This window comes from Peromyscus californicus, unplaced genomic scaffold (assembly GCF_007827085.1).
Source record: "Peromyscus californicus insignis strain IS unplaced genomic scaffold, ASM782708v3 Scaffold_11__1_contigs__length_118956290, whole genome shotgun sequence".
Classification (NCBI taxonomy): domain Eukaryota; kingdom Metazoa; phylum Chordata; class Mammalia; order Rodentia; family Cricetidae; genus Peromyscus; species Peromyscus californicus.
Genome location: NW_026294402.1, coordinates 48,732,249 through 49,007,132, shown reverse-complemented (window position 1 = coordinate 49,007,132; position 274,884 = coordinate 48,732,249). Strand labels below are relative to the sequence as shown.

General features: G+C 43.5%; 4 protein-coding genes across 8 annotated transcripts; 2 read left to right on the top strand and 2 right to left on the bottom strand.

Annotated features, from left to right (window-relative positions):
- Positions 1-24,790: 24,790 nt before the first annotated feature.
- On the top strand, positions 24,791-43,591 carry Cib2 (calcium and integrin binding family member 2). Of its 2 annotated transcripts, none has more exons than XM_052760633.1 (6): positions 24,791-25,031; positions 30,288-30,322; positions 38,218-38,329; positions 39,670-39,814; positions 42,346-42,541; positions 42,903-43,591. In XM_052760633.1, exons 1-6 carry the CDS (start codon positions 24,981-24,983, stop codon positions 42,922-42,924), a joined length of 561 nt encoding a protein of 186 aa, XP_052616593.1. In that variant the 5' UTR covers positions 24,791-24,980; the 3' UTR covers positions 42,925-43,591. The 2 variants fall into 2 exon arrangements, with proteins under 2 accessions (XP_052616593.1, XP_052616583.1); XM_052760623.1 differs by having other exon boundaries at positions 24,795-25,031; positions 39,667-39,814.
- A 943-nt stretch (positions 43,592-44,534) lies between these two features.
- On the bottom strand, positions 44,535-55,418 carry Sh2d7 (SH2 domain containing 7). The gene is made up of 5 exons (XM_052760608.1): positions 55,165-55,418; positions 54,532-54,621; positions 51,242-51,407; positions 50,791-51,003; positions 44,535-47,404 (listed from the first exon to the last, which is right to left on the bottom strand). Exons 1-5 carry the CDS (start codon positions 55,338-55,340, stop codon positions 46,664-46,666), a joined length of 1,386 nt encoding a protein of 461 aa, XP_052616568.1. The 5' UTR covers positions 55,341-55,418; the 3' UTR covers positions 44,535-46,663.
- Positions 55,419-88,290: 32,872 nt separating this feature from the next.
- Positions 88,291-217,747, top strand: Dmxl2 (Dmx like 2). 4 transcript variants are annotated; one of them, XM_052760596.1, is made up of 44 exons: positions 88,291-88,554; positions 104,208-104,333; positions 107,673-107,744; positions 111,320-111,398; positions 112,174-112,309; positions 112,910-112,976; positions 125,438-125,616; positions 127,982-128,165; positions 128,602-128,776; positions 141,449-141,688; positions 142,332-142,603; positions 143,339-144,035; positions 144,682-144,803; positions 154,521-154,610; positions 161,292-161,415; positions 164,433-164,552; positions 166,102-166,329; positions 168,346-170,019; positions 172,514-172,624; positions 175,457-175,626; positions 177,195-177,292; positions 178,165-178,330; positions 179,797-180,061; positions 182,399-183,456; positions 184,480-184,671; positions 186,440-186,516; positions 188,233-188,360; positions 190,239-190,487; positions 194,356-194,534; positions 198,572-198,702; positions 199,641-199,726; positions 200,709-200,910; positions 201,913-202,030; positions 205,652-205,714; positions 206,519-206,605; positions 206,685-206,806; positions 208,058-208,196; positions 208,916-208,976; positions 209,080-209,207; positions 209,945-210,022; positions 213,158-213,249; positions 213,885-213,937; positions 215,047-215,264; positions 216,275-217,747. In XM_052760596.1, the coding sequence occupies exons 1-44, from the start codon at positions 88,468-88,470 to the stop codon at positions 216,482-216,484; spliced, it is 9,153 nt and encodes a 3,050-aa protein (XP_052616556.1). In that variant the 5' UTR covers positions 88,291-88,467; the 3' UTR covers positions 216,485-217,747. The 4 variants fall into 4 exon arrangements, with proteins under 4 accessions (XP_052616556.1, XP_052616547.1, XP_052616536.1 ...); XM_052760587.1 differs by having other exon boundaries at positions 188,230-188,360; XM_052760576.1 differs by lacking the exon at positions 205,652-205,714.
- A 9,448-nt stretch (positions 217,748-227,195) lies between these two features.
- On the bottom strand, positions 227,196-273,580 carry Gldn (gliomedin). Its single transcript, XM_052760555.1, has 10 exons — positions 272,445-273,580; positions 253,107-253,158; positions 245,663-245,680; positions 245,249-245,356; positions 235,328-235,474; positions 234,073-234,201; positions 232,896-232,979; positions 232,491-232,616; positions 230,639-230,789; positions 227,196-229,462 (listed from the first exon to the last, which is right to left on the bottom strand). Exons 1-10 carry the CDS (start codon positions 272,808-272,810, stop codon positions 228,982-228,984), a joined length of 1,662 nt encoding a protein of 553 aa, XP_052616515.1. The 5' UTR covers positions 272,811-273,580; the 3' UTR covers positions 227,196-228,981.
- Between the last annotated feature and the right edge of the window lie 1,304 nt (positions 273,581-274,884).

The window sequence follows — 274,884 nt, the reverse complement described above, 5'->3', positions numbered from 1 at the left end:
TCATTCATTAAGTAGCTGTGTGGATGAGGTGTTTTGTTTCCTATCTACTAGGGGCCAATGAGCCTTCTATGTTTGGGGGATAATGGGCCCATTAGGACTTTGCAATCCCACTGCGACAGATATTTTAATCACTCCCCAAATGTTAGTTCGTTTGTTTCTTAGAGACAGTCTCATGGAGCCTCAAACTCACTATGTAGCTGAGGCTGTGTTTGAACTCCTGATCCTCTTTTCTTGCCTCTACCTCCCAAGTGCGGGGACTATAGGCATGCCCCACCATGCTAACTTGATTTTTATTTTTATTTATTTATTTATTTATTTATTTATTTATTTATTTATTTATTTATTTATTTATTTATTTATTTATTTATTTATTTATTTATTTATTTATTTATTTATTTATTTGGTTTTTCGAGACAGGGTTTCTCTGTGTAGCTTTGCGCCTTTCCTGGAGCTCACTCTGTAGACCAGGCTGGCCTCGAACTCACAGAGATCCGCCTGGCTCTGCCTCCCGAGTGCTGGGATTAAAGGCGTGCGCCACCACCGCCCGGCGATTTTTATTTTTTTTTTAAATAGCTATACTGAAATATAGTTTAAATATAAAAGGTACTCAGTGTTGCTCAGGGGTTAAGAGCATTTGTTGTTCTTACTGAGGACCCAGGTTCGGTTCCCAGCACCCACATGGTGGCTCACAACCATCTGTGACTCCAGGTTTAGGGGATCCAGCACCCTCTTCTGGCCTCCCGGGGCACCAGGTACCAATGTGGTGCACACACCTACATGCAGACAAAACACTAGTATACATAAAATAACACTAGTATATATAAAATGTAAAACAAAGTTTTAGTACATGTGAACTGTTGGATAAAGTCAACTCAGAAAACACAGCTCTTGGGCTGGGGAGATGGCTCAGTGGGCTAGGTGCTTGTTCCAAAAGCATGAGGACCTGAATTCAATCCCTGGCACCCATGTAAAGAGCCGGGGTATGAGGGAGAGCATCTACAATCTGAGCAATGGAAAATCAGAGCTAGGTGGATCCCTACCCCCATTTGCCAACCAGTCTAGCTGAAATGATGAGTCCCAGGTTGAGTGAGAGACCCTGTCTCAAAAACTAAGGTAGGAATACCTGCCATGAAACACACACACACACACACACACACACACACACACACACACACACATTCTCTACAGCTATTACCTCAAAGAGAATAAGAGAGGGTTTATTCTGGCCAAATATAAGTAACTAAGGCCAGGAAATACAGGTTTAGGTTAGCCCAAATTCCTTGTTTCAACATGATAAAAAACAGTGTGTGAGTTAAAATGAATGTTAAAATGTTAAAGTTAGAATGTTGAAGACAGGAACGCCAAGGAGGGAAAACAATAGCTTGCAATGGGGCGTGGCAGTACCCGCCTTTAATCTCACCATTCAGGAGGCAGAGGCAGTTGGATCTGAGTTGGAGGCCAGCCTGGTCTACAAAATAAGTTTCAGGACAGGCAGGGCTACACAGAGAAACCCTGGCTGGAAAAACAAAAGACAGCTGGGCTGAGACAGTCAAGCTCCACCAGACAAGAGAAGAGTGGGTCTCAGTCTTGGCAGGGTCTGACTGGCACCCACATGATGTCAACAAAAGGGGAGAGGTATCAACCCACAATGTAGAGGCTCGTCTAATGTCGTCACATTTTCTGAGGATGCAAACCCTTTGATCGTGGGCATGTGTAGGTAAATGTCCCGGTGCCTTAGGTTTCTGATATAGTAGAAACGACTGAACTGCTAATCCAAGGATGTTTACTCACAGAAGAGCGGTCTGACTGTCAGCAGGCATGTTTACCAAGAGGTACCAGCAATTTTCCTTCACCACCTCCTATTTAGGTATCCCTGGTGGGGGAGGTGTCTCCTTCCTGGAGTTAGGTGATGCTCTCTTACAAGCTTTTCTTTAAAAAAAAAAAAAAAAAAGTTTTATTTTTATTTATGTGCTTGTGTCTCTGTGAGCATATGCTACATGTATGTTGGTGCCTAGGGAAGCCAGAAGAGCATGTAACTCCCTGGAGCTGGAGTTCTGGGGGATTACGAGCTTTCTTTGTTGAGTGCTGAGAACCGAACTTCAGTCTTCTGGAAGAGCAGGAAGTGTTCTTAAGCTCTCACCTGCTGAGGCAGCTCTCCTTTCTGCAGAAGGTGTTCTTACTCAGTTTAGTCTTTTGGCATCATGGAAAGAAATGTACAAAAAGGAAGAGGATCCTGCTCCTGATTTGAGAAGGAAAAGATTGTCATCTTACCTCACGAATATGTTACTTACCTCATAAATATTCATAATAACGTTTTTAAAATTCACAATGCATAACCTATTATGGTGCTCCTTGGGCAAACGGGGTGCATTCTAATCTCTCTTTGGGGTGCTTGCTTTACCTACTGAGCTGTGGCCCCCAGCTTGGGGCAGTTTAGTTGACTAAACTGCTGTTTTGTTAAGTAAACTTCCAGTCAAACTGTCTAGTCTCCTGATTGAATTCATTCCTTCAAGAAGACAAGAACTGAGACACCCACACACAGACAACATCCACCACAGCCCCAGTTTTGTGAAATCCTTAGAGTAGTAGAAGAAGAAAAATCATAGACACTTTTCAAATGCTTTGGGAACATCAGGCAGGAAAAGCCGAGAGACCCCTGCCTGTAGACCTCAGATGTATTCTGAGGACATTCCTAGCCTTTGAGGTAGGGAAAGCTGGAGTAAGTGCATTCGAAGAGGATTTACTTGACAGTCCCGAGGATACTGGGTCACTCACATGCTGTGGGATGTTCTGTATGGCAAATGTGTTGCTAATTAGTCAATAAATAAAACACTGATTGGTCATTGGCTAGGCAGGAAGTGTAGGCGGGACAAGGAGGAGAATAAAGCTGGGAAGTGGAAGGCTGAGTCAGAGAGACACTGCCAGCCGCCACCATGACAAACAGCATGTGAAGATGCCGGTAAGCCACGAGCCATGTGGCAAGGTATAGATGAATGGAAATGGATTAATTTAAGCTGTAAGAACAGTTAGCAAGAAGCCTGCCATGGGCCATACAGTTTGTAACCAATATAAGTCTCTGTGTTTACTTGGTTGGGTCTGAGTGGCTATGGGACTGGCAGGTGATAGAGATTTGTCCTGACTTGGGCCAGGCAGGAAAACTCTAGCTACACTCACAGGGATGGACAACAAATGCCTGTGTAGGAGATAAGATCGCTAAGGTAATTTGGGTCTGGACCTGCAACATTCCAGTGCTCCACATTCAGCCTCGAAGAATATTTAACATCCATGTGGCTTTTTTTCCGGAAACTTAAATTCACAACAAGCATCACCACAATCCAGTTTTTCACATACAGATTTGTTCCTCAGGTCCATTTACACTCAGTGCCTGCTCCTGACCTCTCTCCCTGGCAACGGTTGATCATCTTTTTTTTCTCTACATTGATTGATTTTTGTGGCAGATGTCGGGACAGAGCACACATGTACCATAGCCCACATGTGGAGGTCAGAGGACATCCTGTTGGAGTTGATTCTGTCTTTCCACTATGTGGTTTCTGGGGATCAAACTCAGGTTATGAAGCTTGGTAACAAGTGCCTTCAACCACGGAGCCATCCACCCTGCCCTTGATCTTTTTTTTTTAAAAGATTTATTTATTTATTATGTATACAGTGTTCTGTTTGCATGTATCCCCTGAAGGCCAGAAGAGGGAACCAGATCTCATGAAAGATAAGTTTGTGAGCCACCATGTGGGTGCTGGGAATTGAACTCAGGACCTCTGGAAGAACAGCCAGTGTTCTTAACCTCTGAGCCATCTCTCCAGCCCTTGATCTATCTTTTTATCTTTACATATCCACAAACTTTTGTTTTTTAGTACTGGGATAACTATGCCCTAGCTCATACTAGGCAAGAGTGCTACCAATGAGCGCCGGGTGGTGGTGGCACACTCCTTTACTCCCAGCACTGGGAAGGCAAAGGCAGGTGGATCTCTGTGAGTTTGAGGCCAGCCTGGTCTACAGAATGAGTTCCAGGACAGCCAGGGCTACACAGAGAAACTCTGTCTCTAAAGCCAAAACCAAAAAAAAAAAAAAAAAAGTTAAAAAAAGCAACAAAAAAGAGTGCTACTAATGAACTACATCACCAGCCCTCTTCATTTGTACATTTTTGGAAACAAAGTCTCACTCAGTTACCCGTACTGCCCTAAACCTCACTCTATATTCAGGCAGGCCTTGAACTTTCCATCCTCCTGCCTCAGCCTCCAGAGAAGCTAGGATTATAGGCCTGGGCCACTAGACCTAGCTTCTACACACACTGTTTAGTGTCACTTACATGTCAGGCACCTACCTTCCAGGTGGGTGCATCCTGTAGGTACATCTTGGTAAGTGTGCCTCTTGGTGATCAGAGGCACCTAGTACTGGAGCTTGTACATAGTGGGAAAGGCAGGCATCAAACCAAGTCTGGATCAAGTATGAAATTAAACTGTAAGTGACAAGAAGCCAGGGTGTTGGAGGTGATGAAGACTGGGGCACTCTCAGAGATGGACATAGAGACATCTATCCAGGGTTCCCAGGACCTTGTCACCCTTGGAACAAAAACTGAGAGGAGATAAAGTAAGGAATTAGGAGAAAGTTTCATGACAGACGAAAGTCTACACTCAAGAGGGAGAGCGGGTTTCTCAAGTCACCTCCCTTTCCAGAATTTTCTTGGTGGTCATAAAACTTATCCTAAACCCAGAGGATACACAACAAGCTTACATAGGCTGTTTTTTTTTTTTTCTCTTGGCTTGATTTGTTTTTTTTGTTGTTGTTGTTGTTGTTTGTTTGTTTATTTTTAACATTTTTTTAAAGATTTATTTATTATGTATACAGTGTTCTGTCTGCATGTATCCCTGCAGGCCAGAAGAGGGCACCAGATCTCATTACAGATGGTTGTGAGTCACCATGTGGGTGCTGGGAATTGAACTCAGGACCTCTGGAAGAACAGCCAGTGCTCTTAACCTCTGAGCCATCTCTCCAGCACCTGTTTGTTTTTTAACATAGTTGGTTTGAACAAACTGTATTGGTTATGGTCTCTTTGCTATAATAAATATCTGGACAAAAGTAAATTAAGGAAGGACAGTTTATTTTGGCTCAGGGTTCCAGGGACAGAGAAGGCATGATGGCAGGAGCTTGAGGCAGCTGGTCACAGGTGTCCACAGTCAGGAAGTAGGTGGAGTGGATGCTGGTGCTCAGCTCTTTCTCCTTTTTATTCAGTTCAGCAGTTAGGAGGGGCCTTTTCACCCAAATTAACCTAATCTAGATTGTAGCTGAAGTTTTCCTGGTCCTGCCTGGCCCACGGTCAGGACAAATCTCTCTCACCTGCCAGTCCTGCAGCCGCTTAGACCCAACCAAGTAAACACACAGAGACTTATATTGCTTACAAACTGTATGGCTGTGACAGGCTTCTTGCTAACTGATCTTATATCTTAAATCAACCCATTTCTATTAATCTATAAGTTGCCATGTGGCTCGTGGCTTACTGGTATCTTAACATCTTCTCATGGCAGTGTCTGGCAGTGTCTCTCTGCCTCAGCCTTCTACTTCCCAGAATTCTCTCCTTGTCCCGCCTCTACTTCCTGCCTGGCTACTGGCCAATCAGTGTTTTATTTATTAACCAATCAGAGCAACACATTTAACATACAGAGCATCCCACAACACTAGATAATCCCTCACAAGCATACCCAGAGGCTAGATCATTCTAGGTCCTGTCAACCATTATAGTGACTTGACAAAGGAAGGAAAGATTGATTGATTCCAGTTAGAAGGTGACATATGATGTCTGCAGATGATTTGTTTTTCTCTCAACCGAAGCCCAGTTTGATGGTTATTGACTCTTGCCTGGAGAGTACACAGTTTAAAGAGTTTCAGCCCCTGGGAATTGCTTGTTTAATTCATTTGTAACATTCTTTCTTGACTGTATTTCTAAGTCTTCACTTTGGCCCCTTTCTGCTTCCTGGCCAGTCCTGATTTCAAAAGGATCTTGGCAAACTCAAACCTAGCACTCAGCCCAGAGAGGTTTCTTTGAGGAAATAAGATCCATACTCATCTTTCCACCACAGGGCTCCTAGCTGGGAGCTAGGAAGGTAGGGTAATTCAGACCATGTCTCCCCAAAGTCCATTCTGGAAAGGGCTCTATCTATACAGGAGGGTGATGAATCCAAGTGGAGAGGGGATACCATGAGATGAAGTGAACGCCAGCTAAATCTGTGGCCTTTTCAGGAAGGGGGGGGCCTCATCAACTCCATCCCCTGTGCCCTTCCCTGCAGTCAACCCCCAGCCCACTCCCTGAAGGCCCATCCTGAAATGTTCTCCCACAGCTGCCCCATGCCTGACCAGCTTGTGCCCATACAATACCCTTCTAGTCCTTTCTCCCAGCATTATTTGTGCTCACGAGTACACACACTCCCGTGTGTGTGTGTGTGTGTGTGTGTGTGTGTGTGTGTGTGTGTGTGTGTGTGTGTGTGTGTGCACATGTGGAGGTCAGAAAATAACCTCAGGTTATGCACGAAATCCATAAGAAGGCTTAAGGGGTATCAGGGAATTTATTAAGATATGAGTTGGGGGAAATACACTCGTGAAATACAGAACTGAGTATACAGCTGAAATCTTCCTCTGTTCTGTCCGGCTGTCTGGTTTCTGATCACGCTGAGAAGAGACCATGATCCCCTCTAATTTTCCTTTTTCTGTAACACTGGGGCATCTATCCTCAGCCTACAGGCCTAGAGTCTCTGGCAGACTGTTTGGTGAAGCAGGAAATTTGAAGGATTGTCTCGCCTACTGGCAAAGTTCGTCAGTCGCTTTCCTCTGTGTCCTGCAGGATGTCTGGCAGTATCTTCTGTGAAGCAGGAACCTGAAGGACTATCTCGCCTTGTTTGAACAAAGTTCAGTGGTCACTTTCCTATGGGTCCTGGATGTCCAGTTTATCAAGCAGTCCAGGCAAGAGCAGTTTCTTGCCCAAACGGCTAGCCTTTTCCACATTGTAAGCAAACTACATAATGAGTTTCTTTGATGCCCATCATCCTCTCTTAAGTACTTGGTGCTGCCAGGAGCAGATGTGTCTCATTGTCCAGAAAATCTAAGTTTTTAAAACATTTTAAATGCCATATTCTGTAGATCTTTGAAGTGTTTGAAGGTTATCTGTCTATATGAAATATAACTCTGTATACCTGAAACCCTAACTAACATGACTATAAGTTTGACTATTATAGATGACTATTAATTTGTATTTTTAAATTATACATTTTTAAATGAGCTGCATAATCATAATACCTTAAACAAGAGTAGAAATGTGCCAGGCGGCAGTGGTGCACACCTTTAATCCCAGCACTTGGGAGGCAGAGGCAGGTGGATCTCTGCGAGTTTGAGGCCAGCCTGGTCTACAGGCACACAAAAAAAAACCCACCAAGAGTAGAAATATACATATAGTATAACAAAATTGACCTTAAATTTGTATCAATAAACCAAAATCCATACCAATGTAAAATATGTAATATTAATAGTTGTTTTGATTAAAGTAGATTTAATAATCTATCTTTTTTAATCATTTCTGTATCACTCAGGTGTCATTCCTCAAGCACTATTGTCTTAGTTACACCATGACCAAAGCAACTTAGAAAAGAAAGCATTTAATCGGGAGCTTACTTACAGTGTAGTCCATGATCATTACGGCAGTGAGCAGGCAAGGCAGGCATGGCCCTGGAGCAGCAGCTGAGAGCTTACGTCCTGAACCAAAGACAGGAGGCAGAGAGAAACTCCAAAGCTTTGGAAACCTCAAAGCCCACCCCAAGGGATACACTTCCCCCAATAAGGCCATATCTCCTAATCCTTCATAAATTGACCACCACCTGGGAACCAAACATTCAAATACAGAGTCTATAGTAACCATTTAAACCACCACAGCTGTCCACATTTTTTTTTCTTTTTTTAAGGTAGGTTTCCCAACAGACCTGGAACTCACCAAATAGCTCCAATGGCTGGTCAGCAAGCCCCAAAGATATTTGTCTATTTCGTCTCTTTAGTGGGGATTACAAACATTTACTATGCACCACTACAGCCAGCCTTTTTTTCCTTTTCCTTTTTCTTTTTTTTATTATTATTTATCCATTTATCCATGATGATAATGGACTAACCCTCTGAAACTGTACGAAAGCCCGAGTTTTATTTTTAATTTTAACAGAGTCTCAATATGTAGCCCTGGCTGGCCTGGAACTAGTTATGTTGACCAAGCTGGCCTTGAATTCATAGAGTTCTACCTGCCTCTGCTTCCCAAGTGCTGAGATTAAAGGCATGTGCCATCATTCCTAGCTTTAAAAAATTAATTTATTATTATTATGAGGAGGTGGGGGTATACATGTGGAGGTCAGAGAACAACTTTGTGAAGTCCTTCCTTAGAAGGATCAATCTCAGGTGATCAAATTTATACAATAAGATCTTTATCTTGGTTGCTGGCCTATTTTTTCCCATTTTTTCCAGTTCTTGCCTTTTTCTATGTATTAATTTACTCATCTGCCTTTTTAAAAATTATTTATGTGTGTGGATGTTTTCCCTACCCATATATATGTCTGTGTACTATGTACATGCCTGGTGCACATGAAGGCCAGAGAAGGGCACTGGATTCTTTAGGATTGGAGTCACACATAGTTGTCAGCCACCATGTGAGTGCTGAACCCAGGACCTCTGGAAGATCAACCAGTGCTCTTAACCACTGAGCCATCTCTCCAAACCTCTTTCCTTGCTTGCTTCCTTCCTTCCTTGTATAGGTCTGGGCTTGAACTCAGATCCTTGTGGTTACAAGACAAGCACTTTACCCACTGAACTATCTCTTCAGCACTCCCCGTCTCCCAGCCATCCTCTTTAAGCAAAGCTCTGACTGGAGTTCCCAATGCCTTTAAAGGGTGACCCTCCCTTACTTTCTCCTACCATCCATGTATTTTGTCAGCTTATTTCCCATCACTCACTCCAGCGTCAAAGACCAGAGGTTCCAGACAAGTAGGCATGCTGGCTGGCTCCCAAACGTCTCCCATGTGCCACCCTCCACACTTAGGCTCTTGCCATTCTGTCTCCTCTGCCCTTGTGCCCTTTTGTCCCATTCTCGACAGATGAAATTGAGCCACTTGTCCAAACTCAGCTCAGTTGTTGGTTTCTTTGGGAAGCCTCCAAGATCTGTACAGTGTCCCTCCTACTCAAAACACCAAACACGTGACTCCCCAGCCTGAGCGACTTTCCACTACATACCATCAAGCCCCGAGAACATCTCTTAGCACTTTGTTTCTGGAGCAGAAAGACTAGTGTGCCAAGGTACTTGTTGCCCAGTGATGGCCCATAAGCTCTTATATTTGAGTGCTTAGTCACCCAGGGAGTGGAACTCTTTGATAGGGTTAGAAGGATTAGGGGTGTGACCTTGTGGGAGGAAGTATGTTTCTAGGGGTGGGATTTGAGGTTACTGCTCCAGCGCCATGCCTGTGGTCATGCTCCCCACCATGATTAAACAGACTAACCCTCTGAAACTGTACGAAAGCCCCAGTTAAATGCTTTCTTCTGTAGGAGTTACCTTGCTCATGTGTCTCTTCACAGAAATAGAACAGTCACCAAGACAGGGAGTGATTCTGTCTCAAAAAATAAAGTGGAGAATAACTGAGGAGAGTACTTGACATTGACCTCTGACCTTCCCGTGGGTCCCAGGGATTGAGTCATTAAGTTTGCATGGCAAGTGCTTCACCAATTCATACAAACTCACTCGAACAAATTTTCCTAGTTTATTTTGAATGTCTTTACTAAAGTATCATGTGGTGACTCAGGCTTGTGATCCCAGTATTCAGGAGGCTGAGGCAGAAGGCTCTCCATGAGCTTGAAACCAGCTTTGCCTACAGAACAAGACTCTTGTCTCAAAACACAGAAATAAAATGGACCTGGGAAGATGGCTCAGCAGTTAAAAGCACCCGCTGCTCTTCCAGAGGACCTGGGTTCAGTTCCCAGCACCCACACAGTGGCCCATAACCACTCATACACAAGTTCTAGGGCATCTGACATCCTCTTCTGACCTCTGCGGACAGCAGGGACATATATGTTGCACACATTTGAGCAAAATGTTCATGCATAAAATGAAAATAACAAATCTAAAACGATTTTTTTCGAGAGGAAGCTGCAGAGATGGCTTGGTGGTTAAGAGCACAGGCTGTTCTTCCAGAGGACCAGAATTTGATTGCAGTACCCACATGGCCACACTCTCTGTAACTCCAGTTCCAGGGAAACGAAGGAGTTCTTTCTGGCCTCTGAAAACACCAGGCACACAGACATACATGCATGCAAACACACATACACATAAAATAAAAATAAAAATATCATCAGTAAAGCATGCATCTGTGTCTATTTAAGGTTTTTATTGCTGTGATAAAACTCCATGACCAAAAAAAAAAAAAAAAGCCCGGCAGTGGTGGTGCACACTTTTAATCCCAGCAAATCGGGAGGCAGAGCCAGGTGGATCTCTGTGAGTTCGAGGCCAGCCTGGTCTACAGAGCGAGCTCCAGGACAGGCAACAAAACTATACAGAGAAACCCTGTCTCAGACAAACAAAAACAAAAACAAAAAAACAACAACAAAAAACTCCATGACCAAAAGCAACTTGGGGAGGAAAGAGTTTATTTGGCTTCCACATCACCGTCCGTCATTCAAAGAATTCAGGACAAGAATTCAAACAGGGCAGGAACCTGGAGTCAGGAGTTGATGCAGAGGCCATGGAGGAGTGCTGCTTATTTGCTTGCTCGGCCTGCTTTCTTATAGAACTAAAGACCACCAGCCCAGGGGTGGCCCCACCCACAATGGGCTGGGCCCTCCCCTATCAGTCACTAATTAAGAAAATGCCCTACAGGCTTGCCTACAGCCCAATCTTGTGGAGGCAATTTCTTAGCTGAGGTTCCCTCCTCTCAGATAACTCTAACTTGTGTCAAGTTGACATAAAACTAGCCAGCGCAATTCCCATCTCAGTTTTAGGGGAAAATCCAACAAATCTGAAGAAAGACATTAAATAGAGCAGTAAATAAGTAGACGAAGGATCTGGACAATCAGTTCACAGCCAAAAACACATAGAGAAGCTTTAACCATATCCAGCCTTCATTGTATTCAAGTGCATGCATATCAAGGAAATACTGGAAACTTTTCTAAACCCCTTTATGCCTAGGGCTGAACTAAGACTCTAGGGTCATACACTATTCCAGTTGATGGTGAAACTGTGACACTGTGACACTCAAGGTTGTGGCTGACCTTGAAGAAGAATTGCCACGGCTTTTTGGAGGACAGTTTAGCAATATGTCTCAGGAGTCAATAAGCGTCTCACTCTTTCACCCAGTTCGCTCTATTCCTGAGCGTTCATCTCTTACAAAACTCCAGAAAGGGAAACCATCAAAGTTATTCATTATAGGACTTTTCTTCAATTTTTTTTTTTTTTAATTTTGGACACAGACTGTGTTAGTTACTTGTGTTAAAACACCCGATAAAAGCAACTTAAGAAAAGAAAGGTTTATTTTGACTTGGCAATTGGAGGGTATAGTCTGTTATTAGAGGGAAGTCATGGCAACAGGACCAGGAGGGAGCTGGTTGCCTTGTGTCTGTGGGGGGTGGGGGTGGGGTGGCACGTGGCTGGAGAGATGGCTCAAGAGCACTGGCAGCTCTTACAGAGGACTCAGGTTCCATTCTCAGCACCCACATGGTGGCTGACAGTCATCTATAACTCCAGTCCCAGGAGATCTGATGCCCTCTTCTGGCCTCTTGGGGCACATGTGAAACACATACCCACATGCACACATGCAATAAAAAATAAATTCGCCGGGCGGTGGTGGCGCACGCCTTTAATCCCAGCACTCGGGAGGCAGAGCCAGGCGGATCTCTGTGAGTTCGAGGCCAGCCTGGGCTACCAAGTGAGTTCCAGGAGAGGCGCAAAGCTACACAGAGAAACCCTGTCTCGAAAAACCAAAAAAAATAAAATAAAATAAAATAAAAAAATAAAAAATAAATTCGTAAAATAAATAATTTTTTAAAAGAAGAAGCGGAGAGCCATGAGTACTCCGGTTCAACTAGCAGTCTCCATTTTATGCAGTCCAAGATCCTAGTCTGGTTTACATAGCAAGTTTCAGGCCAGCCAAAGCCACATAGTGAAACCCTGTCTAAAAAAAAGTCCAAAGCCTAAAGGATATGGAGGGACACAGTGTGCTATGGGTGGGAAGGCATGGTTGGGTGGTACTGTGTTGTCAGGATCAGGCAGCAGCTGGCTACACCCATCAGTAGTCAAGGAACAGAAAGAAGTGGATGCTAATGATTGGCTTACTCTTTCCTTCTCTCTTTATCTCTTCTAAGCCCCTTCCACGGGACAGTGTCACTCATATTCATGGGTGGGTCTCTCTTGGGTAGCAAGAGCAAAGATCCAGAAGTGCGACAGTCAGAGGGTATCTGGGGAAATAAAGGGCAGAACCCAGATCCTCACAGGTATGTCATAGGAAGTGGCATGGACTCTGTTCTGGACGAGCAAGGGGACGTCATCTGACAGATCACGTGCTTTACTTACAAGTGCATTGTTTTGCTTAATGAACTCTGGCCAAACTATTTGCCCTGTGAGGTTATTGGGGGATAGTATCTCTAGGGTTGCCCAGTGATAAGACCTGAAAACGCAATTCATAGGAATTGTTCAAATCACATTGATCTCAACTGTCTCTCATATTTGCTTACCCTGTGGAACCTGGCTTTTCTCTGTCTGCCAAGTCCACAGGTCAAGGGCTCAGGATGCTATGCAAACAGCAATAAAACTTACTTCAAAGCAGATAATGAGTCCCAGGTCTTGATTCTCCCTAGAGTAGCTGAGCCCAAGGCATCAAAGGTAATGAAGTGAGCCTAGCTTGGTGACATAAGCCTATGATCCCAGTTACTTGGAAGACTAAGGCAAGAGGATTAAAAGTTTAGATCCTTCCTGGAATATACAGTTAGTTCAAGGCAAGCCTGGGAAACGTAGTGAGACTGTTTCAAAACCAAAAGTATGGGGCTAGAGAGATGATTCCACAGTTCATAACACTGGCTGCTCTTGCAGAGGACCTGAGTTTGACTCCCCGTAGCCACATGGCAGCTCATAATCATCTGTAACCCCAGTTCCGAGGAGTCTGGACACACCCTCTTCTAGCCTCCAGGACACAAGGTACACATGCAGGCAAAACTGTAGTGGGTAGCCATTCCAGCTTTGACCTGGAAGTTCCAACCCCCATGGAGGCTTCGGTAACTGTCACGCCTACAAGGTGGGGCCGAGAGAGGACACTGAAGACCCGAGATCCGGATGCACCGGTTTGCTTGGTTCCTGGACCCTAGACAATGGAGGTAGACCGAGCAGAGTTCTCCAGAGAACATCGCTGGACTGCGACACACCTTTCCCAGACCCTGCAACCTACCTATCCCTTCACTTGTAAGTTACACCACTAAGTAAACCTCCCTTTTAACTACGTGGAGTGGCCTTAATAATTTCACCAATACAAAACACCCATCCTCATAAAAAATAAAAATAAATTTAAACCAACCCCCCCCCCCCCCAAAAAAAGCAAAAGCTGGGAGTAGGGTAGGGCCTGGAATATAGTCCAGTGGTAGAGTACTTGTCTAGCATGTGTGAAGCTCTAGGTTCTGTACTCAGTACATCTGAACACATAAAGTAATGGAATGAACACTGGAAAGTCTATCGCCTGTGTCCACAGTACCTGGGACAGACAGAACTTGCTGCCATTTGAAAAGATATGGCATCTATTTTCAGTGAAGGTGTCATGGCAATAGCGGGTAATCCCCAGGCAAACACAGGCCCTCATCTGCACTCAGGCATTCTCTCCATGTGTGAACTTGAATTCCCACTTCCCTACCTAGAAAACTGAGTTATCAAATCCCCCAAAGTTTCGGCAGAGCTCTGTGGTGAATGCAAATGATACCTTATAACATCTCAAAGTGCTTGGCGCCAGATGTGGTGGCACGCACCTATAATCCAAGCATATGGAAGGTAGAGGCTAGAGGACAGGAGTTCAAGGACATCCTTAGTCACTCAGGGAGTTCAAGACAAGCCTGGGCTATGGGACCCTGTCCTTAAAACACAAAACAAGTGCCAGCAAGATGTCTCAGTGGCCACTTGTTCACAAGTCTGAAGACACTGGGTATCCCCCTATAGCTGCAACAATTTCCTCATTCTCAAGCTTCTCACCCTATCCCTATAAAGGGTTGCAGCCAGATTCCCCCCCACACCCCCCCTCCGGCAGATCCCCCACTTTCACTTGGGAGAGGCTGCCGATGTATATAGTAATAAACGGTCTGCTGAAGGTCAGATTCTGGTCTCTTTTTGCCTGTTGTCTCTTTATTCTGCCTCAGAAATCCAACAACTGGGATCCCATTATAAATATCCAAATCTTAGAAGAAAGCTGGAACTTCTGTGTAACCCCATCATCCCCTTGGGAGGCCAAGGCGGGACGGTCATAAGTTCAAGGTGTCATTGGGCTACAGTGAGTTCAAGGACGGCTAACTTAATGAGCACTGTCTCAAAATAAAAAGTGAAAAAAAAAAGAGGGAGTGGTGGTGGTGGCTGGGAATACAGTTCAATGATAAAATACTTGCTCACCCATTTGAGAGGCCCTGGGTTCAATTCCCAGTACCACAGAAAGAAAAAACAAGGGACCAAGCAAAGCCACTGATCGACACGGAAGGGCTGTGGGAAGACAGAAGGAACGTAGTGATTTACTGCATTGACGCAAACCCTTTTACCTGTCAAATGCACTGCTTGGCTACTTGCTGATGTTGGTTTTCCTTTCAAATTTTAAATTCATCATGAGACTCAGAAGTGAAACAAACAAGAGGCTAATGTTTCAAAAGTATTTACAAATTGTCAGATACCCCTATAGTATCCCCACCCCAACCCCGGAGTCCCCTCTCCTACTCTGCCCCTTCACTGTCTTCCTGTCTTATAGCATCAACAAGTCTGCAATTGACCAGGAACATGGATCCCTTAAACAGTGGTAGCTGTATGTTCCATTTCCTGCCCCGGACAGTGTACTCAAGGGAAGAGTCAGGGCTCAGAAATGCTTTTTTTCTTTTGAGACTGGGGTCTCATTATGTAGCCCAGGCTAGCATGGAACTTCCTATCCTCCTACTGAAGTTTCCTAAATGCCAGGATCCTAGGGCTCAGATTTAAATCCATACATTAGCCTAGCATGGTGGCGTGTTCCTGTAATCTCAACACTCAGGAGACAGATGCAGGTCAGTTGCCACAGGTTCCAGGCCAGCCTGGACTACATAGTGAGACCCTGTCTCAAAAGCAATCAGTCAATCCACCCATCTATAGTTGTGGCACTGGGTGCTTTCTCTGAGACCATTTCTTCATCTATTAATAGGAAAGTATCACCAGACGCTACAGACTGATGAGGTGCTTGTGGGTGATTATGTTCAGTTGATATGAAGTATCTGATGTGGTTTTGGACACCAGGTATGCACTCAATGTTCCTTCTCCTTCTAAGCAACAGCCTGTCTTCCTCAGGGCCTGCTCTGAACATCTGGAACGGCTTAGGGCATAAGGCATAGAGAATGAAGTCAGAGTCATAGAGAATGAAGTCAGAGTCTTGCTTCCCGACTTCCTAGCTGGGTGGCATTGGGCCAGTCACCTTGCAGTTTGTCTGTCACTCAGGATCCCTTGGCCTTCCTCCCAGTACCATAGTTCAAAAAAGAGGGCGTCAATTAGGCAATGAAAATAGCAATTAACGGGGAATTAAAAAGGGAACGTTCAACTCAAGTTGGCTTCCTGCATTTCCTGTGAGGGTTTGTTGAGGTTCTGGCTTTTCTACCTAGACTGTGTGGTATGCAAATGAGCAGCATGTCAGCAATTACACAAGAATGTCCCAGAACAGGATCTGAACACACAGAATTCTGGTTTGTTCCTGGACACTCTAAGCTGGGAAAAACATTTGTAATAATGATTGTAGTTTGCAAGGGCTTCTATTTTCCCCAACTCTTGAGAAAGGGAAGTCAGGCAGAGAGTCTTTTAAAGGCCCCTGTCTACTCCACAGCGTCCGGCTTTCTGAGCCTTAGAGGACAGACCTTACTTCTTTCCCACAGGCCCTTGCTGCATGTGTCTACACTGAGTGGAAGAGGATGTCAGCTCCTGAAGACTGCTCAATAGTTCTGTGGAGTGCTTAATTGCTTCCTGCCCATCCCAAAGCTACTACTGTTGGCAATGCTTCCAGGAATTTGCAATTCCTGTGATGGGTGACTGTTCAGGTGACCTCCGCTGTGCACACTGGGGGCTGACAGAGTAAAGCCACCTGAGGAGCCTGAGCACAGGTTCAGGTGTGGTCGGTCCAGCAGCAACTAGGAACTTGTCAGATGCCCACAACCTCAGCCACCCCGTCGGACTAAATCAGAAACTCTGGAGTACAACTTCCCTTGTGATTTAGAATCGAGAACCTAAGAAACAAGGCACATCTTGAAGGTCCTTCCTGTCTTGAGTTCCATCTTGATGCTCAAGGAATGTGAAGTATTTTCGTGAGCTATGTGGAGTTGTGCAACAAGGGAAGAAGTCCCCAAGCAGAGAAGGAAGGGTCTTTCTCTAAAATTACATTATTGTGTCTACAGGAGCACTCATGAGCATAGGTGTAGGATTGGGGCATGTGTGCCAAGATGAGTGTGCAGCAATCAGAGTAACTTGGAAGAGTTGGTTCTCTCTTCTATCATGTGGATCCCAGGGAACCATCTCAGTTCCTCAGGCTTGGCAGCACGCTTTATCTGCTGAACTGTCTCACTGGCCCTGGTTTTGTTTTTTCATGCAGGGTTTTGCTATGTAAATCAGGCTCACTTTGGTCTTGCAGCATTCCCCCTGCCTCTGTTTTCTGAGTACTAGAATTGTAAGTGTGTGCTACCATGCCTCACTTACTTGGTTTTGGGTTTTGTTTTGTTTATTTTATTTTATTTTTTTTTGAGATAAGATCTCATTACGTCACCCAGGCTGACCTGGAACTTGTGGGGGGTTTTTTGTTTGTTTTTTGTTTTTGTTTTGTTTTTTCGGGACAGGGTTTCTCTGTGTAGCTTTGGAGCCTTTCCTGGAACTCACTCTGTAGCCCAGGCTGGCCTTGAACTCACAGAGATCTGCCTGCCTCTGCCTCCCCGAGTGCTGGGATTAAAGGCGTGTGTCACCACTGCCCCTCTGACCTGGAACTTGTTAGGTAGCCTGGGTTGACCTTGAACTGAACTGAATCCTCCTGCCTCAGATTCTGAAAGCTGAATACAGACATGAAAACCATGTACTTGACTAGATTTTATTTTTCTTATTTATTTGTAAACTTTATGAATTCATACATTCTTTGTTTTTAATTTTCATTATTAGTGTTTGGTATTTATTAAACTCTACCCCCTCACATTCAAGGTTAAACTTTATTGGCAATCTTGGGAGTATCAGAATGAGATCAAAATATACCACATTTCCCCTGTTAGGGTCCTGGAGAAGTCCTACAAAAGACCACCATCCACATATACAATCTGCAAGAGCATTTATTACCAGCATGCTGAGGCAGTCCATCCTACACAAAGGCAATATGGTGACATGTGGGCTCCTTTTAAGCACAACTAAGGGGAGTTCCTAGGGCAGTTAGATCATCTCAGATATGATTGGTTCAAGCAAGTGGCAATCATATTAGTACATTCTAATTGGCTAGGACTACTCAGAGACTGGTTAAGGCTACAGCTTTTCCATTTTTGAGCAAATCTGGATGAGTCCCAGGTTCTGTCCTTATTTGGTTATTACCTTGAGCTGTTGTGGAGGCTGGCTGGCCTAGTATGTGCTGACTATGGGGGCTGGCTCAGTGGCCCAGGCCTGGTACATCCTATCTCCCTTGTCTCTGTTGTCAGGGGCATTGAAGATTGGTTGTCCTTTGTTCATGGCTTCCTCAGAAACTGTCTGTCCAGTTTCAAGAGGCAGGAACTGAGGCCTAGGTCTTAACTGAGTTATTAGGAGCCTGTTATGATAGTTGTCTGACCTTCTCATCCCCTGTTTTGTCTAAATAAAAAGGGAAAGTTTTAGCTCTAACACAGTAAAACTATGTACAATAAGAACAATTATCAGGAAAGAATTATATTCAAAATGTCCAGTCCATTTGCATTGGCAAATTCAAAGAAAATACTCCATTATCTATCCTATCTTGGTAAGGTCAGCTTTTTGTACCTAATTCACTTTCTATCCTAACTTGTATTACCAAACCATGCTGGACCCCAAAGTTTAGGGTCTCAAGTGGGCACCCCAAGAACCCAGACTCCAGTCCAGTTGATGCAACAGCACGAGGAATTTATTGAAGCTTCTGTACAGAAGGGCAAACTCTGCTCCTAAGAGCAAGAGCCGCATCTTACTGTAGTCACATAGGTGCTTTTAAAGGAAAAACCCACAAAAGCCACAAGATTACAATTCCCATACAATTTCATGGCCTGATCACAGGGTGATCACAGAGTGGGTACAGTCACGTCTGCATGCACATTCTTCCTGAAACCTCAAGGGGGAGTCGAGTTTACACAAAGGTCACAGTGGTCCTTCCTGGAACACTTGCAACTATCCCAGTCACAGTTAAGCACATCTCTTAACAGAAATCTTTTTACATTGTTATATTGTTACAGGGGTGATTGAGTGATGACCGAGTCAGGTGGCCCTTGGAACTAGTTTTCTTTTTAGTTCCTTATTTCCTGGTGCTTGAAGTTTCTCTTTTCCTGAGGCTTGGGGGTGTAAGCCTGAAGGGCTAGGGTCTTTCACCCAAAATTCTTTTTAGACCTCAAAACATTTTCTTTGATAAACAATTTAAACTTTTATGTCTCTCAGTCTTGTATACTTTATACTTCTTTTGTGAGTTTCTTTTCTGAATTTGGTAACAAGAAAAACTGTAACTATAACTATCTAGCCTTCAACCTCATCAGAGACCCAAGAAGGAAATAATATTACCTGAGTAAACAGGAAGTGCAGAGCAAACAACTTCCAAAACTATAAGAACAACAGAGACATCTAGCTACCTGGACAGTCACCCAAGGTTCCTCTGTAATGTTGGGGCATCCATTTTTGACCCACACGCCTAGAATATCTGACAGATTTTTCTGTGAAGCAGGAATTTTGAAGGACTGTCTTACCTTTTTTTGGCAAAGTTTGGCAGTCCTTTCTTTTGTGTCCTGCTTGTCCATTTTGGACAGCATACTGTCAGCAGGTAAGCCAAGGACAGTTTCTTGCCCAGTGGCTAACTTTTGCCACAAAGAAAGTAAACTCCATATGGAGGTTCTTTGATGCCCATTATCTTCACTGAAGTAGATTGGTACTACCAGGAGCAGACATGTCTCACTGCCATGAAAAGCCTTATGTTATTAGAACATCTTAAATGCCATATTCTGTAGATCTCTGAAGTATTTGAAGACCATCTATCTATCTATCTATATCTCTTTGACCTTAAAAGCATACCTAACATGGCCACAAATTTGATTGTTAGATGACTAACTAATAACCTTTATTTCTTAATTATCCTAAATAGTTGGTGATAATAACTTTCAAGGACTATAAATTTACATTACATTGTTAAATAAGCTGCATAGGTACAATACCTTAAACAAGAGTAGAAACACATAGACAATATGACAAAAATAACCTCAAATTTGTATCAATATGCAAAAATACCTTAAACAAGAGTAGAAACATATATATGTATAACAAAAAATAACCTTAAATTTGTATCAATAAAATTTCTGGAGTCTATCAGGATAAAAACCTGATTGATCAGAGAGTAGTGACCAGTGACCTCTCTTTCACCTTCCTTGATCCAAAAAGGTCCTCAAATCTTTCTAAGCCACTCCCTACTACTTCCTGTGTCTCTCTAGATGTATCCTGGGTCCTCCAAAACCTCTATGGCTAATTTTGGTCAGCCAATAGCTAACTTCATCTCCTGATTCAAAATTAAACTTTATTGGCAGTCTCAGAAGTGTCAGGGTGCAATTAAAATATCCCACAACATATATATTGCTGTGGAATAATCCTTTTCTACACAATGAATATGTATTATTCTCATTGGTAATAAAATGCTGACAGGCTGGTAGCTGGGCAGGAAGTTAGGTGGGAAAGCCAAACTGAGAATGCTGGGAAGGAGAAGGGTGGAGTCAGGAATCGCCAATCAGATGCAGAGAAAGCAAGATGAGAATGTAGTACTGAGAAAAGGTACCAAGTCATGTTGCTAAACATAGGTAAGAATTATGGGTTAATTTAAGTATAAGTTCCAATTAGTAATAAGCCTGAGCTACCGGCTGAGCATTTATTATTAATATAAGCCTCTGTGTGATAATTTGGGAAGTGGCTTCTGGGTATTTGGGAATTGCTGGCAGGACAGAAACTTCTGCCTACATATACAGTCTATTTATTTATTTATTATTGATTGATTGTGGTTTTTCTTTTTTTAAAGATTTATTTATTTATTTATTATGTATACAATATTCTGCCTGCAAGTATGCCTGCAGGCCAGAAGAGGGCACCAGATCTCATTACAGATGGTTGTGAGCCACCATGTGGATGCTGGGAATTGAACTCAGAACCTCTGGAAGAGCAGCCAGTGCTCTTAACCTCTAAGCCATCTCCTTGGCCCTGATTGTGGTTTTTCAAGACAGAGTTTCTCTGTGTAGCTCTGGCTGTCCTGGAATTCAATCTGTAGATCATGGCTGGTCTTGCATTTAGAGATCTGCCTACCTCTGCCTCCCAAGAGCTGGGATTAAAGGTGTGGACCACCACCACCTAGAACAAGGTCCTGCTATGTAGCCCTGGATGGCTCAAATCATAGCAATCTTCCTGCCTTATCTTCCAAAGTACTAGAATTAGAGACACATACACCACAGGGCGGTGGTGGCGGACGCCTTTAATCCCAGCACTTGGGAGCCAGGGGCAGGTGGATCTCAGTGAGTTCGAGGCCAGCTTGGTCTACAAAGCAAGTTCCAGGACAGCCAGGACTGTTATACAGAGAAACCCTGTTTCGAAAATACAAAACAAAACAAAACAAAAAAGACATGTGCTACCATGCTTTGCTAAGGATGGTTATTTTCAAATATTTATTTATTTATTTATTTACTTAATTTTATGTGTATAAGTGTTTGCTCTGCATGTATATCTGTATACCACATGCATGTAAATTCCTGTAGAAGTCAGAAGAGGGTATTGGCTTCCCAGGAACTGGAGTTATAGATGGTTGTGAGCCTCCATGTAGATACCAGGAGTTAAACCTGGGTCCTCTGCAAGAGTAGCAATCACTTTTAACCACGAAGCAGTCTCTCTGTATTATTATTATTATTATTATTATTATTATTATTATTATTATTATCTCTCCTCATGGATGGTGAGGATTTTCCCATGTTAGAAACAGGTCATTGGGCAGCTAGTCTCTGGAGACATCCTGGCATTATCTTGTTCCTGGTGGCTTTTTCATCTAATGACAAGGTAGGGGCTAAGAGGAAGGCACATTTCATACACTGTTAAAAATGAAATAATTTACCAATAATAATAATACCCAATAGATGGGTAGGGCTTGAGACACTGTCATCTCTTGTCCTCATGAGTACCCCTGTCTTTATTTAGCTATGGCCCTCTTCTTTGCAGAATGCACTGGCCAGAGCCCAATTTCTGGAGTCTCTGTTGCCTCTCTAAGAGTAGAAATGACTTACCAGAAATACAAGGTCCTTTTAGAGGAGTCCTGTAAGCCCTTGGGTCTTAGTTTACCTTAGACAGCAAGGGCGGAAATAGTGGCTGTCTTCTGTCTTCCTTTTTGCTTTGGTCTGTAAGAACAACTAATACTCTTTAACTGCTGAGCTCTCTTTCCAGGCCCCAAAACCCCCTATTTTAATGTATACTGATTTACTCTCTTAAGTGACTAATTCTAAGTGGCAATTCTTTTAATTATCAGAGTGGCATCGCTTCGAGTGTCCAGTGTTTAGGCACACCAAATTATCTTTGTTTAAGGAGCACCCCAGTATAAGCTTGAAAGGACTGTCTTTACTGAATTTCTGTTTGGAGGATAACAGCTTGATTGTTTTCCTAAAAAGGCAAGCTTTAGATCTCTTAGACATTAGGAGACAGTGTTAATGGCCATAAGTGAATTGGATACCTGATGCACGAAAGTATCTCATGTACGCAATAATGCTTATTCGTTCAAAACAAATGTAAGCAGCCTAGATTTTAAATGACAAGGATGCTCTGAATGAGAAGTTGTGTTTATTCCACTTGTAGCAATAGGATTGAATAGCTTTGTATGTGCTAGGTAAGTACTCTACCCGAGCTATAGCCTTCCTCTTTTCTTCTCTTTCTTTCTTTCTTTTTGTTGTTGTTCGGTTGATATTCTTTTATTTATTTTTTTCAGACATCATTGCAGTATGTACTCCTGTAACTCACTATGTAGACCAGGCTATCTTTGAACTTATGGCAATCCTCCTGCCTCTGTCTCTTTAGTACTGGGATTACTCACATGATCCCCAAATGACACCTCAGTTCTCTTTTTAAAATTTGAGACAGGGTCTTCCTAAATTGTTCAAGTTGGCCTTGAACTCAGTGTATTCCAAGTTGGCTTTGAATTTGTAATCCTCCTGCCTCAGCTTCTGAGTAGCTGGGATTACAGGCCTGCTGCACCTTGGGCCTTTGCTTCTTTTTCTTTTTTTCTTATTTATTTGCTTATTTGGTGTTTTTTTTTTTTTTTTTTTTTTAGCTCCTGGAACTAACTCTGTAGATCAGACTGGCCTTGAACTCAGAGATCCACCTGCCTCTGCCTCCTGAGTGCTGGGATTAGAGGTGTGTACCACCTGGCTCTGAGCTTTGTTTCTTTGTTTCTTTTTGAGGGGTCCCATGTCCAGTTGGCTGTACAGTCAATAGTATGTCTGTCCTAAATCTCTTTTATGTCAAATTAGTGTTCAGGCTCAGGCTGGGACACTAAAAGGATTCTATTTTTCTTACAATGCATTTAATTAAAATGCCAAGGAAACGTCATGGTCTTTGTCACACTTCTCTGGATATAGTAAGTTCTCTGAATTTTCTCAAGTAGCAAAGAAAGCCAAGCAAACTCTGTCCTCCTCCCTGAGGAACCCAGAGGGCCTGAGAAGCCTTACACAGCTGGGTCAAAGGCCAGATGCTCTCCAGGCTTGCAGTCTCTACACTACCCTCCCCAACCCCTGGTCACCCGTGCCACACTTCCCTCTTTTTCCTGCTAGGGATGGAACCCAAGGTCTCCTGAATGTTTTGCAAGCACTCTACAACTCAGCTACATTTCCCACCTTCCAAGAGAATTTCAGAGCTCAGACCTGCTCCTCTGCAACGAACTGGGTTGGCAAAGAAGGGCTTGTCCAAGGCCAGCCCACGTGGCAGAAGCAAGGCCTGATTCAGATACTCCTGTAACCAGTCTGCAGAAAGGAAGACATTCTAAAGAGACACTTGTATCTATCAGACTGTTGAAACAAAGGACCCCAAAGAAATGGGAATTTCCACAGAAATCTCATCCTGGGAGAAGGAAAATGTACCAGCAAGAGGGGGAACTTGTCTCCTGGAAAGGGATACTTTTTTTCTTTTTCCATTTTTGGTTTTTTGAATTAATGTCTTATTGTATAGACCTAGCTAGCTTAGAACTCACTATGTAGACCACGCTGGACTTGAACTCACAGAAATCCACCTGCCTCTGACTTCCGGAAAGAGATTTAATACAATGTTGGGTCAGGGGTGGGCAGGACCATACCTTGACCAGGACTGCTTAGATGTGCATATCCTTGGCCCTCTATTTAATTTTTTAATCTCAGTTTAGGATTCCAAAGGCAGACTTGGGTTCTCTGGACCTCTTAGTCCCTCTTCCCAATGCGGCCACATTGAAAATTTCCTTTTTCTGCTTTCAACTTTTAATTTGGTTCTTTTAATTTTTTTTGTTTTTGTTTTTTTTTTTTTCTTTTTCTTTTTTTTTGGTTTTTCGAGACAGGGTTTCTCTGTGTAGCTTTGCGCCTGTCCTGGAACTCACTTGGTAGTCCAGGCTGGCCTCGAACTCACAGAGATCCGCCTGGCTCTGCCTCCCGAGTGCTGGGATTAAAGGCGTGCGCCACCACCGCCCGGCTGTTTTTGTTTTTGTTTTTGTTTTTCGAGACAGGGTTTCTCTGTGTAGCTTTGCGCCTTTCCTGGGACTCACTTGGTAGTCCAGGCTGGCCTCGAACTCACAGAGATCCGCCTGGCTCTGCCTCCCGAGTGCTGGGATTAAAGGCATGCGCCACCGTCCGTCTTTTAATTTTTAATATTGAAGACGGACCTGACTTGGGAGGTAGGTTGTGACCTCGCCAAGCTCAATAATATTCTCATTCTCAACCTAGGACCACACACCCCATCAGAGGCTCCAGGATTGTGTCACTTCTATCTCACTCAGTCCTCAGGCACGACCCTGCGGGTCAGAAGTGCTGGGTGTGACAGGAGGCACAGATAGTGGCCGGCCAGGAGTCAGGCAGCCTTCCGAGGCCACCGCTTGGCCATCCCAGTGCGCTGCAGAAACATAGACTGAGAAGGCTTCTGTCCCCTGGGAGAAGTCACCTGCCTGCTCAGTCTAAACTGGTCTAAGGCTCCGCCTCCTTCTCCCCCAGGCGCGCCTCCGCCCCAGACTCGCCTCTGGCCCCGCCCCATCCCAGGCCCGCCTCTGGCCCCGCCCTAGCCTTCGCCCCGCCCCCTGCCCCAGGCCCGCCCAGGCCCCGCCTTCGCCCCGTCCTCTGCGTCCCTCCCACTGAATTGCGGGACCGAGCCGAGCGGGCCAGGCTAGGCTGGCGACGCTGCCGGCCGCCAGGCTGGCAAGGGCCGCGGGCGCCGGGCTCGGGGCTCCAGAAGCCGCCGATGGGAAGCGACGCTCCAAAGGGCGAGAGACGACGCCGCGGCCACCGATAACGCCGCGGCCACCATGGGGAACAAGCAGACCATCTTCACTGAAGAGCAGCTGGACAACTACCAGGTGAACCCGGCGCGCCGCGGCCCCCGTAGTCCTCCCCTCTGTCCTCTTCCGAGGCCTCGCTTGGAAAGCGGAGTCACTGAGGTTCAAACCGTGCCGCCGCCTTCAGCGCGCAGCGTCACCCTGGGTGGATGACTTCCCCTCGATGAGCCTCAGTTTCCCAGGCCGGGGAATAAGAGCATTCCAATTAGAGGAGTCTGTCAGATGCGCCTCACCCACCCCCTTCTCTCCCTCGTTAACCTTTTTTCCTGCCCTCTCAGGCTGGACCCCAGCGATTCCTCCCAGCCCACTGGGCATGACCCCCATCCAGAAAGGTCTTGGAGTAGGGAGAGGACAAGAGGCCCCAAATGCAGTTGCAGGTTGGGGTTTTGTTTATCTGTTGGGGTTTCTCTGTGGCTCTAGCATTAAAATAACTGGAGGAAGGAATCTACATAGCTGCATCTCTCAACTTACTTTGTGGTTCCAGTAGCCACTCTCGCCCCAGATTCTTCCAGTTTCAGAGCTAGCTAGCTATTCATGTCAGTGATCCCCAAACTCCCAGCCATGGGAACATTTTTTCTTTTGGTACAGGAGGAAAGTTTATTCCCTGGCTGGCCCAGAGTCCTGCCCAGCTGCCTAGCTCACCTCGACAGGACAGGCGGCTGTAGTCTCCCCAGGAGTCTACATCCTGAACCCTGCACTCCATCTGCCTCAGTCGGTTTCCACACTGGCCAGGTTCAGGGAGTTTCCTGGGCATGGGATTCTTTTCTCACGTCTCTAAGTAGTGCCTCCCATCTTTCAAGGCCCTGCTGTGAAGTTTCTTCTCTGTCTCCTCTAAACAGATTGGGCAGGACTGTTTCCTCACCGGTATTCCTACCTTAGATGTCTGTAACCTTCATGAATATTCAATTAGCAAGAAGACCTTACCTCCAGTGTGACCCAAGTGATGGAATATGTGCTTAAGAAGAGTCCTAGTGGACAGGACAGGGCAGGGCAATAGGAAGACAGCTCTTGCTTTGACTGGAAGGTTCAGAAACAGTGCAGAGCTTGCACAGGGCCTTGGGAAATGAAGATTTTTGCCCAGCAAGTTCTAAGAGGCATCCTGGGTGGAGGTAGATGGCAGGCAAGCACCCCAAACCCAGAGGAGAAGAGTGGCCTGGTGACGGTGGGGAGCCTGCATCCCCACTCAGACCAGCATGGCATTGAGTTACTAGTCAGACCCAGTCCAGTGTTGAGTTCTGATCCTTTGCCAGGACTCAGCTAGACCCTGCCAGAGAAATGAGAGCCATGAAACCCGAGAGCCTCACATCTCCTTCCCTCTGGCTCCCTAGCATGGCCCAGCAGGGCTGAGTGGGGGACTGGAGTTACATTCCCTCTTCCAAGTAACCCTGGGTTTCCTGGACCTTCACAGCTGACAGTCTCCTCTTTCCCAGGCACGATGCCCCACTTTCTGCTCTTCAGACGCCACTGATTCCCAAAGTTTAAGCTGCTGCCCAGGCCACTTACGTGCACGGCACACCCGTCCTCCTCACCCCCCTCCACAGGGCCCACTGCCCTCCCCAGAACCTACGGCAAGGCACACCTCTAGCCACTCCAGCTCTGCTGCCCTTCAGCCTGCGTTTTCAATTCAAAACAAGCCCTATGACTCAGCCTACTTTGCATCTTACCTTGAGATCTCCTCCTCCATCTCAAGAACTGGACCCCGGCCTGCTCTCGGAAGTCTCCTGGGCTCAGAGGTCTAACTGGAGCTTCCTTCCCCTCCTTGGGTCCTTGACTCCAGCCAGTCCGTGTAGTCTTGCTTTTGTCCCTCTTCTCTTCTTTCTGTCCTTCTGTCGTCCCCCACTTCCTTCATCTTTCTTTCCAAAGGCAGCATATGCCTCACTGAAAATCATGGACAGAGAGTTGGACTGACTATGTGCTAGCCAGGCCCCTGGAGGGAACCCTAAGAAGCCATCCATTGGACCTGGATGGATGTGCGAACATAAACACTATGCCCAGCGTTAGGGAACTTTCCAAACGCACATGTACAGCTGCCTTCTCCCCAGGTAATTCTGGTGACTTGGGATGACTGAACGGAGTCGGACCAGGGTTCAGCCTAGCCTGGTCTGGGTTCAGCTGGTCTCCAACCTCTTTTCTTCCTTGAAGCCCCAGGCACTCTGCAGGGCTTCTAGTCAAGCTGGTGGTGTTGTCTTAGCTCCTCACCAACAGTCTGTCTAGGCCTCACATCTTCAGGAAGGATTCCTTCACCTCATCCTGGTCCAGTCACCTGGGAGTACTCAACGGGCCTATGACATATATACCTCTCCAGTCCTTCCTCTGGCCACTGAATGGTTCCTACTGGGTAATGTTGCTGTCTATACTCCTCAATTCCTGTGAAGCCTTGTCTAGGCTCAGAAGAGGCTTGAGGAAGGAAGGAAGAAAGGAAGGAAGGAACACAAACATACGGTTCTAGGAGGGACAAAGAACTCCACACAGGGATTCTGAAGTCCTGGATTCGAGTTGGAGTTGGGCAGTTACCACTATGGGAGTTAACAAGTTGGTGTTCTCTTCTGGGCCCAGGTTCCCACTTTTATGGTGGGAATCCTTACCAATCCAGATATGCTTATGTCACAGGACTGTCATGGGGATCATCTAAGGTCGTTCTGGAGCCAGCCCTCCAGCCGAATGGCGATTGGTGGGGCCATTCTCAGGCTGGGCTGGCAGAGTCAGACAGGAGCCACCTCTCCTTCAGATGGGACAGATAGTGGCTTGGTTCCTGACCACTGCCGTAGGCAGTCCGGGTACATAGGGAGCAGATGCCAGGCAGAGCTCTTGAGTAGAGACGGAGAGGGAAGGGGTTGGAAGTGCTGGAGAGGAGGGGAATAGGTGGCACATGCATTTGGAGGCAGAGTTACGTCTTAATGGAAATGACCTCCAGGCTTCTACTAGTAACTAGAAGATCCAAGCCTGGCCTGTTTGGTGCTTCCAGAATCCTAAGACTCCAGTTTTCACATCTGTAAAATGGGAGATAATGACTGTTCCAGGGTAGTGCTGAAGATGAGATGAAATTGGCAATTTAGAGTCCCTCGTGCAAGGTACCTGGTAATTGTGTGCTGGCTGTGAGGTGGTTCTCAGCCTGGGCTGCTTTAGAATCACTGAGTGACTGGGGGTGAAGTGGGAGCCCTGGGGGGATTGAACCTAAGGCTTTCCATGTGCTAGGCACTCTACCATTGATGTATACTCCCACCCCTAGTGTTTTCACTTTTAACACGTTTAAACAGTATCTCAAAGTTGCCCCAGGCTGGTCTTGAACTTGTGATCTTCCTTCCTTAGCCTTCGAAGTAGTTGAAATTATTATAGGCCAGTTTGGAATGACTGAGTGCCTTTGAAGGTCACTGATGCCTGGGAGGACCCAGGGACTTCCCATTTCATTGGTCTGAGGGGTGGCAAGGTCCAGGTATTTTAAACTGCTCCCAGGTGGCACTATTCTGGTGAAAATTTTCTCTTGCTAGTAGGATCAGCACCCCTGGGAGGGCTTTTAAAGTACACGTTACCACCCAGAGTTTTTGACTCAGGAGTCTAGCCCAAGTGTTTACATTTCTACCATATTCCCAGGAGGCTGCTGCTTGGGCACCATACCTTAAAGATCAGTGCCAGTAGGTGAATCTAGTTGTGCTAAGAGGGCCAGGATACATGTGGAAACTTTCACACCCTTTTCCAGCAGTACTCTTGAGGGGTCTGTATATTTTCTTTCTGACTCGGGGTATGTGTAGGAGGAGCAGAGACGGAGGCCAGGACTCCCCCTCCCCTATTCCAGTTTTCTGACAGCCCTTCCAGGTTAGTTAGCAGAGCCCTGGTCCCTTCAGATGGCAGACCTAGCCCTCTAGATAGGGAGTTCCTGAAGGCTCAGCTAGGCTGTCTGTGCTGCCTGCTCTTGGCCTCTGAGAATAGCTGAGGGACCAGCCCATAAGCCCTCAGCCTGCCCGAGTCTTAGTCCTGCTAGACAGAGTGATTCTGTATGCACTGAGTGGGGACAGGGCTGCTGCTTCCCAGCCTGAGCTGACTCCTATGGAGGAGCCATTGCTAAAAGCAAAGTTGAGCCCTTCAGGGGAAACCCCTGAGTTTCCAAGGTGGGCATGGCAGCATGGAGTCCTTCGTCTGTCTGTCTGTCTGTCTCCTCATAGACAGCAGGTGGCATAGAAAGACAGATTCACTGGGCTTCATGGGAACCTGGAAATTCCACCCACCTTCCTCTTGGCCTGTACAGAGGCAGCAAGGAAAGCCCTGGCTGTCGTACACATACTGTGGGCATCCTCTTTGGCCCACCTCAATGTGCAATCCAACCGGCCTGGTGTCTAGCAGCTCCAGGTCTTCCAGAGCCAGCCTGGCTGTCGGCATGCCTGGGCTGTGTCCATTCACCCCCTCATCAGCGCGGCTCTGCTTAGCATAAGGCCCCAGGAGGCCCCGTGGGCTCTGCTGAGTCTGAGGCCTTCTTCCTTCGTGCTACAACAGTGGGCAGATGAGCCAGACAGCAGGAGATCATGAAAAAGCCCTGCACTGGTGGGCATTTTAGGTCCCATTGGGTCACTTTCGCTTCCTCTCACCTAGGCCTGGTGTAGTAACCATCATGTAAGACTCTAGGCCATGGATGGATGGATCTCATCCAGACAGACAGGTCCTTAAAGAGTCCAGATACTCCCTTCCCATCCCCCTCTTCTGGGGTCTACCCCTCACACCTCGGCCTCCATCTCTCTAATGCCTCCTCAGTGTGATATCCCTTGTTCCTTCAGCCTAAGGCCACAGATCATATACCCAGAATGGTAAGTCTCCAGACTCAGGACTACTGCCCATGGCAACCCAGGACATCTACTTTATACTGCCTACCCACATGAGGCCCTGTTCTCAGTGCCTATGGTGGCATGCCAAGGCATCCTGTTGATCCACTCTTGAGGGTCTCTAGAATTGTCTCTTATCTACCTCCCTGCTCTCCCACAATGTAACCCCCGACCTTCAAATTACTGTGGCCACCCGTGACTCCATGTTCTCCTTTGCCAAGTACCCGATATGTGTCACCGAACCCTACCCCACCTATGGATTGCTATCCTAGGCCCAGTTGGTGGTGGCAGAGGGGTGGACCACAAGCTTCGGGAGGCATCTTCTGGACCTGCTAGAGCTGGTTGTTACCTCCAGGGAGGCCTGAGGAGGGGTAGCAGGCACTCTTCTGCCTTGGGTCCAGGGTTGTTGGGTGGGGCCCTGGAGCTGCAAGGATTCTAAGGTCCACTGTGTGTTTTCCTCCTGCAGGACTGCACTTTCTTCAATAAGAAGGACATCCTCAAGTAAGTGTGGCTTCTTGTCTACGTCTCTGGGGCTAGGGCTGTGGTAGAGGTGGGGCTGGAGACCCCACGGGGCCTGGCTGAGCTGGAGCTGAGGAAGGATGTGAGACCTGAGTTCAGGTGGGCTTCAGGCACACATCAGGGCTACAGTATGGACTGAAGGTCTCACTGCTCCCTCCCACTTATCCTTCTTCTGGGGATGGGGTGCCTGCTACCTTCTGCACTCCGAGATTAAGGGTTTAGGGCACAGTCTCAGTCAGTCCTCTCTGGGACCTTGTAACACGAGAATCCTGCTAACCTTCTTTACACATGAGACTTTGAAACTTGGCCCAAGCCACTAAGCCAGGGTCTGGAGAGATGGCCTTCTAACTCCAGGCCCCTGGCTTTTTTTTTTCTTTTCTTTTGGGGCCTGCTACCATAGGGACACCCCCCTCCCCCTCCATCTTTTAAGTTAGGGGCTCTAATACTCCACTGGCCTCAATGTCTGTCACTCTGGGATGTCTAAAAGCCAAAGACATGCCCACCACCCCTGAGCTGTTTCCCAGGGGTCTCCAGGAGAGCCCCTTTCCTTGTGGGTTAAGGAGGGGGTCCCGAACAGGAGAGATGGCAGCGTTGGCAGTCTCAGACCAGTGAGCAGGCATTGTAGGATGCTAGGAAACCTGCAGCCCTTGCTGGCCCCCTCTACCTAGGCTATCCGGTGTCACTAAAAGCCAGCAAAGTCTCAGGATCAGTTTCCCTGGAGATCGATGCTCAGGCTGGGGCTACAGCCTGGTGCAGCCTCCCCAGAGAGCCTGTTGTCCTTCGTCACCATCCTGACCACTCTGTGTGGACAGTGTCCCTCTGCCAGCCTACCATTCTGTCCTGTCACTTGAGTGGGTGGAGGATACCCTATTTTCACTTCTGGGGGGGGTCAGAGCCCCCCAAATTGGTCTCAGGCCTGGGCTGTCCTCCCATATCCACAGCACTGGAGTTCTCTGGCCTCAGAGAGGTTTGGCCCCGTGGAACCCCACTTTCTAGGGTGCTGGTACCACTATCAAGGGGCAGTAATCAAAGGTGTGACATCTGACCACTGGGACTAGCCTATCCAGAGTGATGTGTCCTCAGTGAGGGTTTCTGGGGCTTTTCAGTCTTACTGTATTAATCTTCTATTTAGATGTGCTCCCAACTTCCTTAACCCCTGCTGTGTAGATGCAGAGTCTGAGCTGCTTGTATTCTGAGGCTCACAGTATTTCTAGTCTGGTCCAGTTCCTTGCCACCCGGCACTTACAATGCTCTTAAAGCCAGCCAGAGCTCTGGAGATTCCTAAGCTCAGTAACTAGCTTTCCTGGAGAATCCAGGTGTCCCTACCCATTCCTGGCACCTGGGCATGGTGCCTGTTAGCCGCCAGTGAGTGTGTGGTAAGGGAAGGGAGGGCTGGCCACAGAAGGATGGTCGAGGCAGGCAGAATGCAGAGACAAAGACACAGGCCTGCATCCCCTCCTCACCCCTACCATGTACTAATCCTACTGAGAGCAGCAAGGTCTTTGGGAAGAATGCCTTAAGACCAGGCCAAGAGTTGGAGCTGGTCTGACAGGCCTTTGGGGGTGTCTCTGGCTCATTAGCAAATGAAGGGCTGCTGGGCAAAGGTTCCTGGCTCCTCACAACCCCGGCTTTTTTTTTTTTTTTTTTTTTTTTGGATTTTTCGAGACAGGGTTTCTCTGTGTAGCTTTGCGCCTTTCCTGGAACTCACTTGGTAGTCCAGGCTGGCCTCGAACTCATAGAGATCCTCCTGGCTCTGCCTCCCGAGTGCTGGGATTAAAGGCGTGCGCCACCACCGCCCGGCATGGTTTTTTTTATCTCCACACTAGAGAAAAAAGCAAACGCCAGGTCCCCTCATGGGCGAAGGAACTTCTCAGGCAGCTGGACACCCTGTCTCAGCTGTTGCCTGGCTGGTTTCGGGGTGTCACCTCCAGCAGAGGCCCGTGTCACTGACCCCCACAGCCCAACCAGGCCAGCCTCTCTCCACTGCTCACATCTCAGTGAGGCCCAGAGAGGAGCAAAGACCACCCAGCTGTGTACAGCAGGTCAGTGGCAGAGCCAGGCCGGCCAGACCCTGCCTCCACTGGCCTGCCCTCCCCGTATTTTGATGCAGCCCCCCCACTTCTCCTCCTCCCAGCTGCCTGTTTCCTTGGTAAGCTGCACCCTGAATACTGACCAGATGGCAGGGAGGAAACTTGAGCAGGAGGTTCCTCTGTCAGTGATTTGGATCACAGATAACCATGATCCCGGGCTCAACTGCTCCCTCTACCAACAACCCCAGTAGATCCCATTTCTCTCTAGGCTCAGCTCTTCCATCCCAGCACCGGGTGAGTGGGCAGCCCACCCCACCCATCCGCCCACTCCTTTCAGCCTCCCTGCTTCCTGTGGGTCAGAGCTTAGCCCTTCCCTGTCCTCAGTTACGCTTTGTTCCTGAACGAGTGGACAGGAGTCCCTGTCTCCTCCATCCAAGACAAGTCTGTCCAGGTGACACCCCGAGGAGTCTGCCAAGAGATTGCTTCATTATTTATTTTTTCAACCTTTTAGACATTGATGTAATCAATTTTAATGACTATTTTTTTCTATCACACATGAGGAGTCTGAAACTTAACTGCCTGCAGGGGCCAACCTGCACCGGGAGTAAAGGAAGTGGGCCAGGCCCTGGATCCTTTCTGAAGAGCTAGCCGCTCCCGGTCCCAGCAGGATCGGCAAACAGATGTACAGTGTACAAATCTTTCAATTTGTAAATGGTGGCAAATAAATTTGAAAATTTAATTTAATCCTTTCTTTTCTAAAAATTTAATGTATTTAAAACCCCATGTGAGAGCCAGGCATTCGTGTGGGCTATCAGTTTCTGACTTTTCAGAAGGGTCTGTCTTTCCCCTAATGATTTCAAATGCTGTTTATCATAGGTTACGTCTCATTAATACTTGGGTTTGACTCTAGTCTGAGTCTGGCACCAATGTCTATTTCTTTTTGTTCTGTTTTGGGGGGCTGGACAGGAGGCAGGAAGTTAAGCCAGATCTTGCTACGTGGGGCTGGCTGGTTGCAAACATTCATAGGTACTACTGTTTCATTCCTTCGGGTTCTGGGATGAGGGCTTGGCTTTGCCTCTCCCTCTCCCTCTCCTTATCCCTCACGCGCTTCCCTTTCTCTCTCTCTCTCTCTCTCTCTCTCTCTCTCTCTCTGTCTTTTATTATTATTATTATTTTGGTTTTGGGTTTTTGTTGTTGTTTTTGGTTGGTTAGTTGGATTTTTGTTCTTGAGACAGGGTCACCTTGTACAGCTCAGGCTGGCCTCGAACTCGGGATCCTCCTCCAGCTTCAGCCTCCTTAGTGGTAGGAAGGGCTCCATTAACTTCCTCGATCACCCAGGTGGCTTTCAGGTTGGTTTCACGCAGCTAGAGTAGCACGGTTGTCATTTCTGGTCCTGGCTGTTGTGATGGGACACATGTATAAATCTTTTTTTTTAACTTGGTGTCCTTTATTGGGGAAAAGGGTGACAGAGATATAGGTCTGTCTGTCTGTCTTTTCCTTTTTTTAGATGATTTTCCTCCCACAGTGATTTGGTGTTTCAAATTCTCTGTGGAGTTCCTTAAAAATTTCCACCATCGCCGGGCGGTGGTGGCGGCGCACGCCTTTAATCCCAGCACTCGGGAGGCAGAGCCAGGCGGATCTCTGTAAGTTCGAGGCCAGCCTGGTCTCCAAAGCGAGTTCCAGGAAAGGCGCAAAGCTACACAGAGAAACCCTGTCTCGAAAAACCAAAAAAAAAAAAAAAAAAAATTTCCACCATCTAGTTGTTTGACTTTTTTATTTTATTTTTATTTTTAATTTTTTAAAAGATTTATTTCATGTGCATTGAGTGTTTTGCCTGCACGTATATATGTGTACCACATGCCTGCCTGGTGCCTACAGACATCAGAAGAGGGTGTTGGATCCCTGGAGCTGGAATCATGGGTAGTTATTATGAGCCACAATGTGGGTGCTGAGAACTGAACCCAGGCAGGTCCTCTACAAGAGCAACAAGTGCTCTTAACTGCCAAGCCACCTATCCAGCCCCAATTTTTACTTATTTATTTATTTATTTGTTTGTTTATTTATTTATTTATTTTGGTTTTTTGAGACAGGGTTTCTCTGTGTAGCTTTGGAGCCTTTCCTGGATCTTGCTCTGTAGACCAGGCTGGCCTCGAACTCACAGAGATCTGCCTGCCTCTGCCTCCCGAGTGCTGGGATTAAAGGCATGTGCCACCACCACCCGGCTTTTATTTTATTTTATTTTTTAATTTAATTTAATTTTATTTATTTATTTATTTTTTTCGAGACAGGGTTTCTCTGGGTAGCTTTGCACCTTTCCTGGAACTCGATCTGTAGACCAGGCTGGCCTTGAACTCACAGAGATCTGCCTGCCCCTGCCTCCTGAGTGCTGGGATTAAAGGCGTGCGCCATCACCGCCCGGCTGCATGGGTGCACATGTATGTGTGGTGCATCTGTGTGTGCATGTATGTGGAGGCCAGAAAACAACCTCAGGTGTTGTTTTTCAAGCACATCCACCTTTGTTTTGAGGCAGTTTCTCATTGGCCTGGAGCTCACCAAGTGGACTGGGCTGGCTGCCTGGTCCTCAGCGGTCTGCCTGTCTCCTACTCTTCAGCACTGGGATTAAATGTGTGCATTTCCAGCGATGGAGAAATGCCTCAGAGGTTAAGAGCACTTGCTGTTCTGATAGAAGACCCCACTTCAGTTCCCAGTACCCCCACGGTGGCTCACAACTGTCCCTAAGTATATGAGGTGCACATACATGAATACAGGCAAAACACTCATACACATGAGATAGAATAAATGAATCTTTAAAAAATTAAATAAATGTTAAGATTTTTTAAAACAAAACCCAATTTTTTTTTTTTTTTTTTTTTTTTGTCATCATGCCTGACGTTTTTTTTCTTTCCTTTGTTTAAAACATAAAACATAAGGATTGAGCCGGGCGGTGGTGGCGCACGCCTTTAATCCCAGCACTCGGGAGGCAGAGCCAGGCGGATCTCTGTGAGTTCGAGGCCAGCCTGGTCTCCAAAGCGAGTTCCAGGAAAGGCGCAAAGCTACACAGAGAAACCCTGTCTCGAAAAACCAAAAAAAAAAAAAAAAAAAAAAAAAAAAAAAAAAAAAAACATAAGGATTGAACTCGGGTCCTTTACTGATTTTACTGACTTGGTCCTTGGTATGCTGTGGTCTATGTATCAAGGATCGTCTCCTTGGCCTACCAGACAGTTTTATGAACACTGTCCTATTTAATTTTCACAAGTGGGAAAAATGATAGACTGTTCCTACTTCTGACTGCAAATCATTCTCTGTGGTTACTCCAGTTACCCAAGGTCACCCCACTAGCTAGTGAATGGTTTAGGTGCAGTTCCAACCTCAGCCTGGCTTGAAGCTCCTGCTGCACAATCCCCACAACTTTGGGGGCGTAAGCAAATTCCCAGAGGCACCCAGCATCAGCTGTAGCACAGGTGGAGGGAGTGGATGTTAAAGTCTACTCTGAAATGTAATCATCAAAACCACGATGGATCTGTTAAAGGCGAACAGATTAGCCAAGAATGGTGGCACAGGCCTACCATCTCATGGGGAGGCTGCAGGCTGCTGAAGCAGGAGGTTTGCAAGGCCTGGCTCTGCAGTGAAACCCTGTCACCCCCTGCCTCCTCCAAAAAGCACAGGAATTGCAAAATATACATTTTGACGCAAGGACTGTTATAAAAAGAAGGGCAATATTCCTCAATGCAGGAAATAGCAGAGAAAATCTGAATGTCCGCTTGTGGAGAGTCCCAGCTTTGGTTTGGCCACCCTGGTGTCTGCTGACCCCCTCTCACCCAAAGGATAGGATTTTAGGGTTTTCCCCCTTCTGCTCTGTCCTTGTGACCTCAGGTCCTTTGATGGAGATGTGTTCCTGGAGAGTAAGCTTGTGGCACTGTGCTTATTTTGTTTGCTTATTCAGGACGTGCTCTGCTCTAGGAGAGCCATGTTTACCAGGGTGGCTTGACGTGCAGCACGTGTGTGTGTGTGTGTGTGTGTGTGTGTGTGTGTGTGTGTGTGTGTGTGTGTGCATGCGTGTGGGTGGGGTGGGGGTGGGGGGTCAGCCCTGGGTTCAAATCTTGTCTTCACTGCTCATTCACTGTATAAGTGCTGATAGGCACTTACTCATTTGGTGTTCAGTTTTCCCATCTGAAAAGCGGGAGGCTAATACCTCCTTCTCAGGGTGTCTGGGAATGAAAGTGAACAAGGCCACCCACCCACACAGCACTAGTCTGGAGACAGGGGACTTGATGGATGGCAGCCTCAGTCATTATCTGCGTTCACCGAGGAAGCAGCCAAATGCTCTATTAGACACCAGGGGTCAGGTGGGACTCAGATGAGCGTTGGAATGGCTGCACTGAGGGACTTACTAAGGGAGGACCTGGAAGTTTTAGGTCACTAAGAGAACCTGGTCTGATCTGATTTTGAGGTAGAAGGACAGGCCCAGCCCAGGAGATGTGAGATCATACATGATCCAGTCTGCTCCAGTCTGGGGCCTCACCTTGGGTAAATTGCCTATCTTTGCCCCTGGCCAGTGCCCCTACATCTGCCCCATGCACCAACATATCACAGATGCGATCTCATATGAGTGTAGTTTGAACCTGTCTTGGATGGAGAGATGACCTCTGGGATATAAGGGACCTGGACAAGGGACACAGGACAAAAGAGGACAGGATGATGGGGGACTTCCAAGTGACATGGGATCAGGATCGCCTCACATTCCAGAGATGATGAGCAGCTTACTGAGGTGGCACAGCCTCCTGAGTACAAGACAGGGGTGTGGGGTGGCAGCTCAGGACCTGAGACATCAGTAAGGATGGCTTGGCTCACTTGGAAGGCTTGGTCCTGCCAGCCCCAGCGGGAGGAAGGTTGTAAAGATCCATTCATAGGGGCTCCTGGAGGGCCTGAAGGATGCTGAGCACTCTTAGCCACCGACCTTCAGGACAAGAACTAGGCTGGAGCTCCGGAAGACCCCTAGTTGTGGCAGGCAGAGGAGTGGTTGTGTTTATTATGTTCTGGACTTCCCAGTCCTAGGTTCCAGCCCTGGATCTTGAAGATCTAGTTCTGTGGCCTCAGACAAATCCCTCAGTCCTCAGTTTGCTTAGCTGAAAACTGAGGTCATAGTGGGTCTCCTGCCCAGTGATGAGCAGGAGATTAAGGTAACTTATGTCAAGCACAGTACCTGGAACATTAAAAATTCTTAGAAAATAGTTGTGTGTGTGTGTGTGTGTGTGTGTGTGTGTGTGTGTGTGTGTGTGTGTGTGTGTGTGTGTGAGAGAGAGAGAGAGAGAGAGAGAGAGAGAGAGAGAGAGAGAGAGAGTCATGTAGAGGTCATAGGACAGCTCGTGGGGGCTGGCTCTCTCCTCCCACCACGTGGTTTTCAGGAATCAAGCTCAGGTTGTATGTTGACAGGAAGTACCTTCACCTGTTGATCCACCCTGCCAGCACCACATAGAAAACTTGAGAGACCAAATCAGGTCAGGTGGGGGAGCGGGAGAGCAGGGGAGAGACGGTGTGGGAGATAGTTGCCCAGCTGAGGAGCGGGGAGGAAGTACCCCTATAGGAGAGGATAGTGGCGGTGGTTCCTGCATGTGTGTGTGAAACAAGGAGGGCCTGGGCACAGTTGGGTCAGCAGTACGGGGATTCTGGCAGGACCTGCTTCCTCTCGAAGCTATGCCCACTGTGGGCAGAGCCGACAGCTTCCTATTGGCCGGTCACTTGGTCCTGGATGCTGTGGACAGTTTTTCCAAGCCTGGATGGGGTGGCTCTGGGTCGCTGGGGCTCAGGGATGGCAGTCTCCAGTGTTTTCCTCTGTTTCTCTCTAAGGCTCCATGCGCGGTTCTATGAGCTGGCCCCCAACCTCGTCCCAATGGACTACAGGAAGAGTCCCATCGTCCATGTGCCCATGAGCCTCATCATACAGATGCCGGAGCTCCGGGTATGCGAGAGGCTGCTGCTGGTGGGTTGGAGCATGGGAACTCACACCCAGGCAGGGAGTAGAGGCTCGGATCCAGACTGAAGCCTGACTCTACCCATTGTGACACTCTCGACCTCTACCGCTGAAGCTCTCTGTGCCTCGGTTTCCCAATATACACTTTGCATAAAAGAGTTATGGAAGTGGGTAGGGCTTGGTAGATGCACCGTGGGTTTGTGATTGCCCACTGCCCAGCTCTTGGCCCGTGCCCATCTGCATGTCCCTATGTGGAGTAGCCTGGGCTGTACTTGGCAGTCCTTGGTCTGCTCTTTTAGATAATTTTTCTCTCTCCTCCTTGTCTGATCATGGATTCTTGGTCATCTCTAGTGGCACAACTCAGACTCAAACTTCCTGGGAGTCTTTTTAGAATGTTCATTTGGATTTGGGCCATGTAGGGTAGGCTCAGCCAGTTCTATTGTGTGGGTACTCAAGCATGTACCTACCTACACATTGCAGGTTTCTTGATTTCTTCACATGGGATATAAAAAGGACACTCCCGCAGCATTGGGCATAATTCCACAGGGCTGTGGGACTTGGCAGGCCTGGGATGTATGGCTTAAGGCAGGGTAAGAGAGCTACATGGCGTCCTCTTAGGCCTGCATCCCAATGCTGTCCTGAGAGATGATGAGCACAGGCTGGACCCTGGAGAGTACTGCCTGTCCTCGAGGGAGTGGGGGACCAGGCTGAGTGTCATGGAGAGTGTGAGGCACTGTAGGAACTTTGTTTCTAGGCTTCTGGGGCTGATCTGGGCTGAGCAGCTGTGGTGGAAGGAATGTGGCCCTGGATGACTTGGTGTCACCGGAAGGAACAGAGACAGTGTTGGAAATGAGAACAAATGGGCTATGTGACTGGAGGCATCCGAACCACCTCTTGCTGCTTTCGTTGGTCCAATTATCTGACATGTTGGGGCCTTACTTCCATCCCTCACCTGTCTGGCCTGAATTAGCCTGAGCCGAGGACTTCCTGGAGCGGTTGTCTTCTTTGCTGGGGACACAGCCCAGTGTGTGGAGGAAGGAGCCTGTGTAGGTGCCTCTGAAAAATGGGATGGTTGGCATGGAGGCTCTGCTCAGCTTGCTGTGCCCATGTGTGGACCCTGTGTAGCATGAGAGCGCGCCTGCTGAGTCAGGTCCTGGATCAATGCCTTGATCTCTGCCTGGGCAGCTCCTCCAGGAACCCATTAAGTAGCTGTGAGTATTGCCTCACTCTAGAGGCTGACACACACAGGTTGCCACAGGCTACCTTCAGACTAGCCCAAGGCCCCTGCCTTCATCTACTTCAGTGATGGCTGTGCTTATCTTCAGGAGAATCCCTTCAAGGAGAGGATTGTGGAGGCTTTCTCTGAGGATGGCGAGGGGAACCTCACCTTCAATGACTTTGTGGACATGTTCTCTGTGCTCTGTGAGTCGGCACCCCGAGAGCTCAAGGCAAATTATGCCTTCAAGATCTATGGTAAGGAGGGCCTGGCAGCAGGGCGGAGCTGTAGTGCTGAGGGGCACATCCTATGGGCCATTGGACCATCCACTTATTGCTGGGTACACTAAGGCTGCTCTTTGAGGACACCTGTCTCAAGGGCACAAATCACGCCTGAGACTCATCTTCAGAGAGAAGGAAAGACTCTCCCACCCTGGGTGGGCGTTAGAGTGAGGAATAGGGACTAGAGGACCAGGAAAGATTGGTCCCCTGGAGACAAGAGGACAGACACCCCAACAGAGTGGGCAGTAAGGCTTGACAAGATGAGGAAGGTTTGGGATGTGATGGGAGGGGTCAGTGAGAGGCTAGAGAGGTAAACTAGGCTGTGAGGAGTCGGGGCCTTGTGCTCAGGACTAGGACACTGCAGGGTTCAGGCAGGGAAGGGCAGTTGTGTTCTAGAAAGATCACTGGGAAGATTTGAATTGTGAACTAAAAAAGCCAAGCTAAATCTGAGGACCAGACAGGAGGCCTTCTGGGATACGATGATGAGCCAGGCGGGGAGGGAAATCCACAAAAGTCCCCCTCCCATGCCAGAGGTAGGGTCTTCCCCTTTCCCCAGCCTGCTGACCCACTGGCCACTAGAGGGCGCTGGTCACACAGAAGTCTCCCATCGCTACATGGAGGCAACCGCACAGCTCACCCACTGTGCCTGGGTCAAATCCTTACCAGGTCAGATCACTGAAGCCCAAGGAGGGTTTGAACTTTTACTGGACCAGATAAGAAGACCACAAACCTCCCCGCACCTTTGAGAAGCTGGGGGGTCTCAAAGCAGTGGGCCCATCAAGGGCTGCCTATTCATTTTGTGATTACGTCAAAGGACTTCGGTTTAGACACATGGAGCAACACATTGTGTTTGCATGTAAGAGAGCAGACCCTGTCTGTCCACCCTCCATATATGTAGCTTCTAAAATTTCACCCATTATCCCTCAGTCTTGGACCCCACAGTGCTGCCCCTGGTAAAGACTCTTGTCTTCCTATAAGAAGAAAGTGCCGAACCCATGGAGGTCTCCGGTTTTTACTGTTAAATTAGTCTAGGATTCTATTCAGCCCACTAGCCACATATCAGGCTTTTTCATGAAACCCCCTGCAGGCCCTTCAGGAGCAGAGATAAACCCCACTTCATGCCCACTGTGCAGAGGTGGACAGCTCAGGCTACATTGGAGGGCTTCTGCTCTACATCCGGCTCTGGTCGGGGTTGTGACGTCAGAGAGGCCCTTGTCCTCCCCGACTCTCTTCACCTGCAGAGTGCAGGCACTAAGTACACGAGGAGGCAGAGTAGCTCTTGTCTTCATCACTGCCATTCATGACAGCCGCGTGGGCAGCAGGCGTTCAGTGGGAGGGACCCTCTGCCTAGACAGTGATGCTTGGAAACTTGTAGGCCAAGTGGGTGTTTGCTGGGAAGGCATCAGAGACGCGGGAAACCATGTGCACAGAGCTGGCAGCTGTGCTCTGGGGATAGAGCTAATCGTGATGAGTCTGCACACAGCTCAGGCCCACAGAACCACTGTGCTGAGAGGCTAAGAAGGGGGAATAGAGCTAATCATGATGAGCCTGCACACGACTCAGGCCCACAGAACCGCTGTGTGCTCTCTGGGGACAGTGGTAGTACCTTTTGCCCAGAAGACCCAAATCTGCCCTTTATTCTGTGCACAAAGGCCTTCCCTGCTCTGGCCTCTCTCTAGGGCAGTGGTTCTCAACCTTCCTAAAGCTGTGACCCTTTTATACAGTTCTTTATGTTGTGGTGACCCCCAACCACAATATTATTTCATTGCTACCTCATAATTGCAATTTCGCTACTGTGATGAATCGTAATGTAAATATCTGATATGCAGGATATCTGATATGTGACCCTCAAAGGGGTCATGGCCTGCAAGTTGAGAACCACTGCTCCGCGGGATCCTGCATCTCCTGACTTGACTTCTGTTGTTGTTTTCAAAATTGACAGATTAAGTTGTACATACTCACTGCATATATCATGACATGTGTGTTAATTAGTCACGTATGTCTGGAGGCCTACCAGCGGTGATGAGGTACCATTTAGAAAGTGTGGGTCTCAGAGTCAAATGGACCCAGTCAGAATCCTTGCTGCATCTCTGACTGGATCTCTGACTTGGACTCAGGCACTTGGCCTCTCTGGGTCCTGGCTTCCTCGGCTTTAGGAGTCCACTGTGTGGACTGTTTGGCTTCAGTGGGAAGTTCTTAGAGTGCTTCAGATTTGGAACTGTTTGGGCTGTGGCTGTGTGCACCCTCCTTGTGGGGGTTTGTGGGTTCCCCCAAATGTTAGTTTGTTGGCTGTGGATGTTTAACATATGCCTTGGGTGTGAGCCTGTTGGTTTCAGGGACCCCCCTCTTGTCTGAGATACTCTGGGGACTCCGGAGGCTGGTGGAGAAATCAGTGTGGTCAGCTGGGAGGAAGGGGCAGTACTGGACAGGACACCTCCCTCCTCGAAGCCCCTGGAGGGACTCAGCCCTGTCTTGACCATCTCTGTTTACCCCACCTAACCACACAGACTTCAACACTGACAATTTCATCTGTAAAGAAGACTTAGAGCTGACGCTGGCCCGACTCACTAAGTCAGAGCTGGATGAGGATGAGGTAGTGCTTGTATGTGACAAGGTCATTGAGGAAGCTGACCTGGATGGTGATGGCAAGCTGGGCTTCGCTGACTTTGAGGACATGATCGCCAAGGCCCCTGATTTTCTCAGGTGCTGTGACCCCAGGGCCTGGGCTTGGGTTGGATAGGCCAGAACATTAGGGTCACAGCTGGCTGCCTGGTCTCATGGGAGTGATATATGCAGGCCCAAAGCAGCAGATCGAAGCCCCTCTCCCCAGATGCATGACTGGCCCTTACATGACTATTCATGTCACGAGAGGGATCAAGGCCTTCCGTGGTGCGTGGGAAGGATCCAGACTCTGGAGGGTGGAAACTGGACACCTGCCCCTTCTGAGCCTCCTGTAATTACTTCTGTGAGCTTCTCTAAGGAAATGACCAGGGTGAGGTTAGCTTTTCCCTGTGGGGCCTTCTGCCCAGCCCAGCCTCACACCCTCTCTCCTTTCTCTTCCCAGCACTTTCCACATCCGAATCTGAGGATGCTGCCAAGGCTGCAGGGGCCTGGAAGTCCACCTTCTGGCCTGCTGTCTGTGCAGGTACGGTTTCCAAGCACTTCAGGAAAGGAGCTGTAGCCTCTGGGGTTCTCACCCATGGACATTTCCTGTGGCCCTTTCAGCAAAAAAAAAAACAAAACAAAACAAAAAAAACAAATAAAAAACTTAAGAGCAATGAGGTTGTGAAGAGCAGGACCCTTCCCGGGGTCCCCAGTGGTTCAGCCACAAGACCAATGGTCCCCCTGTGGGCCCTCTCAACCACCCCCTTGCCCAGTCCTTTTCTCACCCAGCAGTGTCTCCTAGGAGGGGAGGTGGGAAAGCCAGCAGGAGGGGTGGGGCTGGGTTATCCATATGCCAGGCAGACACCCCGTACCCAGGGCTAAGGGCAAAAACCAAGCAAAACGAAACAACAAACAAAAGAAGCAGAGACTGGGGTTTTAACAAGCTATGCAATCTTTTACTAAAGCCAAGACTGGGCTGCACCCTCCCCCAATGCCTCCCCTGCCCTCTACTTTCCCAATGTGAAGCTGTGTGAGCAGTGGGTCCAAAGGGCTCTGCCCCCGTGTCCCTCCCCAATGACATGGTGTCACTGGTGTGTGCTGACCTCAGATTTGTGAATTCCTAGGAATAAAACACTTTTGTGTCCTGCACGTTCTGTGTCTGTCAGCATTAGGAATGCTCGGTGGTACCTTTCGGGCAGTCGGTGAAGTCGTCTTCTGTGTCAAGTACTAACTTTGGTTTCAGGCTGTTGGGTGAGGATTGTTTCCATTTTCCTAGTAGTAGTTACATCTGCCTAACAGAGTGCTCACCACTGTTTGCTCCAGGCTATCCCACTACTCTTAAACCTTTCACGCCCCACCTCTGCCCCCCAACAGATAGGGACTTCTAGAAATTCTCCCTTCTAGAGAGGGAAAAGAGCATTAGCCAAGTGTCTACTAAGAAATGACTTTCCTCACAAATGTGCACTGATCCAGTTCTGCCCAGGGCCTGCATGGAGGCAGGTGGAGAGGGGACTGTGGTCTTGGTTCCTGCCTCCTGCGAGTGGAGGCGGGGGTAGAGAGAAGAAAGCAGGCCAGTTGCTCACCCTATGGAAGTGGGGACACATGGTCAAGGAAGAGTGGTACAATCAGGAAAAGATCCCAGGAAGAGCCAGCTTGGTCAAGGGAACAGCTTGGGCAAGAGGCCTGAGTGTCCTATTCCAAAGCTGGTGACTGGGAAAAGCCCCAGGAGCTCTCTGGAGGCAAAACCACCAGGCTGATGGTGGGTTCCATGGAGGAATCTAGGTTGATTCAAAGTTCAGGACTGGCTGGAGGCAGAGGGCAGGCAGAGGTGACCTGCTCACATAGGCATGGCATCAAGTGTCCCCTAACTGGCTCCAGATGTTGCCCAGCAGTGCATCCCCAGTTCAGGCCTGCCTTAATGAGGGGTCTCTGTTCAGATCCTCACCAGCTATGTCCTCAAATAAGTTTCTGGGTCTCAGTTTCTTCATCTGCAGCACAAGCTAGGAGCTTGTGTAGTGAAGCTAGGGTAAAGATGGAGGAGTTGGCCGGGAAGACGGGGGGGGGGGGGGGGGGGGGGGGGAGTTCCCAGGGGCCCAGCCTGCTGCTGGGTAAAGCATGGCTTTTAAGCTGGACCTTGGCTGGACCCAGCTTCTTACTCTAATCCTCCTGGGGTGGGGCAGGTACAGAGGATGTGGCTCCTGGCCTTCTCCCTATCGCCTGGCAAGACCATGAGGAAGGGAGCTGGTTTTGTTCTCAGGACTAATAGCATGGTGTCATTTAGGCCGTTGGAAGAAGGCAGTGTGTCTTGGCAAGGGGCCTGCCACATGCTAGCTAAGTATCTGAGGTATGAGGCGGGCTCTATGTGTTCCTCAGCCCTGGCCTCTACGTGTTCACCCAACCCTTCCTTTGGTTCGTCCCCGCTCTCGCTGGCCTTAGTTCCTTCACTCTGTGGATGGACAGCATTGAGGACACATCCAGGAGTCGCAGGCGGTGGCAAGGTCTCTCCCGTGCCTTCCAGGCAGGTGCCTAGGCTGCACCCCAGAGCCTGGTTCCACAGTGGCTGGTTGCATCACACCTTCAGCTGAGCTGAGGGTATCTAGTGATCCCTGGTGTGGCCTGGATGCCAGGTCTCCCTCAGCATTTGTGCTTCTTGTCTGTGAAGAAGAGCCTCCGGAACTTGTCAGGCTGGAAGAAAGAGAAAGAGGTTGGGGCCTGGGCTCCCCAGCAGAGAGGGGAAGGCCCAGGCTTAGAAGCTCTTAGCTCAGGTCTGGGGTGAGGCCCAAGCTGGAAAAACGATGCCAGGATACAATGCTGATATGGCTCCCACCAGCTTCTCTGGGGCCCCAAACCCCACATTCAGCCTTCACATTTAAGATGAGGCTTTGCCTGTGTCTGACTGAGGAAGGGTGGTGGGAAGGAGGACTGTAAAAAGAGGTGGAAATTACTGCAGGGCATCGTCTTCCCTCCAGGGTATGTCCTGGTCTTCCTGCTCCATCCTGCCAGCTGGGGCCTTGCTATGCCCTGGTGGGACAGGATGGAGGAGAGGAGGGGTTATATACCGGACTGCCAGGGTTAGAAGAGGACATGGGAACATCTAGGGGGAAGGGCAGACATGGCTTCTGAGGTCCTTAAAGGACAGTCCACTGACTAAGTCTGAGGGGATCAACACCTCAGAAAATGTTGGGGATAAGAGCTAGAGCAGGAGGTCACAGCCCTGCCCTGAGGGAGGAGCTGGTTCCCTAGAGGCCTTTCGCTTTGAAGCTCAGGATGTCCCAGTTCAGGCCAGGAGAGGGAAGTTTCAGCTTTCCCTGGACTTGAGGCTGTGTCCACAGGAAAGAAGGACCTTTCCATTCCTATTGTTCACCAGTATAGGCAGCTGAGGAATTGGGGAGGGGGTGGGTGGGCTCATCTGCCTCCCTGGCACCCAGGAGCAGCCACCTCCCTCTGGTGTTCTAACCACCCATCCCCCATGCTCTCCTCCTCTCTATCATGAATCCTCAGACAGAGTCTCCCTACTCACTAAGAGCCACCTCTGACGGTGTCTTGCCAGGAAAGGATGTGGGACATTGTTCCTTGGGCAGCTGCCCTGGGCATAACCAGATGGTCAGCCCATTTTACAGACAAGGAAAAGAGAGCTTGGGTAGCGTTGCCAAGTAAAAATACATGCTGCCCAGTTAAATCTGAGTTCTAGGTAAATAAACGGTTATGATTTTTTGAGACATAGCAAAACTACTGGTTTCTGTGCAATTCAAATTTAACTAGATGCCTTGTATTTTTATCTTGGTGAATTTGGCAGCCCTACCTAATCATCAGGGAAATTGTCATGGCCAAAGCCACAGGCTAGAGAGCTGCTTATTCATGACTACCGCCAAGGGCCTCCTTTCTGCCTCCCAGTGGTTCTGACAGCCCTGCTGTGGGTTGTGAGAAACCCCGGCAGTGCTCTACCATAGAGGAAGCTCTTAGGTGGGCTAGAAGCCCCCATTTTACCCCATGATCTAGCAGCTGCTTCTCCCACCCTTACATGACCAGGTGGAAAAGTTCTGGGCCCTGCTGAGCACCAGCAGTGACCTGCTCATGCTTGACCCCACACAGGTTCTCTCTACATAGTCCTGGCTGTCCTAGAGTTCACTGTGTAAGCCAGGCTGGACTCAAACTCACAAAACCCCTCCTGCGTCTGCTACTCTAGTGCTGGAATTAAAGACGTGTGCCTCCATGTCTGGCTCACCAGGTGTTTTGTAAGGACCTGACCACCCACCCCCTCAGGGAACTCACCTTGTGCACCCGTCCAGTGTCCTTGTTCTTGGAGGCTGGGATTTGCTCATAGGTGTTCCCTGGCTCTGGGAGCTGAGAGGTCCCTGAGATCTTCTCATAGCCATAGTTCATGGGCCCTGATAGTTGGCTGTAGGTGGGACTGGTTCCAGGGTATGGGAACTTAGTAGTGCTTTGCCAGCAGGTTGGAATCTGCTCATAAGGGCTGCCTCCTTGGTCTGGTCTATCCCTACTCTCCTGTCGTAGGCCTGCTGTTCCAACAAGCTGGTAGGTATCCGTAGAGCTGGCCTCAGAGGAGGATTGAGCCTCATCGTGGCTCAGCTTTCGAAACCCCTGCTTCCAAATAGTAGCCCGTGGTCCCAGGGCCTCAGAATTGGGGGGCAGGGGCAATCCTAAGGAACTGTAAGGTATTGTAGCACACTGGTCTGTCTTCACCCAAGACGGGGCAGGCTCTGGGCTATTGAAATTGTTCTGGTCTTCATCTGAGAGATTCCTTGAGGGCTTCCTGCCTGGGGAACAAGCCAGGCTGCCAGCTGGAGCTGGCCTGTGTCTGCCGGACACCTCTGTGCCCAGGCCTTGCTGTGCGCGGTTTGTCTTCTTCAGGTCTGCGTAAATGATATCACTGGGGCCTGCAGAAGGCTCATCCAGAAGAGAGGGACTCCTCTGGGGAATGGGGGGCGCTCTAGTGGGTGCCTGGGAGAGAGGGACAGAGAATGTTTTAAAAGGCACCCTGTTGTTGCTGTGACCTCACACCCCCTGAGCTGTCTTTACAAACCTCCTTCCCTCTTTTGCTTCAGTTTGCCTATCATATGCAGGAGCTGGTTCATGACGTTCGTGTTTCCTGGCTCTAGGATTCTAAGTACAATCTTTACCTTGGCATCCAAGGTAACCAGCTCAACAGCCAACGCAAACTCATCCTGTCTGGTCCTCCTGCCTCCAGTATGGTCCATTTGTTCCCCCAGGGCCCCACAAGCCCACCCACGCACTGCTATATACCCTTTCAGAGTAGCTTTATTCCAAGCCCATCACTCACGGACCCTTTCAACAAATATTTGCTGAGTACCAACTGTATGACAGGCAGTCCTTTTTTTTTTTTTTTTTTTTTTAGTTTTTCAAGACAGAGCTTCTCTGTATAACAGCCCTGACTGTCCTGGAACTCACTCTGTAGACCAGGCTGGCCTCGAACTCACAGAGATATACTACCTGCCTCTGCCTCCTGAGTGCTGGGATCAAAGGCATGTGCCACCACGGCCCAGCTATGATAGGTAGTCTTAAGTCCTGAGGCCAGTTTGAGTTTACATTCTAATCTGGAAACAAGCACCATGGGGCTGAGCTACAGAGTGTACAAGGACTTGATATAGTATATGATACATGATATAGGACTGTGTCATAGGTAATGTCATGTCACCTCATGATCAGTGCTGTGGAGAGCAAAGCAGTAATAGAGTAGAGAAAATAACAGGTGGGAAAGGTGACATGTCCTGTAGGTAGGTCAGGTGGGAAAGGTGGCATGTCCTGTAGGTAGGTCAGGTGGGAAAGGTGGCATGTCCTGTAGGTAGGTCAGGTGGGAAAGGTGACATGTCCTGTAGGTAGGTCAGGTGGGAAAGGTGACATGTCCTGTAGGTAGGTCAGGTGGGAAAGGTGGCATGTCCTGTAGGTAGGTCAGGTGTGAAAGGTGGCATGTCCTGTAGGTAGGTCAGGTGGGAAAGGTGGCATGTCCTGTAGGTAGGTCAGGTGGGAAAGGTGGCATGTCCTGTAGGTAGGTCAGGTGGGAAAGGTGGCATGTCCTGTAGGTAGGTCAGGTGGGAAAGGTGGCATGTCCTGTAGGTAGGTCAGGTGGGAAAGGTGGCATGTCCTGTAGGTAGGTCAGGTGGGAAAGGTGGCATGTCCTGTAGGTAGGTCAGGTGGGAAAGGTGGCATGTCCTGTAGGTAGGTCAGGTGGGAAAGGTGGCATGTCCTGTAGGTAGGTCAGGTGGGAAAGGTGGCATGTCCTGTAGGTAGGTCAGGTGGGAAAGGTGGCATGTCCTGTAGGTAGGTCAGGTGGGAAAGGTGGCATGTCCTGTAGGTAGGTCAGGTGGGAAAGGTGACATGTCCTGTAGGTAGGTCAGGTGGGAAAGGTGGCATGTCCTGTAGGTAGGTCAGGTGGGAAAGGTGGCATGTCCTGTAGGTAGGTCAGGTGGGAAAGGTGGCATGTCCTGTAGGTAGGTCAGGTGGGAAAGGTGGCATGTCCTGTAGGTAGGTCAGGTGGGAAAGGTGGCATGTCCTGTAGGTAGGTCAGGTGGGAAAGGTGGCATGTCCTGTAGGTAGGTCAGGTGGGAAAGGTGGCATGTCCTGTAGGTAGGTCAGGTGGGAAAGGTGGCATGTCCTGTAGGTAGGTCAGGTGGGAAAGGTGGCATGTCCTGTAGGTAGGTCAGGTGGGAAAGGTGGCATGTCCTGTAGGTAGGTCAGGTGGGAAAGGTGACATGTCCTGTAGGTAGGTCAGGTGGGAAAGGTGGCATGTCCTGTAGGTAGGTCAGGTGGGAAAGGTGGCATGTCCTGTAGGTAGGTCAGGTGGGAAAGGTGGCATGTCCTGTAGGTAGGTCAGGTGGGAAAGGTGGCATGTCCTGTAGGTAGGTCAGGTGGGAAAGGTGACATGTCCTGTAGGTAGGTCAGGTGGGAAAGGTGGCATGTCCTGTAGGTAGGTCAGGTGGGAAAGGTGGCATGTCCTGTAGGTAGGTCAGGTGGGAAAGGTGGCATGTCCTGTAGGTAGGTCAGGTGGGAAAGGTGACATGTCCTGTAGGTAGGTCAGGTGGGAAAGGTGACATGTCCTGTAGGTAGGTCAGGTGGGAAAGGTGGCATGTCCTGTAGGTAGGTCAGGTGGGAAAGGTGGCATGTCCTGTAGGTAGGTCAGGTGGGAAAGGTGGCATGTCCTGTAGGTAGGTCAGGTGGGAAAGGTGGCATGTCCTGTAGGTAGGTCAGGTGGGAAAGGTGGCATGTCCTGTAGGTAGGTCAGGTGGGAAAGGTGACATGTCCTGTAGGTAGGTCAGGTGGGAAAGGTGGCATGTTCTGTAGGTCATGTGGGAAAGGTGGCATGTTCTGTAGCTCAGGTGGGAAAAGTGACAGTCCTGTAGGTAGGTAGGTGGGAAAGGTGACATATTCTGTAGCTCAGGTGGGAAAGGTGACATGTTCTGTAGGTAGGTCAGGTGGGAAAGGTGGCATGTTCTGTAGCTCAGGTGGGAAAGGTGACATGTCCTGTAGCTCAGGTGGCCTTTTTTTGAGGAGAGACAGAATGCAGTATGAGTATGAGTGCGGTCACTCTCTGGTAAGAAGAGACACAGGCAAGATATATAGTGAGTTCAAAGGTTTGTGGGTTTAAGAAAGATCTAGAAGGCCAGTGGGGCCATGGTGAGGAAGGGAGGGAGATTCTGGATACTGGAGATGCTCTTGTAGATTCTGAGGATTTTAGATTTTATTCTGAGCATAAGAAGTCCTTGGCATGTGGTGTCATATGTCTTTAATCCCAGCACTCGGGAGACAGAGGGAGGTGGATCTGTGAGTTCAAGGCCAGTCTGGTCTACAGAGTGAGTTCCAGGACAGCCAAAGCTACACAGAGAAATTCTGTCTTGAAAAACAAACAAAACAAAACAAAACAAAAAGGCAACAACAAAAACAAGTCCTTGGCATGCTGTGCTCTATGTATCAAGGACATTCTCTGAGCCTATCCCATCATACAGACATCCCACTTTATAGTTTGCTAAGTGATTTTCAGATATCTCATAACTGTTCTCATTGAGACCTCCCAAGAATGTCAAGAATGGTAAGTAGATTCAGAGAGTTCATGCCTCATACAAAGCCTTACAGTGAGAAAATGGAAGAGTCTTATCTAGGTTTGAAATCCATCCAGCTGACCAGGGCAGGCCATAGTGTTGGCAGATCACCAGGGACTGACACCTGGTTGTGCTTCTTAATACGGTGGGCCTGATGCTCACCCTCTATGCCTGAAGATACTGCTCTGGTGGTTTCTAAGAACCTGACTGTGGTAGGACCCCCACATCCCGGGCTTGTAGCCATCAGCCTGTATAGCACAGAATCCACCTCACCTCTGCACTTTCTTCTTTTGAGACAGTCCAGGGACTCACATCCAGGCCTTTCTTGGTGTGCAGGAAGGAGACCTGGGGCTTTGCAGGAAGGCGAGGGCTGGTGGCCTTGTCAGGAACCACGGTGGGAAATTCCATGGCAGCTGGATTTTCCAGGCCTAGATTAGTTTGCTGGAGGCCCGTGTTGACAGCGTCATACAGGTCATTTTCCTCTAGCTGGAGGCAGTGAGGATATAACAGGCTTATGGTCATACACTGGCAGCCTCCAACTGTCCTCAGGACAGTAGGAAAGGGATGGAAACATCCCACTAGGTTCTTGACCTTGACTAAGGTACTCTTTTGAATGAAGGCCATGACTCCTCTGAGTTCCCTTGATAGGATGTTCCTGGGTAATTGCCACCCCAAGCCCAGACACCCCATCCTACCTCCCTCACCCTGGGAAGAAGGTGCCTACCCGTGGGCAAGCAGCAGCAAGGGTCTCCCCAAAAGGCTCAAGCTGCACTTCCTGGTAATGGCGTAGGAGCTCTTCCAGGGTGCTGTGACTGAGGGTGTCTCCTGAGACAAGGTAACGTCGATTTCGGAGCTGGTTGATGACAAAATGGCGGCAGCGGTCACTACCCCTGTAACACAATTACACATGGGCTAGTTGGGTTGCTGGCTGCAAGTGGGCCAGCTCTGCCCTGAGGATTTCCATCCAGTACAGACTCATCTGACCAAGGGCTGCCCTCTCCATGTGCATCTATGGTGTTCCTCAGGGAACTGGGGCAGGGGGTGGGGGTGGGGTGGATGGGGTGGGTGGAGGGGTGAGGGGGTAGGGGTGGGGTGTGTATGGAGGGGTGGTGGAGGGGGAGCTGTTTCAAATGTCTGGGGCCTTGGGAAGAACCTGAGCTTGTTCTTGGGGAGGGCAGGGCTGGGACTAGAGTGATTGAGACACTCATTGAGCCCAAAACAAGGGCACCCCAAATCTTGCTCATCAGATTTACTAATGCAATAATTTATCTCTCTCTCTCTCTTTTTTTTTTTTTGTGGTACTGGGGGTCAAACCTAGGGCCTCACACAGGCTGTGCAAGTACTGTAAGAGTAAACAGTGCTCCCAGACCTATTTACTTATCTATCTTAACTTTAAATCCTTTAATTATTCACTCATTTATTTTTGAGAGAAGATCTCACTTTATAGCCCAAGCTGGCCTACAGCTGTGTAGTCCAGGCTGGCCTCAAACTCAGGCGGATCCTCCTGCCCCAGCCTCCCCAGTGCTGGGACAATAGGTATGAGCTACTATGCTTGGCTAGTACAGTATTTTAGAAGCTCAAAATGAATGAAAAACAAAACAAAACAAAACAAAACAACCCATAAACATAAAAACAATGAGGAAGAAAATATCGAAGCTGCCAGTAAAGACAAGAGCCAACCCTGCACCTTACCATTCAGCTTCACCTGGCCCCATCCTCTGGAACAACTGGACCTCCCCTCCTATAAAGCCTCACCCTCTTCATTTTCCTTGTTTTAATGGAAGAATGATTTAAACCCTGAGCACACACGGGTGTGCAGCAAGGTGAATTTCTACATAAAAATGCCCCTGTAACCACATGCAGATCAGGATATAAAACCTCGCCTAGCCCCTCCCTGCCAATGCCCCACAGGTGGCCTCTTTCTGACCCTATTGCCATAGGTACATTTCTTCCTTTATGGAATTTCCAATAAATGGAAATTATGCAAAAGTCCTCATTTGTATCTCACTTCCTTCTCTCAACGTGTTTTTCAGATTCACTGAGGTCCAAGTAGATTTAGCTTCTTCCTTTCAAAAGTTATGTGGAGTGTCTCATCTGATAGAAAACTCATAGTCTATTGGGTATTTAGGCTATTTCATTATTGAGATTGTTGTAAATATAGATGTTGTGCATATCTTTTGGTGAACGCATGTGCTCATTTCTACTGAGAATGTGCCAAAGATTAGCAGGAGCAAGACTGATCAAAAGACACACGTATATACGTATTTCACACACACACACACACACACACACACACACACACACACACAAAGGAAATCAAAGTTATCAGTCTTCTGCTCTGGGAAGGTCGTTCTCCTCAACCAAGCATGCTTCAGGAAGGATGAACATGTTATGCTGAAGGAGGAAGGAGACACTCCGTCTAACCACCCAGATCAGCTGAATCCATCCTGTGGGGTGACAGATGTCACAGCCAGATTGCCTTCACATCCAAATTTATTGGTCTTTTATAGTGAGAGCTTTTTGTGTCTAAGAAATTTTTGTTTATCCCATTTTCATGGGCAGTTGGTTAGTTTATTGAAGTGTTTGCTTGTTTCCTTTAAGAAAGGTTATTGTTTTCTATCTTGGATCTATGATCCATGTATAGTTATTAGTTTTTGTACCTTGTGTGAGATAGTGACCACTTTTTCCCCCATTTGGATATCAACATGCCTTGTGCCAACGGTAGGAAAACCAGGGATGGCCGTGACACTCCTGGTGTGAATCAGGGAGTCACCATGCTGGCTCATCTCTGGACTCTGCTGCTCCTTTTGACTGTTTATATTTCTCTGAGCACCTCTTCTTGCTGTCTTTTGTGAGGTGGCCCTCTGCCTAAGGTCTCATGAGGGAGAGAGAAACTCAAAGAAATACATAATAAAAGTAGATCCAAACTGAAAAGAGATCTGAAAAAGCTTACTTATTATATTTCCAAGTACCCAAAATAGTGCATGGGGGGAAATGAGTATTGATCAGTGGTTAACATTTGTTTAGCTCTTCCAAGGTTTGTGCAGCCTGTGCCAGGCACTTTCAAATGCATCATCTTACTGAGCATTTCCAACAGTCCTGTGACAGTAACTATAATCTTCCTGCTTTACCTATGAGATGGCAGAGAAGCTTTCTCCGGGTTAGGATCTGAACAAGGAGAGTCTGTGCACATAATTTGACTCAGAATCTGAGGACTTGGAAGTTTGCCCTGCAGCCCTGGCCTCCTTCCAGGTCTCCAGAGGGAGCCTTTGACCTCCCCAACTCGGCCTCCGTTCAGGCCAGGGTTCATAGTCATCACCTCTGACTTTGGACTAGGCCCATGTCTCCTCCTCTTTGGTCTCATAGCCTTACATTAGTAAGACCCAAGATCTTCATATTCATTTGGTGGCGTGGGTCCCCATAGCCTTCTCACCTTTAGACTAAGACCCAAGATCTTCATGTTCAGCTGGTGGCGTGGGTCCCCACAGTCTTCCCATCTCTAGACTATCTCCAGTTCTCCCTCCTTATGCTGTAAGGAGGGCCCTGGTGAAGTGGCAGTCTGCCTGGACCGCTTCTTTGTGTCAGAATTCTCATCCAAGGCTATCCTGTTCCCACATACCCTGTATCCTGCTGCACCCAGGGATCTGGGGCTCCCAAAATCCTACACTTCCGCTCATGCCAGTCCATCTGCTAGAAGACTTCCTTATACCCAGCTGTGCCCTCTTCCCACTAGCAGATAGCCGTTCCTCCTTTGCTGGGCTCAGCGTTCATCGGTGCTCACCAGGAAGGTGTTTTATCTGGCTCTCCTTGTCCCTTTGAAGGCTGCAGCACCATCCTTGGCGATGGTCAGTGCTGCTGCTCTGAAAGGGTTGGCCAAGCACGGGTTGGATGAATCATGGAGTCAGGGCCCAGGGAGAACCAGACAGTGGGCTTCTGGGACTCCATTTTGTCAGCAGGCTCTGGGGTATGGAGTCTGGAGTCTGCTTGCCCCTTCATAGCGGGCCTCCCACTTACCTATAAGACAGGATGTAGCCGACAGCCCGGTCACTGAGGCGGATGAGGAAGGAACCAAGAGCTTTGTCCCTGAGTAGCTGCTCTGTCTGCCTGGACAGAGGACATGCCATTAACTGGAGCCTGTACTCTCACAATAGCCAAGCAGCCTGAATTAGACCTGCCTCAGGATCTAGAGAACCTTCTTAGACCTCTGAGGCTCTGAGGCCTCTCAGGTGTGATCTGTGCACACAAATATTCCCAAGCACAGATTACCAAATCCCACATTCTGGTCCCTATGCCAGGATAACCATGTGTCTAGGTTTCCTGGTCAGTTCTCTAGCTTAGTTACAATAGCATTTCAGTGCTGATATATGGCACAGTCTTTTAACTTTCGCCAAGATACTCAGAACTCATCTAAACATGCCCAGCCCCCACATGGTCTACTTTCTGTCCTTCCCATAGCTACAAAGACTTCACTAGAGAAATGCCCTTCAGACCTGCCTTCAGAAGCTTCCTCAATCTGTCCCCCTTGACCCCCAGTGTCCTGCCTAGTGAGGAAATTTCAGGAGCCCAGAGTTCCAGAATCCTTGGGCGATATTCTCAGCCCTGAGGAACTGTGGGCCATGCTGGCCATGTTGTCAGGGGCAGCCTTACTTGCGAGTGATGAATCCATGAAACCAGGGGGGCAGAGCTCCATTTTGCAGGATAGAGGGGGCCTGTGTCTCCATGAACCACTTCAGGGCCAGCTCCTGGATTTCAGTCAAGTCCCTCCCATCCCCAGCCTCCCCTAGTGCCTTGGCCAGATGCAGCTGCTCTGGGCCGCCCTCCATCCTGGTGAATACTGATGGGCAATAAGTCCTGATGATGGCTGCAGTCCTTTATATCTGTGTGGGATGCGGCTCATTTGCCTGAACCCACACCCTCACCGACGCCTGAAGCACACAGGAGTCCTATTACCTCTGGACTGGCAGATGGTTCTCTTCTGGGAAGCTTCAGGACCAGACATTTGGGCTGGCTAGAGTCACTAGCAGGAGGCTACCATAGCAGCCTGGTGAGAGATCAGGCTTTCCGTGATCTCTGGGCCAGCAAACGAACTGCTAACTTTGGCCTCATTTCTTCCAACCTCCAGTCTGCCTCAGCTGAGGAGTAGACATTAGCTTCAGTCACAACACTGCCCCTGTTAGCAAAGTCCTGGATTTAAATTAGATGTATCTTGCCCTGGCAGAGGCTTTTAGTGTTTTGGTGGGGAAATTCCACGCTGATTAATTTTTCCTTCCAATGGAGGTTGTATCAAGTACCTACTGTGCACCATATAGATCTGGGAATAAGGCCACATCAGCTGGGAAAACATTTTGTGAATCCCCCCCCCCCACACACACACATGTGCATGCAGTCATGTACCCATGCATGTGTTTGTGGAAGTTAGAGGTTGGTATTGAATGCTTTCCTCTATCATTCTCCACGCTGTGCTTTGAGACAGGGGCTCTCACTGAACCTGGAGTTCCTGTTTGGAGTAGTCCCTGGGATCCACCTTTCTCTGCCTCTCAGTATGCTCAGCTTTTATGTGGGTGCCAGGGATCCACATTCAGGTCTCGGTGCTTATGAAGCCAGTACTCCTACCTGCTGAGTGAACCACCTCCCCAATCCTGGAGAAGCACTTTTTACTGACAGAGGTGGACGGACAGTAAATGTTTGCACATGTATGTGCCGGGTGTTCTCAGCCTGCAGGAGGCAGGGAGAGGAAGACAGAGCACGTGGGCTGCATGTCATGGATTGGAGTCAGTCTTACCTAAGAGCAACAGTGGGTGTTGGAAGGAGGAAGCCAAGCACCTGGGGGAAGAGAGCCTGTTGCCAACCATGGGGGAAGTAAGGGCAGAGACAGGATGTTTGGGATTAGCTTAGGGCAGTAGAACACTTTGCTCACACAAACATTCCCCATCTCCAGTGTCAGCATTCTGCAGCAGAAACTGAGGCTGGAGGACACTGAATCAGCGGAAGCAATCAGCCCCCCAAAACACGGGATAGAATCTTCCTCCTCCCACATAGTGGCATGGAGGATCAGAGGGTTGCTGAGCCATTGGCAATATCACAGTTTGCTCATGCAGTGGACATAAAAGGTTGCTATGATGAGGTCATTATGATGAGTAGGAACAAAATGGTAAAGAATGAAAGATCATTTACATAAATTCAAAACACAACAGAACTAATCAATGATGCTAGAAATTAAGAGCAGAGGCTATGGTGTCGTGGGAGGCGAGTTTAATGACTTCCAGGAAGGCCAGGAGCCGGCAAGTGCTGGTATGTTTCCACTTTCTGATCTGGGTGGTATGCGCACTATGAAAATTCATGGGGCATTTGATAAGCCCATGTTCTACTTCAATAGAAACCATTTACTGAAAAAGGAGAAGACAGCACAGCCACATTTCCATGGTTCAGATTGGCCTGATAGCCGTGTGGCCCTCAATGAAATGTTACAACTTTTCTAATGTCAGTGTCTTCCTCTTGGAAACGAGGATAATAAGGTGACAAGTGTATTAGCTCATTTTCTGTTGCTACAGTGAAACACTTGAGGCTGTGTACTTTGTATTGAAAAGAGATTTATTTAACACATGGTTTTGGAGGCTAGAAGGCCAAGATTGGGTAGTTCTACCTATTTGGGCTCAGGCACTGACAACCTTAGCTATATAACAGGGTGGTGGATGCCATCATGGGGACATAATTGAGAAGGAGCAATCACATAGCTAGACAGAATCAGATTAGCTCTTTTATAATAACCCACTCTGTTTAGACTTCTCTAGAGTTCCATGAAAACTGAATTAATTAATCCTTTCCCAGGACAATGCTTCCCAATGACCTATCTTCTAAGCCTCCTTCAGGGTTCCACCACCTCCCAACATGGACACTCTGAAGTTCAAGCTTCCAACACATAACCACTTAGGGGACAAGCCACATCCAAACCATAGCAGCCTGTCATTTGGAAGGTCAACTGAGTTAACTCCTTTGAACAGACTTTGGAGTAAAATAAGCAATTAGGATTACCCATTGCTTTGATGATAATACTGCCAATGGTGGTGATGATGTAAAGATTCTTAAATATGGAATAGTCTGCCCCTGTTGGGTATAGTATTTTTTTTAATAATTTATTTTTTATTGGGGTTGGGGATTTAGCTCAATGGTAGAGTGCTTGCCTAGCAAGCACAAGGCCCTGGGTTCAGTCCTCAGCTCCGGGAAAAAAAATTATTTTTTATTTTTTTATTTTATTTTATGTGTATTGGTGTTTTGCCTGCATGCTTATCTGTGTGAGGGTGTCAGATCTTGGAGTTACAGACAGATCTTGGAGTTACCTGAGCTGCTAGGTGGGTGCTGGGAATTGAACCCAGGTCCTCTGGAAGAGCAGTCAGTGCTGTTAACCGCTGAGCCATTTCTCCAGCCCTAGACTGTTATTATTACTACGACTTCATTATAAGTCATTTCAAGTCTAAAATAAAATGTGTTAAGGGAGGGGCGTAGCAGTGCACACCTGTAATCCCAGCACTAGGCAGGCAGAAGCAGGAGAATTACAAAATTGAGGCCAGCATAGGCTCCAGAGCAAGACACCAGTATGAGACCAGCCTGAGTCATATAGCAAGATCTTGCCTCAAAAAACAAACAAGGGACTGGAAAGATGGTTCAGTGGTTAGAGTCAGACCAGCCCTTGCTGAGGGACCTAAGTTTCTCACCCAGCACCCACAACAAACAGCTCACAACGGCCTGTAACTCCCACTTCAAGGGATTCAGAGCATCCTCCTCTGGCTTGTTTAGGTCCCTGTACTCATGTGCACATACCCGCCCCCCACATAATTAAATATGGAATAAAAACTTTTTTTTTAATACAGGGTGTCTCTATGTAGTTCTGGTTAGCCTAGAACTCACTATATAGAGCAGGTTGGCCTCACACTCACAGAAATCTACCTGCCTCTGCTTTCCCAGTGCTGGGATTAATGGAGTACACCACTGTGCCTGGCTTTGAAATAAAATCTTTTGAAATATGTGTTTTGGACATGTGTGGGTTGCATTTGGTTTAGTGGGAAGGCAGGGGCATGAAGCGACCTGCGACCTGAACCTGGGGGCCCTTTCTTCGCCTCCCAGCCTCGTCTTCCTCCTTTGTACAAAGGGTGACAGTGCTTATAAGCCTCTCAGGAGCAGCTCTCAGCACCGGGACAGGCACATGGCTGCATAGCAAGTGTTCTGGAGAGCTAGCTACCCAGAACACTGATTCTGTAAATTATTACTTTCCAGCCGTGACAAGAGTGTCAAAGGAGCCACTAGGAACAAGTCATCATGTCTGAGCGGGCTCTTTGGTCTCCCCATCACAGACCAGCCAGGGAGATCGAGGGGATCTGTAGTCCCAGGCCCAAGTTGGCAAGGACTAGAATTCTCTAAAACATAAAGTAGGGGAGGAAGGAGATTCTGTCTTTATTTGCCCTAACTTTTCATTGAAATTCACTATCTCCTTCCTGGTGAACACAGGCAACAAACCCCATTAACATTAGCAGCACCTGCCCTGTCGTCAGCAACAGAAGCCACAGATATTTTCCTATCTCATGATGGCAGCTGCAGACGTGGGGACAGACATTTTTCTCATCGTATCAGGATTATAAAAAACCAACCCTTTTTAGCACAATGTAAAAATACAGTGCTGCCGGGTGGTGGTGGCGCACGCCTTTAATCCCAGCACTCGGGAGGCAGAGCCAGGTGGATCTCTGTGAGTTCGAGGCCAGCCTGGTCTCCAAAGCGAGTACCAGGAAAGGCGCAAAGCTACACAGAGAAACCCTGTCTCGAAAAACCAAAAAAAAAAAAAAAAAAAAAAACACAGTGCTAGCCGGGCGGTAGTGGCACATGCCTTTAATCCCAGCACTCGGGAGGCAGAGCCAGGCAGATCTCTGTGAGTTTGAGGCCAGCCTGGGCTACCAAGTGAGTTCCAGGAAAGGCGCAAAGCTACACAGAGAAACCCTGTCTCGAAAAAGCAAAAAAAAACAAAAACAAAAAAAAAAAAAAACAGTGCTAGTACTACACCAATATTCTACTGTGACCCTATTTCCACATAATCTAGTCCCCCCTACCCCCCCCCCCCCCCCGTTACTCTAGGTCCAATTTTGTGCATTAAAAAAATATCTAAGAGGCACATAAGGCCCTGCAGATCTCCCAGAGGCCCATGGCACCATAAGAGTAAGAATTCTGGGGTCCAACCCAGAGCTGGTTTGCTGCCAAAGTAACGTCCTGGAAGTATTCAAATGCAAAGAAATATACTGCTCTCTTTTTCCATGAGGCGTTCTCACTCCACCAACTTTTAGGCTGGATAAATTTATGGGCAGAACCTGATCATTTTCATATGAAGACAAAGGCTTTTTTGTACAGAAAGGAATATATCCCAGATGGCTGTGGACCAGGGGTGACAATTCTGAAAGTTAGGCAAATAAGGAGAGCTCTATATTTACACTCAAAGGAAATATGGGGCTGAGGAAGGGCAAATACTGGGTTTGGAGAGAATTGGATATGCTATGCAAAGAATTGTGGGTAGGAAAAGATTGTTCCAGAAGAACTCTGCATCCCATTGTTCAGTTCACTACATATGGTCACCTGGAGGATGCTGGGCCCTGGGTAGAGAGAAAGTCGTGGAGTGGTCCCCTCCTTTTCTACCCTAGGTTCCAGAGGTGTAGAGAGGGGCTGAAGGGGCAACAGGCCCTGGAATCAGACTAACTGGCTCAGACTGTCAGCTCCCACTGGCCAGCTCAGTCTCCTCATCTATAAAAATGGAGTGGGTAGTCAAGCGCTTGCTGCACAACCATGAGGCTCTGAGTCCCTCCATCAGATAAGAAGCTGGGTGAGGTGGCTTGTTCTTGTCACCCCAGCTTTGGGGAGGTGGAGTCAGGAGGATCTCCAGCACTCACTAACCAGCTAGTTGTATTGAACTAATGAGCTCCCAGTTCAGTGAAAGACCCGGTCTCAAAAAATAAGGTAGAGGGGCTGGAGGGGTGACTCAGGGGTTAAGAGCACTTTCTGCCCTTGTAGAGGACTCAGGTTCAGTTCTCAACCTCCACATGATGCTTCATAACCACTTGTAACTCCAGCTCCAGGGGACCTGACTTCCTCTTTTGGCCTCTGTGTGTACTAGGCAAGGCATGCGCATACGACACACACAAGCATGTAGGCAAGCACTCATACACATACAATAAAAATAAATCTTTTATCAATATAAGGTAGAGAATAATGGAAGGGAGACATGGAAGGAAGAGACCTATGTATCTGCACATACATGTACAACACACACACACACACACACACACACACACACACACACACAGAGGGGGGAACTATCTACATGGTCGTGTTGTGTTACATTCATTTATACTGTGGAACATTTGTTTAATGATGTAAAGATGTGTTGCATTCTTTCATGTTGCATTTGTTTAACTCTATGAAGCTGTGTTACTGTGCCTGCCTAAAACACCCGATTGATCTAATAAAGAGCTGAATGGTCAGTAGGCAGGAGAAAAGATAGGTGGGATTGATGGGCAGAGAGAACAAATAGGAGAAGAAATCTGGGCTCAAGAGAGGAGCAAAAAGTGAAAAAAGGAGAAGGAGAGGAGGAAGCCAGGGGCCAGCCACCCAGCCACACGACCAGCCACGGAGTAAGAAGGGAAGGAAAGACACATAAAATAAAGAAAGGTAAAAAGCCCAGAGGCAAAACGTAGAAGAAGAGAAACGGGTTAATTGAAGTTAGAAAAACTGGCTAGAAATATGCCAAGCTAAGGCGGGGCATTCAAGAGTAAGAATAAGTCTCTGTGTATTTATTTGGAAGTTGGGTGGGGGGCCCCCCCCGAAGAGAAACAAAACAAAACACCAACTACATGGCAATGTTTGGGTGTGAATGAACTAAATGCATGCAGTGCAGCGGCCAGGAGGTATGGCTACCCGTGCTGGCAGCATGGTTCACACCTTGCCTTCAAGCTCTTACAGGTTGGGAGGTCCCCAGAACTTGATGGCCTGTCCCTGTCAATAATCCCTGTGCTAAGTCCTCATCTCTCAGGGCCCTGCTCTTCCGAATAGAGAGTTACAGATTACCCAGTAAAGGACTCTTCTGAAGGTGTTTAGCCTGACTGGCTCTGGGAAGCAAGGCTGAGGTATCTCTTTTCAGAGGGAGTTTCTTGCCAGCCACCTGACTGAACCCAGAGTGGACCCAAAGCAAACACTGTCTCCTGATTCTTTCCTGAGGCCCTGCAATAATGAAGTTGTCCACTGCAGGGTGCTGCTGGCCACCAGACTCCTGGGTAGAATGCCGAAGGGGACATGCCATGTGTGGGTCTGAAGTACAGGCACTGTATTTTCAAATCCCTGGTTCTTCTGTGAGTGGGGCATGATTTTGTTCCACGGACTTGAGGACCAGAGAAAGAATGACCTGATTTCTCTTTTTTTGAAGGGTCTTCCATTCTGCACTGCATTGTGCCCAGAACAGTCCTTGGCACAGGAGCAGAAGATACATACAGTTAATAATAATATAAAATCATTATTCAAATAATTGATCTTTTATATGTTTTTTTTCAAAAGGTTCTATGCATTTTATTAATGAACAAACCAATTAGCTCATGAGAGACAGACAGCTCTCTGGGTATGTCCATGAGGAAGTTTCTAGAGTGAGTTACTCAAGGTGGAAAGATCCACCTTAGCCGTGAGTAACACCAGTACATGGACTGGGGTCCTGGACAGAATAAAGAAGAGAAAATGAGCTGAGGCCCAGCATTCCTGACTACAGATATGATGTGGCCAGCTGTGTCACGGATATAATGTGACCAGCTGTATCATGGATACGATGTGACCAGCTGTGTCATGTGACCAGCTGTGTCATGGATATGATGTGACCAGCTGTGTCACAGATGTGATGTGACCAGCTGTGTCATGGATACAATGTGGCCAGCTGTGTCACGGATATGATGTGACCAGCTGTATCATGGATACGATGTGACCAGCTGTGTCATGTGACCAGCTGTGTCATGGATACAATGTGGCCAGCTGTGTCACGAATGTGATGTGACCAGCTGTGTCCCGGATGTGATGTGACATGTGACCAGCTGTGTCATGGATACAATGTGGCCAGCTGTGTCACACATACGATGTGACCAGCTGCGTCACGCTCCTGTTGCCGCTCCTTCCCTGCCACGATGGACTGTAGCCTCGAGGGGTGAGCCCAAACCAGCCTTTCCTTCCTTAAGGAGCTTTTGTCAAGCGTCTCATCACAGCAACAAGAAAATGACTAAGCAGAAAGGAAGAGGAGAGGAGGGGGAGGAGCGAGCGGGAGACAGAAGGAAGAGTTGTCTGTATGGAGGCATCAGAGTGCTCACCTTCATTCCTGGCATCTGGGAAGCTTGAATCCAGCCTGGGCTCCATAGTAAGACATTGTTTTAAAAAAGTAACAGCATTAAACCTCATTCACCCAGGGCCTGACCCTACCTCGCTCTCACAGGTGGCGACTGTTACTCATTTCTTGAATGCACTTCTGGGTTACTGACAGTATGCATACAACAACACACACACACACACACACACACACACACACACACACACACCATTCCAAACCCCCTCCCCTCTTTTTGAGACAGATCTGTCTATATAGACATGGCTATCCTGGAACTTATTATGTAGACCAGGCTAGCCTCGAACTCATAGAGCTCTGCCTGCCTCTGCTTCCTGAGTTCTGGGATTAAAGGAGTGCGCCACCACTTCTGGCTCACCCTCCCTTTTTGAGACAAGGTCTTACTATGTTGCCCAGGCTTTCCCAGACTTCTGGATCAAGTGATCCTTCCTCTTTAGTATACAGAACATCTTGGACTACTGGTATGTATTACTACCCCTGTTTTAATTTTCCCCCTTGCTTACATAGGAGGTAGACAACTGTATAGTGTTCTGCTTCTTGCCTTATAAACTTGCAATGATGTAATGGTGCTCTTTCCACAAGAGTACACAGACAGGTGTATTCTTGTTTTTGGACCTCCATGCTATTCCATTATCATCATGCCCATACCCCCATGTGATTGGACTTATCCCATTACTGAGATGATCAAATGGAGAGGTATATAGGCTTTTGGGCCAAATGCCATTTCCAAGCCCAGTCACATGGGGTATGTGTGTATGTGCTGGCCCATATGCCACACTGAATTAAATTGCATGGGTGTGTGAGTGTGGTTATGTTGGATGACAAACCTTTTCTGAGCCCTGACACATTGGGGTGGTGTCTAGGAATATTGGCCCACATGACCCTTCCAAATTCCATATCTGAGTCTGCTTACATGTGGAAAGATGTATGAGATTGTTAACACACATGACATTTCTAAGCCCTATTTTATGGGGACGTGTATGGACAGGTTGCCATTTTTGATGATTGTCACATGGAGGAATATATATAGGCATGTTGGCCCAAACATTATTTTTAGTCCTGTGACATGGGCACTATGGGCATGCTAGCAGGCAGAGCTCTTATGAGTTCAAGGCCAACCTGGTCTACATAGTGATTTCTAAGCCACTCTGGGAGATTGAGTGAGATCTTGTCTCAAAACAAACAAATGGCCCAGAGCACATAAAAGGATCAGAACCGGGCATGGTGTCAACATACTTATAATTCTAGCACTTGAGAGGTTGAGGCAGGAAGATTATGATGAGTTCAAGGCTAGACGTAATTAAATCTTGTCTCAAAAAGCAAAGATGAAAGACCAGAAGGGCATACAGGCTGATCATATTTTAATGAGAAGAATAGTGTAACCCTCAAAGAAAACGCCTAGAATTACCCAGTGCTTGTACTGACCTAGTATTCCCCTGAGCAAGCCTACTTTTTTTTTCCATTCAGTGACACTGGGCATCACTTTAGAAGAGGGTTGGATTTACATGGAAAGTACTCTTGAAATCACCCTGGATCTTCAGGAAACACTGGGAAATACTGCCACCAGGTGGATGGTGGCGTTTCATTCCGGTTCTAGACTGTAAGTGCTCTGGGTCACTAGCGTACTGATGAGGGGGTAGGAGCAAATAACCTTCATCAATACGAAAGCTCAAAGTAAATATTCTCATTTCTGTGGGATGGAGAAACGAGTGAGGTCGTGGCTACAGTAACTTATTTAGTGTAATATGTCTTAAATGGTGGTGGCCAAGAATTGAAAATTAATACCTAGGGACTTAAATTAGTACAGAATTAAACAAATGGCTAAAGTAGTTCTTCTCTTTTAGATATAAATAACTATTTTAGTCAACCTGATTATTCCAAAACCATAATTTTTTTTTTTTAAAAGGCAGGGTCTCGGGAGCCCAAACTGGTCTAGAATTTGCTACGTGGTTGAGGCTGGCCTTGAACTTCTGATCCTCCTTCCTTTACCTCTTGAGTGCTGGGATTACAGGCGGAGCCACCATTCCCAACTTCTTAGGCAGTGTGCATAGAACTCAGAGCTTCATGTATGCTAGACAAATACTCTAGTCACTGAGCCACATCCTCAGTCCCCAAACTGATTACTTTTGAAGTCGTTTAAACATTTCCATTAATCTTTGAATTGTTTTACTTATTTTTAGTGTTGGCTTGCTTTTGTGCTTCTGTCTGCCCTCATTACTTTGGATTGGTTATCTGCCACATCCGCTATCTTGACCATCTATAGAGTTTAGAATTACAACTCTGGATCTTTAACCCAGACCTTTAGGACTGAGGCATGAATGGGGAATGACTCCTGGGGTTCTCTTTCGAGTAGCTAGTCCAGACTTGTGCTTTAGAGCTCATATGTAATTCTTCAAGCAAGGCCTGGGGGTTCCTGGGCATGAAAGTACACTACTGCAATGCCAGCAGTTGAGAGGCGGAGGCAGGAGGGTCAGAGTTCAAGGTCATCCTAAGCTACAGAGTGAGTGGGAGGCTAGCCTGGGCTACAGGTGACCCTGTCTCAAACAGACCAACAAAAAGACCTGGGAATAGAAGGAAGGGAGGGTCTCAAATAATTTAACAAGACCTAAAGTTGCACTATGCAGAGCATCTTGGAAGAGAGAAATGCCCAATGTTAAGATTAACATGTGCTCAAGGATTTCTCAGCAACAGGCTAGTGAGTGTAATTGTACTCAAACAGAGTTAAAACAATCTCCAAGGCAAATGTTGGCCTCACCTGTCTAATGTCAAGTTTCTTGACAGAACACCCTGGTTAAGAGTTGGATATTTACGCCGGGCGGTGGTGGCACACGCCTTTAATCCCAGCACTCGGGAGGCAGAGCCAGGCGATCTCTGTGAGTTCGAGGCCAGCCTGGGCTACCAAGTGAGTTCCAGGAGAGGCGCAAGGCTACACAGAGAAACCCTGTCTCGAAAAAACCAAAAAAAAAAAAAAAAAAAAAAAAGAGTTGGATATTTACATCATCTAACAGATTCCTTTGGTTCAGATTCCAGGCTCTTTCTGAAGAGGCAGGCTTTCTGTGTAATGAATGTCGAGGAGAGAGGAGATAGACCAAACTAAACCCACTGTCTGGACCACCAGCCTGTTATATTTCTCACAGAAAATTAATAACATGGTGTTTTGTTCCCATGCCCATCAAATGTATAGGGTACTATAGTCACACAATGGAGTATTGCTTAGCAGTTTTAAAAAGTCCTTCTAACCAGATGCAATGATATGGATGGATTATGTGGAGCTGGTCATAAAGTAGTCTCCAATGCCATGTCAGTGAAATTCAAGATTAGGTAAAGCTGATCCAGGGTGGTAGAAATCAGAATAGAGGTTGAGCTAGAAAAGGGGGTGGGGGAGATCTCTGAACTTAGGGGAATGATCCATATTGATATTACATCAGTAGACACACATGTCAAACATTTTCAGGATGAGCACTGAAGACGTGCTATTTTCTATGAGGAAAATACATTTCAAGATTGAATTACTGACATACAAAACTACCCGCTTTAATCACTAGTTTCTTGTGAGCCTTGTGAGCATGAGATGAGCTCCTGGTCAGCCAGGCTACAGTGAGCTGTTCACCAATGCTAAGTCTATTAAGGGGCCTGTGGTTTGTGTAGCGGACTGCAGGGGTCATGGAGGTGTGTATGTGTTGGGGTATTCATCTTGTAACGGTTTTTGTCAAATTTCTCACTAAAGAGACATAAATGTTAATGGCATTATTTTATGCTATTGAAAAATAGATTTAAAAATAAGTTTGACATTGTTTTTGGTGAATTCTTGTTAGCTCCTCATTAATATATGCCTTTTTTTTTTTTGGTTTTTTTCAAGACAGGATTTCTCTATGTAGTTTTGGTGTCTGTCCTGGATCTTTCTCTGTATCCCAGGCTGGCCTCGAACTCACAGAGATCTGCCTGGCTCTGCTTCCCAAGTGCTGGGATTAAAGGCATGTGTCACCATCACCTGGCAAATACATACCTTTTAATTGACACAGTTGTGTTCTATTTTCTACTAAACATTATTTCCCTAATTTTATTAGTTTGCAGGCTGTGGAATTCTCACTAGTTTCTTTAGAAAATTAAGATATTTTCCAGAATCAAACTGTCACTTTTACTAAGAGGCAAGTTCAAATCATATATTGTATTCACTCTTTTACTGAATTAGAGGGACATTCTTTAATTAGAAAAGTTCTTGACCAGGTGGTGGTGGTGCACACCTTTAATCCCAGCACTCGAGAGGCAGAGGCAGGTGAATCTCTGTGAATTTGAGGCCAGCCTGGTCTACAAAGTGAGTTCCAGGACAGGCTCCAAAAGCGGGAGTCTCAGATAGCCACATGCACTAGTTTCCCAAGGCAACACCCTGTGAACTACTATAGAATACTTCATAGTCTAAAAGATTGATTGCTCTATGCCAACAACCTAATTGAGTTCAGAAGAAAAAATTCATGCCCAAACCATAAGAAACTGTCTACTTATTTATTTGAGACAGGGTCTCACTATATTGCTCTAGCTGGCCTGGAACTTGCTAAATAGATCAGACTAGCCTTGAATTCACAAATACCCACTTGCCTCTGACCCTAAGTGCTGAGTTTAAAGGTGTTACCACCGTAACTGGTTTTATTCATTCATTCATAATGGCAAAAATAAGATGTATTAGATTTTCCTTCCACATATAACTCAGAAGACAAATTACTTGTGAAGATGACTTGACAAGTCCAGGATCATTGCGCCTTCCTGTGGAACTGCCCTTTCCTATTTCTAAGTGGGTGACAGCTTTTGACATGCCAACAGAGCCTTGCTTGCCAGAGACTATAAAAGAAGCCAGGATCAGAAGAGATGTTCGCAGGGTTTCTCTAAATGTGAAAATAACAGCAAGAGATGAGCTGAGAGCAGAAGATGAACTTTTAGGGAAAGGGAAAGGGGACTCAGGAAACAGGGGAGAGAGAGGAGGGCAAAATGGCACAGAAAGAAGGGGACCCAAAATATGAATGTATGGAGACGTCACAGTGAAACCCATTAGTTTCTATAATTAATAGGTGTTAATAGTTGTAACACCAAGTTCCAAGTTCTTACTAAAAGGAATGTTGGTAAGTCGGTAGAAATGGCTACTTTGTTTAGTAATTATTGTGTTGTAGATCTTTTTTTTTTTAATTTATTTATTTTTATTTTCTGTACATTGGTGTTTTGCCTGCAGGTATGTCTGTATGAGGGCATCAGACCCCCTGGAACAGAAGTTACAGGTGAGCTGCCATGTAGCTACTGAGACTTGAACCCAGATCCTCTGGAAGAGCAGCCAGTGTTCTTAACCGCTGAGCCATCTCTTCAGTTCCCCCTGTGCTGTAGATCTTAAATGGACATATATAATTGCTGTTAATCTTTACAAGCACATTTTAAAAACTGTAGTTTTATTCTTCTGATTTGGGTAAAAACACTGACGAGCAGAGATGAAACCTGCTTCAGGCGCTGTGGGAGTGGCTGGCAGACACCACTAACCCATGCTTCTGTCTCTACTGTCCACCTTCTCTCCTCTGGACAACCACACTAAAGCAGTCCATCCAGTTTTCACGGTCCTTGCTTCTTCAGTATCTAAGTCTTGATCTCAGGAAAGGAAAGGATCATCAGAAAGCACTTTGACAAGAGAAATCAGTTGTTGGACAGACCATCAGCTCTTATGTTTGTAAATAGTCAGCACAGTAGCCTGGCAGCGGTCAAGCTGGAGAGATCTTTTAGTAAATGAATAGACAAGGTCAGTAAAGACTCAAACTCCCTTGAATGTCACTGGGTAGTAGCCTTCAGAATTCTGGATTTCAGAAATATAATTGAAGACATAAGTGGATAAATTAATAGAAAGAATAGAGAAAAGAAAAAAAAAAGGTAGAATTGCTAACTTTTAATCTGTCCAGAAAGAATGTTACAAAAATCACTATTATTCCTGATTATAACTGTTGTTCCCGTGGTTACATTTCCCTTCCTGCAAGCCAGAAGAACACAATTCAAAAACAAAGGATTGCTCTTCCAAAGAAAGGACAGTTGGTAACCTTCTCTGTGTGTTTATTCTACATTATGGTCAGATCTCTCATATTTGTCTCAGATAGAGAACTCTGTCTGTAGCTGCTCTCCCTCCAGCTGTGTGCTTCCTAGAAGTGACCTTTCACAACTACACAAACGGCACATTTCAAGACAATCTATTAAATGAATAGCTTGTGATCAACACACAGGCCTTTAGCTTTGAGCGTGCGTGCGTGCGTGCGTGCGTGCATGCGTGTCCATGTGCATCAGTGCACATGTGTACATGTGGAAGCTAGAGGACAATCCAGGGTGTCAGTCCTCAGGAGTTGAACTCACTAAGGAGACTAGAGTGGTTGGCCAGTGAGTCCCAGGCACCCTCTGTCTCTGCCTCCCCTGGGCTGAAATTGTAAGTGGAGTCTGCCATGCCTGGCTTTTTTTTTTTTTTTTTTTTTTTTTAACGTAGGTTCAGGGGATCAAACCCAGGTCCTCATGCTGTGCCTGCTCTTTCCAACTGAGCTGTCTCCTCAGCCCCTTAAACTTGATTTCTTTCTTTTTTTCCTTCTTTCTTTCCTTCCTTCCTTCCTTCCTTCCTTCCTTCCTCCCTCCCTCCCTCCCTCCCTCCCTCCCTCCCTCCCTCCTTCCCTCCTTCCCTCTTTCCTTCCTTCCTTCTTTCTTTCTTTCTTTCTTTCTTTCTTTCTTTCTTTCTTTCTTTCTTTCTCTTCTTTCTTTCTTTCTTTCTTTCTTTCGTTTTTTTCCGAGACAGGGTTTCTCTGTGTAGCTTTGGAGCCTGTCCTGGAACTCACTCTGTAGACCAGGCTGGCCTCAAACTCAGGATCCACCTGCCTCTGCCTCCCAAGTGCTGGAATTAAAGGTGTGTACCAACTTGATTTTAAAAAGTTGCTAATTAGCGTTTCTGTTTCTGGCATTTGTTAAAAAGTCATAGTATGAAGCAGAGAGCTACAGAATCTGTCAATCATTTGTTTAAGGTGGTGACTGACCTTTGAGGTTTCTCTGCCCCATTTGTTAGTATTTGGACATTGGCCTGAGCCAGGGATAGTCCAGGAACTAACAGTCTAGAAACCTGAAGAAGAAAACAAGGAAGTCTTATTGTTTCAACCAAAAATGTTCATTGAGTGTTTATTTAGGTCTTAGACATAGGCACACATAAAATTCCTCACGTCACTAGATTCTGACTAAGTAAGGGCAGAGACTCTGTGTGGTCCTGGCTGCTCACAGAGTCCTCGCCCAAGCAAGGAGTCTGAATGAATGAAAAGGTAGACAAGAGGCCCTTGTAAAAATCACCACAAAATCAGATGAACCCATTTATCAAGCAGGAATAAACTATAATTAGTGGATAGTGCTTGACATTTATTGGATAATTCTAGGACAAAAAATAGAAAATACAAGATAAAATGAAAATAAAACAAGAACAAAAGTGAACAAAACCAAAACAACACCAAACCCAAACCTAAACCAAATTACTTGGCTTCTACTAACTACTGTGGTCCAGTATAGGAAATCAACCTTGTTAAAGACAATCAAAATTAGAGCCATATTTTCAGCCTTTGCTTCGAGGTAAGGAGGGGAATAATTGGCCTTTTGATTATTTCCCCTGGTTTTCTTATTATGCATCCTTAGTAATACTGACTTCATGTTAGTATTAAGCTGGACCTAAAACACACTTGGAGCCTCTATTCTGTGCCAAGCAGTGTGTTTACTTAATTATTACAAACCGTACGTGGTGAGGGCTCTTATCACTCTCATTTTATAGATTATGGTTCTAGGATGTGGCATGGTTAATTTGCCAGTATCACACCATCAGCAAGTGGTGGATCAGGTTTGAACTCAACACATTTCCCTAGTTTTTCTGATAAATTAATTGCCTTCCACTAGATTTGGGTCATTAGAAATACCTACACTGTCTAGAGTTACAGTCTCTAGGAATGGGACTTAGAATCTCGGGTTTGAAATGGACTCTTCAGGTGATCCTTCATCCTCAACTTGAATCATAGAAAAAGTCACTCATGTAACCCGAAATAGAGGTGTGTGGGAGGGCAGAGGCTGGCTCATACTGGAGAACATAGAGAGGCAGGGAGAAATTGCTAGTGAGTTTAAGCAAACAAGTACTGATTGAGCCAAGCAGCGGTCCGTATGCCTGCAGAGGTCACAGCCTCCTCAGAGTCTCTAAGGGGATTGGCATTTTGAGCATGCCTCGTCCTTCGTTGCCTTCATTTTTTCACGTGTTCCTCACGGTTCTTTGCCTGGAGAATACTTTCAAACCAATTAGGATTGTTCGAGTCAAATGGAAGCGCCAAGAGAGGGTTTATATAAAGAACACACAGGATACAGCTCAGAGCTAAAGCCTTTGACAGCATACAAAGAACATAGCAGGCACTGTTAGCCATCCAGGGAAGAAAAAGCAGCTGTGTCGCTGAGTCTGGTCCAGGCCCTCGTCTCTGGTTCCTGTGTGCTCACCTTCGTTTTTGGCTCTCTCTGTAGCCCCGCTTTCCCCTGCCCACTTCGGTGCCTCTGCTGTGTGATTTGGCTGGTCCTTGTGCTCATTTCTGTCTCATCGTTACAAGTCTGTGAGAGTCTTTTATACACCATTGTCCCATCCAAGATCTCTGCATCCCAAATTTCACATTCCCAGCTCGGGGAGTCTGATTGGCTGAGCCCGGTCTTTGTGTTGGTTCCCAGCTGAGCAGGCTCTAGTTAGCTCATTCTAGACTTCTCAGGAGCCAGAGGAAATAGGATCAGTTAGGGTCAGTACGACAAGCGGAGGCAATCTCAAGGGTCACAGTTTGTATTGACATCTCCAAGTATGCCCAATATACTTGATCTAATTCATACTTACACTGTAGTTCCCACTACTATTACTGTCTTGGATGTTACTTGTAACTTTTGTATTTTTTCCTAGTTCAATAGACTTTCAGCATGATTTAGCATTGCATGAACTCAGTATACCCTTGCCTATAAAAAAGAATTCATACAAGTATCCATATCTTAGTAGAAAGTAATACATACTACCATCATCATCATAGTTTCTTTCTTGTAGTTTCTGTCTCTCAAAAATTTTTATGTGTGTGGTCGGACTGAATTCTCAATAGCAAAGTCATGAGATTTCACATTGGGATGTGTGGAGTTGCTATTTTACTAAGGGTTAATACCCAGGCCATAGACTTTGTGGTGTGTGTGTGTGTGTGTGTGTGTGTGTGTGTGTGTGTGTGTGTGTGTATACATGTGTGTGTGTGTGAGTATGTCTCTGTGGTTATTTGGCATCTGTGTATGTGTGTGTGTGTATGTATGTGCATGTGTATGTGTGTACATGTTTGTCTGCACATGTGTGTATGCATGTATGTGAATTTGTGTGCCTGTCTGTGCATGTATGTGTATGTATGCTTTCATGTGTGTGTACATGTGTATGTGTGTATGCAAAAACAGAGCTCACCTCAACGGGGGATAAGAGATAGTTTATTCTGGAGCCAAATGTGAGTGACCATGGCCCAGTGTGGTAGTTTGAAAGAAAATGGCCCCCAAAGGGAGTAGCACTATTAGCAAGTGTGGCCTTGTTGGAGGAAGTGTGTCACTGTGGGGGTGGGCTTTGAGATCTCTTTTGCTCAATCTTCCCTCAGTGTGACAGTCAGTTGACTTCCTGTTTCTTGCAATACGTAGGTCTCTCAGCTATTTCTCCAGCAACAGGCCTGCATGTCAGGCTCCCTGTCATGATGATAATAGACTGAACCTCTGAAACTGTTAAGTGAGCCACCCCAATGAAATGTTTTCATTTATAAGAGTTGCTGTGGTCCAGCCAAGCACTGGGCCAAGCTCTGGGAGTCCAGTTGACAAGAAAGAGGAGGGATTCTATCAACAAGGGGGCAAGAGGGTCAAGATCATGACGGGGAAACCCACAGAGACAGCTGACCTGAGCTAATGGGAGTTTAAAGACTCTGGACTGATAGCTGGGGAGCCTGCATGGACTGATGTAGGCCCTCTGTATGTGGATGACAGTTGTGTAGCTTGATCTGTTTGTGGGGCCCCTAGCAGTGGGATCAGGACATGATCCCACATGACTCCTGGCACATGAGCTGACTTTTTGGAATCTATTCCCCATGCAGGGATGCCTTACCCAGCCTTGATGCGGGGGAAGGCATTTGGGCCTGCCTCAATGTGATATGACATGCTTTGTTGACTCCCATGGGAGGCCTGCCCCTTCTGAGTGGAAGAGGAGAGGATGGGGGGGAACAGATGGGAACAGGTATGGGGAGGGAATGGGAAGAGAGGAGGGAGGGGAAACTGTGGTTGGTATGTAAAATAAATGTAAAATTTGATTAAAAAAAAAGAAAAAATAATTAAGAAGAAAAAAAGAAAGAGTTGCTGTGGTCATGGTGTCTCTTCGCAGAGGTTTCCACTTGATTGATTTGCTGTTGATCAGGATGTTTTGAAACACTGCAAGAATGAAATAACCCCCACAAATGTTTGAAAACTGATAGGTATACAAATAATTCATTTAAAAAATTAATGTTTAATTAGCTCACAAAGTAGCAGGTTTCCTGTGGCATTTCCACAGCTGCTTAGTTTTGATTAACCCTACCTTACCCTCATAATTCTTTTTCACAAGCAATGCAATGTTAGGTGGAGAATACAAATCACTGTAAGCCAAATTCTCACTTAAACTAGTTTAGTATCCTTCTGGCTACTCACTAATGAGTAAATTGAATAAAACATTTGGTATGATTTCATCTTACATATGCATGGGAGCTGTACTTCAAAGAAATAATGTAGTCTCTGCTGCAGAGGTGCAAAGATTTGTGGGAGCACAAAGTGATATCAATGTATTTGACGTCACAAGGAGGGAAGATTGAGGGGGATTATTTATTTATTTATTTATTTATTTACTTATTTTGGTTTTTCGAGACAGGGTTTCTCTGTGTAGCTTTGCGCCTTTCCTGGGACTCACTTGGTAGCCCAGGCTGGCCTCGAACTCACAGAGATCCGCCTGGCTCTGCCTCCCGAGTGCTGGGATTAAAGGCGTGCACCACCACTGCCTGGCTTGGAGGTGATTATTTTTTCAAAGAAGAAATTGGATTTGAAGAAGTTGAATTGGGTGGAACTGTGGTTGGGGAAAAGAAAAAGAAGAGAGAGATTTAGGCAAGAACAATGGCAGACACTGGCTTTTGGGAATTCCCTTGCTTGTGAAATACACACATTAGAGGGATCATTGTCTCCTTACTTACACTTTTCAGAGGTGATGGAGCTCAGGGTCGCAGGCTATAGGAGTAACCTCACCAACACCAAGATCAAAGACTCAGCAGGGACATGTGACCCCTTTAGGTATCTGCGGTGATTTGAAAGAAAATGGCCCCCAAAGAGCATGGCACTATTAGGAGGTGTGGCCTTGTTGGAGGAAGTATGTCACTATGCAGGTGGGCTTTGAGGTCTCATATATGCTCAAGCCATGCCCAGTGAGACAGTTCACTTCCTGTTGCCTGCAAGTCAAGATGTAGGACACTCAGCTACTTCTGCAGCATCACGTCTGCTTGCGTGCGACCATATCCCACCACGATGATAATGGGCTGAACCTCTGAAAATGTAAGCCACTCCAGTGAAATGTTTTTCCTTTGTAAGAGTTGCCGTGGTCATGGTATTTCCTCACAGCAATAGAAACCCTAACTAAGACAGTATCTGAGCGTGTGTTCCTTGTAGACTTAGAAGCTCTGGGCTGCTTGCTTAGCTGCTTATAAATGTAGATGTGCATTTTACATTTGTTTTTGAAATTTGACATATACATACATTATTATACTTTTCAGTAATAGTGAAGTAATTTCACAAACCACTTATTTAAAATTTAATTCTGGAAAACTGGCACAGAATATATAACGTTAATCTGACTATGATTTCCTAGACATGGTTTTTTTCTTTTGAGACATGGTGCTAGAAAATGTATCTCCGGCTGGCCCTTACTTATGATTCTCCTGCCTTAGCATCCTAAGTGCTAAGGTCCTAGTTTCTTTTAAAAAATATTTTATTACATTTACTCTGTGTGTGTGTACTCATATGTGTATATATGTGCGTGTGTGTGCGCAGGCGCGCGTGCTCGTGTGTGTGTGTGTGTGTGTGTGTGTGTGTGTGTGTGTGTGTGTGCATGTACTATTGCATGCTTGTGAAGGCCAACTTGCAGAAACCAGTTCTTTCCTTCTGCCAAGAGTGTCCTGGGGAAATGAACTCAGGTCATCCATTGAGTAGCAAGTGTCTTTATCTGCTCACCCATATGGCCAGTCCCCAACTTTCTTAATTAAATTTCTTCATAGAAAGGTTCTTTGCTTAAAAATTAAATTTGGGGTTTACACAGTATGGCTGGCAACATTAGCTAGTGCTCGCTCAACTCTCTCTAACGGGAAAGCAGCGGACTACAAGAGACTGAACTGTATCTGCCTCTATTTCCAACAGACTCACATTCAACTTTTGCTCACAAAAAATAGCCAGGAAAATTTTATTAGTCCTTTTTTTAAAAAAAAAACTTAATATAAAATTATAGCAAAAAAATCAAATTTGGGGGTTTTGTTTATTTGTTTATTTTGTTTTGTTTTTCAGAAGAATGTTTCTCTGTATAGCCCTGTCTGTCATGGAACTCACTCTGTAGACCAGGCTGGCCTCTCACTCAGAGATCTGCCTCCCTCCGTCTCCCAAATCCTGTAATTAAAAGTTTTGTGCCACCACACCTGGCCATTCATGTGTTTCTTAATATGTACATTTATTGCAAAAAATGGAAACAAATGTGCAAAAGGATTGAAATGATATTTGCTCACAATCATACAATTAGAAATAGGAAATGCTAATATAACTTCTAGATCTTTACACACACACACACACACACACACACACACACACACACACACACACACACTGTTTTTAAAATTCACAAGTACCCTTCCTCCTTTCCCTTCTTCCCTCCCTTCATTGAAATTCACATAAAACTGATTCATCGGAAACGAACAGGTCAGGAGCATTGAGCACACTCAAGCTGTCGTCCGCCCATTACCCCTGTCTAGCTCCAAAGCACTTTCAGCTCTGCGTAAGGAGCCCTGCCCCACTGAGTGGCCACTTCCCAGTGCTTCCTCCCCCAAGTGCCTGGGCACTGCTAATTGGCTTTCCATCTCTGTGGATTTTCCTATCTTGGAAGTTTCCTACGAATGAATTTTGAGATGGAATCTCATGTAGCCCAGGCTAGCCTTAAATTTACTATGTAGTTGTGCATGACATTGAATACCGTGTCTTCATGCCTCAGTTTCCCAAGTGCTGAGATTACAGACGTGAGTCACTGAAGCCAAGCACATTTTTCAGGTTCACCCATGTTATAGCGCGTGTGAGTAACCCTGTACCCTATTTTTGCTGAGTAATATCCCTGTGTGTTTGCAGCACATTTTATTTAATTTGATTATCCCTGTATAGACAGCAAATTTTTAAAACAAATTGCTTTTTAAAAGTTCAGTAAGAACAAGGCCTTTCAGGGGCTGGAGAGACGGCTCAGTGGTTAAGAGTACTGACTGCTTTCCCAGAGGACCCGGGTTCAATTCCCAGCACCCACATGACAGCTCACAACTGTCTGTAACTCTAATTCCAAGGGATCTGACACCCTCACATAGACATATATGCAGGCAAAAACACCAACATACATTAAAAAAAAAAGGTCCTCTAAATCGAGCGAGCAAAGCTCATATAAATTCAAAGAGACTGAAGAAACAAACACTGGGCCTACAGGGGTCTGTACCAAGTCCTCTGTGTGTGTATTACAGCTTTCAGTTTACTATATTTATGGGACTCCTGAGTGTGTGAATGAGTGGGACTCTGATTCTAGTGCCTTCTCTTCAGGCTCCTGCCCTTCTGTTGACTTATTTTGTCTGACTTTGATTTTGTTTTATCTTATTATATTTTATTTTGTTGTTATCTGTTAGAACTCTTTCTAAAGAGAGACAGAAAGGGAGTGAATTTGGATGGGAGGGGAGGTGGGGAGGAGCTGGAGGAAGTACAGGGAGGGAAAAGTGTAATCAGGATATATTGTATGAGAAAAAAATCTATTTTTAATAAAAGGGGGAAAAAGAACTGTCCCCCAAAAAAGCTCAATAAAAAACCTTTCACATGTCCCATTTGAAGGACCTTGGGTCAAAGGTGAAATCATTAATGGTCACAGGAGTATGTCTGTATAAACAAGCTTGCCGTACTCACAGCGAGGATTACATGTATCAGTCGACAGCATCAGATTTTGTTTATTTTTGGTTAGCTGCTAACGCATACAGGTACACTCACATGTGGGGGTGTACACATTCTATCTACCAGAAACCAAGCCCTAGATCCAGACCTTTCCATACTTTTTGTTTCTGCTATGAATTCTTTAATAGAATTTGGAGGACAGCATTTCTTCACTTCTCACTTCCCATTTTCGATCTGGTGTTAGGAAGTCCAGTCTCTGCCAGTATTGCTCCATCCCCAAGACTGTGGTTACTCAGTGATCTCAATATTTCAATAATACTACAATGCTTGTTCATTGCCTGAGTGACTTTTTTTTCTCAAAAACTAGAAGAATTTAGTAAGGTCTTTTTGCTCTCTATATCCATGATCAAGCTAATTTGTTCTTCTCTCTTTGAAATTATATTCTGCTTACCCTCCACCCCAGCAAGATCAGTTTGTTTCTCTAGAGGCCTAACATGGCCTGCTGTCTATTCAGCACAAAGACTAATTCAGTGACTGATTCCAACTTTTGTTCAATCCTTATCTTTATCAGTGCTAGAGGCCCTCTAATTGTGTAACCACTATCTGCCCCTCCCCAGAGTATATATTTCCTTCCTGATGCTTTGGGAAGGTATGTAAATTCCTAACTATATGTGACACGTTCACTAACATGATTTATGTAATATATCCCTGATACAATTAATAAGTACTTGATTAGTAAACATTTATTTTTCTTTTGAGACAGGGGTCTCCTGGGGTAGCTCTGGCTGGCTTGGAACTTGCTTTGTAAACCTGGCTGGCTTCAAATTCACAGAGATCCACCTGCTTCTGTCTCCCCAGTGTGTGATGAAAGGTGTGTGCTACCATGCCTAGCAGTAAACAGTTTTTGAATTTCTGCTGTGTAACTGGAATTATGTCAGACTTTAGGAAGTAAAACAACAAACAACAACAGCAGCAGCAGCACCAATAGGGCGGGGCATCCACTTTAACAGACTGCAAAAACAGTGACTTGAACAGAGCAAGTTAAACCGGGTGTGTTGATGCACATCTGCAGTTCCAACGTGGGATTCGGAGGCAGGAGGTCAGAAGTTCACTGTAAGTCTTGGCTACCCTGAGGGTGAGACTGACCTAGGCTTCTTGAGACCTTGTGTCAAAACAATCAAAAACATAATAATAATCATGGTGGTGGTGGTGGTGGTGATGATGGCCTAGGAGATGGCTCAGCGGATGAAGGCTCTTGATGCTGAACCTGAGGACCTGAGTTTGATCCTTGGGACCACATGGTGGAAGGAGAGAGCCGGCTCCCCAAAGTTGTCCTCTCCACACCTGCTCAATGACACATGCGTGCACACACACACAAAAGAAAGGAATGTAATAATAATAGTAATAATAATAATAATAATAATAATAATAATAATAATAATAATAAAACCCAGTTGTAGAAGCCCAGAGCTGGTTAGTGTTCTCCACAGTCACCAGGGACTCAGTTGAAACTTTCGCTTCTCTACTCTGTCACCCTAGGGTTGGCTCCTCGTCCTCATGGTCCAGGGTGGAGCTCCAATCATCACATCTGTGTTTTAAGGAAACAGGATTGAACAAGGAAGAACACAGTGATGAAATGGACCATAACTGCTGTCTTGGTTTAGGTTTCTACTACTGTTATCATCTACTACTGTTATCAAATACCATGACCAAAAGCAACTTGAGGAGGAAAGGGTTTATTTTAGCTTGGAGCTTGTAGTCCAGCAGGTCAGGCAGGAACTTAAGGTAGGAACTCAAACAGATGCCATAGAGGAGTGCTGCTTACTGGCTTATTCTCCATGGCTTGTTCAGCCTGCTTTCTTATATATATACCTGGAATACAGGCCCAGGGGGTGGTACTGTCCCACAGTGGGCTGGACCCTCCAGCATCAATCATTGATTTTAAAAAATTGCCGCACAAGTTTGTCTACAGGCCAATCTGATAGGGGCATTTTTTTTAATTTAAGGTTCCCTCTTCCCAAATGACTCTAGCCTGTGTTAAGTTGACATAAAAACTAGCCAGCACAACTGCTTTATAAGAAAAGTTTCCAGAAAGTGCTATGTTTTTTGGCCCATTTATCATAATTTAGGCCAAGGTCTAGACAGCAACAAGGTAGGCTGGAGAATATAATTTCTCTCTCTCTCTGTCAAATCTGTTTTTCACATAAAAACTGGGGGTCCTGTCCAGGCAGTGGTGGTGCATGCCTTTAATCTCAGCGCTTGGGATTCAGAGACAGGCAGATCTCTGAGTTCGAAGTCAGCCTGGTCTACAGAGAGAGAGAGAGAGTTCCAGGACAGCCAGGGCTACACAGATGAGAAAGCCCGTCTCAAGAAACCAAACCAAAAACCAAAAGCTAAAACCCAACCCAACCCAAACCAAGCAAACAAACTGGCTCCCGCTGAGGAGAAAGGAAACAATAGAGGAGACAACTGGCAGTTGTCCCGACCAAGGCAGTGCGTGATGAAAGAGTCTTAAGTCACCAGGGTGAAGTTTTACAGAGATGGTGGCCTGAGTTCAGAACATTGTGTAAGGAAGAGCAGAAATTAGACAACTGGTGTGGTGATGAGGGAGTTTCTAGAGAGAGGAAGTGACCATGTCTGGGAGCTTGAGAGTTTAAGGGAATTACAACCCCAATGTGGTGGGACTGCCCAGTTAGAGAACAAAGGTATTGAAAGGTAACTATTAAATGACAAAATATTTAAAAAATTAGTTCCCACTTAAGTGTTAATTTAGAATGAATTCATGTGTTGGGAATAGTGGCCCCATGCCTTTAAAAAATCCCAGCACTCAAGAGGCAGGGCCAGGCAGGTCTCTGAGTCTGAGGCCAGCTTGGTCTACATATAGAGTACTAGGACAGCCAGGACTAGGCAGAGAGACTGTGTCTCCAAAAGAAAAAGGAGAAAGAAAAAGAAAAGAAAGGAAGAATTTATGAAGGCACTAATGAGCAGCCTTAGAGGAAATGAGTCCTTTTGTTTTTGCTTTCTGAGACAGGGTCTTGCTTTACAGCTTGATAAACTTATAACTGGCCTATAACTTATGACTGACCTGCTTCTGCCTCCTGAGTCCTGGAACTATAGGCGTGCACTACTAACCCCGGCTTACTTTACATGGCATAATTGCAAGTAGCTTGCAAAAACAAACAAACAAACAAACAAACAAACAAACAAACAAACACGGCACCATTCTTTTCTACAATCTTCTAGAGATGATTAATCTTCTTATAGCCTAGTAATAATCTATGAAAACTCACCCTGTTTACTTGCCTGTGAAATTCATAAAGAACCATCTCCACTTCAAAGAGGAGTGTTTAAAAATTGCCTTGTGTGAGGAAAAAGTCAGAGACCTAAAGTTCGAATTAATGGCTAAGTCTGAGGTGCAGTCACCAAGTCAATAACTCTACGACAGCATAACAAAGGCAAGCACTTCCACCGTGTGATGGTTTTTTCTCATTTCCTCTTTTTTTCCCTGGTGTGTGTGTGTGTGTGTGTGTGTGTGTGTGTGTGTGTGTGTGTGTATGTGTGTGTGTGTGTGTGTGTGTGTGTATGTGTGTGTGTGTGTGTGTATGTGTGTGTGTGTGTGTTCATGTGTGTGTGTGTGTGTGTGTGTGTGTGTGTGTTCATGTGTGTGTGTGTGTGTGTGTTGGGAGTTAGTTCTCCCCCTCCACCATGTGGGTCCTGGGGATCGAACTCAGGTCATCAGGCTTGGCAGCAAGTCCTTTACTTGCTGAGCCATCTCACTGGCCCGTTTCCTCTTTTTAAAAACATTTATTTTGCCGGGCGGTGGTGGCGCACACCTTTAATCCCAGCACTCGGGAGGCAGAGCCAGGCGGATCTCTGTGAGTTCGAGGCCAGCCTGGGCTACCAAGTGAGTCCCAGAAAAGGCGCAAAGCTACACAGAGAAACCCTGTCTCGAAAAACCAAAAAAAAAAAAAAAAAAAAAAAAAAAAAAACATTTATTTTGAAATGTGCCTGGGTGTCTTGACTTCACTGCTTGTCTACGCACCGAGTGTGTGCCCAGTGCTTTTGGAGACTAGAAAAGGATGCCACATGCCCTGGAACTAGTTACAGACAGTAACGAGCCATAATGTAGATGCTGGGAACTGAACCTGAGTCTTCTGGAAGAGCAGCAAGTACTCTTAACATTGGAGCCATCTCTTTAGCCCGCCTCCCCTCTCCCTCAGATATTTGTTTTTTCTTCTCTCCTCTTATACTTCTACCCCCTTCCCCCTTTCTAGAACTCCCAATTCTCCTGCCTCTCCCTCTTAAGTACTTCGATCACACGAGTATGCCACCACCATGGGTTTTGCGATACTCAGGAATCAAAGGTTCATGCATGCTAAGCTAATATTCTAACAACTGAGTCATGTTCTCGGTCCCGATGGTATGATTCCTTAGGTTACGGTATAAAAGACATTACAGGGTCTACCTTGATCTTTTGACCTTGATATCAATTTATTTTCTGGAAAAATTTTATAGAAATGTAATCAAGTCATTTGCAGGCTTTGTGTATCAAGCTTCTTTTATTTCCTATTAGGCTGACGTTTGGACTGCATTTGAACCTGAACCTCCCACCTAAGCTAGAACAGAATTCTTTACCCACAGACACTGAGATACTGTTCACTGTTATTCTTGGCAACTACATTTTGGGCGTTGGTTTTGTGATTACTGCTGGAAAGCTAAGTCCCACTGATACTTAATGTGCTATCAAATCCAACACTAAGGTATTTACTATTAAAACCTGTAGGGCTGGTAGTGGTAGTGGTGGTGGTGCCTGCCAGTAATCCCAGCACTAGAGAGGGGCAAGCAGCAGAATCAGGAGTCAAGTTCAGTTCAAATTACAGACTGAGCTGGAGGCCAGCATGGGCTACCTGAGACTCTGCCTCAAACCAAGTGAAACCTGTGGGCATGAGGCACTTACCTTACAATTGTGTTTGCTTGTTTTGTTCATTTATTTTTAAATATTTATTTTACTTGTATGAGTGTTTTGCTTGCATGTATGCCTGTGCACCACAGGCATGCCTGGTGCCTACAGAAGCCAGAAGAGGGTGTCATTGCATCCCCTGGATTGGAAGTTACAGACAGTGATGAGCTGCCATAGGGGTGCTGGGAATCAAACCCAAGTCATCTGGAAGAGCAGCCAGTGCTCTTTGCCACTGAGCCATCTCTTGAGTCACATGTTACATTAATTTAAAGGAGCTTTAATCTCCGCATTCTCAGGTAGCTCTTTGTTAGTTTGAGGCCTGCCTAGTCTACCTAGCAAGACAGATATTTCCAAATCAGGAGAAAAAAACTTTGTTTATTTTTAGGTCCATGTAAAAGAGTAGATGGAGAAAGAAGAAATGAAATAGTGGACTATCGAAGAAACTGTTAGTTGAGGGTGAGTTTAGGAGTGGCCAGATTGGACAATAAGAGGCTTGGCTACAATTTTAGGAGACTTAACTTGCCGTCTGCAATCTGAGACATAGTTATTGAGAGGTCATTTAAGGACTCTCAAGGGGAGAAGGGAAAGGTGGAGGTTGGCTTTAGATTTTTGAGTTGATACAGTGAGAATGAGGAAGAGCTCTGCTTCACAGTTGTGTGAATGGATCAAAATGGAATGCGACAAAACAGGAACCAGCTGTGAAATACTTAAGTGATGCAGAATCAGTAATACTTCAGTCAGTCTTAGGATGATTCATTCGATGGTGGTTTTTGCTGCAGGCCGCAGGAATATATCATAAGAACTCAGCTGGTTATGGCAAAGTCACTACCTGGAGGGATCAAGGATTTCCTCCAGAGGAAGCCAAATTCCAAGGAGCTTTTGGTGTTACTTGGCTTGTTATATGTCAGCTGTCTTCTGTTATGAAAATCATGTGTGCCTTCATAGCTTTCCCAATTGACTTTTCCCTAAGAAGGGCTAACTAACAGTGTGGACTGATCACTCTCTGGACATACACATTCAAGGTACTTGGAGAACAGCCTCAGGAAAGGCTTTCTCTGGAATTAGATATCTCCCTTAGCCACTTTCAAGGACTAGCAGTAATAACAGTCCACATGAAAGTCTCCTGATTTAAGGTAAATTCCACAAGGAGACACCACCTAGATCAGGTGGACGTTAAGTAATAGTTTTATACAATTCAGCTCGGACCCTCCTTTCTTACAGCCTTACTAACTTTATAGACCGCTAACTCCTTACCTAACCACTTCTAGGAATATTTAGATAACTATCTGCACTGATAGCTATGCTCAGTCAGAACCCCAGTTCAAGCCTCCTTGTAATTATCATCATTGGCAGCATCCAGCCAGGTCCATCCCCAGTTGGAGGAACGTACCTTAGCAGAAATACCTCTGTACTCTCTAGAACAGACAGACTTAAGCATCCAGGCTACCTGTTTGAGACGGCCTGGCAGATGTGCCAATTAAGCCTTACTTCCTCCTTTCCCAAACCTTACCTCTAGTTCCAGATCTCCCTTTAACTATCACCAGAGGTATCTAGCTGTACAAAGGTTGCCTAGCGACTGAGCACACTTTCTCCCACCCTGCAGAAAAATGGCAGATAGCTTGGACAGATAGGAGCCACAGGAAAAAAGAAGACAGTTTTATTTTCTCCCATTGACCTAGCAACTTATAGATTCTTAACATTTTCTACTAATCACGTTTAAGAGTTTAATAGTTGAGCACATAAGATCCCTCTTCTTAGATATTACCCGAATTTAGCCTTTAGTTAATTCATTTTCCCATGGTCACTTCCCTTTGGGGTTGCAAATGATAATTAACGGTTATTGCCTCTCAATGTGATTCTTATCACCCTCCATTTGACCCTGGAAGCCTGGCTTTATATACCAGGACTTCCAGGGCATGGGGAGAAGGAGAAGAGAAAAGAGAATGGAAGAACTCGATGGGTAAGAACTTGAGAGGAACAAACTGAGATGGGGAAGAACTAGATTGAAGGGCTAGAAGAGAGTACTAGAGGAACGAGATGGAAGATGAGGAAGAGCCAGATGGGGAAGAATAAGATGAGGAAGAGCCAGATGAGAGAGAAGGAGACGGGAGAGGAGCTGATAGGGGAAAGAACTAGATAGATGAGAACCTAGAAGGGACAGAACTAGATGAAGGAATTAAGATAGAACCTAGAGGGGACAGTAGATAAATATAGAGAGAAATCAGGCAAGAAAGGAGCTAGACATGAGAGCAGAATAGAAGCTGTGCAGAGAGAGAACTATCACAGAATAATAAAGTGTATGAACTAAGAAGTTTCGTGTACAAAGATTCATTTCTTTTCATCAAAGATTAATTATCAGCTGGTTGTAGATTCTTTCCGGACCCTGGGAGGGGACTATCGAGGGGCTGGACCCGCACAGTCCCCGATGGGTTTTGTCTCAGCTGCCTAATGCAGTGAAGGTTCATCCAGAATCTAGTATTAACAATGGGTTCCAGTGTGTGTGTGTGTGTGTGTGTGTGTGTGTGTGTGTGTGTGTGTGTGTGTGTGTCCACCTTGGCTCTTTAGGAGCCTGATATCTTGTTTTTTTTTTGGACAAGGTCTCTCACTGGCTGGACAGGGAATTCCAGGGGTCTGCCCAGCTCCACCTCCCCCACCCCCTTGCAGGAATTACAAGCAGATACCACCACATCTGCCTTTTTTTTTTTTTTTTTTTTTTTTGGGTTTTTTGAGACAGGGTTTCTCTGTGTAGCTTTGCACCTTTCCTGGAACTCACTTGGCAGCCCAGGCTGGCCTCGAACTCACAGAGATCCGCCTGCCTCTGCCTCCCGATTGCTGGGATTAAAGGCGCGCACCACCACCACCGCCCTGCTTTTTTTTTTTTTTTTTTAAACCTGCATTCTGGGGATTGAACTCAAATCCGCACATTTTCAAGTCAAGATCTTTAATGGCTTGGCTGAGTTACCCCTGAAGCATTGTTTTCAGGCTTTAAAATGCTGTTTCTTTCGTTGTGAGTGTTTGCTGTTTGGAGATAATGTCCCACAGTGATCCGTTTGCCCCAGCTTCCTGAGTGCTGGGATTGCCAGAGTGAGCTGACACACCTATCTAAAACGCCTTCTGACACTTAGAGATACTGTTGCTAAGTAGCTGTTCTTCCTAAAACACTGACTGCTGTAACACACCCTCCATTTTTCTTCTATTATTTGACATTTGATAAAACATTCGCCTTTGTTTATGAATATAGTGTTAGAATTGCTTCAGATTACTTTGCTGTTTTTTTTCCTTCCTAGTAGTTACTGGGTTTTTTTTTTTTTTAAAACAGGGTTTTTCTGTGTAGCCCTGGCTGTCCTGGCATTCTCTGTAGATCAAGCTGGCTTGGAACTCAGAGATCTGACTGCCTCTGCCCCTACCTCCCCCAGTGCTGGGATTAAAGGCGTGTGCCTGTACTGCCTAGAAGGAAATCTTTAATAACTGTAGGAATTGAACTTCCTTAGACAGGAATTTATGGTATTTAACTGTTTTATACGGTTTTTACAGATACATGTTATGCCTGTATGGGTAATGGAGGAAGTCGCTATGACTTAGGTCCAACACTAGTATATATTTCTGTGGTTATTCATGTGTAACGTGGGACTTATTGATTATGATCATTTGTTGTTTTACTATCTGTTATGTATTTAATGTGTTTCTTTTTAGTCATGTATCTTTCTATCTTTATTCATGGTCAGCTGTCTATCACTAAAGACACAGAATCAACGATTTTCCAGAATTCAGCAAATTGTACAAAGTGTAAAAAGATAGAAATAAAAAGACAGAAATGACTAGTTTAGTATAAGGATTTTTTTTTGAGGCAGGATCTGGGTATGTAGTCTAGACTGGCCTTAAATTTACAATGTAGCTCAGGCTAGCCTTGAACTTAAAGCAGTACTACTGCCTTGGGCTCTGTAGTGCTGGGAATTCTAACTATGTGCTAACACACCTGGATGGCTGCGGGTTATTTATCTTTAACTCTTATATATCAGTAAATAAAGTATTATAATTCTAGTTCTAGGGGAAATTAAATACTGATACTGACTTGAAATGTCTATGGAATCTAGTAAACAAGCATACAGCATAAACAAACACATGATTGTGGTGTGTGTGTGTTGTGTGTGTCAGAGGAGGAAGTCTCGAGGTATTTGGGAGGTAGTCAAGGTGACATTTGAGTTATAATATGGTTTGTCAGGTTCACAAGGGGAGGGAGGCATTCCAGAGAGTACAAAGGGCAGGAGCAAAGTCCCTTGAAGGCAACAACATGAAAACAGCAACAATGAAAACCCCACAAAACCTAGAGTGCTCTGGAGAGAGCATTAATTCAGAGGGGCTGGAGATTACAGGGTAGAACAATCTGAGGAAGATTAGGCAACGCCAGATTGAATGGGATTGTCAGACAAGCTAAGCAATGTGGACTTTAAGTCATCGAGAATGGGAGCTACTAGATTGTAAGCAGAGGAAATTTCTCTGGGCTGGTGGCGTATGTAGCTCAGGGACAGAGTGCTTACCTAGTTGGTGCCAGGCCCTGGGTTTGATTCCCAGCACTCGCAAACAAAGCTAACCGAAAAAGGTTTCTCTGGATGGACTGGAGAGCGAATGTACTGAAGACAGCACACGGGAGGCAACTCTGGTAGTTGGGTGAGAAGTGTTGAGGGTGGAACAATGGCAAGAGGGCTGGGCAGCTGAGGAGGAGCATGGATCCGTGAACCTCAAAAAGAAACGGATGGGTGGAGGTGGGGGGTGACTTCGAGATGTTTGTCTGGTTGTTTATGCCGCTAAATGAAAAGGGATATGCCTTAGGTCGTTGGGAATTAGCTGATTACTTCTGCTGCTTTTCACGGAACAGTAACCAACCATGCCAAATCTGCTTCCATTCTCCCCCGCCCTCGGCTTAACGGTTGGATGTGCTGCACAGTCACATTCCCAAAGCAGTTCTGATTATAAATTTCAGCTCAGAAGTAGCTGATAGCCTTCAGAAAATGCGGAACGAAATCTGGGCAAAGACCCCCCTGGGTGCCGTTATTTCTTATTAACTATCATATCCTTTCCCTAACTGGTATACAGTACCACCTGCCTCAAGCATTAAACAAGTTTAATGCCTCTAACTCCCCCCAGCCATTTTGCTTTCTAGTCCCCGTTAATTTCTCTATTGTAACGCGGTAATTTCTAGCTGCCCCGTACCCTGTCAAAATCGTATCCAGTGTCTAGTTAGGCTATGTCCTCAAAGGGCTCCTTCCAGCCCCTTAGTCAACACACTGTTCTTCCTCTTTTGTGGCCTCATCGATTTTTGTATCTGTCGTAACACTTCTGGTGCTTGTCTGGGTTTAAAATTTTTCCTCATTAACCCTCGTTCCTTCTCTGTAGCCTGAACTAAAAAATTCGCAATGAATTGACCTGGAGCAGGGATCTGATTTCAATTCAGCCGACAGTCTGGAAAAGCAGGCGATTCTGAGACTTCATGACGTCACTCACAGGGGGAAACTATCTAGAGGAATCACCGGTCTCTAGGGGGACGCGTGAGAAAGAGTGTGAGCAAAACAATTTGTCTGTCTGGGGAGTTCAGCTTCCCCCAAAGGTTGAAAGATGCCGGGTACTTTAAAACAGACAGAAGGACCCTAAGATCATGGGATTTCCCAGTGATGGCAGTGTCCTTCCCCTGAGGTCAGAGGCGCTGACCATCACGCACTGTCCTCGAGAGAAGCTTAAACACGCTGCAAAACAGACCTGCCCCCAGGCCCCGCCCCCGGAGGTCTGGGCCCCGGGCTCCCCGGGAACTCCCGCACGTCTGCGCGCGCAACCGGCACAGAGGGTCCGCGCGACGCGGCGCGCGCAGTTGCCCTGGAGACGCCGGTGCGCGCACGCGCGGCGCCGAGAGCGCGGCTGCCAGTGAGCGTCCTTCTCCCCTCCGCGCCGCGTCCCCGCGCCGGGCGGGCGCCGGCCTCTCCCTCGCGCGCGGCGTGACGGCCCGCACGCGCCCCGCTTGCGCGCTCCCCGCCGGCGCCCCCGCCTCGCACGCGCCGCGGCCCTGCGCCCGCACTGTGCGCCGGTGCGGCAGGCCGTGGGAGCATCCGGGCATTTCCGCAGCGGAGCGGCGGTCGGGCGGCGGCGGCGGCGGCGGCGGCGGCGGCGGCGGCGGCGGCGGCGGCGGCGGCAGCGGCAGCGGCAGCGGCCGGAGCCTCCCATGGCCGGGCGGCGTCCGTCAGGCGACAGGCGAACGGGGCTCTGAGTCCCGAGGGCGCATAGGAAGCGGCTGCGGCGGGGCGCGGGGCTCGTCCTCCTCTGTCCCAGAGCTCGGTCCAGCCGGGATCCGGAGATGCATCTGCATCAGGTCCTCACCGGGGCTGTCAACCCTGGAGACAACTGCTATTCCGTGGGCAGCGTCGGGGACGTCCCCTTCACGGTGAGCAGGGCCGGGCCCTCCCGTAGGGCTGCGAGCGGCGGGCCCACCCACGCCCCCTCGGCTCTGGGCTTGATGGGGAAGGGTGAGGAATCACCGCCCTCGTCCGCCCCGTGAGCGCGCCGGTGGCAGAGCTGGAAGGTTCGGGGCAGTCCCCGGGTCTGCGGTGCAGGGAGGTAGTTGCAGCGGCCGAAGCCCGGGGCGGGTTCCACCTGCTCCCGGCTGGCAGCGAACGGTCTCGGTGTGGGACGTGGTGGGGTGTGGAGGCGACGCTGCGCCCTGGCTTCCCGACCAGCCTGCGGCTTTAAACGCGCCCTCTGTATCTCCCAAGGCAGAATATTCTCTTAGCACAAGGGAATAGAAAAATTCGCTCTATTCTCAAAGAGTTAGGATGGAAATCACCTTTCCAGGGGTGGCCTATCTTATCTAGCGTTCCGTTTTGGTAATCCTTTTAGGTAATACCTTAATCTTTGCAAGGAAGTTCTTCTTTTTTTTTTTCAAAACATGAAGTAATGTATACATTTTATGACTTTTTCTTGGGAGTGTGATAAAGATGTATGTAAACATAACGCTTTGGAAACTAGTACCTACCTACATGACATAGACATGTTTCTCAACTAGATAGGATCATCAGTCCTTTTTTTGAGAATAGGTTATTAAAATCAAGCTCTCATAGAGATTGTTTTATAAGACTCATATGGATTAATATGAGTTTTTAAAAATTAAATTTATACACGGTCCTTCTTTGAAGGGATTGTATTAGTGAGACCTCTATTAAGTACATATTGATAATCATTATGCATAATAAAATTGGATATTGCTTAGTAATACGCCTTTTGGACAACGGAAACCATTTGATCTGATGTCTACCTTACAGCAGCATGTTTTTAAAACTGCAGAAAAAAATTACAGCAAAACTGCAGAATCATTATGTAGCAGTGCATTCTGGAACACTTTATCTGTTTTTAATGTTTTCTGATTCATTAAAAATAACCCGACAAGGTCGCTTTTTGGCCTTATTAATTTTTATAGGTAGTCAGCTCAGCCTTGTTCCATCTTTGAAAGAATCCTTTAAAAAACAGGGTCTTTTGACATACTGGTCTGTCACTTTCAGTGGTAGTGTGTTTGGTGCACATGTGACTTAAAATACCAGTATAGGGCTCTGTGAGATGATTCTCTGGGTAAAGGTGCCTGCTACCAAACCTAAAGACCTGAATTCAATTCCCCTGTGGCTCGTATGGTGGAAGGAGAGAACATACTCTTTGCAGGTTGCCCTCTGACCTCTGTATTCTCGCCATGGCACTCATGTGTACCCCTCCCCCACAATGAAAATTGTTTAAAAAAAAAAGCAAACCCAATAGAATGGAGATTGGTCTTTAAGTGTGTGGAGACTGGAGAATAGAGGAAAAAAAAAAAAACCTTTGTGTCTTTCATTGTGTAGAGAAGGAGGAAGACCTTTAGAATCAGAAGAGTGGGTTTCCTTCATTAAGAAGTAAATCTGGACTTTTGATTATGGGTATTTCCCCTCCATGGGGTGATGGTAGTTTACTGTGTCCATCTAAAATGAAGCATTAGCTGGGTGTGGTGGTACATACACCTGTAATCTAGAACTTAGGTGGTAGAGGTAGGAGTCCATGTCTTTTTGGTTTTTTGAGACAGAGTTTCTCAGTGTAGCTTTGGAGCCTGTCCTGGAACTCGCTCTGTAGCCCAGGCTCGCCTTGAACTCACAGAGATCTGCCTGGCTCTGCCTCCCCGAGTGCTGGGATTAAAGGCATGTGCCACCACCGCCCGGAGTCCATGTCTTAAAACATTCAAAACAAAACACAAATGGTGTTGCTGTTATCCCTCTGCGGAGCTGGTTTGCAGAGTTAAACTAGATTCTGCCTGGAAAGGCCAGTGTAAGAACTGTCAGTGCTTTGCAGATGTGGTTATGCCACAGGCCATCTGTGGCCATAGTTCCCACTTTAATTTATCCCGTCACCAAAGCTAATGGTGTAATGTCTTTCAGATTTACCCCTTGGCATGTCTGTAGTCAACACCTTGTTGGAGAACCTTGTGTTCGTAAGAAAGCTTCCAAGTGCGATTCCTTATACTCAGCTCAGTCTTTCAGTTCTTTTTCTCATGGCTGCTAGGGTAATTTTTTTTTTTTTGAGAATATATAGTTGTTCCTAATAGTCACGTTAAGGAATCCTCATCAGCTGTCCTGCCGTGTTTCACTTTGTTGGACTCTGCATGCTTCTCACATTGTCCTTCTGTGTCAGTGATCTTACTGTAGCCTATGTTTAAAAAAATATTTATGGGGTTGGGGATTTAGCTCAGTGGTAGAGCACTTGCCTAGCAAGCGCAAGGCCCTGGGTTCAATCCTCAGCTCAAAAAAAAAGCTGACCTTTGCTGGGCAGTGGTGGCGCACGCCTTTAATCCCAGTACTCGGGAGGCAGAGGCAGGCGGATCTCTGTGAGTTCAAGGCCAACCTGGTCTTCAGCCTGAGATCCAGGATAGGCACCAAAGCTACACAGCGAAACCCTGTCTTGAAAAACCAAAAAAAAAAAAAAAATACTTTGTTTTAAATTATGTATCTGTGTGTGTGTGTGTGTGTGTGTGTGTGTGTGTGTGTGTGTGTGTGTGTGTGTGCAGGTGCCCTTGAAGGCTAGAGGTGTCAGATCCCCTGGAGCCGCAGTTACAGGTAGTTGTGAGCCACCTGGCATGGCCGCTGGTAAGGAACTCAAGTCCTCTCCAACCCTGTAGACTACATATAAATGTTCATCAGGACAACCTTGCTTATTAGCTTCCAACTAAAAGTGAAAATTTATTTGGTTTAGGATGGCTGCCTATGACAGTGTTATTTTGACCCTTTGGCAAGTGCAAATACAGATCTGTTTTGCACACCTTTCATTTTAGTATTTTAATTATACATGCCATGCTCCAGTTGTCTTGCTATGAACTAGAAATGATCTTCTGGGCATTATGAAAACATATTTGCTTAAAGATGCAATAATAAAATGTTTTCAAGCACTCTAGAATCAACTAACAAATACCTTAAATAACTATATATATTAAAAATAAAATTACAGAAAATGACGCTCTTTACATAGAGCGTATTAGTTGAGTTTATAAGAGTCTGATAAAAAAGCCTTCAGTTCTGGGTCAGGTGACTAAAGGGGTGTTAGGCATGGCTGGAGTGAGTCTTGTGACTCTTCGTTTGATGGGCTTTTATCAGAAGTTTCCTTCTGAACAGAGAGCCTGCTTTGAACCTTGGGGACCTTTTCAAAATAGAGTAGATAATATACTTGGAATCTATAAAATGAAAAAATTAGAAGACTAGAATTGTTCTAAGAAGATTTTCAACACTTACGACATTGTGACAATGGGAAAATACTGTTCTGTGTATTTCAGTACACGTAGAGGGGGCCTGGTTGGCTGGGCTTTCAGTGGTTGCTTGGTGATGTTGTCACGCCCCAGCGTGGACATGGTGGTGCAGTTGGTAGTGGGTGTTCCGAGTGGTGCGTGCCATGCCATTGGCGACGGATGGTTTCCATTTGTGTTCTGTCAGTCCACAGCAGCTTTCTTTTTTCTTTCATCATTCGATTGTGACTTTGTAAATACCATTTTAAAATGACGTTTCTGTATTTTTGTATGTCATTTTTAAAGCATCACCTTTATATCAGTTTGTTCTTTTTAGTGTAACATCTAAGTTTTAGAAACAGTTATTCTGAAATAAGTTAGATCCTGGGTAGTCCAAAGGTCTTCTAATGTCTGTGCTTTATTGTATTTATTTATGTTGTCTTTAATTACCTTGAGATAAGTGAATGATTTGAGGTTTTTAAAAATTATATATCTCATTTATTGTTTATTACTTTGTTGAAAAATAGCTCTTCTCTAAATATTAAATTATTAAAATAATGGTAATAAATGATGCTTATTAATATAATTTTAAAATTTTGCCATCTGTCCTTAGAGAGTCCTATGTGTATTTTTTAGATGTATAGAGCTATTGATGTTATTTCAGCCTCACATGAATTTAACACCTTGATACAAGTTTGCAAAATTAGTCATTTCAGTTCTTAAGGAGTTTATAATATATTGGTAGATTAAACATGAACATGAGTACAGATGGGCAGATAGACAAGAGCATGTGTAGTTTGGGAAGGTTAGTATTTGGGCTCTCTAAAGGCAAGAACAACAAAAGCCAAGGATGGAGTAATACCAAGGCTGAATATCAAGCAAGTTTTCTTTATGTAGACAGTTTTTCTTGTCAGCACAGGGCTTCATTAAGTAGCAAATACCCTTAGAATGTTGAAAAATATAATCTACAAATGTTATTCATAGCCCTTTGATGTTGTTTTCTTGAGACAGGGTCTTGCTGTCTAGCTTAGACTGAATTTGAACTTGTGATCCTTTTACTTCTGCCTCTGGAATACTGGAATTACACCATGTTTGGCCTGCAATTAAAAATTTTAATTAAGGGCCAGGCAGTGGCCTTTAATCCCAGCACTGGGGAGGCAGAGCCAGGCAGATCTTTGTGAGTTCGGGGCCAGCCTGGTCTACAGAGTGAGATCCAGGGTAGGCACCAAAACCACACAGAGAAACCCTGTCTCGAAAAACCAAACCAACCAACCAACCAACCAACCAACCAACCAAACCAACCAACCAACCAACCAAACAAACAAACAAAAGCTCTTATGGGCTGGAGAGATGGCTCAGTGGTTAAGAGCACTGGCTGTTCTTCCAGAGGTCATGAGTTCAATTCCCAGCAACCACATGGTGGCTTACAACCCCCTCTAGTAGAATCTGATACCCTCTTCTGGCATAAAGTTGTATATGCAGATAGAGCAGTCATCTACATTACATTAAATAAATAAATAGATAAATAAATCTGTAAAATAAAAATATTTAAAAAATATTTAATTAATATACTACTACAAGGTTGGTCTGGATGAAAAACTGTTCCTTTAAGAATTAGAAGATAGGGACTGTAGAGCTTGCTTATCAGTTAAGCCCATAGACTGTTCTTCTGAAGACTCAGGTTCAATTCTGGCACTTCTCTGGCAGCTCACAACTGTCTCCCAAAACCCCATAGTCATAAAAAATAAATTAAAAAACAAAAAATTATATAGTGTTACATGCCCTCTTTTCTAGCAGTTAGATTTTTTTTTTTTTTTTTTGGTTTTTCGAGACAGGGTTTCTCTGTGTAGCTTGCGCCTTTCCTGGAACTCACTTGGTAGCCCAGGCTGGCCTTGAACTCACAGAGATCCGCCTGGCTCTGCCTCCCAAGTGCTGGGATTAAAGGCGTGCGCCACCACCGCCCGGCAAAATATGTTTTAACTCTAGAGTAACATTGTAGTTTTAGAACTATGGCAACACCATAATGATCAACCTGCTTATACATTTAGCATGTTTGTTGAATGTATTGATGTGCTAGACTCTGTGGAGATTAAAAAACCCCAAAGGGCAGCACTCTGACTCGAGGGAGACAACCAGAGAAGTGTAGAACTTAGATATCTAATAGAGAATTAAGTACATAACTACAGCTGACCAGCTGTATGGCATTATTAGGCTCCTCCTCCTCTTCCTCCTCTTCTTCTTCCTCTTCCTCTTCTTCCTCTTCCTCTTCCTCCTCCTCTTCCTCCTCCTCCTCTTCTTCCTCCTCCTCCTCTTCTTCCTCCTCCTCCTCCTCTTCTTCCTCCTCCTCCTCCTCCTCCTCCTCTTTTTCTTCTGCACTTCTTGTGGGGACTCAGGAGGAATGAGAGGTTGCTTTCGCCTGAGATACCAGAGAGTTAGACAAAAAATGCTCCTGCACTGGCTGGTTATTAATAGGTGTGGCACCTCCTGTATCTGACTGCCTATGCATAGAGTGAAGGGGAAGACAGCAGTCAAAGGTTTAGAAGGGATTTCTTTTCCAAGAGAAGCTGGCCCCTTTGGACAGTACCTTTTTGTTTGAGTTGATAGGCAGTATTTCAAAAACTGTAGGCTTATATTTAGTGTCAGTTGGTATGTGAGTGTGTGAATGCTAAGTCCCTTTGTAGATTGTGGAGCCCCCCTCCCCCAGATAAGGGTCTTACTATGTAGCCTTCGATATGTAGAGATCCCCTGCCTCTGCCTCTTGGGTGCTGGAATTTAACCACCACACTGGGCCCTGTGTAGATTGTTAACTCACTTTTCTGCTTAGGTGGGAAGATTAGCAGCTTCCCAGAAACTCTGGTGTGGTTCTGAATGCCTTCCTTCATAGTAAGAGTTCAGTGTCCAGGTACTTCTATGATCTTGATAAAATCACCTCAACATTTTTACAGTTTTCATCTGTAAACAGAAATTCTTGAATTAGGTGTTCTCTATGCATTTAGTGAATTAATTTTTCTTTCTTTCTTTTTTTTTTTGGTTTTTCAAGACAGGGTTTCTCTGTGTAGTTTTGGTGCCTGTCCTGGATCTTGCTCTGTAGACCAGGCTGGCCTCGAACTCACAGAGATCTGCCTAGCTCTGCCTCCCAAGTGCTGGGATTAAAGGCGTGCGCCACGACCGCCCCGTGTGAATTTCTGAATTTCTTTAGAAATTCCTGGGGGCCAGAGTAAAAATGGACCGGCACTATAACATGGTGGTGAAGTTCTAGATCTTAGTTGATTCTTGCCTTATCTTCTAAGACCCTGTAGTCTGGTGCTCTAAAATTTTGGGCTTCATAAAAAGCTCATTCAGAGAATTTTTGAAGTAGTAGGCTCACAACTGACAAGGAACTCCCTCCCCTTCCTTAAAAAAATCTACATGAATTAATTTATTAAGTGTGTGTATGCCCACGTGTATGTATGTGGCCATGCATGTGGAGGTCAGAGGACAGTTTGTAGAAGTTGGTTATCCCGTTCTACCCTGTGGGTTCCAGGGACTGACCCAGGTCATCAGATGTGGTGGTAGGTGCCTTTACCTGCGGAACCATTTCACCACCCGCCACCCCTTTTCTTCTTCTTCTTCTTGCTGTGTTGCTCAGGCTGCTCTTCAACTGGCAGTTTTACTCTTTCAGCCTCCCAAAGGCTGGGGTTACAGCTGTGTGCCACAAACCATTCTTGGGAAAATTTAAGACAGTGGTTCTCAACCTGTGGGTTGCGACCCCTTGAGGGTTGAACAATCCTTTCACAGGGGTCACATATCAGATAGCTTGCATATCAGATATCCACATTACAATTCATAACAGTAGTAAAATTAGTTACAAAGTAGCAACCAAAATAATTTTATGGTTGGGGGTCACCACAACATGAGGAATTGTGTTAAAGGGTTGCAGCATTAGGAAGGTTGAGAACCACTGGTGTACAACTAATCAGATGCTTGGTATTTAATCATCAAAAGGAGTACAGAATGTTGGTTAACAACCACAGGACCCAGTGGAAAAACAAGTCGTGCGTGGGCAGTTGAATTGATGATAGAAAGCAAAGCATTATCATCCATTTTTAATTAAAAGATTATTTGATGTGTATGAGTATTCTCCTGCATGTAAGTATATGAACTACATGCATGCTTAGTACCCGAGGAGGTTAGACAAGGGTGTTGGATCCCTTGGATCAGATTTGTTAGAAATGGTTGTGAGCTGACATGTGGGTGCTGGGAATTGAATCTAGGTCCTCTGAAGAGCAGCCAGTACATTTAATGGCTGAGCCATCTCTACAGCCCCATGGTAGTTATTTTTTAAAGCAAGTTTCTAAGTTAGAGATTTTAGTATACATTTTATTTTTTTAATTTTAGAGTTTGTAGAATCCATTTGCATTAGAGTTTTGATCTTTAATTCATACTGTCAACTTAGACTGTTACTAGGGAGCAGGTGCAACTTGTACAGGTGTGTTACTAAAGAACAGACACAAATTGTGCAGGCTGTGTGGCTGTTTCTTTCTTTTAGAGGTAGCTCATTGGAATCTAGGAGTTGAGTTGATGTATGTATACATGTAAGACCAGTTGCCTATACTTCAGATCCTCTTCTTATATGAGTGCTTAGGTTTCTTTTAATGTCCCTAATCTTACACACCTCACAGTTAACCTTCTCCTGACAGAGAGGTCAGTGGTATAAAGGGGCTTTCTGAATAGAATCTGACCCTCATTGAATATGGTAATTTGATGGGGTGACCTAAAGGACAAATGATGATGTTTTAGATGGGAGTGGGGTTGGGCGGGTGGCGGTGGGACGAGGAGGAGCAGGAGGAGGAGAGACAGCAACATCAGCTCCTCCTCCTTTCTTTTTCTCCTACAAATAGATGCATTTTCTTCACATCCTCTAAATATCGATTCTTCTCAGACACAATAATTAATTATACTAAATCATAGTGACTTCTTTCTACTGTGACTTAAGGAAAAGCCCAGGAAATTGCAAGTATTTGGCAAGCAGGTAGCGACAGTCTCTCTGCCCAACAAGATGAAAACAATAAAACCAAAAGAAGCCAACACATGAAAAGTTTGGTTTATACTCAGTCCACAGATTTACGTAACTTATTTAATAGCTGTAGTTCAAGAACAGAATTCTGGATGTACAGAGCTGTAATCTCTGCTGCTTGGGAGACTGAGGCAGGAGGACCATAAGTTTAAGGGCAACCTGGGGTGCAGAGTGAGTTCAAGACTAGCCTAGGGAACTTAGTGAGCCTCTGTCTGAGAATAAAAAGTAAGGAGGGCCGACAGGTGGGCTTACTGTTAAGGCTCATCAAGGGCATCACATGGTCAACTTTTTCAAAGCATGTCTTTTTTTTTTTTTTTTTTTTTTTTTTTTGGTTTTTTTGAGACAGGGTTTCTCTGTGTAGCTTTGGAACCTGTCCTGGTACTCAAAGCACATCTTTTAAAAATGTGTAGCAAAAGGGTATGCACATGTGTATGTGTACCTAAGGACAGTAGTCTAGATGAATGGATGGATGTTTTAATTAGGAGCTCAGCTAAAACTTTGTTTTATAGAACACCATTTTATTTGAAACACCATCTGATAAACCAAAGCTATTCAGAATTAGGTATTGGCAGTCATTTTCTCGAAAATGAATGAAGCAAAGATGCTCTTTCAAAAATCTGACATTATTTGCTGGCAGTGATAAAAATCAAGTTAGAATTAGAAATTTGGAAAACTAGACTTGTGCAATGAACTTCATTTCATAGCTTCCCAATGTAAAGAATTTTCTTTTCTTTTTTTCCTTTTTTTTGTTTTGTTTTGTTTTTTCAAGACAGGGTTTCTCTGTAACAGTCCTGGCTGTTGTGGAACTCACTCTGTAGACCAGGCTGGTTTCGAACTCACAGAGATCCACCTGCCTCTGCCTCCTGAGTGCTAGGATTAAAGGCGAGTACCTTGGCCGGGCGGTGGTGGCGCACGCCTTCAATCCCAGCACTCGGGAGGCAGAGGCAGGTGGATCTCTGTGAGTTCGAGGCCAGCCTGGTCTACAGAGCGAGATCCAGGAAAGGCGCAAAGCTACACAGAGAAACCCTGTCTCGAAAAACCAAAAAAAAAAAAAAAAAAAAAAAAAAAAAAAAAAAAAAAAAAAGGCGAGTACCGCCACTGCCCGGCAAGAATTTTCTTTTGATCAGTGATGTTGTAGAAGTATATGGCATTTTTGGCTGGCCTGAAACTCACTATGTAGACCAAGCTGGGGAACTTGGAATGATCATCCCACCTCTGCTTCCCTAGTGATGGAATTACAGGTGTGTGCCTCTGTGCCTGGGCTATACAGTGTAATATTTTGATATTGTATAATAAAATAGGTTAATATTTAGAAACTCTTTACAAGCTGGCATATCAGCATAAAAATCACAGATGGTAACAGCTATTCAAGGGTCAAAAATGATATATGGATTCCAGTGTCACAATACACAGGAAACGGTACAGGTAGACTCAGGCTTGACTGACTCCTGGGGATTTGTGTACAGGAATATTCTTACTATTGACAGCTTTAGTCTGAATGCCTAGGGTCCTGAATCTTACCCACCACTCTGTCTAGATTGTTTGTTAGAACAATGTGATTTATAATGAACTTCTGTTTCCCTTCTGGGGTGCTGGGATTATTCTGACCGTTTGTACATGGACAAAATGCTGGTATAACTACTCTTCAATGACAGCCCTAGTCTTTATTCATAAGTGCACTTTCCTTGGCAAAAACACCTCACATATGTTATGGAGGAATAAGTGTGCTGTGTGTGACTCCCAGGAAGGAGAACCCTGGAAGCCCACATTCTCCAGATTCCACCTATATGTTTTCCTACCTTTGACATGCTATTTTTAAAAATTATTTATTTATTTATTTTTTTGATTTTTGAGACGAGGTTTCTCTTCGTAACACTGGCTGTCTTGGAACTCACTCTGTAGATCAGGCTGCCCTCAAAATCAGAGATCTGTCTCTGCCTCCCAAGTGCTGGAATTAAAGGCATCATGGCCTGGTGGTAATTCTTTACTTTACTAAACCATAACCATAAGTGTAACTGTTTCTGTGTTGTGTAATTCCGAGTTCATCTTCATCTATGTAGGTGGTCATCTCCAAAATGATACGAAAAGTTTGCTGATGACTTCAAGATCTGGTGATGTATGCCTCTAATTGGACAAACACTTGGACAAACAGAAGTTGACTGATGTTTTCATATTTACACCTCAGTTTTAAGATACTACCATTTATCAACTGGTCATGGTAGCACACACATTTATCTGAGCACTCGGTAGGCAGAGGTCATTCTGGTCTACTTAGTGAGTAGTCAGCCAGAGTAATATTCAGGGCTAATGAGAGGGCTAAGTGCTTGCTAACAAGCCCAACCAGTTACCTGAGTTTCATTCCCAGGACACCCATGGTGAAAGGAGAGAATTGACTCCCACTAGTTGCTCTCTAATCTATATACAGGCAGTGGTGTATACACACTAAATAAAAATAAGTACATAAAATAAGATAAAAAAAACCCAACAAACATTAGAGGCCAGGCGGTGGTGGCCCATGCCTTTAATCCTAGCACTATCGAGGCAGAGGCAGAAGATCTCTGAGTTCAATGCCAGCCTGGTCTACAGAGCATGTTCCAGAACAGCCAGGACTATACAAAGAAATCTTGTCTCCAAAAAAAAAAAACAAAAACCATTAGAAAAGGTGGTAAAAGGACTTACCCATTTCCAGCCAGAATTTGTGATGCCAGTGAAATTGTCGCAAATACAATGTAAAGCAGACATGGGAACTCCACCATTTCTTCATCTCTGTTGTTGTTTTCTGTTAGACACATGGGGGCTTGTCTGGGGATTGCCTCAGATCACTATTGAGTGAGGAAAGGGTTGCCAGGTGTATGGATGTGATACAAATGGAGATGAAGTGTGTATAACCATATTTTCAAAGACCTTTCTATTCCAGCTGAGGTCTTTGAGATTCAGAAGCTGTGGAGACCAGTGCCCAGCCTTCTGCTTGCTCATTGCAGGCCTCTGTAATGCCAGTGCATTCTGGGCTCTTCAAGATTTGAGAACTACTCACAAGGGGCAGCTCTAAGTTGAACCCCTGACCGAAGAGGTGGGTATGCTGGTGACTGGTCTAGAAACCCTGACCATCCACTCCTCCAGGGATGCCCACCTTGTTTTGTTCGTGCCCTGGAGACAGAGACCCACTATGTAGCGCAGGCTGGCCTTGACTTGACTTGCTCTTTTCAGGCCTGTGTGGTACTCAGTGGTTATCCTCCTGCCTTAGTGTCTCTAGGGCTGGGATTACAGGTGTGCATACCATGCCATCTTTTTTTTCTTTCTCCACGTCATCCTGGCTGGCTTGGAACTCATTCTGTCACCAGGTTGTCCTTGAACCTGAGGTAGTTCTCCCATTTCTGTCTCCTGAATGCTGGGATTATAGTCATACACCAAAAGCCCCGATCTCCTTAGCTACAGACGTTAGTCTGGGGGGTCACAGAAGACCGTGTTAGGACTGTGTCATCATCTACAGTGTAGGGTCACGGAAGACTGTGTTAGGACTGTGTCATCTACAGTGTAGGGTCACGGAAGACTGTGTTAGGACTGTGTCATCACTCTACAGTGCAGGGGTCACAGATGGCTGAGTTAGGGACTATGTCCTGATGCTCCAGGCAGTGTCAGGGCGGGTTTCCTCTTATGGCCTGGGTCTTAGGCTGGAGAAGTCATTGGTTGGCCACTCCCACAGTTTCTGTGCCACCTTTCCCACAGCATATCCTGTAGGCAGGACAAATTGTAGGTTGAAGGTTACATGGCTCGATTGGTGTCCCAATTCCTCCACTGGAAGTCTTGCCTGGTACTGTGGGATGGTCTTTATGTCAAATGTGTTGCTGATTGGTCAATAAATAAATCACTGATTGGCCCGTGGCCAGGCAGGAAGTATAGGCGGGACAAGGAGGAGAATAGAGCTGGGAAGTGGAAGGCTCAGAGGGAGACACTGCCAGCCGCCATCAGGATAAGGAAGATGTAAAGTACCGGTAAGCCACAAGCCACGTGGCAAGGTATAGATTAATAGAAATGGATTAATTTAAGCTGTAAGAACAGTTAACAAGAAGCCTGCCACGGCCATACAGTTTGTAACCAATATAAGTCTCTGTGTTTACTTGATCGGGTTTGAGCGGCTTGGGACTGGCGGGTGAGAGATTTGTCCAGACTGTGGGCCAGGCAGGAAAACTCTAGCAACAGCCTGGTTACAGGAGATGGCCAGTTCCGGCTTCATATCTTTCCTTTTGTATTCCCCTCTTACTAGAAGTCTTAGCTAGGGTCAGTCTTGTAGGTTCCTGGGAGTTTCCATTGCAAGAGGTTTCTACCTTGTCACTGAAATGCCCCCAGTTCCAGTTATCTCTCCCAGTACTCTCTCCCTCCATCTTCCCCTACTGGATCCTCCCCTATTTCCACCTGCCCCCAGTCCACCTGCGATACCTATTCTGTATCCCATTCCCAGGGAGATTTCATGTGTCCCTCATCGAGCTGCCTTGTTACTTAGCCTCTCTGGGTCTGGATTGTAGCATGATTATCCTTTACTTTACAGCTAATACTTACTTAGAAGTGAGTACATACCATGTTGGTTTGTGTGTGTGTGTGCGTGTGTGCACACACACACACACACACACACACACACACACACACACACACACACACAAACACTTTTCCTTATCAGATGGTGTGGTAAATGTATTAGGATTGCATAACTCAATGTGGTCCTTCCAGGACTAATAGCACATCTCAGTGTAGTAAGACATGAAAATGGAAAGAGCAGGAATTTTTTTTTCCCTTCTGTTTTGGCTTTTGAGGTAGGGTCTCAATTGTAGCTCAAACCTTGAACTTTGTATGTGGCTGTGGATGACTTTGAACTCCTGATCCTCCTGACTGAGCATAGGGATTACATGTGTGTGCCACAATGCCCAGCTTAGAACAAGAACTTTTTTTAAATTTTAATTTTATGTGGATTGGTATTTGATCTGCATGCATGTCTGTGCAACATGTTTATGCAGAGCCTGTGAAGGCCAGAAGAGGGATCACATCCCCCTGAAACTGGAGTTACAGATGGTTTTAAGCTGCCATGTAGGTGCTGGGAACTGGGCCCAGGTCCTCTGTAAGAGAAGCCAGTGCTCTTAGCTAAGCCGTCTCCCTGGCCCTGGAACAGGAACTTTTTATGAAGCAGATACCCTTCACTCTATATACTTGGGCCAGTGACTGATGTTCTCCGGACCTCGATTTCTTCACAGAAGCAGCCTGTGAAGGTAGTGAAGGTACTGTTCTCAGGTCGCAGTAAGTGGTAGGTTATTAAAGAAAGGCTTTGGGAGAGTGCCTTCTGGTAGGTTTTCTACATCCATTGTGTTGCTAGCTGAAAATTATCAGCAGCAACTCCACATTCTTTGATCCATTTCTCCTGGTACTTAGATTTTTGGAACCAAAAATTGTTAGGTTGCCTGTCTCTACTAAGGTTGAGATCATAAGTTCCTTCCACCGTGCCTTCCACTACACATGGTTGTTGTTACTTCGTTTTTGGACTTAGAAATGGTTTCATATGATTCATAGTTCTAGAGAGTAGAAAATCTTAGAGCATGATGCAGTTCCATGGCAATGAATGACTGCTGGGAGAGAGCAAGTCTGTTCTCTTCAGGGCTGTGCCCTGGAGAGGCTGCTCACACTCCCACAGATGGTTCTACACCCATGCAGACAGGCAGCAGTAAGCAGACACACTGTTGTGTTGTATGAAGTGTGAGTCTGGGGATCAGACTCTTCTGCTCACAGGCAATGACTGCATCTATTGAGCTGTCTTTTCGGCACCTGTGCCCCGCGCGTCCGATACAGGATCTCACTGTGTTCCTGCAGGCCTTAACTCACAGTGATCTCCTGTATCAGCCCATGTTCTTTCATTTAATAAGCTTGGCATGTATTTTTAAACAAATTTATCAAGTAATTTCAATGTAGCCAGGTTTGAGAACCATTGCAGAATTAGAAAACTAAGTAAGCTTCCTTCCAGCTTAGGAGTGTGGTGATGTCCTTGGAAACAAGGAGGAATAAAATGCCTCTTAGTGACTGAGCAGTGAGATCTGCATAGCTTTTGTCAGTAACGACACACATTATAGAAGCAACTGTACTCCTACTGATCCAGAACATCTCTCTTTTTCCTCCTCCTCTCTCCCTTTCTTTCTCATTGCAGAAAGATCACACCTTCTGTGCTTCTCCTTATCGTCAGCCCAGGTTCCTGTTCGATCTGTTATGGACAGGAGCCATGTTTGAAGTTCCCTCTTGAACACATTCCTGTCTGGAGTAGTTTGTACTTACTTGACATGTAACTCAGGGAAAGAGTGCAAGAATCATAAGGACCTGAGTTTGACACTTTCCATTTTAATCTTGGACAAATTAATGAACTTGACTCTTTATATAATAATAATAGTAATAACACAGCAAATATCATTCTAGGTTTTTGCTGAGATTAAAGAGGGTATATGATGTCTTTATTGAGTCTATCCTTTGTCTTTTGCCGCTGTCATGTAGCTCTCTGTCTCTGTCATGGCGTCTGCCCCCCCACCCCCTTGGTGGGTGATTTACCTAGTCCCGTCCTAGTGTGTGGCATCCTGCCTTGGGTCTTCACACGGCTTTACTAGATCTTTAAGTGTGTAGCTTATGCTGCAAGGTGCATGTCTGATGGTGGTCTTGATTCTTCTCAAGCCTGGTTTGAACCCTGAGAATACGTTGCTGTTTTCAGTGACTTACTATTTTCTTTTTCTTTTTTTTTTTCGAGACAGGGTTTCTCTGTGTAGCTTTGCGCCTTTCCTGGGACTCACTTGGTAGTCCAGGCTGTCCTCGAACTCACAGAGATCCGCCTGGCTCTGCCTCCCGAGTGCTGGGATTAAAGGCGTGTGCCACCACCGCCCGGCTTGACTTACTATTTTCAAGTAGGGGTTTTATTACTTCCTTTAGGGCTTTCAGAGGTGAGCTCCAGAGAAAAACTCTGAACAGTGATTCTTCAGCTCTTGAGAGTGAAGCTGTAGTGTACAAAAACTGGAAGAACTTTGGCCTGCGGAAAGCAGTTTTTGAATGATAATGCCTGGAATGCCATTGATATTTATGTATTTTTGATATGATTTTTAGTTCTTTTATTTGTATAGTAATTGTTTTATAAGATATGTCAAAGTATATTTTTATATTAGTAACAGAATTCAAGATAAAAACAATATGTAATAATAATTCAAATGTGTCTCTTACATGTTGTAAAACTTTTCCTTTTTAGGCATATGGATCAGGCTGTGATATTGTTATTCTGGCAAGTGACTTTGAATGTGTGCAGATCATCCCTGGTGCTAAACATGGCAACATCCAAGTCAGCTGTGTGGAGTGCTCCAACCAACATGGACGAGTAAGAGGTTTAATGACTTTATTAAGTGTCATTTAAACGTACTTAATTCTCCCAGAATATGTGGCTATGAATTGTGAAGTGCTAGGAAGCTGATGATGCAGTCATTTTTCTACCAGCATTCACACTATGTGGAAAGACTGTAGGCCTCACAGTCTTAGGTATATTGGTGTTCTGTCACTGAAGATTTGTAACTTTTAAGCCAGTAAGAGAGAGGAATCAATTTCTTCCAAATTCCAACAACAGCATTGTTGTTTGGTTTTGAGGTGAAACTTACTGTGGTGTGCAGGCCAGTCTTCACTCCTGGACACAGTGAGCCTGTTTCAGCATCTGCCAAGAGCTGGAGCAGCAGGCTGTGCCTTGCATCTGTAGTAACAGTAAATGTTTATCAAGAAGTTTAGTGAGTTGTGTTTAATATAATATGACACACAGGTGGTTTGAGTTTGTTAATTTAGTGAAATTTTGAACATTTAAGAATTTATTTAAACTTTGGAACAGAGGTTTTATTTTGAAATAGTTAAACTGTAGCTTGTGGACTTCTTTCTCAGATTTTCTTTTTCCTCTCTCATTTTTCAAACTTAATACTAATGTAAATGTAGTATATTGATATATATATATTCTATGAATTCAGTAAGAACAACATTATATGACAGTTGTATGTCACTAAAGATTATAAAAAAGAAGTTTTGAAACTATGATAGGCAATCATAGCAATTTAAACATTGTTGGTTTTCTGGAAGTTCTTTTTTTTTTTTTAAAGATGTATTTATTTATTATGTATATGGTGTTCTGTCTGCATTTATGCCTGCAGGCCAGAAGAGGGCACTAGATCTCATTGTAGATGGTTGGGAGCCACCATGTGGTTGCTGGGAATTGAACTCAGGACCTCTGGAAGAGCAGCCAGTGCTCTTAACCTCTGAGCCATCTCTCCAGCCCATTTTTTTTAAATACATTTATTTATTTATTTATTATGTATATAATATGCCTGCAGGCCAGAGGAGGGTACCAGATCTCATTACAGATGGTTGTGAGCCTCCATGTGGTTGCTGGGAATTGAACTCAGAACCTTCGGAAGAGCAGCCAGTGCTCTTAACCTCTGAGTCATCTCTCCAGCCCATGGAAGTTCTTTACTAGATAACATTCTGTAGAGGATATGTTAAATCTGGTCTCCATGGTAATAGATAGTAATCTGTTTCTCCTGCCTCAGTCAGCTGTTTGTATCAGGTTTAATAGTTATGTAAATACACCATTACTTGGTAGTAATACTCTTGAAACACTGTATCTTCTGGTGGTCTCTGGTATTTGCTTCTTGCTTTTCTGACTTTCAGTATTTTCCCAGTAAGTATTGCTTCCGTTTATTTTTAGAGGACACTGAGGGCCATCTTTCTGTCATTACTTTTTTTTGGTCACTCTTCTCTCTAGGCCAATCAAGGTAACTAAGCTTGCCTAGGGTTGAATGATAATTGCCGGAGATCAATTTTAATAAATTACTTAGTGTTTATGATAATCACAATTAATACATTTTGTGGGAGTAAGGACTTTAAAAATATATACAATAAAGTTGGCTGACATGAGAGGATTGCTTGAACCTAGTAATTTAAGACCAGCTTGGGCAACACCATGAGACTTTATCTCAGAAACAAAGAGATCATTAAAATATGCAGATGATTGTATTCATAGCCATGGGAAGCAGACAGGTTATTTCTGTGCTCCTTACCTGGGCGAAGATGGTGAAATTGGCACTTCTTTATTGTCATGTTCTTCAACCCTGTGGTGGTAACTGTCACATTTGTGACTTCGTGTTAACAAAGTATTTGAAGTAGCTTCCCTGACCTACTGTGGATTGAAAACTGTTTCTTGGAAGGCATGTTAAATATTTAGGTAGCAGCTTTAGGGGGGGGGGGGGGACACCTGGACAGATGGATGGATGGACGGATGGTCTGTCTGTCTGTCTGTCTATCTGTCTATCTATCTATCATCTATTTATTTATTTATTTTTTGCCATGGACATGCCCTTAAAATCACAGGCTTTTTGGCAGGTCTTCAGAGAGTGTTTCTAGCTTAGTCCTGTGGCTGGCCAGGGTAGACAGTGTGAGGAGGGATGGCTTTGGTTTGTTCTGATGCTGATTCTCTCCTTGCCAAGAGGATGATGAATTGGGAACTATTTCTGAGAATTGTTAGAAAATGGGCTCTGGCCAGGTAGTGGTGGGGCACGCCTTTAATCCCAGCACTGGGGAGGCGGAGGCAGGCGGATCTCTTGTGTTCAAGGCCAGCCTGGTCTATAAAATGAGTTCAGGACAGCCAGGAATACACAGAGAAACCCTGTCTCGAAAAACCAAAAAAGAAAAGAAAAAGAAGATGGGCACTGCTGTCCTCTAGGAACTGAGGGACTCAGGGCCCTTCTTACCAGGGGTGACCTACAGCAGAACAGCCCTGGTCCCTACACCGTCGTGCAGACATTAGTTCAGTGATTTCCCTTCATTATTTCTGATCCTTTTTCAAGGTGATTTTTCAGTTGGTGCTTTCTGTTTGGTGATATAATTAAAGCGATTTTTGTGACATATTCTTAAAACCTGTTACATTTGATGGTTTTTAAAAACTTCTCATGATTTTTGTATTATTTTTCTGAATTATGGACATTGCTCGTAAAGACATGTACCGCTGAAGTTATTTTTGTTACTGAAGTAATTTCTATATTAAAAACATTAAAAATTTTAAAATTACGTTTTTTAATTTAGTGTGCTCATTTGTGTGTGTGTGTGTGTGTGTGTGTGTGTGTGTGAGAGAGAGAGAGAGAGAGAGAGAGAGAGTTTGCAGGAGTCATTTCTCTTCTGCTGTGTGTGTGTGTGTGTGTGTGTGTGTGTGTGTGTGTGTGTGTGTGTGTTGTCGAGGTTGGACTCAGGTTTTCTGGCTTGGCGGCAAGTTCTTTTACTCAATTATCTTTCTGGTCCAAAACAAAATTCCTATAGAAAAGCTAATTTCTAAGATAAACTTTGTGGGACATACTTGTAATCCCAACAGGATTAGAGGCAGGAAGATCAGGAGTTCCTGGCCAGCCTTAGCTACATAGCAAGTTTGAGGCTAGCCTGGGCTACCTGAAACCCTGCCTCAAAAAAAAAGTTGTTTTTGACTGGGACAACTCCATAATTCTAAAACAAAGCTACTGAGGTGTTGTTTTATCACAGAGATTGTTAAATCTACTATATTGCCAGGCTTATTTCTAGAGGTGAACCATGGAGTTATGTTGGAATTGGATTGTGTGAAATTAGTTTATACATTTCTGTGCAGAGGTTATCTGTATTTGACCCTTTCATAAATACTAACATGTTTATTCTCTTTTAGGTTGCAGCTTCATATGGCAATGCTGTTTGTATTTTTGAGCCTCTGGGCATAAATTCTCATAAGAGGAACAGTGTAAGTATTAATTGATAGACTATTTGAAGAATTTGGTTAACTTTTGTTTCTTGGTTCCTTAGAATCTGCTTACAGTAGCAGTAGAGAGCTCCTTAGGAAGTAGTACAAACAGTGGGTAGGAATAGCTGCAAAGTTTAGTAAAGGCCTTTTAGAAACTCAAGTTTCCAGACTATTGCTAATTGCCATTTGTTGTGCTGAGATCTGCCCTGGTCTGAACCGGTTTTCCTTTTGCTTGGGTTGCTAGTCTCTGGTGCTAGTTTCCTGTTCTAATGACCCTCTCTTCTTCTCAGTAGAGAGGATGTGCTACTTCTCTGTAAAATTCTGTGAGGGTGCCTTATTTCTTGCAGATTGTAAACCTGCAAACAGACTATAACCTCCCTTCTTCCTCCCAGCACCACACTGTTCTCCTTCAGAATCCATCCCCTGTTCCAGCCACACTGTGCTTGTGCTGTGTTCCAGTCACCCTCCCTGTAGGGCCCGGGCACTGGCTCTTCTGTGGATGTCCTCTCTGTGCAGCTCTGGGGCTGCTTCCACGGGCTCTAGGGCTCTGTGAAATCATACCTTCTCAGCCAGGTGTGTCTGCACTGCAGATGGCAAATTCTCCCTATACTATTCCTTCTCTTCTGGCTCAGGTGCTTAGTGATGAGATTACAGGTGTGAGCCACTGTACCCTGATCTGCTTATCTATTTTAAACTTTTCCCCATGGCACTTGCTTATTATTTACAGTTTAGAACATAAGCTCCCTTGACAAGTATGCAGCTTGATTCTTTTGATTGTTGTATCCCAATTACTTAGAATAGTATCTAGTGTATTCAGACTCCCTAAACATTTGTTTAGTGGAGTTACACACTTAGGTAAGTTTACTAACCAGCTAAGTGGTTGAGCACATCACATTGAGAACCATTCACATATATACTAAGTGTTGTATTTTATGTTGTTTAATGTTAAGAAAATACTATAGGGTTAGAATCATCAACCACTTACAGTTTTATATGTGGGCTGGAGAAGAAGGTTCAGATGTGCAGGTGTGAGGACCTGAGTTTTAATATCCTAAACCCATGCAAAGCTGGGAGCAGTTGTGAGATGTGAGGTGGAGACAGGAGAACTGGAACTGGCTTGGCTGGTGTACTTAGTGGCAAATAGCAAAGAAACCCTGTCGGGACCAGGTAGAAGAGAGAACTGGATACTCAGGGTTGTCCTCGGATGTCCACATGTGTGCTCTGGCTTGTGTGACTCTACACTCACAGGAATATGCCATATATGTACATACATACATCACATGTGTATCACACACACAAAGATTAAAAAAATTCCATATTAAATTCCTATATGCTTTAGAAATCTACCATCACTTAAAATAATCAAAATTGTGAGTACTGAATATCAATGTCAAAAGTATGTAAATACTTTTTGAGACAGGATATCATGTATTATAGGTTGACCTTGAGCTCATTATTTATCGGACAATGATCTTGAATTTATGATCCTCCCTTTACACCTGAATGCTTGTATAATAGGCATGCACCAGCACTCCTAGTCTATGCTATATTGGGGATCACCTAGGGCTTTGTGTGTGCTAGGCAAGCACTCTACCAACTGAACTACATCACTAGTGCTGTAAGACATTTAAGGGGTTTGTTTTAGTTAATTACCTGTATTCTGAGGTGAGGTCTTGCTAAGTTGCCTAGGCTGGCTTCAGATGCCTGTGCTCAGCCATCCTCTTCCTTTAGTCTCAGACTCAGCCTCTAGCTGTAACTACAGACCTAAGCCACTGTGCCCACCTCAAATGCTATTTTAGAAATCAGTTTTGAATGAAATCTATATACATGATTTTTTTATATTTCTAAATTAAATTAAATTATCAGTTTTTATTATAAAAATAAATATTAAATTCCACAACGGTTAAGAGTCACCTAGATCTGATCTCTAGGGTGATCTCTTGCTTAGAGTGCACAAGGCCCTGGATTTGATCCTTCTCATCTCCAAAATAAAGATTCAACTAGAACACATTAAAGAAAACTCAGATTCAGAGGCTTAGAGAGATGGCTAATCAGTTAAGAGTACTTACTACCGTGCGGAGGACCTGGGATCTATTCTTAGCACCTACATTGTGGCTCATAACTTTCTGTAACTTCAGTTCCAAGGTGTCTGACCCCTCCTCTGACCTCTGCATGCCCCGTGCATGACATGACTATGTTGTACTGTGTTTTGTATTGGCATTTTCTACTTATATACAATAAAGAAATACATAGTTTTATTTATTTAGAGTACCATATTCCATACCAAAAGCTTTTAGCTTTTAAACTTTTAATCACCTTGTAGAATGAAATGTTGTCTTCTTGGGAGTTCTGTCTAGTTTTATTTTAGATAGTGAGTCCATTTCTGTGTGTTAATAAAAATTTCCAAAAAATTTGTTTTTATTTTCTGTGTGTATGTGTGTATGTGTGTGTGTGTGTGTGTGTGTGTGTGTGTGTGAGAGAGAGAGAGAGAGAGAGAGAGAGAGAGAGAGAGAGAGAGAGAGAGAGTGTGTGTGTGTGTACATGTGCCACATGTGTACAGGGACTCATGGAGGCCATAAGAGAGTGTCAGATTCTTTGTAGCTAAAGTTACAGGTGGTTGTGAGGCTTCTGAAGTAGATGTCAGGAATAGGACTTGGGTCCTCTGGAAGAGCAGCAAGTACTCTTAACTGCTGAGTCATCTCTAGCCCTAATAAGAGTTTTAGCATCTTTATAATGGTGCTGCAGGTGCTTAAGGTCAAAAACTAGAGCAGTAACTCTAGCTTGGAGGCAGAAGCAGGAGGATCACCACAGACAGGGCTAGGTTTTTATGACTAGACCCCATCTTAAAGAAACCCCAAAGACAAAGCAAAAAGACAAAAAGCAAAGCTAAAGACTCTCACCCAGACCCTTCCCAGCCTCATTTCCAACACCATATATACTGGTCATGGTGGTAGTTGGCCCTAATCTCAGTACTTGGGAGGTGGAGGCAGGAGAATCAGGTCATCCTTTGCTACATAGCAAGTTCCAGGCCAGCCAGGACTTCTTGAGACCAGACCCTGTTAAAAAAGAAAAGAACAAAAACTAGGCAGACACAAAACATAGAACAACAGTGGCAAGTCCCCAAAGATTATGACCTCATTCCTTCCCTTAAAGTGTTGCTGTCTAATAGGAAAGCCAGACACATAAACATTCCCTGTAGTCAGTGTTGTGATGACAGAATGGGAACATGTCCTGGATGCTGGTGGGAAGTCAGAGTTCACAGAGGCGATGGCGTAGGCACATCATCATGAAGCACGGGGATTTTCAGATGGAGAAGTGAAGGGGAGGATGTCCCAAGTTCTAAAAATGTGTTAGTAGACAGAAGGAAGCCTGAGAGAACATGTTTGGTTGGGCGTGGCAAGCAGTATGGCAGCATGACCTGTAAGTGGGACCACTGGAAGTTATTTTTAAAATAATCATGAAATATTTGCATCTTTAAAAGTCTCTTCTAAGTTTTAGAAAATAATACAATGGTGGAGTTTGGGAGTATTTTAAAAACATCTTATTTTTTTTTTCTTTCTCTCTACATGTTTCAGCAACTCAAGTGTCAGTGGCTTAAAACTGGGCAGTTTTTTTTGAGTTCTGTGACATACAACTTAGCATGGGACCCTCAAGGTATTTAATAGCTATACTTAGAAATTATTAAAACGAAGCATTTGATTTGAATGTATAATTAAAATGTGATAATGTTTGATGATAAAAAGTTAGCGATGTTACATTTTGTTGATGAGTGAATATAGCTTTTTCTTCTCGGTATACACTGACCTTCATTTTCTCCCTCTTTGTAGCTTTTGCCTTTTACTGTTCATTTTAAGAACTAGTGATTTTTTTTTAGTTAACATGTGATATACTTTATTCTTATTTTATGTACAAAAATTATAAATAAGAGAGGGATGGGAGCATTCTCTACCTTCTTTTGTTATTGTGTATTTTAGGAAATTACTGTCTTTAATTTGCAAAGATTAGAAACATGCAATGATAAATAGCTGTTATCTCCTTTTATAGTCACAGTTAATGAGGGCTGTTTTATATTCCATGTAGAGTCATTTCTCTCTAGTTGTCTCTTATATCTTGAGAATACTCTACTGTAGAGGGTGTCTGCCATGTGCTATTTTTCCACTTTGACTGTTTGACCTAGCTTGTTGCTAGGTGAAGCCCTCTACAGTAAGTCTTTGTTTTTTTCCTCAAGTCTCCCCTAATAATGGTTCTTGTTTAGGTTCTTTTTTCCCCTTTTCCTCATAGAGGACTTCTTTTGAACTGACCCCATGTGTTTTTCATAGATGGTGTTATATATTTCCACTTAATAATTTACAGACCTAACACAACTGTGTGTGCATTTCTTTCCGTAGATATTCCTTAGTTACTCATCAGAACATTTTTCAATTTTCAGATAACAGACTGTTGACAGCTACTGATTCTATTCAGTTGTGGGCTCCTCCAGGAAGTGATATTCTAGAAGAGGAGGAAGAAATTGATAACAAAATCCCTCCTGTTTTAAATGATTGGAAGTGCGTCTGGCAGTGCAAGTAAGTGTCTGAGCCTGTTGTGACATTCATTCACTGAGATGTCCTAAATGATGTTCCTTCTACAGAGCGCTTTAGTTTTTCATGGTGTTGTATTTTAGAAATCTAAAATGTAGACTTTTTTCTAACCAAAACTCATTATAATATCATTCTTTAATTTGTGCTTTAGTTAATTGTTCCCCCCAAAGTAAAATATTTTCATACAGAGTTGACTCATAGAAATTGCTCATTGAAGAGTTGAAATTGGTTGTGATGGGAAGATATGGAAGCTTCTAGCCACCTTCTGAAGTGGAGTGGTGACGGTTCTGTTAGTGTTAACACGGGTTATGTAGAGAGATCTACTTACCTAGGAAGGTGATAAGCTATTTTAACATGTTATAATGAGGATTTTCATTGACATGGATATAGCAATATCATGTAATACTTAGATTCTTTGTTGTTGAAAGTGTACTTTGGATTAGTTTTATGTTTTTAGGAAGGTGAAATATTTTGTATTGTTATGGGGCAGAAACACTCCTGTTAGGATGATTGTGACATTGATATTTGATCATGTATCCATAGAATGTATTGTGTTCTGAACATGCTGGTTTGGTTTGTTCTCAGAACCTCAGTGTCTGTACATCTGATGGAATGGTCTCCTGATGGTGAATATTTTGCTACTGCTGGAAAGGTAAGGGAGCAAGTCAAAAAATGAAGAAGATTCAAACAAAACAACTGAAGAAACCCTTACATTCATTTCCAGTCTGTCTTCCATAAATTTAGACAATTCTCCTGCACAGCTTCCTTGAGGTATAGTAAAAATGTTTGTGAGGCTGGAGATATAGCTCAGTGATGGCCAGCAGTAGTTACCATTGGTGAAGTCCTGAGCTCAAGTCTCAGCTCTGTAAAATGGAAAAAATGTTTTAAAAAGATTTGGTATGATCTCTACAGATACTATGCACTTGGGAAATAATGACTATTATTATTTCTATTTTACCTTAGTGAAATTATAGTAAAGTTTCTTTTTACATTTATTATTATTATTTTTTTTTGTGTGTGTGTGTGTGTGTGTGTGTTATGTGTATGCGGGCCAAAGAGAGAATGAATGAGAGTGGATGATGTGTGGAAGTCCACTTACAAGAATCAGTTCTCTCGTACTTGTGGGTTCTGGGGATCAAACTTAAGTCATCAGGCCCTACCCACTAGGAATCTTGCTCACACTTTTGTAAATTAATTTTTGAGAATTTCATGTATGGTATTTTGATGACTTCAACTCCCAGCATCACCTCCCATTCCATACTCACTCAACTTGGTGTCCTTACTTTTTTAAACCCAATGAGCCCAAAGTCGGACATTTATTAGAGTGGCTTACAGACTGTGGTTTGAATAATCCATTATTTTATTCTAAAACTTAAAAATGTAGTCTCACAAGTAAGTCCTTAATCCCAGCACTTGGGAGGCATAAGTAGGAAGATCTCTGTGAGTTTGAGGCCAGCTTTGTCTGCATAGTGAGTTCCAGGACAGCTAGGGCTACATAGTGAGACCCTGTTTTGAAAAAACACTACCACCACAAACCCTGTGAATCCAGTTTATGCTACTCATAAACTCTTGAATGTATAGCCATCCGCTGGAGCATGGGCCACACTAAAATTAGTTTTTCTATTTAAAAATACCATGGAATTCTAGTTTAAAAGTAGAATTGAGTTGGACAGGATGGCACACTCCTGTAATCCCAGCACCTGAGAGGTAGAACAGGAGGATCAGGAGTGTGCAAGGTGGTGACACATGCCTTATCCTTGTGTTTGAGAAGCAGAGGCAGGTGGAGACCAGTCAGAGCTGCAGGTAAGACTCTGTCTACAGAAGGACAAGGAGAAAGCAGACTTGTGCTACTGCATTTGCAATGACTTGTCTCTGCCGCCTTATTCCCACTCCCTTCCTGCCCTATTCTGATTTCCTCCCTTCCTTTCTTGACAGTATGTTGCTATGTATATTAGTCGGGCGTCTCTGGAGGAACAGAACTGATTGAAAATTAATATAGAGGGGATTTATTAGAGTGGCTTACAGACTGTGGTTTGAATAATCCATTATTTTATTCTAAAACTTAAAAATGTAGTCTCACAAGTAAGTCCTTAATTCATCTGGATGTTGTTGAATACTACTTACTGATTCCTCTGCTCTTTTCCACTAACCTGCTCTGCTGTGCCATTTCTGATGTGTAGTTAGGAACGCTGCGTGAGGGTCTTGCACATGTGTATTAGGCATGTGTAGGGGTTTTTCTTGCATGTCCACAGGAGTAGTATTGGCTGCCTCCTAGGTTACTTGAATCTTAACCTGCCTAGACAGTACCAGTTAGTTCTCCAAAGCTGCTGTTCCTAATGAATGTTCTCACCAACTTGTCCTTTTCTTCCTTGCCCAAACCGATATTATCAGACTTTTACGTTTCCAAGTTTGGCTTTTGGACTTTGTTCAGAAAAATTTGTACAGTTAGAAATTGTGATTTAGGTTCTGTCAGAATTTGGAAATTCAGAGGCTCTTGATTCACTGAGTGGTCTCAAGTGAACTTTTACCCCTAGAAGCACATTGGGATGTCTAGGTCTACCAGAGGGATTGTATCTTCCTGCCTTAGAAAGAGTAGCAGCCAGATGCTGTGGCTTCTTCCCAGGTGTTTTGAGTTTTTCCAAACTCTGAAGTTCTGTGTAAGCCTTTCAGGGTCTGCCCTCTAGTTGCGTGCTGTCTAAACTCAGGTTTAAAAGTGCTGCTACCCCCAGTAGAATTCTAGAGGTTAGAATCAGGTAATTATTTTCCTGTTTTAGTTTTAAACATCTGTACTCAAGCTGGGTGATGGTGGCACATGCCTTTAATCCTAGCAGAGGCATGTGGATCTCTTTGAGTTGAGGCCAGCCTGGCCTACAGAGTGAGTTCTAGGACAGCTAGGACTACACAGAGAAACCCTGTCTTGAAAAATCAAAAATAAAAACAAACTCTGACATTTAATAAGGTGAGGAAAATTGTACATTTATGGAGAGAAAAAGACTGTAAGCACTCCATAGACAGAAATGTACCCTGGGCTGATTTTCAAGTGTATTTCATGGTCACTGTAAGTTCTAAGCCTTAGGGACTTCTTGGCATTTCTTTTCCTTTAGCAACTGGCCTTACAATAGAGACATTCACACCATGCCAGATAACAACTTGCCTTTAGCATGAGAGGAGTTCCACTTGCCTCCATTTCCCTGCAAATACCATAGTTTTATTTATTTTTTAATGGTGGACTAAAGCTCCATTATAGAGGTTGGGGTATCTGCTCAGAGGTTAAAAGCACATATTGCTGTTGCAGAGGACCTGGGTTTGGTTTCCTGCACCCACACGGTGGCTTACAACTGTCTGTAACTCCAGTACCAGGGCATCTGTTGACTACTTCTGGACTCTGTGGGCTCCTGCGTACAGGTGGTACACATAAACTTATGCAGGCACACACATACACATTTAAAGAAAATCTTAAAATCAACTCCTTCATGGCAGGTTATGTTGGCACATTTTTATAATCCTAGTACTTGGGAGACTGAGGTGGAGGCAGGAGGATCATGAGTTCAAGGCAAGCTGTGGCTATATAGTGAAACCCTGTCTCAAGCAATGGATCCCTAAATAAAAACTTATAAACAACAAAACAAAACAAACCCTCCATTATACATATGTATGACATTTTTTAATCTACTCATCTATTAATGGACATCTAAGCTACTTCCAGACCTTGGTCATTGTGAACAGTGCTACAGTAAACACGGTGTGCAGGTGCCTCTTTCTTGTATACTGACTTGGATTCCTTTGGGTATATACTCAGGAGTTAGATTAAAGTTTCTTTTTTTTTTTATAAATTTATTTATTTGTATTTTATGTACATTGGTGTTTTCCCTGCATGTATGTCTGTGTGAGAGTGTTGAATCCCCTGGAACATGAGTTATAGATAGTTGTGAACTGCCATATGGGTGCTGGGAATTGAACCTGGGCCCTCTGGAAGAGCAGCCAGTTTTATTTTTTTGCAGTGAATTCCTTTGGGACTTTAGTGAAATGACCTTTTAACCTTCACAGTATGATAATTTCTAAAACTATAACATAGTATGTGTAACATTACAAAGGAAATAAGCCTTTAAAATATTAAAAGTATATTTGTGATAGTACACATGCTTTTAAATAAATGCATTCAATAACATTTAAAATATTGCATTTAATTGTGTAACACGGAATTCAAATTTCTGTATCTTTTCAAGGCAGAAGCTTGGACTTTCTAAGATCACCGAATTTACTCATGACTTTCCTATATATCTGTCTGTATATCCAAGGGTCCCATATAATTTTTTGAATCTCTAGTTGCAAACCATCCAGCTTTACTGTTTTGTGGTCCAGTAACTGCTTGGCACAGAGGTAGTTGCTCAAGAGTTGCAAGAACATAATAAGAAAACTGTATCACACTGTAGACAGGAAGATTACAGTCATGTGCAGGTTAGCAGTGGTTCTCATCACTAACAATTTCTAAGTAAAATGTGTGAAAATATTTTCAGATGTATAGCAACTGTCATGTGGTATGAAAATATTTGTGATCTCCAAGATAAAAATCACATGGATTGCTAACACTGGTTTCCTTTGTTGAAGCGTTCCTTCAGATAGCGTTATGGAAACAAGAGTGACTTTCTTTTTGGGTCTTGGTTTCTACGCTTCTCTAGAGGCACACATTGAGATAAAGATTCACATATATGTAGTTAATATGGGAGCAGTTTCTTTGCTGCTACTATGATAAACTACTCTGATAAAGCAGCTTCAAGGGAGAAAAGGTTAGTTTGGCTACAGTTCCGAGTTACAGGCCATCATGGTGGGGAGGTCAGAGTGTCAGAAGCTTGCACAGGCAGGTCATACTGCACCTTAGTCAAGAAGCAGAGAGGGGCAAATGCGTGCTGCTTCTCAGCTCCCATTTTCCATTTAATGTAGTCCAGGATCCTGGCCAGGGAATATTTCTACCCACAGCGGGCAGTTGTCTCACCCTAGTTAATGCAGTTAAGTTAATCCTCCACAAGCATGCCCAGAGGCCCATCTCCCAGGTCATTCTAAAGATTGCCGCCTTGACAGTTAACAAGTCATCACATGGGAAATGATCAGATAATAAAATATCCTGGATTGAGGCATATACTTGAGGAACATGACAATGTGCTCTTTCTTAAGTGTATTAACCACCTGACTTAAGTCTGTGGGTGCTCTGAGAGGCAGCATTACTCATATATGTTGTTTTCCTTATACATACTCTTCAAAAATTATTTAAAAAATTTTCATACAATATATTTTGATCATAGTTTTTCTCCTCCCCCAACTCCTCCCAGATCTTTTCCACCTCCCTGCCCACCCAAATTCATGTCTTAATATATATTCTTTAACACATCAATGTTTGGCTGAGGACTAGCAAGGATAAGGTATGATTCTTAGCACTCAGCCAACTGCTGGGAAACTTCAGAAATAGATGTCGGTAGATGCTGTCCGTGGAAACTGACATACCTGAGTGCCAAGGCCTGATGAGTACAGGTGATGGGGTCAAAAGCGGGTGTTATATTGAGTTTTGTCTGTCTGACCTTTGGGTTAGAGTGCCTCAGGCTAAGCACCCCTGCTCTGGAAGCTGGGCATTTTTTATTTGTATTTGACATTTAGTAATTTTCATGATTTTTGGGAATGGCTAAACAAAGGTAGTTTTTTTCTATATATCTGTCTGTATATCCAAGGGTCCCATATAATTTATTGAAAAGCTTCTTTTTCCCTTGCTCTATGGAGCTACTTTTGTCATAAAATCAAATGTCTACATTTCTGTGTATCTGTTTCTGGGTTCTTCTCTACAGTGTGTCCATTCCTCGTACTTGTATTACTGTCTTAATTGCTATGCTTTTAAAACAAGTCTTGATATTTAGTGCAGCAAGTCCTCTCCATCTCATTTGCTAGGCATGGTGGTGCATGCCATTACATCCCAGCACTCATGAAGCAGAGACAGGTGCATATCTATGAGGTAGAGGGTCTACCCAGTGAGTTCTCCCTGAGGCCAGTCAGGGCTACATAATGAGACCCTGTAATGAAACAAAATGAGCTCGCTTAAGCCAGGCATGGAGGTACCTGCTAGTATTAATCCTAACGGTGGGGATGCTGAGCTAGGAGCACCTTTGCTCATTTTAATGTAGTCAGAAGAATGGCTTGGAGTTCATTTCAACAAGCAGGAGTAACAGAGACACTGCTTAGTCTCGGCCATGTTTCCTGCCCTCCTCATGGAGCTGAGAAAGGGTGGTTTTTACTTAGTGTCTGCATGGTTTTTTCTTCATTTTCAGTTGAGCCCATCTACCAGCACCTCTCTAATTGTCATCAGAGACTTCCTGTTACTGACTCCTGTGGTTAATTCTTACTTAACCTATAAGCATGAATCGACATAATCAGTTACTTCTTTCTTTGTAAAGCCTTAATTTTTAAAGAGTACTTTGGACTCACAAGAAAACTGAGGAAGGTACAGAGAAATCTCAGGTTTGCCCCTCTCAACATGGACATCTTCCCCTACTGTCTGCCTTCTCCTACAGAGTGGTGTAGCTATCTCAGTTGATGAACTCGCACCAGCAACTGTTGGCACCCACAGTCAGCGCTTTATCTTAGGACTCACTCTTGTGTTCATCCTGTGGGTCTGGATAAGTTTATAGCACACGGATCTGACACTAGTGTTGTGCCGAGTATCTTCACTGCCATAGAAATAGCTGTCCTCTGCCTATCTCTAATTCTGACTGTCCTTTAGATTTTTTTGTATTATTTTATTTCTGCAGCTTTGGGGGGCATTTGTTTTTGGACATGGTCCCATGGATCTCAGGTTGGTTTCCTGTACAGCAGAGAATGGCCTTCTAATCCTTTTGCCTCTCTCTCTCTCAAGAGTACCCAGGTTCATTTTTTGGACCTTTCCTCTGACTACGCTCATTCTTTTCAGATGCCATCTTTTAAATGCTGGTAACACATTTGTGTCTGTTTTCTGCCGCTCTCCCTTGATCCCTTAATCTGCACCCCTGCTGTTATCCTTGTGGGTCTCCTTTAGGATATAGTCATAATCTACTCACTAATCTTAAAGCTAAAATGAGCCCACCAAGATAAATCTTGTGTTCTTCTTGATTGCTTCCATGTTATAGTCAGATGAAAGCCACTGTTATATATCACTTATTGAATTTAAAAGTTTATTACAATAATTCTTGCGGATTTTATTGTGTTCCTGTGTTTTTGAAGTGTTCTTTTTACAAACTCACACCAAAAGGTCAGGTGTGGTGCATGCTTTTAATCCCAGCACTGAGAAGCCTAAAGTAGAGTTTGCTGTGAGTGTCAGGACAGAGCTACAGAGTGAGACCCCATCTCAACACTCCCCAGTGTCCAAAAAAATACATAATGACATCAGGTCACTCGTAAGGTTTTCTTTTCATTCCGGAAAGCCAGAGGCTTTTTTTTTTTTTTTTTTTTTTTTTTTTTGGTTTTTTCGAGACAGGGTTTCTCTGTGTAGCTTTGCGCCTTTCCTGGAACTCGCTTTGGAGACCAGGCTGGCCGCGAACTCACAGAGATCCGCCTGGCTCTGCCTCCCGAGTGCTGGGATTAAAGGCGTGCGCCACCACCGCCCGACAGCCAGAGGCTTTTTTATGGCCCACATACACACTGCTGTTTAGGTCCAGTGATCCTTCCTGCAGTCATATTCCCTGTTTTCATCACTTGTAGACTTGACTCTAGCCAGTTAGGTGTCATTGTTATATACAGGCTAGGCATATGCACACATAGCGTTGCTGCATCTGTGCTCTCAGACTTGTATTCCCAGACATTTATACAGCTTTTCCCTTTTACGTGTGTTCTCACTTTTTCAGTGAGGTTTCCCTAAGCACCCCTTTATAAGTTGTACCCCACCTTCCAATATATTCTTGGTTCCCTTTGTCTGCTTTAATTTTATCCATATTGTTTATCATTAGGAGTCCATATTTGCTTTCTTTTACTGTGTAACAAGTGACTACAAATGCAGCAGCTACCACCACACATTATTATCTCAGCTCTTTGGATTAGGAATCTTGGCACGGGTTGGCTGGGTGCTCTGATCAGGGATGTGATAGGCTCTAGTAAAGATGTCATGCAGTCTGGATTCTTACCTGGAGGCTTAACAGGGAGAATCGGCTTCCAGGCTCACTCCAGTAGGCAGAGTTGATTTCTTCGCAGCCGTCTGGCTGAAGGGCTAGGCTAGCTTTCTTCTGGCTTTTGACTGAGATCTCCCCTAGACCCTCAGACTGCCTGCAGCCCTTTGCCAGATGGGCTTCCTCTCTCCACTCCCAAATAGTCACAATACCCAAACAGTTCCCTAGGTGGAAGCAGGGAGTCAGAGAAAACAGGAGCAATCACAGCTGGAACAAGGGATTACAGCTGGAACAAATCTATTGGAAAGAAAATTCGGAAACTGGATTTCAGAAACAAAACCCTGAAAATTTTGATAAGCTTGTTTAGTCACTTAAAAATAATAAAAAGGTAATATTTTCTGTATAAGATGTAGAGATTCATAGAGAGTTAAAAAAACAATGCAAAAGGATGGGTTAATAAAGAAAAATCATTTTCAAAATCACAGAAAAAATAATTTGAAAAATATTATAATTCATGATTTTTTTCTTTTTCTTTTTTTTTTTTGAGCTAAGGACCAAACCCAGGGCCTCTACAACTGAGCTAAATCCCCATCCCCCATGATTTTTTTCTTAAGTTCGATTATTTTCGTGTGTATGTTGGGGTTGGGGAGCTCACATGTGTGCCAGTGAGGGTAGGCCAGAGGACAACTGTTCGGAATCGATTCTCTCCTCCTATCATGTGAGTCCTAAGAATAGAACTCCTAGAGATCCACTTGCCTCGGCCTCCCAAGGGCTGAAATTAAAGGTGTGTGGCACTGTACCTGGCAGAGAGTGGGCTTCTTACTAAGTCTGTATTTGGAGATAGTCAAATGTAGTAATGCTTACTTCTTCTGAAATATTAAAATTGTAGAACAGTTGAATCAAGAATGGTACATTTGAGTTGGGGAGTCACTCAGTGGCAGAGCACTTGCTTGAGTGTTTGTAGGCCTCTGAGTCCCATAGGATGTATATTTTTTAAGTTAATTAATTATGTAGACCAGTAGGCCTCTAACTCATAAATATCTCTTTGCCTCTATGTCTTGGGTGCTAAGATTAAAGATGTACATGACCATGCCTGGTGATGTTTTTGTTTTTTGAGACAAGGTCTGACATAGTTCAGACAGGCCTCAAACTCAGGTGTAACTGAGGATGACCTTGACTCCGGTCCTCCTATCTCCCAGACCTGGGATTACAGGTCTATGCCACCAGGCCAGCTTTGGGTGTACGGTCTTTTGTCAGAGTCATGGGCACTTTAGTTTACTTAAGGTGTTGGTCATTGAACCTAGGACTTTGAACATGCAAGGTAATTCTGTCACTGAGCTATAGCCTTGGCCCCTTCCCCATTTAAAAAAATTTTGGGAGGTCAGAGAGATGGCTTAGCAGGTAAGAGCATTTGCCACCAAGACTGACAACCTGAATTTGATTCCCAGGACCTGTGTGGTTGAAGGGGAGAACCAACTGCCATAAGTTGTCCTTTGTCCTCCACTTGCATGCCACTTGAACACATACGGACACAAATAAATAATAAGATATAATAAAGTTAAAAAAACTGTTGTCTTCAGACAAGGTCTTAGTTGCCAAAGCTGGGTTTGAACTTGTGATCTTCTGGCCTCATCTTCCTCTGTAGCTCGGTTGGGAGGGCCACACCTGTAGGCCCGCTCACTTAGCACTGTAAAGTTTGCTAAAAACCTGTGTATGATAATCAGATTCATTATTGGAACATCTTTTTGAATTCTCATCATTAATGAATCAGAAAGATGCTTTTGCACTTTGTGTAGGAATAAGTCACAAGATCAAAAGCGTATTTCCCTTCAGTTGGCACCTAGATTTGAAGCTCCTCAAGGCCCTCCACCCTGGTTATATATTCAAAAACACATCTCTGTCTTTGAATTTTTTTTTTTTTTTTTTTTTTTTTTTTTTGGTTTTTCGAGACAGGGTTTCTCTGTGTAGCTTTGCGCCTTTCCTGGAACTCACTTGGTAGCCCAGGCTGGCCTCGAACTCACAGAGATCCGCCTGGCTCTGCCTCCCGAGTGCTGGGATTAAAGGCGTGCGCCACCACCGCCCGGCCTGTCTTTGAATTTTTATTGTACACAGCCTTAGCAGATTACTGAGGATTTTTACTAGTTTAGTCATGTTTCCCTAAGCTTGCATCCAGTTCTCCAAAGAGCTGTTGAATAATTCTTATGGAATGATAAGAATATTTTATTGCTAAGTATCCTTTGGGGGTTAGTTAGCAAATGTGTCAGAATTTGAGAAGATTACTCTTCAGGTTTTTGAAAAAATACAATATTAATTAAGATTCCCTTGAGAAAAAGAACAGAAGCTGACTTTGGAATGCTGGGCAGTTTTTGTCCCTCCACCCCATCTGTTCTGTTGATAAAGCCAGGTTTCTGTGATAGGACGAAGCGATGGGTACTGTGTGGATCTCCAGGGCACGTGCGTCCCACTCATCTGCAGCATGTGTGTGGACAGAACTTCAGTTCAGCTGGCATGGGGCTCCAGTCCAGTTACTCTGCAGATTCAGAATATTATTGGGTACTTTTGCTGATAAGATCCATTTCTTAAATGTAGAATTAATTTTTTCTTGGGCTTAAGGGTATTTGGAATTTTTATCTGAGCTTAAATAAAATCTTATTTATTAATGAGCCATTTCTACTCACAAGGTACTTGATTAAATATTTTCTTTTTAATAGTCTCTTAGCATATAGCCCAACCTAGTCTCTAATTCATCTAGGCTCAGCCTTCGCAGTGCTGGAATCACATACGTGTGTGTTTGTGTGTGTGTGTGTGTGTGTGTGTGTGTGTGTGAGACAGAGAGAGAGAGACCAAGGCTGGCTCTAAGTCTTTTTATCCATCATGGGAGTAAATCTACTACAATTTACTTAGCCACACAACTTAAAAAAATTAATTTATTTTGTTTTGCACTTGGGATGGTCCTCATGCAAGTTAGGCAAACGCTGTATCACAGAGCTATACCCCTACCTCGGACAACTCTAAGTGAACATTAAGTAGTTTTCATCTTTTTTTTTTCTGTTGGTAAAAAATGAATATATGAATCTTGTCATCTTTTTTTTCTTTTAAAGTTAACTTACTAATTTATATAAAAGTAAGTATGTTTTTAACTGCATCTTTCAGTGGGATTTTGACAAATTTAAGGACCCATACATTCCTCTCACTTAACCTGAGCTCAGATGAAAGGATGGTCATGGCTGATGAGCCTGTAATCCCAGCATTTTGGGGGAGGAGACAAGGGGTGTCCCAAGAGCTGAGCAGCCGTACCAGCCAGAATAGTGGGCTTCCCATTTAATGAGAGACCCTGCCTCAAGTAATGAAGTATATGATAGAGGAGGTTCCTGAAGTCTTCTGGGGTCCTCTTCTGCCTCCACGGGTGTGTACATAGGTGCTTGCACCTGCATACTCAGTGTGGATGTAACGTAACGCCTACACACACACACATGCACGCACGCACGCACTCACGCACGCACTCGCGCGCATGCGCACACACACATCACATTATAAAATCAGTGCTGTTGTCATACCTGTAAGTACTATAGGAATAGAAATGTTTCTCTTGGCTAGCTAAATGCTTTCTTTTTTTTTTTTTTTTTTTGAGAAATCACTTATAGTAGGCATTAGGATATTATTAGCCCAGGTGCTAACAAATGATTTTTACAATTTTCTTTATTGCTTGTTTTATGTGTTTTTGTTCTTTGTTTTTATTTTTTTGAGACAGGGTTTCTTTGTGTTGAGTGGTTGTACTGGAACATGCTTGCTCTGTAGACCAGGCTGGCCTTGAAATCACAGAGATCCAGCTGCCTTTGCCTCCTGAATGAGTACTGGGATTAAAAGTGTGCACCACCACCGCCCGGCTTGTTTTGTGTTTTTTTGCATTGTTATTTTTAAGAAGTTTTTAAGATTTATTTTATGTGTGAGTGTTTGCCTGAATGTATATATGTGCACCACCTGTATGCCTAATGCTGATAGAGGTCAGAAGAAAGTGTTGGACCCCTGGAACTGAAGTTACAGGTGGTTGTGAACTGCCATGTGGGTGCTGGAATTGAACCCAGGCCCTCTGCACGAGCAGCAAGTGCTCTTAACCCCTGAGCTACGTCTCCAGCCTCTGTCTTGAGTCTTTACATTTTTCTTTATTTTTTTTAATCTTATGTGTATGTGTATTTTGCCTGCATGAATGTCTGTGCACCATGTAAGTGCAGCACCCAAGGGTGGCTGAGAGGATGTCAGAGCCCCTGGAACTGGAGTTAAAGACAGCTGTGAGCCACTGTGTAGGTCCTGGGAATTGAAACTGGGTCCTCTGAAAGAGTAGGCAGTGCTCTTAACCACTGAGCCATCTCTCCAGCCCCGTTTTCTACATTTTTAAAAGGTTGTGAAAAGGAAAGGAAAGAAAGTAAGGTGTTTACAAAGAATAATCTGTGCCACAGACCTGTGTGGCCTATGAAGAAGCCTGCTTACTCTCATCTGTTTAGTCCTATAGAAAAGATTTGCTGGTTCTTACTTAGAGCAGGAAATAATCTGTATTGAAGATCAGTTTCACCTTGCAGTTACCTTAACACAGAGAATGACAGTGACTGACAGATAACTTGTCATCTTTTTTACCCTCTCTTATATCCCTCCTGTCATCTGTAAGTCTTTATACAGTATTAGTCTCTGTTTGAAAAAATGCCAGTACACACAGAAGGTTGATAATGAATACATCGCCCACTTATTTTTTTAAATAATAAAAGCTCACTTTAGGTTTGGTTTTGTAATATATTGGTTACATATTGTGTTTTAAAAATATATCTTGTTTTAGAACTCACATTACCACATTTTGAATTGTGTATGCCCAAATTAGTATTATATGGACCTGTATCTTTTGCATATTGTGTTTTAAAGATATATCTTGTTTTAGAACTCACATTACCACATTTTGAATTGTGTATGCCCAAATTAGTTTTATATGGACCTGTATCTTTTGCAGGATGACTGTCTTCTGAAGGTGTGGTACCCCATGACTGGTTGGAAGTCTTCAATCATACCTCAGGATCACCATGAAGTGAAAAGGAGACAGGCATCTACTCAGTTCTCCTTTGTTTACTTGGCACATCCTCGAGCAGTGACAGGTTTCTCATGGCGTAAAACTAGCAAGTATATGCCCAGGTTGGATACATGTTTCATAAAACATTAATTTGTGTTCTTATATGTTTGTAAAAATAGTGATAATGGAATCTTCATTGTACTGGTATGTCGTGATTAACAGAATAGACTAGAGTGCAGCTGAATTCAGGTTCTACTAATGTCATTAGCCCTGTGAACTGGTGAATAGATTTCTTAAGTTCTCTGTTTTTCTCTTTGTTGAATGAGGGTAGTAATAATACCATCTCAGAGAGCAATGAGACAGATGTGCCTGTGTACATGAAGTCTTTTGTACAGTCCATAGCGTATATTATTTGCCCAGACAACATTAACTGGTATTGTGAGTAGAAACATTAGTGGTAGAAGATTCCAAAAAGGATATTTTTGCTGGTAAATAGGAAAGTACACATTGAGGAAAAGTAACAAATTATTAATAATGTACATGGTGGTAAGAATATAATTTACAGTGAATAAACTGGCTAGGTTGTACCTTTTTGATGCTAGGGTTACCCATATGACCCTCTCAGAGATTTAGTGAGAGTTTTGTTGACATAAATAATCCATTTTCCATAATTTTAATACCTTGTATGTGTGTGTGTGTGTTAAGATGGTGCTGTGCTAACTAGAGCTGGGACATATGTGGCTGAAGTATTATTGTTTTTAATTAGTCATTTTTTTTTATAACTGTGAAGGATTGGTTATGAGACTTCCTAGATATATTAAAATTTGTGATGCTCAAGTCCTTTATATAAAATGGTGCACTATTTACATGTAACCTATACATATCGATAACTTTTATAGCATAGATTCTTTTTTTTACTTTTATTAGTAGAGGAAAATATTATGAGAGAGCCTGTAAATTTTTAATATAGATGCATTTTTTTTCCAAAAAATATTTTTGTTGTGCAATTGGTTGAATCCACAGATTTAGAACCATCTGTTTGGAGGTTTAATTATGTAAAATTTCCCTCATTGTTAATGATATCTCTTAAAGGTATTCAGAAGATTAAATAAACTGCAAACAGAACATACAGGCGATTTCCATATTGTATAAACAGATTTAAGAACACAAGTGGCTTCTCAGAAGCTTGCTTAGAAAGGCTTATTCATCTGCTAAAAAGTATCTAAGAGCAGTTTATACATGACAGAAATGGCACATTATATTGAGATAACATGGGGAATTCATCTGTTCTTGGAATCCAAATGAAAGGTTTATTTGTTCCATTCAAAAGAGAAACTGAATCCTGAGTTCCAAATGTCAATGACCCAAGTCTTTAGCCTTGCTAAGGGAGCACCTTGTTTTGAACCTTTGTTTTATTCCGTGTTCTTTGTACTAATATGTGGTAGTTATAAAATAATTAGTAAGGCAGCTTACATTTGTGTGTGCACCACATCCTTGCCTGTATATATGTGTTTGCCTAAATGTATGTATGTGTACTACTTCCAGCAAAAGGCATTGGAATCCCTGGAACTAGGGTTACAGATGGTTGTGACCTGCATGTGGGTGTTGAGATTGAACCCTGGTCCTCTTTAATGAGCAGCAAGTACTCTTTAACCACCGAGTAATCTTTCCGACTCTGAATGCAATTTTTATAAAGAAAGAATAATTTTTGGAGACTGTAGCTTACTTGGCAGAGCATTTGCGTGGTGTGCACAAGGTCCTGGATCCAGCCCATTAACTCCCGAGCCCTCATGACAGACAAACTGAAACAGATATTCAGACAGATACACACATCACACACACACACACACACACACACACACACACACACACGAGAGAGAGAGAGAGAGAGAGAGAGAGAGAGAGAGAGAGAGACGGGTGGGGTGGGGGGGGGAAGGGGAAGAGGATTTCTTTATTTTATAATGAACAGTTAATGTATTCAAACTGCTTGATGTTCAAGGTATTTATTTATTTATTTATTGACATCCTTTAATGTAACGATGTTGATTTACAGTTTGTAATGATATCCTTCTTACAGTTACATTATGAAGTGCTTATTTGTTTGCCTATTTACAACTCTTTGGATTGTCAGGATGTCAGAAATGGTAGACTACTGCTATAAACTAAATAACTATATTTAATGATTTTTATTATCATGTTTGTTTAGAAGATACTAATGTTCCCTAGAGCCTGGATTTCAATAACACATGTACAGTCAAGCAGAAATTCCTACAGCTGTTGTCAAGACCATTTCCCAGTTCTAATGGTGTCTCGGGAACAATTTCAAGCCCTTCAAGCCCTTCAAGCCCTTCAAGCCCCTGGATGAATGACTTTTTCCATAGAGTGCTTTATATTAATGCCATCTTAGTACTTGAAGAGCCAATATTAATAGCTTTTAGCCCATGGATGGCATCGGTACTCAGTATTCTGTGTTTCTCTTCACTGTAGGGGCTCTGTCTGTAATGTCTTACTGACTTCATGCCATGACGGTGTGTGTCGGCTCTGGGCAGAAACGTTGTTGCCAGAAGACTGTCTTTTGGGTGAGCAGATTTGTGAGACCACTACCTCCAGCATCGCCAGCAACCTTTCTCATGCTGGAAAACACAAAGACAGAATCCAACATGCTCTTGAGGTATTATATTATTTAAAGTGGTAAATAGATTTTAAAGATTTGTTTTCCTGGATATGGTGCACATGAGCATGTGGTGAAGTTAATAGCAAATTCTTACTTTATGCTTGTGTGTGAGATTTCTCAATGTGTGCTGTTATGAAGCTAAATATAGGTAGTGATGGTGGCACATGCCTTTAATCCTAGCATTCAGGGAGGCAGAGCCAGGCGGATCTCTGTGAGTTCGAGGCCAGCCTGGTCTACAGAGAGAGATCCAGGAAAGGCACCAAAATTACACAGAGAAACCCTTTCTCGAAAAACAAAGCAAATAAACAAACAAACAAACAATGTCAGTTCCATAGGGTCCAGTCTTAAAATTCTGAGTAGTGGAAGGTCTTCATTGGTTGGCATTTGTTAGACCTTTCAGAGTTGGGTTTAGGACAGTACTTTTCTGTTCTAGACAATACACCATTTGAAGAATTTAAGGAAAGGACAACGGAGGTCTTCTGTTCTTGTAACTCACACTGAACTGCTGCCCGACAAGACTGCAACCCATGAAGTCCAGAGGCACATTTCTCACCACGCCAATGCACTGTGTCACTTTCACATCGCAGCAAGCATCAATCCTGCCACAGGTAAAGGATAAGAAGAGTCTTATTTTTATATAAATATATTGAAATAAGGGGAATACATGGAAAACTAGTGTTTCTTTTGTAACCTGGTTTTTCTTTTATGTTGCCCTTTAAAATACTTCTAAGAGTGGCACTATAATAAAAGGTAGTCTTTGGTTGGGTCTATGTGATTTTTTTTCTTTTTTTCTTTCTTTCTTTTTTTCCCTTTTGGCTTTTCAAGACAGGGTTTCTCTATGTAACAGTCCTGGCTGTCCTGGAACTCGCTGAGACCTGCCTACCTCTGCCTCCCAAGTGCTGGGATTAAAGGTTTGTGCCACCACCACCCAGCTGGGTCTATACGATTTTTGTTGCGGTGTAATTTCCGTAAGTATTTTTGAACATCTTTGTCTACAAAGGGTTCCAAGTAAACCAGAGCTTTACTTGAGCCTGGGAACACAAATGGTGATAGCTTGGGTAATAGCATACTCCCTCACTAGTTGAACTGTTCCTGTGGCTCTTGTGTATAACCTTATCTAAATAGTTTATCTCTCAGTGTACCTTATTTTCTACCTGTGTGGACTTTCTTGGACTGTGCTTAGGTAGAAAGATATTTTTCTTTAGCCTTAGTATTTTCTTTTAGCCTGTCCTCTTATCTGGGCTAAGAATTAATAGAAGCAGGTTTTATGTTGGCAAAAGCATATTTGAGAGCTTCTATTTAAGGGCATCATGTTTTCTTTTGGTCTAAAAATATATAGAAAGGCTGTAAATTTCTTACTGCATTGCTGATAGAACTGTATTTATATAAATGCAGCCCTACTTTATCAGCTGGAGGTCTGTTTGCTTTAGGGTAAAGAAAGGGTTTCATATTTGTTTAATTCATCTATTTATTTTACATCCTGGCCACAGCCCTTCATCCTGTCTTCTCAGTCCCCATCCCCTTCCCAGGCCCCCCCCCCCTCCCCGATCTTTTCCTCTTCCACCTCCATCCAGGAAAGGGCGGGTCTTCTATGAGTGTCACATGGCATACCATCCCTACCTGCCCTCAGTCCACTCATGAAATCCTTGCTATTTTCCCTTCCCAGCGAGATCTGGGGTCCCCCCCACAAAAACTCTGCTTGTTACCTAGTCTCTCTGGGGCTGTGGATTGTAGCATAGTTATCAAAAGGGTTTCATCTTTAAATGCTTGTTAAATTTACTGAGTATAGATACTTAGTGAATCCAGTTCCTAAAAGCTGATCTTTAACAGTGACTACAAATGTGAACTGCCCAGTGACCTTGAAATGTGGCTGTTTTGAATCGGGGCTTGCTGTACTGTACACACTGGATTTCCTAAGACAGTATAAAAAAGAATGCAAAATTTCTTGCTTAATAATTTTATTTCAGATTGATTACTTACTGAAATTACATTTTCTCTATTTTGAGAGAAAATATATTACTAAAGTTAAATTTACCTGTTTATTTTAAACTTACATAGTTAACTAATATTTTTAATTAAAAATAATTTTTTCATACAATATATTCTGATCATTGTTTCCCCTTTCTCATCTCTCAGGTCTTTCCCATCTCCCTGCCCACCCAACTTGATGTCTTCTTTCTCTCTCTCTTTAGAAAACAAGCATGAGCCGGGCGGTGGTGGCGCACGCCTTTAATCCTAGCACTGGGGAGGCAGAGCCAGGTGGATCTCTGTGAGTTCGAGGCCAGCCTGGGCTACCAAGCGAGTCCCAGGAAAGGCGCAAAGCTACACAGAGAAACCCTGTCTCGAAAAACGGAAAAAAAAAAAAAAAAAAAAAAAAAGAAAACAAGCATGCAAATAAAAAAAAAAACCCACAAGCATGCTTGCGCGCGCACGCACACACACACACACACACACACACACACACACACAAAACAACAAAACACAATCCCCCCCAAAACCAACAAAACCCCCGAACGATAAAAACTCAAAATCAGATACCGTTATATACAAGCAGAAGACCAGGTAAAAAATGCCCATTCCAAGCAATATGAGACAAAACCTCTAAAATACCACTGAGTTTGTTTTGTGTTTATGCTTTCTACTGCAGGGCTTGTCTTTAAGTGTGGTTAATATACCCAATGAGACTCCATGGGAGAAAACTAATTTTTCCTTTCCATTGCTTACCAGATGAAGATAGCTTCTTGGTTAGGGATGGGAGCTCCTGTCCGCTTTGCCCTGGGTCAGTTTTGGGACCTAAGTGTTAGAATTTTGATGGGGATTGCATTGAATCTGTAGATTGCTTTTGGTAGGATGGCCATTTTTACTGTATTAATCCTACTGATCCATGAGCCTGGGAGATCTTTCCATCTTCTGATATCTTTTTCAGTGTCTTAAAGTTTTTACTATACAAGTCTTTCACTTGCTTGGTTAGAGCTGTCCCCCTATATTTTATTTTTCTAGTTGAGGGGAGCTATTGTGAAAGGTACCGTTCCCCTGATTTCTTTCACAGTCTGACATTTATATATAGGATTTCTACTGATTTTGTGTATTAATTTTGTATCCTGCTACTTTGTGGAAAGTGTAGAAGTTTCCTGGCAGAGTTTTTAGGGCCTTTCATGTATAAAAAATCCTATTATCTGCAAGTGATGGCTTCTTCCTTTCTAATCTGTGTCCCCTTGATCTCCTTTAGTCCTGTTGCTCTAGCTAAGACGTCAAGCACCGTATTGAATAGGTGTGGAGAGAGAGGACATTCCTGTCTTGTGGATTTTCATGGAAACGTTTTTAGTCCCTCTCCATTTAGGTTGTGCTGTGGGCTTGCTGTATATTGCCTTTAGTATATTGAACTGTATGTCCCTTGTAGTGCTAGTGTCTCCAGGACTTTTATTATGAAGAGATATTGGATTTTGTCAGAGGCTTTTTCTGAATTTAAAGAGGTGATCATGTGATTTTTCTTTCAGTATGTTTATGTGGTGGATTATATTTATTGATTTACATATATTAATCCATCCCTGCATCTCTGGGATGAAGCCTACTTGATCATGGTGGATAACCTTTTTGATGTGTTCTTAGATTCAGTTTGCAAGTATTTTATTGAGAATTTTTGCATTCATGTTCATAAGGGAACTGTAATTCTCTCTTTTTTTTTTTGTTGGGTCTTTGTATGATTTAAGTAACAGGGTGACTGTGGCCTCATAAAAAGAATTAGGCACTGTTCTTTCCATTTCTATTTTGTGGAATACTTTGAGGAGTATTGGTGTTAATTTTTCTTTGATGGTCTGGTGGGATTTTATGTTGAATCAATCTGGCCCTGGGCTTTAAAAAAAGATTTTTTTGGCGGGGGGCCTGAAATACGTTTAATTATTACTTCTGTTTCATTAGGGGTTTTATTTAAATGGCTTATCTGATATTGATTTAACTTTGGTAGATCATATATATCAAGAAATTTATCCATTTTTTTAAGGTTTTCTAGTATGGAATAGTACAGATTTTTAATGTCCTTATGATTCTCTGGATGTTCTCAGTGTCTATTGTCATGTCCCCCTTTTTGGATTTTTGAGACAGGGTTTCCTTATGTAGCTTTGCGCCTTTCCTGGATCTCTCTCTGTAGACCAGGCTGGCCTTGAACTCACAAGGATCCACCTGCCTCTGCCTCCCAAGTGCTGGGATTAAAGGCGTGCGCCACCACCTTTTTGTCTCGTAATTTTTATTATTTTAGATCTTCTCTCTCCATCTTTTAGTTAATTTGGCTAAAGGATTCCTTGTATTTTTGTTTTGTTTCTATTTTATTGATTTTCTATTTTATTGATTTCAGGCCTGAGTCTGATTATTTCTTACTATCTACTGTTTTGTGGTGTTTTTACCTCTTTGTTCTAGAGCTTTCAGGTGTGCTGTTAAGTTGCTAATATGAGTCTCTCTCTCTCTCTCTCTCTCTCTCTCTCTCTCTCTCTCTCTCTCTCTCTTTCTCTCTTTAAATGTAGGCACTTAGTGCTATGAACTTGCCTTTTAGAACTCCCTTCATTGTATTCCATAGGTTTGGGTATGCTGTGTTTTTATTTTCATTCAATTTTAAAATATTTAAATTTTCTTCTTAATTTCTGTCTTGCCCAATTTTTCATTCAGACGTGAGTTAAATTTTTCATGAATTTGCTTTCTTTGTTGTTGATATCCAGCTTTAATCTGTGGTGGTCAGATAAGAGGTACTGTATTATTTCTATTTTCTTGCATTTGTTGAGACTTGCTTTGTGGCCAAGTATGTGGCCAGTTTTGGAGAATGTTCCATGAGCTAATGTGTTTGAGTGAAATATTCTGTAAATATCTGTTAGGTCCATTTGACTTATGACATTATTTAACTCCAGCATTTCTCTGTGTAGTTTTTGTCTGGACAACCTGTCTGTCTGCAAGAGTGGGGTATTGAAGGCACTCACTATCAAATTGTGATTTTTAGCAGTAATAGTGTTTCTTTTATGAACTTGAATGCCCTTATGTTTGGTGGTGCATAAATGTTTATAATTCCAATATCTTCTAGGTGGGTTTTCCCTTTAATGGGTTTATGGTATCCTCCCCTACCACTCTGCTTAATTTTGGTTTGAAGTTTATTTTGTCAGATATTAAAATGGCTGCACCTGGTTGCTTCCTGGGTCCATTTGCTTGGAATACCTTTTCAATCCTTTTATCCTGTGGTAGTGTCTTAGTCAGGGTTTCTGTTGCTGTAAAGTGACTCCATGACAACAGCAACTTTTATAAAGGAAAACAATTAATTGGGTGGCTCACAGTTCAGTGATTCAGTCCATTATCATCATGGTGGGTCTTGGCAGCATGTAGGCAGACATGGTGCTGGAGAGGTAGCTGAGAGTTCTACATCTTGCATTGGCAACAGGAAATGGTTTGTTTCACTGGGTGTGATTTGAGCATATATGAGACCTCAAAGCCTGCCTCCACAGTGACACACTTCCTCCAACAAGACCACACCAACTCCTAATAGTGCCACTCCCTTTGGGGGCCATTTTCTTTCCAACCATCATATTCTACTCCCTAGCCCCCAAAGGCTTGTAGCTATATCATAATGCAAAAGTACATTTGGTCTAACTTTAAAAGTCCCTATAGTCTCATATAACACTCTCAAACTTATTTAAAAGTCCAAAGTTCAAAGTCTCTTCTGAGATTCATGCAGTCTCTTAACTGTAATCACCTGTAAAATCAAAATTAAAAAAGCAGATCACATACTTCCAACATAATGGCACAGAATGTACATTATCATTATAAGTCATAGGGGAGGAAGCATAGTGAGAAAATACTGGACCAAAGCAAGACCAGCTGGGCAAACTCCAAACTCTGCATCTCCATGTCTGATGTCAGAGCGCTCATCAGACCTTCAACTCCATTCAACTTTGTTGACTGCAACACACTTCTTTCTCTTGGACTGGTTCCACTCCCTGCTAGCAGCTTTCCTTGGCAGGTATCCCACAATTCTAGCATCTCTAACATCTTGGGTTCCCCAAGGCAATCCAGGCTTCAACTTCACAGCTTTTCATGAATGGCCTGCATGGACTTAGCTCCATTCCACTTCCTAATGCTCCTTTTCTCCTCAAATTATACATTTTGCCCTGCTTGGCCTGCTCCTTTTTGTTATAAATCTTCATTAGAGTTACCACTAATAACCACACAACAGAGTCTATACTAGGCTATGTTGTTGTTTGTTTTTTCTTCTTTGGGAGGCCCGCCACCCAACTCCCATGTAAATCACACACTGAGTCTTATTATTTATGAATGCCCAGCCTTAGCTTGGCTTATTTCTTGCCAGCTTTCCTTAGCTTAAATTATCCTGTCTACCTTTTGCCTCTGGGATTTTCCCATTCTCTTACTTCTGTAAATCTTACTCTTACTCTGTGACTTGCTGTGTAGGTGTGTGGCTGGCCCCTGGAGTCCTTCTCCTTCTCTGACTTCTTCTTTTCCCAGATTTCTCCTTTTATTTATTCTCTCTGCCTGCCAGTCCCACCTGTTTCTCTCTCCTGCCTCACTATTGGCCATCCAGCTCTTTATTAGACCATCAGGTGTTTTAGACAGGCACACTAACACAGCTTCACAGAGGTAAACAAATGCAACATAAATAAAAGTAACACACCTTAAAGTAATATTCCCCAACAAGGATGTTTTGAGATTTCCTCTGCCAACAGAATTAATCCAAAATTCTTCATTTTAGCCTCTGGCAGCCTCTTCAGACAAGGGCAAAAATCAGCCACATTCTTCACCAAAATATCACAAGAATAATCTCTAGGCAACACACTAAAATTCTTCTCTGAAACCTCTTGACCCAGGCACCCACAGTTCAAATCACACTCAACACCACTGACCTTCTTGCTCCCACTAGGATGGCCCATTAAACAGCACTTAAAGCGATCTATTGCTTCTCTAATCCACAGTCCCAAGGTCCATATTCCTTCAAACAAAAGCATGGCCAGCTTATCACAACAATACCCCAGTTCCTGGTACCAACTTTTGTCTTTTAGTGTTTCTACTGCTGTGGAGAGACACCATGACCATGGCAACTCTTATGAAGAAAAATATTTAATCGGGTGGCTTACAGTACATTATTGTCATGGTGGGACATGGCAGTGTGCAGACAGACATGGTTCTGGAGATGTAGTTTAGAGTTCTGTATCTTGCACAGGCAACAGCAAATGGTTTTTCTGACTGGGTATAGCTTGAGCCTATATGAGACCTCAAAGCCCATCTCCACAGTGACATGTTCCTCCAACAAGGCCACACATACTCCAACAAGGCCACATCTCCTAGTAGTGCCACTCCCTATGGGGGCCATTTTCTTTCAGACTACCACAGGTAGCATCTATCCTTGATGGTAAGATGTGTTTCTTAGATGCAGCAGAAAGATGGATCCTGTTTTATAATCCATTGTGTTAGTCTGTGTCTTTTCATTGGGGTTTGAGACCCTCAGTATTGAGAGTTACCAGTGAGCAGTATTTATTGATTCCTATTTGTTGCTAACATGTGCCCCCCCTTTTGATTTACTGATCTGAGATTATTTATTTCTTGTGTTTTCTTGGGTGAGGTAACCTCTTCAGGTTGAAGTTTTCCTTCTAGGCCTTCTGTAGAGCTGAATTTGTAGATAGATACTGCTTAAATTTGATTTTGTTATGGAATATTTCTGTCTATTGTGATGGATAGTTTTTGCTGGGTATAGTAGTCTGGGCTGGCATCTGTGGTCTCTTAGAGTTTGTAGAACATCCGTCCAGGCCCTTCTGGCTTCTAGAGTCTCCTAAGAAGTCAGGTGTAATTCCAATGGATCTGCCTTTATACGTTACTTGGTCTTTTTTTCCCTTGTAGCTTTTATTATTCTTTCTTTGTTCTGTACATTCATTGTTCTGATTATTATGTATTGTTGGGAATTTCTTTTCTGTTTTTATCTGTTTGGTGTTCTGTATGCCATGTGCACCTCCTACTTTAGGGGAAATTTTCTTCCGTGATTTTGTTGAAAATATTTTCTTTGCTTTTGAGCTGGACTTTTTCTTCTTCTTCTGTTCCTATTATTTATAGATTTGGTCTTTTCATAGTGTCCCAGATGTTCTTTCTGGATGTTCATGACTGGATTATCTTAGATTTAATATATCTTTTACTGGGGTATCTATTTCTTCTACCTTGTCTTCAATGCCTGAGACTCTCTATGTGTCTCGTGCTCTGCCAGTGAGGCTCACCTCTGAGGTTTTTGTTGGACTTCCTAAAGTTTTCATTTTTCAATTTGGGTTTCTTTATTGACTCTGTTTCTGCTTCATGAACTGTTTTCATTTTTTTTTTTTTTGGGTTTTCGAGACAGGGTCTCTCTGCAGTTTTGGTGCCTGTCCTGGATCTCGCTCTGTAGCCCAGGCTGGCCTTGAACTCACAGAGATCCTCCTGCCTCTGCCTCCTGAATGCTGGGATTAAAGGCGTGCGCCACCACCGCCCGGCTTTCATTATTTCATTCTACTGTTTGTGTTTTTACAGCTTCATTATGCTACTAAGATGTTTAAAATGATCCCTTATTAAGGGATTTATTCATATCCCATATGAATAAATCTTGAACATAATGATGATTTCTATTTTGATGTCCTTGCTTGTTCTTCAGCTATATTGCATTTCTCAGGACTAATGTAATTCAGGGTTACTGGGTTCTGGTGGAGGCATATTGTCTTGTTGTCTTGGCTGTTCATGATTTTTTTTTTTTTCGCAATGGTGCCTTGTCATCTGGGTTGGGATGATTGAGGTGATTCTAGGTCTTGATATCTGGTTTTGTCTTTGTTGAGTGGGTGTTCCATTATTTGCTTTCTGTTGCCCTCTCTGGATCTTAGAAAAGTGTGGTGGATGGATGTCATCTGGTAGAGAGTGCTCTGCAGGTTGGTGGGTGGCAGAGAGATGGAGAGAGGTGGGCTAGGTGAGAAGGCTGAGAGGAACTTCAGGAAAGAGCTAAGGTGGATCCATACCAAGATGCCACGTTCCCAGAGAGTTGGAAGTATGGTGGGAAGAGGAGATCCTCGAAGTAGGTTACAGTTAGGCAAAGAATATTCTGGAGAGACAGGAATGAAAGGTCTGAACCAAGAGTTGGAATCCCAGGTGAATGAATTGAAGTGGGAGGAGGGTGGCCTGCAAGTAAGTTGTTACCAGGCTGAGGGTGGTAACAGAGACATTGTATTGGAGGACAAAGGAGGACAGTAAAAATTGTCTACCCGAGTCCAGGTTAGATGTGGCTACTTTGTGTGTGTGCATTGGGGTTCAGGTAGGAAGTATTTCTAGGTATCGGTGCCTGGCACAAAGGAATGGGAAGGAAGGGTTAAAAGAGTCCACAAGAAGGGGGAAGCTGAGTTTGAAGCAAGGTTCAGCATCGTTAGCTACTAAGATGTTTAAAATTATCCTTTATGCCTACATTTCTAGTTCTTGTTATTTTGTTTGACAAGGCTACAATGGCTGCCCCAACCTGCAGTTTTTATTTGTTTTTTTTATTTTTTTTTATTTTTTACTCTTTGTTCTTTTGGCTCTTTGGGGGTCCTGCCACCCAGCTCCCAAATAAATACACACAAAGTCTTATTATTATTTATGAATGCTCAGCCTTAGCTTGACTTATTTCTTGCCAGCTTTTCTTAAATTATCCTATCTTTTGCCTCTGGTCTTTTATCTTTCTCTATTTCTGTATACCTTTCTTTACTTCTTACTCTGTGTCTACCTGTGCAGCTGGGTGGCTGGCCCCTGATGTCCTCCTTTTGCTCCTTGATCTTCCTCTTTCCAGATTCCTCCTCCTATTTATTCTCTCTGCCTGCCAGCTCCACCTATCCTTTCTTCTGCCTTGCTATTGGCTGTTCAGCTCTGTATTAGACCAATCAGATAGTTTAGATGGGCAAAGTAACACAGCTTCACAGAGTTAAACAAATGCTACATAAAAGAATGCAACATATCTTTGCATCATTAAACAAATGTTCCACAGCATAAACAAATGTAATACATCTTCAACTAATATTCTACAGCATCCACCCTGACTTTTTGAGGCAAGATCTCTCTTTGTACCCCAGACTGGTCTTGAATCTATAATCATCAACCTTCTGAGTTCTAGGCATATGGGTTGTGTCACCATGGTCAGTTTGGTCTTTTAAACCTAATATAGTCTAAGAATGTCCTGTAATAATAACTTATTTTTAAAATGTTGATGGTTTTAGATTTTTATAAGATTTTTTTAAAACCTTTCCAAAGAAGCTTTTCTTGAATTGTTGACGGTGAAGATACAACTTTAAAAATGAAACTAATGATAGCCTTTATAAATTCCATCTACTTTAGAAAGCTTGGGTTTTAACTGTGTATGCTCTGGAAACCAGATGGGCTGGGATTGTATTTTGCTCTATTGTGGGATAAACATAGAGGTTATATGTACCTGCAGCTATTGGGCCTTACTGTAACATATTATTTTATTTTGGTTTGCTTTTGAAACTGTATCCGACTATATAACCCTGACTGCTGGGGGAGTCAGTTGATACCTTGAGCTGCTAGGACAGCTCTGGCAGCTGGAGCTGCAGCGGGACAGCTCAGCTCTGGGAGGAAAGATATCCTTGACTGCTTGGGGGAGCCAAGCAAAACCTGGAGTCGGGGTTCGGTGGAAGATGGTCTCCCCTGCAGGATATAGCAATCTTGTTCCTCTCCCTGGAGAGCTGCTGCAGCTGAGCTTTGCTCAGCCTCCACTTAAGGGGACTTCCCAGCAGAGCTCTGTTCTTCCCCCGGCCCAAGATGTTGCTTCTTTTGCTTCACTCTGCTAAAGCAGAAACCCCCTGCAGAAATGTAGCAATCTCCTTTGGCTCTGGTGAAAAGTTGTTTCTGCCCCACCTTGCTCAGTCCCCTAAGAAGTCTCTGCAAGAATCTTCTGTTCAGCTCTTCCTTGCTCATTCCCCTAAAGGAATGTCTCTGCAAGTTTTTTTCTGCTCAGTCCCCCTAAGGGACGTCTTAGCAAGGTGGTTCTTCTCTGCACCAGCGAATGAAGATCTTTACACCCAAGACTCTTTTGAAAAAGAGATTTATTTGGGAAGGAGGAATCCAGGAGAGTGGCTGCCTCTATGTGGGTGGGAAAGAACAGACCATAACTGAACAGGCAGGGTAGTTTATATAGGGATTTCTTAGGGGCAAAGTTTCTCCAGGGAGAATACTTTCTGTCCAGGGATTGGTTAGTTTTTTTCTGCTCAGAGGATTGGTTAGTTTTGTTGGTCAGGGGCAGAGATGGCTCTGATTTTCAGAGCCAAACTGTGTTTCTTTTGCTTGCCTTTCTTAGCTTTTTGGCTCTAATTCTAAGGCCAGGGCCATATTTCTTTCACTGACTCTGATTCTAGGGACAAAGTGTGTTTCTTTGGCACTGGTTTCAGAGTCAGGGCATGTTTTCTTTGGTTCTGGGTTCAGGGATAAAGTGTTTCTTTCTCTGGCTCGGGTCCCCAGATCTAGGTTGTTTCTTTCACTGGTTCTGGGCTCCAGGGTCAGGGTGGGTTTCTTTAGCTGGCCCCTTTTCCCTACAGCCTAGAACTCACTATGTAGACCAGGCTCGGCCTAAAACCCACAGAGACCACTCCACCCCTAGTGCTAGTATTAAAGGTGTGTGTGCTACATGCCTGACCCACCTATATAATATTTTAAATATAATTTTGTTAAGTCATTTGGCTTGATGCGTTATATATAGGGTTGCAAATATAATTTATAGATTGGCCAAATTGATTGTTAAATGTAAGTAATTTTGTACTGTTAGGTTTTTTTTTTTTTTCCTCTTTTTTTTTTCAGGAAAACATTTGAATCTATGATACAGCCTAAAGACATTTTAAAATGTAAAATTAGTCAATATATTTCATTATTTTATGTGTAGGAGTGTTTTGCCTGTATGTATATGTATGTATGCATCATAGGCATGCTTGGTGTCCAAAGAGATCAGAAGAGGGCATTTGATCCCCTGAGACTTTAGTTACAGATAGTTGTGAGCCATCATGAGGGTGCTGGGAATCAGTCTAGGTCCTCTATAAGAGCAACAAGTACTCTTAACCACTTAGCCAACTCTCCAGCCCCTAGCCAATAGAATTTTCTGACAAATGTAATACTGTTTTACATAGATTCATCACATGTTAATATCTTATCATGTGTTCATTTGTGTCTCTTCAACCTATATGTGTATGTATACATGTCTTTTTCTTTCTGCCGTGTGTGTGGTGTACATATGTGTATATATGCATGTTTTGCATATGTTTGGGCAAGTGTGTGTGTGTGTGTGTGTGTGTGTGTGTGTGTGTGTGTGTGTGCACACATGCATGCGTGTGTCTGTACAGAGGTCCAGAGTTGAACCTCTGTCTGGTAGTTGTCCTTACTCACTCCAACCATATTCATTGAGGCAGGATTCCTTATTTGAACCCAGAGCTCACCACTATAGCTAGTCTGGCTAGGCAGCCTGTTCTGGGATCCTGTCTTAGCCCTTCTGATTTCCTGGAATTTTCAGGTGGGCCATCATACCCACCTGGCATTTACATGGATTCTGGGGATCTGCACTCTGGTCCTCTTGCTTGCCTGGTGAGCACTAATCATGGAACCATTGTCTTGGTTCTTTCCTGCTTCTGTGTGATCTTTCCTCTCAACTTTAGGAACATTTCTGACATTCAGCAAAATTAAAGAATAGTGCAGTGAACACCTTCATAGCTGTCACTTACGTTTAACCACTAGCATTTGTAATTGATTTTTCTGGGGTTTTTTTGTGTGTGTATTTGCACACATGATCATGTGTGCATATGTGTAAGCGAGTTTTTGTCTTAATCTTTTCCAAGTGCTGCCTGGAATTTTATCCTCAGGAACATCAAGTATCTCCTTAAGAGTAAGGAAAGTCACAGCATAAATCACAGCATCATTGTGATGCCTAAGAAACTGTTAAGTCGTTCCATAGTTACCTCTTCTAGGTCTTACAGTCCATCTTCTTATCTCAGGACCAGGATTCAGCTAAGGTTGATGTGTTGCTATATTTGGTTTTGAAATTAGTACTGTAATTTAATTTCATGTACAAGTATGTCATTAGTTCTTAATAATTCCAGCCATTGTTAAATTCAGTTAAAGTTATTACAAGTCCTGGCAGAATCGTCCTGGCTGGTTGTTTGGCACCTTCTGGGTGAGCAAACCATCAATCATGATAAGCATTTGCTGTGTTTTTAAAGAAACTGGAGCATCATATTGAGAGTTAATTTTTTTTGTTTCCACAGATATTCCAAATGTCCTGGTTGGCGCTTCATTTAATATTGACGATGTCAATGGGGGATTTGTAGTTCATTGGTTAAATAACAAGGAATTTCATTTTACATCATCTACGGAAATATTTATGCACCAATTACGAAAACTTTCTGAAAAACAGTTAGATCATGAAAGCGATGATGCAGACAGAGAAGATGAGGAACGCTCACAGGAGGAAAGAGAGAGGGGTTTACATATGAAATTAGACCATGGTTTGTATTCCTTGTTTACTAACAATAACAACTTCTTGTGGTACCTCTTGAACTGTGACTTCTCCCTTCTTTCTTTCTTTCTCTCTCATTTTTAGTACTGGTTGTCTCTCAGATCAGGCACTATGCTTGTTCTTAGACACACCAACTAACTCTAGCTGATGTTTTGCTTTGTTTATGGTGTGGACTTAAACCCAGAGCCTCATGCAGGCTAGGCAAGTTCTCTTAAGAGCTACTTCCTCAGCCCTTTTCATTTGATTTTGAGACACAGCATCCCTAAACTGCCAGACTGGCCCTGAGATTGAATTCCTCCTGCCTCAGCCTCCTGAGTAGATTGGGTTATAAACTTGTGCCTCCATGCTAGGCAAACTCTCTCTGTATGTATGTATGTATATAGATATTGTTATATTTCCTTGACTAATGTAGTACTTTAGAAGCCATACTGTTTTATGGGAAATATGTTTTGCTAATTTTAACAATGTGATGAAATTTTATTTATCTAAAGATAATAAATATAGTAATTTCAATTCAGACAAAATATTTTTCTGACCACAAATTGGAAAGGTAGCTTATAGTTTTATAGTTTCTAATGAATTTTTATAGTATTATTTAGTATGTGTTCTGACAGATCTGTTTTCTGATTTAGAGTTATCTCTGGATAGAGAATCGGAGGCAGGCACAGGATCATCAGAACATGAAGATGGAGAAAGAGAGGGAAGTCCTAGATGCCATCCAGGACCTAGCATCCCAGTGCCACTGCCCACAGTGCTGCTCGATCGCAAGATTGAAACGCTGCTGACAGAGTGGAATAAGAACCCTGACATGCTGTTCACGATACACCCTGTAGATGGGACCTTTCTAGTGTGGCATGTCAAGTATTTGGATGAATATAACCCTGGAATATTTAGACAAGTCCAGGTATATTTCCTCGATAAAAATATTAGTATATTTTTAAAATAACAAGATGCCATATAGACTTCACAGATTTTTCAGAATTACTAAAAAATTTAGTTTTGATAAGCAAGTGAGAAGATACATATTCTTGTTTTCAAAGAGGATCAGCACTATGCATTTTATACATTTAGTTAATTCAAAGAAAATGATTATTTTTTGAAACACGTTGAGTATTTGAATTACTACTCATGTTTTCTGAGAATTGTAATATTTTTAGTACAGCTAAGGAAATTACTTTGAAAATAGGAGGTTTCAGGTCTTTTTCTTTCTTTTCTTTTTAAGAGACAGGGTTTCATGTAGCCAGGCTGGTCTTCAACTAGCTGTATAGCTGGGGATGACCTTCAGTTCCTGATCCTCCTTCCTCTACCTCTGAAGTGCTGGCATTGAAAGCATGTGCTCATCTTGAGTTTTATAAGCCAAATCAAGCTGCTTTTATGTGTTATCTTTTGTAGCTTTATTATAAGTACATGATGTGGTTATTTTGGTATAAAAGCCATAAGCAATCTATTTGAAACTTTGTTTTTCGTTTTGTATTGGGCTGTGAATAGTGATCTAATACATAAGTAGAAGAAAGGAATTAAACTATATAGAAAGCTAGGAAGCTAGGATTTAGCATTTGGAAAATAGAAGTGTGTTTGGAAAAGTATTTTTGAGAGAAGGCAAATTCCTTGTAATGAATCCTATGTTTGTGTTTTTCAGGTTTCTTTTTCTTCTCGGATTCCTGTTGCATTTCCCTCTGGGGATGCAAACTCTCTTAGTAAAAACATCATGATGTATGCCTGTGTAAATGGTACAAAAGATTCATACCACACCCCATTACACCAAGAGCCGATGTCTGTAGATTCTTCTCATGGGTCACAGCCACACTCCAGATCACACAGTGCAGACATGAACATTTTAGCACCCACAGTAATGATGGTCTCTAAACATATAGATGGGTCTTTGAATCAGTGGGCAGTCACTTTTGCTGACAAGTCAGCCTTTACTACTGTCCTCACTGTATCCCACAAGTTCAGATACTGCGGTCACAGATTCCACCTCAATGACTTGGCGTGCCATTCGGTTTTACCACTGTTGCTGACGTCCTCCCATCATAATGCTCTGTTGACTCCTGAATCAGACCGTCAGTGGGACTCAGACAGTAAATTAAATAGATTGATAGATCCTGTAAAACACACAAAAGAGTCATCGAAACAGCCTCTTAGAAATGCAGCAACTCGTACATTTCATGACCCAAATGCAATCTACAGTGAACTTATTCTGTGGCGTGTAGACCCCATAGGACCTTTGTCATACACTGGAGGAGTGTCAGAATTGGCTCGAATTAACTCTTTACATACCTCAGCCTTCTCTAATGTGGCATGGCTTCCAACTCTTATTCCTAGTTATTGTCTTGGTAAGTGTTTATTATTTTATTGTAAGACAAATAAAATTTAAATTATTTGTTATAAACAACATCTTTTTTTTCTTTATTTTTTTTTTGAAATATCATAGCTTGCAACATGTTATACAGACCATGTTGGCCTCAGACATTGAGATCCTGCTGCCTCCCATGTGCTGATATTACCACCATGCCTGGTTCACAAAATGATTTATATTTGTCATAGTTAAGTTTTTTTTTAAAGTAATTTTATGTATGTGTGTGCACCATGTGCCTGCTTGGTGCCATGAGAAGCCAGAAGAGGGTGTCAGATCCCTGGGACTGGAGGTATAGACAGTTGTGAGCTACCCTGTGGGTGCTGGGAATGAAACCCAGTCCTCTGGAAGAGCAGCCAGTGCTCCTAACTGCTGAGCCAGCTCTCTGGCCCTGAGATATTTTTTAATAGGTTGTTGGTAAGGCTTATCTTTAGAATTTTAAAGTTTTGTTTTCATATTTTTCTACTGAATTTTTGTTAATAAGCTTATAGCCATAAATTATATCCATTTAATTATGATTCTAGATGATGGTTATACCTAGAAAGGTGTAATTGTTTGTTTCTCATACTTTAGTCATTAATAAAACACATGACTCGCTGTAACCCGAAGACTGTCTCTCTTCTCAGGCACGTACTGCAACTCGGCAAGTGCTTGCTTTGTCGCATCGGACGGCAGACATCTGAGGCTCTACCAAGCTGTTGTAGATGCCAGGAAGTTATTAGATGAACTCTCAGACCCAGAGGCCTCAGTAAGAATTTCCAGATCTTTTTCTGAGCTAATAAGAAATTCTCTTTGTACTTTGTCTAAGGCCATTGTTTGTGGTACTCGCCTTTAATCCCAGCACTCAGGAAGCAGAGGCAGAGCAAGTTTCAGGACAGCCAGGACTGTTACACAGAGAAACCCTGTCTCTAAATACAAACAAATAAACCAAACAAAAACCATTGTTTATCAGTTAGTGTTTGGGAAATGAGAATATGTTTTTGTCTGTGTAATGACAGACAAACACAGACACACACACACACACACACACACACACACACACACACACACACACGTCTTTTTCTTTATCTATGTTCTAAGGTATACAAATTAAAAATTAAATGAATATGCTGCACCCCAATACATTTAACATATGAAGAAACAAATATCTCGTCATTTTCCTAAAATAATTAACTTTCTAGTTTGATTTCTTTTAAAAAAAGATTCTTAAAAACAAAGTTTTTTTTAAAAATGTGTATTTATAGGTATTTGTGTGTTTGAGTGTACATATGCCATGTGTGCAGATGCCACAGAGGGTGTCAGGTTCCCTGGAGCTGAAGTTACAGAGAGTTGTGAGCCATCCAGTTTGGTTCCTGGGAACCAAATTTGGGTCCTCTGGAAGAGCAGCGAATGCTCTTAACTGTGGTTAGAATATATTATCTCTCAATGGTGGCAGTGCCTCATTCTAGTAGTTATATAGCAGACTAGAAGTCATATATTTTACTCAGTATTTAGATTTGAACATTGAATTTTTCATTTGCTGATAAAGACATATCTCTTTATAAAATACCTGTTCTAAAATGTTTCCAGTGCTGAATACCAAATACTGGACTGAGGAGATATCTTAGTGAGTCAAAGTACTAGCCCTGCAAGCCTGCCAGCCTGAGTTAGGTCCCCAGATTCCAGGAAAAGCCATATGTGGAGACTCAGATCTGGAATCCTAGCATTTCTATGGTGAGATATGAGACAGACAGGAGAATCAGCTAGAAGCTTGCTTGCACAGCACAACAGCAAAAACAGAGACCTTTCCTCAAAAGCACAGTGGAAGGAGAGAACTTACTCCCTTCAAATTGTCCTCTGATCTTCATATGTGCACTGTAGCATGCTTCTGGAACCGCCTCCCGAATGAATGAATGAATGAATGAATGAATGAATGAGTAGTAAGTAAAGTTTTGGACACCAAATGCTGTTTTTGAGTGTCTGTGTACCTCTTGATGTGTCGAGGATGCAGAATAGTTATAATGTTTGCCTTTAAAAAAATTTTAATTAAATTGAAAAGGAAATTATTAATAGCTAGGTGTGGTGGCACATGCTATAATTCCAGTACTTAGGCAGTGGAGGCAGGGGGATCAGGAAGTCCAGGTGATCTTTGGCTACATAGCGAGTTCTGGGGCAACCTGAGCCACAAGAGACTCTGTCTCAAAAAAACAAAAGAGAAATTATTAACAAAAGATCAAGAGTTTAAGACAGAAGAGGAGGTATTTATTTAAGGGGCTATGCAATTGATTGCTGGAAGTATGGCACTAGAAGATTTTATACCAGCAGAGAGGTCAATTAGGATGGATTTGGAAACTTCTATTGAAGACTGTTTTGCTTTGTTCTGGACAAATACGTAAGATTTGGAAAGATGATACTTTTTTTTTTCCCCTGAGTGAGAATTAATGTGGATATATACACACATAAAATTTGCTCCAGAGATAGTGAGAAAATCATTTTGGGTATTTGTTGTAGAGAAAGTCTCAGCTGTGCTATACCACCCTAAATCCACTTACAGTGGATGCTAAGTAGAGTCAGATATGATTAATACTTGGATGAGAAAAAGTCTACCAAATTAGCATCATAGAATTGTAGCTGGAATTGGATAGTACGTTAAAGGTCAGCTACTATAACGAGCAATTTGATTTGTTTTAGTCCAATTTATTTTGCTGTCATTTGTTGTCTGGCCACCAGTGAGGGAATTGACTCTGATATAGATCATGCTGTCTTTGAATTAATGTTGCTATTAAGTTGAAATTCAATATGTTTCCCACAAATTGTCTTTGCTAGTCATAGTTCTACTTAGAGTCATTCTCCCGTTCTCGGAACAGGGAGTACCACAGATAATCGAGGACAGCTGTTTTGTAAACCTTGAGCCTTCTTTCCCTCAGACCAGATGTGTGTGTGAGCACACTTGTGTGCCATTGGCATGTGTGCAGAGGCCAGAGGAGGGTATCAGGCTGCCTTCTCTGTCACTGTCTACCTGTTTCTTTGAGGTAGGATCTTTCACTGATGTGCTGGCTGACAAGCTCCAGCAATTCTTCTGCTTCTGTCCTCCCGATTACTGATGTACTGCTGCCACACCCAGCTTTTTACACAGGTTTGGGATCCAAAGTCAGGCCCCTGGGTTTCTGCAGCAACACTTGTGCACATGGGGCAATGTCTCTAGCTGCCCATCAGTTTCCTTTTTCTTTTTCCTTTTAGTTTTTCAGGACAGGGTTTCTCTGTGTAGTCTTGGCTATCCAGGAACTTGCTCTGTAGACAAGGCTGGCCTCAAACTCACAATCTGCCTGCCTCTGCCTCCCAAATGCTGCCCAGCTAGTCCTATCAGTTTCTTAATTGTTTTACATTTGATCTTGGATGATATTCAGAGAAGGTTGGCATTTCATTGTAGGATGCCCGGAGTTAAGCTGTGTTACAAACCCTTCCATCAAATACTGTATTTGATGAAAGGATGTTAAAGTCTTTTAACTGTAATTGTGAGTTTGTGTATTTTTCCTTTCTATTTCTAAGTTTTACCTCATGTAATTAAAAAGTCTGTTGTTTGTTTGTTTTTAGTGCATATATATCTAATTTGAAGTCAAGGTGTCAAAGATCAGCAAGCCTTCTCAGGCTTTTGGGAGGATCCTTTCTTGCTTGTCCTAGGTCCTGGTAGCTTGGGGAAGACTGCCTTCTGCTGCTGATTTTTGTCTCTGCCTCCCCTCAGCAGTTCCATTTATTGCATACCAGGAACTGCTCAACTCCTTTGAGTCTTTAGACTCCTGAGCCACTTGAGTTTCAGAGCTGCAGGATACAAGGATTCTGGGGTTTGCTTTTCTAAAACACATAGAGTACAGAGATTTGCGTTTATTTCTGTCTGAACTAGTGTAACATATTCTGTAAAATTTCTGTCATTTTCTGCTTTTCCCCTTTTTTTTTTTTTTTTTTTTTTTTTTGGTTTTTCGAGACAGGGTTTCTCTGTGTAGCTTTGCGCCTTTCCTGGAACTCACTTGGTAGCCCAGGCTGGCCTCGAACTCACAGAGATCCGCCTGGCTCTGCCTCCCGAGTACTGGGATTAAAGGCGTGCGCCACCACCGCCCGGCTTGCTTTTCCTTTTTTTTTGTAAGTTTCCCATACTACTTCCTCTACTAATCCTGAGTCAGTAACAAGAAGTTGGCATGTGCTTTCTTATCCCTCAGAATTGGACTTTTAGCCAGTGCTGAGTAAAGGCCAGCTCACCACTCCCCCACATCCTACCATAACAGACTCTGAAAAGATCTGAATATTTTTCTGTAGATGGAGAGGTAGATCTAGGGGCACTGAAAAATGTTGGGCAGGGAAGTGAAGTGTGATGATTTATAGTGGGTGTGCACTGGAAATAGGGTGGGAGCAAGGAGTCTGAGGCCAACTAACCTGGGTTAAACTGACTAGAGGTAGAGGTGTAATTTGTTAGAAACCAGGAGAGAACAGACTCAGTAGTTGGTTAAATGTGGACACAAAGAGACGATGCTGAGGCTTCTAATGTGGTCAAGATTCTGGTGTGGCAAGATACTTGGAAGGTATTTATGATTCAATTGAGGGACATATTGAGTGTGAGATGACTGCAATTTTAGGTTTCTAAGTGTGGCTTAGATCATTGTTTGATAGATAATTGGAAATAAATTAGCAAGGCCTGGGGGATGTGGTGGTGCACTGTTCATCCCAGCAGTTGGGAGGCAGAGGTAGATAGATCTTTGTGAGTTTAAGGTCAGCATGGTGTATATAGTGAGTTCCAGGGGAGCCAGGGCTATGAAGAGAGACCCTGTACAATCCCCACTCCTCAAGTAGCAGTGTTCTGTATTATATAGCAGTGGATATTTGGAATTAAGTATTATAAAGACATTACTGGACGTTACTAGATTGGTGCAGGCATTGGTAAATGTCCATATGTGTACCCATAATTATCAAGAAAAGATTTCTGTTCAGCCAACTGTTTATAAAGACATTTTTAAAATATTAAAAATTTTAATATTAAGTTATAATTTTATCTGAATATCAGTTATTTTAGTACCTAAAATATAAACTTTTGAATGTCTTTGACAATGATGCTAGATTTATTCATTTATCAAGTACATAGGAGCACTTAGGGATGACTATGATTAAAAAAGAGAGGTTGGAAATAGAGTGGTTTAGTACATACTTGTGTTACTAAAAGCTTTTAGAGTAGGAACTATGTAACATGTAATTTTTCTCACTCATTAATTCATTGATTTATTAATCTACCAATATTTAATTTTCATCAGTGACCCACTATGCATAAATTAGGTCACAATGAAAGAATAGATGTGCATATTGTGCCAGATGCTAAGAGTATTAAAATGAATAGAAGCCGGGTGGTGGCGGCACATGCCTTTTTATTCCAGCACTGGCAGAGCCAGGCGGATCTCTGTGAGTTCTGAGGCCAGCCTGATCTACAGAGCGAGATCCAGGACAGGCACCAAAAGTACACAGAGAAACCCTGTCTCAAAAAACCAAAAAAAAAAAAAAAAAAAAAAAATAGAAATAGTTTCAACCCTCAAGGTATGTCTGTGAGGCTTATAAATAGGTATATTTAGCATGTAATGACTGGCAAGAAAAGGCCATCACGGGATTTGAAGCTAAGTTGGCCTTCGTGTAGGCAGCTCCTTGAATTTATTGATCTGTCCATTCTTCTACAAACGTAAGACAGAGCCTGAAGAATGGTGTACAAGGCTGCAAGTTAAGTTGCAAGCTTCAAAAATAGTGACAGCAAGCTCTCATCCAATGGTCACTGTGTGTCAGCTCCGGTTCTGCATGTTTCACGTACAGTTACTCATTTAATCATTCCAACAAGCCCAACAGGAAGGTAACACTGTCATTCACACTTTAGAACTGAGGAGACGGAAGTGTTGGATGGCCCCTCTTCCTCTGGAAACTCCAAATAGAATCCCTTTCCTCACCTCCATGAGCTTTTAGAGGACATCTGCATTTCTTGGCTTCTGACCTCTTTTCTCCATCTTGGAAGTCTGTCAGTCTGAGCTGTCTCCCCTTGTTCCATCTCCTTCTCGAAATCTGCCTCTCCTGGCTCCCTCAGTAAGACCTAGAGACTGCAGTGGCCTGCAGGAGTGATCTAGGGTGATCTCCCCACCTCCAATCTTGAAGCCGTCTTCATCTGCAGAAGTCTCTTCATGGAATAATGTATTGGCAGAGAGGAATTAGGATGTGTGCAACCTTGAGGGTAAGGGGCCTGTTATCCTGGTTATCAAGGGGGCTAATCGCACTGTTAAAACGGGATGTGAAAAGTAACTGAAGTACTGTTAGATTTTAAAGTTTTAAGCTTTCAAAGGAAATTGTGAGACAAGTCTCACATAGCCAAGACTGACCGTGAACTACTGCTCCTTTCGCCTCTACACCCCCCCACCTCCCACCCCCCACCCCGCCAACTGCTGGAATTATAGGCATGTGTCACCACAACTTGCTTATGCTAAACATTTAAGGAAAGTTTCATTATGTTTATAAAAAGCTGCCACTTTTTTTGCTCTTTAAAAATTTTTTTAACTGAAAATAGATTTTAAATAGAATATATTCTATGTTTTCCTGTCTCTCAGTTCCTCCCAGACCTTCCCTACTTCCCCACCCACCCAAATCCACATGTTTCTTTCTCTTATTAGTATACAAACAGACATCTAACATATAATAAGAACAAACAAATAAGGATAGGTCAAAACAAACAGAAGGAAAGAGCCAAAGAAAAAGCGTAAGAAACACATAGATGCAGGGATACACACATTCACACAAAAATACCATTAAAACAAAACTGGAAAAAACAAAACAAAACAAAACTGGAAACCATAATATGTATGCAGAGGGACTTGTAAGGTTAAAAAAAATCCCTGAGATAAAGAACTTCCAGAAGTATTATTGAGTTTGTTTTGTGTTGTCCATCTACTGCTGGGCATGAGGCCTGGCCCTGAGAGTGGTTTGTATCCCCTGTGAAACTTGGAGAAAACTAGTTTTTCCTTTGTGAGCAGTTATTCATTAGAGATGGCTTCTGGGTTAGGGATGTGGGCTTGTGTCCATTTCCCGTCTCATTGCTGGAACCTCATCATGCCCAGACCTGTGTAGGCCCTGAGCACGCTGCCACAGTCTCTGTGAGTTCATATGAGCATCGTTCCTGTTGTGTTTAGAAGGCCTGGTTTCCTTGGTGTCCTCCATCCCCTCTGGCTCTTATAGTCTTTCTGCCTTGTCTTCTGCAGAATTCCCTGAGTCATGAGGGGAGGAATTTGATGGAGACATCCCATTTAGGCCTGAGTGTTCCAGGGTCTCACTCTCTGCACATTGTCCAGCTGGGGGTCTATTTGTTTCCATCTGCTTCTCTGTATGGCTGAGCAAGGAAGTGGTCTATGAGTGCAGAAAGAAGGGTCATTAGGAGTCACTTTATTGCTGTGTTCATTCGGCAGAACAGTGGTGTTTGTTTTTTTCCTAGATCCCTAGGCTGTCTAGTCTCAGGTTCTTTGTCACTCGAGCAATGTTGTGGATGGGTTCCATCTCATGGAGTGAGCTTTAAATCCAGTCAGATGTTGGTTGGTCGCACAAGCTTTGTGCCACTGTTGAACAAAGCTGGGTTTGTGTTTCTTTCTCCTTTGGTAGTGTGTACCTTCCAGTACTGTGAACACTGGTCAGTGGGGATGAAGGCTATAGGTAGGCACCAGCTCGACTTTTCGACAGCAAGTTGTGTTATTTTCAGCAGTAGGGCCTTACTGTCAGTTTGTGGAGAGCTTGAAGTCCTTGTGACAGTTTCATTAGAAATAGGAGTAAGTGGAATGCAGTGTTGTAAATTTGTAAAGCCTGTAAATCACCTTGTGTCTGCATTTTCTGAAGCTGATTCACAATTTTTCTTAGTGCCACCTTACACATTTTTTCCTTTAAAAAATTAATTCATTTTTATTTTATGTGTATGTGTATTTTGAATGCATGTTATATATGTGAATGCCTGGTGCCCTTGGAGGCCAGAAGAAAGTATTGGATCCTCTGGAACTGGACTTACGGACAGTTGTGAGTTGCCTGCATGTGGGTGCTGAGAACTGAACTCAGGTCCTCTGCAAGAGCACCTGTGTCAGCCTACAGAAGTAGATGTGACCAAACAAGGCAGTTCTCTTCACTGATGATAATAAGCAAATAAGTTGATTGTGAAAACATTACTAATACTCTTATTTGGGGTGTGTGTAAACTTAAACTTTATATGATGTATTTTAACTAATTTTCTGGAAAAAAGGAGTGCATCTATACAATTTTAATTTTGCTTTCAGGATAATTAAGGCATTGTTGAATCCTGTATTTAAATTTTTATATATTTTTTATTATGGATTTTTTGCATGAGTTTTTATTTAAAAAAATACATTAATTAAAATATCCTTTATCTTGATCTTTTGTGTATGTGTGTGTGTGTTCTTGAAGTCTGTGCTTTATCTACATCAACCTAATTTTGGTGCTATCCTGCACTGTAAAATAAGTTTGCTGGTTAAGTGAAATTATTTCTACTACGAAATGAATCCCTTGGTTGTAGGTGAAGTTGAGTGGTATTCCTTACTGGTAGACTCCTTAGTTATAGTGTTGGTAGAGTGTTCTGAGCAGGGAAGATAAACCCTTAGCTGGAATTTGTATCTGTTCTTGTGAGAGCCTTGGCTATGTGTTGGAAATACCCACGGAGTTCATAGAATGAGTCATGATCAGATTGTCCCCTAGGCCAGCACATCAGTCTCTGAGTGGGATTGAGGAAGAGTTGGTGTGCAGCCAAGACTGAGAACCATCAACCACAGCAATAGTGTGTGTGTGTGTGTGTGTGTGTGTGTGTGTGTGTGTGTGTGTGTGTGTGTGTGTGTGTGTGTGTGTAAAATGAAACCCAGAGCCTTGTGTTTGCCTGGTAAGCACTCCACCATTGAGATATACCTCAGCCCTTGACTGGAACTCACTGTGCAGCCCAGGTTGCCCTTGAAATCCTGATCCTCCTACCTTAGCATCCTCAGTGCTGAAATTAGAGGCTTACTTCACTATGCCCTGTGTCTTAGAGTTCCTATTGCCATGACTAAAAGCGACTTAGGAAAGTAAGCATTTATTACATTTTACAGGTCTTAGGTCATATTTCATCACTGAGGGAAGTTAGGACAGGAACTTAAGACAGACACCTAGAGGCAGTAAGTGAAGCACAGTCATGGAGTAATGCTGCTTACTGGCTTATTCCTGATGGCTTGCTCAGCCTGCCTTTCTTATGTAACCCAGGATCACCTGCCTAGGGGTGGCACTGCCCTATAGGGCTGGGCCTTTTCACATCAATCATTAATCAAGAAAATACCCTACAGCCATGTCTAAAGGCCAATCTGATGGAGTCATTATCTCAATTGAGGTTTCTCTTCCCAAATAATTCTAGCTTGTGTCAAGTTGACAAGAATCTAATCAGGACATCCAGCTTATAGCAGCAACACCTTAAACTTTTGTATACACATGAATCTGGAGATACTGATGAAATGCTGATGCACAGTACACTTTAAAAAGTACTGTCTTGTTGCTATTGGTCTGTTGATGCTTTTTGAGGAGTAGTCTTTTTGTGCTAGAGAAATCCTGGCTTTTTAGCCTCACAGATTGTAGGCCACAGCTGAGCCCAGATTTCAGTGAATAACCCCAGCGGAATGTCAAAACCATTTGTACATGTTTGAGCTAAGACTTTAAATCCTGATTCTGGGTAAATGTACTCATGGATAAGTTCAGCCCTACTCAACCACTTAGTTTGTCTCTTGTGATTTAACCTCAGAATCTGTCCCAATACATGTTTTCTGGAATTCTACTGATACAAATCGGAAAGATCTCCCAAGTCCAGTGGATGCTCTTTCCTCTTAGAACTGACCTTAGGCTAAGCTGGATCTAAACTTTGTTATGTCAGGGAGAGACATTGGAGATGGGTGCTGAGGCATTTAGTTAAGTTATTGAAAGGTTTTTATTTAAAAGAGATGGCTTCTTGGTATGGGTTTTGAGGGAACTCCTCCCAGTATGAAGTTTGGGAAGTTTTAAGAAACCCAGAAGTTAGCTTCATGTTTTAATTCTAACATTGTCATCTTGAGACAGTCCCACTTGTCATTCATAACCCCAGTATTCCATTTGGAGAGTTGTATTTTCAAATGGCACTACACATCCATATGCCATCCACTCAGGCATTGGGCTAGGTCCTTAGCCATATTTGTCTTGATGAACACATTGAAATGGCTAGCTGCTTTGAAGTTAGAGTACTTACGTAAATATTGTCAGTTTTTCTAACTTCTTTACTTTAAAAACAGAATGGAAAGTTGATGTATTTCTTTGAATATATTGTCATTGTCAATCAGTGATTATTGGGGGGGGGCTTTAATGTCTGTGATGCTGTTTCATATTGACAGAGTGGTAATTTTGTTGATCATTGACATTTTTCATTTGTTGTTTACAGAAACTGATTGGAGAAGTGTTTAACATTGTGAGTCAACAGTCTACTGCTCGACCAGGCTGCATTATTGAACTTGATGCAATAACTGACCAAGTAAAAACAAGCTTTCAAATTGGTGATGTTGTGTGCTCTTTGATTCTCTTCATTTCACAGTGTTTTCTTTCTTTCTTTTTTTTTTTTAAATCAAATGCTTTAATACAGTACAATCCAAAGATAAAGTAATTTGATACTTACATGCTGAGGGGCGAGAATATGAAAATTTTGTTTTACATGGTTAAACCATTTATGTTTTTTTCCTCTTTTATCTGTGGGGTTTATTATTTATTTATTTATTTTCCTATTATCAGCTTGATACAGTATAAATTCTTATCCTAATAGTGAAATGTTTCATTGAGGCTTGCCCAGTAATTGGTAAAACCAAAACTTATTATAAGCCACAGTCATCCTAGGGTCTCCCCTGCTATGTAGCCTCCCTGGTTCTGTGGGTTGCAGTCTGATTGTTCTTTGCTTTATATCTAGAATCCACTTATGAGTGAGTACATACATGTTTGTCCTTTTGGGTTTGGGTTACCTCACTCAGGATGATATTTTCTAGTTCCATCCATTTGCCTGCAAATTTCATGCTGTCATTGTTTTTCTCTGCTGAGTAGTACTCCATTGTGTATATGTACCACATTTTCTTAATCCATTCTTCAGTTGACAGGCATCTAGGTTGTTTCCAGGTTCTGGCTATTACAAATAGTGCTGCTGTGAACATAGCTGAGCATGTATCTTTGTGGTATGACTGAGCATTCCTTGGGTATATGCCCAAGAGTAGTATGGCTGGGTCTTGAGGTAGATCGATTCCCAATTTTCTGAGAAACTTCCATACTAATTTCCACAGTGGTTGTACAAGTTTGCATTCCCACTAACAGTGGAGGAGTGTTCCCTTTGCTCCACATCCTCTCCAACATTGACTGTCATTAGTGTTTTTGATCATAGCCATTCTGACAGGTGTAAGGTGGTATCTCAGAGTCATTTTGATTTGCATTTCCCTGATGACCAAGGATGTTGAGCATTTCTTTAAATGTCTTTCAGCCATTTGTGATTCTTCTTTTGAGAATTCTGTTTAGCTCTTTAGCCCATTTTTCAATTGGATTGTTCAGTATTTTGATATCTAGTTTCTTGAGTTCTTTATATACTTTGGAGATCAGTCCTCTGTCAGATGTGGGGTTGGTGAAGGTCTTTCCCATTCTGTAGGCTATCTTTTTGTCTTATTGACCATGTCTTTTGCCCTATAAAAGCTTCTCAGTTTCAAGAGGTCCCATTTATTTGTGGGAGCCCGTTCTCGGGTTCCTCATGGCTTTACCCAGCAGGTCCGCATAGAGGATGATTAGGACCACGGGCCTGAGTGCAGGTGTCTGGGATGGTCTGTACTTGACTGTGCTGGGGGAGGAGGTCTTTTGCTCCACCCCTTGGGGTCTCTATAAAAACCCTGGGGCAAAGACAGTCGGGGCCCGTTGGAATAGGTTCCAGGCCCTCTCGAGGCTATCCTTTATTTTCTATCTGTCTATCTCCGCAAGATTCTCCGCAATAAATCCTTCTATCTAATATTTCCTGCTGCTCGCACTCAAGAAAACTCTGGGGAACTGTAGGGGTGGTTGGGTAAACGCCCCACATTTATTAATTGTTGTACTCAGTGTCTGTGCTGTTGGTGTTATATTTAGGAAGTGATCTGCTGGAAGTGATCTGCTGTGCCAATGCGTTCAAGAGTACTTCCTACTTTCTCTTCTATTAAGTTTAGTGTAACTGGATTTACGTTGAAGTCTTTGATCCACTTGGACTTGAGTTTTGTGCATGGTGACAGATATGGATCTATTTATAATCTTTTACATATTGACATCCAGTTATGCCAGCACCATTTATTGAAGATACTTTCTTTTTTCCATTGTATAGTTTTGGCTTCTTTGTCAACAATCAGGTGTTCATATGTGTGTGGATTAATGTCAGGGTCTTCAATTCTATTCCATTGGTCTGTATGTCGGTTTTTATACCAGTACCAAGCTGTTTTTACTACTATACCTCTATAGTAGAGCTTGAAGTCAGGGATGGTGATGCCTCCAGAGGTTGCTTTATTATACAGGATTCTTTTAGCTATCCTGGGTCTTTTGTTGTTGTTGAAATCTAACTTTAAGGCATGGTGGTCCGATAAGATACAGGTTATTCCAATGTTTTTGTATCTGTTGAGATTTGCTTTGTGACCAAGCATGTGGTCAATTTTTGAGAAGGTTCCATGGGGTGCTGAGAAAAAGGTATATTCTTTTGTGTTAGGATGGAATGTTCTGTAGATATCTATTAAGTCCATTTGAGTCATAACATCTGTTAGGTCCTTTATTTCTTTGTTAAGTTTCAGTCTGGTAGATCTGTCTTTTGGTGAGAGTGGTGTGTTGAAATATACACTAATAATGTGTTGGTTTTGATGTATAACTTAAGCTTTAGTAATGTTTCTTTTATGAATGTGGGTGCCTTTGTATTTGGGGCATAAATGTTCAGAATCGAGACTTCATCTTGGTGGATTTTTCCTGTGATAAATATGTATTGTCCATCCTGATCTCTTTCCATTGATTTTAGTTTGACGTCTATTTTATTAGATGTTAGGATAGCTACACCAGCTTGCTTCTTAGGTCCATTTGATTGGAAAGCCTTTTCCCAGCCCTTTACTCTGAGTTAGTGTCTGTCTGTCTTTGAAGTTAAGGTGTGTTTCTTGTATGCAGCAGAAGGATGGATCCTGTTTTCTTATCCATTCTGTTAGTCTGTGTCTTTTTTATAGGTGAGTTGAGACCATTGGTATTAATGGATATTAATGATCAGTGATTGTTAATTCCTGGGTTTTTTTTTTTTTTGTGGTAGTGTTGCGTTTTCCTTCTTTGGTGTGAGGTTATCTATTGCCTGAGTTTTCATGGGTGTGTTTAGCTTCTTTAGTTTGGATTTTTCCTTCTAGTGCTTTCTGTAGGGCTGGATTTGTGAATAGGTATTGTTTAAATCTGGTTTTATCATGGAATATTTTGTTTACTCCGTCTATGGTGATTGAGAGTTTTGTTGGGTATAATAGTCTGGGTTGACATCCGTGGTCTCTTAGTGTCTGCATAACATTTGTCCAGGACCTTCTAGCTTTCATAGTCTCTATTGAGAAGTCTGGTGTTATTCTGATGGGTCTGCCTTTATATGTTACTTGGTCTTTTTCCTTTGTGGCTCTTAATATTTTTTCTTTGTTCTGTATGTTTAGTGTTTTGATTATTATGTGGTGAGGGGACTTTTTTTTTTTTTTTTTTTTTGGATCCAGCCTATTCAGTGTTCTGTAAGTTTCTTGTATCTTCATAGGTATTTCTTTCTTTAGGTTAGGAAAGTTTTCTTCTATGATTTTGTTGAATATATTTTCTGTGCCTTTGAGTTGGTATTCTTCTCTTTCTTCTATCCCTATGATTTTTAGGTTTGGTGACCCAAATTTCTTGGATGTTTTGTGTTACGACTTTTTTGTCTTTAGTGTTTTCTTTGACTGACAATCTCTTTTCTCTATTGTGTCCTCAGTGTCAGAGATTCTGTTCCATCTCTTGCATTTGGTTGGCTATACTTGCTTCTGTAGTTCCTGTTCGTTTAGTCAGGTTTTCTATTTCCAGCATTCCCTCAGTTTGTGTTTTCTTTATTGTCTCAATTTCAATTTTCAAATCTTGAATTGTTTCCTTCATCTGTTTAATTACTTTTTCTTGGCTTTCTTTGATTTCTTCCAATTTTTTTGTTTGTTTTTTCTTCCATTTCTTTAAGGGAATTTTTATTTCCTCTTTAAGGGAGTTTTTCATTTCCTCTTTAAGGGCCTCTATCATCTTTTAAAGTCATTTTTAGGATTGATTTCTTCTGCTTCATCTGCCTTGGTATGTTCAGGTCTTGCAGGTGTAGGATCACTAGGTTCTGATGTTGTCATATAGGTCTTTATGTTGTTGCCTGTATTTTTGCATTGGCATCTACTCATCTCTTCCTCTGCTCGGAGCAGGCAGTGTCTGTGTCTGAAGGTGCCTCTCTTGTTCTAATTGATAGTCTTGGTCCACTTGGGTTTCACAGGATTGGCAGCTGGGCCCTGGGTTGGCCTCAAGACAGAGTGTTCGGATCCGTTCTGGTCGCTCTGGTCGCGAGTCCCATGGAGATGACTCCTTCCCCGGGTGCTGGGATTAAAGGCGTCCCTGTTCAAAGCTCTTAATCTCCTTGTTTTCACTAACTCCTCAGCGGGTAATAGCTCAGTTTCTGGTCTTTATTAAGACCACATCTCTGCCACTGCTCTGCTAGTGACTACCAAAGTGTGTGTGTGTGTGTGTGTGTGTGTGTGTGTGTGTGTGTGTGTGTGTGTGAGAGAGAGAGAGAGAGAGAGAGAGAGAGAGAGAGAGAGAGAGAGAGAGAGAGAGAGAGAGACTATTAATGATTTAGGGGTTCCTGCCTCTAATTGGCTTGTACCTGTGTCTTTATCTCTTATTTGAAGGAGTTTGATTCAGTCAGGGAAACTCTGCCCCAGTGTCCACGTGCTGAGGGCGGATACAATGCAGCTGTGTAGAGGCTCCAGCTATGGTTTCTTTTTCCATGTTAGCTTCCATTTTACTCTGTAGGGAATACACAGCATTTACTTGCTGGGCCTCAGTCTGGGTATCTTTAGGAGATCCATTCATGCAGATGAAAGTAGCCTCAGCATGTACATTTACTTTCTATTCACAGCCCTTTGTGTAGTCAGGCTTCCTTCCTCTCTACCGCCTACCTGGGGGAAGAGGATAAATGGTAAGGGCCATTTATCCTTATAATGTTTATTTCTTCAGGGTCATGTTCCTGGACTGAGACAGAGTTAGCACAACCATTTAAACCTTAAAGAGTACTTTGAGCAAGTAGCCACACTTTTAAAACAAAACAAAATGAAAAATAAGACAAGTATAGAGTTACTCATAATTTTTCCACAGGGCTTGCATTCTTAAGGGAAACGAAGATACTTCTTATGTGGAGAAATGACCACATCAGCTTTTGGTAACAGAAATGGGGCTGTGAGACTCGAGTTACCAATGAGGCCTCCAAGGAGGTTGTGATTCTCTGTGCTCAAGCTGCCTTACTGTGCTTTCTGTTGAGCTCCATATCTCTGGTTCCTACTCCAGAGAGGTCCAGAAGAGTGCATCCCCACATCGGGCCCCTTTGCTCTCTTCCCGGGGTGTCGGTGTGGTCCACTCTCACCCCGGGTTCTCTTTACATTTACACCAGATTGTTTCCCATCTGCTTCTGATTTTCAGTAACACAGGGTGGTAAAGTGAATGTTTGTAAATCTCAGAGTTCAAAACTCAGTCTAGGTTTGTCGCAGTATGTCTTCTGATCTCCCTGTCTCCCCCGCCTCCTCTTTCCCTGCCCTCCCTCGCTTTCTCGTATCTATCGATATTTCTCTCAGTTCCTTCCTCCCTGATTTAACCCGCTTTTCCCCTCTCCTTCCCTGTTTGTTTTTTTGTTTGTTTTTGAGGCAGCTGGCTGGACTCACCACTACCTCCACCTCTGGAGTGCTGTGATTACAAGCTTGCACTGCCCTGGCTTGTGTGGTCTTCGAGTTCTGTACTCAGGAAGGCATTACCCTTCTTCATTTGTTCTTTTCCCTTGGGAAGATGACCTTATGTTCTAAAGAGATTGTATTCTTTTATACTTGGAGAGACAAAAATGCTCCGATTTTTGATACATATTTTATGGCTTAACCTAATATTATAGTCCTATTATTTCACTGTGTGTAAGGAGACTGATTTCCCTGAATTTTTAAGATTACACTCTGTTCATTCAGCGCCAAGCTAATCAGAGCTCCTTTCTGCAAGGTTGTCATCCAACAGTCTCAACACTTCCATTCCCTTGCTTGAATCTAGCCTTCCTTGCATTTCAGTTCACCAGGTGGTTCTAGGTGTCTTTGTGATTGCTTCTATTCTCTATGTGGTGCGGAAGCATAGCCATGCAGCATATCTCTAGTTGTGCATTTCATAGGTCCTTCTGTTGACCCTCTACACTGCTGTGTAAATGTATTCTGCAGATTGGCATACACTGTAAACAGGTTCTCTCACAATCCCCACTAAATAGTCCACAGGGGTACTTCGAGAACCTTTCTCAGGTTTTAGTGTTTGTTGGTGGAGCTCTCAGAAATCTGCTGGTTGTCTGTTAGTCCAGTGAGCATAGCCCTCTCTAGCTCTCCTATCAGGGCTGAAGGTGGTTCAAGTCATTTAACTACATTTATATATTTTTTTAGTGTTTTTCAAAGATGTATTCTTACTATTTTTAATTATGTGTAGGTGTGTGTATCTGATTCTGGATACGTACATGGGAGTGTTGGTGCCCTAGGAGACCAGAAGTTTCCATCCCCTGGAGCTGGAGTCCCAGTTGTGTGCCCCGTGCCCTGGGTTCTGGAAACTGCACCTGGTCTTAAGCTCTGAGCTAGCTTCCCAGCTCCGGTGTCTGTCTGAGACACAGACTCCAGAGATGCGCTGTCTTGCCAGTAGCTGTGCTATCTTGAAAGTACTTTTTTTTTTTAAATTCAAGGAAGTCTTAGTAACTTTTTCCCTGCTGTTTTTTTTTTTCTAGCTAGATTGAGAATAGACATTATAGAGAGATGTGTGTGTGTGTGTGTGTGTGTGTGTGTGTGTGTGTGTGTGTGTGTGTGTGTGTGTGTGTGTGTATTGTGGGGAGGTAGGGAATGCAGGATAAGGAATTTCAAAGATGAAAAACTTTCATTTATCTCATTTGCAGTGTGGCTCAAATACACAGCTACTGCATGTGTTTCAAGAAGACTTCATTATTGGATATAAACCACATAAAGAAGATACGGAGAAAAAGGAAAAGGAAACAGAAATATTTTTTCAGCCATCACAAGGTATGGTTTTTTTTTTTTTTTAGGTTTTTCGAGGTATGTTTTTTAAGGGTAGGTGTTTTTTAGCTGATGAAGTGGACTGACTCACTGCCATTCCAGAATTGCCTAAAATAAACAGTGAAGTCTCATCTGGGGAAAAAGAAAGTGCATTTGCTCGTTTTTAATAACTAAGAACTCTCCCAGCTTTCTTCATGTGTGGGGGTCCTAAGGCGGTCCCTCAGGCTTTCAGCGCATACAGCAGTCATCTGTCAGATGCCTGTGAGTCAGTGTGGGGAGATGGCACGTTGGTTAAGTGCACTTGCTGCTCTTCCGGAGGACCCACCTTTGGTTCCCAGTGCCCTTTGTTTGAAAGAAAATGGTCTTCTATAAGATCTTTAGAAAACAAACAGTATAATGTTTAGTTTCAACTTCAGAATTTAGCATCAAGTATTTCTTTTAGAAATTATGATTTTGTGTATATAGCAGCTATGCTGTATTAAAACAAAAAGGCATGCCCTGCTCTTAAAAATTCATTCTCTATAATGAGTACCATTTTAGTTTACAAATGGTTTCCAAATAATTATTCCCCTTTGATGTATTTCTTATACCTCTGTCAAATTAGCAAAAAAAAAAATTTTTTTTCTGTATGCGTCTTGAAGTTTTTCCTCTTTTGTGTGTAAAGTTTCTCTTTGGTTTTTCTCCCACTTTTATAACTTTTCTTAGAGACTTCATGTGCATATTTTTCTCATCCATGCTTCTTCCTTATTTTTGTATTTCTTTTTAGCTTTTTAAAGAAATTAAAAAATCACCTTTCTTTTATGTATATGGGTGTTTTGCCTGTATGTATGTCTGTGCACCAAGTGTGTGCCTTGTGCATCTGGAGGTGAGAAGAGAGCATTGGGTCCCCAGGGACTGGAGTTAAGGGTAGTTGTAAGCTGCCATGTAGGTGTTCTTCTGGAAAAGCAGCTGGCTTAGCTAGGATTTCTGTTACTTTAATGAACACCATGACCAAAAGTAAGTTGGAGAGGAAAGGGTTTATTTGACTTACACTTCCACATCAGAGTTTATCACCGAAGGAAGTCAGGACAGGAACTCTAGCACAGCAGGAACCTGGAGGCAAGACCTGATGCAAAGGCCACAGAGGGGTGCTGCTTATTGGCTTGCCCCTCATAGCTTGCTTAGCCTGCTTTCTTATAGGACCCAGGACCACCAACCCAGGGATGGAAGCAGGCACCCTGGACTGGACCCTCTCCCATCAATCACTGATTAAGAAAATACCCAACAGCTGGATCTTTTTGTTTGTTTGTTTTTCTTTTTTGAGATGGAGTTTCTCTGTGTAACAGCCCTAGCTATCCTGGAACTTGCTTTGTAGACAAGGCTGCCTTGAACTTAGAGATTCACCTGCCTCTGCCTCCTGAGTGCTGGGATTAAAGGCATGTGCCACCGCCACCCAGCTCCAACAGCTGGATCTTATGGAGACATTATTTCAATTGAGCCTCCCTCCTCTCTGATGACTCCAGCTTATGTCAAGTTGACATAAAACTACCCAGTACAGCAGCCAGAGCTCGTAACCACTGAGCCATCTCTTCAGCCCCCTACTTGCATTTCTAAAGGTGATATTTTTGCTTACATTCTCAAGCTAGAGAAATAAAAATTCTCAGAATCATAATAAGTAGTTTATGTATTATTTCCTAAAATACTGGTATTTTTGTTTGTGTTTTAATTTGTTTGAATCCATATACAAAGTAGATTCCCATATTTGTGTGAACATGTGCGATGGGGACCAAATTCAGGTACTCATACTTAGATGACAAGCACTTACCAACTAAGCCACCTCCCCCTGCCTGAAAGTTTTCATTTTAAAAGAAAGTTTGTATTGTTCAATGTAGATCTCATTTTCACGTAGAAAGAATACAGCTGTTAATGGGAAAAATGTATCCACACATGAAATTCCTCCACGTTTCTCTCTGCCTTTACCACTACCTCCCTCTCAATTACTTACTAATTTTTAAAAATGTTATTTCATGTAAGAAAAGCAGTATAACAGGATAAAATGTTTCTTATATTTATTTATTATTTATTGTGTGTATGTGTGAGCATGGGTCTGTGTGTCATGGTGTGCATGTGGAGGTCAGAGGACCACCTGTGTTCTGGTGATTAAACTCTTCAGGCTTGGCAGCAAGCTCCCTTACCCCATCCATCTCACTGACCTTCACATTAAATTTTCAGTGCCTGACTGATGGCCCATCTTTGGATTCTTTTTGGGTTGGCCTTTATGTTTAGTAAATTTTAAATTTTACTTATTATTGTGTATCTGTGAGAGCATGATGTGAGTTTGTAGGTGTACATGCGAAAGAGTATAGCTTTGTGGAGTCAGGTCTTTCCTGCCACCTTTTCATGGCTCCTGGGAATTGAACTAGGGAAGCCAGGCTTATGTGACAAGCTCCTTTACCCATTGAGCCATCTTACTGACCTCTGTGGACATTTGACAGAGGCAGTTAGTTTTGAGAGCTCTGTAGCTTTTGACATAAAAATTACATTAAAATGAATTCTTCCTGTATGAGTCTATTTTCTGTAATAGCCCAGTACCATAGACTATATAAGTGATAAAGAAGAGAGATTTTAGCTGTGATTTTTGTTCTGAGGTAGAAAGACTGTATCTGATGATAGCAGAGTCCTAGGGGCAGCTCAGAATATCACATAGGGAGAGAGAGGGAGCAAACCTCTTCTCTCCCCCTCTTAGAAAGCCACAGTACGCAACCACTGTGGCTCCACCCTGATGTCCTTATCTAATCCTCTCGCCTGCTAAAGACCCCACCTCTAAATACTACATTCAGATAGTGTTTCTACCTTCTTAATACCTTAGTACAGTGGCAATTAAGTCAACAAGAGTTTTAGAAAGGACAAATCATATTTAAGTAATCACATTTTGCTTTCTTTCCAACTTCTGTGCATATCAAGAGGTACTTTTTTATCTTTAAAAATGTTTTTACAATCCTACAGAAAAAACATTAATCATTCTTTTCCCCTTTGAACAATAGGATATCGCCCACCACCATTTTCAGAAAAATTCTTTTTAGTAGTCATTGAGAAGGACAGCAATAATAACTCTATTCTCCATATGTGGCACCTTCATCTTAAATCTGTACAAGCATGTTTAGGTAAGTAATTATGTTATACAGAGATGATGTAAAAGAAAGACATTTTATAGTAAATACTTTAGATCGGTTGATTCTTTAAAATGAAGCAGTGAACTATAAATTGAACTGATGAATGAGAGTAGGAATCTCTGCCAAGCTTTTTTAATTTAATTATTTTTATTTTACTATTTTGATATGGGGGTCTTATGATATAGCCCAGGCTGTTTTAAAGCCCAGCCCGAGATCCTTAGTCTCCTGAGTGTTAGGTTTGGAAGAATTGTAAACCATGCTGAGCTTCTGAAACTGACTGACTGACCCTACAAATAAACCAGTTTGTGGGTACATTAGATGCACTGGAAATAAAAAAAAAAAAGGTTGACTGAGTTATTTTTAGTTAACATTTATTGAGTGCTTGCTGCCTGTTTGTGGATGCCAGGTCTTGAAGTGAGCCCCGCTGGTAGGATCAGTGAGGTCCATTTTTGTAGACTTTCACTGCTCTCTGAATGCTGTGCAGCAGCTGAGCATTATGGGAAATAGTTGCTGTTGGGCAAAATATAATTGAACACCTACCTGAAGTTAACATTGAGAAAAACAGTAGTTTGGATGATAAATTATTCCACACATGCTTAACTAAACATACTTAGATTATTTATGAAGCAAAATAATGAATTTTTTTTGGGGGGGGCGTCTAGTGCTACATTTGGCACTCAATGTCTTTTAGCTAGGCGAGGACGTTATCAGTGAGCTATATTCACAGGCCAGTTTTCTTTTTGTTTCTTTGGTTTTGAGGCACAATCTCATTATATAGCCGAGGATAGCCATGAGCCCACTCTGTAGTCTATATTGGGAGTTTTATTTTTTGTTGTTTTTTTTTTAAACTTTGCTTTCTGAGAAATAATTGTTAAATAAAGAATTGCACGAACAGCCATATCATGTTGACTCTACTGTTGTGGATAATATGATATTTTACATATTTTTGTCTTTAATTTACATATGATAGCTATTTTGTGGATTACAGTGTGACATTTCAATATACGATGCTGTGTGTAATCTTTGATTCAGTGTAACTGGCCTATCATCTCAGACATTTGTTATTTCATTGTCAAAGTATTATTTCTGATAATTACATTACTAACCAGTTTTATAAACATGAAATAAGTGCCTTTACCTACTAAACAATCTCACTATCCCACTGGGTTGCTTATTAAAAGTACAGATTACTGAGATCTGTCCCAAGTTGATATAAGTGTCTCTGGGGTTAGACATGAGAGTTTGTGTGTTAGTGCCTTCCTTGGGCCTTTAGTGGATTTAAGGCTTAGGAATACTGTACTATGTAACTTAGGGTTTTAGAGCTCATATGTTGTGGTTCCCCCCTGACATGTCCATATGGACATGGTGAGAAAGAACCAAATAGTTTAAGAATATATTTTCTCAAGGTAACCCATAAGGAGTCTGAAAATTGTCTCCTAAGAGGTGGAAGTACTTCCAAGAAGCTGCGTTTCTTAGATGATAAGAAAATATCCTCTCTCGTGTGTGGTGGTGATAATGCATCTCAAATGTTTTTGCATAGCCAAAGCTGCAGAAGGGATCTCCTCTGACAGCCTGCTCTCAGTGCCTGGACAGAAGAAGGTGGACTCTTCTCCAGAAACCTGCCCTGCTGTGAGCTCCATGCCACACTCTTCGTCAATTGCCAATCTTCAGACTGCTAGTAAACTCATTCTGAGTTCCAGACTGGTATACAGTCAGCCTCTGGATCTGCCGAAAGCTGTCGAAGTGATAAGAGCAACACCTTCAGCAGGTAGTATTCTTGGGACTGGGCAGTGGTAGCTCAGAGTGCTGTCTTCTAATGTGTGTGCTACAGTGACATTGCATGTTTTTGTTAATAATAATTTTTAATGATAAATTCAATTTTCTGGCTCTCCCCTGACCATGTCTATGTGGAGGAGTGGGTCATGGTGAGGAGGAACCGAACAGTTTAAATGTATATTTTCTCAAGGTAACAAGGAGTCTGAAAATTACCTCCTAAGAAGCTGCATTTCCCCCCTTTTCTTTGTTTTTTCTCATTATGTAGCTCATGCTGGCCTTGAACTTGTGGCCTCTTCCTGTCTTAGCCTCCTGGGTGTTGGGAATACCTTTTTCTTCAAAAGTATCTATCAAACCTTGTTCACACATACATAATAAAGGTAAAACACGATTAGCACAAAGTGAAGTCTGTACATTTGTAAATTTATTTTAGGGGTGGGATGCCACAACATAGTACATGTGGAGGTCAGAGCATACTGTGCGGGAGTCAGTTCCGATAGGGTCAGAGATCACACTGGAGCCATCAGACTTGGGGCAAGCACCTTTACCTACTGAGCCATCTAGTGAATACACCAACAAAATGAGCTTTAGCCATTCACATACGAATGTATTTCTTCTCTGAAGTTTTGCCATCATAGTGCTCCAAAGTGTAGACAAGATACCTCACGCTAAAATATGTATTCAGGGACACTGAAGTGGCTCTGCTGGTAGAGGCATTCTCTGCTTAGTGACCTGAGTGTGCTCCTGGCTCCTAGAAAGTGGCAGGGGCCTCCACGTGTACACCATACACATGTGCATCTGCACTCACACACTGCAAATAATTCTTTTAAATTAGAGATATATCATCTACCTACGTATCTATTATTAGTTGGTCTGTCGGTCTGTCTATCTGTCTATCTATTTGTTTACATCTATCTTATTTTCAGAGATGAATGTGACTGGCCTGTATACTGACTTTAGTATTGAACTGGAGACTGCATTTGAAATGACTTGACGTGAAGTTCTAATTGGAGAGTTCCTAGAATAATGATATTGAAAAACCAAAATGGTGGTTCATTGTGATTTCTGGTTGGATGATACTGAGTATGGGGTGTTCTTACCCATCCCTAAGACATATCTGCATTCACAGTTGAAAGGTTACCTTGAGAAAAATTTTATTATGGACTTTTTTGTGTTTGATGCAGATCTAGACAAATCTTTTTTGCTTTTCTTTTGTTTTTGGTTGTTTTTGACAGAGTCTTTGTAGCCAGAACTGGTCTGAAACTCATTTATGTAGGAAAGCCTTGAACTTGTAATCCTTCTGCCTCTGCCTTATTAAGACTTGGATTACAGGTCTATTCCTTAAATACACAAGTTTTTTAAAAATCTTTTGAAATATTTTGGGGTTAGTTAGATGGCTAGGTGGTTAAGAACACTTGCTGATCTTCTAGAAAACTATGGTGAAGTACCCATATCAGGCAGCTTATAACCTCTTGTAACTATAGCTCTTGGGGATCTGTCATTGTTTTCTGACCTCCAAGGTCATCTGCACTCATGTGCGTATATACAAACTTGGACATATACACATACACATAACTAGCAAATATTTAAAGATATTTGGAAAGTTCAGTATATACTCATTTGTTTACTGAAGCTCACAAATAAATTTACAGAGGCTTTATGAAATTTTAGATGTTTCATATACAGTAACATCCCAAGTCAAATAATAACTCTTCTTGTTATTTAGACAGAACAGACTTAAGTGTTTAAATGGTTTTCCCATTCTTCCAAAGGTATTGGTGGATTGGAACTTGAATCTGGGTTTTAAGATCCCAAATCTTAGTCATTATATTATAGTTGGAAATAGATGGGAAATAAATAGGTGTTAGTGACTATAGAAAAGAATGACATATGAGGGTTTATGGTTCAACCTTATCAGAGGGTGAATTAAACTGAGTAAAGAGATGAAATCTATTGATCTCACATTTTGTGGTTCTCTGATTATGACTGTTTTTCTTTCCTTTTTATAAAGGTCATCTGAGTTCCTCTTCAATTTATCCAGTGTGCCTTGCACCATACTTAGTGGTTACAACTTGTTCGGACAATAAAGTACGCTTCTGGAAATGTTGTCTGGAAACTAACTCACTGGGCAGTACACGTGATGAGAAGGAAACCTATCACTGGAGGAGATGGCCCTTGATGAATGACGAAGGAGGAGATAATAGCAGTACTGTGAGCATTGTGGGAAGACCTGTTGCTGTTAGCTGCTCATACACAGGCCGTCTGGCAGTGGCTTACAAGCAGCCTGTCCACCACAATGGTTTTATTTCTAAAGAATTTTCTATGCATGTCTGTATATTTGAATGCGAGTCTACAGGAGGGTCAGAATGGGTTTTAGAACAGACGATCCATCTTGATGATTTGGTTAAGGTTGGGAGTGTACTTGATTCAAGGGTCAGTGTTGACAGTAATCTGTTTGTGTATAGCAAATCAGATGCATTTTTAAGTAAGGATAGATACCTTATTCCAAATATCAAGCATTTAGTCCATTTGGACTGGGTGTCAAAAGAAGATGGTTCTCACATTCTCACAGTGGGGGTTGGTGCTAATATCTTCATGTATGGAAGACTTTCAGGAATTGTTACTGACCAGACTACCAGTAAGGATGGAGTAGCTGTCATTACTTTACCACTAGGTGGTAGTATCAAACAAGGAGTTAGGTCAAGATGGGTTCTTCTCAGATCTATAGACTTGGTATCCTCTGTGGATGGTACACCTTCACTGCCTGTTTCTCTCTCTTGGGTAAGAGATGGAATATTGGTGGTGGGAATGGATTGTGAAATGCATGTATATGCACAATGGAAGCATTCTGTCAAATTTGGAGACATTGAAGCTGACAGTCCTGTTGAAGAGACAGCAGTACAAGATTATTCTGCCTTTAAATCCGCTATGTTGGCAAGAAAAAGTATTGTTGAAGGAGCAGCTATCACTGATGATGTTTTTTGTTCACCAACTGTAGTTCAAGATGGTGGCTTGTTTGAGGCTGCACATGCACTCTCCCCGACTCTCCCACAGTATCATCCAACTCAGCTGTTAGAATTGATGGACTTAGGGAAAGTTAGAAGAGCTAAAGCCATTCTCTCCCATTTAGTAAAGTGTATTGCTGGTGAAGTTGCAATAGTTAGGGATCCTGATGCTGGAGAAGGAACTAAGAGGCATCTGTCTCGGACCATTAGTGTGAGTGGCAGTACAGCAAAGGATACAGTTACCATCGGAAAGGATGGCACTCGAGATTATACTGAGATAGATTCGATTCCTCCGCTACCACTGCATGCGTTGCTGGCTGCAGATCAGGACGCGTCCTACAGGATTTCGGAAGAAAGTACAAAAAAGCCACAGAGCTCTGAGGTCCACATTGAAAGCCAACCAGAGGATCAGTACTCAGAGCTGTTCCAGGTCCAGGAGATAACAACAGATGACATCGATTTAGAGCCAGAAAAAAGAGAGAACAAATCAAAAGTCATAAACCTGTCACAGTATGGACCAGCTTATTTTGGCCAGGAACATGCTAGAGTACTTTCAAGTCATCTAATGCACTCAAGTCTACCAGGCCTTACCCGCTTGGAGCAGATGTTCCTTGTAGCATTGGCCGATACTGTGGCAACCACCAGTACTGAGCTTGATGAAAACAGGGATAAGTACTCAGGTAAATAGTCTCACCATAAATGTTAAATTTACTGTTAGTAAAAATATTGTGTTACGTGTAATGACTAATATGTTGAATTGTTTTTTTCTTTCAAGTCTTGTAGGGAAAAAAGGCCTATGGATAATTACTATAAATTATACTTGATTGTAAAAGAAAAGACAGTTGAGGCAGGCTGTCATTTGCATGTGTGACATATGGATTTGTGATGTCTGCATTCTCACTGAGTACTTAACACTCAAACACATTTGTCTTGGTATTTTAAAAAGATTGATTCCTAATGGTTTTGTTTTCTTTGAGTGATAGAAATGACCCTTTTTTGTTTTTGTTTTTTGTATCATGAAGCTTATAGGGACCTCATGGATCAACTTGCTTATTTTTCCATTTGAGGCATAGATAATTTTTGGAAAAGATTTATTTGATGAATGTTTTTCTTACATGTATGTATGTGCCCTGTATGCATGCCTAGTGCCTGTGTCACATCCCCTGAAACTGGAGTTACAGTTGATGGTGTGTTCTAGAAACTGAACCCAAGTCCTCTTCCATGAACCTTGCATGGTTAATATTGTTATCTGTTTTACTCTGAGGAAATAAGAAAGTAGGGTTGGGGATGGAGAGACGGCACAGCCATTAAGAGTGCTTACCACTCTTGCAGAAGACCCAGTTTGATTCCCAACACCCATACTGAACAGCTTAGAACTGTCTGATCCAGTTCTAGAGTAATCTGACTCCTCAGTCCTCCTTGTGCATTTTCACTTACGTGCACATACTCATACAGACACACAGACACAGACATAGGCACGTGTGTACGCGCGCGCACGCACACACACACACACACACACACACACACACACACACACACACAATTTTTAAAGGAATAAAGATAAATCTTTAAAAAAGGATATACTTGTCATAATGCATGAAAAACAGTTTAGACTTCTGATACAAAGCATTGGCTAGCAGTATACAAGTGATTCTGGTTGTAGTGGACAGTCATGAAGTAGACAAGGCAGGAATGGATATTTCTATTTCATGGAAATTGTATATCAGTCAAAGGATTCTAAGAGATTCTTCTGTTTGTTCTGGTGAGACATTTTGACTCTTCTGTCCTATCAATGTCTAGTTCATTGGCACATGCTCTCATGTATCAGTGTGCTCATTTCCACTTCCTGTTTGGGCCTCTTTCTTAGCCCATGGACAGTGGAGCATGCGCCTTTCTCAGGGCCTTTACATTTACCTTTCCTGTATGTAGAATGCTCTTCCAGATCTATGCACGGCTCTGTCCCTAACCTCAAATTCTGCTCAGATCTCATCCCATTGTAAAGTTCTTCCTTGGCTTCATTGTATGGAACAGAACACTTGATTCACACCCCATCTCTCAGTGCTATTTCATGTCCTCCATAGCATTGGTTTCCATGGATTATATATTAATTACTTTGCTTAGTGCCAGTTCTGCGGTGCCTAAGCGGTCTCATGTGTAGTAGATGTAAATGGGTGAATGCATGTAGGAAATAGAACTGGAACTAAAGCCTTGGCAGTGAGCTATTGTTTCCTTCTGAAAACACTCTGCCTTTGTGGACTCTGTCAGTTGCTGGCTTGAGTTCTGTCAGTGGTTTTGCATTGCAATTAAGATTCATTAACTCACCATGCTCTCATGTCTTTGTCAAGGTTTTACTAAGTAGTATCAAATTATGTAAGTAAATTTGTGGCATCAAGGTAAAGATTCAAGTTGCTCTTTTTAGCCCAACACTAGCCCAGAGAATAAAATTTCAAATCTTTGATAGTGTTTTAGTGTTGTTAAGTTTTTTAATTATTATAACATAGATTTCACTTTAGCTATACAATTTCTGTCAATAAAATCTCAGTTCATCCAAAAAAGTCTGCCTAGAGTTATGAACTTACTTACTTGCTGTCTTGGTGACTGTTGTATTGCTGTGAAGAGACACCATGACCAAGGCAGCTTATAGAAGGAAAAGTTCTTTGGGGCTTCCAGTTCTGGAGAGTGAGCCCATGGCAGAGAGACAAGCAGGAAGGCATGGCACTGAGCCTTAGAACCTTCCCCCAGTGACACACCTCCAATAGGGACAGACCCCTAGTCCTTCCCAAATGGTTTCACCAGCCGGGACCAAGCATTCAAATACGTAGGTCTTTGGAGGCCATTCTCATTCAATACATCATACTTACTTAGTTAATACACATTGTACTGGATTCCAATGTTTCATTTATTATGAGTAAGTATAGGTAATATAGTTATTTGTACTAATAGGTAACTTTATTTTTCCAAATCATTTTTCACTTAAGAGTTTTAATATTCATGTTTTATAAAGATACGTGTTTTGTAAAGACACTAAATTGTTTACAAAGGAGGACATTAAAAGTATATATTTTGTGCTGATTATTACAAAGTTTAATGATCAGTTCATACCATTTGAATCTGTTTGTGGCTGTTTAATCCTGTTGAATCCCTTCTTAATGTATTTTCTCTTTAAAATTACAGGAAGAGATACCTTAGATGAGTGTGGCTTGAGATACTTGTTAGCAATGCGCTTGCACACATGCCTGTTAACGTCACTGCCTCCCTTATACCGAGTCCAGCTCCTTCACCAAGGTATTCTACTTCCTGTTTGGATCTTTGCCCCACTTTGATTTAATGCTGTAGTGGTGGGCGTGGTTGTGTTTGTGTCTAAGCAGCAGGTGGATCATGTGTCGGTAGCCTGAGCTCTTCATGTCGCATGGTACCTACTTACCATTTCCTGTGTGTGTGCCCTTCAGCTCTGTCCGGCTCTGTGATCTTTGTTCATACAGCAGTGCTAAAGTTGTAGTAGGAGATGTAGACCTGAGGTTGCAATAACTCAGTGTCTCTATGGGATAGCTCTGAGTTTGTCTGATGCCTTCTCTTTAAAAATCATTTTAATCTTTGTGTTGTTATGTCTCTACCTCCCCCCCCCCTCCAACCTTCCTTCCTTTTCATAGGATCTCTGTGTGGCACAGGCTGGCCTTGAGCTCTTGGTGATCCTTCTGCTTGGTCTTCCAGGTGATGAGGTTAAAAGGCATGTCCCCACAAGGCCACACTTTATTAATTTTTTATTTAGTCATATATTCTTTGTAGCTATCAAGGAAAGTTAATGTTTCAGGAAGAGTTCTCATAATGACCCAGTACATTTGCTTAGGTCCAACATATTGCCACACCCCTGGTTTGAGACATATTTGTATCATTCTCTCACTTTATCACTAATAGAAACTAGAATTTTAGAGTGACTTCCCTAAACATTTAGACTCCCAGTCCGGGTCTCTCTCTCTCTCTCTTTTTTTTTTTTTTTTTTTTTTTTTTTTTTTTTTTTTTTCAAGACAGGGTTTCTCTGTATAGTTTTGTGCCTTTCCTGGAACTCACGCTGTAACCCAGGCTGTCTTCGAAGAGATCCACCTGCCTCTGCCTCCCCAGTGCTGGGATTTAAGGCATGTGCCACCACTGCCCGGCCGGGTCGCATTTCTTTAGACAGTATTCCTTTTGGAACCCCAGACCCCATATGGGGTTTGGATGTGGTTGTTAGAATCCCAGGCTTGCTGGACTGTTGTCCTTACTCCTTTACTTTCTAAAATAGTCTTTGAAAACTAGAGCTGCTTTATATTTATGTTTAATTTTTTTTTTTTAAAGATTTATTTATTATGTATACAGCATGTGTGCCTGCAGGTCAGAAGAGGGCACCAGATCTCGTTACAGATGGTTGTGAGCCACCATGTGGTTGCTGGGAATTGAACTCAGGACCTCTGGAAGAGCAGTCAGTGCTCTTAACCTCTGAGCCATCTCTCCAGCCCCCTTATGTTTAATTTTGAGTGTCTTTATTTAAATTTTATTTTGTGTGTGAGTGTTTTGCCTACCTGCTTGTCTGTGCACACTTGTAAGAGCAGCTAGTGTTCTTAGCCGATGATCTATTGCTCTAGCTGCACAAGCTTTATTTTTATTTTTATTTTTTTGTTTTGGAGGCAGAGTCTTGCTCCATACCATGCTCACGTGGACCTAGAGTTTGTGACAGTTCTTGTTCCACCTCCTAAGCGCTGGGGTTACAGGCATGCAATCATGCTTGGCCAGAACCCGGATTCTGCCATGCCTTGAAAAATATGCTTCATCTGTTCAACCCTTATTTTCAAGGCATTTAGATTTTTCTAGTTTTTAAAATTTGAATGATCATTGTAATGTATTATCTTACAGTGTTATATATAAATACCTATATTTAATATTGTTTTTCTTTATATTTTATCTATGTATTACTCTGATTATTTCTTCATGTTATTTTATTAATTAAATGTTTTTTGAACAGGTATATATTTCTTGTTAGTTTCCTGACAGTTGAGTTCCTGAGTCACAGGGTGACTTGACTCTTCAACTCTTTAACTCTTCCTTAGTGTTAGTGAAATGTCCTTCAGAAAGAATATTCATTTCCATTATCAGTAGTGTTTGGTTCAAAACTCAGCCTGTTTCCACCATCTGATCCCCTCCTCTCCCTTCCCCTGCTTTCCCCTCCCCTGTCCTCCCCTCCCCTCCCCTCTGGTAGGTCTTTTAGTCCTTCCTTTCTTCCCTTCTAATTAGAGGGATAAGCCTCATGGCTATTGTGTATTCCTTACATTAAATGCAACTGGAGGTATGTTTAGAGCTTGCTTTTTTTTTTTTTTTTTTTTTTTTTTTCCGAGACAGGGTTTCTCTGTGTACTTTTGATGTCTGTCTGGATCTCACTCTGTAGAACTCACAGAGATCCACCTGGCTCTGTGGTGCTGCCCCCCCCCCCCCCCCCCCCCCCGCCCCCCAGTGCTGGGATTAAAAGTGCGCGCTGCCACCACTCAGCCTAGAGCTTGCTTTAAGTGACCTTTAACTCTGATTAGAGTAAAGGACAGAGCAGGTTTTAAAATTCAATGCCATCCTAAGGTAAATGGCAGTTGTAGGCCAAACTTCCAACCTGACTAATGTTTTCTCTTTGTAAGTTTGGTATGTGTACATGTGAGTAGCTGGTACTCAAATATCTTTATTTTTCATTGATTCAGTTTCAGTGTTAATCTTTTGTTTCAAGTTCTCATGTAGCCAAGGATGGGCTCAAACTGAAGATGATCTTGAACTTCTGATTTTCCTGCCTCCACCTCCTGAGTACTGGGATTATATGCACTTGATATTATGCCATATCATCTCCTAATATCTTTATTTTATTTTTATATTAAAAATGGAATTTTATGTGGAATAAAAGTTAGAGATTTGGATATAATGTGTCCTGTCACTGATCTTGAATTCAGAAGCTTATAGTATAAAGTCCTGAATGATGGCAGAGTTCTTTTATTCTGCTTTTCTGCTTGAAAATGCTTTTTAGAACCAAGAAATATATAACTAAGCAAAATATTGTTTTGTTGTTATAGATATAGTTCATAAGGTTATTGTTTCATGTTTCCAATTTAGGTGTGTCTACGTGCCATTTTGCCTGGGCTTTTCATTCTGAAGCAGAGGAAGAACTGATCAATATGATTCCAGCAATTCAAAGAGGGGACCCTCAGTGGTCTGAATTAAGAGCCATGGGAATAGGCTGGTGGGTGAGGAATGTTAACACACTTCGAAGATGCATTGAAAAGGTAACTTTCCTTCATTGGATTTTCAAAGACTATATCGTTTCCCCATCTTTCTCCTCCCCCTTCACTCTTAAATCCGTGGTCCCTATTTTTTTAAATTGTTGTTACACACACACACAACATGCACACGCTACTTTACCCTCTTCTCTCTTCCATATTTATCTTCGTCCCCAATTAAAGCCCCTGTCCCTGTTTTTTTTCCCCCCTTCAAAACACTTAAACATTTCTATTCCCTCTTTACTGCTTGTCCACCCCCATGGAGAGAGAGAGAGAGAGAGAGAGAGAGAGAGAGAGAATATGTTATGTAGCTCAGTCTGTCTTCCTGCTTCTACTAACAAACATCAATTCTGTTTTTAAACTTCCAGAAAACCTATTCTAGAGAACTAGTTTTTACCTTTTGAGATATTTTTTAGAACAATTTAAAAAAATATATGTTTATTTATTATGTGTGTTTGCATGTGTATGTGTGTGGGTGCACATGTGCATGTGGAGTTTCAAACCTGACCTTTATAAAATTCTATGCAGAATGCTGTACATTTTTTTGCTATGTGTAGTATTTGTTTGTTTTGAGACAGGGTCCTACTGTGTTTGTATCTCTGGCTGTTCTGGAACTCACTATATAGACCAATCTGACTTTGAACTCAGAGATCTGCCTGCCTCCGCCTCCTGAGTGCTGGGATTAAAGGCGTGCACCAGCCACTATATGTCCAGCTAATGGAATAGAAGGCTTTTTTAGACATTACTGTTTGACATGTATCTTATTTGAAAACAAACAAAACTCCAGGGCATGCTCCTTGCAACCCCAGTACTTTTGAAGTTCAGGGCAGGGTCAGGAGTTGGAAGGCAGCTCAAGTTACAGAGCATCCAGGCTAGTTTAGACTTCCTGGTAAGGTCCTATTTCAAAAAACATAAGCTAGGCATAGAGGTGAATGCTTATAATGCTAACACTAAGGAGGCTAAGGCAGGAGGGTTGCCCTAATTTGAGGCCATCCTGGGCTACATAGTGAGTTCAAGGCTATCTTGGAATACAGAGTAGAACCCCCAAACAACAACAATCAAACTCAGATTGTCAGTCTTGAAACATGCTCTTTTATCCATAGAGCTGCACATTAAGAAATGTAATGTGTTGAATTTCCAAAAGATGATCACATCTATTGAATTTCCTGTTGTTGTTACTGTATTTACATTAGTTTATTGCTATGTAGGTTTTCCTTTCCTCACCTTAGTGTGTGAATTTAGGCGGTTTACTTACAAGCTCTTTGCTCAGTTACCTCCTACCCTAGTAGGACTTCATAGTGAGTAGTATTCATTAAGATTAGTGAAAGGTGCTCAGCCTGGTGCCAGGTATATGGTAAACACTGAATAAATACTAGCGGCTGTGCTGTTTTTATTAGGATTACTGGCATACAAATGCTTTGCTCTAGGAGGGTGCCATCATAAGCTCCTGGGTGCACATACTCTCATTTCCTTAGTTTGTGAGCTAAGGAGGTAACAGTGAAGCATGAATTGTTGGATTGATTAATTGTAGTTCTTTTTGTCAAGTAGTTACATGTTACCTTCCTTACTCTTAGGTTGCCAAAGCTTCTTTTCAAAGGAACAATGATGCCTTAGATGCTGCTTTATTCTACCTGTCAATGAAGAAGAAAGCAGTAGTGTGGGGTCTGTTCAGGTAATGTGCCTCTGCACTTCCTATGAGTTCATGAAAGGAGATTGTGTTTGGGGTCTGAACTCTAATGCTTTTGAAAAGAATTCACTGCAGGAGCTCTGCCAAGTCAGCTGACTTCTTTATGTCTTGGTTCTTTTATTTACAGTGAATGAGCAAAATATCTTTTATTTTAGTTTAAAAGATGAGATTGTTTTTTTTTTTTGTTTTCAAGACACAGTTTCTCTGTGTAGCCTTTGCTGTCCTGGAACTCACTTTGTAGATCCACCTGCCTCTGCCTCCCAAGTGCTGGGAGTAAAGGCGTGCACCACCACTGCCCAGCTAAAAGATAGGATCTTATAAAAATGTTGATAAAAGCACATTGGAAAATAAAAGATAGTCTTGCTTCCTGTGTGAGTACATGAGGCATATCAGCTTTCCTTATTTAGTTTTGCTTCTTGTGTGAGTACACAGGGTACATCAGCATCCCTTATTAGAAGAAATGCTAATAAGCAACATCTGTAACTGGATGGTTTTTTAAGATTTCTTTATTTTATATCATGTATATGGGTGTTTTGCCTGCCTGTATTGCCTACATGTGTGTATGTGTACTGTGTACATGCCGTGGCTGCTGAGATCAATGAGGACATTGCATCCCCTGAAATTAGAGTTACTGATTACAGTTGTGAGCCACCACCTGGGTGCTAGGAACCAAACCTGGGTCCTCTGCAAGAGCAGCCAGTGCTCTTGACACTGAGCTTCCTTTGTAGCCCCTCTGCTGGTCTTCTTTAAGTTGACTGTTAGAATTTTTTTTCTTTTCTCTGTCTTCATACAATTTATAAATAATTAAAATATTTTAAGTGTGATATAGTCACTAGTGTTTGTGTTCTCATTCCCAGGTCACAACATGATGAAAAAATGACAACATTTTTCAGCCACAACTTTAATGAAGATAGATGGCGGAAAGCTGCTTTGAAAAATGCTTTTTCTTTACTTGGAAAACAGCGCTTTGAACAATCAGCTGCCTTTTTCTTGTTGGCTGGTTCATTGAAAGATGCCATAGAGGTATGAATAAGCGAGTTAGCAATCATGCAGTGAGGCCTTAGAGCAGGTTGTAATTTTTGTTAGACGTTTGTAAGAGCTACAGAGCTTGCCAAAGTCAGACAGTGTAAGGGGAATTACAGCTTCAGGTGTGGCATGTTACATATTAAGATAAAATGTAAAACTTACAGAAAAGGTCAAGAGTGGTTTGTGAATGTCTTTTTACCATCCATCTTGTGATTCTGAGCCATTTAAATATGTGCATCGGATATGACCTCCTTATCTTGTGCAAAAAAGCTGGTATTTAAGTACTTGGGACTAACGTTGCAGTTTGTGCTATTCTGCATTGTACTTGCCTGAAGTATTGTCAGTATATGTGAGGAGGTGAAACATTGCATCTTTTGTTACATAATCCTGGCAGGTGATTTTAAATTTTTCAATATTTCTGCTTCCTGATCACTCTTCCTTTTAGGTTAGTTATTAACTTTATGAATTACCTAGACTCATACAGAAGTAAAAATAGAGCTGAAAATAATCCTAGTATTTGGGAGCAGAGGCAGGAAGATCAATGCAAATTTCAAGCCATCCTGGGCTATGGAGAGACTCTGTCTCTAAAAAACCCCAAATATATGATATATTATATTTTATATTATATTATATTAATTATATTATATATATTATCCTATAATATATTCTCTCTATTATATTATATATTGTATTATATTAATTACATGTTACATGTAATATAATATAGAGGTTATATAGTCCTTGAGTCTGGTTAATTTTGTTATATGATTTTTTTCTTTTAATTTACAACTTTTAAAAATAATAAAATTTTAAAACAGCAACAATTAAAAAAAATCCCCAAAAACATGATAGAAGAAATAGAAAACTTCTAACAAAGTGAATCTATTACAAATTTTAAAAAGCATTTTTATGCTTCAGCATATTTGTAACATTTTCATAGTTGTAAATGCCTATAATTCTGAGATGACAAGGTTAGCTTAGAAGATACTCAGAGAAGAGATGCTGACGACGCTGTTACTGTTGGCTCAGGTCAGTAATAGGACAAGGATCAGTTTTTCCTTAGTAAACAGAAGGTTCTTCTAAAACAGTACACATTTATGTAAAAATATGTTTGGAAATTAAGAGGAACTGAGGTATATATCAAAACATTTTAACTAGTGTTTGATTTAACAATGAATGCTTTTTCCGTTGACCTAAGACTGAGATCACACTGACACACTTTGTCTTGTGCTCATCTTGTGCACCATCATTCTAGTCTGGAGGTGCCTGGGTTGTGACTGCTCACCTGTCTGCCTGCTTTGAAACTCTTCTACCCAGCAGCCATCTAGCTCCATCTCACAGTCTCAGCCTTAGGGCCCCTCCATACCAGGGGAACAAATAGACAATTTTCAGGGGACCAGTGGGATAATGTATGTCTAGATAAGTTGTCACTAGAGAAATGTTTCTTAATATTTAAATTTCAGGTGTGTCTTGAAAAAATGGAAGATATTCAGCTAGCCATGGTTATTGCCCGTTTATTTGAATCTGAATTTGAGACTTCATCCACTTATATATCCATCTTGAATCAGAAAATTTTGGGTTGTCAAAAGGATGGCTCAGGATTCAATTGCAAGAGACTGCATGCTGACCCTTTTCTGCGTAGTCTTGCCTATTGGGTAATGAAAGATTACACCCGAGCCTTGGATACATTACTGGAACAGACGCCAAAGGAAGATGATGAGCAACAAGGTAGATTTTGTGGGTTTCCCAGTATCTTTTAAAGAGTCAGACAAATTTTAGAGGGGAGAGGCCCATTCACTCTGTCCCTGGCTGAAGATCTTTTGAAAATTAATGGCTTCTAGGGGAAGGAGAGTTCTTTTTCTTTGAGGGTGTGACCCCTGGCAGGCCAGCTGTGCTCCAGGGGATAGTCCCATGCCCATATGTACTTGGGCAGCACTGATTAGACTCTGTGGGTTGTTTAAGAAAAATAAAAAGAGGACATGCAGTTAGGAGAGAGTAGAGAGTGGGCTGGAGTGGGAAGTGAATATGGTCAAAATACATTGTATGCATGTGTGAAATTCTCAGTAGAATATTATTTCCCTATGTTTGAAAAGATGATTACCATATTTATTTTTCTTTTTTCCTGAACATTTTTTTTTGGAGGTGTGGTTTTGTTACCTCATAACCTTGTATTTTAGGGTAGCCTGGAACTCACTGTGTTGCCCAGGCTATCCTTGCATTTACAGCCCTCCTCCCATAGCCTTCTGATGTTGGGCTTGCAGATGTCCACTACCAAGCCCCGGATTTGAGAAGCCATACGATGAAAAATTGTAACTTCATATTTGTAATAAGTCTGCATTTCACCATAATTTGAGTAGTACTAAGCTGATCACACATATTCTAGTTCTCACAGTTTTTTTTTTGCTGTTATTTCATATTAAATCTTTTTTATTATTTATTTATTTATTTATTTATTATTATTTATTTATTTATTTATTTATTTATTTATTTATTTATTTATTTTGGTTTTTCGAGACAGGGTTTCTCTGTGTAGCTTTGCGCCTTTCCTGGAACTCACTTGGTAGCCCAGGCTGGCCTCGAACTCACAGAGATCCGCCTGCCTCTGCCTCCCAAGTGCTGGGATTAAAGGCGTGCGCCACCACCGCCCGGCTTAAATCTTTTTTTAAAAATTGCCTTAAAGTTTCAAGTTTTTTTTCAAAGAAGTGGGCAGGGAGGAGAGGACAGTGGTGGTTTTTTCTTTTTCTTTTCCTTTTTTTTTTTGCCTGCATGTCTATATGTGCATCACATGCTTGACTGGTATCCTAAGATGTGAGAAGAAGGAGTTGAATCCTCTGGAATTGCAGACAGTTGTGAACTACCTACCATGTGGATGTTGGGAATTGAACCTGGGTCCCCTGGAAGAGCACCCTAGCTGGCCTGTGAGCTTCCAGGGTTTCTCAGATCTCTCCATCTCCCCACTCTTTAGCATTATACAAAGGTGACCAATTAGTCTTTTTATTTTCTTTTACTTGAAACTCCCAAGTTTTTAATGTTTGTGTTCAGTCATTAGCAGTTTGTTTTTATGGATGCTCAGATTGTCCCATCTTTAATCATTGGAGATCTTGACAAGATTTTGACTTCTTTTGGTATTATTTTTGGATAATTCCCTTGCTTTCTGATATGGCAAAATGATTCAGGCTCATCTTGTGTATTTTCTGGCTCAGACCTCCAAATGATCATTCTTCCAAAGAATTCTGCTTCAGTGAGTGGGGATAGTGTTAGGGGCTGCAGTCTAGTCCTCATTGCTCTAGGCCATTAGAATGAATTCATATAGGACTTCTTTCTTCCCTAAGAGTGCAAGGGATCATATTTTCCTTCTAATTCATGTATAAGTGAAGTTCCTCTTAGGTTTTGTATGTGTGTATTACAGTGAAAGGCTTGAATTTTCATTGTATTAACATAGCTATTTGCTATTCTATATGCATGGAATAGTTTCATAATACAAATATATGTTCCACAGCAGCATGGTGACTGAGAAAACCTAAACCTTTTCATATTATTATTGTTAGGGTATAGCTTACTAAAGATGTACAGCCAGATCCTTATTTGAAAGTCACTTTGTAATTTATCTCTATGTGTCTATGCTACCAACTTGAGAGTCATTTCATTTCTTTGTTTTTTCTATTGTATTTGTGTGTGTGTGTGTGTGTGTGTGTGTGTGTGTGTGTGTGTGTGTGTGTACTTTACAAGGTATTTTCCGAGAACTGAGGCTTCTTTCCCCATTCCTCTTTTTTTTTTTTTTAAGCGGAAACCAGTTGTTGGTGTTTCACTTGCTTTCACTTTCTTAGGTCAGAGTTACCGTGTGTACCTCTTGCACCTTCTTTGACATCATGTGCTTTGGATGTCAGTCTAGCATTTGTTTCAATTACGTAGATTTAATGATGGCATGAATGAATGCTGGGTTAATATTTATAATAATATTAATTGCCCTTAATTTGGGGGTAATACTAATTTATTTTATTATTTTTCAATAGATATTCAAATTAACACAGCAATTTATGATTTTTATCTGTTTATTTTCTGCAGTTATCATCAAATCTTGTAACCCTGTGGTATTCAGTTTTTACAACTACCTTCGAACACATCCTTTACTTATTCGAAGAAATCTTGCTTCCCCTGAAGGAACTTTGGCAACTTTAGGTCTCAAAACTGAGAAAAACATTGCCGACAAAATTAACCTCATAGAAAGAAAATTATTTTTTACCACAGCTAATGCTCATTTTAAAGTTGGATGCCCTGTTTTAGCCCTTGAAGTACTTTCTAAAATTCCTAAGGTAACTAAAATATCTTCCTTAACTGCAAAAAAAGATGAGCTTGACTTGCTTTCTGAGAGGATGGAGAATGGGCCATCAGAGTCTGAAGCACCGAGGGACGTTAATGGCCGTTCTGGCGCTGCCTGGTCAGCAGTGACTTCCTCCCAGTCTGACTGGGGCTGGCCAGTCGTCACAGTCGAGGAGGAGCCTCTGAAGCTCGACTGGGGCGAAGAAGAGCATGACAGTGCCTTAGAAGAGGACGACATGGGCGGCTTAGTGATGAAGAGCACAGATGCCAAGAGGGATGGGCAGGACCACAAGGCGTCACTGAGCCCGCAGGGCGAAGATTGTGCTGGAGGGGATGCTGAGGTTGACGTGATTGCTGAACAACTGAAGTTCCGAGCTTGTTTGAAGATCCTTATGACTGAATTAAGAACTTTGGCTACAGGTTATGAAGTAGATGGAGGAAAGCTCAGATTTCAGCTCTACAATTGGCTTGAAAAGGAAATTGCTGCCTTGCATGAGATATGCAATCATGAGTCAGTTATTAAAGAGTATTCCAGCAAAACATACTCGAAAGTGGAGAGTGAGCTTCTGGACCAGGAAGCCATGGTGGACAAGCCAGACATTGGTTCCTATGAGCGCCACCAGATAGACAGAAGAAGACTGCAGGCCAAACGGGAGCATGCGGAGAGACGGAAGCTGTGGCTGCAGAAAAACCAGGACCTCCTAAGAGTGTTTCTCAGTTACTGTAGCCTTCACGGGGCCCAGGGTGGCGGTCTGGCCTCAGTGAGAATGGAACTCAAATTTTTGCTGCAAGAGTCGCAGCAGGTATGACATCCCTTGTTGTGATCTCAGCAGCTCTCCAGTTAAAGCTGTGAACTTGGGTGTTCATCTCCTGTCGTCCTAGAAGGCACATGTTTGTGTACAGTGTCGCTTTTCTTAGGTGAAGCCTTCAGTAACTAGAAGTTGGTCTAATTTACTTCTCTGTTGCTGGGATCAATACTGATCAAACCAACTTGGGGAGGACAGGGTTTATTTGGTTGTACAGGTTTTAGTCATTATCAAGAGAAGCCAGGGCAGGAACTCGAGTGGGGACTGAAGTGGAAACATGGAGGAGTGCTGCTTTCTGGTTTGCTCTTCATGGTTTGCTCAGCCTGCTTTCTTATACTACCTAGGACCACCTGCCCAGGGGTGGCACTGCTCATTGTGAGCTAGGACCTTCCACACCAGTCAGTAACCAAGAAAATACCCCACAGACTTGCCTACAGGCCATTGTGAAGGAGATGATTCCTTGAGGTTCCCATTGCCACTTTTTCTCCAGGGTACTCTTGAGGAGAGAGAAGTGAGAAATATTTAGATAGAGATACCTAGATGACCAGAGGAAAGACAGAAACATAGGATTGCCTTGGGAGGGCCTGGGTCAAAACCCAACAGCCCAGAACTTTATTCAAAAGGGCTTTTTATAACAATGCCAAGGGGTGAGACAGAAGACCTCCCCCTTGCTAGATACAACCAAGTGTAGACCCTTCCAGACACCTAGTCCAGTCATTGTCTTATGCAGCCCTGCTGGTAAAGCAAGCTCAGATCTCACTAGGAAACTTCTGTGGGTTCCCACACCCAACCTACTATAGTGTGTGTCAAGTAGACAAAACTGACCAGCACAGAAGTATACTGTAAAAAACTTAAGCGTATGGCTGCTGTCTCCATATCTTCTGGGACAGACAGGTGCTAGGTAAGTGCTTGAACATCCAGGAACATACTGCTTTAGTCAAGTGCTTACCACCTGCATTTTTTCAAGTAACCTTCATTTTCACATTTTGAAAAAACAAATCAATTTATTGTCACCTCCAGGAAACGACAGTAAAGCAGCTCCAGTCCCCGCTGCCGCTGCCGACCACCTTGCCTCTGCTTTCAGCGAGCATTGCGTCGACAAAGACGGTCATCGCGAACCCCGTGCTGTACTTAAATAACCACATCCATGACATACTCTACACTATTGTGCAGATGAAGACACCACCACATCCCAATGTCGAGGACGGGAAGGTAATGTGAACCTTGTGACCATTTGTTGTACACACTGGGAAGGTAAATGTCTTGTATGTGCTCCAGTTTGAGGGCAGGGAGTTGAAATGTTTCTATGTGCTGCCTTTCACTTCCAATGAGTTCAAGACTGCAGTGAGTGCAATTTAGAAGGATGCATTCTTTTTCTCCTTTTTTTTTTTTTTTTTTTTTTGAGACGGGGTCTCACTGTGTTGCCCTGACTGTCCCAGAACTCACTCTGTAGACCAGGCTGGCCTCGAACTCACAGAGATCCACCTGCCTCTGCTTCCCAAGTGCTGGGATTAAAGGTGTGCGCCATCACACCCAGCTTAAAAGTAACATTCTTAATTCTAGCAAGGCTATAGTCTTCCGTTAGAACAGGTAAATACTTTTTGTAATAAAACTAATTTTCTAGACAATATTCTTGCTACTTAATCATTTAGGTTTTCTCTTCTGTCAAATGAACTACTAATCTAGAAATATTAATAACTTTGTTCCTATGTCAAGAAAATGTGAAAATGTAGGTTGAGGGATGGGTACCTGAGAAAACTCCTTGAATGAAATGGCTCCTGAGAAAATCTCCTTGTTCACTGATGGTTGTGTTGATTGGCAGCTGTGCAGTAGGTTAGAGGCCATCAGAACAGAGTTACTGCCGTAGATTAACCCTCTACCCTGCTCTGAGTGCTTAACTAATGAGTCCAATCCGTCCCCAGAGCTTGGCGGCCGTGAGAGCTGCCTCTACTGCCCAGCTGTGTACACGAGGCTCTAATTCTAGGTCCGGCACTTCGTGCCCAGTTGCTTCCTAAGTTCTTATCCTTACCCCTCTTTTGACTGGCATGTTTGATCTCTGTTGAGAGATTCTTCTGAGGGATCCAGATTGCTAATCATATCAACTTATTAGAGATTTCGAATCTATAGCATGAAGCAACCCCTATCGGTATTCTTAAATTATTTGTTAGGCTAAGGAATAAAAAAGATAAAAGCAAGTTGGAAAATGCTCCCTTCCTTAGAATTTGGACAAGCCCCCCCCCACCCTTTCTGTGTTTTGTTTTGTTTTTTTAATTTTCAAGATAGGGTTTCTCTGCCAAGTGTTGGGATTGCCACCATTGCCTGGCTTGGGTAAAGCTTTTAAAGACATGGAACTACTTCTGAAGTCCCTTTGAATTTTAATAAATTTATGAGTCTGAAATTATTGATTCAAGTGGAGTTTAAACTGTGTGTTTAAAATATTATATGTAGAATTTTTAAACTTTCTAAAAACAAATTTTTATGACTTTCCCTTTCCTATGAATGCTAACTAAGTTCTTTGCTTTCTGGAAAATGAGCATTACACACAGTGCGTGGTTTACTTCCTGAACAGCCAGTGTTACTGATAAGATGGAATCTTGTGTCATTTCCTAAGGTGAAGCTTAAACAGAAGCTCTGAAAGTTGTGTTCAGAGTTGGCTTCAGTTTTCCTTTTGATGTCACTGTGTAAGTTGATGTTGTAGCTTAGGACAAGACCTGGTCTCATCAGCACTAGTCTGCTCAGGTCTGGTAAATGTCAGGCTCACAGCAAGTATGTATTTGATAAAGATAGTCTGAATGAGTCAGCTTTGTTACTGGGCATTTCTATAAAGATAAATGACTTTTTGGTTTAAAAGTAGGGTTATCTTCTTTGGGATCCGTTTTATATATGATATTGTCGTTTCCTCAGTGTTTTCTAACTTTGAAGATATTGCTGTGTATGGAAATGTCAGTACCAATTGTAATTGTGGCTGTTTTGGTTTTAGGTGCACACACTTCATTCACTAGCAGCATCACTTTCTGCATCAATTTACCAAGCATTATGTGACAGTCATAGCTACAGGTAAAAATAATAAAATAAATAAACCACCCAAAGTAGTTTTAATACAGCACCACATTCAACTACTCCAGACTTCTGTAGGATTCTCTTTCTTAGGGCTGAGAATAATTCCCTGGTGTAAATGACATGTGCACTTTAATGGATAAAATAGACCCAGAAAGAAAATAATAATTAGTTGGTTAGTTTAGATGTCACCTAGTGACAGAAGAGAAATATAGATTATGACAAGCAGTAATGTGAGTGATCCTAATTACTGTCTTTTTTAATTGTACACAATGTTTCATACTAGAGATCCCTGTTCCCCTCAGAGATCAGTTTCTGAAACTGGGTCAGCTTTTACGTGGTTAACTGATTTTCAGTTGAAAAAAAAACTTGAAAAACAGCTATTTCTTGAAAAAAGACACATGCTTAAAATGTATTAATTTAACTTATACTTTTATGTGTGATGTAGAAGTTGATGGTGTCGGTTGGTTTGTTTAGGCAGTACTGGGGATCAACTCTAGGCTGTTGTACAGATGTGCAGACATGTTCTACCCCTGAGCTATACTTCTCCAGACCTCTGCTTTTAGAGACAAGGCCGCAGCATGTTTCCCAAGCTGGAGCTCACTCCGTAGCTCAGGCAGGCCTTGAACTTGTGGTCCTCCTGTCTCATCTTCCTGAGTAGCTGGGATTACAGGTCTGTACTACTATGCTGGCCAATTGATATCAATTAAAATGATTTGAGTTTTTCTAAATATCAAATTGCCTTTTTCTGTTTATACTTTGTATTTTAATGACTAGACTAGCATAAGTTGTGAGAAATGGAATCACTTGGAAGGATGACCTAGATTGAAATGAAATACATTAATAACTGAAAAAATTTTAATAGAAATATAGCTGCATGAATATATGCCTAGACTCTTTTCTTACAAAGGTAGCTACCCTTTATGGGAATATCTGATTTTAAAATAAGGAGTTACTCTCTCAAAAATGGCCTGCACTCTGTTTTTATCCTAATTAGCCCACACTTAAATGACTCCAAAGGTTTGAAATTATAAGTAAGGAAGAAAATTTTGATTTAGTTGACACGGTCATCAAATGACCACAGATAAATTATTTGCTATTAGTCACTGGCTGAGATGGCACCGAATGAGGTTGCAGAGACTTGCTTCAAATGTAGGTTTTTAGGCTCAGCTGTGACTCATCCTTTGCAGCCAGCTCTGCCTTTTGCTCTTCTATCCTCCCATTTCCACACAGCTCTTTAGAAAGGGGAATCATTTTTGAGGGGCATTGGTCCTAGACTTAGATACTCCTCAGATACAGTTCCCTGGTTTGTAGCTCACCTTCTGAATATATAGCTGAGATTAAGCAGTTTTGCAGAGCTAAACAATACAATAAACTCAGACCCTGAACGGTTTTGTCTGCTGTGCCCCCGGCTTACAGTGACCTTCAGCTTCAAAAAATGAGCGCAGGTAGGAAGTGTCTTAAAATAGTAAGAATCCCCTGAAAAGCACCAAAATCACCTGCCCAGGGTAGTAGGAACAGATGTTCTGTTTTAAAAGACTATCAGTAAACATTTGTAACTAATTTCAAGAACATTCTAAAATGAGTTCTCATTGCAAAAGTGAATTTGATGTTAAAACCTTTTGATTTATTTACAATCATCTGAAATAGATTTATGTACAGTGCAGTGTTCACTGCCTTTCCCAGTGCAGTGACTGTGCCTGTTTGTTCCAGCAGTCAGGCGGAAGGAAATCAGCTCACAGGAATGGCTTATCAAGGGCTTCTCTTAAGTGATCGACGGCGACTCAGGACAGAGAGCATCGAAGAGCATGCCACGCCAAACTCGGCTCCTGCTCAGTGGCCCGGTGAGAATTTCAGCGGTGGTGTGCTGTGGCGGGAGTGTTTTTTTTTTTTTCTTTCAAATCCTTTCGTAATGAAAAGAAATTACATTTACTTATTTATTGTGTGTGTGGAGGGGGTCCATATGCTGTTGTATTTAAAATTAATTTAAGCAAAAGTTTCCAGTGACATTGAACTGACAGTGGTCCTCTGCCCCGGGACTGCAGGTGTGCGCCACCGCACCTGGCTTCCTTGTTTGCTTTCTATGTGTGTGTATAGCTAAGGCTATTTTGTCTCAAATATTTGGGATTTGGTTGTAGGCAGAATACTCTTTTCCAGTTAAATATTTCAGTGTATTTTTATGTAAGAACAGATGTTCTTAGATATAAGCAGAGTGGTTACCAAATTTAACATCTCAGTGCTGATAGACTATATTGTCTTCTAATTGAGACCTTTTCATCTGTCATCACATTGGCCCCTTTTTTATGGCCAATGGAACATTTAGCTGTGATAATCCCCTTAGTCTCCTTGAATGACAACTAAAGCCTCTTCCTTTTTCCACGCCCCTTCCTCTCTTCCCTTCCTCTTGCCCTCCCCTTCCTTCCTCCCTCACTTGCACTTTTTATTTGTTCCTTTTCTTCTATTTTGAGGGTTTTGGTACAGTCTTGCTAGGCGTCATAGCTCCGGCCTCTGCTTCCTGAGTGCTGGACTCAAGCAAACACCACTGCTGTGTCTGGCTCCCTCCTTTTTTGTCTTTCCCGACCCTGACACTTTGGGAGATTGTGGACTCTCTGGTCGGTTTTAAAGAATTCTCGCCGGGCGGTGGTGGCACACGCCTTTAATCCCAGCACTCGGGAGGCAGAGGCAGGCGGATCTCTGTGAGTTCAAGGCCAGCCTGGGCTACAGAGCTAGTCCAGGCCGGGCTCCAAAGCTACAGAGAAACCCTGTTTCGAAAAACAAAAACAAACAAACAAATAACAAAAAAAAAGAATTCTCCTCAATTTGGGCCTAATTTTTCACTTAATGTTAGATTCAGGTTATGTATTTTTGAGAGAGAAATCGAAAATAAATGTGCCCTTTTCATTGTAAAGTATCTGGAGGCACCTGCTGTTACTTGTTATTAACTTGATTGCTTGGTAAGGTGTTTCTGTCAGTTTTCCTTTATAAAGTTACTGCTTTTCTTCCTTCATAATTAATTAGAAACATTTAAAGTAATAAAATACGAAGTTTTAGCATACAGTGCTGATTACTGTCTGAGTCAGAAAGATTGTGGAGTGACTATATGGAGACTTCCTAATTCTGTTCTCTTTCACCATTGTCTCAATTAGGGTTTTATCTCCATGAAGAGACACCATGATCACAGCAACTCTTATAAGTGGAAACATTTAACTGGGGCTGGCTTACAGTTCAGAGGTTTCGTCCATTATTGTGATGGCAGGAAGCACGGTGGCATGTAGGCAGACATGGTGCTGGGGAGGTCGCTGAGAGGTCTACATCTAGAATGGCAGGAGCAGGAAGAGAGAGTGACAGTGGGCCTGGCTTGAGCTTCTGAAACCTCAAAGTCTCCCCAGTGACGCACTTCCTCCAACAAGGCCACACCTCCTAATAGTGCCACACTTAGGAGCCATTTCACTCAAACTGCCGAAGCTATAAAGTTGGAATGCTACTGTAAGGAAGAGCTTCGTCTTCTCCTCTGTAGTCTATAACTGACCAGTTTGGTGGCTATGAATGACTCTTACTTCATCCTATAGATTATAATCCATTCCCCTAATTATTTATACTTACATTACAAAAATGCCATTTTATAGGAATAGGTACTTAGTTTAGTTAAACTGCAAATATGTGTACCTTTTTTCTGTTTGTACTTTATACTGATGTTTTTATGACACTCTATGCTGTTACAGGTGTGAGCTCACTTATTAATCTCTTGAGTTCTGCCCAAGATGAAGACCAGCCAAAACTGAATGTTCTGTTGTGTGAAGCTGTTGTTGCTGTTTACTTAAGTTTACTGATACATGCACTTGCCACAAATTCCTCCAATGAGTTGTTTCGGCTTGCAGCCCACCCATTAAATAATCGAATGTGGGCTGCTGTTTTTGGAGGGGGTGTGAAACTTGTTGTGAAGCCTCGGAGACAATCAGAAAGTATTGCAGGTAAGATAAATCTGATACAAATACTGTATATAAAGATAAATAACTTCCAAAGTTCAAATAAGATTTTTTAATGCCTTAGTTATTTACCTTAAGAATATTAATTCTTTTTAGGATAATAAATAGCTAAAATTAGAGTAAAGCTAGAGTTTTTTTACCTTTCTTTTTATAGAAGTAATATTGTTGAGGTTGGAAAACCAGGCCATGTTTGAAGAGAATAAAAAGAAACAGCAGTAAAGGTAACAGTGAGGGAGGGTAGTGTCGAGGGAAGGAGGTCACTAGAGACGTGAGGAAGTCCCTGCAGTTGTCACCGCACTTGACCTCAGATTACATTGATGGCCATGGAAATACGGTGTTAAAAATTCCAGGGGTGTGTGTGCCTGCGTGGGTGTGTGTTTTCTTCATTATGGCAAGAATATATTTTTATTCCACTTTTTAAGCTTGTAGGATAAGGGAAGGGAAGGTTTTTTTTCTTAAAACACAGAAAGCACCTTAATTCATGTGCAGGAAAGGAATGGTCGTCTTACAGTCAAGTAGTAAGCGACAGTAGGAGTTCACATGACACACTTGTGCCTCTGTCCTCAGTGCCTGCATTTGAGTGCAGGTGCTGGGGGTGTGACTCACCAGCTCCTGTGGCTTCTGCCCTCCCTTAGCCCACCCAATTGCAGTGCACTTGAAATGTAAAAGGTTTTCTCCCAGGTCACATTGTTGTTTGTTTGTGGTAAGTGTAAGATATTTCCTCCAGTGCTGAGGATCAACCCCTGCGCTTGGTGCTTATTAAGCAAGTGTTCTCCCACCGAGCTTCCCTCCCTATTTGTGTTAGTGCTCTCCATTAAGTCGTCCGTGTTTAAAACTTGTGAGAATGCATTCATCTTTGTATCCACTCATCCCCTAAACGTGCTCTCTCTCAGGAAGTGTTCTGTCTCTGAGGTGTGACAAGAACAAGACAAGCAGGGACAGTGGGAAGAGAATGGTGAGGAATGGTCATAGGCCGCTTCAGTTAGGATGGTGAGGAGATAGGATCTGATCAGGTTGCGCTTGCAGCAGATCCCTAGGGAGGTCTGTGCCGTCCGGGATCAGAGCACTGTAGGCAGATGGAAGGAACAATGAGCAGAGGGAGGACTGACTTCCTTTTCTAAGAAGCCATCAGAGTTATCGTCAGTGGGGAGAGTGGTGTTTCAAGGTGAGGGTGGAGGAGTAACTGGGGACAAGGCCATTTAGGTTTGTGGATCATACTATAGACCTCAGCTGTTGCTCTATGGAAAGAGAGAGAATGATGGAGGATTTTAAGTAATGACAGGCGTAGGTTTTCTAAAGAGCCACCCTAGCTACTTTGTGGAGAATCAGCTATGCAGTAGAATAAAGGTAGAGGTCCTGGGAAAGATGCTTTTATAAGATAAATGGGGGTACCATCAAGTGTAAGTGGATAAATAACCCATGCTTATGCAAGCGGCCCTAATTAAACTCATTGGATTGTACACACACATAAACAAAAAGAAATGAAGCCAGGTGTGGTGGTGCGTGCCTTTAATCCTACCACTTGGGAGTCAGAGGCAGGTGGATCTATGCCTCTGAGGCCAGTTTGGTCTATATAGTGAGCTCCACACCAGCCAGGGCTACATAGTGAGACCCTGCCAAAAAAAAAAAGGAAAAAGAAAAAGAAAAGGCGTGAAAGCAGAAGAGGAAGAGGATCAGCAGAGTGGGAGGCGGACATGGTAATGGAGGGTGATTAATCACAATGCATTATATACATGTCTGAAAGTATCATAATGAAACCCATTGGTGTGGCTGGAGAGATGGCTTGGCAGTTAAGAGCACTGGCTGTTCTTCCAGAGGACCTGGGCTCAATTCCCAGCACCTACATGCAGCAGTCTGTAACTCCAGTTCTAGGGGATCTGACACCCTCATACAGACATACATGCAGGCAAAACACCAATGCATGTGAAATATAAAAATTTAAAAAGCAAAAACAAATCTTAAAAAGAAACCCATTAGAATTTCTAATGCATATTTATAAATAAAAAAACAAGTAGATGAATAGTGTGATATTTGCATCCAGTAGAGTGTTTCTCAGCCTAAAACGGAATGAAGTACTAATATATACTGTAATGTGCATGAACCTTGACTTAGGTTAAAAGAAAGCAGGCATACAAATACAGAATACATGTTATTACCTCTGCCTGGGTGACACATCTAGAGTAGACAGATTCAGAGATAGAAGAGCCTGGTTTCCACTTGTGACGACAGTGCTCTTGAATAGGTTGAGGTGGTCATTGTACAGCATTTGAAATGTAGTCAATGTCACTGGCCGTACACCTTTTTTTTTCCCCCCTGGTTTTTCAAGACAGGATTTCTCTGTGTAGCCCTGGCTGTCCTGGAACTGACTTTGTAAACCAGACTGGTCTTGAACTCACAGAGATCCCCCTGCCTCTGCCTCCAGAGTGTTGGGATTAAAAATGTATGATACCATTGCCCAGCTCAGTTTTATATCATAAATTCTACCCTAATTTTTTGGGGGATTTCTCTGTGTAACAGCTCTGGCTGTCCTGGAACTTGCTTTGTAGACCAGACTAGCCTCATACTCACAGAGATCTGCTTGCCTCTCTGCCTCCCCAGTGCTGGGATTAAAGGTGTGCACCACCACGTCTACCTTAATTTTAAAAGATTTAAAAAATAATGCAAGCAGGTGAAAGTTCGTAATATTTTGGATGTGCTTTAAGAACATTGCTGTTGGAGTTTTTAAATGACTTTGATATTTCTTTATGTATAATCCTTCCTCTGGTTTTTACCATTCACCATACTAGTTCATACCTTTCTCACACTATCTTCTACCTCCCTCTTAATGAACCAAACACATGGGACTAGCTTAAGAAGCTTCATTGAGAACTGCCCATAGGTAAGCACCTAGCCACAGACTGGATTTGGTCTGATTCTGCATGTTGGCCTTGTTATTACTCCCATTCTAGCTGGTGTCTACACAAGTGCTGTAGCCCTCATTTACAGAGACTCCTTTGGCCATTTATTCTGGTTGGTTGCTTTTTCTCCTTTTCCATTGTTCTTCTGCTATTTTAAAAAGATATTTTGTATACCCTTATACGCTACATATTCTTGAATCAGTTTTGTTTTTTCGGTTTTTTTTTTAATTTATTTATTTAATTTTTAATTTTTGAGACATGGTCTCACTATGTAACTCTGACTGTCCTGGAATTCACTATGTAGACCAGGCTGGCCTCGAACTTGGAGATCTTCCTGCCTCTGGCTCCCAAGTGCTGGGACTAAAAGTGTACTTCGTTACACCCAGATCTTGAATCAGTCTTGAACCATAGTCTGAAACAATCACTCAGTCACTCTTGTAAATACTTACAGATTATACCATTTCTTTAATGCAGGTTTAAAAATAATTGTGTGTGTGTGTGTGTGTGTGTGTGTGTGTGTGTGTGTGTATGTGCCTGAGTGCAGGTACCCTTAGAGCCTAGAAGTGTGTGTGTGTGTGTGTGTGTGTGTGTGTGTGTGTGTGTGTGTGTGTGTCAGATCTCCAGGAGCTGGACTTACATGTAGTTATGAGCTGCCTGAAATTGGTTCTGGGAACCAAATTTGGGGCCTCTGTGAGAGTAGTAAGTGCTCTTAACTGCCAAGCCATCTCCCCAGCTCCTCTTAACGCATCTCACAGGAATTACTTAATCCATAGTCTGTCTAGCAAGTAACTTCATGGGATGATGTCCCCCTGCTTCTTTGCCATGGAATATTGATAACACTGTAGCCAGGAAAGTTTAGAAGCTCTGATACAAAGAATTAGTTTAGAATGTAGCATGGCAAGAGGAGGAACAGAAGAAAGTCTGTAAACTAATGCTGACCTTTAAATCTCATTCAGCACCTCCTGTTCCTTCTGAAGACATAGATAAACACCGAAGGAGATTTAACATGAGAATGCTGGTCCCTGGAAGGCCTGTAAAGGATGCTACCCCACCACCAGTGCCTGCTGAAAGACCATCTTACAAAGAAAAATTTATTCCTCCTGAACTTAGTATGTGGGATTACTTTGTTGCAAAGGTAAGGGTATGAAGTGTGCAGACTTTAAATGTGTCTGTTTTATTGACTCTTGTGTATGTGTCACAGCCAAGTGATGGAGTAGCTTTTGGGTCAGAAAATTTAATCTCTCAAGTTCAGAAACCAAATAGTCCTGGAACACTTAGCAATTATCAAATGATAATAGATGAAAGAAATTAAAGTCATTTGGGAGTTGGATATAAACTAGAAGTCAGTTTATTAACTTATTATAGACTCATGTTTTTAAATTGATGGGGATTTTGTTTATTCTGTAGTCTTTGCTGTTGAAGATCAGCATGGATTTAGAGGAGGATTAATCGGGCTGTGGGGAGGTGCCATGACATCTTTGTTTCTCCAAAGCAGAGAAAATTGGTCTAAAGACCAGTGTCCTTATGATCAGTGTACTCGTGATGATTCAGGCTGTTAGCCCTGTCTCATACAGTGTTGTTGCATGCAAGTACGCCTCTTGCTTTCCTCCGCTGTGCAGGAGAGTTCATTTCTTGCTCTTGCTTGTATTTCCTCTCTTATATGAGCTAACACTGTAGGCATGCTGCTATACATGCCAGTAAGACCTTGTATCTTAGTGTTCGTGTTTGCTTGTTTGTTATTTTTGAGACAGGGTTTCTCTGAGTAACCCTGGCTGCCCTGGAATTCACTATGTAGAGCAGGCTGGGCTTGAACTCAGATCTGCCTGCTTCTCTGCCTCCCAAGTGCTGAGATTAAAGGCGTGAGCACCATTGCCCGGATTTTCTTAGACTCTTGAGGCATTGAACCTCCTGTTTTCTTTGTATACTGTGCTGCTCTCTTAGAATTTTTGGTTATTTAGTGGTCTGCAAAGTATGTCCCAGAATACCAGCATCAACAGCCCTTAGGAAGTTATGAGAAATGCACTCTGGGGCCCCGCCTTTCTAATTAAAGATTTCTCCTTGCCATTTATAAAGCCCATTACATCATTAATATAAATAGTGACAGCATTAAGATTTATAGATGGTAATATGCTAGTTTATTTTCATTTTAAGATATTTCTCATGACTAATACAAAGTTATAAGAATTTAGAAAATGCAAAAACATATTAAGAAAAAAATATGCCAGGAAAATGGCATGTTTATATTCCCAGCACTCAAAAAGTGGAGGCAGGAAAATTACAAATTTGAGACTGACTTCATTAAAAAGAATAGAATTATTATTTAAAATATATATAATTGGATTATTACACATAGTTTTATATTTTGCTTTTAAAATTAACATAAGGCAAACAATTTCTATAACATTAAAAACAGATAGCTAGCTGTGTGGGGTGGTGCACACTTCTAATCCCAGCACTCCAGAGGCAGGCGGGTCTCTGAATGTGAGGCCAGCCCGGTCTGCATAGCAGGTTCCACGCCAGTCAGGAGTACACGGTGAGACCCTTTCTCAGACAGTGAACAAACAAACAGAATCCAAAAAAACCCCATATAACTGTCATTAAACTTTTTCTGTTATGGCAAACTTCAGATATGTGCAAAAGGAAAAATAATTTCTAAATCCTTATCTATCATCTAGTTTCAAAAATTGTCAACTCATTGGACAGTTATTTCGTTTTACCTTTATTTACCATTGAGGGGTTAGAAGCAAGTGTAGACCTCACAAGATTTCATTCATAAATAATTAGTGTTTTCGGATACAGGGTCTTGCTGTATAGCCTTGTGTAGACTGGCTTTTGACTTGCCTCAGTCCTCCTGTTCCCACCCCATAAATGCTTAGATTATAGGCATGTCTCATACCTGAACAATATTTAATTTTTACAAAGAGTTTTAGAGCTGTCGAGATGGCTCGGAGACCAACTAGCCAGGATACCTGAGTTCACTTCCTAGAGTTCTCATGAAGAGGAAAGACAGGACCAGCTAACTCCACTGTCCTCTGACCATGGCATGCATGCACACACGATCATTTTTTCACAATCTACATGTCAGAAGCTTTGGAGGAGGGCAGCAGGAGGGCTCATTGGGAAAAGGCACTTGCAGCACAGCCTGGTGACGAGTTCAAGCCTTGGTCCCTGCATGGTGAGATGAGAGAACTCCTTTAGCTGTCCTTTTGACTCGCCCTGTGTGGCATAGTCCACGTGTGCCCACACACATGCATACAGCCACACAAAATAAATACATGAATTATTTTTAAAAAAGAGTGCTTTAAAGCTAGATTTGGTGGCAAACAATTGTAATTCCTGCTCTAGTACTAGGAATGTGGGAATAACGGGGTGCCAGTTTGAGGTCAGCCTGTGCTTTCCTTAAAAAATAGACAGATTTTTTTTTTGATGGTGTGTGCCACCACACCCAGCTTAAAAAAAAAAATATGTGTATAGGTGTTTTGCCTGCGTGTATGCCTGTGTAGCACATGATGTAGTGTCCAAGGAGGCCAGAAGAGGGTGTTGGATCTACTGGAAATGGCATTGCAGGTAGTTGTGAGCCACCATGTGGGTACTGGGAATCAAACCCAGGTCCTCTGGAAGAGTAGCTTGTACTTGCCCACTGAGCCATCTCTCCAGACCTCAAAAGAGCATATTTTAAAAGAACCACACTAACATTAACTTACTTTAAATGACATCAAGTATCCACCATTTACACTTTTCCTTTGTATCTTAAATGTTTTTATATGGTTGGGTTTGCAAGTTAGGATCCAAAATAAGATTCAGACATCTTATTTAGCTGCTATATCTTAGTCTTTGTCTTTGGTGGCGGTGGGGATCTTACATAATCTTATCTAGTTTTTTTGAGCTGAGCGGGTCATAGGATGTGGCAATTAGGGTACTCCTCCAGTGACACTGTCTAGGGGAATGCCAAAAGTGTATCAGTAGTTCCATTTTTATAACTACCAGGTGTAGGGCGGAAAGGCAGTCCTTGACTGGCACCTGGATAGAGGTGTGATGGAGAAGTATGACAAGAGAGGAATCAGAGAGAAGTGATGAAATTGGAGCCCTTCAAACAGGAAATGATTCCATCCGTCTAGAAGTAGGCATAAGTTCCTAGAGTAGCTTAACATAAGATCTGTATAGAAAACCAGGGGTATGCAGAGCAAAGGGCATTTCACATCATTCAGATTAAAGTTCATTAGAGTGTTTGATAAGCTTGCAGGAAAATCTATTCTTTGGGCTCGCTCTTGGTGTTTTTGTTTTTGTTTTTGTTTTCTTCTCCGTGACTGAACTAGAGAGTGATGAACACTGTGATAGCCTTTGGAGTGACTGGAATCACAGTATGAGGGCTCAGTTAGATGCCTTCTAAAGCCCTGGAATTTGGTCACCTGTTCCATCCTCAGAGAAACTGCTTTGGAATCCGTTATGGTTACCATATTGTATTAGACATTTGGAGTGACCAATCTGAACCACCACATGTTACTAGGGAAATCAGGGTGCCGTCTCGCTAATAGAAGAATTTAAGAACAGACTGGAAAGCAAGGGGAAGACAGAGTTGAGCAGAGAAACTCCAGGAAAGAAAAGTTCTTGGCAGCTGCTTGCAGGAGGGAGATAGAGAAAGCCATGCTTTGAGTTAAGCATGGAGGGCAGCCATGAGGCTACTTGTCTGCCATAGGGAGGTAGGGAGCTACAGAGAAAGAAAGAAGAAGTCCAAAGCACCAGAAAAAACACATTTGGGCTCTGGCCTGTGTGTGGAAGAAAGAGACACAGGAGAAGAAAAAACAGGAAGAATTATAACTCTCTACTCTTTCTTAGGTAGCATATCATTTATTGATGTGTTAAATTCTAAAAGATAATTCTAATTATCTTGTCTCTGTAGAATCAAGTGAGGCTCAGACTCATCTTCCTCTACACAGTTCTATTGAATCTCAGATATTTTTCCCCTGGTAATCTTGACTTTGGTAAATTTAGAACCTACTAAAGAAAGTTTTACTTAGATTGACACAATGTAATGTATTTGGTTTTAGATCAGAATAAAACTGTATGTTTAAATACTTTAGAAACGTTTAAATGTTTTAAATATGTGCTATATAAAGTATATTTAATGTTACTAAGTTGCATATTTACCAATGGCTTTGCCTTTTATTGCAGCCATTTCTTCCTTTGTCTGATAGTGGGGTCATATATGATTCTGATGAAAGTGTTCACAGTGATGATGAAGAAGATGATGCCTTTTTTTCAGACACACAAATACAGGAGCACCAGGATCCTAATTCTTATAGGTAAATAAGCCCTCCATCCCCTTTTGACCTTCTTTTGCAGAAAAACTTGATATTATTTATAACTATATGCAGCTGGATGAGGTAACTAACACCTTTAATCCCAGCAGAGGTAGGCAGAGAACTCTCTGAATTCTAGGCTAGCCCAGTCAAAAACCCAAAAATTAAGAATTAAAAATTGAGACAAAGTTTATCTATGTGTTCCTGGTTAGCCTAGAACTTGCTATGTAGACCAGGCTAGCCTCAAATTCCACCTGCCTTTGCCTCCTAAGTGCTGATATTAAAGGCATTTGCCACCAATGCTGGCTTTCAAATTTGTTTTTGAATAAATAAATAATATTACCATGAATTTATATTAAAAGTGATATATTTTAGGAATTCTTTACCTTTCAGGTAAGTTTCTAGAATAGCTTCCATGAACATTATAAAACTAACATTTTATTGAGGAAAAAAATATAACATGCTTTTAGAATTTAACACATCAATAAATGATATGCTACTACATTTTGTGTGACTGTATGAGAAATATTTTCTACTAGGTAATTTTCTTATATTCTAAATGTGATACATTGTTAAAGTTTGTTTCCTTCCTTCCTTCCTTCCTTCCTTCTTTCCTTCCTTCCTCTTTTCCCTCCATCCCTCCCTTCTTTCCTTCTTCTCACTATGTAGATCAGGGTGGACTTGAACTCAGAGAGATCCACCTATCTCTGCCTTCCAAGTGTTGGGATTAAAGGTGTGCACTACCACACCTTGCCTAAAATTTTATTTTTCAATAACTATAAAGGAGCCATTTTTGTGTAATAAAAGTCAGAGACCACTTTTCTGGGTTGAAATTGGGCCAAACAGTTGATAGGGGCATCACTACTCTTTTCTGTGATTCTGTTTCTAGGTTGATAAGTAGTTTTCTTGTTTATTTTGTTTTGTTTTCTCTTCCCAAACAGCTGGGCTCTTCTGCATTTGACAATGGTTAAGCTGGCACTTTACAATATCAAGAATTTCTTTCCTATTGTTGGATTAGAATTCTCTGGTGAGTTTGGAATTTGAAAGTTGTCTTAGTTAGAGTTTCTATTGCTGTGAAGAGACATCATGACCACAGCAACTCTTATAAAGGAAAACATTTAATTGGAGCTGACTTACAGTTTTAGAAGTTTTAGTCTGTTATTGTCATGGTGAGAAGCATGACAGCATGCAGGCAGACATGGTGCTGGAGAAGGAGCTGAGAGTTCTAAATCTTAATCCACAGGCAGCAAAAGTGAACTGGCTTGAGCTTCTGAGACCTCAGAGCCCACCCACTAGTGACATACTTCCTCCAACAAAGCCACACCCATTCCAACAAGGCCACACCTCCTAATACTGCCACTCCCTATGGACCAAATATTCAAACACATGAGATTGTGGGGGCCATTCCTTTTCAAAACACCATAAAAGTCAATGCTGTTAAATCAAATAAATTACTATTAAGTTAATGTTCAAAATCTATATAGAAGGACATTTAATATTTTAAAAATATTGCATTAGCTATTTTGCAAAGTCTTCTATTGCAGGCTCCAGTCTGAGGTTTGAATTTGATATACAAACTACAGTCTAGGGCTGGAGAGATGGCTCAGTGGTTAAGAGCACTGACTGCTCTTCCAGAGGTCCTGAGTTCAATTCCCAGCACCCACATGGTGGCTCACAACCATCTATAATGAGATCTGGTGCCCTTTTCTGCTGTGTGTAGACAGGACACTGTGTACATAATAAACAAATAAATCTTTGAAAGAAAAATAAAAAAATAAATAAAAAGAACTACAGTCTGCCTAGAAGACTGAAAGAGTAAGAATCCAGACCAAGAAAGCTAGACATTTGTCTCTGCTTATTTTAGTGCCTTCCATTTTGTTGAAATAGGATTAAAACTTAAGAATAGTCTTACAAGATTGATGTGTTCAAATCTGTCTATTTTCAGAAGTCTTGGCTGTAAGAGTTTAGATTTTGCAGATTTGTAGTGACCTGATTTTCTTACCTTCTAGAGCTCCCTGTGACATCACCGTTAGGAATTGCTGTCATTAAAAACTTGGAGAATTGGGAACAGATTCTGCAGGAGAAAATGGATCACTTTGAAGGTCCACCCCCTAACTATGTCAACACATACCCAACTGACCTCTCAGTGGGAGCTGGACCAGCTATTCTTCGAAACAAAGCAATGTTGGAGCCTGAAAATACTCCATTCAAGTAAGAAACTTCTTAGAACCCTGGTGGTAGTATAGCATGGTTTAACTTTTCTGGGAAACAGTTTGACAGAGGATGTGAGTAGCCTTTAGAATAGTCTTTACTGTGAACATGCAGCCAGTCTTCAGCAGTGTTCAATAGATACAGTACTTTTGTTTTTGGTTTTTCAAGACAGGTTTTCTCTGTGTAACAGCCCTAGCTGTCCTGGAAATCGCCTTGTAGACCAGACTGGCTTCAAACCCACAGAGATCTGCTTGCCTCTGTCTCCCAAGTGCTGGGATTTAAGGCATGTGCCACGACTCCCAGCTGGCGATACATTACTTTTGTAGTTAGGAAAGAAGTCATTCATCATCTTCTGTGTTTCTTACTTTTGGAGGAGATTTGACAGTAATCTGCATTGCATTCAGTGTTGCTGACTTTTTGTGGATAATTTCATAAAGGAAAAAAGAAGGTTTTATATTATTTTGATGCTCTATCTGCCCACCTCAGCCCTTTTGATGAGCAGCATGCTTTCAAAAAATTATTTTTGACCAATACATAAAAATGATATTTTCATAGGTTGGTATGTGATATCTTGATGCATATACACAATATATAATATTTAAATCAGATTAAACGTATCTGGCTGCATGCTTTGTTTTGAACCAGCCATGTTTAGGAGTAGTGTTCACAAGATGATATCCTTAAGCAGTTGGAAATGCTGTCTGTTACTTTATATTCACCAATGTGCTTTTACTATCTGGAAAGCCTAGAGTGTAATTTAAAAAGAAAACAGTGAATCTCTTGATATTTGTCTCCCAGTTCATTCAGTGTCATTGGAAAATTGATTACTAGATCAAGCAATTATTTTCAGGAAAGCTAAAATTAAGGGGGAAATAAATCATAAGGTTTGTTGAGCTTGTAGCTGTGTTCCTTGAACACATTTGGAAGATTTAAAGCAAATGTCTGCAAAAGCTGTGTTTTCTGTGAGCTGATTGGCTTGTCAACCATTTGTCCATTTGCTAGATCTCGGGATGCGTCTGCACTTCCTGTCAAACGGCTCTGGCATTTCCTTGTCAAACAGGAAGTTCTTCAGGAGACATTTATTAGATACATTTTTACTAAGAAGAGAAAGCAAAGTGAGGTATTCCAAGATTAATTTTTTTCTGTTGTAATTTTTCTTTAGTCTCTCTTTTTAATGTATTTGAATTTTAGTACTTGACTTACTTTGAAAATTTATTTTTGGATGGGTTATTCTCTGTTATTTTTTAGACATCCTGAGTAGTAGCCAAAGCTTATCAAGCTGCAGTGAGCTTTTATAAAACTTTATTTTTCCATTTCATAGCAATGAAACAGTGCAAGTTCCATGATAAATCACATATTCAAGTGGCAATTGGTAATTCCTTTAAATAAATGCTGTTGGACTGTCACATATAATAACTTTACAGTAAATGGTTTCCAGAGCCTAACATATAAATGGCTGTACTCTGTGATGCAATCCTTTAAATAGTAATTTAAAATATAACATAGTCCCTTAAGCATGCTACTTATTTTTAATTTATAAATGAACAAGTTTTTTTCTTTTTCTTTTTTTAATTGAAGAGGGCTTCTGATTCCCTGGAACTGGAGTTAAGGTGGTTTACAAACTCCTGATGTGGGTGCTGGGAAGTGAACATAGGTCTTCTGCAAGAGCAATGTGCATACTTAACTGCTGAGCCATCTCTCCAACACCAATGAACAGGTTTTGAAATAACAATTTTAAGAAAACTCTGAGAGAATAAACTAGAGAAATACCAAAAGCAAAATAAAGGATGAATACCCTAAAAAATTAAGGTGTAGGTTTAGTCTTATATGGTAATTCCTAAGTCAATATTAGTAATGCATGCATGAGTCAAGAAGAATCAGGAATTTATTTAGGTGCTGACAAAGGATCTCTTCCTTGAAAGACATTTTATTTAGCATTTCATACCTTCTGGCCTTCTGTGAGGCAATGGGTAGACTGCAGAGCTTACAGAGCAGTGTCAGACACAATTGAAGGATTTGCAAGCAGTCTGTGAGATAAATGAATTGTATTTCATTTAAAAAGGTGAAAATGGAGGACAGTCTATATGGCGCAACTTCCCAAGGTCAAGTGTAGAACTGCTGAGGCTTTTCCTGTACCTAGGCCAACAGCATCCACCACACTTGTTCTTGTTCAGTTGTTATCTATGTACATGGTAGTACCTGTGACGTCACTGGAGGGTCCTTGTGAACACCAGAGTGGGCAGAGATAAAGCAGGCACTTCCTTCCTAGACTGCTGTCTGAGTTTAGTATTGGTTGTAGGAAGAGAGTACATACAGTGGAGCTGGGATGAAAGGATTCTCATCAATCTCCCTTTTGATGTTTGTACATTGGATGATGTGACTCTCTTGTCTTATGTTTCTTGTGTAGTGTGGTGATAATTTGTTTGTACCCTAACAAATAAAATTTGCCTGAAGATCAGAGAACAGAACAAGCCACTAGATTAAACATAGAGGTCAGGCAGTGGTGGCGCACTCCTTTAATCCTAGCACTCGGAAGGCAGAGATCCGCCTGGATCTCTGTGAGTTCAAAGCCACCCTGGATTACATGAGATTAACCCAGCCTAAAAGAGAAACAGAACCAGGCACTGGTGGCACACACCTTTAATCCCAGGATTTGGGAGTCACATGCCTTTGATCCCAGCACTAGGAAGGATGAGACAGGATGTGATATGGCTGGGCAGAGAAAGGAATATAAAATGGGAGGAGACAGGAGTTCGGAGCCCTTTCAGCTGAGGACTCAGGGGCATTCAGTCTGAGGATTTGTGGAGACAGGATCTTCTTTCAGCTGAGGAGTTGACGAGGTGAGAAGTGGCTGTGGCTTGTTTCTTCTGATCTTTCAGCATTTACCTCAATATTTGGCTCCGGGTTTTTATTATAAGACCATTTAGGATTTGTGCTACAGTGTAGTCTCTCTGTGCCACCCTGCAGTCACCTATGACTGAGCATGAAATGTGGCCCATAGGACTGAGTGTCCGATTTTCTTTAATTTTTAGTAGTCACATGGCTACTGTATCAAAAAGTACAGATCTATTGAAAATATGTTTTCTTTGAGAAAAGAATTTTGGAAATTAAGTCTTTTAAGATTAAAAACTGATCACTAGGCCCAGAAATAACATCTCCAACAGGTGTGCTTTATCTTTGTAGGTTTGGGGGTAGGATTTTGGTGATCAACAAATTTGGTAAATTGATTAGTAAAATCCTTTAAAAAAATCTTTGAGAGAGAAGGAGAGGGAGAGAGAACACACTCAGCAGTTAAGAGCACTGGCTACTCTTTCAGAGGACCTGAGGTCTGTTCCTAGCTCCTATGTCTGGCAGCTCACAACTGCCTCTACCTCCTGCTCCAGGGGATCTGACACCGTCTCTGGCCTCTAGGGTCACCCCCACACATGTGGTATATACACACTGAAAAACACATACATACATATATACATGCACATAAATAAAAGTTTTAAAAACAAAAGCTGACATGTTGGCTAATTCTAAAACATTTGAATTTTTTGACATATTATAAGAAGATAGCTTTATCAAATAAGTTAAAGAAAAAATACTCCACAAATCAAGCTTTTGTCAAATCAATAAATGTGTCAAACCAACTAGTTGACTTAGCAAGCCGATCTTAAGTGACTGACTTTCACTGAGTTAACCACTCTTGGAATAGAAGAATCCCTGTGTTTCCCTGGGTGCTTCATTGTTAGCAGGCTTCATTGCTGCAGCCCCCCCCCCCCTACCCCCCCCCACCCCCCACCCCCCCACCCCCGTCCTCAAAGGAGGGTCAGAGAATTTGAATGGAAATTGTCACATCAGGAACACTGGGGAGAAGTTTCAGGCTCTGATCATGTCTTCTGAGGTTCCCGTAGTAGAGGAATATTTCCAGTTGTACCTCCCCTAGGACTTGTCAACCAGGGTGCAAGCAAGTGTACTTTCTTTCCTGTGTCTCATCCTCGCAAACATTTATTTACAAGGAGAATAATTTTCTGATTACATGATTATTCAGATTTGTTAATAAGTAAGAATGAAAGCAGTGTGAAGCCGTGGGTTCAGTCCTTCAAACCTTAGAAATACAAAAATAAACGGGGTGGGGGCAGGAACTAATGATATAACTGGAGAGATGGCCCAGGCAGTAAGTCAATCACTCTGCAAGTATAAGGACATAGGTCAGACTCCCCAATCCCCAGGGAAAAGTCCATATGCAGCAGCATATCTCCACACCCAGAACTGGGGAGGCAGAGACAGCTGGATCCAGGAAGTTTGCTGACTGGTAATTGATGAGCTCCAGATTCAGTGAGAGGCCCTCTTTCAAAAAATAAGGTGGCGAGGTACTGAGGAAGACACTTGGTATTGAATTCTAGCCTCCATGTGACCTCATGCACATATATCTATATATACATGTATATAACACAAAATTAAAAGAAGTAGGTCTTATTTTTAGAGATTATAGTTTGAAGGTTTTTAGTTGCATAAATGGTATATAAATAATAAATTTTTATTTTGAAATAGTTTTTATTTTCATGTGTATATGATAGAGTAATTTTAGTTATGCTGTTTTGCTTTGTTTATCTGATACTTTGTTTTATCTAATTTAATTTTTGAAGTCAGTTTTGTCATCTTTGTATGATAACCATTCCAGCTTGAAATTTTTCATTCTCTCTATGATTTATTTTATGCATGTGTTTTGTGTTTGTGACGGTGTGGTGTTATGTAGTCTGTAGAAGAACATGTGGAGCAGGTCAAACACAACTCCGTAGCAGAAGATTGCCATGTCAAGGTAGTCTCCCCTGCGCGTCTCCGTAGCTCACTTTTCAACATTCTCGTTCTTGGAGCTGACCCTCCTCTCTCATGCTAACTGACTGCCCCGCTGAGGTAGAGAACTTGCTGCTCATACTGCCTTGAGCAGAGGGACGAGCCGCCTGTGTCGAGCTCTGTTCCGCTCCGCTCTGCTCCGCTCCTCTGCTCTGCTCTTTTTTCTTGTTCTCATCTCCACTGCTGTCGCATTTTTGAGTCTGTTTTAAACACAGCTGGTCTTCCTTCTTGACTCTCCTTCTCTTGCTTCCCGTTTGTCTCGGATTCTCCAGACGCCTCCCCTTCTTCTGACAAGTCTTCATTCTTTTGTCCTTCATCTTCCTGGGCTCTCCCTGTTCCCTGGCCTACTCTGTCCTTCACTTATGCCTCTTCTCTCTCTCTCTCTCTCTCTCTCTCTCTCTCTCTCTCTCTCACACACACACACACACACACACACACACACACACACACACACACACACACACATTACAGAATATTTGTGCATTTTTGGAAGAGCTAAAATGAATATGTAAATTTTGAAAAATTTTGGCCGTCTTTTGTAATCATTACTATGCATTCACATTGGGATTCTTCAGAATTAGGGTGTTTGATTACAGAGCTTCAGAGCATGAGAGCAGATTTCCAAAACTAATTCCCAACACACTAATGCTCCCCCACTCCCTCTTCCTGCTGCTGCTACATTTTCTTCTTGCCTAGCTATAATCCTGTGGGATGTGTGTATCTGTGTAGAGTCACGTAGCAACAGCTAACCCTCAGCAATGTTTTGTAGGTTGAAGCTGATCTGGGCTATCCAGGAGGGAAGGCAAAGGTCATTCATAAGGAATCTGACATGATCATGGCATTTTCTATTAATAAGGTAAAGATTGTAGTCAGTGTCAACAATGTGCTGATTTTTGGTGAAATTGTCCAAATTATAGTCTGCCTTTGCTTTATAGGCAAACTGTAATGAAATTGTTTTGGCTTCAACGCATGATGTTCAAGAACTTGATGTCACGTCTCTTCTGGCCTGTCAATCATATATATGGATTGGAGAAGAATATGATAGAGAATCTAAAAGGTGTGTCTCGTGACTAATTATAAATATCATTGCCTTCAGCCAGTGCCTGCTAAATTGTTGGGCTAAGAGTGATGTACCTCTCTTCAGTTGTGCAAGAAACAAACCTAATGGGTTTAGTGGACAGGAGAAGGTCTTTGCTTATATTAAAATTTATAAATTACTCATAATTTTCCCATTAAACTTTTCATAATATTTAATCCAGAATAATGTCTGTTATGAAGGTCTAAGGTTTAAAACTGCCACTTTGACATTTAACCCCAAGGAAATGTACGTAGTAGTCAGTAAATTTAACTGATCTAGATAATGAAAGTAGAAAAATAGTATGCATAAATTTTTAGACTAATTGAATTGGTCTCATTAATTTTGCAATGTTGCTTATCACTTGATGAAAGATTTTTGCAGATAAAAATGTCAACAACTTTAGTTGTCATCTGAAGAGTTTTGCAGCACTTTTTAACTTTTGACTTTTCCTACATGTTTGTCTTTTGTGTTGCTTTATAGGCAAACTGTAATGATGTGATTGTTTTTTATTATGTTGTTCTCATACATACACGTAATATATTTTAATCATGTTATTGTTAGGCTCTTTGTCCCTCTCTTCTCCCAACTGATACCCTTTCATTTTCTCAGCTAGCTCCCCTTCACCTTCCTGTCTTTTGTGTGTGTGTTTGTGACCTGTTGGATTGCATTATGGTTTTTATAGGACCATTGGCACTTTACCAGTGCTGTACCACTTGAAGAAAATGTCTCTTCCTATCCCATCAACCGTTGGCTGTGTATAAATCCTCACAGAGCGTTAAAATACTCTAAAGAAAACACTTGTTCTAATTTTGTAGCCAATAAAGCTGCTCACAGAGATAATACATTAGACTGTGTATGTGTGTGCTACCACTGCCAAGATCTGTGCCTAAGTTTTTAATCAATGGATATTTATTCTATTTTTTTAAATAGTTTAACTACCAAAGAAAAAAACTATTTAAAAAAAAAAGTACCAGGCAGTTGTGGCACACTCTGTGAGTTACAGCCTGGTATACAAATCAAGATCCAGGACAGCCAGAGCTGTCACACAGAGAAACCCTGTCTTGAAAACAAAAACAAAAAACAAAACAAAACAAAAAAGTAAACCCTTACTAAATCTGTATCCTCAGAAAAAAACATTAAAGAGAATCTTTTCTGGTTGTATGAAATCTCTAGTTGGATTTGTGTTGAGAGAACAAAACTTCCAGAATAACATGCTATGGTTTTCCACAGTTCAGATGATATTGATTATCGAGGTTCCACCACAACCCTGTATCAGCCTGGTGCAGCCTCCCATTCTACGAGCCAGGTGCATCCGCCTCCATCTCTGCCATGGCTAGGCAGTGGGCAGACCAGCACGGGAGCTACTGTGGTATGTCTTCTTTCTAGACACGTGTGGTTTCTGGGTATGGGTTCCTCAAGCAGTACATTGAAGTTACTTGACATAGAAATGATTCTAAAGATGAGAATAACTGACTGACTTTGAGTTTCCATAGTGCATGATCTTTTCACACATCAACCACAGTTCGGAGTGGATGTTATCCTCCAGTATCATTTTATAGATGAACAAACTGAGGCACAGAATGGTAAAGCAAAGTCAAAGAGGAGTTCATGTCTATTTATGTTGGAAAATTGCCTCCGATTACTGAAGATTAATTCTTCTTGGTCACTAGTTGAAGGAGCTTTAGTCTTTCATGCTCTGCTCTGAAGAATCTGGATACCAGCTGGGTGCAGTGGTTCATGCTTGTAATCCTCACCTGCAGAAGGCTGAGGTGGGAAGATTGCAGATTTGAGGCTAGCCTGGGCTACATTAGCTAGCTCTGACAGTTCTTCGGGAGGGAGCGGTTGGAAGAGAGTCCCTTTGTCACTGGATGAAGCAGTTTGTAACGTCGTCGCAGGGCAGGGCTGAAGGACCTGCAAGTGATTGCTTCTCTTCACACAGATGTGTGTTAGACATCCCAGAGTCCTCAGCAGGGTGTATCTCAGTTAGTTTCTCAGGAGGATGAGTGACATGAGAACCACTCTGATGCTTGTCCTTCCTCGTCCCTTCTGGACCAAGTACAGAGTAAATCCATTTTCCTCCTTTTAAAGCTCATGAAAAGGAACCTCCACAATGTGAAGAGAATGACTTCACACCCTGTCCATCAGTACTGTGAGTAGTTTATTTGTCATCTAAGGGTTCTGAGTGTCTTTCATTTGAAGAATGGGAATTATTGAAAGTCTTGAGTGTCTTACCCCCCACCTTGTGTGTTTAGATCTCACAGGTGCCCAGGATGGCAGTGTCCGGATGTTTGAATGGACACGACCTCAGCAGCTTGTCTGTTTCCGTCAAGCTGGCAATGCAAGAGTTACTAGATTGTATTTTAACTCACAAGGCAACAAGGTTCGTTCCTGGGAGTTAGTGGTGAATGCTGAGGATGAAATACTGATTAAAACTCTGTCAAAAGTTTTAATGACCCTGGGGTTGAACTGAGCAGTCGGTTTATTGGATTCTGTTTATGTAGCCTTTTTTCTTACAGTAGAAACAAAGATTCACAAAACTGAGTGCCGTCATTTATCCAGTCATTCATTTCAGCCCAGCATGAAAGAAAACTACCTCTGCTCCACGTGCTGTTAGCATACCCCAGCTTGCTGGAGTCTTAGTGACACCCAGTTTCTCCCTCCCTGTGTTGCGGAGGCTTAGGGGAGGGCAGTGGGGCGGGTGTGGAGCACACTTAGAAGATGGAGGTGAGGGCAGTGGGGCGGGTGTGGAGCACACTTAGAAGATGGAGGGGAGGGCAGTGGGGCAGGTGTGGAGCACACTTAGAAGATGGAGGTAAGGGCAGTGGGGCGGGTGTGGAGCACACTTAGAAGATGGAGGGTAGGGCAGTGGGGCGGGTGTGGAGCATACTTAGAAGATGGAGGGGAGGGCAGTGGGGTGGGTGTGGAGCATACTTCGAAGATGGAGGGGAGGGCAGTGGGGCAGGTGTGGAGCACACTTAGAAGATGGAGGGGAAGCACAGTGGACAGAGCCATAGGACGCTCTGTGAAGTGGGGTCCCACAAGTCTCCCATCTCTAGGTTGATCTTCCCTCTAGCAGTAAGTCTGAGTCTGTGTTTGATGTTCATGCCGTTCTTACAGTGTGGTGTTGCAGATGGAGAGGGTTTTCTGAGTATCTGGCAAGTCAACCAAACTGCATCGAATCCTAAACCTTACATGGTAAGTGCCCCTCACGTTGCCAGAGCGCATGCAGAGACCATAGTGTCACAGATGGAGTGTCTGCTTGTAACAGTGGATCTCGGTAGTGCTTCTGTTGGAAAATGACAGTTCTGCCCAGCATGAGCTATCCATCTTGCCTCAATTTAGACAGAGATTACCAAACAACAGCAAACAACTTACTGCTTTTTACCTTAAAGGGCAATCATGGATTTTCCCTGTGTACAGCTCAAGTCAGGATACCTTTTTAATGGTACTTTGTCCTTATTGGAAACAATTCTTTTTAAAATATAATGTTTTTATTCATGACGACTAAAGTTTAGTTGTAGGATTTTATTAAGTATAATTAAGATTCAGATAGGTTCTGAGCACTAATTTCCTTCAGAATTTTTCCTTTTTACCAGATTATACTCTAGTCCTAAAAGGTTACTTCACACATTTATCCATATTGTGTTAAATACCTGACGACATAGATTGGTGTAGCCTAGGAGGGGAAGGTGACATGGTCCTGTGTGGGGCTTAAACTTTTTTATTAGATATCTTCATTTTCTTCTTACATGTGTTTTGCCTGCATGTGTGTATGTGCACCTCCAGAGGTCAGAAGAGGGCGTTAGAGCCCTTGGAACTGAAGTTAGAGATGGTTGTGAACCACCACATGGATGCCGAGAAGAGCAAAGCATGCTCTTAACCTCTGGGCACTCTCCGGCCCTGGGTGGGACTTTCGGCATTAGATAAATAAATAGAGACTCAGAAAGCTTGGAACCTTTTGAGTCCAGATAGATTACTCAGATGCTTTTAAATTGTCCTTTCTAGAGTATATAGATTTTTTTGAACATTTTTTATTAAAAAATCTTTTTCATACAAAACATAAAATTTTGATTGTGTTTTTCCCCTTCCCAACTCCTTCATTATATGTAAGAGATAAGAATATCCCTTTTGGATTAGTGCACTGCACACTGCCATAATGTCTTCTAAGAAATGCAAGTAATCATGTTTTGCCTTCAGTCTGATCAGCTCGTGCAGAATAATATCCTATTTATTTATTTATTTTGGAATAATTTCATTTATTTTTTATTAATTATTAAAAGACCAGCCATATTTGTTCCTACCCTGGTGTCCTGTTTATTTGTAAATACCCTGGTCAGCATCCTCCATTTGGGCCCTCACTTTGAAATTTCTGTTCTCATCACCTGATAGAGCAGGAAAGGAATACTTGGCTTAGTGGACAGTTTCCCACATTGCTGTAACTTCTTAGGAGTCTTTAGGGCTGTTTAGGCTTATAGGCTTTGTGCAGGACTACTTTGAAAAGTGCGTTTGTGATTGGCAGAGCTTGGGTGGACATAGGGAGCACAAAGGTGGCAAAGGTAGATATCTAGACTACAACGTTAACTTGACTACGTCTCTTACAGCACAGCCTATGTTAGATGGACAAGGTAGAGTTTACTCCTGAGGTTACTGTTCACTATGATTTAGACTATTAATTTATCAAATTATTCACGGTTGTCAGCACTAAAACTGTTTGTGATCTTCTTCTAATCAGATGTCTTTAGTAAGTTCATCTGTTTAGTTTGAGGTAGAATCTTGCTGCAGCCCAGGTTGACCTTTGAATCTTAGGCTCAAATGATGATCTTCCTGCCTCAGCCTTCCAAGTAGCTGATGCTACAGACACCCATCATTATGTCTGTTAGTGCATATACTATAGTGCCCTGTTCTTTTCTTATAATCCAAAAACTATATATATATTTTTTTTCAGGACAGGGTTTCCTCTGTGTAGCTTTGTGCCTTTCCTGGATCTCGCTCCATAGACCAGGCTGGCCTCAAACTCACAAAGATCTGCCTGTCTCTGCCTCCTGAGTGCTGGGATTAAAGGCATGTGCTACCACTGCCCAGCTTAATTGGTTTTTTGAGACAAGGTCTTTCTATGTAGCTGTTGGCTGTCTTGGAATGTGCTCTGTTGACAGCCTGGCCTCAAACTCAAAGAGAACTGTCTGATTCAGCCTCCTGAGTGCTAGGATTAAAGGTATACAGAAGCTACTATGCCTGATTAAAGAATATAACCTTTAATTCAGTGTACCTACCAACTAGTTCTAAGTTTTAAATTACTGGATATTATCAAAGTAATTTGCAAATATCTCTATCCTCTTGCTATCACTTTTTTTAAACTCTAGAATCTTTATGGTAAACTATTTTAATTAAGAGCTTAGAAGCTGGGATCACACCTTTGATCCCAGCACTTGGAGACAGAGGCATGTGGATCTCTGTGAATTCAAGGCCAGCCTGGTCTACAGAGCAAGTTCCAGAACAGCCAGGATTGTTATGCAGAGAAGCCTTGTCTCAAAAAAACTAAAACAAAAAGGAAAGAAAAGAAAAGAGCTTAGAAGTTTCAGAGACTTACGTAGATTTATTTTTGATTTCACTGAATTCTCAAATAGTTTAAGACTTTCTAATGTGAAAGATAATTTTAAACTATTTTACTCTTGCAATTTGTCCTGAAAATTAGGAACATGATTACAAACAATGCTTCATCCAATAGGAAAAAAATTTATTAGTAAGGTCAAATTGTTACAACTTTTAATACTTTATAGTCTCAAAAAATAAATACTAACCTAAAAGAAATGGGAGGATTAGAAATGGGGAAAGGCAGTCACACCTAATTCATACTGAGTTCTTTGTTCTTTGTGCACATTAAAAATTCTGTAAAGTGCTGTGCCTTATCTTCTACTTCTAAGAAGGGAAAGCTGGTATTGTGGCCTCTAGAGCCTGCAGGTTCTGAGCACTAAGCACACAGTGCACATCTGCATTCTAAAGAAGAGTGAGTGAGGCTGTTTAGTCTGGAGGAGGCTGACTCTCAGCCACCCCACAGTGTGGACCTGCAGCACTTTTTCCCATCCAGATGGAGTTTAAAACACTGTTGTTGTTGGATGTGGTGGTCTATCACTTGGGAAGTTGAGGATCATGAGTTTGAAGCAGCCTGAGATCCTATCAAGAGCCTGTATCAAAGTCAACAAAAATGAAAAGTAAAATTTAAAATACATAATCTCACTCATGAGTCTAGCATGCTGTTGGTGGGACAGTATTTGTATTATTTCAGTTGCTACTGGATTTTTAGATAACGTTGGTTCTGTTTTGTTCCTATAGAGTTGGCAGTGCCACAGTAAGGCCACAAGTGACTTTGCATTTATCACCTCTTCAAGTCTAGTTGCAACATCTGGACAGTCCAATGACAATAGGTAGGTTGACAGAAACAAAGAAAAGAGTAAAATTTTAGGCATAAGCTATTTTTCCTAGAGAGTAAGGATTTCTTTTAGTAGTTTTTTTTTTAATCCAAGGAATTTTTTTTAATATTTTACAGTCCTTACAATGGCTTTCCTTACCAGAAAGAAACAAAACAAAAATTTTTCCTAATGTAGTCTATAGTAACGTTTATCATTTCTATGCTGAAGTGATTTAGTCTTTTCAAAGCTCTCTTTATAAAGTTCTTTAGAACTAACAAGTATTTGGCATGCTGTAGTCATGATTTTTTGCATTTCCTCTCACACTGTTTTCATTAACTGCATGCTGTGAATAGTGCCCACTCCCTTGAAGTGATTACTGCCCTGGGATATAGAAAGCACCCTTCTACTGAGGAAGTCATTTCCCTGTTCTGCAGAAGGTTAACAGAAAGAGATGGGCTGGGGGTGTGATGACAGGGGCCTTAGGGAACAAGCTGATCCTAGTTTGGGAAAGGATAAACTCTTAGAAGAGAAACCACCCTCACTCTAGTTGGAAATCTCAAATAAGTACAAATATTTTTCTTGACAAAATTTGTCCTTATTAATGGTTTTAGATGAATTGTTTCTGATGTACTTTGTTATTTCTTTAAAAGAAATGTATGCCTCTGGGACACATTAATATCACCTGGAAACAGCCTCATTCACGGTGAGTTAAGGTGTGATTTTTGACACATTATGAAGGAATGCTCTCGAGGTTTGACTTTACTTCATGAACCCAGTGTTTGCTCGTGGGTTGATGTGGAGGACTGTGTATAGAAAGAAGAGGTTTATTTCGGCTCACAGGTTCAGCCCCGGCTTGTTTGTCCTTGGAGTCTGGTGGGAAGTATTTCATGGAGGGAACGTGAGGTGGAGGCAGCTGCTCTCCCTGCGACCTCCAGGAAGCAGAGGGGAGAGGAATTGGGATCCTCTTCAAGGAGTTACCTCCCTTCCTTCCATGAGTGCTGCTACCACCTAGTGGTGCCATGAGCAGAAACATCTGGAGACACTTGTCCAGACTGTAGCAGAAGGACAGCTCCTTAGCTTGTGACTGAAGTATTCAGGTGATGAGGTTGAGTGTTCTTAGTCACAGGGATCTTTGGATGAGGACAGCATCTGGTGGGTCAGTGCTGCTGGGTGGTGATGAGGCGAGTGAGTGTACCACTAAGGATGGGTTCCTCTTCTGCTTCTCCATGCTCTTAGAAACATTTGAAATTAATGTGCATGCAGTGCACACTAATGAGAATCAGTGTGCTAGTGCCATACTTTGTATGAGGCACAGAATTTAGGACTTGGTTTTAAACATTTTTTTGTTCATGGTCTGCTGGGCTGTGAGGAGGTAAAACATCCCAGCAGAGAACATGTGATGAGGCAGCCCCCCTCACTCCTCCAGGTAGACAGGAAGCAGAGCAAAAGGAAAGGCCATAGCAAAATATGGTTCAAAGGAAACATGCCTCCAGTGATGTATTCCTGTAGCCAGGCCCACCTTCCAGTGTCCCAGTACTGCTGTCAAATTAGGAATCTTTCCCTGTAGACTCAAGAGCTGAAGCCAGAGCCCTCGTGGTTGTTATCTCTTAGTGGTTGGATTCCTGTCCCTGGTAGCTGAGGACAAATCCTCAACACATGAACCTGTTGGGAGACACTTTCTAAACAAATCATAACACTTGGAATGGAAAAAGTGCACTATTAACTCCTGTATTTTTAAATGTGAGTTTAAACATCAGAATCAAAAGCTGGATGTTGTTTGGGGAAAGTCTCCTGGTGTTTTTCTCTTTCCAGGTTTCACATGTCATGACCACGGTGCCACAGTACTTCAGTATGCCCCTAAACAACAGCTTCTGATCTCTGGAGGCAGGAAAGGTTACATCTGCATTTTTGACATTAGACAGAGACAGCTAATGCACACCTTCCAGGCACATGACTCGGCTATTAAAGCTTTAGCTCTGGACCCCTGTGAGGAGTACTTTACTACAGGTTCTGCTGAAGGCAATATAAAAGTAAGTAAACACAGGAGGTGGGAACGAACTATGCTAATCTTTTTCTGTTGTCCAGACTGCTAGGAAAGAGAAAACACAACCCCTGTAGTCTGAAATGGAGGCATTGAAGTAAAGCCTTGTGGAGTACTGGATGCCCTTGACATGCCAGCCCCACCTAGCCCTAATTTACTTCTGTATGGCTCTTTCTAAAGTATTCTGCTTTGGAAATCCAGCTAATAATCAAATTCACTGGACTCTCAGGTTATTATTGCTGTGAATCTGGAAGGGGCTGGAGTGCAACTCAATGGTAGAATACCTGCTTACATGTGCAAGGTTCTGGGTTCCATCCCTAGCATCACAAAATAGTAATACAAGGGACTTGTTTTGAGTAAAATGTTCGAGGTTTTTTTGTTTTCTAATGATGAAGATTTGAACTCAGAACTTCACGATGCTAGGCAAACACTTACTAACAATGTCTACCACTAGCCCCTAGTGGGTGGGTTTAATTAACACATGGATACATTTGACAAAATTCATTTGGTACCTTGGGATTTTCTTCCTTTTCTCTATCTCTGTCCTTGGTACTCATAGCTGAGGGAATGTTTCCAGGTAAGTGAGATAGTACCATAGTACTTTCATTTTGCATTAGACCTAGCTTCACATGGAAACATTTTATTAGATTAAATATTTGGTTGAATTGGTGAAATATATGTATATATGTATGTGTGTGTGAAATGTAAAACCATAACAGAATGTGAAGAGAGAAATTTGGAAGAAAAAGCAATAAGTCTAGGCTGTGACTTTTGTGAGTGATAATGTTACTCCCTGTGGAGCAGTGCCCAGTCATTCTCATTCTTTGCAGCTGAATATTTTTCCTGTTAGTGTTTATACTGACTGTTAGGAAAGCAGCAGTCAGCAGGAAATTGGACTTTGGTAATTAGTTAGGCCAAGGAACAGAAGTGAGGGCCATACTTTTTCTTTGGGTCTCTCATTTTTGATGACTGACCATTTTTATTTTCTTTTTAAACTAGGTGTGGAGATTGACAGGTCATGGCCTAATTCATTCATTTAAGAATGAACATGCTAAGCAGTCCATATTCCGGAACATTGGAGCTGGAGTCATGCAGATTGACATCAGCCAGGACAATCGACTGTTTTCCTGTGGTGCAGATGGCACACTGAAAACCAGGGTTCTGCCCAGTGCTTTTAACATCCCTAATAGAATTCTTGACATTCTGTAGTTTGAAAGATTGGGGGTTTACTTTTATATACCTCTCAGTTAAAAGATGTAATGCAAGAATTAGGCAGTTCTGCTTTCCAAGACACTGTTAACAACTTGAAAATAATCAGAGAATCTCTGTGGAATTTGAATCTGATGCAAGCAGGGCTTTACTCTACCTGAGCGTTGCCTCCCCAGGTTGGTAGAGTGCATGTACCTTGTCACAACACTGACACATTAAAAAAAAATCAACCTTGTATTGTATGAAGGGAAGCTATTCTTTACATCATGTAACAAACCTGATTCAGAAACACTTGAGGTTAGCTGACAGTAAGTTAGAATAATGAACAGGGCCTTTATACCAAATTGAGGAAGAAAACATTGCTGATTCAGGTTTTTCTTCCTGTTCTCATCATGGATGAAGCATGCCTCCTTTGTTGAGTGAAGGATAGTCATGAGGTGTTAGATGCTCTAGACCATCAGAAGCACTTGTTAACTGTGGAGCAGTGCCCAGTCATTCTCATTCTTCCCAGCTGAATATTTTTCCTGTTAGTGTTTATACCGAGCTAGTACTGTAACTTGCAAATGAGTGCAAATTGAAATGCAATGTTTTCCTCACGATTTGCACATTGACATTTTTTGGACTGCTAGTTTTTCTATTAAAATATTTGCCTTTATGTCAGGAATGTAATATGTTAGACTTGCGTATTTGTAGTTAAGCAAAACATACCTTCTTAGTCCAGTTTAGTACTTTTTCTTTTCATGTATTTAATTAAGGTTAATAAGACACATTTAAGGCTATGTTGAAACTACACCAGTAGACCATTTCATATCAATTAAATGAATGTTAGGCTTTTTGTGGCCAGTTGATGAGATTGGTGATATTATTTATTGCCACAGCCTATTGTATAAACTATGCAGAGTTAAATATTATTTGCTTGTAAAATATTCGCCAATGTCATATTTTGATGTATTTCCTTCATTATGACCAAAAGTATGTTGCAATATTGAAACCAGTGTCTGTATGTGTTTAAGTGTTTACCAGCAAATTGTCTCATCATGTAATGAGAATGTTTAATGCCTACGTGGTAAATAGTAAAACATAATGGTATAAAGCACCTTTCTCTGATGGCAATGTGGTACTCATGCTGTGAAATACATGTGTAAAAGAAATGTTATCTGTTAGAGTTTTATTTTAATTGGCCTATTTAAGTAGACTGGTCTGGCATTCTTTGACACTGTTTTTAAGAGTTAATTTTAATAAAATGATTAACTATTAGAGAAATTATAAGCCCTTAAGCTGTTTATTCATTCACACATTATCTATGGAACATCATGTATACAAGACGCACTTCTAGAGATGGAGATTGAGAGTTGAGCGGATGCTTACTTCACTGAACCTTGTCTGGGGATGGCACTGCCCAAAGGACTTGGTATTAACAATCAAGAAATGCCCTGCAGACATGCCCACATACCACTCTGATGGCGGCAGTTCTTGAGTTGAGGTTCTTCTTCCCAGGTATGTTACAGTGACAGCCGAGATCAGCCATCATAAGCTTTCAGAACACATGGGAGGTCTTTGAATGCCCTGTGCTGGGTGAGTCACTTCTCCCCTTTGCTTTGTTTCCCTGTCCTGACACTGTCCGCAAACCCACAAGCCGAGCTCCAGACCCATGGCCTGGGAGCCTCCTCTTTGTTTGTGAACTGCCCTTGTTGGGTAAGTTGCTTCTTCCCTTTTCCATCCCTTTTTCCTGTCTCCATTCCCTCCCTGCCTGTGGCAGTCTCCATACCCCCAGGACTAGCTCCAGATTAGTGGCCTTTCAACCTGCTTTGTTAGAGAGCCATCCCTTCTGGTGAACTCTCCTTTCCTCTTGTGTCATTTCCTTAGCACACTGTCGTCTCTAATACCCTCAGCCATAATTCCAGACCCATGGTTTGAGAGCTGTATTTTATTTACCAGCCAGGTTCAATTAAACAGCTCATCCACCAGCTTTACCTGGCCCAGCTTAGGTCACACATGTCTTTCATTGGCCCCCAAATCGAAGGAAGCCCAGATTATTATATCAGATATGCAGAGAAAGAAGTCCACATTCCCAGGTCAAATCACAAAAACAAAAACAGTATGTCTTCCATCAAACTTGCTAGTCCTGTAGAAGTGTTCTCTACTGCCTAGATGAATGTCAGGAACAATCATAAACTCTATCAAAGAATTCAAGAAATTGAAAGAAGACAAAAATAAACACTTGACTGAACCTCCAAAAGAACAATAATAAACACCTGAGTGATGTTCAAGAAAAAAACAAATACATGGCTGAATGAAATGATAGATAGAATTCACTATTTGAAAGCTGGATTTAATAGATAGAAACATTGATATGAACACAAGCTGAAAGGAAGATGGAATTGAAAAACTCAATATCCTAATGAGAAGATTGGGGGAAGCCTTGTAAGTAGAATGAGTCTGGCAGAAGATAGACTATCAAGACTCAAAGATAAAACAAATGTTTCCATCACTCTTCTAGTGCTGGATGAAGCACCATGACCAAGAGTACTTAAGAAGTGTTCAGTTGGAACTTGAGTTGCAGAGGGATAGAAACCCATTACCACAGTGACAGGAGGCATGCAGGCATGCTACTGGAGCACAAGTGGAGAGCACACACGCCAGCCCAAAGACTAGAAGCAGAGAGCACCTTGAGGATGGTGGGAAGCTTTTGAAGTCTCAAAACCTGCCCACGTGACACACCTCCAACAAGCCCACACCTCCTAACTCTTTCCAAACTATTCCACCAGCTGGAGTCCAGCTACTCAAACATAAGAACCCATGGCGGCCATTCTCATTCAAACCACCACAGGACCTATATCAAGTAAGCAAAAAATATTAAAAAATTTAAGCATAGGAAAGGAATATGCAAGAAATAGGAGATAACCCCTAAGACCGTTCGAATTACAAGTATAGATGAGGAAAAAGAATCCCAGGTCAATGGCATTGACTAGATCTAAGAAACACAACTCTTAACTAGACAAGACCAAAAAAGAAACATCCTATAGCAATCATAGTTAAAACACTTAAATATACAGAATAAGGAAAATACATTGAAAGCTACCAAAGAAAATACAAGTCACATAGAAAGAAAAACCCACCAGAGAACAACACCTAATTTCTCAGTGGAAACTGAAAGCCAGAAGAGTTTGGAACACTGAACTCCAAGTTCTAAAAGACCACAACTGCCAACCTAGACTACTACCTAGCAAAACTATATGCCGTAGTTGAAGGAGAAATAAAAACTTTCAATGATACAAACAGCCTAAAAGTTTCCTACCCAACAATGAAAATGCTAAACAGAGTAATGGAAGCTATATTTTGAATTGAAAAGAGGAATAAACTCAGTCAAAGCAACTTTACAAAGAAAAACAAAACAATTAAATGAAATACAAATCACAAACCTGCAAAATAGTAACAAAATGACCACAATACACACAAAACTTTCAATAGTAACTCCAAATATGAATGGCCTCAACGCTTCAATTAAAAGACACAGGCTAGCTGGGCATGGTGGCACACTCCCTTCCCCAGCACTCAGGACACAGAGGCAGATGTATCGTTATGAGTTCAAGACCAGCCTGGTCTACGTAGCAAGTTCCAGGCCAGTTGGAGCTACACCTACCCTCATCACGCCCCCCCCCCAATAATCTAGATGGATTACGAAAAATAAGAAGAAAACTCCATCTGTTTGTTGTCTACAAGAAACTCACTTTAGTTTTAAAGATGGGCACATGCCACCTTAAAAGGAAAAAAAGAAAAAGTTACTTTTATTTCAAGCAGATGGAATCAGGAAGCAAGCTGGAATTGCCATCCTAGTATCTGACAAAAATAGATTTCAAACTAACCTAGTCAGGAGAGACAAAGGCACCTCATTCTAATCAAGTTAATCAAAAAGTATTCCAACACTAAGCATATGTGTACCAAATTCCAGTATACCTGATTTCATAGCACACTAATAAAGACACAGTAATAGTACATTATTTCAACATCCCACATTTTCTAATAGGCCATCTCCACAAAAAAAAATAGAGAAAACTCAGAATTCAGTAACATATCAAATAGACCTAACACATCTACAGAATATTCCACCCAGACACTAACACATATACAGCAGTATATAGAAACTTCTCTAAAATAGACCACATGCCGGCACACAAACCAAACCTTAATAAATACAGTAAAATTGAAATCCATGTATCCTAGCCAACCATTATGCAATAAAATTTAAAATCAACAGCAAATCAAACTAAGAAGGATATTAAACAACTTTATTGAATGATGAATGGGTCCAAAAAGTCAAGAAAGAAAAATATTCTGGAGCCAAATGAAAATAAAAACACAACACAATAAAGCTTTTGGGACACACTTCTAAGAGGGAAGTTTATAGCTTTAAGTACCTAACATTAAAAAAAATCAGAAAGTACTAATAAATGACTTAGATGCAACTCAAGAATTTGGAAAAAACAAGAACAAGCCAAGCCCAAACCCAATAGAGGGCAACAAATAATAACAAAGTACAAATTAATAAACTGAAACAAAGTTTCGAAGAATCAGTAAGTCTCAGAGCTGGTTCTTTGAGAAGAAAAACAAGATAACGGACCTTTGGACCACCTAACCAAAAGGGGAAAAAAAGCTAACAGAATCAGAAATGAGCAAGAAAACAGTACAGCGGACTCCAAAGAAACAGCAAAGCTTTAAAAACCTGTAAACTGGAAAACCGGAAATACATGGTTGAGTTTCTTGGTTTATCCAAACTACCAAAGTTAAACTGAGATTAACAACCTAAACAGACCCATAAGACAAGAGATTGAAACAGTAATAAGCCTTTTGTCTAATAAACCAAACCAAACCAAACAAACAAACAAACAAAAAAAAAAACCCCTCAGGCCCAAACAGATTTGCAGCAAAATTCTACCTGACTTTCAAAGAACTACAACCAGTACTTCTTAAATTATTCAAAAACTATAAATAGAAGGATCAATCCCCAATTTGTTGTTAGTTTTATTCTAATACCCAAACTAGGTAAAGACAGAGGAGGGGGAAGAATCACAAACAATACAGGTGCATCAAGATCACCACAATCAAGTTAGCTTTATCCCTGAAGTGCAGGGTTGCTTCAACATACATAAACCAATAAATACACTTTTTGAAAATATGATACATATAAGTGATCCCAAAAAGTTCCACCAGAAAACTAGAAACAAAACACTTTCAGCAAAATGGCAGGGTACAAGATCAACTTAAAAAAATTAGTAGCTTTCTATACACCAACAACAAGCACACTGAAAAAGAGGTCACAGACACATTCCCATTTACAACAGCATCAAAGTAAAATATCTTGAAATAAGTCTCACTAAGGAGGCAAAAGATCTACAATGAAAACTTTAAATCTCTTAAAGAAGATTGAGAAAATAAACATCTAGAGTAGAAATGATATTGTGAAAATGACCATCCTACCAAAAGCAATTTACAAATTTAATGCAATCTTAATCAAAATGTCTATAACATTCTTCAGAGAAATAGAAAAAAGTCCTAAAATTTATATGGAACCAGAACAGATCCTTTACAGCCAAAGCAATTGTGAACAAAATGAATACTGGAGGGATTGCCATTCCAGACTTCAAGATACATTAACAGAGCTATAGAAACAAAAACAATATAGTACTGGCACAAAACAGACATGTAGACCGATGGAATGAAATGGAAGGCCCAAACATGAGTACAACCATCTGATATTTAACAGACAAAAAGCATGCACAAGAGAAAAAACATCATCTTCAGTAATTGATGCTAGAGAAACTGGATGTCCAGATGCAGAAAAATGAAATTAAACTTGCACCTACCACCCTGTGCAGAAATTATCTCCAAGTTGACCAGAGACCCCAATTTTAAACCCAAAACACCAAAAATGCTAGAAGAAAACACCTACACGATCTAGGTGTAGGAAAGGGCTTAATAAATTGGACTTCATTTGCTCAAGACTTAGGGCTAACAATTGACAGGTGGGACCTCATAAAACTAAAAAGCTGCTGTACAGCTGAGGAAACAAGCGAAGAGACCTACAGATGGGGAGATTTGTTTTCTAGCTATACGTCTGACAGGATTAATATCCAGAATATACAAAGAGCTAAAAAAAATAGAATCAAGGAAACAAATGGGCTAGAGATCTAAACAGAGCGTTCTTGATAGAATAAAAATGTCTAAGAAATACCTAAAAAATGTCCATCAGTTTTAGCATTTAAAACAACTTTTGATATTTCATCTCAGAATGGCCAAGATCAACAAAACCACGGACAGTTTCTGCCAAGTTGTGGGAAAGAGCAACTCTCATTCACTGTTAGTGGGAATAAAAATCAGTGCAGCCACTCTGGAAATCAGTGTGGAATTCTCAAAAAATTAAAACATAAGTCTGTCTTTTGACCCAGCAATACCACTTGTTTGCATATGCCCAAAGTACTCAACATCTTATTCCACAGGTAACTTGCTCGGCAGTGTTCAATGCGGCTGTATTCACAATAGCTAGGAAATAGAACCAGCCTAAATGTCCTCCAACAAAGAAATGGGTAACGAAAATGTGGCACATATATACAACGGAATACCATTCAGTGCTAAAGAAAAATGTAATCATGAATGGGTGGACCTAGAAAATACTATATTTGGTGAGGTAACCCAGACTCAGAGAAACACCACCCGTTTTCGCTCATTTCCAGGTCCTAGCTCCAAATCTTAAGATGTGAATATACAACATGGAGTAGCCACAGGAACCAGGAAAGTATAAAAGGATCCTAGATGGCGGTTGGGGGTCGGGAGGGGAATAGTAGGGTACTGGTGATATGAACTGGAAAATGGAAAAATGGGCAGAGGTCTCCACCTGGGGGTGTGGTCACTATAGAAGGTGTGGGGGAGGGGAAAATACCAAGGTTGTTTGGTAAAGCCTCAAGGAATATTAAAGTAAAATTATATGCTATATGTGTGTGTGCGTGTGTGTGTGTGTGTGTGCGTGTGCGTGTGTGTGTGTGTGTGTGTGTGTGTGTGTGTGTGTGTGTGTATCTACACACACACACACACACGCACACACAGAGCTTAAAAGAAGTCATGCCACTTGACAGTCTTTCCCACAAGAACCAACCCCAGTACCAGGCATGAGAAACTTCCTTTGAATGGCTTGTCAAAGTAGCCCAAGTGACTCCCAAATAATAGACTGTTGCTCTTGGTTGCTTTTCCAAGGCTGAAGGCAAGTCCTGACTGCTTAGGATACCATATGCTTAGGACACAGGAGTTGGATGATCTGAGCTGCACCTCACCTGAAAGCCTCTTCCCCAGTGACTTCCACGGTACCAGAAACTACTAAGCCAGCTGCAAAGGGAGGGAAGCAAGTAAGTCCTACCGGGCTGTGACACCTGTGAACCACAGCAGTGACCAGCATGGCAAGACCCCTGTAAAAAGGCCGTAACTGACAATCCCATGTGTAATGGACGTAAGTTCTGCCCCTTCAGGGGGAAATCCTGCCCGGTGGTGGAAACCTAGCCAACTTTCTGGAACTGGTGAGGTCATGTATCTACTACTGCCACTGTGCTAGACCAGTATAATTCCTTACTGCATTCTGCTTTTCTGTACACCCACAGATAGGTGTGGCTACCACACCTCACCAAAGAAGATTCTCTTTATAACAATCGGAGACCATCACAGAAAACCACAACTGGACACAATAGAGATCACCAGACAGTAGGAAGCTCAACCCTCAAGGATACATCTACATGACAGTTTCTGCATCTGTGGTTCAGAGAACATGGCAGAAGAGGAGGCAGAAAGATGGTAAGAGCCAGAATTCTAGGAAGTGTGATGTCAAACAGTCTTTCCAGAAACAAGGCAGGAACAATGGCAATATCAAGTGATATGCTAATGTGGAAGGGGGAAAATCTCACAGGTCATACCCCTAGACAAAGACCTACAGGCAATTGATGACTACTGAGAGAGGAAGAAACAGCCTCTTCCAGTGATGAGCCCCAGAATTATTATTTAATTCACAGTGGTCAACCACTTTGTATTGAACAAACAATACAAACAGACTCAGCAAATTGTATTTCTGTATTTGTGCCTATATATACACATATATATGTAACAATAATAATAGGCTGTGAATTTGAGAGTGAAGGGGGGACATGGAGTTGGAGGGACTGGAGGTAGGAACGGGAAAAGGGGGAGTGGTGTATTTGAATTAAATTGTATTTTAAAAATGTAGAAACAAAAAATGTAGAGAGAGAATGAAATAAATAAATGAATGAATGAATGAATGAATGAATGAACAAAAATAGGTTAAAGACTTGGGTTTCCAAACCCTGGAAAATCTAGATGAAATGGATAAATTTCTAGATAAATATAACCTAGTAAAATTAAATGAAGAGGAAATGCTTGTCTAACATGAACAAGGCCATGATCAAAAAGCAAGTTGGGAAGGAAAGGGTTTATTTGGCTTATACTTCCACATCACTGTTCATCATTGGAGGAAGTCAGGGCAGGAACCCAAACAGGGCAGGAACCTGGAGGCAGGGGCTGATGCAGGGGCCATGGAGGGGCACTGCTTACTGGCTTGTTCCCATGGCTTTTCTCAGCCTGCTCTCTTATAGAACCCAGGTCCACCAGTGCAGGGGCGGCCCCACCCATCATGGACCAGGCCTTCCCCTATCAATCACTAAAAAATGCCTAACATGCTTACCTACAGCCAGATCTATGGAAGCATTTTCTTAATTGAAGTCTCTCCTCTCAAATGACTCTAGAGGAGCAGAGCAGGATTGCTACATCCTTCTGGGAGACCACCCCCCCACCACCACACCCTAGCTTCAGGTATAGCCTGACTTCCCAACGAGTCAGGATACCTTTCTCCCTTCACAGCTGTAGGTATAGCCTGACTTCCCAGCAAGTCAGGATACCTTTCCTTCCAGAGCTGTCCCTTTGCAGCTCCAGGTATTGCCTGACTTCTTGACAAGTTAGGATTCCTTTCCTCCAGAGCTGTAACACTCACACTGGGTTGTAGGAGAGAGCTGGCAGAGCACAAGGGTTAAACAGTGTTCCTCCACAGTCTTCTTTCTTAGCTCTTGCCTTGGCTTTCCTATATGATGGACTCTAGTGTACACTGACATAAACCCTTACATCCCCAAGTCATTCTTGGTCAAAGTGTGTATCATAGCAACAGAGAACACACCAGAATAGGTTTGGTTCTTAGTTATCCGTTGTCCATGTTTTCCTATAGCAGGAGCAGTCCATGTTAATGATTGCCCAGTATTCAGGCAGAACTAGCAAGCAGAGTTTCTATAGAGAAACCAACCAACATAATTCTACCTCAGTGTTGATGTGAGTGGTGTGTGTGTGTGTGTGTGTGTGTGTGTGTGTGTGTGTGTGTGTGTGTGTGTGTAGAGAGAGAGAGAGAGAGAGAGAGAGAGAGAGAGAGAGAGAGAGATAATAATACACTTGTTTCTACATGTGATTATGTTCAGGATAATTTTATTTTACTAATTACAATTGTTATTTGCTGGTCATTTGGAGTCTGTGGTTACAGATGGGAATTGTGTGAGAAACAAGACATGGCACGGTGAGAACGGAAGAGCTTCGTCCCTCACCCCTCCTTCAGGGAGCTTCACACCAGCTAGGCAAAGGTCAAGTGTACTTGGTGTGGCTGGAAGACCGTGGCTGACTTTTCAAGAACTGTGCTTTCTCATTTGACATTTCACCTTTTGGTAAAGAGACTTTGAAGGAACCCAAGACCAGAACTGACCTGAAGCGTCCAGCCTGGAATACTTCTCCTGTCCCACCACCTCTGCCTCATGATGCATCAAGGCCAGAGGCACCTGTACAACATCAGTTGGACTGTCTATCAGTGAAAAGAAAATGCTTTGGTGCATCTGGCCTAGCTCCGAAGCTGGAAGGTACAGTTTCTAGTGGGATGGTATCTACTTTAGATTTGAGAAGAATTCAAGAATTATTTGATTTCATACAGAGAGATGCAAAGTGCTTTTAGAACAACTCTGGCATTAAGTGACAGTGGGGATGATTAAAATATCTTGGCTTAAAACACAAGGCTGTGCTTCCTATTTCAGCAGTGAGCCTGAAACACCTGTGTGTGTGTGTGTGTGTGTGTGTGTGTGTGTGTGTGTGTGTGTGTGTGTGCATTTGTGTATGTGCACGTGTGTGTGTGTGTGTGTGTGTGTGTTGAGTGATATAGAATGAAGGACTGTTTGCAAGAAAACAAAATCTTAATTCTTCTGTAAAGACAAACTGTCATTAGACCTCAATCAACCTCACTCGTTCTAATCCTACTACATACCATAGCAAAAGAAACAACAATGAAAGGAAGCATGTAAAAATCTCAGTATGAGCTTCTCTAATAGTGAGTGCATGGTTCCTTGCCCACAGTTAAGAGAGACAAAGAGCCACTGTGTCTGTAGTGCCAGCACTCAGGAGGCTGACACAGGAAGATCACTTGACCCCTGGGTAAACAAATACCCTGTTAAAAACAAACAACCAAAAAATAGATGAATGCCAGGCAGTGGTGGCACATGCCTTTAATCCCAGTGCTCAGGAGACAGAGCCAGGTGGATCTCTGTGAGTTCGAGGCCAGCCTGGTCTTCAGAGCGAGATCCAGGACAGGCACCAAAACTACACAGAGAAACCCTGTCTCGAAAAACCAAAAAAAAAAAAAAAAAAAAAAAAAAATGAAGATATTTGATAGTTCAGATACCAAAACTGTGTGAGCTAATTCAATAACTAAACTATTTTGTTTGTGATATATGTCCAGTTAGTATTGTATCTATTCTCAGCAATACTACTAAATAATAGTAAGGGAATTATGTTTATATCCAGGTTTACTGTACTCAGAAACAGTACCACATATTTGTACACTTTAAAGGAACAATAGCATTCATTAGACACTGAAAAAACAGGAGAACTCCTCATTGCAACAGCTGAATCTGAGAGAATATCTTTGAAAGCTGTGATGACTGGCAGACCAACCAAATGGAGAAGTGGAGAAGCTTGGGGACCCATTAGCTTGAGAACTCAGCCAGTGCACCACTAACAGCTGCCTGGGTGTTTTCAGAGGTCGGGGAAATTTAAATAGTTAAATATGCACACTCCAAGTCTTAAAGTGCTTCTATTAAAAGGATCAAAGCAGGCCACAGGGCCCCTGAGAATGGGTTTGGGCCCAGAGATGTTTCAGAACACACACACACTGCAACAAATTGTTGTCCAGTCTTTCCTGGACAGTTTCTGTAGTTTCTCTTCCTGTCTTTAGGGGGCAGTGAAATTCTCAGCTCCCTCTTGACCTCCATGGCCCTGCCTGGAACTCAGTGCCAGGCTGAAGGGCTTGGCAGAAAACATGCCTGTTTAAGGGAGTGTAGGAGCCAATGAAACTAGATCATTTTCTTACTGTCCAAGAGGAACAGATCAAACCTTGAGAACCATTTGTGAGAGAATACCTTGCTGACCGGAGGTTCACTTACTTCATTTGGGTGGTAAGGATTGGGCAGTAATGTTTTGGAATTTTCAGAACTGCCATGCTTCATGGCTGTCATGGTCTGCAGTATGATTCTTAGGTGCAGGAATGTGATGATGCCCCTTACAGGAATGGGAGATAGACTGGCTCTGCCTTTGAGCCAGATGTCGCCCCTTGTTCTAGAGAGTGACTGCAATGATGCCTCTCTTCTGAAACACCATCATGTTCCCAGGTTCTGACCAGATTATTGCCCACTTAGTGTTCAACACTCTGATAGCAATCCCGTAGCCTTGGCAGAAGTGGCCATGAGCTGAGGAATCCGTGTTTATGCTCCCCAGCAACAAACAGGCATGATCAGAAATTGACAGGCCCCTAGAAGGGCTTGATGCGGTTTCATTCAGAGACCTGAGCCCGCAGCTCTTCACGGGTTTCACTAATCTTGGGTTTGTACTTAGGAGCTGAAAAGAATGACCATTCTGTGGAGACAGGTGCACCTCCAGAGAAAAATACCAAATTATGGAAAACATGGTAGCTTAGAAGCCTTAAGAGCCAGTGAGCCTTCTCTAGATATCAAATGTAAGTCATTACAGATGAGTTCATCCCTCAAACTGACGATAAATGTGTTTACATGTAGGGGGGAAAAAACCAACCAGAAAGCAATTTAATCAGCCAAGAATCACAGAATTTCATGCAGGTAGAGGAAATTGTTATCAACATACTCAGGTGTTTCATATTACCAATGGGGAAACTAAGGCCCAAGGAAGAGAGCCAACTTTCCAAGTTTGAGGAGGAATCGCGAGATTTCAGCCATTTCCACTTCCAATCTGTAGCTATCTAAGCAACCCGGTTTAAAGGGGGGTCGCTGCTTGCACAAGTCCTGTGGCATGGGGTTATGCTCCGAGTACCGGGATATCCTTTACAGACAAGCTTTCTGCTGGGCTCGAACAAGCCCTAGGGAACACGTGGAGTGTAATGAAGAAACAGCAGCCTATCGCTGGCTCGATGCTGCTGACGAAAACCGCACAGGATAAAGCATCAGATGGCCATTTTCCCATGAATATAAATGCTGATCCCTCATGTTGTATGATAACATGGCAAGAACAGTTGGGGACATTCTGAAATCAAAGTTTGCATGAATCTGTTTTCCTCTGAACAGATCGAAGGCAAACGTGACCCTCATGTCTTTGGTGTCTGTGACGTAGAGGATTCCTTGAGCTATGAAGGCATTGCCAGCCTTGGATTTGGGGTACGTGGTATTGATGTGTTGCAACACAGAGAATGTCCTCTCATCCAGCTGTGCTACAAGGATGCTTGAGCCATCCACACTTGAAGCATAGATAATCCAGATGCCCTTCTCATCCACAGCTATGTTGAAGTACGTTTTGGAATTTGCAAAGAGGTATTTTCGATCAAAATACAAAGCATTTTCAATCTTCAGAGTCTGGGGTGTCTCTTTGCCAAATTCAAATCTGAAACATGATTTTAAAAAATGAGTTAGAGCAGAGTAGCCATGTCTGTGGGCACAGGTGGTTTGTTAGGATCCTTATAAAACTGAATTAGCAGGGCCGGACCCAGACCTGGTGTTTTCTGTGGCCAAAAAAGGCAGCTTCTCTTCAACTTGCCCTTCAGTGGTGTCCTGGGCAGCAAGGCTGTGAAGGCCAGTGACTAGCCTGTGCTATCAGAAGCAAGGGAGAGAGCAGTGTGTTGTTAAAGACCCTCCTCAAATTATTGATGTAGCTGAGGATGGCCTTGAACATCTAATCCTCCCGCCTCCGCCTGCCAAGTGCTGGGATTACACACAGCAACACCAAGCCTAGGTTCTGCAGTACTGGAGATCAGAGCCAGAGCTTCAGACACTCTCTCAACTGAGATACATCTCTAACTCCTAAATTTGGGTCTTAAAACCCCCAAGTTTTCTGGATATTCCATTTTTTTTTTTTAAAGACAATTTAAATTAAGAGAAAAGTCACCAGCTGAGAAGAGATAGAAGAAAGGTTGTGAAGACAATTTTCTTGTCGGATAGGGGCTGATAAATACAACCACAGCATGGAATTCCATGTCCCTTAGCTTTGGGGGTCTGATTTCTCAGACTCCAAACCGAAATAGTATCAAAAAGTGAATTCCGATTCAAGCGCTCCCTAAATCGGGGAGTAAGTCTATCTAGACTACTAGGCTAAAAGAAAACACCAGAGGGCGCCATTGAGCAGCAGACTGCAGAAGGCAAGGCGTGTGTGACTGTGATAGGCCTGTAGGAAGCACGGCAAACGGAAAGGGACTAGAGAGCCCGAATTGAGCTGAAAAGCCGCCAGAAAAGAGCAAGCCCTTGGGAAGGGCTCCGCAGCACCAGCTCCCGAGGGCTGGAATTCTGTACTGCTCTCTAGCCCCGTGGGGCTGGGGGAGGTGTCTGCCGCCCCTCCTTCAGCTCTAGGCCTGTGGCTTGATAAAGATCCAGGCTTAGGACAGGTTCCCTACCCAATCAGCTCTTCCAGGCCCCGTAGTGGCGCAAGACTATAATCTCCAGTGCTCGAGAGGAATAGATGGAATGCCCCAAACCCATCTAAACCACTGCAGGAGACAGCACACACCGGGCGCAGCGTGAGACCTGTGAGGAGACCCTGCAGGGCGCAGGGGTCCGGGCGGCTCACCTCACGATGGTGTTGGAGCCGCCTTTGTGGTAGTAGAGAGAGTTGTTGTAGACTGCGTGCCCACAGCCGTGGAAGTAATGTGGGAGGTGGATGAGGGTGGAGCTGCCATTGAGAAGTGCGGGCAGGTCTTTGAACTCCTTCACCATGATTCCTGCAGGAGAGGAACGGGGAGGCTGTCACCCACCCGCCCTCACAGCCCTGCCCGTGAAAAGGCGGGCTTCTGAGAGAAGAACATGTGTCCGGTCCCACCCACCCCACTCTGTAGTAGTTATAAAATCAGGCGGCACAAATCCATCCCAGGAACAAATACTTGGCTCAGCTATGCTTGCTGGCTCCCACCCCTTGCTACCCGCCAAGACTACTGCTACTCCTATTCAGCATTCTTTCTTTTCCTTTGAGTCCCAAACCCTCAGCTTGGTAGATGAAGGTTATTATTGCACTGATCAGTTAGTGGTGATGAAATAAAGAAGCAGCTCTTAGCTTTGTTTCAATCAATGTGTATTGTCAGACCCTTCCGGAATGAGGCCATTGTTAGTACCACTGGCCACTTCAATCACATCTTTTGGGAACAGTATGACTGGCCCTGCATTCAGACATGGGGAAGGTTCAGACATGGGGAGTATTCAGACATGGGGAGTGTTTAGACATGGGGAAGGTTCAGACATGGGGAAGGTTCAGACATGGGGAGGGTTCAGACATGGGGAAGGTTCAGACATGGGGAGTGTTCAGACATGGGGAGTGTTCTGACATGGGGAAGGTTCAGACATGGGGAAGGTTCAGACATGGGGAGTGTTCAGACATGGGGAGTGTTCAGACATGGGGAGTGTTCAGACATGGGGAAGGTTCAGACATGGGGAGTGTTCAGACATGGGGAAGGTTCAGACATGGGGAAGGTTCAGACATGGGGAGTGTTCTGACATGGGGAGTGTTCAGACATGGGGAGTGTTCTGACATGGGGAGTGTTCAGACATGGGGAAGGTTCAGACATGGGGAGTGTTCAGACATGGGGAAGGTTCAGACATGGGGAGTGTTCAGACATGGGGAGTGTTCAGACATGGGGAGTGTTCAGACATGGGGAAGGTTCAGACATGGGGAAGGTTCAGGCATGGGGAGTGTTCTGACATGGGGAGTGTTCTGACATGGGGAGTGTTCAGACATGGGAAAATGCCTGTGAGATGGCTCTTTGCCTCTCCCTTTGGTTCTGTCCAACAAATATGTGAGAAACCTGACTCAAAATAATCTCATAGGATGGTATGAAACTCAGAGAACAATGGACAGTGCACACGGAATTTGTCTTTTATATCCAAGGCCGTATCACCCTGAACACACCAGATCTTAGAGCCATATGGTTAGTACTTGTGTGGCATAATTTGTCTCATATCACTTCCATGTTATGGTTATTTGATAAAACCTTAGATGTCATACTGTTTATTTCCTTCTGCCTATTATGTTAAAACTGGAATGCCGGGCAGCGGTGGCGCACGCCTTTAATCCCAGCACTCAGGAGGCAGAGCCAGGTGGGTCTCTGTGAGTTCGAGGCCAGCCTGGTCAACAGACTGAGCTCCAGGACAGTTAGGGCTACACAGAGAAACCCTGTCTTAAAAACACCAAACAAAACCAACTGGATAGTTTACATTGCAGTGGTCATGTCCCTGGGACTGAACTACAAAGCTTGCACCCAACACATCCAAAATAGGAAAGTGGTCCTCCCATTCAGTTGTACTTTCTAAAATAAAGAGCCGTCCACCAACACCAGTGGGGATCTCAGACACGCAGATATAAATACGCCCGAAGGAAAGCGGGCAACAGATAAGATCTCAGCACCAGATGGACCATCTCTGGAGGGAAGTACCTGAGAAATGTTCAGTCACCCAGATACGGTCATCACTCTTGTTGGCAGACTCTCTAATCCAAGTCCCAAAAGTCTCCCTGACTTTTAGTACTTGGGCTGGGTTTCCAATGGAAGTGATCATGGCTTCTGTTAGAAGAAAAAAAAGTTACTCACCTGACAGTTATGACAATTAAGGCATCCAGTTTTGAATTTCCAGACAATTTTTGTGTGTGGTGCTGGGGATTGAATCTAGGGCCCGTGCAGGCTGGTGAAGCATACCAGCACTGAAGCACACCCCAGGGTGCCACCCCAGCCCAGAGCGCCACCCCAGCCCAGGGCGCCACCCCAGCCCAGGGTGCCACCCCAACCCAGGGTGCCACCCCAGCCCAGGGTGCCACCCCAGCCCAGGGTATCCAGGGTTTGTACCTGTTTGTGGAGAATGGCGTTCATGTACTTTCTCATCAGCTTTTCCCACCAAGGTATCGTCATTTGGTACGGCACACGTCTCACCTAAAATGGCAGCAGTCAAAGCTGTTGTCACAATGGGGTTATACAGATTTGTATAGGAACCTCCACTTCCTTGCAAAGTCCCAAACATATCCATTATGACATTTCCACCATGTTTCCTGGTTGCTTGCTTTTTAGCAATCCCCAGCCCTACGCTGCCCAGCAGCATTTCACTCTGATGGCTGGGTTCATTCCCTGAAAACATCTAGAAAGAACACTATTTCAAACAATGCAGTTGTTTGGAGAAAGTCAGAGAGAATCCCAGGTCAGGGTCCTCCTCCATATCTGCTGCTGAAATGACAGCTCAAGTTGTCCCTCATGGTTTAAGACAGGAAAGGCATTCTGGGTAACCTCTCAAGTTCTAAATCTACTGTTGAAATATTTTCCATTATTATGATCCTTCGTTTCTAAGGCACTTTTGAACTGAGCTGAGCTAGGTAGCTCCTTGGTTGTCTGTTCCCCATCTGTAAGTCAGACACAAGGATGCCAACACCCTAGGATAGCCATGGGAATCAGAAGAAGTAGGTACATAACACTGGCAATATTATCTGCCACTGAGTGGCAGAGGACAGCAGATATAGCTTAGACGTGGTAGACATGGGGCTCTGGGTTCAACTCGCCCCCAACACACACACTAAGAATAGTGATGGAGATGCTTTAATTATTCTCTGCAGGGAGCTAACCAGTTGGACTGCTCCACTGTCTTCCAGTTTTCCACTCTCTCAGGAATGTGTTGCTACAGTTAACAGCTTAGCCCTCAAGATGCTGCCCTCGGGTGACCTGATGACACTGTGTTCTTTAGTTGTAACAGTAATTTAAAAACAAACCAAGTAAAAGACGGGGAGAGGTTTGTTTGGCCAAGAAGGACAACTGGCATGGAGATAAGCGCAGAGGGAGCGCTGAGGGGCGGTGGTAGGTTCCGAGCTGGCCTGGCCACGGTCCTCAAGCCCAGGGTAGGTGTTCAGACTTCCTGGGAGCACATTGCCGGGAGGAATCTCATTTAAACAAAATCTCCCGCTTTCAAAATTTGCTCACAAAGTCTGGAAGGGGGAGTATTAGCACAAGGAGTGGGTTCCTGGGGGCAGGATTTGGCGACCTGAACACTGGCTGTTGAACGTATTTGGCTGCCGAGGGCCTTTGGATCTTCTGCTTCCAGGAGGGCCTGGAGGCCCTGGGGGTCCAGGGGGTCCAGGGGGGCCAGGGGGGCCTTGGTCACCTTTGGCACCTAGAGAGAAGGAAAGGGAGAAAACAGAAAAAGGTTTTCACCGAGACAGTTTCCCATTAGGGAAAGATAAGTGGGCAGCTCTGGCGTCCCCCTGTGTGAACCCCTTCCTAGAGATGAGCCCATAGTAGGTCCTGATGATCCAGTCTATGCAGGATCTGAGCTGAGAGTTTTATCAATTTTCCCTTCATTCTTCCAAGTCCCTCTGTGAGGTGGCAGTGGGTCCCCTCAGGAGAGTTCTGCTAGGGAGTGGTGGTTCACTTAAGGTTACAAGTGACTAGGGCAGGATCCCGGCTCCAGCATCTCTCAGCAGAGCCTGGCCTTCATTATTGCAGTTGCAGGGGATCCCAGTTCTGACAGCTTAGAATCGCGAAGGAACTCCTTCTTCCTCTCCTCTCCCTTCTTCTCCTCTCCTGCCACCTCCTCTATTTCTTCCTAACCTTCCTCCTTTCCTGTACCACCACACCCTACCATCCTTCTCATTCTCCTTCTTGTGCTAGGGAATTTAATCCAGGGCCTCTTGCGAGTTAGGCAAGCACTTTATTGCTGAGCTACACCCTCGTCTTCTAAGGAGCTTGATTATCATCAATCCCAGAGCCAATTAGAATGCCTGTGAGGAGATGCTCCCCTGTCATTTGAAAGCTTCTCTGAGTGCAGCGAAACACCATGAGCCTAGCCAGACGACCATGTAGTCAAACTTGAAGCAACTCTGCTGCCTCAGCCTCCCCAAGCTTGGGATTTCAGGCGGGAGCCACCACACCCTATCAACCAGGGTAATGAGTTCGATTACTCGTGTTCAATACCAGACTCGGACTTGTCCCCCTGGACAAACGTGCGCAGCTTTGAAAATACAGAATGCCGTGCTAGGCATGATGGTACACAGCTACAGTCCCAACACTTGGGAGGTGGAGGCAGGAGGACAGGGCAAGGTCAGTCTGCTGCATAGAGAGTTCCGGGCTAGCCTGGGATACAGAAGACCTTGTCGCAAGCAAACAAGGGAAGGAAGAATTCCAGAACCTGCTGCAGAGCCGAGGGCCAGAGAAGATCAAAGCCACCAGGGCAGCCCGTGGGTTGGACAAGGCAGGTCTCTGTCCCCTGGTGTCAGGAGAACGAACCCAAGCCAGCCTACCTGTCAGAAGCACGTCGTTGGACACATCTCCCTTGTCTCCCTTTTCACCTTTCTGCCCTGGTGGGCCCTCGTTTCCAGGAGCGCCCAGTTCACCAGCATCGCCCTTCTCTCCCTTTTCCCCTGGATTTCCTGTAGCTCCAGGTAACCCTGTGGGGGAGGGGGGAGATTGACGTATTAACGTGTGTACAGAATTCTGGTTCACTTTGTAGTGATTGTGCTTTTGTAGAACAGCTTTGTAAAACAACCACAAACCCTTCACCACCCTTCCAGCGATGCTACTGTACACTCATTATGGGACGGTGTTTCCCAGAGGCTCTGGGGGACAACTTTTAGGGAGTCTGGCTGAGCCACTACGTGTCGAGCGAGCCAGCGACGGCAGCTTGAGTGAGGCGCCATCCCCGCAGAAGGTGAGCGTGTTATTAAGAGGACCGTCAGCAGAGGCCCTGGCATCTGTGATCTTTAGTTCTCACAACAGAAAGAGTGGCAGGCTGGGCAGTCACTGCAGTGTTAGCCAAGTTTAGAAATGGCGGTTGTAAGTGGGGCTGAGCCAACGCCAGAGGGTGGATGACCAGCTGCCTCCACTTCTTGCTGTTCCTTCCCGGCCGGCCATGACGGACTGTAACCTCCAACTGCCAGCCCAAGTAAACCTTTTGTTCCTCAAGTCGCTTCTGTCAGTCATTTTGTTGCAACAACAAGAAACTACGAGAAAATATGGGGAGTATGGTCAACACACGATGGTTAGTTAATGCTGACTGCAAATCAGCCTGGCCCTTCGAGGCTTGGTTTTTTGTTTTATTTTGTCACTGTTTTCCCTGTGGGTCCACAGCCACCTTTCCTGGCACTAGTCTAGTCCCAGTACTAGGGTAAGACTTTTTCAAGGCTCCAACCAATACCCCAGGCAACACACTAGAATTCAGCTTCCAGGGGAATTTTCTAAATGTTAATTTGTAGCTGAAAATAAACGTCCATGTTCCAAGTTACCCTCAATGTGTTCTGAAGCTATCTGCCTGACACCATAGACTCCAGAATTGGAGTCATTCAGTAAATGTAATTCCGTGTATTGACAAGTAAGGAAAAGCATATCTCAATGGGTGCAAAAGGCATTTGGTGGCGTTCAGCATGCAGTCTCAATGAATCTCATCAAACTGGGCATAAAAAGGAATTTCCTCATCCTGCAAAAGAGAAGTCTATAAGAAATTGACAGTTGACATCATCTTTTCCAGTGAAAGGCTTACTATCAGGAACAAGGCAAAGTTATTCATGCTCATCAGTTTTGTTGAACATTCTATTGGATGTAGAAAGCATGATATTCCAGAGAAAAAGGAATGCAAGGCTCACTGTTTGGGGAGTGAACATTAAAATTATCTTAATTTGAAGCTAGCCTGATTGTTTATGTAGAAAATTTCAAGAGATCTATTAAAAAGAGCGACTTGAAGTCACAAGTACACGAGTATCCTAGGGTTCTGAGAGAGGAAAGTGGGTATACAGAGACGTTGTTAGAAATTGACCATATAGAAGACTCCTTATCTCAAGAAATAATTGTTCATTTTGGTAAGCATGCCCTGAAGATACTGCCTAATTGTGATGTTACTCAAAGTGGGATTGCAGACATCAGGGAAGAGCCAGGTGCATCTGTTAGTGCAAGTACATCATTCCTCTCAAGGTCCATCACCAAGATGATGTGGAATCTTAAGCCTTCTATAATTACCTGCCCCTTCCTTGTGCCTTCTGTAGACTCCGTCGAAGTAACCGCCCACCCACCCCCTCCCTAGGTCCCATTCATTTGACTAATTCCTGATTAGTCATTTGCTGGGATAGCAAAGTTTTTCCTCCAGTTTGTTTGTGTTTTAAGATCTCACTATATAGCCCAGGCTGGCCTCAAACTCCCAGCAATCCTCCCGCCTCCCTTTGGGATTCCCGGTGTGCACTATCACACCTGGTTTATGTGAGACTTCAGACTAACAAAGCCTTGGGAGGCTTTGTACATGCTGGACGAGCGCTCTACCAACTGAGTCAGATCTCCAGCCCTCCCTCTAGTTTTAAAACCATATCTGGAATATCCTGCTTTATGCTAACCATGTTGCATTCCATCATAGTTGTTCTAAGGCATCATTTCTCAACCTGTGGGTTACGACCCCTTAGGGGGTCGAATGACCTTTCCACAGGGGTCGCCTGAGACCATTGGAAAACACAGATATTTATATTATGATTCATAACAGTAGAAAATTTGAAGTTATGAAGTAGCAATGAAAATAATTTTATGGTTGGCTCTGTGTGTGTGTGTGTGTGTGTGTGTGTGTGTGTGTGTGTGTGTGTCCACAACATGAGGAAGTGTATTAAGGGGTCTCAGTGTTAGGAAGGTTGAGAACCACTGCTCTAAAGGAATACAAAATAATCCCAGGTTGGAAGGCACTGTAGAATTCACTTAGATCAGTTCCCATCCAATCCTCAACCTTGTTTATGCTACCTGCTATTCAGTTGGCTCTGTTTGTTTGTTTGTTTGTTTGTTTGTTTGAAACAGGGTCTATGTAGCTCTGACTGTCCTAGAACTCACTCTATAGACCAGGCTGGCCTTGAACTCACAGATCTTCCTGCCTCTGCCTTCCGAGTGCTGGGATTAAACATGTGTGCCACCATGCCTGGCCACAGTTGGCTCATCTCAGGGCTTTTCAAAGTGACAGGTTTTCACCTGAGATGGCATCACGGGGGCTGGGCTTTAGTCAGTCAGTGGCAGAGTACCTGCCTAGCACGGGGTTCTGGGTTCATTCTCCAGCATTACAGAAACATGAAATCAAAATGCAGTGAAGAAAATACTACTAACTAGATTCCAGCTAATCATAACAAATATCTAGAGCTGGGTCTGCTGGCACATGGAGATTGGGAGTTCAAGATCATCATTGGTTACATAGAGAGTCTAAGGTAAGCCTGAGCTACCTGTGACCCTGTCTCAGAAAACAACAACAAAAATCTAAATAAAAACTGTGGACTCCAGGTATCACTGAGGGGACACAGTGGAAGAGGAAGTCATGAGGGACAGGTCTCCCCCTCCAGCATGGACACGCTCTGCCTACTGTATACTTACAGTCAGAGCAATACAGTGACACTATTGTTGAGCAGGGAGTCATGGTTCGGGAGTCCATCTTCACAGCAGTACTGAGAAGTACTTATGGCTCTGGGTCATTCCTGCTCAGGGGCACCAGGACTTCTGGCTGAAGAGTGACAAAAGCCCTTATCTGGGCCCTCCGTGTGAGAAGGTATCCCTTTGTCAGTATTTTAAATGAGCCTTTCAGCGTGTTATCTGAAGGAGACAAAAGGCTGGGTGGTTGCTATAGAGTTCCGCCTGCACAATGTGCCAAGTGCTACCGAACACCTCCTAAAGACTTTGTGCAGCCCACATTCAGCAGCACTCAGGGAAACGGTAGCTGCTGCTTACACCGCGGTGTTCCAGCCCTTTATTTTAACTCAAGAGCGTGTCTGCACTGACATCTGATCCTTTATCTTATCCCTCCCTCGTACACCTTTTATTTCCTTTCTCCAAAAGGCCACACGGGGAACAGGAAAACGCTCATTTTGTAATGTAGCCCTGACAGAGGCAGTGTTAGAGCTATCAGAGCCTTTGTTTGAGGGTGTATTGTGCATTGTAGCTGGGGTGTGCGTAGCCTTTTTCAGCTTTTTGGTAAAAGACAATGGTGAATGTTTTGTCTACATGCAATCTGTCTTTGTCCTGTGTGTGTGTCTGTGTATCTGTGTCTGCGTGGTGTGTGTGCATTTGAAGGCCAGATGCTGATATCAGGTATCTTCTTCTACCACTCTTCACCATATTGCTTTTAATTAAAAAAAAAAAAAATGCTGGCACATGCCTTTAATCCTAGCACTTAGGCAGAAGCTGGCAACTCTCTGTGAGTCTGAAGCCGGCCTGGTTTATAGAGTTTCAGGCCAACCAGGACTATGTAGCGGGACGTTGTCTCAAGAAAACAAAAGAATGACTGTGTGAGTGAGTGGGGTGGGGTGTGTACACGTGGAGGTCAGAGGACAACCTGTAGCGGGCAGTTCTTTCCTCCCACCATGTGGGTCCTGGGAATTGAACTCTGGTCATCAGACTTGTACAGAAAGCATCTTCTCTGCTAAGTCATATGATTGGCCTCATCATCCCTTCTGAGATAGGGTCTCCTTACCGAACTTGGAGCTTAATGTTTTATCTGCCTTAGCTGGCCAGCAAGCTCCCAGGAAGGACCCTTCTGCCGGTCCCTATCACTCTCCAGCTGGGATTGCAGAACTACACTACCACACTGGTTTTTGTTTTTTAACCACCGCATGTGACGAAGCATCCTCTGTTGGCAGTTCACCTTGGCCACCCATTGGCACCACCCAACTGCCATTCACTGTGTGTGCAACATCTTCTACCACCCTGAGGCAGGTTAGGTCAGAGCTCCGGCCCTGCACAGTGACACTGTAACATGGCATACACCTGCAGCCTGACATCATTTGTCCCATGACTCCTCATGGGCTTTGAGTTACAATTTTATCCCTGTCTAACTCCTGAGGGAGAAACGGCTCTCCCGTTTTCTTCTGGGGTCGCCCACTCAAAACAGATAGTTCCACAAAGCCTGTGATAGCTCCAGGCTGGGGTCAGTTTCTCTGTCTTCACGTCAGGGGGTGAGGGAGGACAATTTATTTTGGGCATTACCATCTGTCACTAACTAAGGCAAAGGAGAGGGGCCAGAGGGTGCCATGTAAAACCCAATCTCAAGCCATGCATTCGGAGGAAGGCATTATTTTTGGGTTTCTTAAAATGAAGATTTGATTTTTAGAGAAGACACTATAACACTAACTCTTAAGTGAGAAAAATATGAGACAGATGGAAAGAAAGAAAACACTTGGTTCTGAGGCCCTGGGATGTCAGACTTCACAGAAGATGTTGGTACATAATTGACAACATCAAGTCTCATTCCTAATTCCAAAATCACCTCATGCGGGGAATTTCCCCTCAGCATCCTTTTGGTCAGGACATCACAGGAAGGAAAATAAATTAGGCACAGAGAGACCATACAACACGCTCTCCCTTGTATGTGGAGGTAAGGTTTATCGCAAAGGAGTAGGAAGTAGAGCAGTGTTTGCCAAAACCTGGACAGGCTTGGGGGCACTGGAAAGGGAGTTTGATTTGTACAGAGGGAAATGGACAGAGGAACAACTGCCATAGGAACAAAATAGGGTAATGATAGTTGATGAGTTTGGACTGGATTCTTAGAAGTAGCTAACAGGGATGACTTGGGATAGTCTCAATGTAAAGAAATTATGTAGTCTATTTGAGACAGAGTCACATGTAGTCCAGGCTGTCCTTACACTCACTGTGTGTGTGGCTGAGATTGGCTTTGAAACCCCAATTCTGCTTTCAGGAAGATGTGTATGTGTGTGTGTGTGTGTGTGTGTGTGTGCCACACGTGCACATGTGTGTGATAATTAATATGATAGTTGCCCTGATCTGACCATTACATCTTGTTTCAATGTACTGAAATGTCATATTATACCCCATAATATAATTACAATTATATATGTCAATTAAAAGCATATTAATAGTATATATGGTTTAAATACAGATATTATATTAAAATGTTATAAAAATATATATTACAAATAAAATAAATGACAAATTACATAGTTTTGAAGTTGGATACGACAATGAAGGGAGGATTTCTTTTTTAACTAAAATCAAGTTTCTCTTCCACTTTTGGAAGAAAAATCTGGTCCTAGCCTGTTGGGAGTGTGGCTCAGTTGGTAGAGCGTTTGCCTGGCGTGTACAAAGCCCTGCGTTCAACCTCCAGCCAACATTAAACATGCTTGGTGGTACCTCTTGTGATTCCATTTCCTGGGATGGAAGCAGGGATCAGGAGTTCAAGATCATCCTCTATTACACAAGGAGACTGAGAGCAGCCTGAGCCACAGACCTTGTCTTAAAGAAAATGGGAAAAAGAAACGATTCCAGCTAATACTAACACAGGATTTACCATGTGTCCGGCCCCAGCACCTCACATGTACTAACTCATCTCCCCACAAACACCGTGAGGTTAATAGGATCAGTATCCCCATTTTATGAATGGGGAAACTGGAACACAGTGATCATGTGACCTGCTCAAGGGCGTTAGCCTGGCTAATGTGGAGCCAGGGACCACACCAAGCCTCTGGGCTCCAAGTCCACTTTTGTTCTCCTTGTTTCTGAAGTTGGAAGCTGTGAAGGATGTTGATACTTCTGGAAACACTTGGGTTAAAGTCTTAAGTTCTGCTTCATTGGGTCAGTCTTCTCTGCAGCTGCTATGGTTAGATACCAAGTGTTCCCAAGAGGCTTGTGTGTCGTCCCCCCCCACACACACACACACATGATTGGACCATGAGGCTCTGCGGTGGGTGGGGCTTGGCTGGGGCAAATGCTCACTCAGGTGACACCTTTGACAGGCATTTTGTCCCTCACCGTTTCCTGTGCTGCTCTCTACTTCCTGGCCGCCGTGAGGTGAGGAGATTTCGCTTGCCATGCCCTTCTGCCATGAGGCTCCGCCTTACTTAGGTCCAGTGACACATAGCCAGCTGCCATGCATGGAAAACTCTACACTGCAGGCAGAAGTCAACCTTTTCTCCTTCACACTGCATGCGCCTTAGGTATTCTGTCACAGCGGTCAAAATCAGACGAACACATGAGCTTGTACCGGCTCCTACTCACCCTAGTCCTGCTTTGAAGGCAGTTAGCTCCTAGGCTCCTTCCTGCCTAGTTTGGGTCCCCACCAACACTCAGGGGTGGGCTCAGGACTGCAAGCCCTGGCCTTCTATTCTTCTCCACAATTCCTTCACTGGGACCCGCCCTTTTCTTAATTCCGAGATTCTAATCACCTCGCTCTTGCTTATCGTTTCTGGTTAGTTCTCCTGCAGAAGCCATCTTCCCCACAGGGTCCTGTTTGCGCAAAGCGCCTCCCCTGCTTAACACCTTCCCAGTATTCCTTTTGGATCCCTTTGCTGACCTCTTTCTAGGGTCACTAGATGTTGCTGTCTCTCAGGGTTTTCCTCCAGGCTCCCTCCCTAAGAGATCATCCCCATACTTGCCCACAGGCTCTTGGGATGACTCTCTAGGTATGCTTAGTATCTTGGGGTTCCCTTCAACTGGACACCTACATCTCCAAGCCCCCTCAATACCTCAAGGCACCTCAGCTTAGCACATCCCGTGGTGTGCCCATGACTTCTTCCCTAAGGCTGAGTTAGGTCAGTCTGCCCATCTCAGAACCGGCAGCCCATCAGGGTCCAGCCAGGCAGGACAGTCTTGAATCTCCTTTGTCCCTCACTCTCTATTTTTATACCTTATCAGTACCGCTAAAGTCACACTCAAACATTATTCCATTCCATCTGCTATCCCTGCCTCAGCTCCCTCCCACTCCCGAGATGGTGCCACAGTGTTCTCCAGGTAGCAACCAACATGGTATTTGGAAAGGTAGGGCTGACCCCTGAGACCCCTCAGGGGCTTCTCACTGCCCCCTGGATACTGCTGGACTCCCCTGTGGTCCTCTTCTCCTAAGCCCTTCTTTGGCTCAGGAACAGTTGAAGAGGGCAGGCCTCAGGATCTGCTTCCGGGTGACCTGGGCAAAGCCTCCCTGGCCCTCAAACACGAGCTGGCTCAGAACTGAGCAGCCACCCAGTGATCTCTTTCCACAGGGGCTGGTTCTTCAGATAGCCTCAGTCTCTCTGTCTCCAGAACAGTCTGAGTTTGGCTTCCCATCTCTCCCAGTCACAATGCCAGCTTTATGAAGGGGCTGAGGCTCAGAGACCCATCTCCTCCAGGATGACATAGTTTTGCACGATGAGTAACTTGATATAAGGGAATTAAAAGCTTTCAACCTAGGCCTGGAATCGAGGTCCTCCATCCACCCCCACTTAAGGAGAGGGTTTCTAGAGTTCCTATTACCTGCATGAAGACTAGACAGCATCAGAGAAGACACAGGTGCCCTCCCCCACCTGACTGGGGGCTGGCATGGGTTATCTGTCTCAGAAAAGATTATCCTCACAATCTTTGCTCACAAGATCATGGCTGTCCCTTGGACTTATTCAAACTCCAGATAGAATCATTATTAATGCAAGCTTATTTCTACCTCAGATCCAATCATTCTCCATGGTCATCACTGACAATCCTTATCTATAGGAAAAGGGGGGTGCACAGGTATCTGAATGAGACTGAGCCATGACTCCCTGCATGTGAGTAATATTAGTGCCTTTTTTTCTGTTAGGTGTCCTGGTCAGCATGTTTCAGTGAATTTTCAGAGGGAAGAGGGGACTCCCTTTGTCTCTCCAAACGCTAATCAGCTTCATCACTTCTGAACCAATGTCTAAGACTAGTACCTGCCACATACGCATGCTTTCCATAAGTGAATGAAACGTTCTGTCCTTCTTGTGGTTTCATGAGGATGTGACTGCTTAATTACATGTCCTCAAGCCCAGGGCTCTGTCTCAAATCTTCCAGAAAGTGCTCCCTTTCTATCTGCCTCAGATCCACTTCCTGCATAGTGCTCCCCACCCAAGCCTGCCACTGGAATATTAATTTTCTAGCCTTGATCATAAGTTCGATGTATTCCCAGGATAAACCAAATGGCTGCACATTCTTGTAGTCCATCGTTATTCTATGCTGATCAGCACTGACGGTTATAATTAGTATCCTGCTCTGTAATTCCAGTTGTAATTGCTGGCCTGCTGAGGTCCGAGTTGACTGGGATGATGTGTGCCCATTGTCATCTGCATGGCTGGCCCCTGGAAACACGAGCAGGTGGGCTTGCCGGGGGCAGAGGTGCTCAACGGGGCTCTTCCTTTCCTCGGCTCTCAGGCTCTCACTTAGAAAGCTGATGGGGATAGCAGAGGCACCGGGAGGGGGAACTGTCAGAGGCACTAGGAGGGGGAGCGGATTTGAAAGAAGCGCCTACTACCTCTCCTAGCCCAGGACCCATGGGGTTGTGGAGCTCAGAGACTTCACACAGAGGACCTGGTACAGCCTCTGGCTAAGCTCTATCTCTCTCTGCCTTTTCACTTAGTGGCCTTGCCCAATGTAAAAAAAGCCCTCTACTGTCTGCCAGTCCCCACCCTGCCACGTGACTGCTTTCTTCCGAGGAGTCTTCCTCGTTCATCTCCACAGCCCCCATGATGGTACTGAGAGATCTTCAGACCCTATCTCACCCTGGCCAGGCCTCATGTCAGACCCCACCCCAGCCTCCTGCTTCTCCCTGATTGCAACAGACACCTTGGCCTCTCTGGGCCTTCACTGTGCTCATACACAACAACCCAGAGAAACTGCCTGAGAGATGGTAAGCTTTGTAAGCTTCCTTAAGAGAGGACCCTGAGCCTTAGGAGGCTTGACTGTTGTCTTTCTACTCAAGCAGTGGGAGCTGTTCTTCCAGTCAGGGAAATCCTCCGCAAAGGCCAATATCAGTCCCTTGGAGGTTAACCAAACACAGGGAGCAGCTGGAAAGAAAGCCTTGAATAAGTGTGGGTGTGAGCACAGGTGGTGGTGGTGGATGTGAGCACAAGGGATGTGTGTGAGCATGGGGGCATGAGCACGGGTGTGTGTGAGCATGGGTGTGGGGCTGGATGTAAACATAAGGGGGGTTGTGAGCACGGGGTGGGGGATGACGACACAGCCCGCTGCCATACATCTCCAGCTGTAGAAAGAGAGGTCAGTTCCTAGGGGGCCGGCCTTTTGTTCTGACATAAACATTTGGTCCAAAAAGAAATTCTTGGCATCTTAACACAACAACTTCCAGGTGGGAGTTACATCAGTGCCCCATGCAGACCACGAAGTGCCCCTTCTCCTCGGCACACAGTACTTCCCAGTACTACCCATCTGAACACGGTCACAGAGACAAGACACAAAGGAATTATTCGGCAGAACTGCCCAGTTACCCATTTTTCCTCTCTTCCCATTGGCTCCTTTTTCACCCTTTGGTCCCTGGAGACCAGGCTGTCCATCTGATCCATTGTGTCCTGGTAACCCATCAACTCCTGGGGGTCCTGTGCCGAAGCAGAGAATAGGGACAGTTAAAGACATCTTCATGCAGGTGATGTGATTTCCTTTAGCCAGGGAGACAGGCAACATCTATGGCATCTCCCACATCTTCTTGTCTTTTCCCCCTGAGCCTGCTTCTAGAACAAGGGCAGGTGGAGGGTCTGGGGAGGGGGTCTCAAGTTAGGGACACAGATAAAAATGTGAACATGCTGCCTCGCTCCTCCCCTTCACCACCCCTGGTCCTTGGATCCTGGGGCTCCGGCCACCCGTAGCTGCCCCTTGAACTAGGAAAATACAAAACGGGTCCTTACCTGGTGGGCCAGGTGGTCCTACAGGAGAAAAAGGGATTTAGATGATAAGTCACATGAGGTAGAAAGAAACCAGAACCACAAACTCCCACCTTCCTTAAATGTCTTAAGTACCTGCTAAGGAAACAATCCCACACCATTTATTCACAGCTTATTAGGTTTCCCACAAAGGGCCTTACGAACAACCCAGCAAAGATTCATTTGCTAATCAAGCCATTTTGCTTCCATTTCAATAGACCTAGAATAATTTCTGAGCTGGTTTCATTGTAGATTCATATTCATATTCATAACTAGTTATTTTGGGACCAGTGGAAATGTGGTGGCCCTGTGCAGCCCCAGAGCAGGGCAGGTGTCAGCACATGGCAGTTCTGTCACTTCAGAGCAGAACGCTGGCTATCACTAGAACACTTCCAAGAGCTTCCCCCAGCCACTTTGTCTCCTCTAGGCCACTGAGGAGTAACCCAAGCACAGGCTGGCTTTATGGACCTGTATTTCATTGCATGAAATAGCCTGAGAAAGTCTGAGAGCTCAGGTCAGGTGACAAATACCTTCTTTAGTGTGAAATGATCCAAGGACCTAAGTGGTTTGGAGGAATCATTTCCACACTGAGCAAATGCTTTTGCTTCCAGAAATAGGCATGCCTTATTGTCAGCTAGACTGAGCACTTGGGCGAGCCAGTGAGGCTGGGACATGAGAGGACTGAATTCTCTGTGTTTCTCTAGAGCATACATAATGATTACCAATCTGAGCTTTTGACCATTCATAAGGCAAGCATTTCTAAGCATATATCATGCACACCTGATTCCATTAAGGAATATCAATTCTGGTATCTGCTATGTTCATAGTTTATATGAGGACTGGAGACCTCTTGAAATCACAGGGTAATATGAGAGCTCAGTAAAGAAATAACTCCCAGGTTACAGGGGAAGTTTCTGGGCACACTGAATTCTGGGAAGAGCTCCTGAGAAGGTGATCTATGGACTATGGTCCCAAAGGAACATTGGGACTGAGAAATCAGCATACATGGGCCCAGACAGAAGCCAAGGTCTAGAAGTGGGAGGTATTAAGGTTCAGGATGGAAGAAACAATAAAATAACTGGCCACGCTTGTGTGGACAGGGATGCAGTTGGACAAGGCAGTGGATGGGCTGGGCAGGTAGAAGTCAAAACAAGATGCACAGACTCTGGGAGGTGGTTCCTAAGCAGGATGTGCTGCTGGGACATGGGGCTAAGGCTGAGATTCTCCCTTCAGCTGGAGGAAAACTGAGATAGAGACAGAGACAGGGAACACAGAGAAACAGGAAGAGACACGATGGGGGAAAATACAGAGAGACATTTGAGGTGAAAGTCGGGCAAAATTGTAGATAAGTTTGACTTTAAGTTGCAAAACAAAAGCTAAAAATTCAAAAAAAATTTCCGTGGAATAAGGAAGACTCCATGTCCAACTGGAAGGAGGTAGGAGGATTTGAGATGAATGGATCCGAGAACATTGGTGAATAGAGTCTAGGGACAGAGAATTCTTGGAAGAATAGGGGAGAGTAGCTTTCAAAATGCAGTGATTTGCAAGGAAACAATACCTTTTACGATGGCCTCAAAATTTTTTGAGAGGGTAACTCTAACCAAGCAAGTGAAAGACTTTATTATACATAAAAGCTTTAAGAAATTGAAGAAGAGACCAGAAGATGGAAATGTCTCCCGTGCATTGGTTAATATAGTGAAAATGGCCATCTCACCAAAGGCAATCTACAGGTTTAATGCAACCCCCTTCAAAATCCCAACACAATTCTTCATAGAAACTGATAGGACAATTTTCAGCTTCATATGGACACACACACACACACACACACACACACACACACACACACACACACACATACACACACACAACCCCAAACAGGATAGCTAAAAGAATCCTGAATTGTAGAAGAACTGCTGGAGGGATTAGCATTCCTCATTTCAAGTTGTACTGCAGAGCTATAGTAATAAAAACAGCATGGTATTAGCATAAAAACAGACACATCAATCCATGTAACTGAAGTGAAGACCTAGGCATAAACCCACATGCCTGATTTTTGACAAAGAAGCCAGAAATAAACACTGGAAAAAAAGACAGTCTCTTAACAAATGGTGCTGGTCGGACTGGATGACTGTGTGTAGAAGAATACAAATAGATTCAAATCTATCACCCTGCACAAAACTCATCTCCAAATGGATCGAGGACCTCAACATAAGGCTAGTTACACTGCATCTAATAGAAGAGAAAGTGGGGAATAGTTTTGAACTCATTGGCACAGGAAAAGACTTCCTGGACAGGACACCCACTGATAGCACAGGCACTAAGAACAACAATTAATAAATGAGACCTCATGAAACTGAAAAGCTTCTGTATTGGCAAAGTACACCATCATTTGGACAAAGCAGCAGGCCACAGGGAAAACTCAGAAGATGAAACACAAAGGACTGAGAAATACTTAAAGAAATGTTCAACATCCTTAGTCATCAGGGAAATACAAGTCAAAACTACTTTGAGATTTCATCTTATGCCTGTCAGAATGGCCAAGATCAATCAGGAAAACAAATGACAGCTCATGCTGGTGAGGATTCATGGAAAGGGGAACACTTATTCACTGCTGGTGGGAGTGCAAACTTGTACAGCCACTGTGGAGATCAGTGTGGAGAGTCCTCAGGAAACTGGGATAGATCTACGTCAAGATCCAGCCATCCCACGCTTTCACAGAGAGCCGAAGGACTCTACATCGTACTGTAGAGACACTCCCTCAACTAGGAGAACACCAAATTATGTTCTGTTAAAGGACCACAGCAACAAAATGACTCCTAACAACATTCTGCTGAATCCATAGATCGGTGTCTTGCTTGGCCATCATCAGAGACGCTTCCTCCTGCAGTAGACGGAACTAATATAGAGACCCACACATGAACAGTGTGCGGGGAGTCAGAGACCTAGGAATACTCGGTCATAGTGGGATGTCTTCATGAACCCTCTTCCCTCGGGGCTCAGGGAACTATGTGGACGAGGAGATAGAAAGCATAGAAGAGCCAGAGGGGTTGTTTGACGCCAAGAAAACAGTGTCTTCCAGACACAACAGGACTAATGTACATATGAACCCACAGAGACTGTGGCAGCATGCACTGGGCCTGCATCGGTACCAGGCCAGGTAGGGTCCCAGTGCTGAGGGTGTAAAGTGGACACAGGCTCCTATCTCTAACCAAGAACCTATCTCCAACTGACAAGGGATTGCAAAAGAAAAATTAGTTTTCTCCGATGGACTGCCATTGAGTATACAAACCACATTTAGTGGCAGGCCCCATGCCCAAGAGTAGAGGTGATCAAAATGAAATCAGTGGCATGTTTTGGAGATTGTTTTGTTGGTGGTGTTTATGTCATATAGTTTTGTTTGGGCATTAAAAAATAAGTCTTATTGCCTTTTTTATTTTATATTATGATTATTAGTTCTAGGGTTTTTTAAAAATGTGTTTTGGGGTGTGTGTGTGTGTATTTCTTTTTTTAAAAATTCTGGGGTTTTTTCCTGTTTGTTTTCTAAATAAAGAGAGAGAAAGAAGGCATGGAGTTGGAGTTGGATGGATAGAGATGTGGGCAGGATCTGGGAGGAGATGAGAGAGGGGAAACCATGTTCAGAATATATTGTAGAAAAAGGATTTATTCTCATAGCTCACACCTTTAATCTCAGAACTGGGAGGCAGAAGCAGGCAGATCTCTGTGAGTTTGAGGCCAGCCTGGTCGATATAGTAAGTTCCAGGACAGTCAGGGATACAGAGAGACTCTGTTTCAAAAAAAAAAAAAAAGATTTATTTTCAATTATAAAAGTATGCTGGGGTTGAGGATTTAGCTCAGTGGTAGAGCACTTGCTTAGCAAGCACAAGGCCCTGGGTTTGGTCCTCAGCTCTGGGGGAAAAAAAAAGTATGCAGTGATTTGCTGAAAAGGCTTGAGTCTCTCAGTATTGTGATTTTACCAGTGTGTGTGTGTGTGTGTGTGTGTGTGTGTGTGTGTGTGTGCGCGCGCGCTGGAAAGGCCAACAGTGAACACGGGGCAGAAGATGTCAGCAATCAGCTTCTCTACAGGATGGTGCCAAGCAGTGGCATGGGATGACGGGAGGAGACTCTGTAAGCTGCATGTAGAGCATGTCAACGGCGTCGGCAGCGTCCAGGAGAACCCGACAATCATGTCAGGGGTGAGCTTTAGTGAGGAGTCCTGGTGCTGTGTGTTTAGGATTGTTAGCTCTTCATAGTCTTCGAATGGAGCGCTTCTATTACAGTTCCCTGAGCCCCACTGACACCTTGGCTGCAGTTCTGTTGGAATCCGGAGACTCGCCCACCATGCTTCTTAAAATCAAATGTCTGGGTGCCCCTTGGAGAGCCTGATTCATTCTGAGTTGAGAGTGAGGCCCAGAACCTGCATTTCACCAAGCACCCCTGGTGAATGGCATGCACATGGTCATAGCTTCCTTAATATGTGGTGACAGTTTCCTAGAAACATAATTAGTCGCCATCAGCACATCCTTAAAAGGGTCGCTGGAGAGTGGTGCTTCTGTTAGGAAGTACAGAGCATCCAGCTTGGCCTCTAGGACCTCAGAGGTATCCTGGCACCCTCTTCTTGAGGGCCTAGGCTAGGATGACAGAGGTTCCAGGTAGCAACAGCATGGCTCTCTGGGTTCCTAGGAGGGTCATCCAAGATTCACTGGACTTTGTGAGGTGAGAACTTCTGGTGTGTTGTTAACTCATTGATGTTTTACTGTCTGCTAACCAAGGCTGTATAATGATTTGGTACCTGCCACACTGGTGCTATTTCTCAAGTAGTGGGTTTCTCCTAGCAGACACAGAAGAATCCTAATGAGGTCAAGAAATACAGGCTTTCCAGTTATGGGGAAATAACAAGGAAGTATAGCCTCGGGGTTCGGCACTGGTCAAGGACAACACTACAGGCTTCTGAAGTACCTGGCTCTGTCCACAATGGCCGTTTCAAACCAAGGGGAAGAGAACTGTCCCTGAGTGTCTGTAACTCCCCTCCAGAGGTCTCCCTGTTCACCTGAGCCGAGGCACCCGGAAGCAGAGCATGACCACAGAGGAAGGCCCCACACTTTCCAAGGCCCGGGTCTGCTGTTTTAGAGGGCGCTAAGCTGGGAGACAGCTCCACAGACCTGAGGAAACCTGGGGGGAGTCTGCAGCCCTGGCTTTCTCTCCTCTCCAGTAAGCGCTCCCTGGGTACAGCTTTTCTATCTGTGGAGTTACTCCTCAGCTTCCATATACTTTTAAAAATGTTTTTAAAAAGATGAACCTACTGAAAAACTGGGCCTTTCTCCAGGGCCCAAGACCAGCTCGGCCTAGATCACTCTCCTGCCCAGAATCCACGCTAGTCTGTGGACCGAGGCTCTCTGCCTACTACCAAAGTTGCCCAGTTCAGTCCTGGGTCCTGTTCACCCTTCAGTCCCCACCTCCAACAGAGACGGTATGGTCCGTCCCAAAGCACCCACTTGCTTTAGCAACTTAACGCTTTTCGTACTGAAGTTTTTAATTGAAGAGCTTCTGTGTAAAAGGAGACCCAATTTCAAGCTGACCTGAAGGAAGAAAGTGCTAGCTTTTGAAAGCGTGTTCTGAGGTGAGAAAGAATTACCTACTCAAGCGTTTGCACCATTCCCGCTCCCCGGCGTCACCCCCCTCTAAGTGGTCTCAATAGCTCCATCCTGCGCATTCACTGGGAGCCTGGCTCTCAGGTCTCCATCAAAATCAGAAAGAGGCTTTTTTCTGTGCCTCTCCACAGGCTTTTGTGCCTGTCCCTCCCTCATCTGAGCATTTCTGTAGCATTCATTACCGTCACACGTGGGAGCTCTGAAGAGGGACCTCCACGGGTGGAAGGAAGGCGCTTACACCACTAGAGAGAGTTTCAGGACAAAGGACCTGGCTAACTGAAGATATTTCATTGTCTGTGAGGGCCGAACGCCACCGCTTAGGCAATTCAATTAGCATTTCTCAAGAAGCCACAGGCTTAGAGCTGGTCTCTCTGGGGCCCAAACAAGGGAATGAGAAACAGCCTTGGATCGAGGTCCCACCTTTTATTTACTTGCTCATGGAAGCCACAAGTTCATCCTTTTGACAAACTGACTTCCGAGTGAGGAGAGAAACTGAGGCAAACGCTGTAGAAATTGGCTGGGTTCCTGCCACTCAGGTATTGATTGTACCCTCCACACCCTGCGAGGTGCTGACTATTCCCACCAGCACGGAGAGACAGCAACCTCAGAGTCCTAGCAATAAACCTCAGCGTAAGTCCACAACATCATTTAGAGTCCACAGTGGTGTTTGTTCACTCCATTTGTTCTGTTTTAATGGAAACATAATTTCCTTTCTCCTCAGAATGCTACCCTTCTCTGGAGAAGCAGGAAACAGACTATAGGCTCTCTCTATAGGACAGGTCAGAGTGTCCCTTGAAGGGACACTGAGGGTGACTGCTTTGAACCTGGTTCTCCTTTGCCCTCACTGTCGTGGGGCCTGCCATTAAGGTGAGAGGTGGCTTATGTCAGGCTCACATACAGAGACCCGCACCACTACTGAGCACGTGTGCATCTGTAACCCCAGTACCCTAAGCGCCCCCCCCCTAAAAAAAACCAAAACAAAACACACATACATCCTTCCATCAGCCATTCCTGGACCCAAGATTTGATACATCTCCTGGCTAGTCCTTTTCCACGTGTCCTGAGCCATTGAAAAATGGGGATAAGGCAGACGGTCAGCCTCTAAGCCTACCTAGCACGTGGAATGTAGCCAAGAAATGCTTCAAAAAGCGGCTCAGCTGACAGTGTGCCTGCTGTGAAAGCCTGGCACCCTGAGTTTGATCCTCAGAACCTCCGTAAAGGTGGAAGGAGAGAGCCAACTCCGTACAGTGGTCCTCTGACCGCCAACACGCACGTCATGGCCTGCACGTACCCCTCCTCCACATCACAAAGATAATGAGTAAAAACAGAGGAACAGTACTTCATGACTGCCCAGCAGATTTGCCCAGAGCCGTCTGCTCGTGCTGCACATCTGGTGTAGAGACTTAATTACATCTGACACAGCATGGCTCGTCTCACGGAAGAGAACTCCATCACGTACGTAGGATGTTCTTTCCACCTCTTGATTTTCCCCTTTAAAACTCGTGGGAATGAAGAAAACATCCTTGGCCCTAGTTTAGGGTCACACACATTTCTAATTACTCAAGTCCCAGTTATTTTCCATGGCCACATTTCTGTGACAATACCAGAAAATAACACTGTCATAATCATATTACAATTGGTTTGATTCCCATTAAAAACATCTGTGAAAGAGGCTGCATTTTTGTAACACAGTACCCTTAGGTGTGCTCTCTGCCCCTGGCTCTTCGGCTAGCCCCTGGTGTTTGCTACACTCAGCTCCCTGGTGAGTAGCACAGACCTACCTGTAAGGCAGATGCCCTTGGTGCTGTTACACAGGTCCACCATCACTCGGATCTGAGAAGACAGAAGGGGATCATTGGCAAGCAGTAGGCAGCACGCTTGGAAGATGTCTTTCATTCAGACAAGCAGAAAGCAGCTTGGGAAACCCACCACGTGAATTCAGGCCAATATCCACATGTCTGAGGAAAACAATTAGCTAAGGAACGCTGGGAGCGGAGAACTAGTCTTCCAGGGAAGAGCGCACCAGCTGGTTAGCCAATTCCAAATGGTCAGCCCTAAAAACATGCACGCAAGTAACAGTATACAGACTGAGCAGGGTGTATTTATGTATTTAAGAATATATATGCAGGGGCTGGAGAGATGGCTCAGGGGTGAAGAGCACTGACTGCTCTTCCAGAGGACCCTGGTTCAATTCCCAGCACCCACATGGCAGCTCACAACTGTCTGTAACTCCTGTTCCGGGGGATCTGACACCCTCACACAGATATACATGCAGACAAAACACCAATGTACAAAAACATTCTAATAAATAAATTATTTTTTTAAAAAAGATATATATACATATACATATACATACAGGTGTGTAACAACAATTGATGAAAAGAAAAGCTATGAATTTGAAAGAGAGCAAGGAGGGGTTGATGGGAGGCTTAGAATGAGGAAATGGAAGGGAGAAATTATGTAATTATATTCTAATGTCAAGAACAAACAAATGAAAAACAAAACAAAACCGAAGAGCAGGCATGGTGGTACAGGCCATCAATCCCAGCTATTCCAGAAGCTGAGGCAAGAGGATGACAAATTCATGGCTTTGTTTGGGCTGCAGCGTGAGTTCAAGGCCAGTTTGGTCAACATATGGAGACCCTGTATCTAAAGTTACAGCGCTAGGGATACAGCCCAGTGGTAGAGTGCTTGCCCAGCGTGCGTGAAACCCTACAGTAAGTCCTTAGTATAGCAGCACACTGCTAAGAAACCTTAAAAGACCCGTGCGTATCTGATGTGAGTGCTTATCTAGAGAATTCCCTGGATTTCCTTCAGCGAGTCTTCACTATGGTAATGGTCAGACTCCAGTGTCTGAAAGGGTTGACATGTGGGCTTAGTGGTCAGGTGACCAGGTCAGGAAGCACTGACGAGGTATTTAACCTTTCAACAAGCTAGTAATCCACAAAATAACCTGCCTTGAGGGTTGAGCTAACTTAGTCCCTGGCAAATGGAAATACTCCTAATTGGCTGTGTTCCTCAGACCCCTGGACAACTGCCTGTCAGGTCACAATCTCTACCACAAGGGGTGAGCTGGTTGTCTGCCCCTCCACGCACTGCTCGTCTATCCTTCTCTGCACTGTTCACCAGAACCACAGCCGATGATCTCAGATCCACAGGTTGGTATCCTGAAGCGTAAATGATAAAACGCAGAGTACCGGTCGGCGTGAGAGCAGGGGCGCACAGGGAAAAGCTTCTATATAATCCTCCACTGATGAGTCTAAGATACGCTCCTTTCGTTTTTCTAGAACATGTCTGGACACAGAACAACATCAAAATTCACACAAGACGGAGTTGGAGGACCAGGGTGGAAGAATCTCCATTAAGTTTAATATGTCATTTAATTTTTTTTAAAGCTGGTTGCTCTTTCATTGAAATTGCTTTTTTAAAAAAGGTAATGTTTTGTGTTGGAGAGAAGGCTCGATGGTCCAGAGCATTTGTTGCTCTTGCAAGGACTGGAGTTCAGTCCCCCACACCCAAGTCCAGCGGCTTACAATTGCCTGCAGTCCAGCTCCTGCGCATCCAAAATCCTCTTTTGCCTCTGCAGGCATCTGAACTCAGGTGTATCTATGCTCAGACACATACAGATACACATAATTAAAAGTCAAAAAAAAAAAAACCTTTACAAAAAGATTATGTTAGCCAGGCGGTGGTGGCCCACGCCTTCAATCCCAGCACTCGGGAGGCAGAGGTAAAAGGATCTCTGTGAGTTTGAGGCCAGCCTGACTTACAGAGTAAGTTCTAGGACAGCTAGGGCTACACAAAGAAACCCTGTCTGGAAAAAACAAAACAAAATGAAACAAAAACGATCCCGTTTTGCCTTGAAGAAAAGGTGACTTAGTTTCTTGGGTGGGACAGGTCCGTTCGTTAGGGGAGCCAGAGGGAAACTCATCCTGAGTGTTTGTGCCAACAACAGTGGTTGATTGCTGTAGAAAGAGGTTTGTGAGCTACTGAATGTACACCACACATCTACACAAATGTAGAAAAATTGAACTGTGCAAGAAATACAAGTAGTGGGTCTTCTATATCTCAGATTCTGCACCCGTAAATTTAGCCAACCACGGGCTGAAAAGAGTCACACTTGTACAGAGCACGTGCTATCCTCCTGTCATTCTCTGAAGAGCTCACTATGACCATGTGCACAGCACTTATCCTGTGTCGGGTATTATAAGCAATCTAGAGGTGATTTAAAGTAGACAAGATGTGCCTAGGTTACATTAAAACACTACATGATTTTATATAAGGGGTTTGAGCACCCTAGGAATTTGATATCTAAGAGGGGTCCTAGAATGAATCCCCTGTGGATGCTGGTGTGTGTGTGTGTGTGTGTGTGTGTGTGTGTGTGTGTGTGTGTGTGTCATGTTCCACCCTAGGTTAAGATTTGGAAACTAACCAATACCTTGAAAATGCCTCAGGTACCTCCTCCACCCAATAACTCTCTGAACGGACTCATATTGGGCCATGTTTGTTTCTAACAGTGCCACGGTCTATTCAAGGGCACACAGCCTGCTGGGGGAATGAGGCTCAACTCCAGGCCCACTGTACTCTATTACGGCTTTGATAATTATCTTAACATGACCAGAACCCCCCTCCCCCCCGGAAAAAATGGATTCACTGCACTTTAGTCATTTTCGTAAATGAATGTAATCAGTTACACCATGACAAAATTTATTTTCTTTAAAAAACATCTAATTGCCCATTGAGAGGTCCAGAAAAGACTTTACAATGGTTCATTTGTTGCCTGGGGGATCACAGCAGAGGTGGTGGTTTGCAAGACGGAGCATCAATAGGGAAAATGAGTCTTTCTTCCTGCTCCTCATTACTGGTCTGGGACAGGCACAGCTAGGAACTGCGGGGAGGGAGTTTTCATTTCCTGACCTGTTAGCTTCGTTTATATACTGAGTGTCACTTTACATGTTTTATAGGAACTTCTTGGAAATAATTCTCTTAATAAACATAGGCTCCATAAGACTGTATTGAAGTGAAACATTCTTCGTGACAATGTGTGGCCATAAAGCCAGGAGTGATTCCCCCCCCCCCCCAACCCTGTCACCATGATTAGGAATTTGGGTGAAGATTTAAAAATTAAGAATCAAAAGTCACAAAACCTAGATTGTCAAATTAAAAAGTCACACTGGTGTGGAGGGCTTCTTGGGTTTCGATCTGGGACTTGAGGGTGTCGGAATAGAAGAGGTCTTTGAAGCCACTGTCCTGGGGATGTAGGCAGCCTCTGTCTACAGTACATCCCGTCCCCCCTGCCCGTCACTGTCCCACTCCTCACTGCTCTGTGCCAGTCATACTGTCTCACCACAGCTTTCGGTTGGCCCCACTGAAGACTCTGTCAGCCTTGCCCTAACTCTTAGGTGAAGGGACCCACTCCTGGCCTTACCCGGCTTTTGTTTTATCTTGGTAGCACTTACTATTACCCAGTGCTACTTATAGATGAAGTTAGTCATCACGTGCTCCTGGCAGGAAAGTGTAAAAGGATTTCCGGATGGTAATGCTCGTTGCAACCTGGTTTTGTAGTAAGATGAGGCAAATAAACTTTAATAAGACAGGTCATCAATATGAGATCTGCTATATTAAAAAGCAATGTGGTGGATCGGAATATACTTTCTGGAAACATAGCTTTGGCACACTGTTAAGTAAGAAAAGCAAAGAGTAGCCCAAGCCCTGCAGCATGGCAATGGGCCCCATCAGGGTATCTCGGAAGTTCTCCCATGCATACCTTCTCTTTACTCAGTGGAATATTGTTCAAATGCCAATTGAGGGGCTGGAGATGCAGCTCAGTTGGTAGAGGGCTTGCTCACCATGCAGGAGCCCTGGCTTCCATGCCCAGAACTGTACAAAACCAGACTGGAGCAGATTCCTAATCCCAACAGCTTGGACTACATCAGATTCTGTTCCAATCCCAAAATAAAAATAAAAAGTCAACAAACACAACTTCGTCCTATGCTTCTTAGACAACGGACACTCTTTATGACTGTCCTTAATTAATGGTATCAGTTGCTATTATGAGCATGTAAACGACCCCACTAGAAAAGCTCCCAGCATCAAATACGTAGCCTGCCATTAACTCAGATTCCTGGGGCTGGAGACAAAAGGCTACGTGAACGCAGTGTTTCTTACTGGAGGTTCAAAGCACAGATGTTGAAAGACTACCTAGAGGTCTGAAGTTGTGGTCAGATATTCTGAATTCAGCCACGAAGGGCAGGCTCTTCCACGTGACCACTGTGTGGAGAAAATTTGCAATCCCAATGGGAACATGCAGCTTGTCTTTCTTTAAAAAAAAAATTAAAGATACTCCAGGCCAACCACCCGCAGCCACCTAACAGAAACTCAGGCCTTCCTCTCCAAACCTAGCCTTAAACAGAAATACAAAGTACCCTGTCCTCGGCAGCAGTCGATGAGGTTAGACAAAGCAGCTGTAGACAAGCCAGCCTAAAGAGCCCCTTGCTTTCCGAGAGAGCATGCGGCTCTGTGTGGAGGAACACACCTGTAATCCCAGCATGTGGGAGGGCGAGGAAAGTTCCGGGAGTTCTGAGTTCCAGGACGGCTTAGCGGGACACACACACATACACACACACACACACACACACACACACACACACACACACACACACACACACATGACAGAGAGAGAGAGAGAGAGAGAGAGAGAGAGAGAGAAAGAGAGAGAGAGAGAGAGAGAGGAGAGAGAGAGAGGAGAGAGAGAGAGAGAGAGAGGACTACTGATGGATATGAAAAAGTCAGAACACTTTTGTGTGTTTTAAAACTGTGATGAAGTGTAAAATTGAGACTTTGTGCAATTCTTTTTTTTTTTTAGTATTGTGAACTGTCTTTCATATTCATAGCAAGTTCTTAAAATTCTAATTTGATCTGATGGAGCTGGCCTGAGGCTCAACAGTGCAACTCTGGGGTCTCGGTCCCAGCTGGTGCTAAGTCCTAGGCCTGTAAAAAAGTCAGGGGGGCCCGGGTGTTAGGTGTTTGTCAGCTCCAGTGAACCTCTCCTAGTCATCTTCTGCAAGCCCGGGGCCGTGGCTCCTGTCATTCATTCTCCTTGGCACTGAGCCCAGATGAATTCCCCTCCTTCTGGACTAGCAGCAGCAGCTCTGTAGTTAGCTGTTAGCTCACTTCATCACCGGTACTCAGCTCCTCAGCCAGGCTCTCACCGTTAGGGACTGCTTGTCCAATCCACTAGTGTCCACACGACCAGCACTGGAATAGCAGTGTGTTCATACTGGGAATTCGTACTGGGAATACTTGCTCAACTGGGGAAGGAACATGTTCCTCAACCACTTATACCATGCTTTCCAAACTGGCAGTGACATTGGTGTTGCTAGGGCTCAAAAAGCCACACCCTAAAGCATGGTCTCTTACCAACATTGAGAACATTATTTCTTTATGAATGGCAGGGTCTTGGTCTAGTACCCAGGCTGCTCTTGAACTCACAGTCTTCCTGTCTCAGTCTTGGGTCCTTTGCCACCACGCCTGCTTGAGTACTCTGAAACAGGCGAATTTGGAAACTGTTAGAAGCTGCCTCTGAACTAAGGCTTCTCTAACCAAAAGTGACACAAGAAGGGAACTAGTATAGGAAGAGAGTGAAGTAGTTATTTTAATCGCATTCCGTATGTTCAACATCTCAGTGGTGGAACATCTGCCTGGTGTGTGCAAGGCCTGATTCCAGCACAAATTCTATGACAACACAGTCTCTCCCCACACCTAAAATCGCAGAGGGTCACTGAGTGTGAGCCATCAAGAAGCTCAATAATTAGGGGCCTTTGCTGTCATGGAAGGAAGAAAAAAAATAATTCAAGTAGAAATGACAAAAAAAAATCCCCCCAAACAAATGTAAACTGTAAATCTGTACATCCAACATGATTAATAAACACCAAACGCAAAAATCATGAAGAGAACACCAAGGTAAGCCATGATAAAATTCCTTAAAACTTTCGATGAACTCTTAAAGCAAGGTGGAGGGAAAGGACGCATTTCATCTGGAGGAGCAAGTTGGGGATAGCAACCTACTTCTCATCGGAAAATGCGTGTGAGCGTCCAGTGGGGGTCACATCACCAGAGGACAGAAAGAAAACCCTTTTCTTGTGCTCAGGTTTGGTTTGTTGTTGGTGCAACTGTACAGGGGATGCTTGCTTCACAAGCACCCTGCCACCAAGCACACACACACACACACACACACACACACACACACACACACACACACACACCTCAATATAGAATTCTTACTCAAAGCAGTTTTGTAAAATGAAGGAGAAGGAACTATTGAGAAAACAGTGTAAGATAGAAACATAAACTTAAAGGAAGAACACTGAAGAAGAGAGAAATGGAACTAAACTTATTTTCCTTTTAAGGAGACAAAATTTAAAAATAAAGGAGTGGACATATAGTGAGTTCCAGAGAACACCTCTGGTCCTTGCGTGGATTATATATATAATTGAATCCTTCCATTAACTCGTGGGTTAGATATTTTAGAGGCTGAACGACCTCCTGAAGGTCACTCATTGAACCAGGTAGTGAGGGCTAACAAATCCCAGAGCTTGTATTCTTAGTGGAGACGAGGGTTTGGGTCACATGGAAGTCTGTTTTTTAATGTTTAGACTTTTGTGTGGTGTGTGCTGGGGATTGAACCTGGGGCATATGCATGCCAATCAAGTCCACTTCCGCTGAGATAATTTTTGGATTTGTAAAGATCTTTCCTGTGGAAAGGACAGAGTTCACCTTTCCCTGAATATTTTCTTGTGAACCTTTCCCTCTCTGTCAGATCACATTCAGTCTGCAAGCATAGCCAGTATTCTCCCACTTCCAAGCTAGGCACGCCTCTGCACATCTTCATTTGTCTTTGACGCCTGCCGACCTGGAGGCGTCAAAGATCTGGAGCAGTGACTCCTTTTCCTTCTGTGTAATTAGTCACAAAGTTCAGCACACTCTTTTCTCTTAATATTTCTAGAACGCCGCAGATTTTCCTCTCCACTCTCATGCCACCATCCTGACCACACGTGAGTCTTTTCTTGCCTAAATCAATGCAATAACTCACTAGCCTTCTTCTTGGTTTGCGCTCATTTCCACATCTCATGCCAGAGCATCTCTCTTCCTGGGAAGCCATCTTCCTTTATGGCTTCCTTCCATAAAGGGGCTACAGTGGCTCCCAATTGCTCACCGGCTCCATTCTCGATTTCTTAAAGTGGAAATTCCAAGTTTCCTCTTGCCTAGGGGGCTGACCTTGATTCCCTTTCTCCAGCTGAGGGTCTTCAATTTAGGGAGGTCCGGTTGGTCTCCTTGTCTCTCGCACAATTGCCGTTCCAGCCAGACACTCGAGTCACTATTTGCACTTGGAACACTTTGCCCTCTGGCTTGCCCTGGTGATTTCTTTCAGTATTAGGGAATAAACTCAGGGCTCTGTACACACTAATGATTATTCTGTTCCTAGCTACATGCCCGACCTCTGAGCCCCTCTCTTCCTTGTGGTCCCCATTCTCATCACATGACTATAAAAGATTTCCTTTCCAACGTCTCAATGTCCTCAAAAGGGAGAGGGTATTTTTTTTTTCCTTCTAATGAGTGAGATTCTAGATGGCACCCATCACCTGCCGAGTTACTGAAAACCAACCAACCAACCAACAAACCGTACGAGTGTTGAGTGTTTTGCAGCCCCTGCTCAGCATGGTACCTTGGGCACAGTCACCCACAACTGACTCCTAGTCCCCTACAGTTCTTAGCTCGAGTCGAGGAAGAGCTAGCTCCCAAAGTTCTCAGAAGTTCTGCAAACACACGGAACTTTCTGAGTGGCAAATGAAGAGATTACTGTATTGCATTCGGAACAAACTTCACAAATTGCATTTTGAATGTTCTTCAGCTGGTCTTTTTGTTTTAACTCTACCTTTCAGTAAAGGAAATTGTGTCCTGAACTTTAGTTAAACTAGAAGCAAATTATATCTATTTAAGACAGAGAGCTGTTAAAACTCAGAGATCTACATAAAAGCAACTAATGAGCTTGAAAAAAAATGCTCTTTTTGTGGAAGAATCGCAACCTAAAAGCTTCAGATTGTGTCACACAAGTGACCTTTAGTCTGCCGATAAAATGCATGTAAATTAAGCTTGAATGTCAACTAGATTTAGCCAGCGATTCTTTTTTGATAGTGGTGGGGGTGGGGTGAGGCGTGAGGAATGCAGAAGGAAAATATGTCTTAGACTTCAAAAAAAAATTTTTAACCCCATAAGTGTGTTATTTCAATGACTTGTTCTGGCGACTCCCACCTTGGTAACCAATCATATCCTGAGGTACACAAGACCCTCAAGAAAGTTGTTCTCTTTTTTCAGAAGTGCTTTTCGCTCTGTCTTCTCTTCAGGAAAGCATGACATTTTGTTTGTTTGTTTTGTTTTTGTTTTTTTGAACGCCATTAACGGGAATCAGCAGAAGTTAACAGGGCTTTCAGAGGCGTCCCACCTGTCACTGTGGCATATAGAAGGGTAGGGAACCAGGAAGTCCTGCACCTTGATGAAGTCTAGTTAATTATGATTTGCTATTGGTTTACTTGCTTATTTTTGTGGTGCTGAGTATGGACCCCGGGCCTTGTGCCTGCTAGGCCAACACTCTTACCGTTTAGTTATATCCCTGGCCCTGTGATGTTTCACTGACATGAAGAGTTAGGTCATTTTGATGGCAATCTAAGCTTCTAGAGGTCACACAGTTTCCCCAAGTAGCAGCTGATAAAAATACTGCAGAGTACAGATATCTGGAATGCTGAAGGAATTTGGGAGCAAACAATAAACCCAGAGCTTGGGGCAAGAGGGCTCACAATTACACAACACTATGGCTAATTTTCAGTCTCCTGCCACCCAGTTATTATGTTGAAGCAACGTGGTAGCATTGGGAGGTGATAGGAGCGGTGCAGTGGACATGCTGGACAGGAAGAAATGCAATGAGAATACAAAAGCAAAGTCTTCAAGAGTGAGCTTGACGTCTTCTGAAAATAAAACAGTGTTTTGTTTTGTTTCAGAAAGAATCTCACTATGTAGCCCTGGCTGTCTTGGAGTTCTCTGTGTAGACCAGACAGATCTCGAACTCACAGAGTTCTGCCTCCTGAGTGATGGGATTAAAGGTGTGCATCACCACATCCAATGGGGATAGAAAATGAGGCCTCAGAACGCTTGCTTCCTTCTACCGTCTGTAGAGGGTGTCAGCCATGAACTGGAAAATGGTCTTCCAGACACTGAGTATGCTTTCACCTATAACCTAGACTTCCCCACTACTTGGGGCTATGAGAAGTCAATTTCTGTCGCTTAAAGGTGACTAGTCTCTGGTATTTTGTTACTGGAGCCTCAACAGACTGAGACAGTGCCTTGTTTTTGCTTGTTTGTGGTCCTGGGAATTGAATTGAACATAGGGCTTTTCATATGCTTAGCATGAGCTCTAACACTGGATTTCATTCCCTGCCCAGGATTTTAAAATAGCAACAATGACTACTTACTGAAGGCCTGACTATGATAGCGGGCACTATTCTTATATTGTCTTCAAAATCCCTAGAAACCCCATGAGACAGGCATTACAGAGGAGGAAACTGGGTCTCAGAGAAGTCAAAGATGCCCAAGGTCACCCAGCCAAGAGTCCATTTGACTTCCATGGCCACTGTGTTCACTCTTATATACTTCAGGGACCATTCAGGCATATAGTTTAGATGGGGACCTGATAGTGTAAGAAGGATGCTGTACTGCTTAAATTAAGGACAGGTCCATGGGGGCTGAAGTCATAGCAGGGAGCCTAAGCCCATCACAGAGAGATCCTGGGACAAAGTCACTGGGAGGATCTGTGGGCTGAGAACCCACCCAGAAAGAGTCCTTCCTCAAGCACCCTCAGCCTGTGACCTAGCACATTGTGTGGTTCCAGGTGGGCTGATCTGTGTGCATTTTGGGGGGTTTATGTGACTTTGAGTTCCAAGACAAAAATCCATGCATTCTCAGCATGATCACAGAGATGGTTAAGGGACAGCAGGGAAATGGTGGGGTAAAGCCGGGAGAGGATAATCCGGAAGGCACCATCCTGCTCCTCTTGTAGGGCTCAACAGGCTTATTCCTCCTGTCTCTGCCGCTTTGGCTGGGAAGAGATTAGGCCAACCCTGAGGTAGGCTTTATTAACTTCATTTTAATAGCTCTGTGGGAACAGATCCATGTAGCTTCCCGCTGTTCATCTGGTCAACACTATTTTCCTATTCTCATGGCTCCAGATGCCCAGTCCTGACCCACTGTTTCTTCCATGTGTCCTCAGAGGATCAAGACAATTTCATACAGCTGTCCCACAGATGCTGACAGAAGACCTCCTGCCACCAAATCCACAGATGCCCAAGTTTCTTGTGGCACAGCATTTGCATCTAAGATGTGCATAACCTTCTATACACTTGAAACCGCGTCTAGGTGACTGGTGACAAGGAAAAACTCTACACACATTTAATACAAAGACAATTATTTTCAGCCAGGTATGGTGACACATGCCAGTGACAAGAGCCCTTCAGAGGCAGAAGCAGGTGGATCACGAAGCTCAAGGTTGGGTTGGAAACCCGCGTTGTTACAGGAGACCTGTCTCCAGAAAGAAATGATCAAGGCCAGGAAGACGGCTCAGTGGGTGAGTGATGGCTGAGCAAAGGTGAGACCCTTGGTTTTGGATCCTCCGCACCTATAAAAAGCTGGACATAGGGACATGTCTGTAATCCCAGCATAGTGTGGGGCAGGGCCAGTGTTGGCGAGAGGATGCCTGAGGCTTGCTGGCCAGTCAGTTTAGTCAAAACGTCTAGTTTCTGGCTCAGGGAGAGACCTGTCTTCAAAGGAACAGGGGGTGGTGAGTGACAGAGAAACATGCTTGACAGCCTCCTCTGGCTTCCACATATGTGCATATGCATTTGCACACGCATGTGCGTGCAATATGTGCTCGCACACACACAGACACACAGTAAGTTGGACAGCAACTGAGGCGGAGAAAAAGAAAGAGAGAGAGAGAGAGAGAGAGAGAGAGAGAGAGAACCCTCTTTGATTATTTTTAATGGGTGCTGGATTGAATCTGTAGCTGTGGAGTTAATGGATATAGAAGAATCAAGTGTACCAATCTGAAGTGTTTCCTTAGTGTGTATGCAAAGTTAGGTGTTTGAGAAGGAAGGGTCTAAACTGGAGTGAAGGGGTCAGCTCCCTCCTCTCTTCCTCAACAAACCAGCATTGTCCGAGACACAACCACATTTCTGAGGGTGTTCAAAGTACCAAGACCACCAGACAAGATCCTAGCAGAGACATCATTTCAAGTCCTCACTCCACCGTTAACACCGAGGATGGCTGCTGACATCCACACTACCACATAGTGCCAGGTGTGCGCTGAGAACACTGCCCTGGATCCCAAGCAGAAATGAGCTCCTGAGGCCACAGGGAAGGATACAGAAATCTGCCTCCCAGGTCTGCATGTGGCTTTCTCTTTTGGCTACTCTCTTTTTGTGCTCTTCTGTAACAGGCTGATCTCCTATAGGGTCTATTCCACATGACAGGAGCTCCTGAGGTATCTACTATCCCCTCCAACTGAACAGAGCAGAATTTGAAGTGGGCTTTTGGTGGGGGTTTAGGCTCTGTCTCAATCTTTACCGATTTTGACTTGGGAATTGGGTAGTTTGGCTCAGCCTACAGGCTCCCGCTCCAGAGAATAGCCACACCCTCACAGCCGTTCTGTCTTGCATTCAGGGAACAATGCTGATTTAGCAGCTTGGGCTCACCAACCCCAGCACTTCTCCAGGGAGGACAGTATGCATGGGGTCAGCAAACTTCAGTAAAGCTACACTGGGGAAATATTAGGTTCCAGGGGGTCTGACGCCTTCTGATGACCTCTGTGGGAACCTGTACTCATGTGCACATAAAACCTACACAAACACACGCGCGCGCGCATGCGCGCGCACACACACATACACACACACACACACACACACACACACACACACACACACACACACACACACTCCAATACATAAGTAAATAAATACAAATAGATCAAGTAGAAATACAACTCAAACCAAAGAAAATGCCAAAAATCACTTCTACCTCAACCATAACAACAACATATTAGTGGTTACTCCCAAGTGTTCAGAATCAGGCTTGCAAAATACAAGGTTGTGACCTAGCTAAATAAAACAAGTTTGTTCAAAACCACCCAAGACACAACTGTTCCGTACTCCTTGTCTGGATGTCCTAACATGGCCTCAGGCAATGTGAATGCTGTTTAATTGTGCCAACCAACTATTTTTTCTTTCTTCTTTTCTTCTTTTCTTTTCTCTCTGCTGTCAATATTTAAAAGATATTTCATAAGAAAAGTCAGGTGTTTTTACTTCTTCAAAAAAAAAATTAAGAGTAGGCTCTGGTTCTTGTGCAGACATCATCAATGAGAACATACACAGTATGCTTCATTCAGGGCGTATGCTGTAGTGTGAATGAGTTCCCCAAAGTCATGTATTGGAAACTTGACCTTCAAATTCATATGTTACTAGTATTTCGGCGTGGGGACTTAGGGAGGTGATTGGGATTAAATGAAGTCATGAGGGGAGGTCTCCCGTGACTGCATTAGCATCATTATAATAGAGAGACCTGAGCTAACAAACCTGTGTCTGCCTTGTGGTACGCATCAGGAGAGTCCTCTGGATCCAGTACCATGTTCTTAGACTGCTCAGCTTTCAGAACTATGAGTCAAATAAAACCTTCATATTTACAAACTACCTGATACTCGGTTTTTTGTTATAGTAGCAGACACTGAACTAAGAGAACCCTGGTTGTCACAGCTGCTGATACGCTCAAATTCAGCAGCCACGTCACCTGTGGTAGGCGGGCTTTTTTACTCACAGTAAGAAGAGAGTAATTTTGCCAGGTGGTGGTGGCCCACGCCTTTAGTCCCAGCATTCGGGAGGCAGAGACAGCGGATATCTGTGAGTCTGAGGCCAGCCTGGTTTATAATGAAAGTTCCAAACCAGCCATGGCTACATAAAGAAACCCTGTCTCAAAAACAAAAAAATAAACAACAACGAAAAACCCCATCCCCAAACCAGGGTAATTCAGTAAAAAACTCAAAAGAAGAAGCTAAGTAACAGTGAAAAGATTCTGCTTACCCTCCATAAGCTGTTTTTTGTTTGTTTTTTACTTATTTTACTTTCTTAGGTACAGGCTACTACAATACATACTTTCCTCCACCTTGTTTCCTTCACTCCGAATGTATCCTGGGGACTATTAGTTCAAGCACACAGAGAATTTCCTCCTTCTTCCCAGTGGTGTAGGGTCAGTGACTAGACTTGCATAAGTCGGGCTGATTGATGAGCATGGCCGTCACAGCCTTCTGTTTTCACAGGCTCTGCAGTGAGTGACTGAGAACACATCAGTCATGGCCGTGATAGTCTATTACACAAGACAAACCCCCAAGAATGTGACTGTAGGGTAAAGGGGGAAACGTAGTCTCAGGTTTTCTAGATTTGCCAAACTGATTTCCACATGCTGCACCATTTTTTTGCACGCTAACAGCGGAGCAAGAGCCTGGCCAGTTCCCGCCAGCTTCCCCGGCTCAGCATAGCGTCAAACTTTTATCTTCTAGTCATGGCAAAAGACGAAACTTATATTTTAGGGTAGTCGCAATTTGCATTTTAAAATGAAAATATCTGGGGTTGGAGAGATGTCTCAGTGGTGAAGAGTACCTGTTGTTCTTGCAGAGAACCCAGGTTTGAGTCCCAGCACTTGCCTGGCAACATACAGCCATCCATAACTCCAGCTCTAGGGGAGCCAATGCCCTCTTCTGACCTCCTGGGTACCAGGCATGCGCATGGTGCATAGACATCCATGTGAGCAAAGTACTCATACACATTACACAAAACAAATCAATCTTTTATAAAAAATGAATGGTTTCTCCCCACATGTTGAAGAGACATTTGTGGGGGGGGGAAACGGGAGGTAAATGCTTTAAGCAGAGATAGGAGAAAAAGGGAAAGAGGAGATAATGGCTGAGGCGGGTGGGTTACCAAATTTAAGGATGTATGCAAAAGCCTTATGCAAACAGTACTTCATATGCTAATCAAAATATAATGGAAAAAAATTTTAAATAGGAGTATCATGCATGGGCAGACAATGCCTTCCCCAAGACACGCGTTATTAAATGAACATCTCAGTGCTGGTTATGGGATACTTCTATTGATTAGTCAAGGAGGCCCCAGAGGCACCCAACACAACACAGACTACGGCTATTATTTTTAGTTTCCCACCATAACTAGATGACAAGACCCTGTTGCTGAAGATGTCAAATGCTTTGGTTTGGGGACACAGAGAAATCAATTTCGAACTAATCTGGCAACATCCTACCTGCTGGCCAGCCTTCATAGCGCTGGCGACACTGGAGGGAAAAAAGTCATCTATTCGCTGTCTTACCCAGCATTAGACCCTGCACACTACAATATCAACCTGCCGGGCAGGCTGTGGCCACTGCTACAACAGTGGTGTGGACGTCGTGGGGACAACCAGCTGCTTTCTGACTGAACTTAAAACGTGCTCAAAAAAAGGGACCCATGCCTAATACTGTAAACTTGGCCAAAGGCCCCTGACTAGGGAGGTCGTGAACCTACTATTGTTGTTTTGCTAAGCAGACACGTTGTCAAGTGGCCCTCTAAATACGTAGGTTTATATCCATAGTTTAGCGTTGCTTTCAATCCTGGTCAGATAAGTTTCTTTAAAATAAAAAAAAAAATACCTTGATATGTACAGGCATTTTTTTCTGTGTATATGTCTGTGTACCATGTATATGCAGTGCCCATAGAGTCCAGAAAAGGTCACTAGATCCCCTGGAACTGGAGTTCAGGGCTAACCTATATCATGGTAAAACCCTGTCTAAAGCAACAGCCTGGCACAGGCCTTACATTCTATCACACGCCCCTCATAGTATCTGGAAGGTGTTTAATCATATTTGTCTTCCTTGAAAACCCATTTGGATTTACTTAAAAATAGAAAAAGGTGACTTTCTTGCTAGAGAGGTGCCCAGACTCTCAAATGATATCTTAGGTGTGGGAGTGTGCTTGGTACCCGGGGCTAACAATTGCTGTGGAGATATATTCACTCTCAAATGATATCTTAGGTGTGGGAGTGTGCTTGGTACCCGGGGCTAACGATTGCTGTGGAGATATGTCCGCTCTCAAATGATATCTTAGATGTGGGAGTGTGCTTGGTACCCGGGGCTAACGATTGCTGTGGAGATATGTCCGCTCTCAAATGATATCTTAGATGTGGGAGTGTGCTTGGTACCCAGGGCTAACGATTGCTGTGGAGATATATTCGCCAGCCTTAGTGCATTGCAGGGTTTCTACCCAACTTTGATTTTGTTATTAAAGTTCCTCTGGATGCTGTAGATTCGTGGTCAGAAAAGACAGCAGAGCAGAGCTGCCAGAGTGTCAGTCAGGGTAATACATGAAAAGAGAGGAGGGAGGGCAGGAGAGTGGTGTGGGGAGACAGGGGGAGGGGTGTGCAGAGAGAGGGGAGGGGAGGGGTTGGATCAATTCTGCTGGGAAAGAAGAGGATTACAGGTTGTGGGGAAGGAAGCAACTGAGGCAGTGTGCCCTACAGGAAGGGAGGGGGTAGGTCCAAAGCTGCCCTCCTTCCCATGGCTTCCAGATCCCTAGTCCCCTTTCCGGTCAGGTTCAGTGCTCCCTGGCCATGTTTGGTGCTCCCAGACTTTGCCCACTGTCCTACTCAACAGTTTTCCAACAAAACGTTCACTTGCTTTTAATTTTTTTTAATATGCTTGTCTGCACCAAATTAACTGTACTTCAGTAATAATTGCTCATTTTTTTCCCCAACAAAGTCATTTAGAACGACCAACCAGAATGTGCTGGTTAGAACTCCCCTAGTAAGGGATGTACTTTTTGTTTTAGCCAAAAGCGCAGAAACAAACCACAAGGAAGCTCATCTTGGATAAAGAGAGCACTCTGGAAGGTTGTTTGAAATGCTGACATTAATCTGGTAGAGCTTGATTCTTTGGTCTTAGATCTCCCATAGAGAGTCGCAGAGTGAGGCTCTGGGGTGGCCCATGGATCTGACACTCATTCAAGATCTATGCTATAGCAAAAGGCCAGGGGTGGGTGGGTGGGTAGATGTGTCTACCTCCACGATTTATTCTAGATCCTTCTTTGAATGTTTCTGCTTGAGGTGCCCAGTGATGGCTTTTTTAAAAAATAAGTTGCTTTCTTGTGTGGTTAATTTTCTGTTCTAAGAAAAGCAAAGAGTAAAGAAAAAAATTTGTGAGGATGAGAAGTGTATTGTTATAATAAAGAGGGAAAAAAGGCATTTAGCAGTGAAATTGGTTCCTTTGTGTAAAGCAGTGCCTGATGGGACCATCCTTAGGAGCTGACCATCCTTAGGAACTCATGTCAATCTCCTGTCTGTTAGTAAGTGAACTCCATCCCAGGCCACACCTCAGACTGGTCCACTTGGAATAACATCTAGGGTGGACTCTGGTATCACTGTTTTCAGGTTTATCCAAAGACTCTGGTGTTCTAGGACTGCCTTCCTCAAAATGTGGTCCTCAGACCTGCAGCACTGGCATTGATGGACACTTGCAGCCATGCAGAATCTCATACCTTAGAGCATCTGAATCAAAACCTGCACCGCACGACGTCCCCAAGACACTGTTGGGCACAGCAGAACCACAGTGTTCTTAGAGTACAGCACCTGGGTGCTTACATGCATGGTGACGGAGAAAGAGAAATAACAAGGGGAGACCATGACTGTCCCTAGGCATGATGGAGGAGAGGGAGGTTTATTGTAGATATGTGGGAGAGCATAGCCAGAGAGAGGCAGGGACATCAGGGAAGAGTCCAGAGTGACACGACCAGACTGAGCTGTGCAAAGTTAGGAGCTGGCCCACAGGAAGAGGGGAGAGGAGCCAGACACTGACCAAGAGGCGTGGCCTGTGCCAAGAGACTGACCAAGGTGAGTGAAGGGTAGACCAAAAGAGCCAGGCAACCAAAATGGCTGGATTATAGAGGGAAGGGAGAGCTGGGGGAGGGGCAGCCCAGCCCTGGGGCTGGAGAGTTCAGGGTAGGGGGTGGGGTATGCCAGCCAGGAGGACCCTGGAACAGGTAAGGAGGGAAGGATACAGGGGGAACCTGGCAGCCAGGCCGGCATCGGCTTTGAGACGTTAGTGTGCACCTCAGTCAGCCATTTGTTCTGGGTTTGAGACCTGACACACGATCGAGCTGCAGTGTTCTTAGGGGACACTGGCATGAGGGGATCACTCATCAGGGAGCTTGGTGCCTTCTGGTCTTGCTGCATCTCCTTCAGTGACTGGAAAGGGTCACAACATGTGCACTGTCGATGTGAGGCGGTGGGTGCTAATCTGTAAATGTCCTAGCTGTAGTTTCTGAGCCAATCTGTAAGATCAGCAGGTGGCTGCATGGCCAGGTACCCTGCACTGAACGCTGACATGAAAATGAGCTCATTCTCTCTCTCTCTCTCTCTTTTTTTTTTTTGTTTTTTTTTTTTTTCAAGCTCATTCTCATGTCAGTAACTGAATAGGCTGCAATTTGGATCCAAACCTTTTACCTTAAAAGCAGGATTAAAGATATAAAGTGTTGATGCTCAGATGGATTTCTCTTTGAAGGTTTTTTTTTTTAAACCTCTTAAAATGCAGAGTGGAGAGCCAAGAGAATGCTCTAGAATTCCCTAATGAGTCCTCTCCATCTTACAGAGGTTGTATTTTTTGAATTTTTTGCTTAGGCATAGATTTTTTGAATGTTTATGTGAGTAAAAAAGTGAAGCCAGAAATGGAGAGCTTGAACTTTCTCAAACTATGGATTTGAAGTGTGTGATATTTGTAGTTTTAAAAGCATTTAAGCTCACACACAGTATTTAAAAGCTTCTCTGAGAATAGCAAATGTTTTAAGTAGACATTTCTCGTCACATACGTTAAGATTCCTAGGTATGGACTTGGAGTGACAATTGAAAATTTTCTAATTATAAAGTGAAAGCAGCCCATAGCTGCTGCAGTGAATGAGAGGGGACCAGGAAGTGGAAAGGGGGGTGGGAATGCAATCTCAGTGCCCCTGCCGGAGAACCACTGGGTTCAAATCCATAAAAGCAGAACCCCTGGAAACTGGAATAAAGATGGTGTTGTTTTTTTTAACGGTCTTTCTTTTAGAGAGGTGTCTCCTAAATCTCAGGAAGCGAATACGCAGAGGATAGCTTAGAAAATGCAGAGGCTCAGGGGTGTTGCGGCCCATGCCTGCAATCCTGCACCTAAGTGTTTGGAAAATTGGAGTCCAAGGTCATCCTTGGCTACGCAGCCAGTTGAAGGCCATCCTGGGTTACATGAAACTGTTTTACGAAGGGAGACGGAAGGAGGGAGAGAGGGAGAAAGGTCAGGAGGGTGATTAAAAGAAAAAAGATTAATGCTGGAACCTTCCCTGGATGCACACGGTTGCCAGTAGTTCGGGCTTTCCACTCTTGTGAGCTTGTGTGGGAAGCAGCCCAGGCCCCACGTGAAGAACCTCAGCTTTGTCAGTGCGTAGTCACATGCTAATAAAAGTTACACTACATTAATTTCTCCCATTTGGAACAGCTTGAGAGCCAGGAATGATTTTCAGCATCTAGGTGGGCAGTTTGGTTGCCATCTCACGGGGATGAGTCCAGGCCAGATTAAAAAACCTAACCACTAGATTGTGCCAAGCCAAGGGATCCTTGTTGAAGAAAAAGTCACTTTGTTTTTGGAGACTGCCACAGGGAGCTGCGGCTGTGGGTCAGTTCACACCTAGAAAATTTCTGTCAAAAGTTGGGAAAGGCGTCCCACGCCCTTCATTTACCTGCAGACTCAAAAGATGTCAGAAGTGAAGACCTGCCCTGCCCGGTCCCAGAAGATGAAGAGATTGATCTCAAAAGAGTTAAGCAGCTTGCCAGGATGACCTCCCTAGCCACATCTATACCCGGGGTTCTCTCCAAGACCTTGTCCCTGGCCACGGGATCCTAGTTCCCATCACTTCCTGCTGCCCTGACCGACGGGGGCGCCACCGAGACGAGCCCCTGCCTACCGGCACCATGGAGTAGGTCATCATCATCATCATGTCCTGGCTCTCGGCGCGGAGGTGTGGCGCAGGCTCTCCGCTGTGGCTGCGCTTGTTGCGCGCTGCGCTCGCAGGGTCCTGGGGTGATTCGGGGACCCGACCCGGTGGTGCGCGACTCAATTCGGCCAGAAAGGCGCGTAGAGCGCTGTCTTCGCGCTGCTCCCGGCCGCGTTGCGCCTCCAGCGCCCGCAGCGCCTCGCTCAGCCCGCGCCACTGGCACAGCACGAACACGGTGCCCACGGCGTTCAGCGCCGACAGCAGCGCTACGGCCACCAGGGCGCCGCGCAGCCCCCAGCCCGCCGCCCCTTGGCCCCGCTCTACGGCCCGGGTCATGTCTGCGCGCTCGGGCTGTGCAATGCAGGGCGGCACCGGGCCTCCTCCCTCAGTGGCAGGTTTTATAGCCTCGCGCAAGCCGTGGGCTGTTGGCAGAGCAGTGAGTCAAGCTGCCTTTGGACCCGTCTGGCAAAGCGGGTTGTGGACAGTAGTAGTGGCGCCCCAGCAGCCCAGAGGGACAGGCGGGCAGCAAGGGGGTGAGCAGCCAGTGGAGACAAGTGCGGAGGAGGGGCGACCGAGCAAATGACAAACAGGCCTCCCCTCTTTTTCTTGATGTCCTGCCCGTGGGCATTGCCTGGACCCAGACAGGCATAGTCAGGGTCAGACTGAGGAGGAGGGCAGGAATTCTTAAAGCCTGAGAAGTTTCTAAATTCCACCCGCTTCTCTCTCCAGTCCTCTGGAGAAAACTATAAGCATGCCCAAACGCACGTGTCACTGTTCTTGGGAGGTCTGCTGCTTAGGCCCCGGCCCAGGCTGCCCATTGCCCATCCTCAAGGCCATCGTGTGGCCACGAAAGACCCTAAGAGATCTTTCCCAGAACAGGGACAGTGAGAGACAGGAAGATGGTTGGCCTTAGAAGGGTAAAAGGCCACCCATCAGAACCAGAAAAGCAGGGATCATACCAAAGATGGCTTGTAGGACTAAGCTAAGAACTTTCCCATGAGAGTCAAACCTGAGGGGCAGCAGAGTGCTGAGGAAAAAGATTTTGGAGACCTGGTTCTAAAGCCAGCAGCCAATGCCAGACATCTGGGAGTGATGTGATTTTCTCACCCTCCACCCCCTGCTCCCACCCCCCAGTGCTGGAGATCAAAACCAGGGTTTTGCAATCGCTACGCAAGAGCCCTACTTCTGAGCCACATTAGGATTTCACTACATCTACATCGGTCAGGCTGGTTTTGAACTCCTGGGGGGAAGAGCAGTAGGACAGTAAGACATGGGAGGTGGGGCAGGAAGGGAACATCGGAGCTTTGTAACTGCCCCTGAAGCCACTGCAATCCACTATTTGCTGTTAGCCTCCCTGAAACAGGGGAGAATATGGAGATGAGACCACACTTATTTTCAGGGAGAGCTATGGCAAAGCCTCTGGGAAAACACAGGACAACTGAAGCTCCGTCTTCACCCCAGCCCTGAGTCCAGCTTTAGATGCCTCGGCTTCAATAGGAACTCTGACGGAATTGAGCGCTCTTAGAAGAGTGGCCACACAAGATGGCGATGGGAAAGCAGGAAGGGCCTGGACGTGATACCCGGGAGGGAAAGACAACGATATCCATGACTTTGTCCAGTCCCCCCAACTCGAACAGACTATCTACCTGTCGGAAGAACTGTGGTGTATCCCTTCTTTTCTAACCCATGCTGGGATTGGGCTACAGAGAAAGTGCTGAGAGATGACTCAGGGCTCAGCACTCTCAGGCTCTCTGCTTAATTCAGTAAGCATTTACTGAGCCCTTTCTGTGTGCCAGTCTCTGGGACGGACTTTGAAGATACAGGAAGTGAGCAAGGCAAGCCGTGCGAGCAGTGGGGACACCATGGTGACTTCTGAGCATTTCTTTAACCTAACGTTCATTACAGCTATTGTAGACCACCTGTCACCAATACCACCAGCAACACACCCCGGGTCAGGTGACATATTTGTTGGACCTTGTCCTTCCCATCAGGTAAGATGGTCAGAATGGGTATTTGATAACTATCTGTGTGATGAGCGACTGAATGAACGAGTGAGAGAAAGGTTTGTGAATGACCTTTCTAAGGAGAACAGGCATCTGTGCTGCCAGCGACACTTCACAGCTGTCCCTCTGCCATGGAGCTGGCCCCTCACTTTCCTCGCAAGGCTGGTTTCCAATGTCTGGAAGTGTGGTGGTAGCTTGAAATGTATTTTTTTCTTTTAAGTCAGAACTACAGCTCGAGATAGAATGGAGATGAGGATCCATTAGAATCCTTAAGCCAAGAAGCTGCCTCTCTGGGCACACGGGGCTCAAAAGGCTGTGCCTTGGCCACCTGGGAGGACTAGTGGGTGGGGCCCTTGGGCTACCGCACTAGAGCCAAGAGAGAGAAGAAGGGTAAAGAAAGGGCTTCC

Excerpts from the sequence above, each read along its gene's own strand:
- Cib2 (XM_052760623.1), top strand. The coding sequence starts at position 24,981 with ATGGGGAACAAGCAGACCATCTTCACTGAAGAGCAGCTGGACAACTAC. Across the intron at positions 38,330-39,666 it reads TACAGATGCCGGAGCTCCGG|GAGAATCCCTTCAAGGAGAG; the intron begins GTATGCGAGAGG and ends GCTTATCTTCAG. Across the intron at positions 39,815-42,345 it reads TTATGCCTTCAAGATCTATG|ACTTCAACACTGACAATTTC; the intron begins GTAAGGAGGGCC and ends CTAACCACACAG.
- Sh2d7 (XM_052760608.1), bottom strand. The coding sequence starts at position 55,340 with ATGGAGGGCGGCCCAGAGCAGCTGCATCTGGCCAAGGCACTAGGGGAG. Across the intron at positions 51,408-54,531 it reads GGCTACATCCTGTCTTATAG|GGGTAGTGACCGCTGCCGCC; the intron begins GTAAGTGGGAGG and ends ATTGTGTTACAG. Across the intron at positions 51,004-51,241 it reads TTGCTGCTGCTTGCCCACGG|CTAGAGGAAAATGACCTGTA; the intron begins GTAGGCACCTTC and ends CACTGCCTCCAG.
- Dmxl2 (XM_052760587.1), top strand. The coding sequence starts at position 88,468 with ATGCATCTGCATCAGGTCCTCACCGGGGCTGTCAACCCTGGAGACAAC. Across the intron at positions 128,166-128,601 it reads GAATCCAACATGCTCTTGAG|ACAATACACCATTTGAAGAA; the intron begins GTATTATATTAT and ends TTTCTGTTCTAG. Across the intron at positions 200,911-201,912 it reads CCTGAAAATACTCCATTCAA|ATCTCGGGATGCGTCTGCAC; the intron begins GTAAGAAACTTC and ends TCCATTTGCTAG.
- Gldn (XM_052760555.1), bottom strand. The coding sequence starts at position 272,810 with ATGACCCGGGCCGTAGAGCGGGGCCAAGGGGCGGCGGGCTGGGGGCTG. Across the intron at positions 253,159-272,444 it reads TGACCTACTCCATGGTGCCG|ATCCGAGTGATGGTGGACCT; the intron begins GTAGGCAGGGGC and ends CTGTCTTCTCAG. Across the intron at positions 232,617-232,895 it reads ACGCCATTCTCCACAAACAG|AAGCCATGATCACTTCCATT; the intron begins GTACAAACCCTG and ends TTCTTCTAACAG.